General features: G+C 42.1%; 8 protein-coding genes across 12 annotated transcripts; 3 read left to right on the top strand and 5 right to left on the bottom strand.

Annotated features, from left to right (window-relative positions):
* The first annotated feature begins 73792 nt into the window (after positions 1 to 73792).
* Positions 73793 to 191968, top strand: LOC143510054 (uncharacterized). Its single transcript, XM_076999090.1, has 5 exons — positions 73793 to 74002; positions 79637 to 80284; positions 133433 to 133557; positions 133636 to 133745; positions 191815 to 191968. Exons 1-5 carry the CDS (start codon positions 73861 to 73863, stop codon positions 191966 to 191968), a joined length of 1179 nt encoding a protein of 392 aa, XP_076855205.1. The 5' UTR covers positions 73793 to 73860.
* Positions 91607 to 112700, bottom strand: LOC143524655 (uncharacterized). 2 transcript variants are annotated; one of them, XM_077018280.1, is made up of 13 exons: positions 112577 to 112700; positions 112326 to 112412; positions 107282 to 107630; positions 98737 to 100387; positions 98375 to 98644; positions 97636 to 97752; positions 96538 to 97126; positions 96183 to 96278; positions 95997 to 96063; positions 95818 to 95907; positions 93266 to 95221; positions 93005 to 93161; positions 91607 to 92469 (listed from the first exon to the last, which is right to left on the bottom strand). In XM_077018280.1, exons 3-13 carry the CDS (start codon positions 107610 to 107612, stop codon positions 92334 to 92336), a joined length of 5460 nt encoding a protein of 1819 aa, XP_076874395.1. In that variant the 5' UTR covers positions 107613 to 107630; positions 112326 to 112412; positions 112577 to 112700; the 3' UTR covers positions 91607 to 92333. The 2 variants fall into 2 exon arrangements, with proteins under 2 accessions (XP_076874395.1, XP_076874396.1); XM_077018281.1 differs by having other exon boundaries at positions 96568 to 97126.
* Positions 104749 to 120850, top strand: LOC143524911 (uncharacterized). The gene is made up of 3 exons (XM_077018319.1): positions 104749 to 105081; positions 105615 to 105728; positions 119695 to 120850. The coding sequence occupies exon 3, from the start codon at positions 120082 to 120084 to the stop codon at positions 120844 to 120846; it is 765 nt and encodes a 254-aa protein (XP_076874434.1). The 5' UTR covers positions 104749 to 105081; positions 105615 to 105728; positions 119695 to 120081; the 3' UTR covers positions 120847 to 120850.
* Positions 116371 to 129194, bottom strand: LOC143524983 (C-type lectin domain family 4 member M-like). Of its 3 annotated transcripts, XR_013133541.1 has the most exons (4): positions 128960 to 129194; positions 127862 to 127951; positions 117500 to 117606; positions 117384 to 117403 (listed from the first exon to the last, which is right to left on the bottom strand). XR_013133541.1 is itself a non-coding variant. In XM_077018406.1 (3 exons), the coding sequence occupies exons 1-3, from the start codon at positions 117806 to 117808 to the stop codon at positions 117277 to 117279; spliced, it is 351 nt and encodes a 116-aa protein (XP_076874521.1). In that variant the 5' UTR covers positions 117809 to 119476; the 3' UTR covers positions 116371 to 117276. The 3 variants fall into 3 exon arrangements, 1 of the variants encoding a protein (XP_076874521.1); XM_077018406.1 differs by lacking the exons at positions 127862 to 127951; positions 128960 to 129194 and adding an exon at positions 117692 to 119476 and having other exon boundaries at positions 116371 to 117403; XR_013133542.1 differs by lacking the exons at positions 117384 to 117403; positions 117500 to 117606 and adding an exon at positions 120412 to 120769.
* On the top strand, positions 147175 to 149938 carry LOC143526059 (E3 SUMO-protein ligase ZBED1-like). The gene is made up of 2 exons (XM_077020647.1): positions 147175 to 148902; positions 149509 to 149938. Exons 1-2 carry the CDS (start codon positions 147727 to 147729, stop codon positions 149839 to 149841), a joined length of 1509 nt encoding a protein of 502 aa, XP_076876762.1. The 5' UTR covers positions 147175 to 147726; the 3' UTR covers positions 149842 to 149938.
* Positions 150900 to 164725, bottom strand: LOC143524997 (CD209 antigen-like protein C). Its single transcript, XM_077018424.1, has 5 exons — positions 164550 to 164725; positions 154001 to 154162; positions 152300 to 152442; positions 152123 to 152229; positions 150900 to 152016 (listed from the first exon to the last, which is right to left on the bottom strand). Exons 1-5 carry the CDS (start codon positions 164689 to 164691, stop codon positions 151869 to 151871), a joined length of 702 nt encoding a protein of 233 aa, XP_076874539.1. The 5' UTR covers positions 164692 to 164725; the 3' UTR covers positions 150900 to 151868.
* LOC143524886 (C-type lectin domain family 4 member E-like) lies at positions 190435 to 203726 on the bottom strand. Its single transcript, XM_077018300.1, has 5 exons — positions 203582 to 203726; positions 200683 to 201012; positions 197830 to 197954; positions 197563 to 197669; positions 190435 to 195496 (listed from the first exon to the last, which is right to left on the bottom strand). The coding sequence occupies exons 1-5, from the start codon at positions 203673 to 203675 to the stop codon at positions 195346 to 195348; spliced, it is 807 nt and encodes a 268-aa protein (XP_076874415.1). The 5' UTR covers positions 203676 to 203726; the 3' UTR covers positions 190435 to 195345.
* Positions 203727 to 208560: 4834 nt separating this feature from the next.
* LOC143524897 (C-type lectin domain family 4 member K-like) lies at positions 208561 to 212692 on the bottom strand. 2 transcript variants are annotated; one of them, XM_077018307.1, is made up of 6 exons: positions 212676 to 212692; positions 212428 to 212532; positions 210801 to 211085; positions 209716 to 209846; positions 209411 to 209517; positions 208561 to 209040 (listed from the first exon to the last, which is right to left on the bottom strand). In XM_077018307.1, exons 2-6 carry the CDS (start codon positions 212525 to 212527, stop codon positions 208902 to 208904), a joined length of 762 nt encoding a protein of 253 aa, XP_076874422.1. In that variant the 5' UTR covers positions 212528 to 212532; positions 212676 to 212692; the 3' UTR covers positions 208561 to 208901. The 2 variants fall into 2 exon arrangements, with proteins under 2 accessions (XP_076874422.1, XP_076874429.1); XM_077018314.1 differs by lacking the exon at positions 212676 to 212692 and having other exon boundaries at positions 209716 to 209798; positions 212428 to 212659.
* Positions 212693 to 266814: the final 54122 nt, after the last annotated feature.

Genomic DNA, 266814 nt, shown 5'->3' with positions numbered 1-266814 from the left:
ATCTTGAGAAGTGTTCAGATCAGTGATCAGTCCCTTACCCAGTGGTCAGTGCTGTGCCATCAACCCATTTCCACACCCATTGAGTGTCTCTGTCTCTGGTCAGACTGATCCAGACTTTACTGCAGGCCTGAAGTTTTGTCAAGTCCTGTCAATGTAGTTATGAAGTATCAAAAGACAACTAAAGAACAACCTCTTTCTCTCTCTCTCTTTCTCTCTCTCTCTCTCTCTCTTTCACACACACACACACACACACACACACACACACACACACCTGTTCCTCTCTGCTGTTTATGATCACCAGGTCTGCTCCTCTGTCTCTGCAGTCCTGTCTGCTCTCACTTCAGGTCTTCTTCTCAGTAGAGATGTAATACATACTGGAGTTGAAGTATAACCATCCCTGTCTGCAATAATTATCTGTACATATAGTATAATTTGGTTATTTTATTATTGTTTATATATTGAATAATTTAGTTACACATTTTCCATAAAAATGACATGATGCGGGCCAACCTAGATACGTTTTTAATTAATCTCAATGTCTTACTCAGGAGAACAACTTTATAAAAGTGCATAAAACAATGAATTAAAAGTCTGTTTCAAAACAGTTAAAGTCTTAATTTAAGATATTTATGTCTTCAGAGGTACACATATGCAGCAGAGGTGTAATGGTACTTCAGTATAGCTGTCATGGTACACCTCTACAGTTCAGTGCATGCAGTTGAACAGAGAATACACCGTAGTGCAAAGATGAACTTAATGCGAAATCAAATTTCACAAGCATCAGATTTATTTAGGAAGTTTTTTGTTTTAAATGCATATCATATATTACTGGTTTTAATTACACAATTAAACATTTACTATTGGTAGTAGCCCTGGCTTGACTTGGTAATGTCTGAGTGCTATTTATGTTATCTGACTAACTCAATGGTAAATGAGTACGATTTTGAATCTGCTTTCATACTGATATGTATTTTCATGTTTGACCCTGGACTGTTTTTGGCTGTGAGTTTTAGATCTCATATTCACTCTGAACACTGCTGTGTTTGCTCATTGGATTTTAACCTTTGTTTTTCATTTTTGCCTTTTGAATCTTCCTGTCATGAACTTCTTCCAAACTTTTCATTCCACAATTTCAAACTCATCAGTAGTTCATCTGTTTCTCTGAATGCTTTGATTGTCTCATTTCACCCTGTTCCTAAAAGGTCAGGAACCCCACAGTGTCTGAGAGCTTCAGCAATTCATCACTCCAGCCACCAGAGGTCCTCATCTCCATTGTATTGTCTGCTACTATGGACTGTAATGACCTGTATCTGTCCCCTGGTATCACTTCCACCTGCACTGCATTATTACCCCAGATATATATTATATTCTAAAGTTCTCTAGTTCTCTAAATCTGCATACCATACCTGCTTTATTTCTTATCATTAAATATTACTGTGATTTTATCTAGTTCTCTTGCCTACTTTGTTGGTCCATCTTGTAGATGTAAAGTCTTTGCCAATAGCTGAGAATTAAAAATACTCTGATATTACTGGATATTACATAACAATTAAAATAACTTATTATGCATTCAGCTGTCACAGTAGCTGACAGACTCATCCACTGGGCTCATGTGTGTGTGTCTTTTTTCCATTTCACTCGTCTCTTCTCATTATGGTCGTGTGTTACACGTGTGTGATGTTATCAGTGTATTTAAGTGTGCTTGTTCCCTGTGTTCATTGTTGGTGTTTAAGCCTCCTAAAGTCACATCAGTGTGGTTTGTGTTTTGTTTAAATAAATCTTGCCAAAGTGAACAGAAACTCGTCATTCTGCCTGCTCGTGCACTGTGACAAACACTGATCAAGCAGGAAGTTTGAATCAGCGTCTGTCATAGTGTCTGTGATTGATTACTGGAGGCCCTGCCCTGACTTTGATAAGTAGACCTTGCACCCAGAAGAAGTGCTATAGTCATATTTCCATTAACTGTATGTACAAAATGTCACCATTGTGTTTATTTCTAGATAGATGCCTCACTTTAAGAGTTAAAGACCAACACAAACAATAGAGCTCTGTTGTTTTCATATGTTGACCACAGTAATCTTATTTATAGAAGACGCCACTGCTGCTTTGTCACTTCCTGTACTGGCAGTAGCACATTAATTAAACTCAGTCTGACACCATCTAACAGTCTGATTCCATCCTACGGCTGAATGTTGGGTCAGTCTGTCCCTAGCCTAAGGACACCTAAAAATGTATGAATATAATGAATATTAATGAATATAAACAAAATAAGCACCAACCAACAAAAAGCAGTTGTATAATTATATTGTATCTGACAGTGTGTAAAATGTGTGTACTGTTTGGACGGGGGTTAAAGGTCCAAAAGGTGTTATCATAACTGTAGCAGTTGAGCTCTTTGGACTATAATCCAGATAAGGAAGATCAGGGAGTTCTGACAACAAACCTCATCTGTACATTACTTATGTACGTTCCTGAAATGGAGTCCGATAATGGTGAGTTTACTGTGTCATTATTAGTTCATCCTCTTAATATTTTATATTCACTGACGACTCTCTTCCTCAGTTATTTTTATGAGGTTATCACATATTTTCTACTACAAATTGTATAACTACCACTAATGTATTTTCCTTGAAAAGCTGTGAGACAACATAATGGTCCTTTCTTCATTGTGCAGAACAAACATGTTTAAGATTACAGCAGTATATTGGATGGACAGTAGAGAATTCATCTGATGGAAGCATGTATGAGAATCTAATGTTTATCTCTGTGGCTGCATTCAGTGTTACCTATAGCTTCTACAATGGAGATGTTTAGTAATTAGCTGTAGGATATTTTCAGTGGTGGACAATAATGCAGTTACTTCAGTAATGAAGTAGGCCTACACTTCTAATTATGTTTTTTTTCATATATCTGTAATTTAATTTGTAAATAATTTTGAAAGACAATTTTGAAAGGCGATTACATTTGCACTTCTACATTTTCCTTAACATGTAATCTTAGCTATTAACTGCAACTTTTCACATAAGTCAGGATGATAAAACAATCCTTAGTCTGGGGGAATTTCACAGTGTTACAGCAGCAAGGTACAGTAGAGCAAGTTAAATTTAAAGTTTAAAGTTATATCACATCCATGGCCATGACATTCTGTAGTGAATACGTGTTTTGGACTACCCTGTTATACCTGTCTGGAAGTGTTTATATTTCGAGATGATCCTTGAAAGGTGTTCAGTTACGATTTTGGATTTACCCATTTATATATAAAATCTGTATTTCTACCTGCGTCTGCACTATCCCTTATTTCTCACACTACTCTTTACAAGAAACACCTGGGAGGGCACTAACTCAGCACTGTTCACAGCAACTCTGATATGTCTTAAGGAGCTTGACATTAAAGTAAACTTTAAAAAAATGAAACATAAAAAAATTTATAGACTATTTTTTTTATAGTGCAACAATTACAATACAACTTCTGAGTGATAAACAGGTGATGTCCATTAGACAATCAGTATTCAGTTCTGAGTAATCTGATGGTGAAATGTGTGAGGAGCAGCGTAGACACCAACACCAGCAGTAAGACACAGGTTCTGGTGTTTGGAAAGAGTCTGGAGTCTTTAAGCAGATACAGCAAAGCAGATACAAATACATATTAATAACTTTAACACAGATCCAGCACCCTCACTGCTGAGGAGAAGCAGACGTTTAACCTCACCTCCCAGTGGTAAGTTACACTGCATCCACTCTATCTGTACTGTTAAACACACTGCATGCTGTGTCTTTTCTGTAAAGACAGGACTGAAACAAACATAAATACACAAACAAAACCTTGAGGTGCCCTGAGGAGATCTGGAGTGAACTCTTCCCCACTGGCTGGTTAAGTTCTGCTCTGTCCGCATGGGCAAAGAGGTCCCAGTAGAACATAGCCAGCAGCTCTTCCTGTTCCATGAGAGGACATCCCCCCAAATACTGGAAAAAATCAGGGACAGACCTCCAGTACTCTCCATGGGGATGGCTGGCTGTATCTGTGGTAGGCACGGCAGACAGGGCGAGGTGATGTTTGCAGCCTTTCTTGTTGTGCTTACCTATAGGCATCCTGGGTTTGTCTGTTGTTCTGTAACAGCGAAGGATGAGGCAGGACCAAGTGTCTAGTGTTGATGGGAAAGTGTCTGGAGTCTTTAAGCAGTCATGGGCAGTCATGGCCTGGTGGTTAGGGAACTGGTCTTGTGACCGGAGGGTTGTGAGTTCGATTCCCAGACCTGAGGCCATGACTGAGGTGCCCCTGAGCAAGGCCCTTAACCCTCAATTGCTCACTTGTATAAAAATGTAAGTCGCTCTGGATAAGGGCATCTGCCAAATGCCATAAAATGTAAGCAGATACAACGAAGCAGACACAAATGCATATTTAATTCCTTTAACACAGACCCAGCACCCTCACTGCAGAGAAGATGTTTAACCTCACCTCCCAGAGGTAAGTTACACTGCATCCACTCTATCTGTACTGTTAAACACACTGCATGCTTTGTCATTTCTGCATGTTCTCTGTATTAATTCATTAAACATGAAAAAAGTAAAGTTTAATCTCAAGCATAGGGTACATGATGATGCTCTCTGTAAATTATTACATTTATGCTGTAGATCCATTTTGGATATGTGCACTTTTTAATATCTCCCTGCCCTACCAATTCTGCTTTAAGATGTTACATTACTGCATTGAAGCTTAGGCATGTCAAGGCAAGTTTATTTATATAGCATCTTTCATAAACTGCAGTCACTGAAAGTACATGACAAATTCATTCTGAATACCTAAATTCAATAAAATATGCATTAAAAAGAAAGGAAGAAAGAATACGTGGTTGTGAAGTATTGCCTTAAAATATTACAACAATTACAATACAACTTCTGAGTGATAAACAGGTGATGTCCATTAGACATTCAGTATTCAGGTAAGAGTAATGTGAGGCACAGCGTAGACACTGACACCAGCAGTAACAAGACACGGGTTCTGGTGTTTGGAAAGAGTCTGAGGTCTTTAAGCAGATACAAACGCATATTAATAACTTTACCACAGATCCAGCATCCTCACTGCAGAAGAGAAGAAGATGTTTAACCTCACCTCCCAGTGGTAAGTTACACTGCATCCACTCTATCTGTACTGTTAAACACACTGCATGCTGTGTCATTTCTGCATGTTCTCTGTAATAATTCATTAAACATGAAAAATGTCATGTCAAGGCAAGTTTATTTATATAGCATCTTTCATATACTGCAGTCACTGAAAGTACTTAATTTTAATTGAATGTAAACCTGAAGTTTAATGCCACTGTAACAGTAAGGGGTGAGGCAGGATGCCGAGATAACTGTTGTTGCCAGAACAAACATTTATTTATTTTAGTGAAAGTACATTACCACTACGCAAGAAGCGTTGATCACTTAACACATGAGGCGGGACTTGGGTCAAAACAACAAATGACAAAGACAGGACTGAAACACACTTAAATACATAAACAAAGCCTTGAGGGGCCCTGAGGAGATCTGGAGTGAAGTGGGGAAGAGTTCCTCACTGGCTGGCTAGGTCTTGCATGGGCAGAGAGGTCCCGGTAGAACATAGCCAAGCTGCTCTTCCAGTTCCATGAGAGTACATGCCCCCAAATACTGGAAAAAATGGGGGACAGACCTCCAGTACTCTCCATGGGGATGGCTGGCTGTATCTGTGGTAGGCACGGCAGACGGGGCGAGGTGGTGTTTGCATCCTGTGTTGGTCCGTTGTTCTGTAACAGCGAAGGGTGAGGCAGGACCTCCTGTCTAGTGTTGATGGGAAAGTGTCTGGAGTCTTTAAGCAGATACAATGAAGCAGACACAAATGCATATTTAATTCCTTTCACACAGATCCAGAACCCTCACCACAGAAGAAAAGAAGATGTTTAACCTCACCTCCCAGTGGTAAGTTACACTGCGTCCACTCTATCTGTACTGTTAAACACACTGCACGCTGTGTCAATTCTGCATGTTCTCTGTAATAATTCATTAAACATGAAAAATTAAGCGGGTACATGATGCTTTTGGTAAATGATTACATATTTATTTCCCATTTTGATATGTACAGGAACATACAAAAATCCTCCTCACTGTACTGGAGGATCACAGTCCTGCGTTTAAAAATATTTTCCTACCAATTTCTGCTTTAAGATGTGAAAGGCCCTTTAATAAATAGAGTGAAAGGAAGAAGGAAGTCGGATTAATGTTTTCTTGATGTTTTTCTCATTCAGTGTCTGAGAGGCTGATCCTTGTTCTGTGTGGGACTGACGGAGCAGTGAAGACCTCCATATCAGATCTCATACTGGGCCAGAGAGAGCAGAGTCCAGAGCCCAGATCAGTGTGTGTGAGAAGGGAGGGAGAAGTGTGTGGACACCTGCTCACCCTGGTGGAGATGCCAGCACTGTACAACACTAAGCTTTCAGAGGAGGAAGTGATGCGTGAGACTTTTCACTGTGTCTCTCTCTGTCATTCTGGAGTTCACGCTTTCCTCTTCATCGTTCCTGAGGGCCGCCTCACTGATGAAGACAAAGGAGAAATGGAGAAGATTGAGAGAATCTTCAGTTCAAGAGTCAATAAACATATTATAGTCCTCATCACACAGTCTCAGACAAAAGGACACATGTTGGAAGCAGATGTTAAGATATTAGAGTCTTATGGAAGATCATACCACTTCTGCAGCTCCCAAACAAACACTCCAGAGGTGATTCAGTGGGTCAAAACATTACTCAGAGAAAATGAAGGAAGACAGTTCACAAAAGACATGTATGTGGATGCACAGATAGAGGCACAGCTGAAGTTCCAGAATGAAAATGAAGCTCTGAAACAGAAAATACACAATCTCAAAGCCAAACATACAAAACAAACACCAGGTAAAGAGTTTTATTTATTTATGCTATTTTTAAGTATCCGGTAGCCACTGTTCATGAAACAATTCTAATGGTCTTTTATGTAAGTTAGCAGCTCAAATTAGTTTAAAAATGAATAAGAAAATTTGCAATGGTTTCTGCTCCTGATTAAATTCACTGTCGAATTCATGAATAGAAATAAATGGTATTATGACCTAATGTGAAGGTGAGAGTGTGACTCACGAAGATGGTGTACTATTCACCTGTAATGTTGCAAGGGAGGCAGAACACAGAACACAGAGATGAGAGTGGGCATCTTTTTAAAAATCTTTATTAATACCACTACGGTACAACACAAACAAAGACAACCTAGTGGGAACCTATTTAGGACTGTTGCAAATCTTTTATGTCTCTGCAGATTCAAGAGAGGAACCAGGTGACCTCCGGATCGTTCTGCTGGGGAAGACTGGAGTTGGGAAGAGTGCTACAGGAAACACCATCCTGGGAAAGGCAAACCTATTCAAAGAAGATGTATGTGGCAGATCAGTTAGTACTGTGTGTCAGAAAGAGACCACTGATATACAGGGAAAACAGGTCACTGTGATCGACACTCCAGGACTGTTTGACACAGGTACTCCTGATGAGGAAATAAAGAAGGAAATTGCTAAATGTGTTACCATGGCAGCACCTGGCCCTCACGTCTTCCTGTTGGTGCTCTCATTGGGATCCCGTTTTACACAAGAGGAAAAGGAAACAGTGAAGATGATTGATGAACTCTTTGGACATGAATCCAGAAAATACACCATGGTGCTGTTCACCAGAGGAGATGACCTGAGAAATAAGACCATTGAACAGTATATTGAAGATTCTGGACAAGCCGTTAATGACCTCATAAATAAATGTTGTAATATTTACCATGTATTCAATAACACAAATCCCACAGACCATCAACAGGTTACTGATCTCCTGAGGAAGATCAACTTCATTATAGAAATTAATGGAGGGAAGTGTTACACAAATGAGATGTTCCATCAGACAGAGAAAGCTCTAAAAGAAGAACAGGAGAGAATACTGAAGGAGAGAGAAGCAGAGACAGAGAGAGAGATAGAAGAGATGAAATCAAAACATGAAGCTGAAATGAAGAAATTGAAGACAACAATGGAAAAAGAACAAGAGAATGAAAGGAGAAGAAGTGAAAAGGAATTTAAGGCAAAAGAAGAAGAAATCAAAAGACAGGCAGCAGAAATGGAACGATTATCAAGAGAACAGTACAATGAAAAAAGACAGGAGGATGATAGAAAGATGAAAGAGTGGATGAAACAAATGAACAGAAAAAAAGAGGAGAATAGAAAACAGTGGGAGAGACAAAGAGAAGAAGATCAGAGATGGAAAGATCAGGAGGAGGAGGAGAGAAAGAGGAGAGAAGAGGAATGGAAGGAGAAACAGAGAGAGGAGAAAGAAAAGTTTGAGAAGGACAAAGCAGACATGATACAAAAACAAAGAGATCATGAACAGAAACTACAGCAGGAGTATGAACAGAAGATGTCAGAGGAGGAGAAAAGGAGAGCAAAGTTAGAGGAGCAAATCAGACATGCAGAGGAGAGTAAAAAGAGGGAACTGCAGGAGATTCAGCGGGTTCAGAAACGAGAGTGGGAGAAGAAGATGAGGGAGGAGAAGAAGAAAAGGGAAGAGCAGGAAAAGATGTGTAGACAAACACTGAAGTCTAAGGAGAAACAGTGGACATCAGAGCAGCAGAAGAGAGAACAGCAGTATGAACAAGAGAAACAACGGGACATAAAGACAAGATCCCAGGTGGAGAAAGAGAGGAAACAGAAAGAAGAGGAAGAGAAGAAAAGAATAGAGGATCTGGCTAATGAAAAGATAAAACTGCAAAGAGAAATGAAACATCAGAGAGAAACTGAAGCAAAACATAGAGAAGAAAAATACAAAAAAGAATTAAAGGAAAAATTAAGATCTCAACAAGAGACCTTTCAGAAAGAGGAAGAAGAAAGAATAAGATCTGACAAAGAGGAAGAAGTGAGGAAGATGGATCATATGAGAGAAATGCATGAACAGGAAAAGAACAGACTATGTATGGAGACAGAAAAGGCAGCAAGACAACAAGCTGAGAAAGCATTCTGTGCTCAACTGGACAAGAAAGTCAAACAGGCAAAAACACAGGGACAAAAGGAGGGACACCGTAAAGGACAGGAAGTGGGACACAAGAAAGGGCATATGGAGGGACACAAGGAGGGATACAGTAAAGGACATGAAGTGGGACACAAGGAGGGACATAAGGAGGGATTTAAGAAGGGGTACAGTCAAGGACAGGAAGTGGGACACCAGAAAGGATACAGCAAAGGACATAAGGAGGGACACACTGAGGGGTACAATGAAGGACAGGAAGTGGGACACAAGGAGGGACATAAGGAGGGATTTAAGAAGGGGTACAGTCAAGGACAGGAAGTGGGACACCAGAAAGGATACAGCAAAGGACATAAGGAGGGACACACTGAGGGGTACAATGAAGGACAGGAAGTGGGACACCAGGAGGGATACAGTAAAGGACAAAAGGAGGGACACACTGAGGGACTTAAGGAGGGTTACAATAAAGGACAGGGAGTGGGACACCAGGAGGGATACAGTAAAGGACATAAGGAGGGACACACTGAGGGACTTAAGGAGGGTTACAATAAAGGACAGGGAGTGGGACACCAGGAGGGATACAGTAAAGGACAAAAGGAGGGACACACTGAGGGACTTAAGGAGGGTTACAATAAAGGACAGGGAGTGGGACACCAGGAGGGATACAGTAAAGGACATAAGGAGGGACACACAAAGGGATACAATAAAGGACAGGAAGTGGGATATAAGAATGGATACAGTGTGGGGTTTAAAGAAGGTTCTGATTCAGTAGCAGCTCAGAGGACCAAACTTAGCAAAGGCATTGATGCAGCTGTTAACAGTCTATGGAACATATTTTAAAAGAACGACAAAAATACTCCAAAAAAGACTCAGGGGTTGTGAGGAGACAAGGAGGAGAGGATGAGTGAACTGCCACACCTCCTTTACATACTTATACCTAGAAGCACCAAGAGCCAGTCATTTGATCGCTATTGGTGAAAAATGTTCACTTTTAGACGTATCGCCAATACACACAGCTGACAAACTGTGGATTAAGGATTGTGTCAATGTTAATGTTTGTTCTGTGTTTGTGGCAGGTAATTAGGGGGTGGGAATGTATTTTTCTATTGTGCAGCACTTTGTTTTAAATGTGCTATATAAATAAAATTTTACTTACTTACTTACTAACAACATAATAAGGTGAATAAATTACTTTGTAGAATTGAGCACCCTGTGACGTGGTTTTCAGTTGCTTTCTAATTGTTTATCTTTTTTTGTCTTCTGTTGCAAGTTACATAATGCATTTACCGTTTGTGATGGCAAATAAAATTTATTCAACATGCAAACTAGATTATTTATAGTGTCACAGTGCGTTGGAAGATAATAGTGTAATGGTAAATTTACTGAAGTGTGATGGTGAATGGGAAATGTTTGGGCTGAACCCCCCCTCAATGTAAAATGTCTTTTGGTGTTTTATTGAAATGAAACACTTTCACATGTAAATATTACATGATCAGTTTTGCTGAAGACCATCTCCAAGAGTTGGAATTTGCCTATGGACAATTTCTACTAGCATATAACATTGATAAATTAAAAAACGCTGGTGATGTGACAGGCAGGGTGAGCGAAATAAAATGGAAGCGATCACGCCAAGTCTCAGGGAAAAAGGATGGTTTAATATGAAAAGTGCGCAAATCAAAACCCGTGAACTGATACAAATTAAGGATATAATAACCAGCGGTCAACTGGTACAAAGACAAGACATATATAGACAAACAAACGACCATCAGGTGAGACAGATCGCGGGCTCCGCCCACCTGAGGGACGTACACAACAACCACCATAACACCACAACTGCCACTGTAGATGGAGGTGACCAGTAGGGGGCCCGCCGTACCATGACAGGTGAAATATTATTTGACACACAGATACACACACACACACACACACACACACACACACATGGATATAGTAGTACAAAAGACATAATAGTAATTCACATAATAGACACACATAATGTAATGCATTTACACAATAAAATAAATGTCAGCTAGTAGCCTTGAGGATCATATCATCAATATTGATTTGATAAATAGATTAACACTTGCAAAATCCCTGCAAACTAATAAGCAATTAATGGTCAAAACAGGACTCACACCCTCAGCTGGAACTTTAATTGATTAATTTCATTTCTACATTTAAATTTATATATTTAAGACCATAGAAAGTGAAACACTTAGCAGAGGAATTCCTTTTTATTTCTTTGCACACATTCAGTCAATGTTATTATTGTTCTTTATTTACACTACATAATTATTGACATGTGAAAAATTCTGACATCCACTGGCAGAAAATAGAAACTGTCACGTTATGGTCCCCGACCCCTCCCTTTGGGTGTGTGTTTACGGTGTCTACGTTTGGTCGTCTACATCTGTGTATCTCCGTGGGTGCGGTTATGTCTTGTGATTATCCATCTCACCTGTGGCTCGTCTTGCCATCACGTGGGGTGTATGAGGTCTGTCTATTTAATGTGCGTTTGCAGTGTCTTGTGCTAGTCGTTGTCAGAGTCTTCATGTTTGTGTCAAGTTCATGTTGGATGTTTGAGTGTTGTTGTGCGCTGTCTGTGCTACTTTACATGAAAATAAAAGTTACGTGTGTCTTAAGAAACGCCCGATTCTGTCTCGTCCGTCGCCTTGCGCCCAACGTGACAGAACGACGAGCCGACCAGAGACACCATGCCAGGCTATGCCACCCGGGCCAAGAAGGGGCAGAGACCCAGCAAGCGCCACTACGCCTCATCCCCTGCCCAGCACCGCGGTGCCCGCGTAAGCCCCGAGGAGATGGAGCAGGACCCTTTATGTCGGGTCATGCTGCTGCAGGCTCGGGAAGCCAAGACTGAGGAGATGGCTATCTATTTCCGCGAGACCACAGTGCGGATGTGGAGGGAGCGACACCCCTCTCCTTCCAGAGACCTCTCGCCACTGTGGGTACGCTCACTCGAGCTCTGCTCTACAGAGAAGACCCCCGAGAGCGAGTTCGAGGGGGAGGACTCTCCCGGCGAGGAGGAAGAGGACCGTCCACCCTCCATATGCTCTGCTCCCACCGTGGATTATGGTGAAGGTGAGGAGGAGGAAGAGGACTGTGACGTAGGGCGTAGGATTGACCAATCACAGCGAACTGTGCGTCTTCCACGCCTCCGTGTTGTGTTTGTAAAAACTAAAAACTGCGTGGACAACGATGGCTGAAATCCAAATCGAGGAGCTACTGAAGAAGAGGAAATTTACCTCTGTAATATGGAATTGGTTTGGGTTTTCATCCACTGACAAAGACCAAACTTCACCTATATGTAGGGTGTGCAAAGAAAATGTTAAACCGTCCGATGCTAATACAACTAATTTATTTAGTCACTTGAGACGTAGGCATCCCAAGGAATATGCCGAAAGCAACACCATGCGGGCAGCCGCCTCACAAGCTGCGGTCTCGGTGGCAAAACCGAAGCAAACAACGCTAACCCAGGCATTTCAAAAAGGCACCACGTATGACAAGTCCAGTAAGCGGTGGAGCGAGATAACGGACGCTGTTACATACTATCTAGCTAAGGACATGGTTCCTTTCACGGCAGTGGAGGACGAGGGATTTAAACGCCTTATGAAAGTACTTGACCCCCGCTACGAGGTACCAAGCAGGAAATTTTTTTCCAACACTGCAATGCCACGTCTATACACAGAGTGCAGACAGAAGTTAGAACATCAAATACAAAAAGTGCAGTTCTTCGCAACAACCAGTGATCTGTGGTCTAGCCGCACATCTGAGCCTTATTTAAGCTTGACCATCCACTACATCGACAAGTGGAAGCTCTGCAGCGCGACTCTGCAAGCAACATACTTCCCAGATGATCACACGGGGGAGCTCATCGCACAAGGGCTGAGAGACGCACTTGAAAGTTGGGGACTCCGTGAGGAGAACATGACTTGCATGACCACAGACAGTGGGACCAACATGGTGAAGGCCCTCCAGCTTAACAACTGGACTCGTCTTCCCTGTTTTGGGCATAGGCTGCACCTAGCCACTGGTGAGTAAACGTTATAAATTAAAAATGCATGTCTGTTAAGATGTTTTCAGTACGTATCCGGAACAGATTATAAATAAAAAAAGTGATGGGGTGTCTATGATTAAATAGTTAATATTATTGTTTATAATATTTATAGTACATTCTACCCACTGCTTATTGCTCTTCTGGTCAGATGCTAGACCACATTTCGTTGCCTGTACTCGTACATGTGCAATGACAATAAATTGAATCTTATCTCATCTCAAATGTTTCTTCACATATAATAACAATAATATATATTATTATAATGATGCTGATAATCATAATAAAAATTCTGAATGATAAAATATGAGCATTGCAACACTTTTAATGTTAATAATTAATGGCATATTAAAATGTTCATTTTTGTTATTTTGGTTTATTTCTGTCATTGCATCTTACTAATGAAATACTGTGCTCTTTTTTCATAGAAAACAGTGCCAAAGATCATAGAGTTGTTCGTGTGACATCTGTCTGCAAAAAAATAGTCAGTGCGTTCTCCTTCAGCTGGAAGAAGAGGGATTTGGCTCAAGCTCAAACAGAGCTGAAACTCCCACAAAAAAAAACTCAAAACAGAGTCGCCAACCAGATGGGGTTCCAGACTTGCCATGATCGAGAGAGTGTTGGAGCAAGAAAGTGCCATCTCGCAGGTCCTGAAAGCTGACAAGAAGACACGGCAGTTGGCACCATCATGGCAAGATATTGAAGTCATGGAGTGTGTTAAGAAGGCCCTCGGCCCTCTGAGAGATTTCACTGATGCGCTTTCTGGGGAGGACTATGTGAGTGTCTCATATGTCAAGCCAGTCCTGCACCTGCTGAAAGTGAACATCCTTGAGCTGAATAAAGAAGACATTGAGCTCACCAACACAATGAGGACAACAATCCTCAACTACCTCACTGAAAAGTATCAGGACCCCACCACTGATGACCTGCTCGACATGGCTTCGCTTTTGGATCCAAGGTTCAAGAGACAGTACATTGACAGTGACAAGACAGAGGAAATACAAGCCAGAGCTGTTTCTGAGATCGAGTCCTTATTGAGCACAGCACAGCATTCACTGCCCACCTCCACTTCGCAGAGTGATCCTGGGGCAGAATGCCAACCCCCACCAAAGAAAGCACAAAAAAAACATTAGGCAGCCTTTTGAAAATATCAGGTGCTGCATCTGCAGCTGGCATAACAGCTTCCACCCCATCTATAAGAGAGGCAATCGAGGGGGAAATGAAGGCATATCTTTCCACTCCACATGCAGACAGTGAGATGGATCCTCTGGAATGGTGGAAAGTCCACGAAGGAAACTTTCCACGAGTTAGCCAACTAGCTCAGAAATACCTGTGCATTCCAGCAATAAGCGCTCCCTCTGAACGAGTCTTCAGCACAGGTGGCAACATAGTAACTTGCCAAAGGGCTACTCTCAAGCCAGATAAGGTGAACAAATTGATTTTTCTGACTAAAAATCTGTGATGGGGAAACTGTGAATTTCTCCTTTTTATCAGGAGCAGTTTGATATTTCTATGTTGAAAACTTGCACTAATACAGTTCTCGGTTTGCTTTGGACAATTTTTTAAAGCTATTTTGTGTTTGTGTTCTTCAACGATTCATATTTTACTTTATTTTTTATATTCTATGAGAATGTTCTTTTTATCAGAGTGATGTTCATTTTATCAGAGTGAGAATGTTTACTTTATCAGTGAAGATGTTTAATTTATCACAGTAATGTTTACCTACTTAATCATGTTTACCTACTTAATTCACTTATTTTGTTCTTAATTATATTCTAATAGTGCACTTTATCAATGTAACGTGTGTTGTTTAAATTTTTTGTTTACAATGTTTGCACATGGAAAATTGCAATACCGTTCATTAAAATCTGCTTAAAAAAAAGCTTTTTGTAGCCCCAATTTTTTTTTTATTTTGGATGGAAAATCGTGATAAAAAATCGAAATCGTGATTTTATGCAAAAAAATCGTGATACAATTTTTTTCCCATATCGCCCACCCCTAACTGAAAATCCCAATTCTTTTTAGCCAACCGCTTTCCTCTCAGACTTTCCTGAACTTCCTCATTCCACCACCACGACTCCTTGTCTATCTTCCTCTGTCCTGAGGTCACACCAAATACCTTCCTAGCCACATCCCTCACTGCATTTGAAGTCTCATCCCAGGTATCATCCCAGGTATCCAGAACACCACAACCATTACCCAGTACTTGCCTCACCTCATCCCTGAATTTTACACCACAGTCCTCATCCTTTAACTTCCACCACCTGATCTTAGGTTCCACTCTCACTTTCTTCCTCTTCTTCACCTCCAAAACCATCCTACATATCACCATCCTATGCTGTTTAGCTACACTCTCCCCTGGTAACACCTTGCAATCACTAATCCTCTTTCAGGTTTCGTCTACTACAGAGGATATAGTCAACCTGTGTGCATCTTCCCCCACTCTTATACGTTACCCTGTGCTCTCCTTTTTCTTAAAGTAAGTGTTAACTACAGCCATCTTTATCCTTTTAGCAAAATCTACCACCATTTCTCCTTCTGTATTTCTTTCTTTAGCACCATATCTACCCAACATCTCCTCATCACTACTGTTTCCTCCACCAACATGTCCGTTTAAATCTGCTCCAATAACCACTCTCTCTTCTTTAGGAACCGGCAAAACAACTTCATCTAACTCTCTCCAGATTTTTTCTTTCTCCTTCACATAACAACCTACCTGAGGAGCATAAGCACTGATGACATTCATCATCACCCCATCAATCACTAACTTTACAAAGATCACCCTGTCACTTACTCCCTTTACCTCCACTACACTCCTACTAAACTCATCCTTCAGGATTACTCCTACCTACTCCATTTCTCTTCCTGTTACACCATGATAGAAGAGTTTGAAGCCAACGCCAATGCTCTTGGCCTTACTACCCTTCCACTTGGTCTCCTGTACACACAGTATATCTATCTTCCTCCTCTCCATCGCATCAGCTAGCTCTTTCCCTTTACCTGTCATACAACGTACCAACTCTAACCTCCACCTTCCTGCTCTGCCTCCTCTCCTTCAGCTTCAGAACCCTCTTCCCCCCGCTCCTCCTCCTCCTTGTCCCAACAGTAGTCCAATTTCCACTAATACTCTGTTGGACAACAGCACTAGTGGCGGTCATTGTTAACCCGGGCCTCGACCGATCCGGTATGGAATTTCTATTTTTGATCTGCATCATTTGATTTGGCGCAGTTTTTACACCGGATGCCCTTCCTGACGCAACCCTTCCCATTTATCCGGGTTTGGGACCGGCACTAAAATACACTGGTGTGTGCACCCTAGTGGCTAGGTTGGATGAATAAAGTGCATCACCGACTACAAAACGAGATGCACAATGCCCCAAAAAACCCTCTCTGCCAGAGGCATTGAAAAAATTCTATGACAGAGGACTGTCGGAGTCAGCCTCGCCACCATCATCAACATCTACACCTCCAGATGCAGGAGGAGGGCTACTTGTATCACGAAGGACCCCACCCACCCAGCTCACTCACTTTTTGTCCCGCTCCCCTCAGGTAAGATGCTCAGGAGCATTAACTGCAAAACTACCAGACTGAGAAAAAGCATAATTTCAATAGCTGTGAGACTCAAGATACAACTCACTCACCTGGACACTTTACACACACGCACTCGCGCGCGCGCACACACATGCACGCACACACACACACACACCTTATCCATTATACATTATATAGGTCACTTACACACTTTTACACACTTGTCACTTTGTGGAAACCAGGACAACAGACACGCAGGGCGGATAACCGGGAAAGGAACAACATCGACACGGGAGAGGGGGGCGTAGCCCTACATGACAAGAACAAAAAAGTCCTGCTCTATCGGTTTTTTTTCTTTTAATTATTAAATTATTATTGATCTATTTGCGGACCGCACTGAGTGAGGATGAGGGCCGTGTGCGGGCCGCCAGTTGCCCATCCCTCCTTTAGACTAACAAAGCAGTAAACAGCCACTAGGTGGCAGTATTGTGCTGCAATTGACAACTTGAGGCTCAAAGAGGCATAGCAAGTTTGAATCCATCCATCCATTAACTGTACCGGGGGCTGGGGGCTGAGGGTTGGAGCCAAACCTAGCATCTCCGGGCAAAGGCAAGGTACACCATGGGCAGGTCACCAATCCATCACGTGCAAGTTTGAATAAGTAAGTTTGATTAAATAGAGAAATATTCAATAAAATAAAAAAATTAAAAAATTAATAAATCTCCTTAGTAAGACTTTCAGAGTTAATGGCAGTGATTATGACAATTATGAATAGAAGCCTTATATATTTCTGTGACTGGCATTAAAACCAGTATGTGTGTATAATGCAGACCTCTGTTATAAAAAGCCAAAACTGTTACATGATTTGATCCCTTATGTAAATGGTTTGTTGATTTTGCAATCCCCATGCACAAAAATAAAAGCAGATAATGTGACTTAGTAAGTTGTTAAGAGTTAATCTCTAGTTCAGGAGGAACAGGAACCTGTAAACAGATGAGAGCTGTTTCAGGCCTTATGTTGGTATGTAGTTTTGTACAGCCAGTCTTCTAAATACACCTCTTACATTTTAGTTTGTGCTCTGGGTGATGAGTGTGGCATGTTCAACATTCACTTTGTGTGTGCGGGGGTGGAATAAACAGAACTACAGTGGGTGTGGTCCGATTGTGCTGTTGTGTTCATGAGAATTTCTCTAAACTGGAATGCAGAGTCTCCTAAGGACAAATTCATGTGGAGTGTTTACGGAGATGGGAGGTGTCAATCTACACAGATGGGAGGAGTCAGATAACAGAGAGGGTGGGGCTTGGAGAAATTGAATGAACATATTTTATCAAACATTTTATCAAGATGGGGATCTTGGTGGTCAGTGATCAGTTCCTGACATTTACGTTTGTCCAGCGACATCGGGAGAGAAGGACATCCGCGGAGATGATTTCTTGTTAGACACCTACGAAAAATATAAACGGAACAAAGATATAATACTGACATATTAATCATCAGTAATGATGAGTATGATGGACACAGAGTAAAATCCTCATGGAATGAGCATTTAACGTCATATTTTTTCTATTATTAACTGGGTTCTCCTAGAAATTCAAATGCAGTTTACACATCTAATGAAGGACATCTGTCCTAAACATCCCGTTTCTCTGGAAACCTTACATACTTCTTTACTAGTCTGACGATATCCTATGGTCGAATATTGGGTCAGTCTGTCCCTAGCCTAAGGAAACTTAAAACATGATTAATGAACATAAACAAAATTAGCAACAACCAACAGTCATATAATTATATTGTAGCTGACAGGGTGTAATAATTATCTGTGTACTGTTTGGACGGGGGTTAAAGGTCCAAAAGGTGTTATCATAACTGTAGCAGTTGAGCTCTTTGGATTATAATAAACCAGATAAGGAAGATCAGGGAGTTCTGACAACAAGCTTCGTCTGTATGGTACTCATGTACTTTCCTGAAATGGAGTCCGATAATGGTGAGCTTACTGTTACTATTATTTTTATTCACTTAATATTTTATATTTCAGTTGTTCCAAATGTTTCTCTCTGTATCCGCTAACTACTAGCTTTTTTCTACACTGGAGATGTTTAGTTACTAACTGTAGGCTGCTTCAGTGGTGTAGAGTAATGAAATTAATTAAGTAATGGAGAACACAATTATATGGTGTTACTGTTCAAAATAATTTGTAAATTATTTAGAAAGGTATTTACATTCACACCACTACATTTAGTTTTTTTTATTGTGCTACATTTTACATGTATTCTTAGCTATAACTGCAATGTTTCACATAAACAAGTGCCTTTCAGATCGGATAAGATAATCCTCAATTAGGTTCAAGTTAAAGTTTAAATTAAAGTTTAAGGTTATATCCCAACCATTTAGCAGGAAATAGTTATTGTTTAGGAATATGTATTCAAAACATACTCCCAACAAAAAAATTATAGTATTAAAAACATACAAAAAAAGAGCATGTAGTAAAATATTTCTAATTGTGGTGTGATTCTAAACTAGACTATTAAGTGTTTTCAACAGTACATAGATTTACTTGACCAATCAGTTTGGCTCAGCAGTCCTATCTGAGAACAGTCCAGGTATTAATTATTAATATTCTGTGTCACTTATTTTATAATTTAAAGACATTATTAGTGGTGCTGTGAGTCATATCACTTAGCCTCTGTTGTTGAACTTTGACCCATCCTGCTCCCTCCAGAGAACTGCTGCTAGGCCCTCATGAGTCCTTCATTTTCAACTGTGTAATCTATCCAATTACATCTTGTAATTGAGACCTGCATCTCTCATTCCACCTGCTCCCTTCTTACTCATAGTTTGAATGTTTTTGTTGTGCTGTGTAGTTTTGACCAGAGGAGGACGGTTCCCCCTTTGAGTTTTGGTTCCTCTCAAGATTTCTTCCTCATGCTCTTATGGAGTTTTTCCTTTCCACTGTCACATTTCGCTTGAACTGGAAGCATGAACTCGGACATCTGCAAAGCTTCTTTGTAACAGTTATATTCATTAAAAAAAATCAATATAAAAATAAATTTCTCTAACACCTGAGCGGCCTAGCAACTCCACAATATCCAGTCAGGAACCAACAGACTCAAACTGCACATACACCTTGGGTGTCCGCTAAAGTCGTGCTTATTATTGTATACATTGTATATAATTGGATGTTACACTATATATGTTATAAAGCAGGGGTAATCAATTAAATCTTTCCGCGGTCCATTTTTGGCAGATAGCTCAGACCTTAGGTCCGGGTCCGCGGTGGCGAACGAAAGTTGTTGAGTTGTTGAGCGGGGGGGGGGGGGGGGGGGGGGGGGGGGGGGGGGTGCGAACGAAAGTTGTTGAGCGGGGGGGGGGACGTAACACTCGTCTGAAAATAAATTCTCCGGTTTAAAATATAGTCTCCCGTTAAAATTTTTTTGGCATTTGGGTCCGTATCCAGTTAATCGGGAATGTGATTGGGTCCGGACAGGACGGCGTTCGGGTCCGGATCCGGACCGCGGTCCGCCATTTGGTGATACCTGTTATAAAGTGTAATTATCAAGTATCACAAAGTGAGATGAAACCACCATGTGTCCTCTGTTCTTGCTTGTGCATTCATGTTTGCACTGCTTGTTACATTAGTTATTATATATACTGTTTTTACATTGTTATATGACCACTTTAAAGCACACTGTTATGTTATGTCCTTAGACTATGTATACCATGTATACTCTTGTTTATTGTGTATTGTAAATTATATGTAAAATATCTGTGAACTGTTAGCACACGGGAGACACGAACAGCCGGAAACAAATTCCTTGTGTGTGCGAACACACTTGGCCAATAAACCTGATTCTGATTCCTGATTCTGATATTGGAAAATGTCTTAGGTGTTTAACCAGATAGAGTGAAGCAGACATTTATGTATGTTACGCTTATCACACAGATCCATCATCCTGCGGGAGAAGAAGTTTAACCCCCCCTCCCTTCAGTAAGTAACGCTATATCCATCTAGTTTGGACTGTTGGACTCTGCATGCCATGTCCCATTAACTGTTTAATGTCTCCTGCCCTATTGAATGTTCAAGATGTGAAGGGCTTTTGAAAGGTTCTGTCTGTATGGGTGAAAACTCTGGTAACATTATCCATTAGGATCCCATAACCTATTAGGAGGAGCGTCTACTAAGACCAGTCAGCAATTAGCCTAGATCATATATAGAATGATAGTTTATAAACTGTTTGTTTTTTTCCCCAGTGTCTGATCTGAAGATTGTGGTTCTGGGGAAGAATGTTCCAGAGACCAGCAGAGTGGGAAACTTCATCCTGGGAAGAGACGCGTTTGAGACTGAAGCTCCTCCTCCTTCAGTAGAGCAGCACAGTGAGAAAGTCAGAGGACGTGTGGAGGGGAGATACATCACCCTCATCAACTCACCCCACCTGCTTCACACTGGACTCACTCCAGAGGAACTGACTCAGAGAGTGAAAGAGTGTGTCTCTCTGTCTGCTACTGGACCTCATGTGTTTTTATTGGTGCTACAGCCTGAGAACTTTACAGAAGAGGATAGAAACAGAGTGAGACACATACTGGACTCCTTCAGTGAGAGAGCTAGGAGATATGCCATTGTGATCACTATAGACAAGAGTCAAACATCATATGACAAGCCTGCGTACAGGGTAGAGAACGAACACTTTCAAATGCTCATGAATGAATGCCATGGGAGACATCACAGATTTAATCAGTTAATTAACATTACCAACCGACAGCCAGTTTACCAGCTGTTAGAGATGATTCATGAAATGTTCAGACACAAGGAGGAAGGTAATTTCCGTTGTGAGATAGTAAAGGAGGAATCTGTCCAGGATGATGACAAACCTCCAACACAGGAAGGGATGAGACCTTGGGCTGTTCCTGATGCCAATGGGAGAAAGCGTCCATACCAGAATAGACCAGTAAACATTTCTGAAGAAGGTGAGTGCTGAGCATTAACAAAGATTCTGGGTTGATCCCAGTTTAAGAAGTGTGACTATATACACACTCACTTTAACTGGAAAACTGGGTTTAACAGAAAACCTAGTTCATGCTTATATGATTGTTGACAGGAGGTAAATGTTTAGTTTTATACAAATAAATTGATAGAAACTATTCTCTATTAGAGAGCAAGGGAAAGATTTTTAATGCTACTTTTTACAAGAAGCACCTGGGAGGGCACTAACTCACTGCCCATAACATCTATGATAATACATAGAGCTGATAAAGAGCTGTCATATCAGATTAAGGTAAAACATTTCACCATGTTTTTTACTGATTCTGATATACATTAATTTATGTATTTGTGGCAGTTGCTGCTTAGCTCATTTGGGCTTATGTGTGCGATTATTCATTGTGCAACACTAATCAAGCTCAGACTATGTTATATGTTATAATGGAGAAGGACTCCACGGTAGGCCATCCAACTTATCAAGCTACTCATTGATACGTGTCAATTACAGTAATACATTCTCAGGGCAAATCTGATTGGACATCAATTCATAAAAACACAAGATTACAGTCAAAACTCCTTAATGCAGTGCCTGTTGCCATTGCATAAAAAAGGGCTGAGTAAGGAGAAATCAGTCCCATCCAAACGGTAACATGGCCATGGGAATGGTCACTCTACTGGACCCCCTTCACCACACTTCACAGCACACCACTAAACTAACTACAAAAGACCACGCCACCAATCTTAACCCAACACACTCCAAACACCCCCTTCATAGAGCAAGACTGGGGATCTGAGAAGGTCCACACATTGGCCACAAAACAAGAAAATAAAGAACACACAAAATTCCAACAACTCAAAAATAAATCCTAACAATACTACAATTTCCTGAATTATCCGACCCAAACACCTCATTAAATTAGCACCTCACTTCTTTAGAAAATAGACACAGGTGGTTCAAATAATAGTGTGCACAATAGTGTGTACCTATACTTATATATATACCTATATCTCACAATATACACAATGATCTGTGATCACCATAGTAGACCCTCCTCCAAACACCTTCAACCACATGCATATAAAACCCCCACACACCAACACCCACTGTGGTAAACTCCATTAAATGACATACCCAAACACCATAGTATCAATACATGGGCGACATCACGACTCTGCGGAATAAATCTAAAACGGCATCTAACCAACCCCAATTAAATTACATCAACCCACTCGATAGTTATGAATGAAACATGTTCAATTTCCGTTACAACCTGAAACCAGATACAGCAGACATAAATGTGTTTTATGCTTCTCACACAGATGCTGCACCCTCACTGCAGAAGAGAAGGAGAAGTCCCACACCACATCCCAAGAGTAAGTTTCATGATGTCATATATTTGCTCATATATTTGTTCTCCGTCACATTCTCTGTCGCTGAACTGATATAGATGACAGAATTGATGTAGGTCAATGCTGTTTTTTAACCTGTGTTTAACTTGGTTCGTTGTGGGAGTAATCGAGCAGATTAATGTTTGATTAATGTTTTTCTCTTTCAGTGTCTGAGAGGCTGATCCTTGTTCTGTGTGGGAGTGACGGAGCAGTGAAGACCTCCTTATCAGATCTCATACTGGGCCAGAGAGAGCAGAGTCCAGAGCCCAGATCAGTGTGTGTAAGAAGGGAGGGAGAAGTGTGTGGACACCTGCTCACCCTGGTGGAGATGCCAGCACTGTACAACACTAAGCTTTCAGAGGAGGAAGTGATGCGTGAGACTCTCCACTGTGTCTCTCTCTGTCATTCTGGAGTCCACGCTTTCCTCTTCATTGTTCCTGAGGGCCGACTCACTGATGAAGACAAAGGAGAAATGGATAAGATTGAGAGAATCTTCAGTTCAAGAGTCAATAAACATATTATAGTCCTCATCACACAGTCTCAGACAAAAGGACACATGTTGGAAGCAGATGTTAAGATATTAGAGTCTTATGGAAGAGCATGCCACTTCTGCAGCTCCCAAACAAACGCTCCAGAGGTGATTCAGTGGGTCAAAACATTACTCAGAGAAAATGAAGGAAGACAGTTCACAAAAGACATGTATGTAGATGCACAGATAGAGACACAGCTGAAGTACCAGAATGAAAATGAAGCTCTGAAACATGAAATCTGTGATCTTCAAACCAAACATACAAAACAAACACAAGGTAAAGAGTTTTATTTATTTGTTTGTTTATTTTATTTATGTTTTTAAATGAGTGGTATCCACTGTTGATGCACAAATTATAATTTTTTAATGTAACATTTATATAGAAGTGCAGCTCAAATATGTCAGGCTTAAAAAAACTTTAAAAATGAATGAGAGGTTGTAATGGTTTAATTTATCACCGAAATCATCACTAAACTGGAAGTTAAATAAACAAAATGGTGATGCCACTCATTTTATATGCAGATGGCTATGTTCTTGTGTCCCTGGGCACAGTAGTGTGGTTCTACTTCAATCATGTTTGATTTTGTTTACAAATATACTGATAATCAAGTGTAGGGCAAGTCAAGTACAAACTCTTGAGTATGAGAACAATTTATTATTGTTGATGAAACTTGCCCTGAAATTCCTGAAAATTTCTCCAAACGAAATGTTTAAGATGTGTTATGCAGCATGCATGCTCAAAATGAGTAAAAACAGGTTTAGAACCCTAGCAAATCTTTTATGTCTCTGCAGATTCAAGAGAGGAACCAGGTGACCTCCGGATCGTTCTGCTGGGGAAGACTGGAGTTGGGAAGAGTGCTACAGGAAACACCATCCTGGGAAAGGCAAACCTATTCAAAGCAGAGTCACGCAGCAGATCAGTTACAACTGTGTGTCAAAAAGAAACAACCGATATACAGGGAAAACAGGTCACTGTGATTGACACTCCAGGACTGTTTGACACAAGTTCTCCTAATGTGGAAACAAAGAAGGAAATTGCTAAATGTGTTACCATGGCAGCACCTGGCCCTCACGTCTTCCTGTTGGTGCTCTCAGTGGGATCCCGTTTTACACAAGAGGAAAAGGACGCAGTGAAGATGATTCAAGAATTGTTTGGATATGAATCCAGAAAATACACCATGGTGCTGTTCACCAGAGGAGGTGATCTGAAAAATAAGACCATTGAACAGTACATTGAAGATTCTGGACAAGCCATTAAGGACCTCATAAATAAATGTTGTAATATTTACCATGTATTCAATAACAGAAATCCCAAAGACCATCAACAGGTTACTGATCTCCTGAGGAAGATCAACTTCATTATAGAAATTAATGGAGGGAAGTGTTACACGAATGAGATGTTCCATCAGACAGAGAAAGCTCTAAAAGAAGAACAGGAGAGAATACTGAAGGAGAGAGAAGCAGAGACAGAGAGAGAGATAGAAGAGATGAAATCAAAACATAATGCTGAAATTGAGAAAATTAAGGCAACAATGGAAAAAGAACGGAAAGAACAAATGAGTGAAAGGAGAATAAGAGAGAATGAATTTAGTGAAAGAGAAAAAGAAATCAGAAGAGAGATGTCAGAACGGGAACGATTAGAAAGAGAACAGTATAATGAGAGAAGACAGGAGGATGAAAGGAGGATAAAAGAGTGGATGGAGCAAATAAACCGAGACAAAGAGGAGAATAGAAAACAGTGGGAGAGACACAGAGAGGAAGATCAGAGACGGAAAGATCAGGAGGAGGAGGAGAGAAAGAGGAGAGAAGAGGAATGGAAGGAGAAACAGAGAGAGGAGAAAGAAAAGTTTGAGAAGGACAAAGCAGACATGATACAAAAACAAAGAGATCATGAACAGAAACTACAGCAGGAGTATGAACAGAAGACCTCAGAGGAGGAGAAAAGGAGAGCAAAATTAGAGGAGCAAATCAGACATGCAGAGGAGAGTAAAAAGAGGGAACTGCAGGAGCTTCAGCAGGTTCAGAAACGAGAGTGGGAGAGGAAGATGAGGGAGGAGAAGAAGAAGAGGGAAGAGCAGGAAAATATATGGAGACAAACACTGGAGTTTAAGGAGAAACAGTGGACATCAGAGCAACATATGAGACAACAACAATATGAACAAGAGAAACAACTAGAGAGGGAGAGAAGAGCCCTGGATGAGAAAGCGAGGAAACTGAAAGAAGAGGAAGAGAAGAAAAGAATAGAGGATGAAGCCAATGAAAAGATAAAACAACTGCAAAGAGACATGGAACACCAGAAAGAAACTGAAGCAGAACAAATAAAAGAAAAGTATAAAAAAGAATTAGAGGAACAATTAAGAACTCAGCAAGAGACCTTTCAGAAAGAGGAAGAAGAAAGAGTGAGATCTGATAAAGAGGAAGAAGTGAGGAAGATGGCTTATATGAGAGAAATACATGAACAGGAAAAGAACAGACTACGTATGGAGACAGAAAAGGCAGCAAGACAACAAGCTGAGAAAGCATTCTGTGCTCAACTGGACAAGAAAGTCAAACAGGCAAGAACAGAGGGACGTAAAGAGGGACACAGTAAAGGACAGGAAGTGGGATACAAGAAGGGACAAAGGGAGGGATTTAAGGAGGGGTACAGTCAAGGACAGGAAGTGGGACACAAGAAGGGGAAAGAAGAGGGACATAAGGAGGGACACAAGAAGGGATACACTAAAGGACAGGAAGTGGGACACAAGAAGGGATTCAGGGATGGGTTCAAGGAAGGTTCTGACTCAGTAGCAGCTCAGAGGACCAAAATTAGTAAAGGCTTTGATGCGGCTGTTAACAGTCTATGGAACAATATAGGCAAATCAGAAAAATTATGATTTTACACGTGTCCTGTGATTTTATAGCATCTGGCAGTGTCCAGAACAGTACATATGTATCATTATGACAGTACATGAAACCATCACCTTGACGTTATTTGCACCAAACTCTACCTGCTCTACCAGGTGAAGTACAGGGGATGCACCAGTGCCAACCAACCTGTTGAACCGAGGACTTATTCAGCTATTAATATTAATCAATATAATATTGAGAACCATTGTACTTGTCTCCATCTGTAAATATAAGTGCACTCACGCACACACACACACACATTCTCTCTTTCTCTCTGTCTGTCTCTCAACAGACTGTTGGGTTGTGCTGATGCAGGACAAACAGCATGTGGTAGAATGGAACTACTGCTCCATATAGACTTACAGTGAAGTCACTAGACGGCAGGTCTATGCAGCATGTAACGCTCGAGGGAGAGAAGCTGCATGTCTGGATGCTTTACCTGCTTCAACACAACTTGACTCGACTAAAGTTTATTCGTTTATTCATCTCAGATTTGTTGTTACATCTGTGCCACTCAGTCCTGAATTTACAGTAGAATTTACAGTAATGTAGTATTTACAGTGAGTGTTTATGATGCAAAAGGTATCAATAATGATGAATAGGATGGACACACTGAAACTGACCAGTTACAGCAAATGATTACAGCAAAAACCAAACACTAGAAGACTGAAAAAAAGAGCTCACATATTGGTTGGTGGCAGTGGCATTTGTATATATATATATGTAAATTTTTTCCACAATGATGATTCTGGGAGATGGCTGTGTCATTTCTGGCCATTGCTGGTTGAAAAAAAGTAATTTAGTCAAAATTTAACAGAGATATGAATCATTTTGGGCGGGCAATGATTTGTAGGCCACAAAGGATTTGAAGATGCTCTACTGCTAAAGCTGTAACTTGGAAAAATATTGTAAAAATAAAAAACATTGTAATATTGAATTTATACCTGGCAAGTTTTTTTAAAACAATTAAAATAATTAAGTCATAAAGAAAGTCAAAACATACCTCTGGTGCAGTCTATGTGCCGTATTTTACGGACTATACGGCGCACCGTATTATAAGGCGCAGTCTGAATTACGGGCTCTATTTCTGTATTTGATACACGTATAAGGCGTACCATACTATAAGGCGCAGGCTCAGTTACAGACTTGTCACGTAGGGCTACGCCCCCTCTCGTAGTTGTCACTCTGGGTTCTCTCGTGTCTGTGTTCCTTGCCCGTTTGTCCCGCCCTGCTCGTTTATTTCGATGATTCCCTATTGTCTGCCACGCCCCTGTCGTTATTGTTCTCACCTGTTCCCAGTTAAGTTCAGTGTATATTAGTCCTTGTATTGCCCTTGTCTGTATCGGTCTTTTTGTTCCTACCTGTTCTTCGTGAGTACTGCCGTTTGTAGTTTGCGATTTTGTGTTACCTGTATTCCGTGTATTTTGCCTGTCCTCCCTGAGTTAGTCTGCTTTGTTGTTTTCCTTGTCCGTATCTATGCCCGTGTATATTTCTTGTATGGACTGCCTTCCCGATATGACCTGCGCCCGGTATTACGACTCTGCTTTTGGAATTTCCTTGAATAAATCTCGCTCTCCTCAGCGTTTGTGTCCACCTCCCTGTTCTACGCTACGCAGATCGTTACAGGACTCTATACAACTCTGTACGACACTTACCGGTATTCTGTACGGAACCGTATTATTCTGTATGGCGCCGTATTATAAGGCACATGCTAAAACATAGGATCTACAAGAAAAGTAAAGGATGCGAAACGGTGATTTTTAATTGAAGTTTACTTGACAAAACACACAAACACACATTATTTTTACTCACTCATCTCCCACAAATGCATCAAAGTCCTCATCCTCTGTGTCTGAATTAAAAAGCTGCGCAATTTCACTAACGAGCACTTCGGGTTCCCGCTCATCAATGTCTGAGTCAGTCTCATCGCCAGGCGGCTGTTCAGCAATGATGCCGGCTTTCACGAAAGCTCGGACAACAGTTCCATCAGAAATCTTAGCCCAGGCATCCACAATCCATTCTCAAATGGTGGAGTAACTCGCCCGCCGCTGCCTCCCAGTTTTAGTAAATGTGTGTTCGCCGTCTATCATCCATTGCTCCCATGCTGCTCGCAACTTCACTTTAAACGCCCTGTTTACGCCAATGTCCAGCGGTTGGAATTCTTTTGTTAATCCTCCCGGAATGACGGCAAGCTCCGAATTAATTTTCTTTACATGGCTTTTAACGTCTGTGAGATGAGCGCGCATGGAGTCACAGATCAGCAGGGACGGTGATGTGTGGAAAAAACCACCCGGTCTCTTTACATACACCTCTCTCAGCCACTCTCCCATTTTCTCCTCGTCCATCCAGCCCTTTTGGTTAGCCTTAACTATGACTCCGGCTGGAAACTTTTCTTTCGGCAGCGTCTTCCTTTTGAAAATGACCATAGGCGGTAGTTTCTGTCCATTACCTTGACAGCCAAGAACAATGGTGAACGCCGACTTCTCATGCCCCGTGGTGCGTATCGATACTGTGCTAATCCCCTTTTTCTCCAGAGTATGGTTCACGGGGATGTCGAAAGTGAGGGGGACCTCGTCCATGTTGGTGATGTGGCTGGGTTTGATCTTTTTCTCCGTAATCCTTTTACGACAGTATGTACGAAAAATGGCCAGCTGTTCTTTGTAATCTGCTGGCAGTCACTGTGCCACAGTAGTCCTTGCACAGATAGAAAGATGACGCCGTTTCATAAAACGAAAGCACCAAGAAGGCCCTCCTTGAAAATCATCTAGCTTCATGTCTTGTGCTATCGTTGTTGCCTTCAGTCGAATAGTGACTGTCGAGACGCTTCTCCCAGCCGTTCTTTGTTCAGATATCCATTGTTCAAGTTTGTCTTCTAACTGTGGCCACCTCACATTGTTACCACGAAAACTCTGTCTCGACTTCTTTACTTGACGCAGTTCATTTTCCTGTTTCCTCCATTTTCGAACCATAGATTCATTTATGCCGAATTGTATTGCAGCTGCTCTATTCCCATTTACAGCAGCATAACTGAAAGCCTGTAGCTTGAACTGTGCCTCATAAGCGTGTCTCTTCACTGGTGCCATATTCGAGGGTTGTGGAAAAACAAATGTTGTTTTGCAGCATACCTGTAGGTAAGCCTAAGTACCGGTACTGTGTATTATGTAGTAATCTCTAATTGGTTTACATGCAAAACGTACGTAAACAAATTCGAGAATACTACGGTACGTTAGTGTTCTCTGATTGGTTTACATGCGGTACTCAGTACACGTATAAGGCGCACCGTATTATAAGGTGCACGTCCGATTTCTGGGGAAATTTTAGGCTTTTAGGTGCGACTTATAGTCCGGAAAATACGGCAGTGTAAGCCTATATGCTACGGTAAACAAATATTGTAGATGTATTAAAGATGCACTATGTACTATGTACTGCTCTCTGCTGTCTTTTCTCCCAAGCACCCAGCTTGTAGGCACTCACTTAACCCATAATAAATAAAAAGAAATCCACTGCCATGAAACTCGTTAGGTTTGCAATTATAAATGTCTCATTGCAGTAGAATTAGCAATATACACTTCTGTATAGAATTGAGATAAATATTTAAAACCATATTTTGTCCTCAAAATTGTGAGAGAAATACAGTAACATGATGTTTTACATTAGTATACTATCAGAGAAATACATGAGAACAGTACCTAGACTATCTGGTGTACAAGACCTGTTAGCCTGGTGTTTAAAAAAGATTTGTGTTCCGCGCTGGGGAACGCAGCAACAGTAGTTTAGAAATTCATCAGAAATACTTGGATATCTTTAATTCATTTGAGATGCTGTCTATTAATGTAACTAGTCCATCTGAAAATAAAAGTTCATTTTCCCTAACAAATGTATATAGACCACCAGGGCCTTACTCAGATTTCTTAAAAGATTTCACAGATTTTACAGCAAATTTAGCAGTTAGTAGTGACAAAATAATAATGGTAGGAGACTTTAACATACATTTTGATAATGCGGAGGATCCACTGACAAGGGCTTTTACTTCTATATTGAACTCTGTTGGCATTACACAAAACGTTGTAGGACCCACACACTATCAAAATCATACCCTAGATTTAATCTTAACGTTGGGTATTGACGTAGATAATATAAATATACTCCCGCAAACCGTAGCTATCTCTGATCACTATTTAGTCAAATTTGAGATTCATCTTAACATAAATACCCGCCCGTCTCCTCGGCAGTGTATAAAGCGCTCAATAAATTCATTAACATCAACACAGTTTATTGAAGCCCTCCCTGATTTAACTGCTCTAGCCCACTCGCCATCCTATCCAGGAGAGTTAGACAGTCTAACCAACTGCATAGAGAATACCTGCAGATCAGCTCTAGATATAGTAGCTCCACTCAAATATAAAAAGACTAGATCTAAAAAACTCGCTCCGTGGTACACTGACCAAACTAGAAACTTAAAACAAATAGCACGTAAATTAGAGTGTAAATGGCGATCTACTAAGTTGGAAGTATTCTACTGTGCCTGGAAGGATAGCATCATTGACTACAAACGGGCACTCGCTAAAGCACGCTCAGCATACCTAGCCTCACTGATAGAGAAAAATAAAAACAATCCTAGATTTCTTTTTAATACTATTTCCAAACTTACAAAAAATCAAGCAGGCGCAGAACCTCAGATTCCAATAAACCTCACTAGTAATGTATTTATAGATTTTTTTGATAATAAAATAGAGAATATTAGACAAAATATAAAACCTTTTATTAGCAATACAACTGGTATGTCATCTGGTTTGGTTGACATCGATTTAAATCGCATACTGGGAGAAAAACTTGATGCTTTTCATCCACTCCCACAATCAGAATTAGAGAAAATAATTTCTTCCTTAAATTGTGCTACCTGCACACTAGACTCTGTTCCATCAAAGTTATTAAAAGAGGTATTACCAGCGGTAACTGAACCTCTTCTAACTATAGTTAACTCATCCATTACAATAGGTCACATGCCCAAATCATGTAAATTAGCAGTTATTAAACCTCTGATTAAGAAACCAAATCTTGATCCTACTGTACTATCTAATTATAGACCCATTTCAAACACATCATTTATATCTAAGATCATAGAAAAAGCTGTTGCCCAGCAATTATGCCTATATCTGCATAGGCATCACATATTTGAAAAGTTCCAATCTGGTTTTAGGCCCCATCACAGTACTGAAACAGCATTAGTTAAAGTAACAAATGACCTCCTCCTTGCTTCAGATCAAGGTTATGTATCGCTGTTAGTGCTTCTTGATCTTAGTGCAGCTTTCGACACAATTGATCATAGGATCTTGCTAGAAAGGTTAGAACGCTGGGTTGGAGTCTCTGGCACAGCCCTTTCATGGTTTCATTCTTACTTAACAAATCGCTATCAGTTTGTAGAGCTCAATAATATTCCATCCAAACGTACAAAAGTTAAATATGGGATCCCGCAAGGCTCCATTCTAGGACCACTATTATTTACATTATATATGCTACCATTGGGCACAGTTATAAACAAACATGGTGTCAATTTTCACTGCTATGCAGATGACACTCAACTTTACATATCAGCCAAACCTGATGACAAACTCAGTTTAAGAAAAATTGAGGCCTGTGTAAAAGATATTAAATGCTGGATGTCTCTAAACTTCCTCCAACTTAATGAGGACAAAACAGAAGTTCTTCTTCTGGGCCCTAAGGCCTCAAAACAGAAAATTCCAGATCTAATGCTTAATCTCGCAGGCTACCCCATTACACCTGGCACAGTAGCCAAAAACCTAGGCGTCATACTCGACTCTGACCTATCATTTGATAAATACATAGATAATACTACTAGGATAGCTTTTCTACATCTCCGTAACATTGCTAAATTAAGAAATGCATTATCACAGGATGATGCGGAAAAATTGGTGCACGCCTTTGTTAGCTCTAGATTAGACTACTGCAATGCACTACTGTCAGGATGTTCAAATAGGAATCTAAATAAACTTCAAATAGTTCAAAATGCCGCAGCCAGGGTTCTGACCAGAACTAGAAAATTTCAGCATATCAGTCCAGTCCTATCAGCCCTGCATTGGCTCCCAGTTAAATTCCGTATTGACTTTAAAATTCTTTTATTAACTTATAAAGCATTGCACGGGCTTGCTCCTGAGTACCTTCAGGAACTTATTTCCTATTACGAACCCCCACGCCCACTAAGATCACAGGGTGCTGGTCTTTTATTAGTTCCAAAAATTAATAAGGTAACAGCAGGGGGAAGAGCCTTTTCTTGTAAGGCCCCCCAGCTTTGGAATAATCTTCCTAAATGCGTCCGGGACTCCGACACAGTCACAATCTTTAAGTCTAGGTTGAAAACCCACTTATTTAGTTTAGCGTTTGATAATTAATATCCCCCTTAGATAAAAGTACAGATCCAGGGGTTCATAGACAAAGGGTTTTATGGTAGACTGGGGCGCTGGTGCTGTCGTCCTGTCACTGCTCGTGGTCACTCAAGTTTGTTGACAGTGCAGTGGACGGATGCCATTGTCTCAGAATACCCCCAAGCCTATGTTACCTTCTGGTTCTGCCTTTTTAGCTAGGCTGTAATAATTTAACTAAATGCCGGAGTTGCTGCCACACTCCGGAAATGTTTATAATTTTACCTGTCCTGTATATGTCCTCATACAGAGCTAATTTTCCCTGTTTCATTTCTCCACATGGCTGCCCGCCTGTTTGAGGAATAATGAGATGAGGAGACCAGCGATGCATCCTGAGCCAGCCACCTCCTGCCTAACCGGATGCATACATCATGATGGACATTATTACATATTTTTCATTTTCTTTCTCTTCTTTCTGTCTAAATTGTTGTTGTTGTTGTCATGGTGACCGGTGTCGGCCAGAGGAGGATGGGTTCCCCCCCTGAGTCTTGGTTCCTCTCAAGGTTTCTTCCTCATGCAAAAAACTAGGGAGTTTTTCCTTGCCACTGTCGCCCTTGGCTTGCTCACTGGGGGCTAGGACTCGGCACTTGTAAAGCTGCTTTGTGACAACAACTGTTGTAAAAAGCGCTATATAAATAAAATTTGATTGATTGATTGATAGTTAATGACAGGTACCACATTAACCATGTTGCATTGTATGTGATTGTTTAGTCAAACTTAAATTGTGCAAGATTACATTTTTGAGGGAAATGTGTGCCTCCTCTGCCATGCGTTAATATTAGCATTACATCTGAGGAGGCTTTATGTAGGTCTATTAACACTGATCACTTCATTATATTTGAAACTATAAATAATACTGGCTTTTACAAAATTATACAAAACCAATAATAAATACTAAAATATTCCAAAAACATAACATTGACAGGAAGATTCTAAAACTCATAGAGAGAAAAAACAGGCCAGCTTGAATCAAAATGATTACATTCACCTTTGACCTTTTACTTCTGAATGACCCCCCCCCCCACCCCACCCAGTCATGTGATGTTGTTATTCACCCATCATCGTGTCAATCATCTATGTTCCTGTCAAAATTAAGCAATGTGATTTATTACGTTTTTAAATAACTGTATTACAATTTTGGTCTTCATCTCTGGCTCTCTGCCTCTGTGATTCTCACAGAATGCTGTGCACTATAACATATAGTATCATATCATACTAGCCAATCCTGGGCAAGCATTCAAGCTCCTTCCGCTGAGCCAGGGTCTTGCTTTCGGACAGGAGGGCTCTTTCGGCAGAAAACCTGTGAATTCCATGAGGTGTTCCACCACCTAGATTAATCTATATTAAAATGGCTCATATGCGTGCTACCCAAGTAATGACTAAAAGTCAGTCTTTGAGATAGGGTTTCTTAATACAGAGGGTGCAATAGATCAGGGGCTCATCTCCTGTTTCAAAAATGCATCAATGACTGCTTGAGGAAGCTGTTCTACTTTGATACTTGAAGAAAAAAAAAACATGCTCAATAAAATGTAGGCTACTCGTGTTCAACAGTTTATTTAGTTAAACATGAATTTGTAAGCCTACATACTGTACATTAAAAGGGGTTGATAACATGTTTATTCAGCTACACATGATATTTGAAATGTAAGCCAACATTTAGTACATTTAACCTCATGGACGTAATTTGGGGGGGGTGGGGGGGGCACTTTTTCAAAAGCCGGTTTTGGTCCTCTGCATTTTAACGGTTAATTAAAAAGAAATATTTAAATAGCGACGAATCTAGCGCTAGGACTATGCAGAAAACGACCGCTCCAAGCTCCGCTCCGGTAACACTTTACGTTCATAAATTAATTTTCCATGAAGCAAACCTGGCGACTTCGTGGCTGCATCCATGTAAACACACGTAGGATTTGTAATTCATAGGTTTGAAAACTCGTTCTTGCCCCCTATTGTGCAATTTGGTTAGGAATACAGCCGAGCTAAACGATCAAGTTGAAAGTCATCATAGTTTGCTTACCCATTTTGACCCAGTTTCCAACCCAACTTTAAGAATAGATTAACGGCGATAATTTTTATATCACCCGATAAGAATATCAAATTAACGAACGCCGTTAACACCGTTAACGGCCCACCACTAATAAAAATGTTACTTAATTAAGCTTAAGGTACTTGAAAATATTGAAAATTGATCTTGCAAGTGCCATATGCTTGAAATCCACATTGTAAAGGTGTATGAACCCTGCAAACATGACGGCACGTGCGAAGTTACTAAAATCAAATTTTCTCACAGATCCAAATAAAACTGTCATTACAAGGAAAATCTGCCCAGTTAAACACAGGGTCCAAACCAGGCTGGCCAGTTATGACACAGTCCTCATCCCCTGCTCGACTGTTGGGTTCCACTGTGTCCCAGTATCTGAAAGAGAGAATGAAAACATCACCTGTGTTGTATAATGTAATGAGGAGCAAGAGATATTAGCTCCATCATGAGTTCAGTTCAGTGGTTTCTTACCCAGTAGTCAGTGCTGTTCCATCCACCCATTTCCAAGCTCCCTCTCTTTCAACATCAGTCAAGCCAATCCAAGAATAAATACTGGTGAGGGTTTGTCTGATGAACTCCTGTCATTGTGATGACATGGTATGATAGAAAGTCTAAAATCACATCTCTCTGTACCCCCCCTCCCCTCACCTGTTCCTGTCTGCTGTTTATGATCACCAGGTCTGCTCCTCTCTCTCTGCAGAACTGTCTGCTCTCACTCCAGTTCTTCCTCCCAGTAGAGACGTAGTAGATACTGGAGTTGAAGTATCTCCAGCCTTGTCTACTTGCCTCTTCTTTTGATTCTATTTCCAGAAAATTATATAATGAATGAGTTTGTGAACAAGAACTCAGGACATTTCTTCAAGAAAGGTAAAAATGTTTGTATAAAAAAAATCTTAAATTATCGACTGTCCACTTCACTTTCCAAAATTCCATTCATAGCTTGGAACACTAAACCAACCATCAAATATTTACTCACTCATCCTCACCAGAACCCTCATTCATTTATGGTTGTATATATCTGTCTTCTTATATTTCTCTATTTATCTGTCACTGTTTCTTTTGCTAAGTGTGTACTGTGCAATTTACTCTGCATTAATGTGTTATGACCCTGCTGTGAATTCAAACTTTTGCCTAGCAATATTGGATTTAGATTATTATTATTATTATTATTATTATTATTATTATTATTATTATTATTATTATTATATTCATCATCATCATCATCATCATCATCACGTGTTTGCCTCTCTGGCTTATTTTTGCTTTGATAATAAATTGCCATGAGAATTTGTCCTGTTCTGACATGTATGTCATTAATGCAAATAAATATTTTTACAATACATTGATTATTACAGTGAAATTTAGCTATGGGGTTTTTTTTGTTTTTAATGGAAAGTTCAGGTACATCTTCCAGTCTGTTGCACCTCCAGTGGTGCCCAAATCAATTAAAAAATGTTTCAACATGGTGATGATATTCACATCAACACACTGATGTTTCTATATGTGCACATACAGGAAGAGCAGCACAGAGCTTCACCTCCAATATTACTGTGTTGAATTACATGTAGAGAAAAGCAGATAAAGAAGTTTGGTGCCACGGTGACACATTTTAAGCACTTGCTACCATTATGAACAGCATTATACACAATTTTCCTGAGTGCTTAAGACTGTAATAGTCTGTAAATGATCACTTACCCATTTCAGAAAGTCTTCTTTGGAGTTCTTCTCTCTCTTTCTGTAGCTGGACACTCTCTGCAATCAGGCTGTTGTATCTGGTCTGTAGTACTAGTATGACAGTCAGCAGGAGAGAACACAGCAGCCCCAGACTCACTGCAGTCAGTCTGTAGCCTCTGCTCCCTAGACTGTTGGTTTCTGAAGATACATCATCATCAACAGTGAGTATATGTGTGGGACCTACAGAACCTAATATAACACTATACTAGTTCAGACCACAAACAGTGTGTATATGTGTGAGACCTACAGAACCTAATATAACACTATACTAGTTCAGACCACAAACAGTGTGTATATGTGTGGGACCTACAGAACCTAATATAACACTATACTAGTTTAGACCACAAACAGTGTGTATATGTGTGGGACCTACAGAACCTAATATAACACTATACTAGTTCAGAAGTTTGACAGGTCAACCGCCATCACTGTTGGGGCCCTGAACAAAAACCCTTAATCCTCAATTACTGAAATTGTATTCAGTCATATTTGTAAGGGTATATTTGTATAAAAGTACCTACAGTATTAACATGTATACTATATAAGATGTCCTTCTCTTTGTATTATACAGAGATTCATCTCCAATATTACTGTGTTTAATTACATGTAGAGAAAAGCAAATTAAGAACTTTGATGCCATTGACACCTTATATGGTCCAAGGGTCTGTGGGACCCATTTAAAAAAAATCAGCTTAAAAAAATTCTACAATTTTTTTTTTTTCAAACTGAGATTCATTGGTCCTTGGCTCATTTTCCGTGAGCAACATAAATCAGAAAATATTTTCAATGACCACCCCCCCGTACCCCCCCCTTCACATTTGTATTACATACAGGGTTCAGGGTCCACTGGGCCCTGGGCTAGTCAAAGTGGGCAATCAACATTGGGTTGGGTAGTTGATAGTCCTCTGTATGACTTTAAAGGATATACAAACAAAGGACAGAGGAGTTTGGCATGCAAAGGTGAGCAACCATCAACACTTTTGATGGTTGTCACATCAGGGGTTGATTGCATATTGTCAGACAGCAGACGAAGAATCTCTATAGAGACAAAGGGGTGAGATCTGAAAGAAGCATCTTTTCTCTCAGCCCTCATTATCCCTCCCTCCTCTCTGGACCTGTGTGTGTGTGTGTGTGTGTGTGTGTGTGTGTGTGTGTTTCATCCAATCATGGGGACATGATGCTATAAATGCTAAAAATGCTAAAAATGCTATAAAAGATGGCAAAGCGATTCTCAATTCAGACTGCCTTACAGCTGATATTGGAAGAGACAGAGGATTTTGATGGTGATTCAGAAGAAGAAATTTCAGGATCACATTTCTGAAATATCAGAGTCTGATAGTGATAATGAAAAGGAGGATGAGCAGCAGCCAGCTCCGTTAGCACCAGCCCGTGAGCAGCTAGCCATAGGACCAGCCTGTCAGCCAGCATGATTTATGATTCATTTCCTTATTGTGTTACATTTTAATAAAAAAGTAACTAATAAATAAATGAGAGCAAACTAATTTAACATATGTATTGTTTATTTTACTTGCAATTGGGCTAAATCTGCTGATTATTTTAATAAAAAATGCAATGGGTCCCCCACACCCAGCTGGACCCCAAGAAGGTAGACCACGCCCGGATCTCATCAGGGTTAAGCACTTGATTATTCCTGGAGTTTTTATTAGTTGTTGTGAGTAAGTGAATATCAGTGTGTGTGAAAATCACAATTGGCAACTTATAATAATTACTCAATGTAATGTAACACACTACTTTAGTTTAGTTTAGTGTGCTAGAACAAGAGGTGAATAAACACGTTGCCTGTATCTCTGTGTTCTCCCGTTCCTTCTGCCTACATGAACGCATAAATCAAGACAAAACATAAGGCGGCATGTAGCATATATGAGTCTGGCGATGTGTCCTTCGGTGGAGTACGCTTGAATATTTAGCACGTATCGACATGTCTTGTGTATGATGACCGGTTAGTATTGTCTGTTGAATATTAACATGCTCCGCTGTTTTGTAGTTTGGTGGGCTCATCAAACATGGGATTTGGTTAAGGTTGAGCAGGTGTTTATTTTATTTTTGCTGTGGTTTAGGTGTGATTTGTTTTCCTTAATTTTGTGTGTGCCAAGTTGCTTTTGGACTGTTTTCTTTAGTGTCTGTGTTGTGAGGAGGGTCTTGGCCTTTATTCTATTGAGTGTACATGTGAGGGAGAAGTGTCCCTCCCTCTACTTATTGGACATGTCAGGGACAAGTGTCCCTCCCTCTTTACTTATTGTTCATGTGAGGCAGAAGTGTCCATCCCTCTTTAATTGTTGGCCTTACCCTCCATCCCGGTTATTTTACAATTGTTTTGTGTGTGAGCAGGGCAGGAACTGCGGGCCATACAGAGGCAGATGTTCCCCTGTGGTAGAATCTTTTGCACTGGATTGGTAGCCTAGAGCAGTGTGTGAGATGTGTGGTGTGATCATGGTGGGTGTGTGTAGTGCAGGGAATCTTTGATCCCCTAACTTTCACCTGTTGGTTAAGCTCCCATGTTCCTTCCTGGAGTTTTATTGTCAGAGCGGGGGATGTAGGAGACGGAATCCTCCGCGGATTTCGTAAGGTGGCGGACCCAAGCACCCTGTCTGTGCACTGAACAATAATACAAGCGCGAGAAAACAAAGCTACATCGCGCTGAATATTCAGTGCCGACGCCGAGGGGGAACTGGCTGGCTGGCAAACGCCGCAAAGAACAAAAAACCCTTCCCAAAAACCAAAACCAAATAGATAGGAAGAATAACAGCGGGAGGAAAACTTGAGAAAACATAAAATACCACAGTGTCCCTGCAGGAAAACTATTTGATCTAAAGACTTTATTTATTCATATTGCTGATGTTTGTGTGTGTGGTAAAGAGAGAGAAAAAAGAAAAACTGAACAACAGACCTTTCACAGAACCACATGTCTATGTCCTAATGCCCACATATCAGTGGCAGATTTAGGGGTAACACTTTACAATACTGTAATGTATGGCATACAGTAGACTGGAATACTGTTACTTTAAGAGATGGGAGCGCTGCAAGGGGTTCTGGGAAAAATGCTGTACTGTAAGTAATAAGACTTGAGTAATAAAGCGCGCAGTGTTGAAGCCAATACGGAGTTGTCGTTTTCTTATGTCTCGTAAGACAAATACGGACATTACATGGTGTCAGAAGTTAAAGTTGTTCGAGTATAAAGGAAAGTTACGTCATGGCGAAGTTTAATCCACCGAGCGAATTCAAGTTTGATCGCCCCGTGGATTGGCCAGAGTGGAAACAGAGATTTTCGCGCTATCGGTTAGCAACTAAGCTAAATAAGGACAATGGGGAAATACAAGTAAGTTCTCTCATCTACTCCATGGGGAGCGAAGCCGAAAAGATATTCAGTTCGTTCGATTTCGCTAGCGAAGAGGAAGAGAAGAACTTTGACTTGGTTCCCAAAAAGTTTGACGATTACTTTATTCCCCGCCGTAACATTATACACGAACGAGCATATTTTTACCAACGCGGCCAACTGCCCGGGGAGACCGCGGAGCAGTATATACGCGCGCTGTACGAGCTGGCCGAACACTGTGAGTTTGGGGACAAGCGCGACGAGCATATCAGAGACCGCCTAGTCGTGGGCATCCTGGATAAAGACCTGTCTCGTAAGTTTCAACTAAAAGCAGACTTAACATTGGCCGAAGTTATCGATCATGTGTGACAGGCGGAGGAGATTACTAAGCAGATTAGTCTTCAGTCTAACCCGCCAGAGCCTCAACATGCGAATGTGAACGTGTTACGTCATCGCAGAAGCCCGCCATCAGATAGAAGAGAGAGGCAAGGGCAGCAGCAGGGTGATAGCAGCCGCCAAGGGAGCTATAAAGCTGAAGCCTGTGGGAGATGCGGTAAGCCTGGACACATGGATATGAAAAGATGTCCTGCACTCAAGAGCAAGTGTAATAAGTGTCACAAGCAAGGACATTGGGAGCGTGCATGTCGCTCGAAACAAGTGAGAGAAGTCACGGAGGAGGTAGAACAGCCATACTTCCTAGGGGAAATAAGTAGAAAGACCAGCAGTCAGGAGGACTGGACAGTCAACCTAGTGGTGAACAAGGTTCCAATCACCTTTAAAATAGACACAGGGGCAGATGCCACAGTCATCAACCTAAACACTTTTAAAAGGCTGATGCCTAAAATAAATCTTAGTCCGCCCGACACCAGCTTTATTAGCCCAGGAGGTCACCTCAGCTGTATGGGGCTGTTCCGAGCTTTTACTAAGTACAAAGAGAAGCAATACTCCTTCAAAGTTTATGTCATGAGAGGAAGAGTCAGTTGTCTCCTAGGCCTTCCCGAAGCTGTGGACATGGGCCTTGTGAAAAGGGTAAATGAGGTCAGTGCCGTTTTCAAGTCAGGTGGACTGCTGAATACAGAGCCAGTGGAAATTGTCCTACGGGAGGACGCCAAGCCATATTCTGTACACACAGCGAGGAGAATACCTCTGCCGCTGGTCCCACTCGTAAAGAAAGAGCTACACCGAATGGAAAGTGAAGGCATAATCGAAAAGGTGACTAAGCCAACTGAATGGTGCGCAGCCATGGTGCCGGTGCTGAAACCCAACAGACAGGAGGTTCGCTGTTGTGCAGATCTCCGAAGGCTTAATCGAGCAGTGAAACGTGAAAAGTATGTGCTGCCTACCGTTGAGGAAATACTGCCTAGACTCACAGGGTCAACTGTATTCACTACACTGGATGCAGCTAGTGGTTTTTACCAGATACCCTTACATGAAGACAGTAAAAAGCTCACCACCTTTATCACCCCGTTTGGAAGGTACGCCTTCCGGCGCCTTCCATTCAGGATCACAAGTGCGCCTGAGATTTTCCAAAGAAAAATGGTTGAGACTCTAGCAGGATTGGAAGGGGTAGAGCTGTTCATGGATGATATCCTTATTCATGGAAAAAACAAGGGAATTCACGATGAGCGCCTAACAAAGGCGTTGAAAGTCATTGAGGCAGCAGGGCTCAAGTTGAACGAAAACAAGTGCAAATTTAGGCAGAACCAGGTCCGGTTCCTGGGCCACATCATCGACAAGGAAGGCGTCCGGCCTGACCCAGACAAGGTAGCAGGGATAGAAAACTTTCCACAGCCACAAAACGTCACTGAACTAAAAAGGTTCTTGGGGATGGTGAACTATCTGGCTAAGTATGTCCCTGAGCTGGACACTCTATGCACTTCTAAAAACCCGCACAACAGATGGCTTTTCAAAAAACCCTGATGGCCACAGCCCCAGTTCTAGCGTTCTACGACGTGGAAAAACCCACTGCCGTGTCAGCCGATGCCAGCAGCTACGGGTTGGGGGCCGTCCTTCTCCAGCAGCACGGGGAACAGTGGAAACCTGTAGCCTATGCGTCGAGGCGACTGAACGACGCGGAGACCAGGTATGCTCAAATCGAAAAAGAGTGCCTGGCCAGTGTCTGGGCATGTGAAAGATTTGAAAAATACCTGTTTGGACTTGACAACTTCAGACTGATAACCGATCACAAGCCCCTAGTACCTCTTATTAACAGTAAAGACTTGGACGACGTTCCTGTTAGGTGTCAGAGACTGTTAATGAGGCTCATGAGGTTTAGTGGAGTAGCTGAGTTTGCCCCAGGCAAAACCCTGGCAGTGGCAGACGCTCTGTCCAGAGGCCCAGAACAGGCTTATGATGACAGTACTTTTCAAGATGAGGTAGCTGCACACATAGACACTGTCCTAAGTCAGGTGCCGGCCACACCACAGAGGATCAGAGAGATAAAGCACAGCACAGCTGCTGATCCACAGCTCCAGATTGTTTGCAGCTTTATTAGGTCAGGGTGGCCTGAGTACATAGACAAAGTCCCAGAGTCGGCAAGGGATTTTTACCAGGTCAGAGGAGAACTATCTGAGTTAGATGGCTTAGTGGTAAGAGGGTGCCGTATAGTTATTACTGAAGGAATGAGAAAGGAGATACTGGAGAGAATCCATGATGGGCACCAAGGTCTAACCAAATGTAGAGAGAGAGCACTACAGTCAGTTTGGTGGCCAAAAATGAGACAAGACATCATTAACAAAGTGCAACAGTGCTCGTTTTGTGTAGAAAATAGGAACATGCACAAGAAGGAGCCTTTACTTCCAACTGAGCTACCATCGAGGCCATGGCAAAAAGTAGCAGTAGACCTATGTGAGTTTAAGAAGCAGAATTTATTGGTTATTTCTGATTACTTTTCTAGATTTTTAGAGGTCTTACATTTACCCACTGTTACTAGCAGCCAGGTTGTCTCCAGGTTAAATACAACCTTTGCACGCTATGGAATTCCCGAGGTGTTGGTGAGTGATAATGGTCCACAGCTAGTCTCTGCTGAGATGAGAAAGTTTTGTAAGGACTATGACTTTGCTCACAGCACTTCAAGTCCCCATTTCCCTCAAAGCAATGGCCATGCAGAGAGAGCTGTCCAGATCGCAAAGAACATCCTACGTCAGGACGATCCCCTCCTTGCTCTGATGACATACAGGGCCACACCCAACTCTTCTACTGGAGCTAGTCCAGCTGAACTGTTAATGGGTAGGAAGATCAGGACGACTTTGCCCACCCTGCAGGATAATTTGAAACCAGACTGGCCCAACATGGACAAAATCCAACAAGCCGATGACGCAGCCAAACAAAGGCAAGCATACTATTACAACCGGCGCAATGGAGTACGAAGCATGCCACTACTGAACTCTGGGGACACAGTGCTTATGAAACTGGATGGACAGGCACATGCTCCACTCCTAGATCTTACATAGTGGAGACAGCACGAGGAGACCACTATAGAAGGAACAGGCGCCACCTGCTGGTGAATCCCAGCCATCTCTCCCCAGACATGGGAGGTTCGGAGGCAACCACTCCAGTATTGGACATGGACATTGAGTTGACCAAGGAAACTGTGACACCACTTTCTATCACACATGAGACTCTTACGCCGGGGTCTAAGGTCACTCGTTCTGGCAGAGTGAGCAAGCCAGTTGCTAAACTTAATCTATAATCTTGCGTGTTAGAAATATTGGAGTTTACTTTGCTACTTCTTGCATAGCACTATATGGTGGGGGGGGGATGATGATGACGGACTGAAAGGTTGGTGATTATAGGAAAGGGTTTCAGTTACCATTGATTCACAGGTTGTGACGGAACAAAGTTAAACGTTAATAGTGATGGTTCAAAAGTTATATGTTTTCACATTTATGTGTTCTCTTTTAAGAAGGGGAGATGTAATGTATGGCATACAGTAGACTGGAATACTGTTACTTTAAGAGATGGGAGCGCTGCAAGGGGTTCTGGGAAAAATGCTGTACTGTAAGAGAGACTTGAGTAATAAAGCGCGCAGTGTTGAAGCCAATACGGAGTTGTCGTCTTCTTATGTCTCGTAAGACAAATACGGACATTACAAATACGGTTCCTTAATTAATGTTTAAGTACTTATTAACTAAGCAATAGGTAATGGAGAATTATCGTCATAGTTTTACCTTAATTACTCTTCACTATAATAAACTACTATGTTAGGTCACATGTAAGTAATTAATAAGTAGTCTTCATCAATTTTTGTAACTACTTACTTTTGGTTCCTTAATTAATGTATTAGCTAAGCAACAAGTAATAGAGAATTAGCATCATAGTTTTCATTAATTACTCTTCACTTCACTGTTAGTTCACATATAAGTAATTAATAAGTTGTCTTCATCTATTTTTGTAACTACTCACTTAATCAGTCCTTCATCAATGCTTATGTACTTGTCACTCCGGCGTGTCTTTGTGTGCATCTCTCTCTGTTCTTCCTCTGGTCTACAGTCTTCTCTTCCTCTCTCTCTCTGCTCTTCCTCTGGTCTACAGTCTTCTCTCTCTCTGTTCTTCCTCTGGTCTACAGTCTTCTCTTCCTCTCTCTCTCTACTCTTCCTCTGGTCTACAGTCTTCTCTCTCTCTTCTTTTCCTTTCTTCTTTTCAGTGGCTGGATGACACTCTTTTGGCCAAAAACTGCATAATTCCCACCTGAGACTGAGTCTTTCCTTTCATATTCTCTATAAATGCCAAACATATTCTTAACACACAAATGCAAATTACAAGGAAGCACATGAATTATCATTACATTATTACCGATACGCTAACATTCATGTCTAAACACAAGAAGGGCTTAAGTTAACACTACTGTTAACTAAGGTTAGCTTTGCTACTTAGATTAATATTTGTCAGACTCAAGCTACATGACAGCTGTGAGTAAACAGGGATTTATGACTTACCAAACAACTCATCAAAACGTAGATTTGTTGTCATTTGTTGTAGATTTTGTTGTTGTCCCTCGGTTGTCAGTTGTTCAGCTGTCTCCGCGGGATCATGCAAATCGTCTTCTTCTGCTTCGTTCATGCTGGATGTTCCTATTTCTCTCTTTAGCGCCATTGCCTCTATAGGCATAGAATTGCATCTACAATCTGATCATCACTCTCGGGTTTATGATGAGTGACAGGACAGGGGCACTTCAGAGGGCCAATCAGATTTCAGCTGGGGTCAAAGCCCCTGTGGCTCCACCCCTAGAACCACCACTGCCACATACCCTCAACATCCTCTGGGTTTTAGCCTTTTTTACAATATGATAATTAATTGTGCAAAAGAGCAAAACAAGGAAAATAGAACAACCTGTTATGATAGAAATAATACAGAAGCACCTGCCCAGAATACCTGCCCCCACTAGTATTCCCATAGCAACCATATCACATGTCCTGTTCCCAACACACCTGTTAATGATACAAAAATACAAAAGGAATCTTTTTTATTTACCACATACTAATTCAAATTGACAGAGAGACATTTCTTGGATCTGGCATTTTACATGAGGACATCCAGGTCTCAATAACTACAGAGATATCAAATAAAGCAGACACAGAGCTGGATTTCAGAAAGTGGTGCATGTTTAGTGTGAGGAAGCTCTCACCCCAACTTCCTGTCCTGAGAGCAGGGTATATATTTAACATGACCATATACACAGAGTCACAGTGGTAGATACAAAGTTAGATTATTTCCACTGTTAGATTTAATTGTTCCAGCACTGTCACGGAAGGACACTGATTTAAGAGATGAATAACATATTTTATTATGAATAACAATAAACTCTGGAAAAATGAATCTCATTAACATCAGACACACTCCAAGACATATCTAATCTATTACAGACTCAAACTCTAAACTTTAGTGTCTCTGTGTGCGAAGACACTACAGTACAGCTGCTCCTCTTTACTCATGTGATGTTTCCTGACTGAGTTTAATTAATCTGCTGCCAGTTAAGGAAGTGACCAAGCAGCAGTGGCATCTTCTGTAAATAAGATTATTGTCCTCAAAATGTGGAAACAACAGCACAACTCTGGCACTCTTGTCTTTTGTGTTCTTAAATCCTTTAACTAAAGCACCTAAGTACACATAAGCTTGCATTACATCCTTATTAACACAAAAACATCTGAAACTTATAACGTGAAAATGAATATACAAACCACTTTGCCTGCTCATGAACTAAGAGAGTGGAGCTAATATCAAGCATGCTTTCTTAGATGGTCTGTCACGTTGAGGACCCCGGCCCCTCCCTTTTGGGCGTGTGTAAACGTTGTCCACGTGCTTTGTCTGCATCTGCGGAACTCTGTGGTGAAGGCTATGTTGTGTGAATAATGTGTCTCACCTGTGAATCGTCTCGTAATCACATGGGGCTAATGTGGTCTGTCTATTTAATGTGCGCTCGCGCAGTGTCCTGTGCTCGTCGTTGTCTAAAGTCTACACGTCTCAGTGTGAATGTATACGTGTTCCGTGTGCGCTATTGCGCAATTTCTATTTAAAATAAAAGTGACGTCAGTCTAAAGGAGGATTCAGTGTCTCATCCTTCGCCACGACCCCATCGTCACATGGTCAAGGATTACAAAGAGCTCCGACAAGCCTTTAAAAATGACAACTAAGTACTCCATTCTTACAGTGAAGAAGAAAAAATGCAAAGTGCCATGGGAAAAAAGGTGCCCAATAAACACTAATGAACAATACAGCGCCCCTAGCTGGAATAAGCATAGTTAAATTGAGATTGGTTAACTGCAGATACACCCACCCTAAATAGCCAGACCTGAGTCTAAATGCACTGCATGAGACTTTACTACTATGACGAATGATATTTCAATTATATATTCCACTTCAGTCAACATATGCAGGTTTCACAGTGTGCATATTATTGTTAATTAGAGTCCAAGGATTTAAGAACAATACAAAAGACAGTTTGAGTGTCAGAGCTCTGTTGTTTTCACACTTTGACCACAAACATTTTACACCAAGTTAGATGTGTTGACACGATAGATGAAAATTCAGCATGAAAATTCAGTTGATGTAGATTTGGTTGAGGTGTGAACTCAGCAATGCATGAGCAAATACCATGTGTGTGTGCATGTCACACTCAGGGCCTGAACACCAGCAGTGGTCCTCAGTAGGTCAGTTTATCAACACATCACTTGTGGTCTGATATCCATGTGATGCCTTCATTACTCCTCCCAGTTTAGCATGTAAAAAACTGATCTTTTGCTTTTTTATTACTATTATTAAAATGATTAATTGTCTTCTGGAACTTCAGAAACCAACACTGCAGGGAGCAGATGTTCTAGACTGACTGCAGTGTGTCTGGGGCTGCTGTGTGTTCTCCTGCTCACTGTTATCACAGTGATGTGGGTTAAGTTCACTGCAGAGAGAGACCAGTTACAGACCAGTAACTATAACTTGACTATAGAGAGAGACCAGCTACAGACCAAGTACAACAGCTTGACTGAAAAGAGAGAAAAGCTAAAGAAAGGACTCCAAAGAGTGTCTTCTGAACTGGATGAGTGTATAAAATCTAGGAATCAGTACTGTAATAAGATGTTCCAGACTGACTGCAGTGTGTCTGGGGCTGATGTGTGTTCTCCTGCTGACTGCCATTATAGTGATGTGGGTCAAGTTCACTGCAGAGAGAGACCAGTTACAGACCAGTAACTATAACTTGACTATAGAGAGAGACCAGCTACAGACCAAGTACAACAGCCTGACTGAAAAGAGAGAAAAGCTAAAGAAAGGACTCCAAAGAGTGTCTTCTGGACTGGATGAGTGTATAAAATCTAGTAATCAGTACTGTAATAAGTAGATGTTCCAGACTGACTGCAGTGTGTCTGGGGCTGATGTGTGTTCTCCTGCTGACTGCCATTATAGTGATGTGGGTCAAGTTCACTGCAGAGAGAGACCAGTTACAGACCAGTAACTATAACTTGACTATAGAGAGAGACCAGCTACAGACCAAGTACAACAGCCTGACTGAAAAGAGAGAAAAGCTAAAGAAAGGACTCCAAAGAGTGTCTTCTGAACTGGATGTGTGTATAAAATCTAGGAATCAGTACTGTAATAAGATGTTTCAGACTGACTGCAGTGTGTCTGGGGCTGATGTGTGTTCTCCTGCTGACTGCCATTATAGTGATGTGGGTCAAGTTCACTGCAGAGAGAGACCAGTTACAGACCAGTAACTACAACCTGATTATAGAGAGAGACCAGATACAGATCAGATACTGTAGAAAAAAGCAATTACTGAGGGAGAGAGCAGGACTGCAGAGAGACCTTTTCAGACTGGGTAAATAAATGTGAACTTCAAAGACCCTGTACAATTAATATATCCATGTGAGAATCTCATATCTACAGCAGGCAGAATAATCAGTACCTAACAATCTTTTTTAGCCTAAGGTATTTAGTATTAAGTATGTTTTGAAAAAGAGAAAGTTATGTACTTTATACTCCTTTGTTATGTCATGACTAACATTGAATATCAATAAATAAGAATACATCACCTGTTTCAGCTGCCCTTCTACCTCACCTGTTTCAGCTGCCCTTCTACCTCACCTGTTTCAGCTGCCCTTCTACCTCACCTGTTTCAGCTCCCCTTCTACCTCACCTGTTTCAGCTCCCCTTCTACCACACCTGTTTCAGCTGCCCTTCTACCTCACCTGTTTCAGCTGCCCAAGTAAAGAAAATGTGGCTCGCCACAGAGCGTGTGTTAATGCCAGGGATCGTATATATAAGTGGACTGGACGACACGAATGAAAAGTGAGGCCTCCGTGAGTCAGCTGCCCTCTAGTGGCTGGCTGCAGTACAAATTTTAACCCCGCCCATTCCCATGTAAGTGAACGGGCCAACGAGAAACATTCAATTTTTATTACACATAAAATAAGTTTTTTGAGCAATTATATTTTGTCAATAAGACCCCATTGCAATAGTATCTCTCCCAGTGTTTTTCTCTATGATAAACAGATTTTATAGAAGTTATTAAGTGTTACTTAAAGGGGTGTGGCGATAAGGTGATTGACAGTTAATAGCTGCGTTGATTGACATCTAATACCAGACGCTCAACCGTGAACGCGCTCAACAGAAAAACTCCATCAAAACTCTCGACAGCAGTATTAAAACCTTTAACCTTTGTTTATTTTGTAAAACGTCAAAAGTGTCTTTATACAACACCTCAATGTCTTGTTCTGCAGTAAATTGTTGTAACAGATCATTAGGGTCAAGTTCTTTTCAGGTCTTTCGGTAAGTAGCTCAGTTAGATATTTGACTAGCTAGCCAGATGATAACTTTAAATCCTCTCAGGTTAGCGAATTGTGCTAGCTAGTTTGTAGTTTAGCGAATTGAACGAAACTTGAAGCATAGACCATGTATACGTTTGTGTGTGTGTATACACCAGAGTATACACATACAAGATTAATTATGTATATATAGTTGAAGTCATTCACATTAAAACTCATCAAACTAACCGTGCAGTCAGTGTCTGGTTTGCCTAGTGAAAATCGCACAACACAAATGCCAACTACAAATACATTGTTTATTATTTAGCGCGAAGATTAATTTCAGTTAGAATGTTTTGTGCTAAGCGCGATTAAAACCAAAGGATCCCTATTCAGCATAGGAATAATTACCATCGCGCTGTAATGTAAGTAGCATAGATTCACAGGTTGTAACTTTTGAACTGCTTCTTGAAGCTGTGTCAAAAGTGCTATACAGATGAGCTGGATTTCCTTGGAAAGGAGAGTGGGGGTCGGCGCTTCAAACACGTACCATGTCATTAGCAAGACAAAGGGAACTAAGCAGGGAAGTGGGCTACTTGGTGGCTGATTTTCCTCGCGAAGATTTCCGTGGCGTGGGAAACACAGGTACATATGAGGGAAGAGTGGAAGCAGTATCAGAGGCAGTACAGAGAGAAGAGAAGAAGAAAAGGGTGCTTGCTCAAGTTTTGAACCTTACTTCTCTATCACTGCATTCAAAAGATGAGCAGCTTTTAATGGCCCTCCAGAGCCCATAGTGTATGTTGCTGATCATGACTATGTGCAGCCAAGTTTAAAGAGACCACAGATATCCTCCACTCATGTGAGAGTAGTGCAGTAGTGTGAGAGTAGTGCAAACATAGAGAAGTGCTGAAGAAAAAGGAGAAGCTAATGTTCATAAAAATAAGGAACTTGAGTGAAAAAATGAAGGCAAAAAAGCTGCAATGGAAAGTTGATGAACTCAAAGCAAAGAAAAGAATGAAAGTGCATGAGAAACAAAAAGACAAAAATAAAAGTGCAAAGGAGAAAATAGAGAGTGTTGTCACATTTCTCACTGAGACATGGATGTTTGGAATGTTCAGAACATCTCATATGTACAATGTATGTACAATTTGAATTGAGTTTTTCTTCTGTCTGCTAGATATCATCTTACATTTGATTTTTTTTGGTTTTTAATGTAATATATAAATAAAGTGTATTAATAAAGTGTATGAATTGTTCTTACTGTATATTCAGAGATCAATCCGTTTCTTCATTGTTAAAAGTATTGTTTTATATAGTATTAAAAAATCTATTAGATTTTGATCACATTTATTAAAACACCTAATTCACCCTTCATAACTTCTTATTCAACTTTAATTGCTTGTCGTTTGCTTTTCGTCAGTTGGTGTAACTGATAAATGTCAATTGGTGTAACCAATGTTTCTCATAAAAATCTAATATTGCACAAAAATGTTACTATGCATATTATTTCAGCACTGTACTACACTGTAAAAATGAAATTTAAAATAATTTTAAACCAATAGACCCAAGATTAGAGAGAAAACATTAATGTCTATGGCATATTGACTTGCTCAGTACACCAAACACCCACATTATCTTAGTATACTGAACAAATAAAATATTTTAAATATAATTTGAAATTATATTTCATAATAAATCACTTTATTTATAAGCAATTTCATCTGTATACTTACATAACTCCTTGAAGGCTGAATTATTTAATACTTGTCATGCTCTTGTTGTTACACCATTTGACAATTTAATGTGACTGATTTTTTAATTGGTTAAAAATGGTAAAAATGTCATATAAAATGCTATGGCACCAACAGAAATTCAAACTATACATCTAAACAAACATCTAGCATCTTGTTTTGACATGTTCAAAGCATATATGTGATTTGGACATCATACCAACCCTTATTTGTCACTGACCCTGATACATCCATTATGGAAACATGCCGAGTTGCTGGTGTCAGATATAAGACAAGATTATTTTTGTACATTGTGTGCGACCGAATGAGGAAGTTTTAGGTCATCCTTAGGTCAAGGGACCAGACGAGATAATTAATTGGTTAAATTCATTAAAATTAATACTGAAACATTGGAAGAAATGGCTATGAATTTCGATTTCGTGAGTGTGTATGGTCAAGATATGTTACGAATTGACCAGGCAGAGAGGGATCCAAATGCGGAAGAACACCGCTTTTATTGAAATGAGAAGCTGGTACAGAAACAGGCAGGGGAATCACGAGTACTAGGATAAGTAACAGCGTGTTCCTGGCGTGGTCAGGACGGTCCAGGGTCATACCGGGGGAGCAGAAGTCAGGAGGTACAGAGGGGCTAGGCAGGAGACAAGGTCGGGGACGTAAGCGAGGGTCAGAACACAGGAAACCAGACAGGTAATAGAACGGCTTGGTATGCGGCATGAGTCGGCAATACTTCGCGACTGAGACGTGCTGGGGAAGGTGTATAAGTGTGACTGAAAGGGGGCGTGGTAATGAGGGGCAGGTGAGGCTGGTTAGGGAAGATCAGGTGGCATTCCTTACAAGATATGACGTTTTTGGTAGATTCAGGGGCGGGTCATTCAGTGATTAAGAAGCAAGATTCTCTGTTAGGCAGAAAATGAAACACAAAAGGGGCCTCAGGGGTGGTTGTGCAAGAGCCACTCACGGCAGCAATCAGATGTGTGTGTGTGTGTGTGACTCAGGACAGGTCCTTCATGACTCAGGAGAGGTCCTTCATAGTTTTTTGCTCTGTAAACTTGAGAGATTTAATGTGTGAAATGGGTGTAACGATTACCTCCACTAGTGAGGAGCTACAAACTGAGCTTGCTGATGGTGATTTGACAACAGTCAAATATGTGCTGGGGCTGCTTTATGTGTATAATTGGAAACTGTACTAACACGAGCAACTGAGATGCTGATAGAGTAAACTGTAAAATTAAAAATAGAGTAAATTGTCCTCATAGTATTATGAAGGCTGGGGACCCTCAGTTCCCTTATCTGCCCTGCTCAGGGCACAACAGCAGTGCTGCGATTTACCAAGTATGTTGCTTTCAGCTTACTAACATTCCTCCTCATGTCTCCTTAGCAAAACGTGTTGATGAGACATGGCCGAGTGTAGCTGTTTGTTGGGGAAAATGCGTAATTGTGTAATTGAGAAGAGACTGAAAATTGTGTCAACTTTTAGAACAGTGCATTGTCAGTGTTTAAATGCATGTGGGTAATGTTATTGATGCTGAGTGCAGCGTGATGATTTGTGAGGAGAAGTGCAGGTTCAATCCTGTGGATGTTTCCCTCTATACAGATCCAGCTGCAGAATCAGTTGCCCGACCTGGGGAGCTGCACCCGAGACATGCTGAGGTGCCCCCCGTGTTGTGGGCATCAGTGAAATATGATCTCGGCCTTGTAAAAGGTGCCACCCCAGTAGTGATTACACCCCAGTTTGATGTTAGGCCCAAACAGGCCCAATACCCATTGAAGTTGAGGTAATTTAAGGCATTAAGCCTGTTTTGAGACACTGCAGAAGGGCATAATAGTGCCGTGTCCAAATTCACCAATCAGGACTCCTATTTTTCTGGTCTAAAAGGCCAATCAAACCCCCTCAGCCAGATCAATGGAGATTTGTGCAAGATCTGCAAGATGTAAATGCTGCAGTTGTTCCTAGAGCCCCAAATGTGCCCAACACACATACAATACTGAGTCAAGACTCCTCAACCCACATACAATACTGAGTCAAGACTCCTCAACACACATACAATACTGAGTCAAGACTCCTCAACACACATACAATACTGAGTCAAGACACCTCAACCCACATACAATACTGAGTCAAGACTCCTCAACACACATACAATACTGAGTCAAGACTCCTCAACACACATACAATACTGAGTCAAGTCTCCTCAACCCACATACAATACTGAGTCAAGTCTCCTCAACACACATACAATACTGAGTCAAGTCTCCTCAACACACATACAATACTGAGTCAAGACTCCTCAACACACATACAATACTGAGTCAAGACTCCTCAACCCACATACAATACTGAGTCAAGACTCCTCAACACACATACAATACCGAGTCAAGACTCCTCAACACACATACAATACTGAGTCAAGACTCCTCAACACACATACAATACTGAGTCAAGACACCTCAACCCACATACAATACTGAGTCAAGACTCCTCAACACACATACAATACTGAGTCAAGACTCCTCAACACACATACAATACTGAGTCAAGTCTCCTCAACCCACATACAATACTGAGTCAAGTCTCCTCAACACACATACAATACTGAGTCAAGTCTCCTCAACACACATACAATACTGAGTCAAGACTCCTCAACACACATACAATACTGAGTCAAGTCTCCTCAACCCACATACAATACTGAGTCAAGACTCCTCAACACACATACAATACTGAGTCAAGTCTCCTTAACACACATACAATACTGAGTCAAGACTCCTCAGCACACATACAATACTGAGTCAAGTCTCCTCAACACACATACAATACTGAGTCAAGTCTCCTCAACACACATACAATACTGATTCAAGTCTCCTCAGACCAAATGGTTTTCTGTCATTGATTTATCAAATGATTTTTTTCAGCATTCCTGTGCATCCTGATAGTCAGTACTGGTTTAATTTCATGTTCAACAGAAAGCCCTACACATTTATCAGACAGTGTCAAGGCTACTGTGAGTCACCCACTATATACAATCAAGCCATAAAACAGAGTCTTGATCCCCTGGAATTGTGGATGATGTTCTGCTTCTTGAAAAGAAAACATCACATCTATTTACACACAGATGGCTGAAATATAACACTGTGTTGCTGTAACTAACATGTTTTGTTCCCCCAAGTTGGATCTCAAAGAAGAACCTCTGGGAAAACCCAGGCTGTATTTTCTTTGTTGATAGGTCAGTATCCAGGGATCCCAGCAAATTGGCAGAAGGAAAATCAATCACTATTTACATTGATGGCAGGTGTGATTTTGGTGTGGTTAATGATTTTGGGGCCAGTAGAAACACCATGCCATAACCTCGTGCTCAATCTCCTGGATGCTCTCCAACTGTGTGTAAATGTGCTGCCCACACTAACAGGGTTGATTTTATTTCTAGAGGGAACCAAGCTGCAGCTGTCATGAGACCTGCTCGGTACCCCCCCCCCCCCCCCACAAGTTCCTCTGTTGACCTTGCAGCTCAGCCCCTCCCTTCCCCTCACAGATCTACAGCGCACAGCCACACAGGAGGAGACAGCTTTGAGGAAGGGCGAGCTCTGCTTTTCAGCATGGTGTGTGGCGCTGTCCTTTGGGCCGGCCGTGTTTGCCTATATTCATGTTTTGTTAGTATGATAAATAGACCCATGGGAAGGCCCATGTGTCAAAAGGGGGTGTGAATGATCAATTCAAGACTCATCACAATTCAAGTGAATGATCAATAAAGACTCATTGGTTCACACACGGGTTTACTAATTATGCGCATAAATTCTGTCAGCAATACCTAATATGTGCACAACACAATGTGGGGAGAGGAACACAGATGCAACAAGCAGCACAACCAACACCTGAGAATCTGTTTGACCATTTGTAGATTTTGTAGAGCTCACAACAAGTGAAGGGAAGAAATGCTGCTTGGTAGTTGTAGATGTATGTGGATAATGAGTTTTATTAGCATTCTGATGATTGGGACTATGGGTTTTGGGATGTTGAGATTCTGGGCGGGGCTGTAGCTTCTGAAGGATTGAGGGGTTGGGAGTGATTAGAGAGAGAGAGAATTTATAGTAGTTATTTATTTCTCTTTGCTGTTTAATCTCAGCCAATCACATACCTGTTCTACACTGCTATTAGTTATTCTTTTCAGTGACTGCATACTTTGTAAAAATGAAACTGTGCTTTCAGCATATCTTTAAGATGATTGGCTGCATTAAAAATGATTGACAGCTAACTCTAGCTGATAATTGGCTTAATAAAAATTGATTGACAATGAAAGTCTAGTATCTGATTGGCTGCAGTCGAAAATGATTGACACATGCTCCGCCCTTTACCCACGCCCACCGGGGCTCCGGCCTGCAGCATTACCCTTCTCTGTAGATCCGAGGAGTTTTTTTTTTTGGGGGGGGTTAGATATTTTATAGATATATTATATATATATTATCATATTGACTTAATAAGCATACAGAGCACTAACGAAATCGGCAATTTCAATGACACAGTGGCCAGCAATTTCCGCCCAGATCCATCATAGAGGCCAAATTGCGTTCAGTCATACGAACGTTCTTCATTCATGTTGTGACGCTAAACGGGGCGTGAAGCAGGACCTAGTGCTGTCTACACCGGGACACGGCAAAAGAGCGTACATTTACCACTACATTTACCAGATCGTACATTTACCTCTACATTTACCAGATCGTACATGTACCACTACATTTACCAGATTGTACATTTCCCAGTGGATTTAATTGGGTGATTAATGGTTTCAATCGTTTTCATATTTTCCGGTAAAACAAAGTTACTGTCGTTCGCTACAGCGTTGAACACTGTCAGATCTAGCCACAAGCTCTTGTGAGAAATAGGTAGATATATAGGCCTATTAAGTTAGCGTCAACCCCATGTAGTTGACTGTGACATAAAATAAGAAACAAGATTTTTTTTCTAGTGTCTCTGTAGTTCTAACTGGTGAATCCAGGGACGTGTGAGGATAACATTCGCGCCAGGGCTGAAAAGCTTGAAGATGAAGTTGCAAACTCTTGTCATTTGATAGTCTACCCCAGTGGTTCCCAAACTTTTTCTGCCGTGCCCCCCTTTAGTAGATGAGAATATTTTTGCGCCCCCCCTACACCCCCCCCCCCCCCCCCCCATATTGACTAGGGATGTGTTGAAAACTTACAAAAACAATAGGTTCACAACTTTGGTCAAACATGAAAAAAATTAACTGCAAGAAACATTTTAAATGGTTCAAGAATTCTAAATGTAATTTAAAATAAATAAGGAGATGAAATAAGAGAAACAGCAATACATATGCGGCTAGTTTGCAAGCGCAGACATCACGCAGAGCACAAAGCATGTAACGGCCAGAAATATGTGTACTGTCTCTTTAAGGGAGCGAGTTGAGCGTGCGTATGGAATATTGTTTTTTTAGCTTTCCGCCGTAGACCGAGTCAGACCACTGCTCTTTAATTTATTTCTGTAAGTAACGCATTAAATGAGCTTTGGACAACTCACCAGTTCATGTATGAACAGTGAAGTATTGCTGGAGCCCAGGTTTATTTTGGTCAACCAGCAAATAAACGGACTAAGTGGAATACCACCAGCGCGAGTATTAGGGTTGAACTAACTCCGAAAAGCAAGCAATACAAGCATATAATTAGAGTGAATAGATCTGTTTTTATGGATCGGTCACATTGTCCCCGATACCCGATCTAGAATTTTTTCAGATATTAATATCGGAATCGGTGCATCCCTAATATTGACACATGTGCACGTTTTACTTTCAAGCTCCGCGCCCCCCCTGCAATAGCTCCGCGCCCCACCTAGGGGGCGCGCCCCCCACTTTGGGAACCACTGGTCTACCCTGTGCTTTAGCCCATGTTAGAAGCCTTTTGTGACAAAATAAAAACACGTGAACCAGGTATTTTTACACTCATTTTCGCCACTGATGTTATTTATTGGTTCATTAAGACGTAATGGTTTTGACTTAGCCATCCGGAATGGCGAAAGCGGCTTCTCGCGTTTACGGATCTTGTCTCCGTCAAGACAGGTCAATATTTTTCAGCGCGACAATACCACTGCGGTAAAGTTGGTTTCACGTTCGCATATTCGCATATTTGGAATTCTTTCTTCAATAATTTTAAGGCAGTATCAGCAAAAGTGCCAAAATGTGCAAATTCTTATTTCTGGCAAACAAAACAAATACCTACAACTTTGTTTACGCCAGGAATATACATATTTTAAGTTGTAGACAACATTTTATTTAAAATGTAATATTGTGACTGCTACAACGTCTAAAGCCTGGTTTATACTTGACGCGCCGCGAGCGGCGTGAAGGTCCGCGCGGCAAAAATGACGTCATCGCTGTGGCTCCGCCCGTGCGTGAGGGCCTCGCGCGCAATGGATTAGCTAGGTCGCGCACCTCTCGAATTTTGTAACTTTGCGCGAGCCGCACTAGTAGTAGAATGGACGCATTTGAGGAAGCTCTAGCGGGACAGGTGCGTCTTTACAGGCATCTATACGACACGTCCATGAAAGAACATAAAGACGCACAGATGCTTCGCAATTCATGGTCGGAGATCGCTACTTTCATGGCGAAAGAAGATACAGTGTGTAGAAAGTCTTGGAAAAATATGCAGGACCGATATGTAAAAGCAAAAAAGAAAAGCCACGGAAGAAGCGGAGATCCCGGGGGAACTCAACACATTTCCCCGGTTCTTGTGGAACTGGGATGGCTGTCCCAATTTGTAAAACATCGACCGACACACACCAACCTGAAGAGCGAGGTAAGCAACCGCACAATTTCGTTTTAAACTGAGATATCCCTCCTATGTAGTACAGTTTACCAATATAAATAGATGGATTTATCGATGGATGGATGGATAATGTATTAGCCACATTTTTGGGCTCCAGTATCTTAACAGCACAATAATATGCACCAATAAAAATACAAGTATAGATTAGTAAAAGTGAATGAATACATTGGTTTGCAAAGGTCAATACAGAGTGCATCAGGGCCATATGCATTTTCACGACTCTGTTGTTGGGTGGTATTAACTGTGATTGCTTGACTACAAAAGACTTTTGCAGCTTGTGTGTAAGCAGGACAGTGCCAGCAGTCTATTCACTGAGTACTTTCCTTTGTGTGCTGATGGTCTTGTGCAGGGTGATGTGTATTGCCCATGAATGACTTTTCCCCAGCCAGCCATTCAACTGCCGTGCCTTTTCATGAAATGTTAATTACTGTTTTTAGGCTGAGGACACAGAACTGAGCAGCCAACAAGGAAGTGTGCCACAGGAGACAGCTAGCCTGCAACCTACCAGCCACCATCAAACAGATGAAAGCCCAGTATCATCATCCCCCTCATCCTCCTCTTCCACACCTTCAGCACCTTCTCCTTCTATGTCATCACCTATAAGTTGCACTGCATCTCCCGAGCCGTCTGTGCACCCAAAACCCTATTCACCTGCACGGAAGAGGAAGCACACTATTGAAGATGCCATGACCAGGAGAGACAGGCACTCAAGCAGCAAGAAAATGGAGATTCTTACTTTGGTGCCCTAATTGTTGACATGCTGCAGCAAATACCCCCTGACAGAAAAGCTGCAGTTAAGTTTAAGCTACACCAGGTAATATTTGAAGAGATACAAGAGTAAAAAAAATGACCCAAAATAGATGATACCCACAAATGTGTATACACAGATATATATATATATATATATATATATATATATATATATATATATATATATATATATATATAGATGTTTATATATATGTACGTATATATTTATATTTAATGACCCACACTTATTGCAGGTTCTTATTGTATTTTATTTTGAAATAATCTATCCTGTGTACAATTTAGCACATACAATAATTACACTTTTATTTTCCACATTGTTTCTGCTGTGCCAAACAAAAATGTTTAAAATAAACCACATATGGCAGATTTTAACATGCCTCTGTGTATCACTGACTCCTCACCTGTGACTGCTGTCCCATCAGCAAATACACCCAGGCCACAAACCTGAAATAAAGTTTAAGATACACCAGGTACTATATGAAGTGATAAAAAAATCGGAGTGTCTATTTGCACCCGGGTACAAGTAGCATTTGCCACACAGCGAGGCTATTTTCACCCCTTAATTAAAAAAAAAAAAAGCGAACCCATCTGCGCATGTCTACCAATGAATGCGCGGGAGCGAAAAGGCGCAAATTCAAAGGAACCGAAACGGAGACAGTAGGAAACGGTAAGCAGAATTTGGTTAATAGTTATGTATAAAGGTCCATCACTCAATTTAACTTTACATTTTAAGATATATATTTAAGAAATAGTGTGAGAATTATTATCCAACGAACACTGATATATTTTTGAGCTAATAGGAGCATAATAGTGGCGAACGTAAAGTGTTACCGGGTGGGGGGTGTAAAATGGACACAGCGAGAAAAAAAGACAGATTTCAAGTGTGCAGAAACAGTCTAAATAGTCGTTTGAACTAACCTAGTGAAAACCGGGACATTAAATAATTTTTATTTTTTGCCGCGACCGAATATTAAAAAGAAGGAAAACCGGGACAAACCGGGACAGCGACGTGAAAACCGGGACAGGTGGCAACACTAACTGGCGCTACAGAGCTTGGAGGCGGACACAAACGCTGAGGAGAGCGAGATTTATTAAGAGGAATGATCATGATCAAAGTCGTTCAAACAGACAGGGGTCATAACGGGCGAGCCATCCAGGTTTGACAAATAAACAGGCATGACGATACTAAGAATTAAACTAAGACACCGAACGAACACTTTAAACCAAACACGGGGTAAACGCATACAAACTAGAAAATCAGGCTACAGAAAACACAGACGACTGAGCAACGAAATGAGTAGAACTCAGACCAGAAAGCGTAGAACACTGAACAAAGAGCATGAATAACAAGAGCACAACACGACCAAAGAGCATGAATAACAAGAGCACAACACGACCAAAGAGCATGAATAACAAGAGCACAAACTAACCAAATAGAACAAAACAACCAATAACCGATAAGTGAAACACTGGGACTATAAATACACAGAACTAAACTAGACACACACAGAACTAAACTAGACACACAGGTGAAGACACTGATGACACGGGCGTGTCAGACGAGGGGAAACCATGGAGACAGACATGCAGGGAACAACACAGACACAAGGACAGGAACAAGTGACAGAGAGGGGGGTGTAGCCCTACGTGACATTGCTATCTTACAAAAACAAATTTGTCCAGTCTATTTTTTGAGTTTTGTGTAAAATTATATAATTTTGTCTTTTTGTTCTCTATTTTTGTGTTGTTTCAGTACACACAAAGGACATGAATGTGTATAACAAAAGATGTACAGTCCTTTTGAATTAAGGTTTTTGCATGACAGAGTCAATATGCCAGACTTATAATGTAATGACTATTTTATATAAGCTAATATTTGTGTTTTCTCCCAAGAAGGAAGAAAAGCTAAAGAACATTTGTGAAGGATACTCCTTCGACAGTTGTGAGGAATTCCAGAGAGCACTGAGATTATGGAGTGAAGAGGGCTACCATCCAATGCACAAAATTAAAATTTATTTAAACATGATGTAAATAATAAAAACCCCAATTTATTTCTTTAAAAAATGTACAAACCATCCAGAAAAAATGAATTAAAAAATCAAATCTGTCTTCTGCATTCTGTGAAATTAAATAAAATTAAAGAGGCTGATAATGTACTGGCAGGAAGAATATTTGTATACATCATACTGTAACGCTGGCGACTGGGTGAAGGACGAGACACAGAATCCTGTTCGCTACAGACGTTACTTTATTTGTCTTTACACATATAGCGCAGACAGTGCACGTTTAACACTCATATAGAGACACGTAGACTCAGACAACGACGAGCACAAGACACTGCGCGAACGCACATTAAATAGACAAACTACATAAACCCCACATGATGACGAGACGAGCCACAGGTAAAACGAATTATCACAGGACGCAACCGCACCCACGGAGATCCACTGACGCAGACGACGTAAACACACGCCCAAAGGGAGGGGTCGGGGACCATAACGTGACACATACAATGTGGTGTACATATCAGGGTGCTACAGACAGATATTAACTTGTATTACATTTTGTTTTAACATTATTTATCACTGGCAGTGTATATTACATGTAGTATTTACCATGTGATTACTGCCATTAGCGGTAAGCGACTTAGGATAATTAAATTGCTATTTAAATTCTAAGCATGGTAAAGAAAAAGACTCACAAGTGAAAAACAAAATTCAAACAGGTCTACCCCATAACCCCAAATAAAAGTATCTTCACTTCTTGTAAAATAATTTGTAAGTAAAATGGAACACAAAAGAATAGTACTAATCTTTGATAAATCAAAATGTTGGGTGCAAATAGCACACACTGCTGCATATACCCGGGTGCAAATAGCACACACTGCTATGTACACCCGGGTGCAAATAGCACACATTGCTGCATATACCCGGGTGCAAATAGCACACACTGCTATGTACACCCGGGTGCAAATAGCACACACTGCTGCATATACTCGGGTGCAAATAACACATACTGCTGCATATACCCGGGTGCAAATAGCATCTGCCTAAAAAAATACACACTGCTCAAAAAAATAAAAGGGAACACTTAAACAACACAATGTAACTCCAAGTCATCCATGGTCTTGTGCAAATGGAACAGACGACAGGTAAAAATGAGAGATTTTCAACTGATTTTTATTAATTGAGATCTAGTATGTAGCAGATACATATGTTAGTTTTGGATTATGAACGGGGCACCATCCTGATTGCTCAGGAACCAGTATTGTGATAACGGAGATGGGTGGAATATGGTTTGATCAGTCTCATTACTAAAGGGTTAAGTTCTGATTCCGCGCAGTGACCTAATACCATCAATCAAAATATGTAATTACCACCGTGACCTGATTAATGAACAAATATCAAAATTTATTCAATGGTTAATATGACAATTGATATAAAGGATAGCATATGAATGATTTGGCTCAAAGTGAAACTAAACCTATACGTGAATCTACTAATCTAACCAGATATATAATGGTAAACAACAAAAAATAGAACATTAAACAACAACAGCAGATAATCAGCAATTGTTGACGGTCATGGAATTGAAATGGATTATAGATGTTTAGAAAGAAAGTAGGATAGTATGAAGAGAAGATCCGGGCATAGAATACTATTAACAGTTATTGCTAAATTGGAACTGGCAACCCCAAACAACAGCACGTGAACTCTGGGTCTTACTGTGACGTAGCCCAGCACGTCTGTGCGTGTGTCCGGGGGAAGGAAGGCGTGTCGACCGACGCGCGTTCAACGTTCGTTCACTCCTGAGGTGGCTCGGTCAGCGGAGTCTGTCTTTACAGACGGCTCGAAGCGCGGAGACCCAGCGGTGACGTCACAGTCGTGGCTGGAGGGTAGCAGTTCACTTGAGGAGATGTACTTCGAAGTTAAACTAAAGTTAATTTCTATCGACCAAACAGAAATAACTCGAATTTAACTAAGAAAGGAAGATGAGCTTGACTTTAAAGACGATGGAAACAAAAGTAAGTTGACGACGATACAGACTAAAATTAAAACACTTTCTCGAGAAATAAATGTAACGAAGATCTTCCAGAAGTTGGAAGATCTTCTAGAAGTTCGAACTTAATTGTGGTTTCTTGGCATCATTTCAAATCTGTCTTTTTCTCTCGAGGGACACCTTTTAAGCAACATTTAGGGGCGTGACTGTAGTTCCCCATAAGTTGCTATTCTGGTGATCATTGGACTCTGATTTCTGAATATGCATAATCTCTGCCCGGACAGGAGGTAATCTGAGAAAGGAGAGAGAGGGGAGAAGGGGGGTTTGTGACCCTGCCCGTCTCTCAGAGATTTAGTTAATGTGAGACAAAAGCAGACTATTACAATTTCAAGACAATTGGAATTCTCTTATTCCTAAATAAATTGACTTGTATGCTCTGCCTAAATAAGTATTCATTTGATTCTACCAACCTATACCTTGAGCCATTCTTAATTTCCACTCCTGGACACTGAATGACACATAATGCATAGACAGGTATGAATATGAGGTCACACAAGAACATATGAACATGGTTACATTTGGTAAGTGACACAACTGAATACATGTATATGTATATGCCTACTATAGCACATTGTATGTTGATACTTGGATATATATATATAAATCTTAATTAGACCTTACACTGGACTACAAGTGTATTGATAGATCTCTAATAGTGTAGTACATGGATATGAGAATATGCAGGTCTCTATGACCTTAACACACAGAACTTAATGAGCATGCATATCTAAACAGCATAACACACAGGAATATATATATATATATATATATATATATATATATATATATATATATATATATATATGCATGCCTTCACAATATAATTCAAAGCTACAAAGATGGGTGTATCTAACTACTAAAATTATAGTGACACATTTTCTGTAGTTTTGAAAAATTTCTGTAGTTTTCACAGCATTATTACTGTAAATGATCAAATTCTTACTGTAGAACCTGTTTACAGCATGTTACTGTAGTTTTCACAGCATTATTACTGTAAATGATCAAATTCTTACTGTAGAACCTGTTTACAACATGTTACTGTAGTTTTCACAGCATTATTACTGTAAATGATCAAATTCTTACTGTAGAACCTGTTTACAGCATGTTACTGTAAATCTGCAAAGTATCATGGTCAAAATTCAGTGGCGGGTGAATTCTACAGTAAATATAATTTTGCTGTGAATGATAATACAGTAATTTTGAGCGGGATTTATTCAGCAATTTAAACAGAAATCCACTTTTGCTAATGGTAGGCAACATCCACACAGACAGAGGATAATGTCTTTATATCCTTCATAGCTGATACATGCTGTGTAGTTCGCTGTATAACTATATATATAAACCCGCGATGAAAATTAAGGCAGTTTTATATGAACCCGCCTTGAAATCACTGTTTTTATTGTAGGCACGTACACCAGCAGCCAGTCTTCTAGTGCTAATGGTTAGCTCAGCTAACGCTATTAGCTCGCATCTTTCGGCTAATAAACAGTCGGTCTGTGTCGAGGTAGTAACGGGTACTAAGTGAGATAAATAGCATTGAAAGCTTTGCTTTCATCAGTTTATTCCAGTATAGTGTAAATGAACATGAAGCCGGTGTTTATCAGCTCTCACTTCCACCATTCTAAGGTGCTGCTACATAATCCTACACTGCACTGGAAGAGGGAAACGTTAGAGCATTTAGTGAAGCTCATCACTCGTTTTTTTGCTAGCCGTGAGTACCAAGTACGGAATACTGTGTTGCCAACTTAGCGACTTTGTCGCTATATTTAGCGACTTTTCAGACCCAATTAAAGGATTCCCCAGCCCAGAAAAGAGGAATTTAATTGTTTTATTTCAAAAGCTTTTTGTGGTTTTATACAGTTCCACATTTAATATTGTACCTTGTATTTAAATGTTCAAATGTTCTAAAATGTTTTGAATTATATTCAAAGCAATACAATAAATTAAATTTTGTCCTTTTTACAGTAATTAATTTACTATATTAAAATGAATACAGTAATTTTAAGCTGTAAAGCTTACAGTAGTAATAGAAATACAGCACCCTACTGTGGTAAAAATTACAGTAAGAACTATAAGTACTGTGATTAAATTTACAGTATGCATACTGTGAAATTGATTACAGCAACTTACCAGCTAATTGCTGCCAGCAAGTTACTGTAAATTTCACAGTAATCTTTTTACAGTGTATATAACCACAAAGATTCTGATAACATTACTTAATGTTGAATACATGAAAGATCACGATTGGTTTCTTTATATCAACCACAGATCACATAATGTTCAATTCAGAGGCACTCTGTCCTGGTGCCTGGAAGCTGGGAAGCTGGATATTGGTTCCATGCATACGTATCCTTTCCTTAGGTGAAAGATAGTCATGTTTGGTGTCTCTAGACTGCATCCGCCGAGCTGGTTCCTGTAGGCTGAATTCCAATTCCGTGTACAGTTCAGATTCGGAGTTACAAGGATTTCTGAAATATTGCACCTTTAGTTCTGGTTTTTAACACCAGAATTCAAGGTGTCATAAAATGGGGTCAAACCTTGGGGAATCAGATAGGCCTGTGATTTAGGTTTAGGAGTGTAGACCTTTCCTGCTCTCTGTGCTCTGTGTCCTCCTGCGAAGGGTTGATTCTGGCCAGAGCACGTTAAGTGTCTTTGTTTTACTCTCAGACGATCAGATAAGTTAAGTCTTCCTAAGCTTTTTAGAGAGGAAAGCCATTAGGCGTATGAATTCCTTGGTGATTGTTACTGAGCGAAGGACCAGTGTTTATGTTTACATACACTTAAAGAGCTGTGGATGGGTTAGTCTCTTGTCTTCCAAGGTGACAGTAATTCACTTTGTGATTTTGCAATGTCTTTGGCTGTCTCCGCTACAAGGATGTGTTATTTTAGTGTTCCCTTTATTTTTTTGAGCAGTATATATATATATATATATATATATATATATATATATATATATATATATATGTACGTATATATTTATATTTTATGACCCACCCACACCACACTGATTACAGGTTATTTTTATTTTGAAAGAATTTATACTGTCTACAATATATTTGCACATACAGTAATTACCTTGTCTACACATTTCTTTTCCAAATTATTCCAAAAATACCCAAAAGAGTTACCCACAAATGTTTGTGCTGGAACTGTTAGCTCTCCTCTTGGGATGGCTCTTATAGACTAAAAATATATATAGATGTGTATATCTATATTTATAGCGTGTGTGTATACATTTAATGACCCACACCAGGTTCTTATTGTATTTTATTTTGAAATAATCTATCCTTTGTGTACAATTTTGCACATACAATAATAGCCTTGTCTACACATTTATTGTCCAAATTGTTTAAAAATAAATCACATATGGCAAAATGCAGTTAATTTAACATTCCTCTGTGTACCACCGCCTCCTGCCAAGTCCTTGTGGCGTTACAAAGTAATCCTTCAGGTCATTTCGGACTGCAATGGCTGCCCGTGATGCTCTGGCAGAGCTCAGACGTCCTGGATCCAGGAGATTGCTATCCCCAGCTACCTGACTTCGCCATTGACCGAACAGCACCTCCCCTGTGACTGCAGTCCCATCAGCAAACGTTGGTGGTATATATTTGTATGCAGGGGAGGCTGCTGCATCAGTGTGGGCCAACATGTTGTGAAGGGCCACACATGCCTATATGGACTGCCTTTTCAGGATAGCATTCAATGGGCCGTCCCAGAATTCTCCAACGCGCCGCCAGGATGCCAAAGGAGTTTTCTATTACTCTTCTAGCCCTTGAGGGCCTGTAATTGTAGACTTTCTGCCCATTGTCGAGGATTGCACCTGCAAAATAAAAGCATATTCAGTTGTCATGAAATATATTCAACCGTACAACATAATTCATAAGATTAAAAGAAAATCAACACACTACCTGGATATGGGCGCATCAAGTTGGCATGTAGTGGGAATGCTGCATCTCTCAGGAACACGTAAGGTAGTCGTGTAGTTGTGCCTGGCAGATGTTCAGGCTGTGGGAGTTCAAGGGTCCCCTGTAGAAGCCTTGAACCAAATCCACTACTCTTGAAAATCCCACCGTCACTCTCACCTATGTCCACCATTGTGAAGCGATAGTTTGCATCGCAGACAGCCATAAGGACAATGGAATGAGTCCCTTTGTAATTATAGTAGTCACTCCCTGCATTAGGTGGAGCTTTGATTTGTACATGTTTGCCATCGATGCAGCCTACGCAGTTTGGAAAGTTCCAAACCTTCCAGTACTCCCGTGCAATATCGGTCCACTCACTGCCTTTGGAGACAAAGTCCTTTCTCAGGGCCTTCCAGATCGCCTGGCATACCTCAGTCACGACCTGGGACACCGTTGCGGATCCTAATTTATAGCTTGCGGCCACACTTTTCTGGTTACTGCCAGATGCAAGGATCCTTAAAGTTACCGCCAATCGTTCAGCTAAACAAATTGGGCTGATCTGGGTCCTTTCGTGGTGCATGTACGGCGTGATACGATGCAAAAGATCATCAAACCGATGCGGCGACATACGAAAATAGGCAAAGTGCATTTCTTCATCCATAACACGCATCGGCTTTACACACACACACACACACACACACACACACGCACACACATCAGAGAACAGCATTTAGGGCCTCCTGATAATAATCTAAAACTAATTACTATTAGATCTCATGCTCACAATGTACGCTCCATGTTAATCCAGCCTGGACGAGCGTAGCCACAACGTGCATGCGTGACCATGAATCAAGACTGAGAATGAGGTAGTTTGATTCAATAAACTTTACTGAGTCTTGATTCAGGTTTGCGCATGCACGTTGTGACTCCGCTTGTCCAGGCTGAGTAAAGAACAACAAAGTTCAGCTCCGAACCTGATTCGTCGCACATTTAACTCAGAAAATGCCTTAATTTGTGTCACATTCACGACCTTCCTGGAAGTACCCCCAGGTTAAGAACCCCTGGTCTACTGTGTTAGATATGTTGACACTAGATTGTGACAGATATTCAAATAGCATGTAAATTGTGTCTAACTAACAGGTCTGAGGTTTAGATGTGAACTCAGCAAAGCAGCATCTAAGCAGCACATCTCTGTGTGCATCACACTCAGGGTCAGGACAGGCATTATTACTGTCATGAAAAGTTTATCATAACGCTCTAAATTACAGTACATTCCAGGCATTGATGTTGGTGTTATCTGCTAGTACAGTTCATCAAATACATGGCGTGTGTGTGTGTGTGTGTGTGAGAAGGTGAAAAGGCAGAGATGAAAGTTCAACTAAACCTCCCACATGTGACATACATCATCTATTTTGGTACATCTGGTCATGCTACATTCTGGCCCCACCCACCCACCACTTCTGTAGTGCTGATATGACACCACTGCTGTGGCCTAATAGTATATAATAAAGAATTAATTTATTATAAACAATTGTGCATTATTCATTATACATCTATACAATATTCTAATTTCTCAATTTTTTATGTTGTTCTCTGCCTGTGTGTTGGTGTTATTGTCTCATACATCATCTACACTCTCACAGCTCTAGTAGATGTTCTGTATGTGACGCCGGGGGCGTCGGGACAGAGGCAGCCGGAGACGTGGGTTGGACAGAAGGTGGTTTATTATCCATGGCAACCAGTAACACTCGTAGCGCATACACAGCAAGTAATGCACAGTAAAGCTCGTAGCGCACACACTGTAGATGCAAGGTAAAGCTCGTAGCGCCTACACTGTAGATGCAAGGTAAAGCTCGTAGCGCTCGTAGCGCAAGGTGAAGCTCGTAGCGTACACACACGGTAGGGACGTGCTATCAACCAGAGACGCTCGTGTAGCGGCAATGTGCAGCACTGGACCAGACGACCTGTGGGCTTAAGAAGTGCAAAGTAAACAAGAAACAGGTGCTCAGTATGACGGTGATTGCGACTGTGGGAGTGGCTGCGTGCGCGGGGGTGTGTGCTGGGATCGGCTGCTGGCCGGGTTACGCGCCCTCTGGTGGCGACCCGGCCCCCTCACCGTGACACAGACCCTCCCCCAAGGACCCCTCCCGTCGACTCCCACGCGGTCTTCCCCGTCGCCGCGGAGCTGGCCGGTCTGGATGTTCCCTGTGGAAGTTGGCGATAAGGGAGGGGCCTACCACTTGAGAGGCCGGTATCTAGGAGCGCTCCTCCGGTCCGTATCCGACCCAGTCCACCAGGTACTGTAAGCCACCTTTTCTGCGCCTTGAGTCCAGTAACCTCTCCACGAGGTACGCGGGTCTGTCCGACAACTGCAGCGGCGAGGGCGGCCGTGACGTCGAGGCCTTCTCCAATGCACCTGCTCTGTATGGCTTGAGAGCGGACACATGAAATGCACGCGACACACGTCTGTCTTCGGGCAGACTGATGCGATAAGTAACTGGGTTAAGCCGCCTCAAGATGACGTACGGGCCGGCATATCTCTCCCCCAGTTTACCTCTCCTGCCCAGGCGTCCATCTTCGGTGGAAACCCACACCTTATCCCCTACCTGATAAGATGGGGTCTCTCCCCTCCGACGGTCGGCTTTCCGCTTGAATCGCCTCCCTCAGCCGCTGATGGGTGTTCTCCCACACCCACTCGCTCCTCTTGCACCACTCCTCGACGATGGGCTGGTCTGAGGACGCGGCGTTCCAAGGATAGAGCGGCGGCTGGCGACCGAGCACGCACTCGAACGGTGTCATCCCCGTGCTGGAATGAGTGAGGGAGTTCTGTGCATACTCGGCCCAGGGCAGAAGGGCGCACCATGTGTCCGCGTGCTCGCTGCAGTACGCGCGCAGGAACTTTCCCACCTCCTGGATGCGGGTTCGCTGCCTCGATCTCCCGATCGATCTGCCACTCCAAGACTCCCACGACGCACTCGGGCGTAAGCACCGGCTCCTCGCTCGTCGACTCCGCACTGCCAGGAAAGGACCTAGATAGCGCATCCGCACGCTGGTTCTTCTCTCCTGGCCGGTACGTCACCTGGAACTTGAAACGAGAGAAATACAGAGACCACCTGGCTTGACGGGTCCTGATATATTCCAGGTTTTTGTGGTCAGTAAGCACGGTGAATGGATGCTTAGCTCCCTCCAGCCAGTGTCTCCACTCACCGAACGCCTTGCGCATGGCCAACAACTCACGGTCTCCCACCCCGTAGTTACGCTCGGTGGCGGTGAGCTTCCTCGAGTAGAAGGCTATGGGACAGAGAGAGCTATGCTTCTTCGGTCGCTGTGACAGCACCGCGCCTACTTCCACGTTTGACGCGTCTACCCCCACTATAAAGGGACGGTTAGGATCCGGTTGGTGCAGAACCGGCGCGTCGACAAACGCTTGCTTCAGCTGGTTGAATGCTCTCGTAGATCTCTCTGTCCAGCGAAGCTTAACTCCTCCCCCTCTCAGCATGTCAGTAAGGGGCTCTGCGATCTGACTATATGCGCGAATGAACCACCTGTAGAAATTCGCGAAGCCCAGAAATCTCTGCAGCTCGCGCCGTGTGTGAGGCTGCGTCCATTTCACGACCGCCTCCACCTTCCTGTGCTGCATGTGCACTGAGCCTGGCCTAATGGTGTAACCTAGGAAGTTCATCTCGCTGAGATGGAACTCGCACTTCTCGAGCTTGCAATACAACCGATTGCGCAAGAGCGTGCCCAGAACTGCCCATACATCACGCACATGTTGGTCGTGGGAGGGAGAATAGATCAGAATGTCATCGATGTAAGCGACAACGCATCTATTCAGAAACTCCCTTAAGACCTCATTAATGAACGCCTGGAAGAACGACGGAGCAGATGCCAAGCCATAAGGCAAGACGCGATACTCGTAGTGCCCCGTAGAGGTACTAAACGCCGTCTTCCATTCATCACCCTCGCGTACGCGAATAAGGTTGTAGGCGCTGCGCAGATCTAGTTTAGTGAAGACTTTAGCCTTCCTTAACTGCTCCAGCGCCGACGGCACTAGAGGCAGCGGGTAGGCAAAGTTCACTAAGAGGGAATTGAGCCCTCGGTAATCTACGCATGGCCTCAGCCCACCGTCTTTCTTCTTTACGAAGAAGACACTGGCTGAGGCGGGAGAGGTGGAGGGAGTAATATAGCCCTGAGCGAGAGCCTCCTTAACATACTGAGCCATGACCCGCTCCTCTTCCTGAGAAAGTGGATAGACTCGACCGCGCGGTGGCGTAGTACCTGCCTTGAGGGTGATGTGACAGTCCCAGGGTCGGTGGGGTGGTAACTGGGTGGCCTTGGCAGCGCTGAACACCTCCGCTAGATCACGGAGGATTCGGCCATTTCTCTCTAGGGAGGCCACTCAGGTCCTTGTCCAGTCCCTTGTTATCTCAAGACTGGACTACTGCAACTCCCTACTGGCTGGTCTTCCTATGCATGCCATCAAACCCCTGCAACTGATCCAGAACGCTGCAGCTCGGTTGGTCTTCAACCTTCCCAAGTTCAGCCATGTCACTCCCTTGCTGTCCTCCCTCCACTGGCTTCCGGTAGCTGCCCGCATCAAATATAAAACCCTGGTGCTGGCCTACAAAGCAAAGAATGGTCCAGCTCCTCCTTACTTGATGGCCATGGTAAAACCCAGATGCATACCTAGAGCCCTCCACGCCTCAAGTATGTCTCGTCTTGACCCTCCATCATCCAGGACACATGGAAGACAAGCATCCAGACTTTTCTCTGTCCTGGCTCCAAGGTGGTGGAATGAACTTCCCTTGTGTTTCCGAACATCGGAGTCACTTGCTGTCTTCAGACGCTGACTGAAGACCCACCTCTTTCAAGTGCACTTTGCATAATTATGCTTTGTCTATTGTACTTTATCGTCTCTTTCCTCAGGTATTTGGGTTATAGGAATTGTTTACTGTCTTTTTCCTCAGGGGATGTGTATATTCAGGTATAATTGTTAGGTATCATTTGACTTTCGTCTAGTGGTTTTTCCAGCTTAGAGTACCTTGTGTTCAGGACTATCTATTCTACCTTGGAGATTCCAAGCAACTACATAGCACTTTTGTAAGTCGCTCTGGATAAGAGCGTCTGCTAAATGCCATAAATGTAAATGTAAATCACGGTACGGAGCGGGAATGACTGGGGTGGAGCTGATGTTAGGGCTCTCAACGCTGGTGGATTGCGCGAACACACGGGAGGGAGACCGGGTGCCCTGTAGAGGCGCTACCCACTTCAGCAGCTTACCCGTGGACCAGTCGATAACGGGGTTGTGGAGTTTAAACCAAGGGAGACCTAATGTGATGGAATAGCGTGTGGAAGGGAGTACAAAAAAACTGATCTGTTCCCTTTGGCCCTGAACGTGTATGGTGACTGGTGCAGTGCGGTGAGAAATAAAACCCCCGCCCACAGGTCGCCCGTCCAGTGCGTGCACGCGTCTCGGCTCCTCGAGTTGGATCAGGGGCACCCTCAGCTGCTTAGCGACGCTCCTCCGCATCAGGTTCCCCGAGGCTCCCGTATCCACTAATGCAAACACAGATAAGGACATCGCCCCGTAAGACACTGACGCTTCCCACGTTAAGAGATTTCCCATCAGAGCGATACTCACCCTAGCCCGCCCCCTCCTCGGACCAGCGGTACGAGTGAGGGGGGGGGGGGGCAGCACCCATCTTCATGGGCTCGGCGGGCGTGGTCTCACGGGGCGGTGTGTGCACAGGAGCCTGCGGGGTAGGAGAAAGCGCCGCTCCTTTGCCTCGCTCCTGCAGCAGCCTGTCCATGGTTATGGCCAGGTGCACCATCTGATTAAGGTCTTGTCCCTCGGGCCGACAGCTCAACTCCGCCCTCAGGGCGGGCTTCAACCCCGCCAGGAAGACGTCTGTTTGAGCCGCTTCTCCCCAACCAGTCCTGGCGGCCAGGGTCCGGAACTCCAGAGCGTAGTCTGCGGCGCTTCAGCTTCCCTGCCGTAGCTGTAACAGGCTCTGGCCGCAGACTCTCCCGCGGCTGGGGTGGTTGAAGACCGCCCGCAGCTCGCGAACAAACTGCTCGTAGCTGCGGGTACAGGGCTTCTCCGCGCTGATCTGGGCTGCTCCCCAGTCCAGTGCCTTGCCCTGCAACCTGTTCACCATGAAGCCGACTTTCTCCTTCTCCTCCAGGTGGGGCATGCTGGTAAAATAGAGCTGGCACTGGACCAGGAAGCCCTCACAGCGCTCCGGATCCCCGTTGTAGGGCTCGGGTGGAGGAATCGGCGTTCTCGGCGTGGGAGGGCGCGCAGATGCCTGTACCGTCAGAGCCTGGATGCAGGTCGTCAGGGTATTTACCACTGAGCGGAGCTCCTGGAGCACCTGCTGTTGTCTGCCCAGGATGATGCCTTGATGGGCCAACACCTCTATAGCAGAGGCGCCCTCGCCTCCGGCTGCTCCAGGCTGCACATTCTGTGACGCCGGGGGCGTTGGGACAGAGGCAGCCGGAGATGTGGGTTGGACAGAAGGTGGTTTATTATCCATGGCAACCAGTAACACTCGTAGCGCATACACAGCAAGTAATGCACGGTAAAGCTCGTAGCGCACACACTGTAGATGCAAGGTAAAGCTCGTAGCGCCTACACTGTAGATACAAGGTAAAGCTCGTAGCGCATACACTAGATGCAAGGTGAAGCTCGTAGCGTAGACACACGGTAGGGACGTGCTATCAACCAGAGACGCTTGTGTAGCGGCAATGTGCAGCACTGGACCAGACGACCTGTGGGCTTAAGAAGTGCAAAGTAAACAAGAAACAGGTGCTCAGTATGACGGTGATTGCGACTGTGGGAGTGGCTGCATGCGCGGGGGTGTGTGCTGGGATCGGCTGCTGGCCGGGTTACGCGCCCTCTGGTGGCGACCCGGCCCCCTCACCGTGACACTGTAGATGATTCTATGTGCCACACTGTTAGTTACAGAGGTACAGTAAGAACTGTACAGAGTAAGAACTGTACAGGGACTGTACAATAATTTCTGCTCTTCAAGTTCATGAATGAAAATGAACTCTCAACATCATGCAGCATCAGGCTCCCGTATGCAGTCAAGTTTTCTTCTTCCTGTTTTTGTTTTGGGTCACATGCTCAAAGGGAGACTTCTGCTTGAATTCTCTCTTTAATAAGTGAGTTCACATCTTAATTTTACATATTGTGTCACATGCAGATGCCCAGGAAGCCACATTGGTGAAGGGGTTAGTGAGACACACATATATAGGAGTAGTAGTTTCAGCCAGCAGCTTTTCTCTTAGTTTGATCCAAAGTAATTTGAACATAAACAGCTTCATCTGTCTGAACTGATTTATTTTGCAGAGAGAAAAATGGAAATGAATGAGAATATATATACAAATACAGAAGTTCCTGAAGTCAACAGGTCTGATTCAGACAATGAAGATTCATATGAAAACATGAAGGATGAACTGGAGACTCAGAGGACCAGAAACAAGAAAACTGAGAGATCAGGTCAGTACACTCACATGCTCTCTCTCTCTCTCTCTCTCTCTCTCTCTCTCTCTCTCTCTCATTTCTGTCTTTGAAACAAAAAAGTAAGATACAGTGAGAAACATTATGTGTCCATGATTTACTTCAGTCTTTAATTTCAGTCTTACAGAATGTAACAGAGTAAAAAGAAATATCCACAGCTGACTGTTGTCATGAGAGGACAGAGAGAGACAAACGCCAGGGTGCATAAAGTTGCCATATTGTCAATTTTCACAATATTTCAGGACATCGAGATGAAGGCCAGGGTGGTAGAGGCACATCTTTAATATCCACTGTGCATAAAGTTATTAAATTGCCATATTGTCAATTTTCACCTCAATCAAAATTAGCCCTCTGAAATGTACCCATCTGTGCAATGAGAACACACACACACTAGGGGGTTGTGGTACACACATGCCCAGAGTGGTGCAATGCCCTACTCCAGTGCCTGGGTAACAGTTGGGATTAAGTGTCTTGCTCAAGGGCACTTCAGAATTTAACCCATGACCTTCTGGTCACAAGATTGGTTCCTTTACCACCGTGTCTATCCAAACAGACGGTGATGCTGAAAACACAGGACAGAGTCCAAGGTTCACAATGAACTGAATAATATACTCAAGTCAGTTAAGGAGCAGATCAGAGCTGTAGCAGCAACAGATTTCAGCAGCACATCTGAGTCACAATGCACAGCACTGGAGGCTTGAACCTGGGAGCTTAAATGTGAGTGAGTGACAGGATGTAAATGAGGCACAGTGAGGACACTGATGATGGCAGGACTAGTGGGTGGGAGATTGAGAACAGGGGAGTGGTGTGATATGTGTGGGTGGGTGTGTATATGTCTGAGTGGGTGTCTCTCTTGTGCTTGGGGACCGGCCCTTTTCTGGGACCAGATCCTTTTTAAGGATCATGATTTTAGGATCACTTCCATTTCACTGTTGCATTAATCTTTCACCAAAATATTTTTACATACGCATTAAGTTATGGAGGGTCCAAGATGTGTCAAATACCTGTTCATATACATTAATGGATTAACAGTGATTGTACACTAACTGGTTTAATTGTTGGGAAGTTATTAGCCGTACATCTGCAGACTCTGGCTTTATTCATCCTCCAACAAGATCACACAGCAAAAATATTTCAGCTGTATTATGTCCTGTATCTCCACTGAAATAAGGGCTGAAATCGGAACATAACTTTTCGATAACTCATCAGAGAGTAATGAGAGAGAGAGAGAGAGAGAGAGAGAGAATATATGGTGCAAGTAATGGTAATGGTATAGTGTTACGACTACTCTAGGCTATAGCCCTAACAAAGAATTAGTATATTATGAAAGAGAGACTGTGATAGATATGATGAAAATGATTTATATTTACCGGTATTCAAATTATGGCCAAGGGATGTAACTCCAAGACACGACCCAATGCTCAAAATAAGAAACAAAAACGTCTCTAACCAAAATAATATCGACTACCTAACCTGATGCGTGTTTAAAGAAATATAACAAAACAAAGAGAAAGGGATAACTAAAAGAGCGTCGTGTCCTTTCTTCACGTCTGGGCCAAATTAACAAGCACAATTATATTCACAGATATTTACACTTATACACACTATTTATATACAGATGGGGGGTTGACATATTTGGCTAAAAAAAAGTAAAAAAAAAAATCTCAAATGTAAGTCATGGAAATCACTGGGTTATATTCTATCAACTCTTATATTTCCAAATATATATGTGTCTTGTAGATTTTTCCTTGAATTTTACATTTATTTACTAGTTTACCGTCTTAGTAACTAAATTTGTCATATGGTGTGACATGAATGTTATTGTGAATTAAATTAAAAAGGGATATAATGTAATAATGTAAGTCAATTATCCTGATTCTTTATCATTACTATTTAAAAGTATACCATTTCTCATGTGCAAATATGTTACCTTTTGTATTAATTTACTTCATCAACACTCATAAGAAGACTTTTACTCATAATCTTTCAGTAAACTTCAAATTAGTATGTACAAATTTGTGAGTATCTTGTTATAAAAGTATCAAAATTCATGTAACTATTGCTGACACTATTCCCCATCAGCCACATTGTTGAGTTTATGATTAATTATCAAAATCCTTAATTTTTTTCAAAATTCTGAATGTCACACCAAATTACATGGTGTCACGCCATATGATGAATCATGCCACACAGCAATCTGTATGCAAAAATCTGCTGTGACGCTGGGAGCGTAGCGAAGGACGAGACACAGAATCCCTGCTTCTCTCACGGTCACTTTATTAAGTGCACAGATATTGCGCAATACAGCGCACATGGAACATGTAAACACAGAGACGTGCAACATTAGACAACGACAAGCACAGGACACTGCGCGGGCGCACATTAAATAGACAAACCACATTAGCCCCACGTGATTTACGAGACGAGCCACAGGTGAGACATATTATCACAGGACACAACCATAACCACGAGGATCCACAGACGCAGACGATGCACGTGGACAACGTAAACACACGCCCAAAAGGGAGGGGCCGGGGTCCTCAACGTGACATCTTAATTTACTAAACAACCAAATTTGGTTTGACAAGTGACTGAAATCATTTTTAGTTACAGCAAAATCACAAAATTGTTGAACAGTGAATTCTACTCAACGTAGTGAACAATGCTTATAAGGCATTAAGTAATCCATTTACTGTATTCATTAGATGTTACACTTTTTATTCTAGTCTGCTGAATATTGGTTACACGAATTCTAATAATCTTTGGTAAGTCATTGAACTTTTTTATATTTAATGCATAAATTCATTTAAAAATGAGAATAAGTAAAATGATGATCAAACAGCAAGCTGATATTGTATCATTAAATTCTGTTAAAAGTGTGCCATCGCTCGTCATCTAATGAAATCTGCCTCAAACTAAATAAATAAAGGGAAACATTTGAGTGACAAAATTATGTAGTTTAACATAGATTCAGCTTGAAAATGGGATAGCAGGGATTCACCAATTTGAGTTGGTGTAGATATTAAATGTGAACAATATAATCATATATTATCAAAATATGTTAAAAAGTATAAAATATTCAACAAACTATTAACTATAAAAATGTATCAATACCATTATTTATGTATTTATGCACAGTTTATATCATATAGTGTGACAATGATCATATGGTGTGACAAGAATACCCTGTCACACCTTATGATAATGTGTCACATCATATGAGGTTTCAAGTACTTAGCATGACATTATGCAATGTGCCTTTACGCTAACACAATAAAACCATGCTAACTACAATGTGACAATATAGTTTTAAAGGTAATACTGACTGAAAAGTAATTTAATTTGGGCATTTTTGTGTAAAGTGAGTCACACCAAAAGGGAACTGAAGCAGGATTGCTGGATACTAGGCGTCATACTCGACTCCGACCTATCATTTGATAAATATATAGATAATACTACTAGGATAGCTTTTCTACATCTCCGCAACATTGCCAAATTAAGAAATGCATTATCACAGGATGATGCAGAAAAATTGGTGCACGCCTTTGTTAGCTCTAGACTAGACTACTGCAATTCACTACTGTCAGGATGTTCAAATAAGAATCTAAATAAACTTCAAGTAGTTCAAAATGCCGCAGCTAGAGTTCTGACCAGAACTAGAAAATTTCAGCATATTAGACCAGTCCTATCAGCCCTGCATTGGCTCCCAGTTAAATTTCGTATTGATTTTAAAATTTTATTATTAGCATATAAAGCACTACACGGGCTTGCTCCTGAATACCTCCAGGAACTTATTTCCTACTATGAACCCCCACGTCAACTAAGATCACAGGGTGCTGGTCTGTTATTAGTTCCACAAATTAACAAGGTAACAGCAGGGGGAAGAGCCTTTTCTTATAAGGCCCCCCAGCTTTGGAATAATCTTCCTAAATGTGTCCGGGACTCTGACACAGTCACAATCTTTAAATCTAGGTTGAAAACCCACTTATTTAGTCTAGCGTTTGATAATTAATATCCCCCTTAGATAAAGGTACAGATCCAGGGGTTCATAGACGAAGGGTTTTATGGTAGACTGGGGTGCTGGTGCTGTCATCCTGTCACTGCTCGTGGTCACTCAAGTTTGTTGACAGTGCAGTGGACGGATGCCATTGTCTCAGAATGCCCCCAAGCCTATGTTACCTTCTGGTTCTGCCTTTTTTTTAGCTAGGCTGTAATAATTTAACTTAGTGCCGGAGTTGCTGCCACACTCCAGAAATGTTTATAATTTTACCTGTCCTGTATATGTCCTCATACAGAGCTAATTTTCCCTGTTTCATTTCTCCACATGGCTGCCCGCCTGCTTGAGGAATAATGAGATGAGGAGAGACAAGCGATCCATCCTGGCCGGCCACCTCCTGCCTAACCGGATGCCTACACCATGATGGACATTATTACATATTTTTCGGTCTAAATGGACATTATTGCATCTTTTACATTCTGTCTACATTCTGTCTATATTGTTGTTGTTGTCATGGTGACCGGTGTCGGCCAGAGGAGGATGGGTTCCCCCCCTGAGTCTTGGTTCCTCTCAAGGTTTCTTCCTCTTGCAAAAAACTAGGGAGTTTTTCCTTGCCACTGTCGCCTTTGGCTTGCTCACTGGGGGCTAGGACTCGGCACTTGTAAAGCTGCTTTGTGACAACAACTGTTGTAAAAAGCGCTATATAAATAAAATTTGATTTGATTGATTGATTGATATACTTGATTTTTTTTTTAAACATGAAGAGTGATGACTCACCTTGTAACTTTCAGTGTCTCTCTGAGGCTTTGTTCTATCTATTTGAAATAATTTTACGCGAAAAACGAGAAAACTGAAATACAGAAATTATTCAACATGAAAAAGGGGAAGAAACAAACTAAGGACGCCAGGGAATAAACTGGCTCTCTCACTAAAGAACAGCAACAAAAGGAAAATTACCCAACCCAACCAATAACCCCGATAGAGAAAAAATAAAGAAAAAAACTTGAGAGAAGCCAGAGAGAGTGGCACAGGAGTGGAATCACTTGAACAGACAGAAAAATATAGACATTTCCCAACGCAGCACGAGACCAAGGAGACCAGGCTGAAGGTTGGCAGCAATGACGACATACAACTCAGCAGTGAGGCATTGCCTCTGTCTTCCTTAAGAAGCAAGGAAGACAGGCGCAGGTCATCACTGCTGATTGCGTTGCGGTCTGGCTCGTGGGCTCCCCCCGGTCGTGACAGAAGCCCTGACACACACTGTGGTTTGAACTAGTATAGTGTTATATTAGGTTCTGTAGGCCCCACACATATACACACTGTTTGTGGTCTGAACTAGTATAGTGTTATATTAGGTTCTGTAGGCCCTACACATACACACACTGTTTGTGTTCTGAACTAGTATAGTGTTATATTAGGTTCTGTAGGCCCCACACATATACACACTGTTTGTGGTCTGAACTAGTATAGTGTTATATTAGGTTCTGTAGGCCCTACACATACACACACTGTTTGTGGTCTAAGATCCATGTAAAGTCTTGACTACTCCTCCCAGTTCAACATATGAAACATTGCAATGTATTTACTTAATTCTTAAATATATGATGTATCTTCAGAAACCAACAGTCCAGGGAGCAGATGCTACAGACTGACCGCAGTGTGTCTGGGGCTGCTGTGTATTCTCCTGCTGGTTGCCATCATAGTGATGTGGGTCAAGTTACAGACCAGATACAACAGCCTGACTGCAGAGAGAGACCAGCTACAGAACAGTTACAATAGTGTGATATTAGAGAGAAACCAACAACAGACCAGATACAACAGCCTGACTGCAGAGAGAGACCAGCTACAGACTAGATACAACAGCCTGACTGCAGAGAGAGACAAGCTACAGACCAGATACAACAGCCTGACTGCAGAGAAAGACCAGCTACAGACTAGATACAACAGCCTGACTGCAGAGAAAGACCAGCTACAGACTAGATACAACAGCCTGACTGCAGAGAGAGACAAGCTACAGACTAGATACAACAGCCTGACTGCAGAGAGAGACCAGCTACAGACTAGATACAACAGCCTGACTGCAGAGAGAGACAAGCTACAGACTAGATACAACAGCCTGACTGCAGAGAAAGACCAGCTACAGACTAGATACAACAGCCTGACTGCAGAAAGAGACAAGCTACAGACTAGATACAACAGCCTGACTGCAGAGAGAGACCAGCTACAAAAAGAGAGAGAACTCCAAAAAAAGTTTTTTGAAAAGGGTAAGTGATCATTTGCATACTATTACAGTCTTATGCACTCAAGAAAATTATATTATACATTATATCCTGTATATGTACATATAGAGACATCAGTGTTTCAAAGTTGATTATCATCAACATGCTAAGACATTTTCTAAATCATTTGGGCACCACTGGAGGTGCAACAGGCTAGTAGTGTGAAAATTATATTGTATTATGCTGTTTGTAATGTTAGCAAGTACATTTTGCTTTTGTCCTTTGCTTTTCTGTCCATGTAATTCAACAATGAAATGATTCCTGTATATGTACATATCGAGACATCAGTGTGTCATCAACAACATGATGAGACATTTTTTAAATCATTTGGGCACCACTGGAGGTGTAACACACTGGAAAATATACCTGAACTTTCCATTAAAAACAAGAAAAATCACTACTGCTACATTTCACTGTCATAATCATAGTATTGTAGAAAGTATTTATTTGCATTAATGACGTTACATGTGAGAACAGGATAAACAATTATCAAAGCAAAAATAATTTGTCCAAGCCAGATGGAGAATCCAAAAACCAGAGAGTAATGCCAGTAAACAAACACTAAACAAAAAACAAAATAGAATGACAAAAATTACAAGGCAAGCAAGTCAAAAGTTATAATAATAATAATAATAATAATAATAATAATAATAATAAAATAAACCCAAAATTGCTAGGCAAAGTCTTAATCCAAAAGTCCAGCAGGGTCACAACAAAATACCGCAGAGTAAATTGCTCAGTACACACTTAGCAAAAGAAACAGTGACAGAACTTTGCCAGAAGATTAATAGACTGTAAGGGTTAGCTGTGGCGCACTACCGCTACCAACCACTAGGGCCAATTGATTGTGGGGCAATCAAGCCTAATAAACTCACCTGGTGGCCTGGCTTTATAAAGCCTGGGAAATCAGACTCGCGTTGCTGTGTTTTGGTTCAGTGTACTGACATACAGACTTGCTGGTAATTTTGGTAGGAGCCCTACAGATTTTCCCCTCAAGCTCCTTTTCTCTCCCTACTCGAGTTATTTTCTTCCTCAAGTTGTCCCTCCCGTGTTTGATCTTTCTTGAGTCTCTCCTCTAGTGCCAAGTCATTTGCAAAATATAGAGAACGAATTTATCCTCTCTTTTCCCTTGTTATATATCTTTTAGTTGGGAACTTACTCTTAATTAATCCTTCCTCTAGTCCAGGGGTGGCCAACCCGCCAGAGACCTAGAGCCAATTTTTTTACTGTGTTACGGCCAAGAGCCACATCATGCATGGTCGAGTGAAAGCTGTTGAGCAGGGGGGGTGGCGAGTTTAAATTATTAGCTGTGAAGACAGTCAAATGCGTGTTTTCCACTACGGCGATTTTAAAAGTATTAGCGGCTCGCTAGGCTTGTAAACAAACCACGCACCACGAAAATGTAGCGGTGTGTCGCCCCGTTTGTGCAGGTGAGCCCGCGGACCGGCTGGGGAGCCACATGAAACCTGGCAAAGAGCCGCATGCGGCTCGCGAGCCGCGGGTTGGCCACCCCTGCTCTAGTCCTAAGTCCCAGTCTCAGCTGTTCAAGTGTTATTTATTTCTCACCTCCCAATTGACACTGTAAGTTAAGCACTTGGGTCCTACTACTAACATAAGCCCCAGTGGCCTGTGCTGTATCACCACAGATGGCCAGGGCCCCACGTGACATAGACACCCACAGGAAGTACATATATGGAAGTGGACTACATATACACATGCCAGAAGAGAGGGGTTCGGGGACAAACATGACAAAGACAAGCAATTTATTATCAAAGCAAAAATAATTTGTCAGTCAGAGGGAGAATCCAAAAAACAAAAGCCGGTAAAAAAATACCAAACACAAAAAATGAAACAGAAGTCGCTCTGGATAAGAGCGTCTGCTAAATGCCGTAAATGTAAATGTAAATGTAAAGACAAATATTACAAGGCAAGCAAGTCAAAATTTATAATAATAATAATAATAATAATAATAATAATAATAATACAAATCTAAATCCAATATTGCTAGGCAAAATCTAATTCCAAAAGCACAGCAGGGTCACAATACAATAACGCAGAGTAAATTGCTCAGTACGCACTTGGCAAAAGACAGTGACAGAACGTTGCCAGTTTGCCAGATGAATAGACAAGTATTAGAAGACAGATATATACAGCCATAAATGAATGAGGATTCTGGTGAGTGTCACGGAACAGCTCCGGACCCTTCCCTTTGGGCGTGTGTTCATGTTGTCTGCGTCGGAACCGTAGGTGTGGCTTGTCATGTGCCCCCCCCCCCCCCCTGTCAGTCTTGTCTTTTGTTTTGTCCTCTGTGTTTGAGTGTCTTTTATTTTGACACTTCCTGGTTGTTTCTGTTTTCACACCCCTGCCGTGTTCCCTGCCCCTCGTTATCACCTTCAGGTGTGTCTTGTTATGTCCCTTGTTTAGTTGATGTATTTAAGGGCGTACTCACACTAGGCACGGTTTGCTGGATCCGTGCTGGGGCCCGGTTATCCCCCCTCCCCACTCCCCCGCTGGCCTGCACTCACACTCGCTTCAGCAACCCGGCCCGAGCACGCTTACGTCATCACAACGCCGCTTTATTTGGAAAAAAAGCGCGCTCGCACAACACTATAGAGTTCACGATTCTCTTTTTATTGTATTTTTGGAGTCGTTTTGGGAGTGCAGAAACACGGTGCAAGCACAGATTTATCGATAATTTAACACAACGATTGTCTGCTAATCGCTTTGCCGCTATGACTGTTTAACGTGAGCGTCGCATCACTGATGTCATGTTTGAGTTCCAGCGAAATGAACCAATCAGACGAGGCACCAAGCGGGCCCGGGCACGGATAGCGCTCACACTAGAAGCGAACCGTGCCCGAGTCCACATGAATCGTGCCCTGGCCCACCTCTTCAAAGCGGGCCCGAGCACGGTTAACTGATCCGGGCCCGGGCACGGTTGGAGCGCTCACACTAGCCAAACGAACCGTGCTTCGGCAGGCAACCGTGCCCGGGCCCGGATCGCAGAGCCTAGTGTGAGTACGCCCTAAGTCCTGTGTTTGGTCTCTGTGGTTGTGGTTTATTGTAGCATGTACGTGAACGTTGTATGTTATCAGTTGTGAGCTATAGGTCTGTTGTTCTAGTCATGAGTAGTGGTTTGTGTCTGGTTTGTTCCAGCTCTCTATGTCTTCTTGTGTTAACCTTCTTAGCATTGTTTGGTCCTTGTATGAGTCGTGTGTTGGAGGCTTTGTGTAGTTTGTGAACGTTATTAAGTTGTATAGTGCATGTTGTAAGTAGTATGCAGTGAGTTGTACGTCTTGTGGTGATTACTGGTTTTTGTTTATGGCTTTTGTGGTTCTTGTTCCTTCTGTTTGTGTTTTTGCTTTTGTGTCACTTTTAGTCTTTGTATAAGTTGTTACTTCGTGTATTAGACATTCTTATTAAAACACCTTAAAATCTGCATTTGCGTCCCACCTGTTCAGCCACAACCGTTACATGGCTGTGTGTGTGCGCGTGTTCGTCTGTCTCACCTGTGGCTTGTCTCGTGATCACTGGGGAAAGTGTAGTTCATCTATTTAATGTGCGTTCGCGCAATGTCTCGTGCTCGTCTTTGTCGTAAGCCCGTGTTAATTCAGTGTAGTGTGTGTTGTATTGCTGATTGCGCTGCTTGTTTAAGTGTGCTAATAAATGTGTGTGTGTGTGTGCTGTACAAACCACCTGCCTCGTCGTACCTGCCATCCAACGTTACAGTGAGGATGAGTAAATAATTGATGGTTGGTTTAGTGTTCCAAGCTATGAATAGAATTCTGGAAAGTGTAGTGATCTTGGAGAAAAAAAAATGGGAGAAGCTGGTAGCGTGACACACAGTAATGTTTACTTGAGATCTATAGTGTTCAATATATTAACTTTATTTTAAGATTTTTTTAAAATCAAAATCAAATCAAATATATTTGTATAGCGCTTTTCACAACACTTTTTTTACAGCTGTATATCACTTCAAAATGTTTACCTTTCCTAAGGAAATATCCTGAGTACTTGTTTACCAACTGATTGTTTATATATATATTTCTGGAAATACAATCAAAAGAAAAAGTAGACAAGGCTGGAGATGCACTTTTCTTCTCCTGTTTAAGACCTTGAGATTAATTAAAAAATTTATCTAGGCTGGCTGTCATCATGTGACTGTTGTGGAAAATGTGTAACTAAATTATACAATATATAACCAATATTATACTAACCAAATTATACTATATATACAGATAATTTTTGCACACAGGGATGGTTATTCTTCAGATCCAGTATGTACTACATCTCTACTGAAGAAAAGACCTGGAGTGAGAGCAGACAGGACTGCAGCATCAGAAGAGGACACCTGGTGATCATAAACAGCAGACAGGAACAGGTGAGAGAGAGACCATTGCTCTGATCAGCTGTATCTTTTGGTTTCATGCGATCACAATGACAGGAGTTCATCATTCAGAAACTGGGGAACAGTCGAGCTTGGATTGGTCTGACGGATGTAGAGAAAGGAGGAGTCTGGAAATGGGTGGATGGCACAGCACTGACCACTGAGTAAGAGAATGAGAGCAGAATCACAGCACTGACCACTGGGTAAGAGAATGAGAGCAGAATCACAGCACTGACCACTGGGTAAGAGAATGAGATCAGAATCACAGCACTGACCACTGGGTAAGAGAATGAGAGCAGAATCACAGCACTGACCACTGGGTAAGAGAATGAGAGCAGAATCACAGCACTGACCACTGGGTAAAAGAATGAGATCAGAATCACAGCACTGACCCCTGGGTAAAAGAATGAGAGCAGAATCACAGCACTGACCACTGGGTAAGAGAATGAGATCAGAATCACAGCACTGACCACTGGGTAAGAGAATGAGAGCAGTATCACAGCACTGACCACTGGGTAAGAGAATGAGAGCAGAATCACAGCACTGACCACTGGGTAAGAGAATGAGAGCAGTATCACAGCACTGACCACTGGGTAAGAGAATGAGATCAGAATCACAGCACTGACCCCTGGGTAAAAGAATGAGATCAGAATCACAGCACTGACCCCTGGGTAAAAGAATGAGATCAGAATCACAGCACTGACCCCTGGGTAAAAGAATGAGATCAGAATCACAGCACTGACCACTGGGTAAGAGAATGAGAGCAGTATCACAGCACTGACCACTGGGTAAGAGAATGAGATCAGAATCACAGCACTGACCACTGGGTAAGAGAATGAGATCAGAATCACAGCACTGACCACTGGGTAAGAGAATGAGAGCAGAATCACAACACTGACCACTGGGTAAGAGAATGAGATCAGAATCACAAGGTGACATGCATATTGTAAAGAGAATTTTTAGAGGTAAATATAATCATGGTGTAAATTTCACTTCACGGATGAAAGGAACAAAATTATCTGTTTTCAGTTTCTGGGATCAGGGAGAACCGAATAATAGCAACAATAATGAGGACTGTGCAGAGATTTGGGGTTTTCAACAAAAACAGGGCTGGAACGACAGACCGTGCTTTCAGAAAGGACATTGGATCTGTGAAAAAAGCATTTTTAGTGATTAGGCTGTAAAACTGGTAGGACAACACGCACAACGATACAAACTCAATTACTTGAATCCACATACTCAATTAAATGTGCTTTAAATTGTCTTATTTTGTCTAGCAGGTAAGCATTGTCATTTAACTACAGTAAAAAATACAGAAATTTTTATTATGTTTCCCTGGTATATTAGATCCCCCCCTGGAACATTGATGCCCTGAAGTCCCCTCAAGACCACAGGAGCTTGCCTGCTTGCCATTTCACAGTTCTTTTATCTTATTAAGAAAATGTCTTTATAGACATGCTTAATACACATGTTTTCTTGAAGCTGGTGTAGAAGCACCTACCCTATCACAACCTTGAATTTAAGAACAGGATATAACCTCTACTCATCATTTGAATACCTTTTCAATGTCACTTGTCACAGAGTTCAGCACAGTTCTTACTCATGTAAAAGTCCATAAATACACAAACAGAAAAGGTGAAGTCCAAAAATTAATCACAGGCTTGGCTTGGCATCTTGACAACCACAGCCCACTGGCCGTGTGCAACTGAGTGATGTAAAGAACATTCTTGAAGAGTTTAATCATTTAAGGAAACAAAAAACCGACCTGTTCCATAAAAACAGCATCTAAGCAACAATTCTATTTCCTGTACTGATGGTAAAACGATACTGAGGCTTCCGAGCTTGTGTAATGTGTATATATATGTTGAAGTTATATATAAAAAGTTATAAATATTGTGACAGGCAAGGAAAGTGCAAAAATAAAGGAAGTGATTATGCCAGTCTCAGGGATGAATGGAATTTAATAAGTATAATTTGATGGGGTATTGTGAAGAAGATGATCACCTCCATGTCATGCCGCATTGATGCAGTAATTTGTGCAAAATGAGCCCTGACCAAGTACTGATCAAAGTTACTGTACACACTTTTCAGTAAGCCAACATAATAATTTTTTCAGTTGGTCTTTTCAGTTGGTCTTCTAATTCTAATTTTCTGATAACGACTTGTTTTCATTGGCTGTAGGCCATAATCATCAATATTAACAGAAATAAACACTTGAAATAGATCACTGTGTCATGAATCTATATATGCTTAATATGCTTAACTTTTTGTAGTGGTTTGCAGAAATAAATATATTGATTTTATATATATATACACTACCATTCAAAAGTTTGGGGTCACTTAGAAATTTTCTTATTTTTGAAAGAAATCAGTTTTTTTTCAATTTAGCTAACATTAAATGCATCAAAAACACAGTCTATACATTATTAATGTGGTAAATGACTATTCTAGCTGTAAACGTCTGGTTTTTAATGCAATATCTACATAGATATCTACATTTCCAACAACCATCACTCCAGTGTTCTAATGGTACATTGTGTTTGCTAACTAAGGAGGCTATTGGATATTTAGAAAACCCTTGAAAACCCTTGTGCAAGTAGGTTAGCACAGCTGAAAACAGTTTTGCTGATTAGAGAAGCTATAAAACTGACCTTCCTTTAAGCTAGTTGAGAATCTGGAGCATTACAATTGTTGGTTCGATTAAACTAACAAAATGGCCAGAAAAAGACAACTTTCAATTGAAACTCGACAGTCTATTCTTGTTCTGAGAAATGAAGTCTATTCCATGCGAGACATTGTCAAGAAACTGAAGATTTCCTACAATGGTGTGTACTACTCTCTTCAGAGGAGAGCACAGACAGGCTCTAACCAGAGTAAAAGGAGAAGTGGAAGGCCCCGCTGCACAACTGAGCAAGAAGACAAGTACATTAGAGTCTCAAGTTTGAGAAATCGACGCCTCACAGGTCCTCAACTGGCAGCTTCATTAAATAGTACCCGCAAAACGTCATTGTCAATGTCTACAGTGAAGAGGCGACTCCGAGATGCTGGCCTTCAGGGCAGAGTGGCAAAGAAAAAGCCATATCTGGGACTGGCTAACAAAAGAAAAAGATTAATATGGGCAAAAGAACACAGACATTGGACAGAGGAAGATTGGAAAAAAGTGTTATGAACAGACGAATCAAAGTTTGAGGTGTTTGGATCACACAGACGAACACTTGTGGGACGCAGAACAACAGAAAAGATGCTGGATGAGTGCCTGACACCATCTGTCAAACATGGTGGAGGTAATGTGATGGTCTGGGGTTGCTTTGGTGCTGATAAAGTGGGATATTTGTACAAGGTAAAAGGGATTTTGAATAAGGAAGGCTATCACTCCATTTTGCAACACCATGCCATACCCTGTGGACAGCGCTTGATTGGAGCCAATTTCATCCTGCAACAGGACAATGACCCAAAGCAAACCTCCAAATTATGCACAAACTATTTAGAGAAGAAGCAGGCAGTTGGTGTTTTATCTGTAATGGAGTGGCCAGCGCAGTCACCAGATCTCAACACCATTGAGCTGTTGTGGGAGCAGCTTGACCGCATGGTACGAAAAAAGTGCCCATCAACCCAATCAAACTTGTTGGAGCAGCTTCTGGAAGCATGGGGTGAAATTTCCCCAGATTACCTCAGCAAATTAACAGCTAGAATGCCAAAGGTCTGCAATGCTGTAATTGCTGCTAAGGGAGCATTCTTTGACGAAAGCAAAGTTTAAAGTAGAAAATTATATTAAAAAATAAATAAATAAACATTATTTTTACCTTGTCAATGTCTAGACTAAATTTCTATTCTTTTTGCAGCTCAAGCAAGGTGGTCTGGGTTTGATTCTTGGTCCACTCTGTGTGGAGTTTGCATGTGTGGAGTTTGCATGTGCCTATGTGGGTTTTCTCTGTGTACTCTGGTTTCCTCCCACAGTCCAAAGACATGTGTGTTAGGTTGATTGGTCACTAATTTGCCCAAAGGTGTGTGTGTGTGTGTTGGCCAAGTTGGGATTGGTTTCAGCCCCTACTGTAACCCGACTAGCAGGATTAAGTGGTACAGATAATGGATGGATGTATGGATGGACCAGTAAGTGTAGAGCAGAACCGCTGCTGCCCCCTGCTGGAGTTCAGAGACCCTGCATCAGTGGGGCAGCCTCAACAACATAAACAGCTACCTGACTGCACTGAGAACACAACTAGGTGCTGAAATCTCTTTATATAACTCGAACATCATAAACAATAAACAGTCAATGAAATTGCATTAACCCTTCTCTTATGTTAGACGGGGTACATAATTCTTAGGGTCTCGAATTAAATCGGCCTGAAAATTCGTGTTTCTCACCTCATAGCTAACTTAGTATGTGTTTAAATCCATGTAACCACAGTTTTCAATTTCAGGGTTTCATTTTTTTGGCTCCATACACTTTTTATCTCACAATATACCATTCGTTTTCATTTTAACAAACGATTTAAATTCACAAAAGTGAATTTCCTATAGTAAAGAAAAGGGTTACGGATATTATATTATTTGAGTCATTATTTGAGACTAATAAACTGTTATCAGAGCACACTGTCCAAAAATTGCTCGTTTTCATTTTTAACTCATTATTATATATAGTGATATCTGTGCTGTTACAGGTCAACTGTGATCCATATAGATAGAACAAAGGCAAAAAGTCCTTTTCATAAAATCTTGAACTTTATTTTTACACAGACTATCAAGTGCAAATTTGAACAATGACCAGAACAATGACCAGAACAACAAGCAGAACAATGACCATAACAATGACCATAACAACAAGCAGAGCAATGACCATATCAATGACCATAACAATGACCATAACAACAAGCAGAGCAATGACCATATCAATGCCCAGAACAATGACCATAACAATTGTTTGTGTGTGTAAACTATAAACATTGAAAAACAAAATTTTGTATGTGTGCAAGTGTGTGTGTGTGTGTGTGTGTACGTATGTATCAATATTCTGCATGAAAGTTTGTGTTCCAGACGTAGAGGGCTAGGGTAGGTTGTGTGTGTGTATGTGTGTGGGTATATGCAGGCCCGTTGACAGTCTTGCTGGGGCCCGGGACAAGAAAGTTTCATGTGCCCCCCCCCCCCCCCCCCCCCCCCGGCTTACGTCATTTGAATTTTCTCTGTAGCAGACAATCCTTGTGTTAGGTCATAGTATATAATATAGTCACACATCAAAGCTGTTTCTGACAGCTGACTGGTTTATACTTGACGCGGCGCGAGCGGCGCGAGGGTCCGCGCGGCGAAAATAACGTAATCGCAGTGGCACCGAACGTGCGCGAGGGTCTCGATTCGCGAGGTCGTGCACCTCTCGGATTTTGTAACTTCGCGCGCGCCGCGCTTCAGCGCAATGAACAAAGTCACGTTTGCAGGGTTCATACCAATGATCTATATTGGTTCATACACCTTTATAAGGTGGAATTCAAGCACTTGTACGTAACTTTAAAGGTCCATTTCAATATTTCCCTGAACGCTAAACTTAATTAAGTTAAATATTTATACATATACTCGAAATAATTCGCTTTTTATTTACATTATTTAATGGTTGTTTATTTTCAAAACGCCCAATCTTAACGTCTTCACGTTCTCTCATGTTTCTTCCTGGAATTACATTTGTTGTGAAACAAAGTAGTACTTTAGCCTAAATTCCAGCACTTTTCAAACCTGGAACACAATGCATCAAAATACATTAAAATTCGTCAGGTAAAAGTTTTTACTTTCTTTTCTGCGCTCCAGATTTCTGTTTACTTTAACGGTCGGTGCTGGATCAAACCATTTTTCAGTGGGAGGCGGGGGTGTATGCACTTAATGGAAAATATGCAGATAGGTAAAAAACATATATATTTTAGCCATTGAGCTTATTTTGAGTACAACATTTTATATTAATGAAAGATTTCAAGATTATTTAAAATTATAGGCTTTAAATAAAAAATAAATTGCTGGGCTCTTTGATGGGCCCCCCTGGCCCTGGGGCCCGGGACAACAGACCCGGTTGTCCCCCCCTGTCGACGGGGCTGGGTATATGTATGTGGTGTGGTGTGTGTGTGTGTGGTAGGTGTATGTGTGTGGGTATATGTATGTGGTGTGGTGGGTGTGGGGGTATGTGTGTGGGAGTGTGGTAGGTGTATGTGTGTGGGTATATGTATGTGGTGTGGTGTGTGGGTGTGTGTGGTAGGTGTATGTGTGTGGGTGTATGTATGTGGTGTGTGTGTGTGTGGTAGGTGTATGTGTGTGGGTATATGTATGTGGTGTGGTGTGTGTGTGGTAGGTGTATGTGTGTGGGTATATGTATGTGGTGTGGTGTGTGTGTGTGTGTGGTAGGTGTATGTGTGTGGGTATATGTATGTGGTGTGGTGTGTGTGTGTGTGGTAGGTGTATGTGTGTGGGTATATGTATGTGGTGTGGTGTGTGTGTGTGTGGTAGGTGTATGTGTGTGGGTATATGTATGTGGTGTGGTGGGTGTGGGGGTATGTGTGCGGGAGTGTGGATGGGTGTGTGTGTGTGTGTGGGTGGTAGGTGTATGTGTGTGGGTATATGTATGTGGTGTGGTGTGTGTGTGTGTGTGTGGTAGGTGTATGTGTGTGGGTATATGTATGTGGTGTGGTGTGTGTGTGTGTGTGTGTGGTAGGTGTATGTGTGTGGGTATATGTATGTGGTGTGGTGGGTGTGGGGGTATGTGTGTGGGAGTGTGGATGGGTGTGTGTGTGTGGGTATATGTATGTGGTGTGGTGTGTGGGTGTGTGTGGTAGGTGTATGTGTGTGGGTGTATGTATGTGGTGTGTGTGTGTGTGGTAGGTGTATGTGTGTCGGTATATGTATGTGGTGTGGTGTGTGTGTGGTAGGTGTATGTGTGTGGGTATATGTATGTGGTGTGGTGTGTGTGTGTGTGTGGTAGGTGTATGTGTGTGGGTATATGTATGTGGTGTGGTGTGTGTGTGTGTGGTAGGTGTATGTGTGTGGGTATATGTATGTGGTGTGGTGTGTGTGTGTGTGTGTGGTAGGTGTATGTGTGTGGGTATATGTATGTGGTGTGGTGTGTGTGTGTGTGTGTGTGGTAGGTGTATGTGTGTGGGTATATGTATGTGGTGTGGTGTGTGTGTGTGTGTGGTAGGTGTATGTGTGTGGGTATATGTATGTGGTGTGGTGGGTGTGGGGGTATGTGTGCGGGAGTGTGGATGGGTGTGTGTGTGTGTGTGGGTGGGTTGGTATTTGGGTGTGTGTGGGGGTTTGTGTTTGGGTGTGTGTGTTTGTGGGAGTGTGGATGGGTGTGTGTGTGGTAGGTGTAAGTGTGGTGTGTGTGTGTGGGAGTGTGGATGGGTGTGTGTGTGTGTGGGTGGGTGTTAGGGTGTGTGTGGTGAGTCACACCTTTTATGTGATGGGAGCAACAGCATGTTCCAGACTACAGGAGCTGACTGGTCAACAGACTTAATACTGGAAGAACACTCCTGCCTGTTCAGATCTGATCAGTTCAATTACCTTTTAAGATGACATTTGTTTGAGTCTCATATAAGTCCTTCACATATGAGTACAGATCCAACAGGACAAGTAACGATGTAGATATGCATAATCTTCATCTACAGGGAATGTTGTTTAGCTACACACAGATGTCAGCAGCTTAGTGAAAGTCTCTCCTGTAGCTGCATCACACTCTGCTGCTGTAGCAATCAGCTTCAGCAGAAACTGGAGGGCGGATATTTTCTTTTCTTTATTATGATAACACTGAAACCTGTTGGAGCACAAAGATTCACAAAACATTTAAAAAATAACAAGTCAGCAAAAACAGAAAGCAATGACAGATATACTGAAATTACAGTGATCACATCCAAGCCAGACTTGTTTAAAACAGAATAAACTGTGATTATTGTTTTATTCCAAATTGCCAAACAAACTATATACAGTATGTACATACACACACTGTATATTGTGAGATAATTGTACAGTATTTTGTGATTATCAGCTGATTAATGTTTGTTTATGCTTGATGCTATGCTCCTCCTGTCCCTGTTATACATATAAAGACCAGGGTGAATTGTTGGAGGTCAAAGGTCACTGCTTGTAGCTCCACTACACTGATATGAGGGAGGGCTGGTGACCCGTTTCTCCAACAGGACAGAGAGTCACTACATAGAGTGGAACCACACACTGCTGGAGGTGTGTGGATGTGTGTGTGTGTGTGTGTGGGTGTAAGATGTCTTTTAAACACATTGCCTAAAATTATACTGTTGTGAGTAATGTGACTGAAAAAAATATGAGCTATAAACCTGAGCTGTGAGATGTAGGGCAGACACTGAAGGAAACTCCTCACTTCACTCTCTTCATCTGACCAGCCTCTCAGCTCTACTGGTTTCTTCACTGTTTGGAGTTTCAGCACTTCCAGGAAGACGGAGGCCTTTCTCGCTGAGAGGTCTATGCGCCACACTGTGTAAAATATTGGAGAACAGTTACATCAAAACTGCTAAAGGAAACTTTGGAGTTTTTTTTGTTCGAATGCTTTATTATAAGATTTATGAGATCATACTTACTGTATACAGTAATTCCCATTTCCTCACTGGGTCTGCTGGTGTCTCCCTCCCCATAGACAGCAGAGACTCTGACTCTGTAACAGGTGCTGTAGGGTGGAGTTATGATGCATTCACACTCAGGTCCCTCTGTTAGAATGGACTGCCAGTCCTCCAGACCAGCCTCCATATACTCCACCATGTGGTGGAGCACAGGGGCGTCTCCATCAGCCTTTCCCCAGGAAACAGTCAGAGACTTCTGAGTCTGTCTGACAACTGTAGGCTGTCTAGGTCTGGATCTAGGAAGTGTGTGGAACTGTGTTATTCTGCTATAGTCACTCAGGCTGTTATTGTCCATTACAGCATATCTGAGCTGATACCGTGTGTCTGGTGTGATATCCATAACTAAACAGTTTTCTACAGTACAACAGATGATTTTCCATTTCATATCATCAATACTTCTGCAGCTCACTACTCTGAACTCCACTCTGTACTGATTAGGCACCTGGGACTCTGATCTCTGCAGCCTCATGGCAACACTAGTCTGTTTTATATTGAGTATTTCTGGGAGCTCTGGTCTCAGCTCCAGATTCACATTGTAACTCACAATAGTACCACACTGGTAAAGATACAGAGAAGATCCTGGAAACTGTGGCTCAGGAACAACTGCAGCGATGAACTCTGTGTGGTCTGGATCTTCATGTGTCTCTTTAGTGCACATAAAGGAACGAAGATCAGAGAGGATTTTCTGACTGGTATCAGGAAGCCTGAAGGTTAAATGTGTATCGTGTGTGTTCACTGTGTTCACTAAACCAATGTGCTGTTTCAGAGCTGAGAGAAATGGATCTTCACCCTGTAGTGAGGTGTAAGTGAAACACAACACTGTGTTCTGGGAGTCCTTTAAGATGGACATCAACTCCTTCTGTGATTTCACACTGATCTTTTTATCTATGCATTCCTGTAAAGCTGTAACTTCAGCATCTTTGTTTAGAAGCCATTGTCTTATGTTCTCTGGACTGAATGGTGATTGGCTGTTCCACTTCAGAAGATCTCTCAAACCCCTCCCCTCTTCTTCTATTCTCTCTCGTGTGGTCTTAATGCAGGAGGCCATTGCTCTCTGAAATGCTGATTGGTACTTCTGCAGAAGAGAAGAAATCTCAGAAATAGATTCCTTCACAGTTGGAAACCTTGTAATGACACCAAGACTGGAATAAATGGATATCATATCCTGACAAATGCTAAGATGGCACGTCAAAGATTCCAGAACTTTCTCTGCTTTGACCAGTATGTGTTCACTTAATTCTCTTACACAAGCGGATGTTTGGTTCAGATGATTCACAGGGTAGAGCCAGACTTTCAAAGGGATTGATTTCTTACACTGTGGCCCCAAAAGGTTTTGTAAGGAGCTGTATATATTTTTTGCTGCATCAAAACTCAGAGGACTTTTAAAATTTCCGAATTCGGTATAGAAGGCACAGTCAAAAAACCCGTTTTCCTGCTGATTTTTATTAAATCTATAAAGTAGTTCAGCTGCACTATGGGAAATGAAGTTTCTCTTGACTACATCTTTTAGTGCAGGACTTCTCTCTCTGCTTTCCCTCTTGTCGTCAAAGACAAAAAACGCCTGGGCTCCATAGAGCACAGCCACGACCACATGTGTAGCTGTGTTCTGATTGGTCGGTGAGAGAGGAGCTGCACTCTGGAGCAATGTGTGACTGAGCATGTCCAGTCTGGTGGAGGTTCTGTAGTGCAGAGTGACTCTGTCCTGCAGCTGGGACTGAGTGGGGTGATTCACAAAGGCAGAAGCTCCAGACACCTCCACCAGCCCTGCTACAACACTGGCTCTTAGAGGAGGGGTCAGGTCTAGAGCTCTGAGTCTCTCCTGCAGGGAGTCTCCCTCTAACATCCTCACATCTGTGTGGGGTCGAGGGAAAGACACTCTCATAGAGGACAGAGTGTCTTCATCCCACAGAAAGACATCTAAAATATAAAAGAGTCAATGTCACACATCAATGTACCTCAATAATGACCAAAACATGATGTTGGATATCACCACTGTAGAGTTCCCAACATGTGTACAGTATATAAGAATACACAATTAACTAATCAGTGCAGAGGTGGCCCAATGCATACTTGAATTATGCGGTTGCTTAGGGCCCCCACACCACCAGGGGGCCCTCAAGGGCACGAAGATATCATGATGAGCCAATAAATGACACAAGAATTTGGTGCTGAGGTGGTGGTATGGGGGACCCCAAATGAAATTCTGCTTAGGGCCACATAAAGGCTTGGGCTGGCCCTGAGTCAGTGTTCTTTTTTATTTTAAATTGTAACTATATTTTTAAATTGTAACTGTACAAAGATAACGCTAACATAGCCAGTCTGAAATTGATACTAGACTGTTGTGAATGACACAGTTGTGAATGACAATATATTTGACAATATAAACAATACTGTACTGAAATATTAAGCATTTGTTACAAAATATGAGAGTATAATAGAATACAATAAATTACAATGTATGTTTAAAGATTTAAAGCAGTAAATAGTTGTAAAAAAAAGTAATTGTTTTCTACCTGAGCTGACAGAATCACTGTGACAGTCATATAACATCCCAAGATCAAAATGACGTCCAAGAGCAGATACTTCTACAATGCCTGAAGAGTCTGATGTGAGATCCACTGCTTAGTTAAATGCAATACTGTGCAATTATAGAGATGAGTAATATCACTGAAATGTCTGTATTATAACCCACCTTGTTCAATTCCTCTGTAGAGTAACTTTGCCAGGTAAGTCAGTTCTCTATTGGCTCTCTGCAGGTTCTTAGAGGAAAAAACAGAACATTCATGCATTTTAAAATGCAGGGACAGTGTTGTTAAAAAATTGAGTTTGCAGTGTAACAAAGCTCTTGGATCTCAAGATTATGCAGTAGTAAACTTACTTCAACTTTCACCATTAGGTCTTCAATTACATATTCTGTCTTCTTTTCAAATGAATTTAGTGGAATTTTCTGATGCTGTGTTTTTGATATATTGGCCTGCCACACAAAAGAGAAAAAGTCAGTTATTCTGGATCTTCAAAACCCCCAGGACATGATACTACAAACAAACCCCAGAACATAATATTACATACAAAATGAAAAACAGTCAAAAAGTAAAATCCAATCTGAAATCTTGGTTCAGAGATAATCCACTATAAAACCCAGACAATCCATCACCTTTCCCTCCACATTGCAGACAGCCATCAAAAGCTATTTTCACTGAGGTGCATGTGAGCAGCCATTTTGAATATCCCACCTTATTAGTAGGAGGTTCATTTTTCCTCACCACTGTGTCGTGCTCCTTGTGTTCCTCCATCATACACATAAGACATATGAAGGTCTGGTCAGTTCTGCAGAAGACCTCCAGGCCTCTGTGGTGACGCTTGCAGAGTGTCTTCTCCAGGTCTCCAGTCACCTCCACCAGTCTGTGTCTCTGCAGGGCTGCTACTGTGTAGTGCTGCCTCACATGGGTTTCACAGTAGGACGCAGTGCAGGTCAGACAGGACTTCACCGCTCTGAGCTTCCTCCCAGTGCAGAAATCACAGACCACGTCTCCAGGTCCAGCGTAGCAGTGAGCAGGAAGAGCAGGACTGAACCCAGCCTGCTGTAGCTTCTCCACCACTATAGCCAGTGCTATGTTTGGTTTCAGTGCAGGATGAGTGTTAAATCTCTTCCTACACTGAGGGCAGGAGTAGCTTCCTGCCTGGGTTGGTTTGCTCCAGTAGGTTTGGATGCAGGTCTTGCAGTAACTGTGTCCACAGGGGATGGAGACTGGCTCCTTCAACACGTCTGTACATACCGAACACCTGAAGTGATCCTCCATCAGCAGACAAGTTGGCAACTCACTATGTTATGGAAATAAGACCAAAAACTGTTCAATTATGATCAAACAACTTTTCAACACCCAAAATCGCAATGAATGTTAAATCTAAGCACAATATTACTAAACTGGAAAAAGGTTATTTGCATCATGTCAGAATTTAATATCTGGTAAATACATTTCCATGTTGAATGTATTTGTCATGCTACAGCCCCAGACAGTGAGTCCCTGCTTAACAACGACATTAGAGACTGAAAAGTCTGTCTTAAAGCGCTAGATTTAGATACATTTTGATCGTAAATATAGAAAAAAACTAACAAAGTTCTCGTGCGTGCGTACAGTGTGAGAAAGAGCCATCACGTTGCCGAGATGGGCTGCGGTGGAGGTCGCGCTGCCTCAGCTTATTGTACACAAAACTCCACAACACTCCACTGTGCTGCCACTGCTCCTCCGCGCACCACAATAAAAATAAAAGTCCAAAAAAAAAGTTAAGTGGGGACTCACTGTATAGAAAGTAAAACAATAAATAACTACCTAATACGATGTTGTCTTTCAAAACCTGCCCCTTTCAGAAGGAGATCGTGATGGATAGATTCGATTATCTGAAGTCTGTGGTCTGGCTGTATCAAAGAATCACAAGGAAACTCAAACCTGTAAATCAGAAACAATGCTATTGTACTGTTTCACCCAATGTGACCCCCTGTCCTGTATTGGGATTCGCAGTCAGCTAAACTCTTTCATACACCACTTCCTCCAAGGAACAGACACGTGTTGTATATGACAGGATTTAATGTAAGAAAGTGTGAAACTGAAACAACAGATATACAGAAATGCACTCAGCACATAAATCACAATATGGTAATTAACCAGAAACAGAACATTCTAAATTAAATTGAATTATATTCACTATATAATCACATACATTAGATATATCCAAATTACTACAATAGACTCACTCGTATTGCCGCTCGGAGGGGTAGAAAGTGGTAGATGGTTTCAGGTTACTATGGTTACTATGCCTAGCTTACCTCACGAACAGTTCTTCATTGCTACACACAGCGTCAACACAGCGAACTACGCAAACTTGCGCCCTCTATAGGCCTGAAGAAACACTTAAATAATAGACACTCCATTACAGCTATTAAAAGACAACTAATAAGAGGGGAAGCATCCTTTACAGGGAATAGTGACATCACCCTCTGCCAGTTCATTCATTCTCGGGTCATTGTTATCATATAATGTAAGGATATTTAGGGAGGACTGCACTACTTACCTAAGGAACTTCACATATGGAACAGTCTTGAGCACCATGTTACAGAGATCATCACTGAGCCTCTGTGTATCTTCTGTACAGTGGAGATGGAGGCTGATCTTCTCTAACCTTTGACTCATGACCTCTTCAGCCTTCCTGAACATGGATGCTTCACCAGAGACAGGGAGGTGTATCTCTTTCCCACAAACATCCAGCAAACCTGTGAAATCTCTGGGTGTCTCACAGCTCAGCACTGACCTCCAGACATGGCAGAGAGTAGAAGACTTATCTCTACAAAAGGAAATCAAAGTTATACTTAATACAAATAATACCAATAAAATTATCGTTCAGTAAAAGTATAGCAATTTAAATTGAATGAATACCTAAAATGTGATTTGAATCTGAGAATCATCTGAATCCCAGTGTCAGATACACTGCAGTCTTCCAAGCTCAGATGAACCTGTTTTTCTCTGGACTGGCTGATCACATAAGACACTGCACAGCACTGATATGGATCAAGGTCTTCTCCACTCAAGTCTAGATCATAGTTCATTTTCTCCAGGAAGAGCAAGCAAGCTTCAGGGGACTGAGACTCATACAAGCACTGACACACAAAGAGAAGAACACTGACTTCATCATCATCGCCCCCAAGCTGCCCATTTGGCTGAGGCTGTAGAAATGTGTTCAGGACTTTTGTGAAGATCCCATCAGAGGTTCTTCTAATTTGATCCTCTGTGAAAAGATTCTTCAGCAGTTTGAGGTTCTGTTCTGAGAGGAGTCCACAGAGGAAAGGAATCACATGTTTCATGTGTTTTTGCTCCTTTGTCAGACAGTTTTGAAGAACCTCATCAATTTCACCTGGATTTCCAAGCAGCCACAGTGCAGAGAAGAATTCCTGCACTGTACTGTGCAGAAATGCATAGGAACTTTTCACAGAAGTGGGAGTATTCTCGATCGCAATTTTTCTCAGAAAAACCTTACTAATTTCAATATCATCGCTGACCGCATCTGTGATGTTTACAGTTTTCTGCATTGTTGCAATAAAAGCAGATTTCATCAAGACTAAAAGTTGATCTTTGACATCGGTTATGTATTTGTTGATTACATTTTTTGTGCTAGGCTTTTTCAAGTCTTGACGGAGGATGTGGACATATATTTCTGTAACAGTTACTGGATGCTCAGGAGCAGTGACACTGAAAAAAATGCAATACGCCACTATGAAGGCGTACATTGGAACATGGCAAAGACTGATCAGATCATGATTGTTCAAAACAATATTCAGAAGTTCAGGATTAGAACCAGTCATCTGTGTAAGGTAAGTCCTGATAGACTCCTCACTGAACCCTTTTACATAAACTCTGCATGTGGGCCAGTCTGCAAAAAGGAAGTCATCTTCATCATCTGATCTGCATGTGATCACAATCTTTGCCTCAGGCAGAAGGTCTCGCTCGATAATCTTCTTTATAATGGGGTTGTGCTCCAAAGTACTGATGCCATCAAACATGATGATGACGTTCTCAGAGTTTTCTTCTATATCCTGTAATACTTCCTTTCTGTCTTTCTCTGGGGGTTTTAGGTACAGATGAAACAGAAGAGATTCCAAGCTGATGAGATTAGAGATAGTGGTAAATGTACTCTCATCAAAGTAGAACATGTAGTCTAACTTCCTGTTGTCTTTACTGGACCAGAGGGAGAGCATTTGAAGAACAACTGCTGTTTTTCCTATTCCAGGTTTTCCTATAACAAGCATTTCTTTCTCATGACTACACAAAAGGTGTTCAGGTGAGAGTTTGTGTGTCTGAACAGGAATGAAACTCTTTAGCTTCTTGGGCCGACATTTGGCAATTTTTTTGCTTTTTAGTTTAATTTTATTTTGTGCAGAGTTCAAATATGCATCTGTATCTAGGACTAGAGGTATAAAAGTTAACATTGTTTTGTCCTTCAGGCATTTATAATGCTGCCTCCAGTGCTTCATCACGATGCTTTTAGCCTTGGCTTTAATTTGCTTCATGTAGTTGTGACAAGGCTTTGTACCTGAATATCATCACAAAGATAAAACAATCCAACATTACTAAAGATGGGTTGTGACATCAGCCAAAGTAAGCAGCACATTGCATTGTGGGATTTTAGGACACAGTGGCTGTGGTAGGCAGAGTAGCATAAAAATAGATAAATTGATGGACAATGTTGTTTGTAATATGCCACTTGTAAACATACATATTTAATGGTGCTAAATTTCATATCAGATATTCCACATGGCATTCATTTCCATATATAGTCATAGTAACCATTAATATATCATTAATATTGTTACTGTTACATTTAGCCCTGCCCCACCTATCAGTCATGTCTTTGGCTCTGTCTGAAATGCTATACATCCCTCCTATACAGTATGCCAAAGCAGTACACATTAAAGGGTAGTATGTACCAATATATAGTATGCATTAAACAATAAGCAAAAAGTACCTGGATGGCTTACTGAATCAGGAGCCATTTTGAAATATTCTATTTCTGCACACTGTCCTATCCCATGATTCAACTGGAGCATTTAACTATGATCGTGTGATGTCATTTGACATAGGTAAAATGGTGGACATAGTATGTCTGAGGTTGTGTGCATACTGCCCAGTCGCCTACTGAAAGAACTTACTGCTTTAACAGCTGAGCAGAACGTACTGCATTGAAATCTAGTGCGTACTGCTTAAATATGCCATTTTGGATTGAGGCTTTATTTCTGCATGTGCTCATGTTTGGTTTTCCCATGTGTTCCCCTGCCACGCCTCTGTCAAATAGTAACCACGCCCCTTGTCATCGTTGTCCCCTGTCTCTAGTTTAGTGTCTTTGTTAGCTCTTGTTGTAATGTTTCAGGTGTTGCACAATCAATGGGCAGATACACTCACTGTGCCATCCACGTCCACTAGGGGCACCCGAGCCAGGGCTGGCTCGGATGCCGTGCCATCTACGTCCACTAGGGGCACCCGAACCAGTCCTAGACTCCAGCAACGCAATCAGCAATGATCTGTCTCACCTGTTGCCATGGCTTCTTAAGGAAGCCCGTGGAGACGGATCATTGCTGATTCGTTGTGGTTATGCTGTTACTTTTTCAAGATTCAAGATTCAATACTTTATTGCCATGCAACTTGTGCTAGTTGCTAGGGATTTGTTTCAGTGTGCTCAACAAGAAACATAAAAACACAGTAAAAGACATAAATAACATATTACACACAAGATATATAATAAATATATATAGTAAATATCAAATAAAAGTATTAACAACTATATGTCAGTCACAGTGGCTTAATTTAAGGTGTTGGTGCAGCATAGGGAGGCTATTTAAGTGCCTGATGGCGCTGCAGTATGTGCTGTTGAGAAAACGTGATGTTTTAGATGTTATGGCTCTCAACCTCCTACCTGATGGGAGGACGCTAAAGAAGGAGTTAGCTGGATGAGATCGATCATGTAGTATTTTCAGTGCTTTCCGACAGATGCGTGTTTTGTAAATGCTAGAGATGCAGGGAAGTTTGCAGCCAATGATTTTTGAGGCTGTGCAAACTACCTTGTCTACCTGCATCCTCTGCTGGACCGTGGAGTTGCCATACCAGACAGTGATCGAAAAGGTCAGAACACTTTTAATGACTGCATGGTAAAACTGCAACATCCCCTCACGGGCCACCCCAAACTTCCTTAGCTGACGCAAGAAGAAGAGTCTCTGGTGAGCTTTTATGGTGATACAATTAAGATTTTGGTCCCATTTCAGGGAAGATTCTATTGTTGTGCCTAGGATTTTAAAACTATTCACTCGTTCCACTTCCACACTGTTTATGTACAGGGGCTGAGATACCTTCTTTTGTCTGCGGAAGTCTACTACTAGCTCCTTAGTTTTAGCTACATTTACCTCTAGGTTATGGATGTCACACCATTGCATAAGTGCCTGTACCTCGTTCCTATATGCAGAATCATTATCATCCGAAATTAGACCTACTACTGTCGTATCATCCGCAAATTTTATCATTTTAACAGACTCAGTGTGTGATTTACAATCATTTGTGTACAGAGAATATAAAAGAGGTGATAGCACACATCCCTGAGGGGCACCAGTGCTTATGAATCTGACCTCTGATGTGTTATTATGGATTTTGACCACTTGTGATCTCTGTGTTAAAAAGTCAAGAATCCAATTACAGAGGGAATTCTGAATTCCCATCTGCTGCAGCTTATAGAATAGCTTGCTGGGCAAGATTGTATTAAAAGCCGAACTATAATCTATAAAAAGAATCTTAGCATAGTTGCCTGGGACCTCAAGGTGCTGCAGGATGGAGTGTAAACATAAGGACACAGCATCGTCGACCGACCTATTTGGCCTGTATGCAAACTGACCAGGGTCCAGGCTGGTCATTTTGGACAGGCGATCACATATTAGCCGCTCAAAGATCTTCATCACCACAGATGTTAGGGCTACCGGTCTGTAATCATTCAGGCATCTGATAATGGGTTTCTTGGGCACCGGAATAACAATAGCAGATTTAAAACAAGCAGGGACCCTGTTTTCCCTCAATGACCAGTTAAAAATATCAGTGAAAACAGAGGTTAATTCATTAGCACAGAACTTTATGATGGCAGATGATACAAGATCTGGTCCTGCAGCTCCTTACGTTCTCAGCCTCTCTCTGTTTTCACTGTTACTACGTTTGCCTCTGTAGGTGTCCCGTCACCTACCTCTCCTGTCTGTTTTCTCTGTCTTTTTTCGAGTTCTCTCCTGCGTCACTTACTGACCTCCCTCAAGTTTTCCTCAACCTGTTTACCTTCCTATCCCGTTGCTGTTTGTGTGGGAAGGGTTTTTGTTTTAGCAGCTTTTATTGCTAGCAGCCAGCTACTTCCCCTGGCGTCCTTTGTTTGCTTTATTTCTTTTTACGCGTTGAGCAGTCCGCGTTTATTTAGGCACTCCTTTAGTTCTGTTGTTTTTGTGGCACTTGGTTCCACCTCTGCCTTGCTCTCTCTAACGCGGTGTGTGCGTCCCTACCCACCGACGTTACAAATGAGGCTTTACATTTAACAGAAGACACACAAATGGCATGAGAACAATGCAGCATACTGAAGAAACTAACAAGACTTCACAAGACAAACAGTAAACTAGAATACATGAAGCACTAAATAGACTAGAAGTCTAGACTATATAACTGTTAATGTACAGACGTAATAAACAACCAACTCAACAAACACTAAGACATGAAACCAAATGTACTATACATACTATACATTAAGCAGTACACAGACAGGATAAATCATGAATAAACATATGAGGACATAGAATGAAACCTGAGAACTAGACAAACAGACAAACTCATGCTTACAAATAATCTCAAAAACACAACAAACAGAACAAGGCCATAAGCTTTTAAACAGAAACTGAACTGAACACAAACAATATAAATACACATACTAATGAACAAACCAATCAAGACATGGCTGAAGGGTATTATAACCAGGGGTGTGACCAAACAGAGCAAAAAATGATGACATGAGACATGATTGGCAGGAGGGGTGGGACTAAACGTGACACTTGTATTTAAATTATGCAACTCTTGTTATAGTTTGTGTGAGTATTTATAGTTATGGCTTATGGTTTTCAAGTTAGTGTTTATGTGTTGGTCTGTACAGCCCTGGATAATTTGAATGAGTGTTCTTGTTTGACAGTTCAAAGTTTGCTGGTGTTGTATGGTTGTCTTATGTCTTCTGTCTGTTTAGTTAATGTTCTGTCTTGATCATGTCTCAGTCTGTAGTTCATGTTAGTTCTATCTCTGTCTTAGATATACCCGGCATTCTGACCTTGGACTGTTCCAATGATGCTGACTTTGGATTTGCCCCAATTAAATCTCGCTCCTCTTAGCATTTGTGTCTGCCCTACTTTCACTCCATCTGCATTACAGACTACAGTCATATCTAACAACTCTCTCAGAACATCCCACCTTGTTCTTTTTCTCCTGATTCTCCTAACTTGCCTTTTTACAGTTTTTTGCAGACGCTAAGACCCGATTTCTGAAAGTATGTCACTTTTTGTCAACACTTTGCACACAGCAGCTAATACCACATGCACAACATCTCACTCTTTTGGAAATAGCAAACACTTCAATGAAAACTCTTTCAACTATTGCCAAAACCATACAAAATTAGGCTGCATCTTGTCTCGATTTTGGGTCTTGCTACAAGATCTCATCAACATCACAGGCAATGTCCTCTCTGGCAAGACAGTGAAGGAAGTATCTTGTTGAGTGACGTATCCACCCTTCTCATGCTCCCTCATCAATGTCACTGTAACCCAGTTGACAAATGCATAATAAAAATAGTTGATAAAAAGCATAAATAGTAAAATGGGATAATAAATAGTGATAATTCTGAATAAACAATTCATGAATGATGGGTTGTTATTGTTAAACACAATTTACATGTATTTGATATAGCAGTACTTATAGCAGTACAGTTACGATTGGTACTTTTATTTTGACATGCTGTTTCGATAGCATTCGGTTTTCCATCGAGCCATTGACGTGAGCTAGAGAGTTGGAGACTCCATTTTCCTCGGAGTTAGAAGAGATTTAAAGAGAGTGTTTTTAAGTTACTGTGACGTTTGGGTTCATTTTTGGAGTACTGGGCGAACAGCTTTGTAAACGCTGTCTGTTTTGAAGACCAGAAGTTTCGTTCGTCAAGTATTTCTTCGTTGAATTGTCTCGGTAAGGCAGCTCGTTTATTTTTCGTTACTGTTGTAATCCAAGTCATATTTTGTTTATCATTGTTAAATACTTCAGTGAAACCTAAGAATTGTATTTTGTTTGTTAATACTTGTTGTGTTAAATGTGGAAGGGTATATTTTAGTTGAAATGATTAAGTTTAAAGCTAGGAATGAGTTGACTGTTTCACATGCTGTGATCACGCACCTAGCACGTGTAACGTGAGAAGGCTAAACGTGTCCTCACGATAACCATTGTACTCTGTAATGTTTATGCATAATCGCAAGGTTACCGCGATTTCAGTGTACAATGTTGTTTATTTTATAGTATTCGTCCTGTTTACTTGATAATGGTCATTTAACTGAATAGTATGCAATGCTTTTCAGTATGAACTAAGTGTATGCAGTTGCATAACTTTTCTTTTGAGAAGATTTATATTAATGTTGTACAACTATTTTAAGTTTAAACTGTTGATATTTGATCAGAATTTAACATTGTCCTGTATGTGTAGCTTAACTAAGGGTGTGGTTACACAGGTCAAGTTTTGAGCTGGATTTGGATTCTGCTGAGGATTTGTGGACTACGTTAGATGGCGAGCCACCAACCCATTCGAGCGTGATCCGGTTCTGTCATTGCATATGGCATATCTGGTAGGATTGTGGCCTGCTTGTGTTACATTACTGACTATGACTGACTTGACTTATTGACTTGAATCGACACTTACCAACTGAACCATTTGAGAAGAACTTTTTTTTTTTTTTTTTTTTTTTTTTTTTTACAACTGAAAAGAAACTCTCTTTTATCCATTTGGAGAATTTAAAGGACTATTTCCCAATTTTTGAAGGACAATTCATTTTCAGTTAATTTTCTTTAAAAAAGGGGTCCAATCTTTTATTTGGGTAATTGTAAATGTTTCCAACTTTTCAAATAATTACTAAAGAAAGGAAAAAAACTTATACCCTCGTGTGGTGTCTTTTAATTGCACTGTTTTCCACTCTCTCTCTCCAGAGCCTAGTTTCTCTTATTCTTTAGTATTATTTTAATATTATTGAACCTGGCCTACCATCGACGTGTACATACTCAGTAGTGGGTTACATCACCATAAGCTTCCTCCATCACCTGCTGAATGAACAGGCTGTTCAGTGAAGCAGTTTGGTTCTTGAGCAGCCTGGTGCAAACGTACATTGTCCCACACAACTACAAACCCAGACTGTTCTGGTTCATCTGCCGAATGATGGAGAATGAGTATGTTGTGGTCTGTGTTGAGGAAGATGATGATATGTGCAGTGGCACCAAGAGTGGCATAATGATGAACATCACCATTCTGACAAATGGATGTTCACATAGTGTTGTTACTGCCATGCAACACCACACAGTATGAAATATAGGCAAATAAGGCAAATGTTGCACATGCTGTGTGGCACAGGACACTGAACAAAAGTATCAGTGGGTGCATAGCAGGTCATACTTGCACAAATTCATAGCGCAGTTGTTTCAAACTGTCACAGGCCCATTGTGAATGGGCTCACTGAATGGCTGTTGCTGATGGTGACATCAGTAATGATGTGTTGTTGTAGTTGTCAGAATTGTATGCTGTTGTTTACTCTGACCATATTGACAGAGTTAACCCTATGTGGATAGCCATATTAGTCCCCCAGCAAGGGGTAATCTAGTAGTGGAAAAGCGATGTAGTGTGTACAGAGGGTAGAACTACTTATTCTCATTTTGAAATGTCCTGATGATGCTACAGTGCAGCAGCACAGATTATTCCTTTAAAAAACTCAATGTAGACCACATGATCAACCAGAGTGTTTCTGATTTCATCCATTGTGCTATAAGTACCACTTTTTGGGTCTTAGTGACTGCAAAAAAAACTGTAATCCCATTTCTCCTTCTTCCTCATTGTGAAGTATTGTCCCTGCCTAGTTGAGTGTACAGACTGGATTTTGTCTTCCTGGTATGTCGAAGGCCTTTTGCATTTTTGTGTCCATTGTTTTCATGCTGTTTTTGTACTTTTGCTTTTTCCATTGTGGTGTCTCAAACTGTGCCTGTCTTTGGTTTTGCCATTTGGATTAACCCTTTGGATCACCCGTTTGGATTACCCCTTTGAACTGAAATTTTCTTCTGAAACCACTGACACCTAAATCTTTATCTCACTTCATCATGTCATTATTGCTTCAGTCTTCATATGAACATTACTCACCTACAGTGAAGTCAGTTTCAGTGTCTTCCCTAAAGGGGAAACAGCTGATCCAAAAGTGTGAATCTGGATGCAGCGTTCTCTTCCTTGTCATGTCGAGGATCCTGAGTAACTCATAGCAGGCACTTTCCCCTTTTTTAGTAACACTGTCCAATATAAATCTTGCTTTGTTATAGTCTGTTCTCTCTGCTTTCAGAGCATCAACCTCATGGTCGTTGAAAACCCGACGCTGGTAAAGATTCTCAGTAATAAGGGGAAAGTTCTGGAGATGTGTTATCAGAATCGGTCGGTTGTTTCTGAAGTAATCAGTAGCGGATTGTTGAGTACAAGCCATCACTCAGTTCTCAGCAACCTGAGATAGAAGAAATTAATATGAATTCATTCAATTATTAATCTACTGTTTATTAATAATAATTAATTATCAATGCAAACTGTTCCATCATGTGTGTTACCTTATATTGATGGCACAAGTACAGCATTGTCATTCCACTCACATTCAGTGTGTATAGAGGCAAGGCAAGGCAAGTTTATTTATATAGCACCTTTCATACACAACGGTCATTCAAAGTGCTTTACAAATGAAAAGAATACACAGAAAAATGTAAAACAATAGATTTAAAAGAAATTAATCACATATAAAAAATTAGAATAAAATAACAAAATGTAAAGTACAGTAAATAAGATAATAAAAAAGTAAATAAGATCCACGCTCTCTCGTACAACAAACACTCACACAGAGCGCGACCTTCACTCTCACTGGTTTTCTGCGAACTGTGTGCATGATTGATTGGAAATTCCACCGCATGAGTGAGGAAAAGATGGTTATGACAGTTGTACAATAATTTTCCTCAAGATACGATAATTTTATGTTTCTGGTACAATAATCCTACATTTCTCACCTGGCAACAAAAATACCGATACGGACATGGGAGGCACAGGAACTTTTATCCACAGAACTAGACAAGGACCAGGTGCTAACAATGACGACATGGGCGTGGAAGACAATGGGAAACCATAGAGACAAACGAGCAGGGCGGGATGAACAGGCAAGAAACACAGACATGAGGGAACCCAGAGTGACAGCTAGGAGAGGGGGCGTAGCCCTACGTGACACTAAGGATTTTCATAGTCGGATATGATTCGTCAGCTTTTCCCTTTAGTTGACTAACAGTCGAATCGGGTTTATTTTTATTTATTTTATTTAGAGCACCTTAAATGGGATCCCGTTCTCATTCAGGACTTTTTTCCTCTTGTTATGACCCTGTCTTTTTGTGTTCGGGAGAAGCCTATCTGTTACAGGGAGTCCATGTTCCACTCCAGGAATCCCTGATGTCCCTGGGAACATGAAGTCTCCGCCCTCGGCTTCCTGGTATATAAGGAGGAAATGAGAGGATCCCCGTTGCGATTCAGCCTTGCCGAAACTTGTTAGAGATTGTGAACTTATTGATATACTGTGTATGACCTTGTGATTGGTATTTGGATTTGGATTTGCGTGCTCCTTTAATATAACTGTATAGAGTTGTGTATATAGATATATGTATATTGGTGGTTTGTGTGTGCACACGGTGAGTAGGAAGTGGCTGCCATTTTGTTTGGGTTGTGGGTTTGTATCTGTTTTGTATATAGGGAGTCAGAGTAGTGTTGTCTTTTGTTTCGCCCTGTGAGTATAGTTATGTCTGTTTCTTTCTAGTATGGTTTTTGTTAGTTGTTTTGGCCTGGGTCACTTCTGACGTTTGTACCTGTGTGCACTTTGTCCTGTAAATATATTCTGTTTGTGAACATTTGTAAATACACCAATACTTTACATTTTCTTGAATCACTGTGTCATCCATATTCCACCCCTTCACACCCCTGTTACGACCCCTGTTACGGCCTCAAAGTAAAAACCTAAAACACTCAGATAAATGAATAAACACGGTAGGTTGGCTTTATTCAGCTCTTATTTATTTACTTTTTTTTTAAATAAAACGTTAGAGAACGTTAACCGTCAGTGCGCAACTGCGCATATCGAACTGTCAGACAGGCACTGTGCAAAATGTCAAATACTTTAAATAAAATATGCCTGCCTGAAAATATAATAAATTGCCACACAACAGCAAAAAAAATATAAGGAAAGGTTCAAGTAACGGGGTTTAAAAGCATACAACAACAAAAAATGTTTATAGGCCTACTTGCCGAGACGCACCGCGACGAGACGTGATGACACGACCGAAACAACAAACGGCTGAACTGTTTTTTTTTTCACCTTACGCGTTTTAAATGGTATGCCATGTTGGTTGTTGTCGTGCGAAATGAAAGACATTGATGACATAACTTGCACTTTACTTTGATTCATCTTTATCTTTTTCAAAATACTTTTGAAGTTTTTTATTCTGCGTATTCTGTAACGTGTTCAGCTCCGCTCATTTGGATTGTGCAACTGCAGGGTGTGATCTTAAAGTGTAGTAAGGAAGATGCCTATTGTTAATGCGCAAACATCATTTGTAAATATTTATTAACAGAAATTAGGATGATTTTATTTGACAAAAGGCTATATATAACGAAAACAAAGACATTTCATGTAACAACTAATGCTTAGCTGCATCCTTGGGCCCCCCCATGCAGTTAGAATGGTACATTCGACTATGACGTTCATAGTCGACTAGGGGGTATAGTCGAATCAGCGACTATTGCAGGTCACCCCTAGAGATTACTGATCGTACATTATACAGAGGGCAAAATTATCATAAAAATGTGATAATTATCGGACACCTGGCAACACTGCTCCTCTCTCTCTCTCTCACCTTATTGTGATTTATTATCACAATCAACATGGTCTGGTGATTAGTAAACCAGTCATGTGACAGGACAGGAGGGTTGTGGGTTCAATTCCCAGGCCTGAGGTCATGACTGAAGTGCCCTTGAGCAAGGCACCTATCACCAACTACTCCCTGGCTCTCCGGGTGCTGGGCTACGGCTGCTAGTAATAACGTGTGTGTGTGTGTGTGTTCTAACTGCACAGATGGTTAAATGTGGAGGACAAATTTCAATTGAGGTGAAAATCACAATTGACAAAATATGGCATATCTACAATATTTTTGATTAGAAACAATGAAACAGTAATAAAACAAAGTTTTCCTTAGCAAGAAAACAAATCTTTTTTGAGGTAGGAAAGAAGGAACCACAATACAAAAATAAAATATAAATTCTCCCCTCACTATAATTCTTTCTTCATTTCTTTTTCATATAGAATTGTTCTTAGGAAAAATAAAATAAGGAATTTTCTTCATTTCAATGCAATTCTATTTTTTCTTAAATAAACAGAGGGTTAAAAATTTCACTCTTAAAACAACTTAAAGTAAAATCTCCTTGTGACGATGGGTGCGAGGCGAAGGACGAGACACAGATCCTTGCTTTAGCAGACGTCACGTTTATTTCTTTTAACGATTGCGCAAGACAGCGCACGTAGAACATGGAACATTCACACTGAAACGTGTAGACTTAGACAACGACGAGCACGGGACACTGCGCGAACGCACATTAAATAGACAAACCACATTAATGTAATGTAATGTAATGTGCCATATTTTGTCAATTGTGATTTTTACACCCCAATCGAAATTTGTCCTCCGCTTTTAACCCATCTGTGCAGTCAGAACACACACACACACACTAGTGATTACTAGGGGGCTGTGGATCAAACGTACCCAGAGCGGTGGGCAGCCCTAGCCCGGCGCCCGGGGAGCAGTTGGGGTTAGGTGCCTTGCTCAAGGGCACCTCAGTCATGGCCTGTCTGGGAATCGAACCCACGACCCTCCGGTCACAAGACCAGTTCCCTAACCGCCAGGCCATGACTGCCCATTAGCCCCACGTGTTTCACGAGACGAGCCACAGGTGAAACATATTATCACAAGACATAACCATCACCACGTAGATCCACAGACGCAGACGATACACGTGGACGACATAAACACACGCCCAAAAGGGAGGGGCCGGGGTCCTCAACGTGACACTCCTGAGGTAGAGGCCTGACGGACCATAACACAATAAAATGTACACATCACAACAAGTCTAACAATACAAGAAAATAAAACAAAAAATGAGAAGTTTCTTCCCTTTAGTGCACTTCTGGCTTTAAACAAAATAAAAACAAAAAGTGAAAATTAAATTAAAAAAAGTATAAATAAAAAAAGAATACGTTAAAAGTCGAGGGTCTGGTTTTGTCGCAGACAGGGAATGGGGGATGTCTCTACTCTTCTCTCTGTTTCTGCAGCTCCATGTTATCTGCTGCATAGTTTTTTTTTTCATGTGATTCTAGAAGTTTGTTGTGTTTCCACTGTATTTAACAGCCCTGTTGCAATATAGCTTGCTGTAGTTTAATGTTCTGCAATAAAATAAATCCAAACGGTGCTTCTCTTCCTCTCAGTCATATCAATACTTTCTCTCTCCGTTTTGTGACAGGTATACTCGCCTGGCACAAGGGCACGAGGGTCCGTGCGGCAAAAATGACCTTTTTGGCCTTGGGACCATATTATTTAGTTATGCAATACTCTTAGTCAAATGAGAGCTGAGATTGTTCTGAACATTTTAATTAAATATATCAGTAAAATGCTATAATTAAGTATATTTATGAAAACATGCTAAACAGAAAAAAGGCCAGTAGTCCTCAGAGGGTTGGATCATTACAATACTAAAGAATCTCAAACAGAAGCATTCTTCTGGGCATTACAGCTGAGAAATTAGTAAATTCATTTGTTTGTTGATGTAATATGTGCAAGCAATGTTTGGTTAAAGTTTGCTATATTTATAACCAATAATTACTATCGCTGACTAGGTAAGAGCAAACAAGTTAGTTCCTTTCCAGCTGATTTGGCAGCTTCTCTGAATGTTACACATAATCAATATTTAATATTTAAAACCTGATATATTCCAAATTGTTTGCTGATGTTATAATCTGACAGCCAGGAGGCTCAACTCACCAGAAAATGTTATCTTATCATCTTATCACATGCAGTGATGAGTAAACTTTTGACACCAACTTCCTGTATAGTGATAAACTGTTACTCACGTCTCTGTGCGCTTTGAGGTTCCTGATGAATTTATTTATTTTCACTAAAATGATGATTGCTTGTGTAGTCCACTTCACAGGGAACACCTAGGGCAGTTGGAGTGTAAAGCTGGAATGTAGTTAAAGCCTCCATGATCTTACTTTACACAGCAGTGATAGAGCAATTGAGCAGCATTTTGTCATAACACTTCTTTTCAGAAATCCTTCTAAACGTTGTAAAATGTTCTTCTTGCATTGCTCTCTGGTCATACCTGGACATTCAGCGTTTAGAAGCAGAAGTACCCAAGAAGTAGTCACCTAAATGGGAACTAAAGCTACTTAAGATAGTTGAACTGACGTTTAACTTGTTAAGCTTCCTGTTTCTGCGTACAAAGGATGAAAGTGTTTGAAAGAATGACGTCAGTCACTGTGCCCACATTTATGCTACAGTTTCATGCTATACCCTACTTCCTGTTTTCAACATAATTCAATCGCTATATAATTTTGAAGTTCACTACTACTTCTCTTCTTGGGTGTTGGTATAAAAGACATTAAAAGACATTTTATATTCACCATTACATTGAAATCATCTTGCAGACGTGCACTGTACATGTAGTCTATACACTGTCACATTCTGAAGGTCGCATCTCAGACACTAACAGTGAAATTGTTCAGTGGCAAAGACAATTTTTTTATCTACTCAAATATATGCAACATTATTTGCTGTACTGTCAGAGTTGAGTAGACATTGTTTTATGAAACTGGGATTTCCTGTTTAGATTTGTTGCCTCTCAGCAGTATCAGTGCTACTGTGCTGTCTGTTGTGCATCATTTCATGTGTGAATCGTATGTTAGTTTCCATGAGATCTGGCTAAACGTGTGTGTGTGTGTGTGTGTGTGTGTGTGTGTGTGTGTGTGTGTGTGTACTGTAATGGTACAGCATCCCCACCCGCTGTGGTTAAAGCAGAAACAAAAAGCAGAAACCTTGGGTTAGGGTTCTAGTTTCTAGGGTTAGGGTTAGGGTTCTAGTTTCTAGGTTAGGGTTGGGGTTCAAGTTTCTAGTGTGTCCTAGTGTAGTTAACAGTCTGTCTAAATGATCCTCCCTACCATCAAAATGACGATGATCAACTTGTGCCTGCTGAGCATGTGTAAATTTGCAGGACATTTTATGATATTTCTCCAAACAGGTTTCAGTTTAAAGTTCTTTCTCACAGATAAACAAACATTATTATATCTAGGAAAGTCAGTCCAGTTCAACACAATGTCAGATAAATAGCGACTGCACAGTGTTCACAGTGCCACTGTCGTCCTTGGCGTGCTCATTAGGGATCTGGACCCATGTGCCTGTAAAGCCGCTTTGTGACAATATGTGTTGTAAAAAAGTACAATATAAATACATTTGATTTATCTAGGTTCAAATAATATTGAATCCTATATTTCCCATAATGCAACTCAAAAACATCACTTTGAAAGTTTAGATCACGGGCGTTTTATTCAAAATGTCTTGTTCACCTCCAGAGCCTCACAGGGCACTGTACAAACATTTAAAAAGTTTTTTTCAGTACTTTCATATTAATATACATTACAGAATGAATAAAAACATACATGAACACTCCCTGCAAGCACTCATATGCTATATCAGTGGCATCGTTTAGCTTAATCCAATACTCCATTACTCCTTCACATTGGTCTGGAAGAGTAGGTCAACTCACCAAATCTCTGTAGTATAGAGTAAAAAATCCTTTGCCTTTCTGATTTTCTCATGATCCCACAAGGCCAATACATAAAATGTGGTTAAACAATATATAAGAATATAAGCTTAGGAAAATATACTGTAATTTTGTTTATTCATATTTTGCATGTAATTCCTTCCTATTCATTGATAAAAATTATATAAGAAATTATTTAAACATTTTAATAAAAAGTTAATTTTCCAAAAATATAGAGGTCAGTCCACAAAAAGCATTTTTCATACAGATTGTCACGTTGTGGGGGGGTCCCCCTACCGGTCGCCCCCGGTTACAGCGGCAGCAGTCCTGTTTTTGGTCACGTGATGTTCGTTCCTCAGGTGGGCGGGACCCGTGATCCGTCTCACCTGAGGGTCGTTTTTCGTCTATATATGTCTTGTCTTTGTACCAGTTGACTGCTGGTTATTATTTCCTTCATTTGGAACAATGCACGGGTTTTTGGTTTGCACACTTTCTATTAAACCATCCTCTTTCCCTGAGACTTGGCGTGATCGCTTCCTTTTTGAGTTGCTCACCCTGCCCGTCACAGAATAACCAGCCACCTTTCGGAAGCCGCCAGTCTCCTTTGCTTTTTCCTTCGTTCGTGGTCATGTCTCGTGGTAAGTGTTTGTCTACGTGCTGTGTGTTTGTCGTGTATTGTCTGAGAGAGTGTTGAGTCTGTCCCCACTCGTCCCGCCGTGTTTAAATGTTGTTTGTGTTTAAACCCGTAAATCACACGGCGGTGACTAGAGCTGGGGACCGGTAGACTCTGCTCTCGCCCAGCGAAATTACCGGTGCCTCACATTGCGCACGTCCGTTGTCCGTTATAGTCTCTGTGTGTGTGTATGTACGTTGTAGTGTTTTGTTTTAATAACGACGCGGACGTGAGCGAGTGTGTGAGTGTGCCGTGGTGTGTGTTTCACTGGTGGTGTTCGTGTGTGTATGTAGTCGGGTCCACCGTGCATGCTGCGCGCTAGAACGCGTGAGACATGTCTCTCTGCTCCTTTCGCCTCGCTCACCCGATATCCCGCGGTGACGGGGGTGAGCGACTGCGAGCCAGAGGGACGCGTCGCTGTGGGCGTGGCGCGCAAGCCGCTCGCGCATAGCTCTCTCTCTCCAAAGATCTACGGATCCCGTGGTGAAAACGGTGAGAGAGAGAGAGCTGGAGTGGGCGCGTCACGCTCCGCAGAGCGCGCGCATCGGTGGGTCCTGTCCGTTTGTTTGTGTTCTGTCTTTGCGTGTTCGTTTTGTCCTAGAGTGTAGCGTGCTTTGTTTTATGTAATTCCTCTCTTGCACCCCTCTTCACGGTGTGTGGGGAGGGGCCCATTAGAGGGCACCTTGGGTGCGTATATGTTAAATGTTGTGTCTGTGTTTTTTGTTTTGTTGTTCCCCGGAGGGCCCCCCCCCTAAATATGTTTTTGGGGGGGAGCTATGGGGTTCCTGAGCCACGACATGTGGCTCAGAAGTCACTGCTCCATCAGAAGACCTGACCGGTTGGGAGGAACCCCTGAGCAAAGAGGAGCCCCTGTACCCCTTTGTAGGTGGAGGACGCCTGGGGTGTAAGGACAGGGTGTCTCCTCATGCCAAGAAGGGGTCCCTTCCCCCCTGTGTAAAAGGGGGGTCAGTGGTCGGAGCAGTGCGCGTTTTGTGTTATGTGTCGTCTGTGTGCGTGTGTGTGTGTGATGTGTTGCAGGTCGCTCCTGGTGGTGGACTGCGGTACTCCCGGACCTAGTGGGGTCTCCAGGAGGAGACCCTCTCCTTCGAGCTCGGGGTGACCAGCGTGTCCCTGTTGCGGATTGCCAGGGCCCTGGTCTCTGGCGCTCCTGGGTTGGGTGGAGGAGTCCACCTTGAGATGAGGGGCCCCGGGGAGGGGTTCACTCCCCAGGAGTCTGGGGTGACCCCTAGCGAAAGGGCAGGGGTCAGCTCCGAGCAAAGAGGTAGGTTCGGGAGGTGGTTGGTGGAAGCCGTGGCCGCACCCCAGTGTGGCGGCCTGCACACATCCACACCTATGACGTTTGTTGGGCCATGTGCTCCCAGTCTGCACACAGCGGTGGGGCTTAAGCGGCCTAAGGCCGGTTAGGGCGCGAGGGCCCTGTGACCGACCGGGGCGTGGTTATCGTCTTGTTGACGCCCCAGTCGGTCCAGGGTCCCGCCCAGGAGGCGAGCTAACCTGTATGTGTTTTTATGTTTCAGCTCCAGGACTGCAGGGAACGGGTCCCTGCCTGGTCTGCGTCCTGTGACGAGGAGCTTATGTGTTTTGTGTTTTGTGTTTCAGCTCAGGACGGCAGGGAACGGGTCCCTGTCTTGTCCCCGCCCTCCCGCCCCTTTGTTGTGTTTTGTGTGCTGCCGCTGTAAGCCGCACATCCGGAGGGGAGTGTCCATAAAGACATGGACACTCCATAAAGGTCCATAAAGACATGGATGGCAGAGTCTGGTGTGGATGAACTAGACTGGTCTGCACAGAGTCCTGACCTCAACCCGATAGAACAGGGGTGGCCAACCCGCGGCTCGCGAGCCGCATGCGGCTCTTTGCCTGGTTTCATGCGGCTCCCCAGCCGGTCCGCGGGCTCACCTGCACAAACGGGGCGACACACTGCTACATTTTTGTGGTGCGCGGTTAGTTTACAAGCCTAGCGAGCCGCTAATACTTTTAAAACCGGCGTAGTGGAAAACACGCATTTGACTGTCTTCACAGCTAATAATTTACTCTCGCCACCCCCACCCCCCCGCTCAACAGATTACACTCGCCCATGTACGATGTGGCTCTTTGCCGTAACACAGTAAGAAAAGTGGCTCTTGGTCTATGACGGGTTGGCCACCCCTGCGATAGAACACTTTTAGGATGAATCAGAGCGGAGACTGAGAGCCAGGGTTAGGGTCCTACATCAGTATGTCCAGCATACTTCTTGTCCAACATCAGTATGTGACCTCACAAATGCGATTCGGGAAGAATTGTCAAAAATCCCCATAAACACACACCTAAACCTTATGGACAGCCGAACAGAGTTGAAGCTGTTCTAGCTGCAAAGGGTGCACCAATGTCATATTGAACCCTTTGGATTAGGAATGGGATGTCACTTAAGATCATATGTGAGTCAAGGTAGGTGAGCGAATACTTTTGGCAATATAGTGTATATGTGTGAAAAGGCAAATGCTAATTTCAGCTATTTTCAGCTTTATTTTTAGCTTCACACCAGGACCTTATTAAGAGTGAAGATACATGCTTTAATCCTGTAAATACATACTCACATAAAAATCATATCCTCACAAATCCAAATAAACTGGTCAGTACAAGGATAATCTGCCCAGTTATAGCCAGTAATAGCACAGTCCTCATCACCAATACTATTGGGTTCCCCAGTGTTCCAGAATCTGAAAGAGAGAATCAGAGGGTCACCTGTGTTTCTTAAAGTAATTAAAAATAAGAGTCAGTAATTCCATCATGGTTTCTGTTCAACAGTCTCTTACCCAGTGGTCAGTGCTGTACCGTCCACCCATTTCCAAGTTCCCTCTGTTTCGCTATCAGTCAAGCCAATCCAAGCATGAGCATTGTTGGTGGCTATGATGATAACGTCCTGTCATGCAGGAATAGCACAGAATAGCAGAAAATCAAATAGAGTTTCTCTCTAAACCCCCTAAGCCCAGACATTTCCCCATCACCTGTTCCTCTCTACTGTTTATGATCACCAGGTCTGCTCCTCTCTCTCTGCAGTCCTGTCTGCTCTCACTCCAGTTCTTCTTCTCAGTAGAGATGTAGTACATACTGGAGTTTAACATTATCCATTCTTGAATGCTGGTCTCTTTTGTGATGGTATTTCCAAAGCAACATAATCAGTGGTGACCAAATCAATTAAGAAATGTCTCAGTGTGATGATAATCACAATAACACACTGATGTCTCTGTATGTGAACATACAGGAAGAGCAGCACAGAGATTCACCTCCAATATTACTGCGTTGAATTACATGTACAGAAAAGCAGATTAAGAAGCTTGCTGCTATGGTGAGACATTTTAAGTAAAGAAACACTTACTACCCATATAAACAGACAAAAGTTTCTTGGGTGTTTAAGACTTTTGCCCAGTATTGTAACCCAGTATTACCTGCAAATTATAATGGCTGGCTCCAGGGCCAGTCCTTCTGTCACCACCGGGGGGAGCCCACGAGTCACAACAAAACGAAACCAGCAGTAATGACCTGCACCTGTCTCTCTTGCTTCTTTCACTGCTTAGTTGTTTGTAGTTGTTGCTGCTAACTTGCAGCCAGTGTCTTACGGTATTGTTGGATGTCTTGCCATCCTGTCTCTATCTCTTAGTATGTTTTGCCTGTCTGTTTGAGGGATTCCACTTCTGCGCCGCTCTCTCTGGCTTATCTCAAATTTTCCTGTGCTCTCTTCTTCTCCGTCGGGGTTGTCAGTTGGTTTGGGAAATTCCCTTTTGCTTCTTATCTTGTTAGTGAGAGAGCCAGTTTCCTTAGTTTGTTTTCCCCGTTTATTCAATATATTGAATAAATTGAATTGAATCGCATTGAATTTTCCGTGAGTGTTTTGTTCTTCCCTGTTTTTGCCTTGTTCAGCATTTACTTAATCAGTGTGTTTCTGCCCTCTCCAGTGTTCTATTGCATGGAGATATTTTGTTTCTTGTTTTTTTAATGTGGACTGGAACTTGGGTTCGCTCACTGTTAAAACTCCGGGGAACTCCCCCGCCCTTACACAAATATCCACTTAACCATTCTTTGGAGTCCTCTTTCTTAGCTCATCTCTACAGCCATGCTGCTGTACCAGGCCTATAACTGGTCTCTCCGTAGTTAGGCTGTTATACCTGGTTTATACGTAGTCTCTCTTGACAATCTAGTTGTTGTACCTGTTTTTAGTTGGTCTCTCTCCACAGTCAGGGTGTTGTATCTGGTCTGTAACTATTCTCTCTCTATAGTCAGGTTGTAGTTACTGGTCTGTAACTGGTCTCTCTGCCCTCACCTGTCATTCACATCTTTGTTTTCATTTACCATGTGTTCAGTGTTTTCATTTCTGTTGTCATGGCTTATTGTTATTGTTATCTCTGCCCCTCATTACTGGTTTCATGTGTGTCTGGTTTATTCCCCTTGTTAGCTTGTGTGTGTGTGTACACCTGTATATACCTTCTGTTCTCAGTTTGTCTTTGTTTTTGGCCATTTAGTCAGGTATGTGTGTTTTTATGGTCTGGTTTGTGTTTCTACAGTTCTACAGTTTCATGATAGTGTGTAAGTGTAAGTACCTTTTGTTTGTTTTTCTTAGTCTTGTTTTGTTGAGTTTAGTCTCTGTTTGTTTTTGTTTCGGTTGTGTTTCTCGTTTTTGCTTTTGTTTGTTTACCATGTTGTATTGGTTGTTTGTTTCTGACGAATCTGGTAAAATGACACCAGACTGTTCTAACAACTCTGATTGTGTATTTGACCTTAATCTCACTCTAATCGAAAGTTCACCTCCTTATCACTCCATGTCCTGTGTTACACAATGCAAATTTACTTATTACAGTACTGATTCCTGGATTCATGCACTCACCCAGTTCAGAAGACACTCTTTTCTTTAGCTTGTCTCTCTCTATTGTCAGATTGTAGTTTCTGGTTTGTAACTGGTCTCTCTCTATAGTCAGATTGTGGTTACTGGTCTGTAACTGGTCTCTCTCTGCAGTGAACGTGACCCACATCACTGTGATGGCAGCCAGCAGGAGAACACACAGCAGCCCCATACACACTGCAGTCAGTCTGTAACATCTGTAGCTGGCAGTCTGTTTGGAGTGGAGGAGGAAATGACGGAGTGACACGTCAGGCAGCAAACCGGCAGAAGGCGGAAGCTTTGGAACATGGCGGCAGGCCGCTGCTAAACAAAATTAACAATATTTTTTATTACCCGCTAACATAATTTAAGACAACCTAAAAATATAGCATAATAATCTCTGTGTTTGTTTTTCTTTGTTTTTCTTTTACATAGGTATCAACGGACGCAACAACTCTGGAGCACCGCAAAGATTTGGACAATATATTTACGTATATTGACAACTGCTTCGATAGAATTATCATGAGCAAACCAGACAAGACGCCATCGACCAAGAGGAGCCGTGCCGAAGCTTCCCCGGGAGCGGCTTCCCCACACACCTGCAACACGGCGGACATCCTGGAGTCCATCAACACCAAACTGTCCAGGTTTGACGCGCGCCTGGCGCTGGTGGAAACTCTCCACCAAGAGTTTCAGGCGTTGCGTGAGTCGGTGGAATTTAGCCAGCAGCAAGTGGAAGCACTCGCGGCTGAAAATACGGTTCTCAGAGAGTCGGTGAAATCGCTCACCGAGGGAATGACCCGACTCTCTGAAGAAAACAAAAAAATAAAGGAAACTGTCATTGATCTTCAGTCCCGCAGTATGAGAGACAATCTTATATTTGCAGGTATCCCGGAGAAGGCGGACGAAGACCCCGAGACTATGGTGAAAGCATTCATACAGACTCACCTAAAAGTCTCAGAGGCAACCGTCAAAACCATCAGCTTTCACCGCGTTCACCGCCTGGGGGGGAAACAGCCAGATGCGCGGAGACCCAGACCGATCGTGGCAAAATTTGAACATTTCAAACAAAAAGAACTGCTGAAAAGCCGCGGCCGGGAGCTGAAGGGAACCAACTTCAGTATTAACGATCAGTTCCCCAAAGAAATCCTGGAGCGACGCAAGGTCTTGTTTCCCATCCGCAAGAGTTTCATCCAGGCAGGATCCCGGGCTGTAATATCAGTGGATAAACTCTACGTAAACGGTCAACTCTACCGCGACACCAACACAACACCATGGCTGTTCTAAACAGGTGAACTGTATCAACACCGACACCAACTCCTTACTACACATTACTTTTCGCCTAGAACAACAAGACATGTTTAATTTAAATAACTAATGCCGGTCTAATTAGCACCGTACTGTATGTTTTCCGTCATTAGTCCTAGTTTTTTATACTTTTTTTGTTGTATATGCACTTTCAGTGTACGTCTCCTTTTCTCTTCCCCTCTCTTTTTCTCTTTCTACACTCACCCAGCGATTTGTTCACCCACTTTCAAGACTGCAATGTATTGTATGCACACACACACGCACATGCAGGCAGGTAGGCAAAACAGACACACACGTAGACATATAGCACAATCTCACACTAACACACAGGAGATACACACACATGACCGATTCATGCAGGCACAGACACACAGGCATATAGCGCAGACGCAGACACATACACAAAACATTCAACACAGGCATACTACACAGAAGTGCAACACACACACCTTTAGCAACCATCCAACACTCAAACAAGTAGTTTTAACATTAGTTCACTGAAGTTCGTCACATGGAATGTACGTGGAACTGGTTCGAGGGAAAAGAGATTGAAAATTTTTAATCGGCTAAACGACTTACAAGCAGATATTGTCTTTCTACAGGAAACACATATGTCTAAAACACCTACATATACACTGACCTCTCCTCAGTTCCCACACTTGTACTCAGCCTGTTACAACTCAAAACAAAGGGGGGTGGCCATATTAATTAACAAAAGGATAAGCTTTTCCATTAGCAACAATATAACTGATCCAGATGGTAGATACATAATACTCAACCTATCCATTCTAAATATGCGTTTATGTTTTGCTAACATATATGGGCCGAATGTTGACGACCCCTCCTTTTTCCACAATATTTTCACTGCACTCTCTGATCACTCTGACACCAAACTAATAATAGGAGGAGACTTCAACTTGGTACTTGATCCAGATATCAACAGGCTCAGTACAGCAGTGAGTCAAAGGAACTGGCAGTCTATAGACACCCTAAAACAGTATATGAACGATTTTGGGCTCTCTGATGCGTGGCGTTCACAACACCCCACTCTCCGGGACTACTCTTTCTTTTCAGCAGTACACCACTCACATTCTCGTTTAGACAACTTCTTAGTTAGCAATTCCATTATGACAGATGTCACAGACACTTGTATTCACCCTATCACTATCAGTGACCATGCACCGGTCTCTCTCTCTTTGACACAGAAAAGAACCACACCAGCAACGAGGAACTGGAGATTAAATACATCATTACTTAAGGAACAAGATTTCATTAATTACTTCAAAAAAGAATGGGCAACATATTTAGAATATAACGATCTACCAGGTACCTCTCCGTGTGTTCTTTGGGAAGCAGGGAAGGCAGTAATGCGGGGGAAAATAATATCCTACTGCACACATAAGAAAAAGACAGAAAAAACACAGGTATTAGAATTGGAAGAAAAAATAAAATCTTTAGAAGCTGCCCATGCTGCTTCACCACAAGAACACACACTGAACAAGCTGAGGAAACTCAAACTGGAATTAAATGAAATAATAGATAAAAAGACACAATTTTTACTGCAAAGACTGCGCTGGCAGAATTTTGAACATGGCAATAAATCTGGAAAATTCCTTGCTAATCAGTTAAAGCTTAATAAGGAAAAAACAACTATCTCCTCTATTAAGAACTCAACAGGTAGCATTATTCACGACCCACAACAAATAAATAAAGCTTTTAAAGAGTTTTATAAAGCTTTATACGCATCACAGATTAATCCATCAGATTCAGCTATTGAAGAATTTATTAATAATATAAATCTCCCAAAGCTAGAAAACGAACAAATTGTTGCACTGGATTCACCACTTGCTCTGCCCGAATTACATGAAGCCTTACTGCAGCTACCAAATAACAAAGCTCCAGGACCAGATGGATTTCCTGTAGAATTTTACAAAGAATTATGGTCTGTGCTAGAACCAACCTTTTTTAGAATGGTAAATCAAATTCAAAAAGATCATGTCCTGTCTCCAGACATGAATTCTGCTAACATCAGTGTACTTCTAAAGCCAGGCAAAGACCCTACACTTCCTTCCAGCTATCGCCCCATTTCACTCATAAACGTAGATCTTAAAATTATTTGCAAAGCACTTGCCAGAAGATTAGAGGAAATCACCCCACTTATAATACATCCAGACCAAACAGGTTTTATCAAGGGTAGACAATCTGCCAACAATACACGCAGACTAATAAACATAATAGATTACTGCACAATTAACAAATTAGAGACTACCATTGTATCTTTAGATGCAGAAAAAGCATTTGACCGGGTAAACTGGAAATATTTATTAGCAGTTCTACACAAATTTGGATTTGGCCCATCCTTCATTAACTGGATCAAAGCCTTACATAGTTCTCCTAATGCACGGGTTAGGACAAACGACATCACCTCACAAAGCTTCACTCTGCAAAGGGGCACCAGGCAGGGCTGTCCACTATCACCCTCACTTTTCGTTCTCTTCATTGAGCCATTAGCAGCAGCAATTCGACAAAATGCAAATATTACAGGAATTAACACAGGAACCACAAACCATAGGATAAGTCTCTACGCAGATGATGTATTACTTTTCCTACAGAACACACAAGCTTCCCTTCCGAATACAATCAAACTTATAGACAGCTTCTCTTCTATAACAGAATATTCCATCAACTGGGGTAAATCAACAGTTTTGGCTATAAACTGTAGTTTCCAGAACACGACCACCACTCCACTACAATCAGGTAATATTAGATATTTAGGCATACATGTCTCTGCTAAACTGTTAGACTTGGTGCAGTTAAATCATATCCCTCTATTAAAAACAATAGAAGATGATCTCACACGTTGGAACGCTTTACCTATATCACTTATGGGGAGAGTGGCTACCATTAAAATGATGGTTCTACCCAAAGTTAACTATTTATTCTCATTAATCCCAAATAAACCCTCTGCTGCTTGGTTTAAATCCCTAGATTCAAACATCTCAAAATTTCTATGGAAAAACAAGCCATCAAGAATAAGTATGAAAACCTTGCAAAAGCCAAAACGCAATGGTGGCTTAGAATTACCAAATTTTTATCAATATTTCTTAGCCAATAGATTACAGTACATTTTAAAATGGGTCAAATACGACTTAATAGACAGGCCATGGTTGGACCTAGAACAAGCATTTTGCGGGAAAATAAAACTCTCAGACCTACCTTACATTAGCTCTAATATTAAGCGTCAGTTTTAAAAGCCTTAATATAAATACTTCACTGACAGCCTGGTGGGAATTCCTTAAATTAACTCGGTCCCCACTCATCCCATGCAAACTAACACCCATTTGGAACAATCCAGACATCTGTCAGAACAAGAAAGTACTACATTTTTCATCATGGCATGACAGGGGAATAAAAAATTTAGAACATGTTATTAAAGATGGAAACTTTGTCACATTCCAGGAACTTGTATCAGAATATGGAATAAACAACAGTAGATTTCTGGAATATCAACAATTAAAATCCATCATTCAACAGAGATTCAACCGCAATCAACTGAACTTAGAAATATCAGCATGGATAACTGAATTTTTTAATCTATATACTCCTAAATTATTATCAAAATTGTATAAATTATTGTTAAAATTTGATGACTCAATATCCCTTCCAATAGCCAAATGGGAACGAGATCTATTTATTAATCCAGATCAACATTTCTGGACCGACATATGTACAAATATCTTCAAAATAAGTAAAAGCCCCAACTTACAACTTATACAATACAAAGTCCTTCATAGAACACATTATACAGGACAAAGGATGTTCCAAATGGGCCTAGCACAATCAAACATATGCACCCACTGTACAGGCAATATAATTGATAACTATATGCATGCTATATGGGATTGTAGGCCTGTTAAGGAATTCTGGCAGATGGTATGTGTAGAATTGTCCACGGGGCTTAAAAGCTGCATCCCAACTTCCCCCAGACTGTGCATCTTAGGAGACGTCAGTGAATTAGATACAGAGGCAGACATATCACACATAGTTCTCACTGCCCTATGCATCGCCAAGAAAACCATTCTCATCAATTGGAAAACGAAAAAGAACCTGCATATTACTCATTACAAAAATTTATTACTTGATCACATCTGTCTGGAGAGAATGTCTGCTTCCTCTAAAGACCAGTTGGAGGAATTTAATTCTCTTTGGTCCCCACTGATCAGTTCCATTAGCTAGTCGGGGTGGTTGGCAGGGGCCTCAGCTCCCGGAGGGCCGGTTGGTGGCTGAGGGTCGACCCCGGGGAGACTGCTCGTGCCGGCCACTTTCTGGGCGGGGGGGCCGGGGCTGCCGACCTGGGATGGCATGTGCTTGCCCTGGCGGGCGGTGGTTGGGGGGGCTTGGGTGGCGCTCCCTCTGGGCTCTGGGGTGTGGGGCCGGGGCGTGGGGGGGGGGCAGGTGCTGGCCCTCGGCGGGGTGGCTGGCCTCCCCTGTGGGGCCGGGTGGCGGGACCCGGGGCCTGGTGCCTGGGGCCCCCCGACCCCGAGCTGGGGCCCTGCCCGTGCGGGGGGACCTGCGCCGCTGCGGTTGCGCCGCTGGGGGGGGTGGGTCGGTCGGCCTGGGTCGGGGCGTTGGGTCTGGGCCTTGGGGCTCCGAGGTGCCTGGGTGGTGGGAGTGGGGTGGTGGATGATGGGGATGTCTGGGGTGGGCCGGGAGGTAGGGTTCCGGACTCCGACCAGCATGTCCTCAATACTGTTGATGTCTATCATCGTTTGTTCACTGTGCGATTGGTATGGTTGTGGGTGCATACACAGGGGTGTGGTGTATATGGGACAAGCGTGTGTGGGTGTATATGTATGTGTAGATATATATGTATATATGTATGTATGTGTATGTATATATTTATATATATGGATGTATGTATGTATATGTGTATATATGTATATATTTATGGGTTAAATGTGTGTGAGTGCATACGTGTATGAAAGAAATGTGTGTCTAGGTGTATGTGGATGTGCGGACCGGCTGCTCTCTGTGGTGGGGGTGGTGTGGATCCAGGCTTGGATGTGGTGGTGGGGAGGGTTGCCGCCCTGGTCTCCCCGGGTCGACCGCTCCCTGCCTTGAGCTGGGGGGGCAGTGAAGTTCGGTGCTCAATGAGCCAGCTAGCAAGCTGGCTCTCCTCTTCCAGAGGACCCTTTCCTCTGGACCTAAGCATTCCCACCCACCCCCCCCCCCCCCCCACACACACACACACACACACACACACACACACATCCTTGCTCATTTAGGATTCTGGGGACAGGCAGGTACCCAGAGGTTGACGAGGTGGGCCTGCTGCCATGGTTCACCCGTCTCCTCACCACTGTCTGTCCCTCAGTTTTTACTGCACTTTAGACATTGAGGGCCTTTGAGGGGACGGTGTGGACATGCACTCACGTTTGTCCTAGCACCTGTCCCCTCAATTTTAACTGCACCATAGTATCACACACTACGACACATGCATATACACCAACACCTACACACAACACTGGGGGTGGAGGGGTGGGAAGGCCTTCCTTCACCCGCTTCCTGCTCCCTGCCGGGGCGGGGGGGGTTGCTGGCGTGGGACTGGGCTGGCGGCTTCCTAGGACCACTGCAGGTCCTTGCTGGTCCAGCCATTTGCCCCTGCCGCAGAGGGTGTGCTAGTCTGGATAAGTGTGTGTCCTTGTTTTCTTCTTGTTTCTGAATGGGTGGATGAATGAGTGCGTGTTGGAGGGAGGGGACATATGGCCAGGTTTGGAGGTGTGAGGGTGAAATTGAGTGTATGTGTGTGTGTGTGGGGGTGGGTGTGTGCATGGTGGGGGTGTATAGGGGCGAATGTAGGGTGGGTTTGGTTATGTGGGTGAGGACAGCTGGTTCTGGGTCGGGGCTGGTCGTGCCCGGTTCACTCATGGACGCTCTCCTGAGACTACTGCACCACTCCAGAGGGGGGGCGCCTTGGAGCTCCGGAGTCCGGCTTGGCCCCCCGGCGTAGGGGCGGTTGGCCCGCTCCCCTGGGCGGTGGTGGTATGGGGCGGCCGGGTGCTCCTCGGCGGGAGGTGGGCCCTGCCGGGTGGTGGGTGGGTGGTTTTGCCGCTGGCCCCTGGGGGGGGGGGGGCGGCGCTCTGTTCCCTCTGGTTCCCCTGGACCTGCGCTCCTTGACTGGTGGGGCGCTGTCCGGGGTCTCTCTCTCCCGCCTGCGGGGGCGGGCGGGTGAGGGTCTCTGGGAAGTGCGGCTCTGGTACTCCACCGCTCTGTGGGGGGCCGTGGGCGGGTGGGATTCCCGGGTCTCTCTCCACCCGCCTCTGGCCTCTGGGGGAATGCTGTCGCAGCTACCCACCCTTGCTGGTAAGTACATTCCATACATCTATCCTATGTTGCACTTCTAGGTTGCACATAAACACACACACACACACCCATACATCGCACTCATCTGCACTATATGTATTTGGTTTACTTTCTGTACTTCTTTGCAGTGGTCATTTGAGCTGGTTGCGTGTTTTATTTTATTAATATTATTATTATTATTATTATTTTATTATTATTATTATTTTTTTTTTCTTCTTTTCTTTTTCTTCTCCTTTCTTCTCCTACCTCTGTCTTTTCCCTTTTTATTATTTCTCTCCCCCTCTTTTCTTGGTCCACCTAACCCCAATAATTATCACTTTGCATATTGTTATCACTATATATTGTTATCACTACACTATATATTATACAGAATTGTTATAATTGCCATTTAAATCTGTACATAAAAACAAAGTTGTCCTCCAAAGATGGGGGGGTGGAGGTGGGCCAAAAAAAAAAAAAAAAAAAAAAAAAGTCTGTAGCATCTGTTCCCTGTATTGTGTGTATGTGTGTGCACATTCAGGACAGAGTTAGATTATGAACACATCTATGAATTGCTCAGAGGTATCTAGCGTCAGAGTTTATTACAAAGACATAAATGAGAGAGAGGCAGAAAGCATTTGAGTGTACTGACCTGAACTGTCAGCATCCTTGTTTCTGGTCCTCTGAGTCCCCAACTCATTCTTCATGTCTTCTGAATCAGACCTGTTGTCTCCTATAGCATCTGTATTTGCACATATATTCTTTCAACTTATTCTTATTTTTCAGTGAAGTGTGATTGAGTTCAGACAGATGAAGCTGTTCAAACTACTCAGATTACATCAAAGTACTTTGATGTTGATACCCAGCTACCCAAGACACAAACTGTGAGGTTTTATTTTTAAGACACCCAACTGTCTATATGATTCAGAGATACTGTGTATTCTGAATTGCCTGTGTGGCTTTTCTTTTTCTCCAGGAACAGAACAGAAAGCTGAGTCCAGGATAATGGATGGATGCACATAGAATCTTCTAGAAAAGATGTATTACACCACATCCTCTCCTAAAAATGTGTCACCCCAAATGTCTCACGCTGGCTTCATTGTCTCTGTGCACCCCAGTATCACGTCCTAGTGGTCACGTTCACCCATTCTGTCCTGGCCAGTGTCCAGCTCCTCCCCCACCTCTAACCTCACTCTACATTACACATCATACAACTGTAATCCCAGTTACTTACACTCAAACACAGAAGTACATATGGTCTTTAGATGGTCCATAATGCAATACTCAAACGGTGGGAAAAAAATCACTGGTTTATAGTCTCATTCCAGTGTTTCCCCTTTAACTCTCCCCACAAGCTCGTAATCCACTTAAACATGGTAGGAAAACTGTACACATCCCCCCAATCTGTCACTACACATAACACAGGGCAGTCATGGCCTGGTGGTTAGGGAACTGGTCTTGTGACCGGAGGGTCGTGAGTTCGATTCCCAGACCCGAGGCCATGACTGAGGTACCCCTGAGCAAGGCTCTTAACCCTCAATTGCTCACTTGGATAAAAATGTATGTCGCTCTGGATAAGGGCATCTGCCAAATGCTGTAAATGTAAATACATATACAATCACCCCAAAACCTGGATACTGTCTCTATAGAGTGAGCAATCAACTTATAAAGTCAATAAAAATAGGAAAATGACAGCAACAATTTACAGACTTTTAACTTTATAATGTGGCTAACTTTAAAATGTTCCTACCTGTTTTATTTCCTTCTGTTTTTTGTCCTTTTGTCCTCTTTTTCTGGTGTGTTTTGGGAGATTGAGGCACGTTTATTCTCATGTAGCACTTGTGAGGTGTAACGGTCACAGTTGGGGCCCCAGGTTTTCCCTTTGCAGGAGGGTGGAGATCCTTGACTGTAAGCTGATCCAATCACATCTGGTTGGATACAATTCCCTGTTGAGACTTTAATCATCACTGTGCTCTAGTGAAACTGTTCTCCACATTTTTCTCCCAGTCAGCTCTAATACACGTGTGTGTGTGTCTGTGTGTGTCTGTGTGTGTGTCAATGGTTGTGTCTCTCTCTGGGTGACTCTTACTCTTATAAACCTTTCATATTCTTATTTAATTAAAACAAAATGACTTAATCAAAAGCTTTGAGGAAATAGAGAACAGTCATTACTCTTGAAAAGAAAACAGTTTTGTGATGTAATCATAAAACATTGTGATGAAGTGATGTAATCCAAATGAAAGCCTAACTCCATTAAAATGAACTATGATTATTTTGTATCTTATAAACATATAGTAACTCAAGTTCCATATACTTGGGGGTGGGGGGGGGGGGGGGGGGGTGTGCGCCATTTGTATACTGTTGTAACGCAGCATAAGCTGCGGAGCGAGGGGACGGACACAAACGCTGAGAAGAGCGAGATTTATTACAGGACATTCCATAATCGTAGTCGAAGTCACAGGCAGGAGTCGTAACCGGGGTGCCATCCAAGTGAGACAAGTACAGGGGCATGATCAAGACAGACACGAAACAAAACCAGGCAGGATAACACTGAACAGAGAATAAACCAACAGAGAGTATAACCACCGGGAACAGGGCACATGAATACAAAGCACGAGAGAACGATCAAACATTCAAACAGTCAAAACAACCGACGAAGGACAAGGAAGACTCAGGGGCTAATATACACTGAACTAAACTAGGACCAGGTGCTAACAATGACAACGGGCGTGGCAGACAATAGGGAATCACGGAGACAAACGAGCAAGGCGGGACGAACGGGCAAGAAACACAGACACGAGGGAACCTGGTGTGATAGCTAGGAGAGGGGGGCGTAGCCCTACGTGACAACTAAAGGCAGACACCCAGGTTCAACCACACATGAACCATATAGAGCAGGGGTGCCCACAGTTTTCAGCTTGCGAGCTACTTATAAGATGACCAAGTCAGAAAGATCTACCGGGGTGGCGGCGAACGTAATTTGTTGAGCGGGGGGGGGGGTAGTGGCGAACGTAATTTGTTGAGTGGATTGGATTGCAGATTGGCTACCGTGAATGTCAATCAAAATACAACCGTCAGTGCAGATGTGCGATTCATCTACTACTATTTTATGTGACGCGATCTACGCACATTCCTTCGCGATCGACCGACACTTCCTTCGCGATCGACGTAATGAGCACCCCTGATATAGAGGGAGATAGGTTTGAAAACTCGTTCTTGCCCCCTATTGTGCAATTTGGTTAGGAATACAGCCGAGCTAAACGATCAAGTTGAAAGTCATCATAGTTTGCTTACCCATTTTGACCCAGTTTCCAACCCAACTTTAAGAATAGATTAACGGCGATAATTTTTATATCACCCGATAAGAATATCAAATTAACGAACGCCGTTAACACCGTTAACGGCCCACCACTAATAAAAATGTTACTTAATTAAGCTTAAGGTACTTGAAAATATTGAAAATTGATCTTGCAAGTGCCATATGCTTGAAATCCACATTGTAAAGGTGTATGAACCCTGCAAACATGACGGCACGTGCGAAGTTACTAAAATCAAATTTTCTCACAGATCCAAATAAAACTGTCATTACAAGGAAAATCTGCCCAGTTAAACACAGGGTCCAAACCAGGCTGGCCAGTTATGACACAGTCCTCATCCCCTGCAAAACTGTTGGGTTCCACTGTGTCCCAGTATCTGAAAGAGAGAATGAAAACATCACCTGTGTTGTATAATGTAATGAGGAGCAAGAGATATTAGCTCCATCATGAGTTCAGTTCAGTGGTTTCTTACCCAGTAGTCAGTGCTGTTCCATCCACCCATTTCCAAGCTCCCTCTCTTTCAACATCAGTCAAGCCAATCCAAGCCATCTGTTGTGCGGGTTTTTAGAAGTGCATAGAGTGTCCAGCTCAGGGACATACTTAGCCAGATAGTTCACCATCCCCAAGAACCTTTTTAGTTCAGTGACGTTTTGTGGCTGTGGAAAGTTTTCTATCCCTGCTACCTTGTCTGGGTCAGGCCGGACGCCTTCCTTGTCGATGATGTGGCCCAGGAACCGGACCTGGTTCTGCCTAAATTTGCACTTGTTTTCGTTCAACTTGAGCCCTGCTGCCTCAATGACTTTCAACGCTTTTGTTAGGCGCTCATCGTGAATTCCCTTGTTTTTTCCATGAATAAGGATATCATCCATGAACAGCTCTACCCCTTCCAATCCTGCTAGAGTCTCAACCATTTTTCTTTGGAAAATCTCAGGCGCACTTGTGATCCTGAATGGAAGGCGCCGGAAGGCGTACCTTCCAAACGGGGTGATAAAGGTGGTGAGCTTTTTACTGTCTTCATGTAAGGGTATCTGGTAAAAACCACTAGCTGCATCCAGTGTAGTGAATACAGTTGACCCTGTGAGTCTAGGCAGTATTTCCTCAACGGTAGGCAGCACATACTTTTCACGTTTCACTGCTCGATTAAGCCTTCGGAGATCTGCACAACAGCGAACCTCCTGTCTGTTGGGTTTCAGCACCGGCACCATGGCTGCGCACCATTCAGTTGGCTTAGTCACCTTTTTGATTATGCCTTCACTTTCCATTCGGTGTAGCTCTTTCTTTACGAGTGGGACCAGCGGCAGAGGTATTCTCCTCGCTGTGTGTACAGAATATGGCTTGGCGTCCTCCCGTAGGACAATTTCCACTGGCTCTGTATTCAGCAGTCCACCTGACTTGAAAACGGCACTGACCTCATTTACCCTTTTCACAAGGCCCATGAAAGGCCCATGGAATTTGTTTTCCCTTGTAATAAATGGAGATGACAAGATCGGGTGCATCAACAAAAACATGCTGACAGTGGTTGTATCCTTTTTGGAGCCTTTCAAAGATGCAACAAACGATTTTGAATCAGAAAGCTCAGCACTAAGTGGATCTCTAGTGCTTCCATGGTCTGTTGGACTAATGACGCACTGCACCGATGCAGTGGCTATACCTGCACTCACTGAAGTTGCTTCTGTGTGTTTGCGACGTCTGAAAGAACTTATGTCAACTGACAATTCAGCACCAAATGCTGTTCACAAGATCTACAGAGTGGCAACATTTCTCACTCCCAAACTCCGACACCTAAAGATGCTAGATGATAACACACGAACAGATGTAATGGATGCAGTGAAAGAGCTGATAGTGATCCTGAAGTTTGATGCAAAAAATGACGAACCTGAGCCTCCAACAAAGAGAGCGCATTTCCGTGAGTTTGAGGAATGGGAGGACCAGGGTTCCATAGCAAGGGACGGAAGAACGACTTCAGAATCAGAGATAAGTGACTACTTAAGAGTAAAATTGGACCCAACTGAGACATCAGAATCACACCATGTTCTTCAGTGGTGGAAAAGTCACAGGCAAGAGTTTCCATCACTTAGTAAACTTGCCCGTCATGTACTCTGCATACCGGCATCCAGCGCACCGTCGGAACGAGCCTTCAGTGTTTGTGGGCGAATTCTTGAGGAGAGACGCAGCATGCTAAAGCCCTCTACAGTGAGCAACATCCTTTTCCTTCATGGGAATCTGAAGTAGGCTAGTGTAGCCTCAATGTTTGTTTTAGTTACAAAATTTCCTTAACGAAAAAGGTCTCGCAGCATCCAGAATTTATTTGGTGATTTCATTTATACGCTACTTTTTGTTAAATACTCCCATACTTACTCGCGAAGTTAAAATTCAAGCAGGCTCAAAAAGAAACAGAAGCGCGAAATGTGAATTATTCTAACGGGATGAGAGAAAGCGGACATTCAGTTATGTCATATTACCAAAACTCTGTGAAGAACCTCCTACAAACCGATGAAAACAGCGATTTTTTTTTTACCGTGCGCATGTGATGACTGATTTCGCTTAGACAGCACGACAGGAGAAATATGGCCGCGGCTCAATCATTATCATGCGGGGAAATCCAAGTCCCTATATTGCTGTTTTAATAAATACATAAGAAAATTTCAAGTGCTACATTTAATTAATTCAAATTAGGATTGCGGGCAGGAGCGACAGAAATGTGTATGTGGCGGGCGGGTGCGGGATTAAAACAAGCTATTTTTTTGGCCGGTGCGGGCGGGAGCGGGACTATAACAAACAGGTGCGGGCGGGAGCGGGATTAAAATAAGGGATTTATTGGCGGGAGCGGGACTAAAACAAGCGGGAGCGGGCGGGAGCGGGATTAAAAAATCAGTCCCGCGCAGACCTCTAATGTAATGCACAAGGATGGAATTATTTCAACTCCGGTATCTACTACATCTCTCCTCAAATGAAGACCTGGAGTGAGAGCAGACAGGACTGTAGAAAGAGAGGAACAGACCTGGTGATCATAAACAGCAGAGAGGAACAGGTGAGAGAGGGAGAGTCCATGTGAGGGAGAACAGTTATACTTCTACTGCCTTTTCTTATGTAGGAACTACATTTACAGGAGTTTATGTTTGAAATGGTGAACAACACTCGTGCTTGGATCGGACTGACTGATATGAATACAGAGGGCATCTGGAAATGGGTGGATGGCTCCAGACCTCCAAACACTGGGTAAGAGAATCAGTGTAAAATAAGACTCACACTCATTAAACTCTGATAAAATCAACCTATAAGCATTTGAATGTATTACTATTCTAATTTGTCAGAAGACAGTATATAGTTTACAAGCTCTGTGGTGGCAGCTGTAAATTTGTAAGAATTTGTATGACCCAATAAGAGTAAAATGACAGAGTTAAGCTGATGTTAGGGGGTGTGGTTAATAATGAAATAGTTAAGCTGATGTTAGGGGGTGTGGTTAATATTGAAATAGTTAAGCTGATGTTAGGAGGTGTGGTTAACATTGAAATAGTTAACCTGATGTTAGGGGGTGTGGTTAATATTGAATTGGAATTTCATGTGACTTGGTTTGTTAAGGATATAGTGGCTTCTCTCACCTTTACTAATTTATAGAGATTTTTAGTAAATCTTCACTGGTTTGCAGAACTCCAAACAGAAGTCTGAGCTGAGGGATTTCAGAACAGTGATCAGACATTGAATCTGATTCTCTGAATTTCAGGTACTGGGCTCAGGGGGAGCCAAATGGTAAAGGTATTGAGCACTGTGGTGAGGGGTGAGGTTGCCATATTCACATATTCAAAGGGCTGGAATGACTGGGCATGCTCTAATAAAAACAAGTGGATCTGTGAGAAAAGTGTTACATAGCACTTCCTGGTAAAATCATTAATGTTATTAATCACATAGTGCTTTGGGTTTTTACAGTTCTTAATACTGTCCATTGTTTGGAGTTGTCTTTTGTGTCGTTCATAACTGTACAATAATTTTACAAAGTTAAAATTGTCATTGACAATATTAATGTGTGTTATGTTTATAAAGGTTGTTTGGTCCTGTTATTTTCTTTTATGTTGCTGTAGCACAGCTCTGATAAGGGAATTAATGTTTTTAGATTTTCATATTATCTTGGTGAGATTATGTATATTCATGGATTGGATGATTTTGTACTGTTTGTTTCCTGGCTTTGGATATTGATCCTGTTGTGTAAACTCTACACATCTACAATCTTTGTCACCTGGTACTGTTAAGAGAGGCATTTTTAGGAACTTTTATAACTTTAAATAAAGTTCTATTGATATAGTAGTGAATGTGTTATGAATATGTGCTCAATATGTTTATATATCATTTCCACATGTATATATTTATAGTCACTGTGTTGCTTTTTATAATCTATCTGCATTAAAAAACATTAAATGCAGATGGCTGGATTTAAATGACTATCTAATGAAGGGGGCATTTCACTGTGTGTAATCTGTCTAGACACACTTGCCAGACTGGTTATGAATCTGCATCTTGGGGCTGGATCAGTTCGACCTTATGAGCCAATTTGTATTTTCCTGAACCTTCAGGTGGTGCTATTGGTCTCAGGTCCACAGAACTCCAGAATAATCTGATTCAAAGAATAACTTATCAGCAAACAAGTGTAAATGGTAAAACATTGAGTCACTTTTATTGTCATTGTTCAGTATACGTACAAGTCAACAAAATTACTGACCATGCTCAAGAGTACCTGCATGGCTGAGCTGAGATTGGAAATAACAACCTTCAGATTAACAGCCCAAAGCCAGATTACCCGTAATAATATCATAATAATACTATTACTGGCTCCATGATACGAGGTATTGTGTCTTTCCCCATTGCTCCATGCATTCCCTCTGTAGGAGTTTTCTGTGGTAGAACATGTTCTCTGACTCTGTGTCTTCAGCTACACAGTCCCATACACAGTAAACTATGTGTTCTCTGTTCTCACACTTTTCAATTATAGCCAGTGTTGTCTTTTGGGGATTTGTGTTATAGTAGCAATTATGTGGGATGGAACCAGACAAACTAGCCTTCAGAATCCACTGTATTGAATCCACCGCAGAACCCAAATTAATAGATGTTCTATAAAGTGAAAAATCACCCCACAGGTTAACAGGTTAACTTGTTTATTTTTGCTACCATTTGTGCATTTTACTTGTGCAGTTTTTAAATACTTTGTTTTAAATACATTCAGAAACATGCTTGAGTTTTCCAGTACAACAAATATATCCAGCATGTCTAAATGTACCATTTTAATAAATGTTTTACCAGTCAAGAGCCTGGAAACTCCATACACCTGATTCTGTATCAATGGACTGTTATTTTGGGTTTGTTCTTGAACATGTAGTTGGTGAGACCCAAGAACTAACAACCAGTGTGGTAGGCCACACTCCACTAGAGGGAGGCAGGGAGCTGCACCTTAGTGGCAACCAGCATCACCAGTGCCTGGGCCTAATTTAATGAAAGTGCTTCAGCTTTTCTTCAAAATGAAGAACAAGTATTTTTTTAGCCATGCTTAAACTATAGGAACTAAAGGAAGGGAGCACCAGCGATCCAAAATGTATAAATCTTAGGACATAACGCATTGCTATGGGAGACGGTACCTTCTGTTGATTGACATTTATCACACAATGGTGATACATCTGGAACAATTTAACGCAGGCTATGGAGTATTGTGAACTGTATTAAACAGTGCCGAGCATTAACAGAGCAAGAGTGTACTTGTTTAAGGCTTTCCAGACATCGTCAGAAAGTTTGACATCTTCTTTTTCCCAAGCATTTCTAATTAATTCCAGTCTTAAAACTCTGAAATGAATGATGTAATATGTAAATAATATAAAATGTAGAATAATAAACATCACTTAATTATTGCAGTGCATTGATTGATAAGAATTAATAAGACAACAATAAGATAGAAAGGTACATATTAACTATCTAATAGAGGTATTTATGTATACACACACTGCAGACTCAGCAAAAAATTGTTTTCTCACAGATCCAAATAAAATTGCGAGTGCAAGGATAATCAGCCCAGTTCCATGTAGTATTGGGCCCAAAGTCATAAACAACACAGTCCTCATCTCCAACAAGACTATTGGGTTCCCCACTGCTCCAGTACCTGAAACAGAGAATCAGAGGTTCCAGTATGTTCATGAAGGTATTGAAGATAAACTACTAGTATCTTCACCATTAAAAAGGTCAGTTCAGTTTTCTCTTACCCAGTGGTCAGTGTTGTACCGTCCACCCATTTCCACACCCGCTCTGAGTCTCTGTCAGTCAGACCAATCCAAGCATTCCTGCTGCCTAAATGTTGACTTAAGAACTCCTGTAATTTTTTAACATAAAATAAATGAAAATCTGGTAATCAAACACACTCTCTCTCTCTCTCTCTCTTTCTCTCTCACCTGTTCCTCTCTGCTGTTTATGATCACCAAGTGTGCTCCTCTCTCTCTGCAGAACTGTCTGCTCTCACTCCAGGTCTTCTTCTCAGTAGAGATGTAGTACATACTGGAGTTAAAGTATCTCCAGCCTTGTCTACTTGCCTCTTCTTTTGATTCTATTTCCAGAAAATTATATATTGAATGAGTTTGTGAACAAGAACTCAGTACATTTCTTCAAGAAAGGTAAAAATATTTGTATTAAAAAATCTTAAATTATCGACAGTCCAATCCACTACACTTTCCAGAATTCCATTCATAGCTTGGAACACTAAACCAACCATCAAATATTTACTCACTCATCTTCACCAGAATCCTCATTCATTTATTGTTGTATATATGTCTTCTTATACTTGTCTATTCATCTTCTGGCAAAGTTCTGTCACTGTTTCTTCTGCTAAGTGTGTACTGTCATCATCATCATCATCATCATCATCATCATCATCATAACATTTTTGCCTTGTCATTCATGCCTTTCTGTTTTTTGTTTTTTTTTTTTGTTTGGTGTTTGGTGTTTTTTTTACTGCCTTTACTCTCTGATTATTGGATTCTCCCTCTGACACATTATTTTTGCTTTGATAATAAATTGCCATGAGAATTTGTCCTGTTCTTCCATGTAACTCATTAATGCAAATTAATATTTTTACAATACATTGATTATTACAGTGAATATTACAGTGAAGTGTAGCAATAGGGTTTTTTCTTTGTTTTTAATGGAAAGTTCAGTTAGATAAGAGATCTGTAAGCAGATCTCATTAGGGGAACATCCTGCGTTTGAATATCTGGCAGTACAACTCAACAGTACTTATTCAGTTCTTTTGATTGTTATCTATCATCCTCCCAGACTACATGCAGATTTTCTTGAAGATTTTTAAGAAATGATTTCAATGTTTTAATTGCTGGGGATTTTAATATTCACATGGATATATCCACAAATCCAATCACTTCAGAATTCATGAGGATGCTTAACTCTTTCGATCTCATACAGCAACTGTTGACTATAAACATGACCTCATAGAAGAACGTTCTTAATGAGGAGTCATCCAGTCTTCCTTTAGCCTGAGCAAGGACAGAGCTCATCAAGCTTCTGGTCGTCCGTATCTGATGCTCCCATATGCCTCCCCTATCACTGGCTTCGGGAACATTCATAAGGAAATCACATTCCTTTCTTGCCAGTGTAGCGGAGACAGCCAAAGACATTGCAAAATCACAAAGTGGATTACTTTCACCTTGGAAGGCAAGAGACTAACCCATCCACAGCTCTTTAAGTGTATGGAAACATAAACGCTGGTCCTTCGCTCGGTAACAAGCACCAAGCAATTCATACTCCTAATGGCTCTCCTCTCCAAAAAGCTTAGAAAGACTTAACTTATCTGATCGTCTGAGAGTAAAACAAAGACCTTTAACGTGCTCTGGCCAGGATCAACTCTTCTCAGGAGGGCACAGAGAACAGAGAGCAGGAAAGGTCTACACTCGTAAACCTAAATCACAGGCCTATCTGATTCCCCAAGGTTTGACCCCAGTTTATAACACCTTGAATTCTTGTGTTAAGACCCAGAACTAAAGGTGCAATATTTCAGAAATCCTTGTAACTCCAAATCTCCAAACTCCAAAACTGTACACGGAATTGGAATTCAGCCTATAGGAACCAGCTCGGCAAATGCAGTCTACAGACACCAAACATGACTATCTTTCACCCAAGGAAGGGACAAGTCCTCAGGCGCTGTGTAAGACGGCTGCCTCTCCAGTAGCTCCTACTTTTAGCTTCTTTTTTTTTTATTTTTCTGCACTTTTCTACCCATTTTGTTCTTCTTGCGAAGATATAGTGTGTTTTATGAATATATCCCATGGATATTTGTAACGTTAAGACGCAACCAGGAGCCAGTTTACTCACTTATTTGAGAGAAGATCTACTGGCGCTGAGAACAATGGGACGAGCCGGAGTACGACACCCCATACCGGTGGAATTGAGGAGGAGACCCAGGGGAGCTAAAGCCGGGGCTAGGCTAAAGGCTGAGCTTGCGAACAAGCGGAGACGATGCAAACCATCCATCCCATCTATAATCATGGGGAACGTGAACTCGCTGCCGAACAAGATCGACGAGCTGTCCGCACTGAACAACCAGCGGATCTACCATGAGTGCAGCTTGTTTATATTTACGGAGACTTGGCTAACCCAGCTCGTACCTGATGCTAACGTGGACCTGCGGGGTTTCACTGCTGTAAGAGCCGACAGGGACACTAAAGCATGCGGAAAAAGCAAAGGTGGGGGGCTCATCATCTATGTCAACAACCGCTGGTGTAACCCTGGACACATCACTGTAAAGACGGTCTTTTGTTGCTCGGACTTGGAGTTGCTAGCGGTTAGCATGCGGCCATACTACCTACCGAGGGAGTTCAGTCACGTGATTACCGTGATTGTTTACATTCCTCCGACCGCAGATGCAGCCAAGGCATGTGAGAAGATCCATTCGGTCACAGCGAGGCTGCAGACACAGCATCCTGAGGCGTTTGTGATCATCTCTGGAGACTTTAATCATGCCACTTTGGATTCTACCCTAGCTTCCTTTTACCAGGTCGTCGATTGCCCAACAAGGAAAAACAGGACCATTGATTTACTGTATGCTAGTATCAGGGATGCATACACAGCCACTCCCCTCCCCCCACTAGGCAAGTCTGACCATAACCTAGTCTACCTACAGCCAGAGTACACACCCCTGGTTCAAAGGCAGCCTGTTACAACCAACACCATCAGGAGGTGGTCTCCAGGAATGGAAGATGCCCTCAGAGACTGCTTCGACACCACGGACTGGGATGTGCTGCTTAGCCCACACTGTGAGGACATAGAGGGGATGACACACTGTCTGACGGACTATCTCAACTTCTGTGTAGACGTGGTTTCCCCCATGAAGACTGTACGGTGTTACCCTAATAACAAGCCATGGGTAACGCGGGAAGTCAAAGCTGTCCTCAACAGGAAGAAGGCCGCATTCCGGAGCAGGGACAGGGGGGCAATGAAAGCAGCACAGCAGGAGGTGAAACGCTGTGTGAGGGAAGCTAAGGACAGCTACAGGAGAAAGGTGGAGCTTAAGCTTGAAGAGAATAACATGAGGGAGGTCTGGAAAGGTGTTAAGACCATCACTGGTCACAACACAAAGACCAGAGCCATAGGAGGGACTGTTGAGAAGGCTAACGAGATGAATAACTTCTTCAACCGGTTCAACCAGTCCATGTCTCCCCCACCCTCTCCCTCACTCCAGCCATATCTCCCTCTTCCCTCAACACACCTTTCATCATTTACTGCAGTAGCATCCTCCTCCTCCACTACCATCTCATCACAGTCTCCTCCACACATCACTGCAGACCAGGTGAGGGGACAACTGAGGAAACTCCACTCCAGTAAAGCAGCAGGCCCGGACAAGGTGTGTCCACGTTTACTAAGGACCTGCGCTGCGGAACTGGGTGAACCACTCCAACAGGTCTTCAACCTCAGCCTACAACTGGGGAGAGTGCCTACTCTCTGGAAGACTTCGTGTATTGTTCCTGTGCCCAAAAAGAACCGGACCAGTGAGCTGAACGACTTTCGACCAGTGGCACTCACATCACACCTCATGAAGACCTTTGAGAGGCTCTTCCTCAGTCTCCTCAGACCACAGGTGCAACATGCCCAGGACTGTCTGCAGTTTGCATACCGGGCAGGTGTTGGTGTAGAAGATGCCATCCTCTACCTTTTACACAGAGCCCACTCACACCTGGATAAGGGAAAAGGCACTGTGAGGATCCTCTTCTTGGACTTCTCGAGTGCCTTCAACACCATTCAGCCCCTTATGCTTCAGGACAAACTGAACAGGATGCGAGTGGACCCCTGCCTGGTCACATGGATCTACAGCTACTTAACTGACAGGCCACAGTACGTCAGGCTGAAGGACATCACGTCTGACACTGTGACCAGTAGTATTGGAGCTCCACAGGGCACGGTGCTGGCCCCTCTTCTTTTCACCCTGTACACAGCGGACTTCTGCTACAACTCGGAGTTGTGTCATATTCAGAGGTTTGCTGATGACACAGCTATAGTGGGGTGTATCAGGGATGACCAAGAGGAGGAGTACAGGAGCCTGGTGAGGGACTTCACTACCTGGTGCCACAGCAACCATCTGCAGCTCAACTCCTCAAAAACCAAGGAGCTGGTCATTGACTTTGGGAAGTCCAGACCAAAGTCACAACCAGTTCTAATAGAGGGTGTTGAGGTGGAGACTGTGGACTCCTACAAGTACCTCGGGCTGTGGCTGGACAACAAGCTGGACTGGTCCTGTAACTTCGACCACCTGTACAGGAAGGGACAGAGCAGGCTGTACTTCCTGAGGAGGCTGCGATCGTTTGGCATCTGCAGGAAACTACTGTGGATGTTTTATCAGTCTGTGGTTGCCAGTGTCCTGTTCTACACTGTGGTGTGCTGGGGGAGCAGCATATCCAAGAAGGACACACACAGGCTGAACAAACTCATCAGACGGGCTGGCTCGGTGGTCGGCATGAAGCTGGACACTCTGGTGACTGTGGCAGAGAAGAGGACCCTGGACAAACTGCTGGGCATCATGGACGATGCCAGTCATCCTCTGAACACTGTCATCAGTAACCAGAGGAGTCTGTTCAGTGACCGACTGCTCCTTCCAAAGTGCAGGACCAACAGGTACAAAAACTCCTTTGTCCTGTATGCCATTGGATTGTACAACTCCTCTTTGCAGGGGAGGAGGGGCCACAGGAAAATGGACTGATCAATCAACACTAACCGGACTATGCACAATAACCTTAAGGCTCATACAATCCAGTGCAATAACATTTTAAATAGTGCAATAAGCATGTGCAATTCATCTTTGGCTCTTTATATTCTATTGTTTTTATATCCTATTGTTTTTTAATATTGTTTATTTTTTATTCTGTGTTTGTATTTATTATTATTAGCAATAGCTTAATCTCTGTTATCACTATCTCTTTTTAATCTTCTATTTTTATCACTGTTCTATTACTGTTATGCTGCTGGAATCTTAATTTCCCTGAGGGAAACCTCCCAAAGGGATCAATAAAGATCTATCTATCTATCTATCTAAGTATGCAGGGAACCAATATCCAGCTTCCCAGCCTTATGGAACCAGGACAAAGTACTTCTGAATTGAACATTATGTGATCTGTGGTTGATACAAAGACACAAATCATGATCTTTCATGTATTCAGCATTAAGTAATGTTATCAGAATCTCTGTGTGTTATGGCAGCAGATCCAGTATCTGTGTCATTCAGGATTTAAGAAGCACTCTGGTAAGTAACGGACGCGTGAAACCGTGTGTTTAACAAAAAAAATATCTTTATATTAGAAAAATGCAATTCCAAACTCTTCTTTTTAGTTTTCTTCCAATAAATCTCAACACGGTAAGCACGGTCAAAAAACTGTATGTATTCGTGCTTCTAGATTTTTTTCTTTTCACTAGCACTCCCCCAGCTCGACAGCCTTCCCTCTAGGCTATCAAAATAAGAGTCCCATCGTAAATTTGCTGTTCAACTAAACTGACATTATTGTCTTTCATAAAATAATACAAAAATTACAAAAAACACTCAAACAATAAAACAAATACAAATTCTTATTTATGGCTCTAACACTGCGGTTATATAATCACATGCATATTCATGTATTACAGTAATTTCAATAGTTAGAAACACCCATCTTTGTAGCTTTGAACTGTATTGTGAAGGCATGCATGCATATGTATATTCTTGTGTGTTATGCTGTTTAGATATGCATGCTCATTAAGTTCTGTGTGTTAAGGTCATAGAGACCTACATATTCTCATATCCATGTTCTACATTATTTGAGATCTATCAATACACTTGTAGTCCAGTGTAATGTCTAATTAAGATTTATATATATATATATATATTTATATATATATATTTATATATTATATATATATATATCCAAGTATCAACATGTAATGTGCTATAGTAGGCATATACATATACATGTATTAAGTTGTGTCACTTACAAAATGTAACCATGTTCATATGTGCTTTTGTGACCTCATATTCATACCTGTCTGTGCATTATGTGTCCAGAAGTGGAAATTAAGGGCGTACTCACACTAGGCTCTGTGATCCGGGCCCGGGCACGGTTGCCTGCCGAAGCACGGTTCGTTTGGCTAGTGTGAGCGCTCCAACCGTGCCCGGGCCCGGATCAGTTAACCGTGCTCGGGCCCGCTTGAAGAGGTGGGCCAGGGCACGATTCATGTGGACTCGGGCACGGTTCGCTTCTAGTGTGAGCGCTATCCGTGCCCGGGCCCGCTTGGTGCCTCGTGTGATTGGTTCATTTCGCTAGAACTCAAACATGACGTCAGTGATGCGATGCTCACGTTAAACAGTCATAGCGGCAAAGCGATTAGCAAACAATCGTTGTGTTAAATTATCGATAAATCTGTGCTTGCACCGTGTTTCTGCACTCCCAAAACGACTCCAAAAATACAATAAAAAGAGAATCGTGAACTCCATAGTGTTGTGCGAGCGCGCTTTTTTTCCAAATAAAGCGGCGTTGTGATGACGTAAGCGTGCTCGGGCCGGGTTGCTGAAGCCAGTGTGAGTGCAGGCCAGAGGGGGAGTGGGGAGGGGGGATAACTGGGCCCCAGCACGGAACGAGCAAACCGTGCCTAGTGTGAGTACGCCCTAAGAATGGCTCAAGGTATAGGCTGGTAGAATCAAATTAATACTTATTTAGGCAAAGCATACAAGTCAATTTATTTAGGAATAGGGAATTCCAATTGTCTTGAAATTGTAATAGTCTGCTATTAACTAAATCTATGAGAGACGGGCAGGGTCACAAACCCCCCTTCTCTCCCTCTTTTCCCTTCTCCTCTCTCTCTCCTTTCTCGGATTACCTCCTGTCCAGGCAGAGATTATGTATATTCATTAATCAGAGTCCAATGATCACCAGAATAACAACTCATGGGGAACTACAGTCACGCCCCTAAATGCGTGACACGACTTTTCAGTCGTCAAGCTTTTGTGCCGTTCGCACTACGCGATTGGTTGTGCTGTAATCGCGAGTCTTTCAGTTGTTGTGGCTTTCACACTACATGACTGATCGGCGATGCGGGCTCACGAATTACAGTACACGACTGGGGAATCGCAGACTCATCTGGCTGCCGTCCAAAAACACGAGAACACGAAAACGAAACTCTCGCGAGAAGAAAAAACCAATGTACTCCACATTTTCGTTATTATTATTATTATTATTATTATTTTACCGTTTAAGCACTCCATAGTCCCAAATTGCCAGAATTATTTCATCTCTCCGTTGCAGTGGGCATAGATATAATCAATCGCAAGTGCTGTCACAATAACTTACTACACAGTGTTGTAGTAAAGTTGTAGGAAAGGTGAGGATTTTGTGTGTTTGCTGGGTTACTGTTTTGAAATTCTTGAAAGTTTTTTACATTCTTCAGAGATATCTTCAGCAGTGCCGCGGTTCTCTCTCCGCGTTCCCATTGGCTGTAGCTAGACGCTGCTTCTGACTCTCAGTCGCCGACTGCTAGATATTAAACATGCTAGATATCTGCCGGTCGTTTGCGACCACTCGGCGACGGCTCGGCGAGCGTCTTTCAGCAGTTTACACTACATGACTGGGCGAGCGCCGAGTGATCGCCGATTTGCCTCCGACCACAGTTTCTGTCGGCAATCTACAAAAAACAGTCGGCGACTGTCGGCGACTGAAAAACCAGCCTAAAATCGTGTAGTGTGAACCGGGCATTAGTTCGACCTTTGTCCAAGCTCTAGAAGATCTTCGTTATATTTTATTTCCTGCCTTAACAGCAGCACTACACTACTAGTTAACTTTGTGCGCTTTGTGGGCTTAACCCCCAACTCTGCCAACTTCTCTTCAATGTTTCTTTTCTGTCCCTTGGCCTTCTTTAGATAAGCCACTACAGTGTTTGCAGAGTAGCTCTGGTAGGGAGCATCTCCTCTGCAGTTCATCTGAAGTGACCAGGTACCTAAAATACCAACACATCTATAATTAATCAGTATTTCATTATATTGATAGTAGAAAATATATGGGTTTCCAGGAATGCTAAGACTTCAACCTTGTAAATAAATGCACTTTTGTCTTTTCAAAATATAATGGGACTGATAAAAGTCCCAAGTAGCCATCTGATCATAATTTATTTCAAATGTATTTCATATAACATTTCCCTTTACCTCTTTGCCTGGTGAAAATCTAAAACACAGCACCTGTGAATCCAGCATCTTTGATTATACTGAAATAGACATATGCCCTGCAAGAGTTAGCCCTGGTTTTGGTTGGTTTTCCTTTGCTATTTCCAGTTGCTTTATTGGATCTCTCACAGGCATAATAGTAGTAGCCTTTTCGAGTACATACAGGAGATTTAAAGTAGCTGTGAGTTTCCTCTTCCAATTTTTTGATATAAGACTGCATAAAGTTGTTCTCCTCTTCCAAAATAACTTCTTGGATAATCTCAGGATCTGTAAACTTCTTCAGATTTCATTTGTCACCTTCAACCCAAATATTCTCCATTTCTTTCCCTAAACAAATTTAAAAAAGAAATTAACATTCAAATAATAATAAAGTAACATTCAAAGACCTATTCTAAATATTCTATACTATACAATATACAACCTCTGACTTAAGAGCAGCACTACACTATAGGGTACATTTCTCCTGCCTTAAGAGCAGCACTACACTACACGCTACATATCTCCTGCCCTAAGAGCAGCACTACACTACACGCTACATTTCTCCTGCCTTAAGAGCAGCACTACACTACATGCAACATTTCTCTGGCTCGTTTAGCAAAAAAAAATATGCTGCTAATGCATATTAAAAATAGATAGAAAAGCTATTGGCGAGTCAACACTGGGATTTTTCACTGTCAATGACAAATAAGAAATCTAGCTAGGAAGCTAGCTAAGCACTAAAATGCAAGTGTTACATGCTAATTCCCTAACTACATCTACTAAATCAAGCTAGCTAACTATGTTTTTATTAGTCTGTAAATATTGGCGTTGTAACGTTTCACGAGGGCAGGAGGTAGCAGGAGTGACGCAAGTGCAATTTAACTAATTTATTAAATACAAACACCACGTAATATAAACAGAATCCAGGGGGAGAACAAAACTAAGAGACATCAACTAGAAGGAGACAGACAAACCCTACCAGACAATACACAAAGGGAAACACGATACAAACCCAAACACAATAGACACAGCGCATACACGAAACAAGGAAGCTAAAGTAAACGCTACAAAAAGGACACTACTACAACGGTTAAGTAAGCAATAGGGAGAAGCGAACACATGAGAACATGATAACGGACCAAAACACACGAGATGCAATCAATACAGGGGGCAAACGGAATACTGGCAACACTACAGCATAACGAATAACTACATAGACCATGAGAGAGTGAAACATAACATTACTAACGACGGGAAACAAAAGCAGTGATCAACAAGCGTAAAACACAGGGAACAATAACCAACGGACGAGGAGAGGGAGCAAAACAGAGACTAAAGAAGAGAAGAAGGAAGGCAAGACAGGGGAACAGCGAGGACTCACGTACAGGGAATGACCGACAAGAGAATGAAACACTTGGGGTTCTTTATACACAGAGACGAGACGGTGAAACAAGACTCAGGTGTGCGAGACTAACGACAGGGCGTGACAGACAGACGAAGGGACGAATGGGAGCGGGAGCTAGGCGGGACCCGGGAGGAGGGAGGGACTGGACGTTACAGGCGTTCAGACATAATTGAAATTGCTAGCTAGCTAACATTAGTGAAACTATTGTTAATTGAGGTTAAAAAGTAGCTAGCAAGCGTTTAGCTTGCTAGCCTTATAAAGGTTACCTTACTTGGTTTAACCTAACTCATCGATATGAGCCCAAATAAGCAATTAAAACAAATCGAAATGAAAAATGCTGACTAGAGCTGAAACGATTCCTCGAGTACCTCGAGCCTTGAGGCTTCGTTTAATTTATGTCAGCATCTATTTTAAATGTTTCTACTGTCGTATCAATCCCGCTTTGTACTACTGCGCAGCTCCGGTATAATTGTTTTACACGGACTGTTATAACTGACGCACACGTTTAAGGCGGCGTGATTTGTTTTGGTGGAAATGGCAGAAAAAGAAGATAGCGGTGTCCGTAAAAGGGCAAAAATGTCTAAGGTGTGGGACCATTTTTCACTGCGCAAAGAGGACAACGTAGTGCAGTGTATTTACTGCAAAATGGACCTGGCCTTCCATAATAGTACTACGTCAATGCTTCAGCACCTAAAAAGAAAACATCCTCACGTCAACTTCGCTTCTCCAAGCGGTGTAGGAGCCTCTACAAGGTGTTTATGATTATAACTGATATAAAGACTAGCGCTTGTTATAATGTACAGTAGTTATAATTATTTATAGCACGTTATGAGTCGATAGTGACTAGACATAATAAGTAGCAAGACAGCAAATGAACTCACTCATGTAATTTATCATCTCATCTCCCCCTCCAAACACACACACACACATAGATTACATCTCAAGACATCCCTTCCCTATATATAAGGTAGTAATAATGAGTGCAACAGATAGACAAATTCATTCATGACTACATTCATTAGCATATATATTTACTTTTGGGTGAGTTCATAGCATTTGTTGTACAAATCAATGTTGTTTTTCCCCACAGTACATCACAGCAGCGCATGGACACCTTCATCCAGACAGGTCCCTCATGCACTGTAGAGGAAGCTGCAGTTTTTACCAATAGCATTTTGAATATGCTCATCACAGACATGCGCCCACTCTCCATGGTGGAGGACACAGGATTTATTAATATGATTAAAGCTTTCAATCCCAAATACACCATTCCCTCAAGAACACATTTCACAAATATGATGTCACAAAAGTACTCAGAAATAACTGAGAAATTAAAGAGTGTTCTTAAGGAGACAGAATGTGTTGCACTAACAACAGACATTTGGACAAGTGTGGCCACAGAGGCTTATCTGGGGGTCACTTGCCATTTTCTAGGAGATGATTGGAAAATTAAGTCCCTCTCCCTTACTACAATGCCTCTGGATGAGAGGCATACAGCCACAAACATTGCAGATTGGCTGGAGGATGCTGCTACCAAATTTCACATTTCTTTTGAAAAGGTGAAGGCAGTTGTCCATGATAATGGGGCCAATGTAGTGGCAGCTGCCAAAATTCTCAAAGAGAGACACGGATGGGCCTCTGTAAGATGTGCAGGGCATACACTGAATGTAGTTGTGCAGAATACACTGAAAAATAACAAAACCATCTTAAGTTGTGTGGCCTCTGCGAGATGCCTTGTGGAGCACTTTAAAAAGAGTGAACTGGCTTGCACAAAACTTAAAGAAAAGCAGCAACAAATGGGAGTGCAACAGCACATGTTGGTACAGGATGTCAGCACTCGGTGGAACAGTACACTTCATATGCTATCCAGGCTCCTTGAACAGAGATGGCCAGTGACTGCAGCTCTTTCCGGTCCTGCAGTCAACCCACGGGGAAAGAATCAACATTTGGATCTGAAGCCAGAGCAGTGGATCATGACAGAAGAGCTGACTCAGATTCTTGAACCTTTCAAAGGGGCTACAGTGTTCCTGAGTGGGGAACAATATGTGACCCTGTCTGCGCTTCCACTGCTGGTACAAACCCTCAAGAAATCCACCCTGAGTTCAACTGTTGAAAGTGCACCAGTGAGGGCATTTCAGGGTCTTGCAGCTGAACAAATCACAGAGAGGTGGGAATACCTGTTTGAATTTAAACCTGACAACCCTAATACTGCCCTCCTTGCTGCTGCCTTGGACCCTCGGTTTAGAAAACCTAAGTTCTTGCCTTCTGAAGAATCATTAAAGGTCCAAAGTACAATTCAAACAATGGCACTAACTGTCATGAATGAATGAATGAACGTTCAACTTATATAGCGCCTTTCAATGTACTCAAGGTCGCTTTACAATTTTAACGCACGTACAACTCTTACACTTGCGTTCACACACCGGCGAGAAGCAGCAGCCAATTGCGCACAGCATACTCTCTACCAGGATCCACAGCCCCCTGGGGGACTGAATGGGGTGCAGGAAGGGGAGAGAGGACAGACCCTAGTGACAGAGCACCATCCACCACTGGACATACAAACACACACACATTCATGCACAGACACTCAGACAAATGCTTTTTATTGAACATGAAGACACACAAACACACTCAGGGAGAATTTGTCAGGGAATCAGGGAATGCCAATTTACCTAACCTCCATGTCTTTGGACTGTGGGAGGAAACCGGAGAGCCCGGAGGAAACCCACGCAGACACGGGGAGAACATGGAAACTCCACTCAGATAGGGACTTGAACCCAAGACCCCAGTGCTGAGAGGCAAACGTGCTAACCACCAAGCCACCATGCTGCCCGGCAAGCAAGATAGACAGTCCAATAAAAGAGGAAATGAATCCACCACCAAAATAGAAGACGACCGTCCAACTACTACAGCGAAGCAATCAAGAGGATGAGGATGAGAAGCAAAATCAAGAGGTGCAGAAGGAGGTATTACAGTATTTTGGTGAACATCCTCTCTCCAAAAAAGAGAATCCACTGCAATGGTGGAGAGAAAATGCAGCAAGATACCCAAACCTGGCAAAGCTTGCAAAGTCTTTTCTGAGTATTCCAGCCACCTCATCGCCCTCAGAGCGTTTGTTCTCTGCTGCTGGGAACATTGCCTCAAAGCGTAGGGCAAGCCTTACTTCTGATAATGTCAATATGCTGACCTTTTTGCATTGTAACCACCACTTGCTCTTTTGAAGACTTGCAAATACATTGCACACACACACGTGCTAAGACAAATTCTCTCTCTCTCTCTCTCTCTCTCTCTCTCTCTCTCTCTCATACATTGCACAAAGACACACATTCTCTACCTACCTCATTTGTATACAATTGGAAACTGAACTGTATTGTTTAAGTTGAAGTATTAGTAATATTTGAATGATTTATTTATATATATTTATTTGCAATTTTGTACCTTTATACTCTATTTATTTTTTCTGCTGAGATGGGCTATTGCAGGCGGTGCAACCCTTTTTCCTTTTTTTATTTTATTCCTTAGTTTTATTGAAACTATGGACAAATAGGCTAACCTATTTTTTGTTTAGTTTGTTGTATTTCAGAAAGGTTCAATAAATGGGTTCAGTTCTGGAGCCAGTTTTAAGCTTTGATCTAATTGTTGAGTTTAAATAAAAACCTTTTGTGAGGAATAACAGCCAATTGCTTGCTCATTTTAAGAACTTTCATGTTGCATTAGGCACTATCAATATTATTGTTTAAAAACACAAAAGTGCGATTTATCTGATTACTCGATTAATAGATGAAAAAATCGACAGAATACTCGATTTCAAAAATATTCGATAGTTGCAGCCCTAATGCTGATCTTTTGGTAAATTTCTCAGTCACACAGTCGAAATCTCATAGTGACAGTTCTTTGTTGTTTTTGGTCCCGTCGGTTTTGAATTTTTTGGGGGCGCTCTTGCCTTTTTCGCTCCCACCTCCTCTACAATGTGATTGGCTATCTCTCCAAACCAATTATTTTTCGTTCTGCTCTCAGAACACTTTTGAGTAACTAAAACTCCCATCTGCCCGCCAAGCGAGGATGGGGCATGAGGGGAGGGGCCAATATACATTTGTCCAATCATGTGTGAAATGTCAAGTTTCTCATACTCATTTAATCACCTCATGTTCACCTCGTGAACACCTTGTGTGCTTATGAATTATTAGTATAAAAGTTCCGAGAGGGGAATTAGCTCTCTTTTGCAGACACTTTTGTGTGTCTGTTAACTGAGAACTCTGGATTACTTGCTTAATAAATTCATTTTACTTTATTACCTTACACAACTGCTTCTGACTTTTATTGTGCTCACCATTTGAGGTTTACAGAATTTCAACCACACTTGTTACAATTATAAACATATCTAGGGATCAAACAGATATCATCACTGCCAGAGCGGTAGAAGGTGCCATCACTGGATCAAGCGATCAGGCTCATGAAAGCAGCGCATTCTCCGGTCGCGTCTCGCCATTCTGCTGCCTGCCTTCACTGAACACTTGAGCTTCGTAAGCCTTGAATAATTTTGAGTATATGTGTATTTGTATTAAAATGTTACTTAATTAGGCTTAAGGTGCTTGAAAATATTGAAAATGGATCTTGCAAGTGCCATACATATGCTTGAATTCCACCTTGTAAAGGTGTATGAACCCTGCAAACATGACGGCACATGCGAAGTTACTAAAATCGAGAGTTGCACGACCTTGCAACACGATTGCATCATTTTTGCCATGTGGACCCTCGTGCTGGTCACGACGCATCAAGTATAAACCTAGCTTGAGTCTGATAAGAGATGTAAGTGCCAGCAACACCTACTTCACCACTTTCAGGACCTTCTACACCCACAAGTGATCGTGGCGGTGAGGGTGAGGAAGGAGACCACCTACCTAGAGACAATGTTTTCATTTGCCAGAGTGAAAGTCAATTCCTATAGGATTAAGTGCCTACTCTGCCTTCCTAAAGAGTGTGAAATATTGGCCTTCAAAAAATTTACCTTTGAACTTGAAGAAACAAATCAAGTTAAATTACAAATATAACGCACAGAAAACCCACCAGCTTGAGCTATCAGTAAGTGCTAGTTAGGTTAGCTATCTTATAACTAGCTAACTAACCTAATTATGTTAATGAGGTGCTGCAGTATTCACTAGATTACACACAAACACGTCACTTTTTATTACATTTCCTGGGATCCATGTTTAAATTAAGGTGGCTATAGTTGCTCTCGTTCCCTTCGTCACTTTAAAATTTTCTCACAGATCCAAATAAAACGGTCATTACAAGGACAATCTGCCCATTTAAGCACAGAGTCCGAACCAAGCTGGCCAGTTATGACACAGTCCTCATCCCCTGCAAAACTGTTTGGTTCCTTTGTGTCCCAGTATCTGAAAGAGAGAATGAAAACATCACCTGTGTTGTAACACAGTATGTAATGTAATGAAGAGCAAGAGATATTAGCTCAATCATACGTTCAGTTCAGTGGTCTCTTACCCAGTGGTCAGTCCTGTTCCATCCACCCATTTCCAAGTTCCCTCTGTTTCAACATCAGTCAAGCCAATCCAAGCATAAATACTGCCGAGGGTTTGTCTGATGAACTCCTGTCATTGTGATAACATGGTATGATAGAAAGTCTAAAATCAGATCTCTCTGTGCCCCCCCTCCCCTCACCTGTTCCTGTCTGCTGTTTATGATCACCAGGTCTGCTCCTCTCTCTCTGCAGTCCTGTCTGCTCTCATTCCAGTTCTTCTTCTCAGTAGAGATGTAATACATACTGGAGTTGAAGTATCTCCAGCCTTGTCTACATGCCTCTCCTTTGGATTTTATTTCCAGAAAATTATATAATGAATGAGTTTGTAAACAAGAACTCAGGACATTTCTTCAAGAAAGGTAAAAATGTTTGGGTAACACTTTACATTAAGTGTTTACTTACTAACGTGAAGTAATGCATTAGTTAACATGAACAACACATGAAGTAACACATTAACAATAATTAACTAACGTTAAGTAAACATGTAACAGTTCCGGCTCCTGTTTTGGCTCTTTGTTGCTCCCACCTTCTTTGGTGCGACCTTAAAGAAATATATTACATTGTACTGATTTACCAACATAAGCATGGGTGTGGTAGAGGGGGGAAAAGTGGACCTGACTGCCCAGGGCCCGAGTAGGGAGAGGGGCCCATTTTGCTCATGTATCTCGTTTACTGGCATTTATAGGGGCCCACTGACATTGAGAGTGTACAGGGCCCAGTATTTGCTGTTACGCCCCTGTACATAAGTAATGGGTAACTTGGAAATATCCAGAATCTATCAGCTTAGGAACTGAAGTGTGTCCATACTGTTTTAGCTTTTTAGTCCCTTTTGCTCCAAACTAAAACACTAAAGCTCTAAGAAGAAGGTGGGAGCAACAAAGAGCCAAAACAGGAACCGCAACTGTTACATGTTTACTTAACGTAAGTTAATTATTGTTAATGTGTTACTTCATGTGTTGCTCATGTTAACTAATGCATTATTTCACATTAGTAAGTAAACACTTAATGTAAAGTGTTACCAATGTTTGTATAAAAAAATATCTTAAATTATCGATAGTCCACTTCACTACACTTTCCAGAATTCCATTCATAGTTTGGAACACTAAACCAACCATCAAATATTTACTCACTCATCTTCACCAGAATCCTCATTCATTTATGGCTGTATACATCTGTCTTCTTATACTTGTCTATTCATCTTCTGGTAGTTCTGTCACTGCTTCTTTTGCTAAGTGTGTACCGTGCAATTTACTCTGCATTAATGTGTTATGACCCTGCTGTGAATTCAGACTTTTGCCTAGCAATATTGGATTTAGATTATTATTATTATTGTTATTATTTTCATCATCATCATCATCATCATCACGTGTTTGCCTCTCTGGCTTGGACACATTATTTTTGCTTTGATAATAAATTGCCATGAGAATTTGTTCTGTTCTGCCATGTAACACTGTCATTAATGCAAATAAATATTTTTACATTACATTGATTATTACAGTGAAATGTAGCTATAGGGTTTTTTTTTTAGTTTTTAATGGAAAGTTCAGGTACATCTTCCAGTCTGTTGCACCTCCAGTGGTGCCCAAATCAATAAAAAAATGTTTCAACATGGTGATGATAATCACATTAACACACTGAAGTTTCTATATGTGAACATACAGGAAGAGCAGCACAGAGCTTCACCTCCAATATTACTGTGTTGAATTACATGTAGAGAAAAGCAGATGAAGAGGTTTGCTGCCACGGTGACACATTTTATGCACTTGCTACCATTATGAGCAGCATTATACACAATTTAGCTGAGTGCTTAATACTGTAATAGTCTGTAAATGATCACTTACCCATTTCAGAAAGTCTTCTTTGGAGTCCTTCTCTCTCTTTCTTTAGCTGGTCTCTCTCTGCAGTCAGACTGTTGTATCTGGTCTGTAGTACTAGTATGACAGTCAGCAGGAGAACACACAGCAGCCCCAGACACACTGCTGTTAGTCTGGAACATCTGCTCCCTGTAGTGATGGTTTGTGAAGATACATCATATTTTAAAGAATTAAATTAATACATTGCACATGTTGAACTAATACAACACTAGTTCAGACCACAGAGAGTGTGTATATGTGTGGGACCTACAGAACCTAATATAACACTATACTAGTTCAGACCACAAACAGTGTGTATATGTGTGGGACCTACAGAACCTAATATAACACTATACTAGTTGAGACCACAAACAGTGTGTATATGATTGGGACCTACAGAACCTAATATAACACTATACTAGTTCAGAGGGTTGACAGGTCAACCGCCATCACAAAAACCCCTGAACAAACACCCTTAATCCTAACTTGCTGAAATTGTATTCAGTCATATTTGTAAGGGTTTTGTATAAAAGTACCTGTTATTAACATGTATCTATAAGATGCCCTTAAACTGCACTGATGTTAGATTATTTAGACTCAACTTTATTGTACAACTATAATATTCTCTTTGTATTATACAGAGATTCACCTCCAATATTACTGTGTTTAATTACATGTAGAGAAAAGCAAATGAAGAACTTTGGTGCCATTGACACATTTTAAGCACTTGATTATTCCTGGAGTTTTTATTAGTTGTGAGTAAGTGTGGTATCGTAGATGTTTACACAGTATGTTGTTATTTGTTAAGTCAGCAATGTTGCAGAATGCTGCCATTACGGTGTACCCCCAGCAGGGGGCAGACTAACTAACTGTCATTGTTGTAGTAGTTAAGCGTTAACCGAAGAAGAAGTTTTCTCATGTATGTCGTGGCTGCAAGCTAAGTAAAGACGACTAAGTGATATGTGTGGCTGGTTATTTAAGTGAAGATGTTACATCTTTTTGGCGACGAGGATTGCTCGGACGGAAAGTAAAGAACCGAGAGGCGGCGGGAGCCTGCGTCGGGGCTTGGTTTCCAGGACCAGAGAGAGGGAGAGAAGGGTTACGAAGAAAAGAACATGGCGACAATAGGTACGCTGGCGCCGTATGATCCCAAAAGCCAAACGTGGTATGAATACTGTGAAATACTGGAGCAGTTCTTCGCGGCGAACGAGATTACTGATGCTGACAGGCAAAAGGCGATATTAATAAGTGTCGTCGGGAGACCGACCTACAGCCTGATGCGTAACCTTCTAAGCCCGGCCAAGCCAAAGGACAAAACTTTTCAAGAGCTGGTAACTCTAATGAAAAACCACTTTGACCCTAAGCCCAGTGAAATTGTGCAAAGGTACAAATTTGACTCTCGCAACCGTAGGCTCAGTGAAACAGTCATGGAGTACGTGGCCGAGCTGCGTCGCTTAGCGCAGGATTGTAACTATGGCAACACGTTACAACAGAGACTGAGAGACCGGCTCGTCTGCGGAATTAATGATGACAGAATTCAGAGGCGTCTTCTGTCAGAAACTGACCTCACGTTTGAGAAGGCATTATCGATCGCGGTATCACTGGAGACTGCAAATAAAAATGCTCAGGACCTCCGGACCTCGGGCGCGACGGCGAAATGTTTCAGCGTCACCCAAGGCCAACAGGAGGCGCGTAACTTTAAAGGTGAAAACAGAGAGTGTTACCGATGTAAAGGAACCAACCACACAGCAGCCAGTTGTAAGTACAGACAAGAAAAGTGTCATGCTTGTGGCAAAATAGGCCACATAGCAAGAGCATGTAGAAACAAAGCTAAACTGAACCAGAAGAGGAATGGACTAAAAAATGAAAAGGCTGACAAAAAGCAGAATTCACACTACCGTTCTCACAAAGTACACGAGACAGGTGATGGAGGTAAAAGTGAAAGTTCAGAAGAGGACTCCTTCACACTCAACTGTATAAAATGCCTCCAAGGACATCAGAGTAAACTGTACAGATTAGGTCGCTGGAGTACAGTGCACCTGAGAAAAGTTGATCCCTACACTGTGGATATGGAACTTAATGATAAAGTCTTAACCTTTGAAGTTGACACTGGATGCTGTCTGACAGTTATGAATGAAGAGACTTTTAAAGAGACTTGGAAACACAGCAGACTTCCCAGTTTGAAGCCCACAAACATCAAGCTGGAATCGTACACTGGTGATCCTGTTAAGGTGATTGGTGCAGCAGCTGTCAGTCAGATACAATCAGCAAAAGAAAAAGTTGCCCCTCATGGTGGTTGAAGGGGATGGCCCCAGCTTGCTGGGACGAGGCTGGCTGGAGGAGATACAACTGGACTGGAGAGAAATCAAAAATAAACGCAAAGCCAAGAAAGTGCACCAGGTAAAGACAACAGGAAATGACACACTACAACAAGTGTTAAACACACATGAGGACGTGTTCAAAGAGGAGTTGGGCACCCTGAAAGGCACGAAGGCAACCATTCATGTGAAACGGGATGCTACCCCACGATTTTTCCGTCCAAGATCTGTGCCGTTTGCCATGAGAGCAAAAGTAGATGAGGAAATAGATCGACTATTGACAGACAACATCATCTCACCAGTGAAATATGCTGAATGGGCAGCTCCTGTTGTGCCAATTCTGAAGCCTATAGGGACAGTAAGATTGTGTGGAGACTACAAGCTCACTGTAAATACAGTAGCTTCCCTGGAACAGTATCCAATACCCAGAGTGGAGGATTTGTTCACAGCACTTTCTGGAGGACAGCAGTTCTCAAAATTAGATATGAGCCATGCTTATCAGCAAATACTCCTTGATGATGAGTCAAAAAAAGTATGTTACTGTGAACACACACCGAGGACTATTCACATATAACAGACTGCCTTTTGGAGTGGCATCTGCGCCAGCTATTTTCCAGAGGACCATGGAAAGCCTTTTAAAGGGGATACCCCTGGTGGCTGTGTATTTAGATGATATTCTGGTAAGTGGAGTGAATAAGGAAGATCATCTAAAGAACCTGGAGGAGGTGCTGGCCAGGTTGGAAGAAGCAGGCTTACGACTGAAACGAAGTAAGTGTGTCTTCATGCAAAATGAAGTGGAGTATTTGGGGCACAGAGTGGATGCACATGGGCTCCACCCTGTAGAAAAAAAGTTAAAGCCATCATGGAGGCCCCTACTCCTACAAGTGTCACAGAACTCAAAGCATACTTAGGGTTGCTAAACTATTACAACAAATTCCTCCCAAATCTAGCAAGCCTGCTGGCCCCCCTGCATGAACTGTTGAGGAAGGACATGAGATGGATGTGGCAAAAGAAGCAAGAAGAAGCTTTTCAAAAATCAAAGGCTCTGTTGAATTCAGCAGAAGTGCTGGTCCATTATTCAGCAGACCGAGAGTTGATTCTCTCATGCGATGCATCTCCCTACGGGGTGGGAGCTGTTTTGTCACACAAGATGGATGATGGCAGTGAAAGACCTCTGGGGTTTATGTCACGCACACTCTCTCCGGCTGAAAAGAGATATTCTCAGCTTGACAAAGAAGGTTTGGCTGTAATATTTGGCATCCGGAAATTCCACAAATATTTGTATGGTCGTGTATTCACTATTTATACGGACCATAAACCCCTGATTTCACTTTTCAATATGAAGAAGCCTGTACCTCAGATGGGCTCACCAAGAGTGCAAAGATGGGCTGTGACATTGAGTGCTTATGAGTATCACATTGTATACAAGCCAGGAAAACACCATGCAAATGCAGATGCACTCAGTAGACTACCGGTACCAGACACGGCACCGGAAAAAGAGGTGACAGAACAAGTTTTGATGATGGATGTACTGGATGACACGATAGTCGACACCAGGAAATCAAACATTGGACAGCCAAGGATGTCATCTTGTCCCAAGTCCATGAGTACACCCTAAAGGGCTGGCCTGCACAGACCGATGCTTGCTTTAAACCCTATCATCAGAGGAAATTGGAACTGAGTGTGAGGGATGGATGTGTACTCTGGGGAGCTAGAGTAATTATCCCTGACAAAGGTAGAGACAAAATACTGAAACTCCTGCACCAGACTCACACAGGCATGTCAAAGATGAAGGGTCTGGCAAGATCATATGTGTGGTGGCCGGGAATGGATGAGAGCATTGAAAGAGAGGTACAGTCCTGTGAAGAGTGTCAGAAACACCAGAAGTCACCTCCCACTGCACCATTACACCCCTGGGAATGGCCAGATTCACCATGGTCAAGAATTCATGTGGACTATGCAGGGCCATTTTTAGGTGAAATGTTTCTGCTCATTGTGGATGCTCATTCTAAGTGGATGGACATTTACCCGGTGAAGTCACCTACATCTCAGGCTACAATTGAGAAATTGCGGCAGAGTTTCAGTGTGTTTGGTCTGCCGAAAATGTTGGTATCAGACAATGGAACATGTTTCACGAGTGCGGAATTTGAAACATTCATGAAGCAAAATGGGATTGATCATGTGAGATCAGCACCTTTTCAGCCTTCCTCCAATGGCCTGGCAGAGAGGGCGGTGCAGACCTTCAAGGCGGGGATGAAGAAGGTCAAAGGTGACTCATTGCACAGCAGACTGTCAAGATTTCTGTTCAGTTATCGCATCACGCCACATGCAACAACAGGCTTGTCACCGGCAGAGTTGATGATGTCCCGGAGACTCAGATCAGCTTTTGACCTGTTCATGCCTGATATAAGAACCAAAGTGCAGCAAAAACAACTCAAACAGAAAGTGAATCATGACTCAAGGAAGAAACTGAGAAGTTTTGCACCAGGAGACAAGGTGTTCATTAAGAACTATTCCTGCGGACCAAAGTGGATCCCAGCTGTTGTCGTGAGCTCATCTGGCCCTGTGTCATATACTGTCACGATTGGAAGTGGTCAGACCCTGAAACGACATGTGGATCAGGTGAGATCCAGGTTAGCAGATACTGTTCCCTGTGAACCTGACACAGACTCGGGCCCCGAAAGATACTTTCCTGGCATACTGGACATGACCTCACAACCCTTGTTGTGTGAGCCTCAGGAGCTGTCACCTGCTCCAGAGACCCAGGCTCCACCCATGGCACCAGCTGTACCTGAGGTGCGACGTTCCCAGAGAGAGCGACGTTCACCAGGGCATCTCAAGGACTTTGTTAGATAGAGAAGTTAGGTGCTCTATGTTCTTCGGTTTTTTGAAAAAAAAAAAAAATGTTCTGTTTTGTTTTCAGTTAAGTATATCTTGTAAACTTAAAGGGGAGGGGATGTGGTATCGTAGATGTTTACACAGTATGTTGTTATTTGTTAAGTCAGCAATGTTGCAGAATGCTGCCATTACGGTGTACCCCCAGCAGGGGGCAGACTAACTAACCGTCATTGTTGTAGTAGTTAAGCGTTAACCGAAGAAGAAGTTTTCTCATGTATGTCGTGGCTGCAAGCTAAGTAAAGACGACTAAGTGATATGTGTGGCTGGTTATTTAAGTGAAGATGTTACAGTAAGTGAATATCAATGTGTGTGAAAATCACAATTGGCAACCTATAATAATTACTCAATGTAATGTAGCACACTACTTTAGTGTCGGCACTTGTGTCCAGCCTACCTTGCTCAAACGTTACACTGTGCTAGAACAAGAGCTGAATAAACACGTTGCCTGTATCTGTGTTCTCCCATTCCTTCTGCCTACATGAACGCATAAATCAAGACAAAACATAAGGCGGCATGTAGCATGGATGAGTCTGGCGATGTGTCCTTCGGTGGAGTACGCTTCAATATTTAGCAGGAATGGGTGTGTCTGGTGTTCGATGGCCACACCAGCTTTTTACCGTAACGTGCTCTGTTGTTTTATAGTTTGGTGGGCTCATGCTTATGGTGTTAGATGAGGTTCGAAATTATGGGGTATATCTCGATGATGTGGTGGTCTTTTCGACAACATGGGAGGAGCATTTGGAGGCATTAGCCACTATTTTGAAAGGTTATGAGTCACATCTTTAGTTAAAAATTTGGAAAAATGCGAGTTTGGTTGTAGTGAGGTTGTACAGTATATTTGGGGAAACTAGTGTTATACATATTAGTGTTGTTGTATATTAATGGGAAAGTCCGTCCCCTTGATGCCTTGATAAACGGCAGCTACGGCGATTTCTGGGTATGGCCGGGTGTTATAATTGTTTTTGCTGAAACCTCTCCTCGATTGTAGTTCCTCTTACCTATGCTTGGGAAAACGGCTGTATTTACATGGTCACTGGAATGCCAGCGAGCATTCGATCTGATAAAAACCTTGTTATGTAGCACACCTGTTCTTGCGACTCCAGATCACCTACGACCATTCAAACTAGAAGTAGATGCAAGTAACACGGGTGCTGGTGCTGTTCTAATGCAAGAGGACAATCAGGGTTTGGATCATCCGATTTGTTATTATTCCAAGTTTTTGAAGCACCAACTAGCCTACAGCACTGTGGAGAAGGAGGCCTTGGCACTGCTTCTCGCTTTGCAACATTTCAAGGTTTATGTGGGTGGAAGTTCTGTACCTGTGATTGTTTTTACAGACCATAACCCCCTGACGTTTTTAAACACCATGGCGAATAAGAATCATCGCTTGATGAGGTGGTCTTTAAAAGTACAAGGGTTTAATCTTGTTATTAGACACAAGAAAGGTATAGATAATGTGGTCGCTGATGCTCTGTCCCGGGGCTGATATTTCCTCTGTTTTTTTGTATGGTTTGTGGTTCCTTTATTGTGTTTTATGGGAGGGGGTGTTATGTCATTGTGTGGAGTATTGTAACGATCTCTTACAGGAGCACCAGTGTGTGATTAAGGCGTCACATGTTCCTGGGCGGTGTCGGACTCAAGTTCACGGCTACAAAAGGCTCCCTGGAGTGTGGACGGAGGAGAGAGTGGCAGGCTCTCCTCGTTTGTTCTCCCATTTGGGAGATTTTGTTGTGTATCAGCCATCCATTAGAAAGCATTGTTAAATTGCTCTGCTCCTGGGTGTGGTGATTGTTTCTTTTTGCTTGGTTGTATGTGGGTTCATTAGTATTTTGATTATCATGGATTTGTAGTTAAAATTATAATTTAACACTATAGTATACCAGGTGCTGGTTATCACCTGGTAGGGTAGGCTGCTGATTATTTTGTCGTTTTGGTTTTCTTTTCCTTTTTCAGCATGGGCCTACCTGTCACGGTGAGGGGGCCGGGTCGCCACCAGAGGGCGCATGTCCCGGCCAGCAGCCGATCCCAGCACACACTCCCGAGCACGCAACCACTCCCACCATCAATTTCCCCCGAGTACTAACACCTTTATGTTACACAATTATGTTTCTCTTTTTTAAGCCCGCAGGTCGTTCGGTCCAGTGCTGCACATTGCCTCTGGAAGCCACACTGGACCTCTCGAGCTCTGTACTACAAGCTGCCTAAACCTATTATTTTCGCTTGAATGCCTGTTTTCATTGTCTGTTTTCATTTTCGTTGTCATGGAGAATAAACTCCCTCGTGTACCTCCAGCCCTCTGTCTACCCGGCGTGAACTTGGACCAGCCTGACATCGACCACCGCACTCAAACACTTCACACTCTCTACGGAGTTACTCATCTACGAGTACTCCGTATTCACTTCAGAAATAAAAAATACTGAATTCCGCAATTGGATCCGTGTCTTCCTGGTTGGAACGTTACAACTTTTCGCAGACAGAGTCACAAAGTGCTTTAGACTGGAGGAAATAAGTACATAGATTATAAGTACATAGATTAGAAGGGTAAATAAAATTAAACAGAGTGCATGAACAAGATGTACAAAATTAGCATAATAATTATTATAATACCAGTTAATTAAAATGCCTGCTTAAAAATACATGACCGAATGCAGATTTAACATCAAATAAGCCTTTAACCAATCCCCACCCTGTTAGAACTGACACTGATATTTTATTAAATGCCTATCAGTGATTCAGTATAATATGTGATTATGTGTAATACAGTAACTGGTCAGTGGAAAATCCCCATATAAATTTGATACTGAGGATCTGCTGTATGCACCTTCTCAGTGTTCTGGAGATGAAAATGTTTGTTTTGAATGTGTGTGTGTTTCTCTGAGTCTAATTCACTAGAGCAATACATCTGATCGAATGTTTCCATATTTTTCTCATTCACATAAATATCTTCATATGAATTGTCTGAATGTAATCTGCTATCTGAAGTTATTGCTGAATTTTCATTAATAACCTCCATAATCTTCATTCTGCTATGATACTGTTAGTCTTAATTTGTGTTGAATAATGTAAACAACAATCTTCAGCTCTAAATGATTATGTGGGTGAGATTTTCAACTTTAAGCCACTGACAGGAGTAAGTGACAGGGGAAGCTTTGCTGTGGTGTCTGTCACCTTAAAAGAAAGAAAGAAAGAAAGAAAGATAGATAGATAGATAGATAGATAGATAGATAGATAGATAGATAGATAGATAGATAGATAGATAGATAGATAGATGGATAGATCTTTATTGATCTCTGGGAGTGTAATTGTTTGACAGGATTTATATTTATATAAGCTGCTCTATCTACAGAAAATGGTTGCTGTCTGTTTAAAGATAAGCTGAAAACACAGTGTACTTTGTCATTTCAAATACTGTGCTGGCATTTAAAATAATAAATAATAGAAGTACAGAACTGCTGGAAAGATTCTGTACATTGTGGTCAACAGTTCCTTATGCTGAAGTTTGTCTGCAAATGTCCACGTCTATTAATAAATAGCCTAGTCTAATTACAGAGATTGTGTTAGATACTGATTCCCACAATAGATGTGATTGTGACAAGATTTTCAGAGTGGTGGGTTTCATGTACAAACTTCTTTTGAGAACGTTTTTATTTAAATATCTGTATAGAATATTTTTGAGGTATGAGGTATTTACCCAATATTTGATGTTTGATAGTTAATTACGGGTTTGTAATTATCTGATGGTGATCGGCTGAGATTAATAATGTGATTCATGATTATAAACAGCAGAGACGAATAAATTATCACCATCTGTCACGGTGAGTGGGGGAGGGGAAGCAGAGAGAGGTGCAAATGAGGAACATTTACTGACGTAGAGACAAACACAGCTGCAAATGCAAATACACCACAACAATGACAAACACATGTACACATACAAAGACCGACAGTGAGAGGGCAGAACATGATGGTTTAAATATCCTAATATAACAAGGGGAGGGTGCAGACAAACAGGACAGCTAACAAGAGGAAATGGCAACATATCAACTATACACAGGACAAATAAACAGATATACACATAGACGTGCAGAACTGCTGGAAAGATTCTGTACGTTGTGGTCAACAGTTTCTTGTGCTGAAGTTTGTCTGCAAATGTCCACGTCTATTAATAAATAGGCTAGTCTAACTTACAGAGATTGTGTTAGATACTGATTCCCACGATAGATGTGATGTGATTGAGTTTCAGAGTGGGGGGTTTCATGTACAAACTTCTTTTGAGAACGTTGTACAGAATGAGTTATGATGTATTTACCCAGTATTTGATAGTTAATTACGGTTTTGTAATAACTTGGCTCTGATTAAAAATGTGATGCGTGAAAATAAACCGCATAGAAGAATGGTGGGGGGGGGGGGTGGCTCTCTCATAAAGTATGGAGTCGTGTCTACCCCACTGAGGCCACCTGGTGTCCCTTGGAGGGCAGTGCAATCAGCTGTCAGTGCAATATCAGTTATGTGTGTACACTCACTGTTAATGCATTCATGTACATGCACAGGTATTTGACACACCCTGGACCCTCCATAACTTAATGTGTATGTAATAATATTTTGACAGAGAGATGGAAGTGATCCTAAAATCAAGATCTTTAAAAATCAAGAAGTCTGTTGCTGCTACAGCTCTGTTCTGCTCCTTAACTGACTTGAGTATATTATTCAGTTCATTGTGCACCTTGGACTCTGTCCTGTGTTGTCAGCATCACCGTCTGTTTGCACAGTCATGGTGGTAAATGAGCCAGTTTTGTGACCAGAGGGTCATGGGTTAAATTCTGAAGTGCCCTTGAGCGAGGCACTTAATCGCAACTGCTCCCCAGGCACTGGGCTAGGGCAGTGCACTGCTCTGGGCATGTGTGTACCACAACCCCCTAGTGATCACTAGTGTGTATGTGTGTGTGTTCTCATTGCAAAGTTGGGTAGATTTCAGAGGGCTAATTTTGATTGGGGTGAAAATTGACAATATGGCAATGTAGATTAACAACTTTAGGCACAATGGATATTAAAGACGTGCCTCTACCACCCTGGCCTTCCTCTCTCTCTGTACTCTCGTGACAACACTCTTTATTTTACTCTGTTACATTCTGTTTGTGGAAAAAAAAATAAAATAAAAAATAATATATATATCATAAACACATTATCTAAATGTTTCTCACTATAGCATACTGTATGTTTTGTTTCAATATTACATAATATATATTATATACAACAGAGAGAGAGAGAGAGAGAGAGAGAGAGAGAGAGAGAGAGAGAGAGAGAGAGCATATGAGTGTACTGACCTGATCTCTCAGTTTTCTTGTTTCTGGTCTTCTGAGTCTCCAGCTCACCCTTCATGACTACATATAAATCTTCACTGTCTGAATCAGACCTGTTGTCTTTAATAACTTCTGTATTTTCATAAATATTCTTATTAATTTCCATTTTTTTCTCTCTGTAAAATGAATCAGTTCAGACAGATGTTTGTGTTCAAATTATTTTTGATCACACAAAGAGAAAAGTTGCAGGCTGAAACTACTCCCTCTATATATGTGTGTCTCACTAACTTCTTCACCAATGTGGCTTCGTGGGCGTCTGCATGTGACACGATTACGTTAAGTGATTACGATGAGCTGACCTGTACTGAGGTGCTGAACAAAAGTACATGGAGAAGTTGGAGGAGTCCAGAAGTGTTGTAAAGCATGAACCAGTGTTTCTGATCTCTGAAATGATTTGATAAACACACACCTAGCTAGTTTCATTGTGAAGGTTGAAGGAGGCTGATTAAGATGGGTCACAAACTTCACACATCAATGATCTGACCACTGAAACACCTTAACAGGTGACTTCCAGTCACTATGAGTACTGTGTTCTCTAATATGGCCTTGCCATGGTGTCCTCCATGTTTCAGACATTCATCTATGAGATACTGTAAAAGATTTTGATAACACCGTGATGTATTCACCTTCCCTGGAGCAACATGTGCATGACGTGAAGTCCTCCAAACACCTCTGAGCACGGCCTGTATTGTAAGTTGGAGATATGTTATTTTCCTTGGTAATTAGCCTGTGCCCTAATAAAACAATCATAATCACGGTGAGGTAATATCTAAATATGGTTAGGTAATCCTAGAATGTCTTGCATCATTCCAGGAGCAAAGCAAATCCCGATCATGTTCAAAACACTTTATAAGAATATTGTCACATTCTACACATTTATCGGATACACACACGTCTAAACAAGTTTATACACAGATTCTACACTTTAAGAGTAAAAGAACACCACAAGTTAAAAAGTGCCAGAGCTCTGTTGTTTTCACACATTGACCACAGTAATCTTGTATATAGAAAAAGGCACTTCTGCTTGGTCAATTCCTTAACTGGCAGCAGCACATACATTAAACTCAGTCAGGAAACATCACATGAGTAACTTGGACTGTATCTAATGATGTTAATGGTATTCTGGAGTTGGAGAGAGGAGAGTGGGTGGAGATGGTGATGGACATCTGAGAGTGCAGATACTGTTGGAGGTCCTGACCCCAACACAGAAGCAGAGGGCAAGCACACAAACAGGAATATAAAAATACAAATGCATTAGTGCCACTGATACTTTATAAATCTTCTAGATAAGATGTATCATCTTCCTCCCCAGCAGACAGACCTTTTTTTATTGACTCACTTATTTAATCAAGCCTTCAGTTAATATTCCCCTTGTGGGGCTCGGGGGCCCCCAGACATTGAGATTTCTGGTAATCTAAGATGTTGATGCTGTCATCTAGCTGTGTCATGGCGTCACTCTAGTTGCGTCATCTGTAGATAGGTTTCAGTGGTAGACAAACTGTAAAGGATCCATTTCTGTAAAGGATCCATTGGCCGATTTCTGATTTCTTCATGACTGGAAAGATGAGGGATTGTTTGAAGCATGCTGGTATGATGCCCTCACTAAGCAAAGAGTTGAAGATGTCCGTGAACACCGGCGCTAGCTGGTCAGCGCAAGCTTTGATGACTCCATGCTAGTTTCCTCAGTAGTGCTCTTAGCACTATTAGCATGGTTGGCGCCATTGCCAATTTCTGAAGTGAGCACAGAATGTAGATTGTAAAATTTCCTCAACAGATTTATAGGTCCACCAGTTTCCTTATGAATCCCACAACTGCTTCCATAAACATCACAGGCATCACCTGCGGAGCTCTCGCAGAACATAGCCCAGGCTGTGTATGACCTCCCTCTGAACTAGAGCTTCCTGTATCTGTCAGGGTTCGACCCAGGCACGTGACTCCTGCTGCCACTAGGCGGAGCCCGCGAGCTGTAAACCAGGGGCAATCAAGCCCGATAGGTTGCACCTGTTCTACAGCCTATTTAAGACAAGCGACTTCAGCAACTCATTGCTGAAGTTGTTTGTTGTTCTATGCACTCACAGCCCAAGCCAGTTTTCTCTCGTCTCCGGACTTCCTCTCGTTTCTCTAGTTCTCCTGTTTCTACCCTGAGTGTTCTCAGGTTGTTTTTTGTTTCCTTCTGTCTTTTCTCTCTTTGTTCTACGTTGGTTTGTTCTCCAGTGTTCTGGTTAACAGATTGACAGGTACCAGGTAGAAGCTATAGGTCTTGTTACCATAGCTTCCTCTTTTGTTTCTTATTTTTTCCCTTCCCCTCTGACACGTCGAGTTTGTCTCCGTGTATTTTTTCGTTTTTTCCCATTTTTCTTTTGTGGACGCGTTGTATTTCTTTCCGCGTGTTTTTTGTTTGTTTTACTTACCTGGTCTTTACACACGTCGAGCTTCTCCGTGTTGTCTTTCTGTTGTTTCCCTCTGGGGTTTTTGTTTTCATTTTTTTCCCGCATTCGCGGAGGTTTCATTTGGCTGTTTTTTGCCGTTTGTTTTATCGGGTCGCGTTTGAGTCCTCACCACGTTTAAACCAACGCGTCACCGCCGAGATCGGCGGCGAGGCGTAACAGAACAACTTCAGCCTGTTATGGACTCAGCTGACCCGTCAGCCGACGGTGTGCGGAATGCCCTCGCTATGCAAGGGCAGGCTATCGACAGGCACGAGCAATCACTTCGGGAAATACTCACCCAGCTCCAGGCTGTCTCTCTCGCGGTTCAAAAGCCAGATCCGCCCGTGACAGCTGCCAGCCCTCCGGTTTTCTCCGGAGCTGTGGGGTTGCCTGCCGATTCCCGTACGGAACCCGCATTGCCAGCTCCGGCACGTTATAGTGGTAATCCCAACGAGTGTAGGGGGTTTTTATTACAGTGCTCTCTGATTTTCGAGCAGCAGCCATCCCGTTTTCCCACCGAGCGTGCAAAAGTGGCTTATGTGATGGCGTTGCTTTCAGGGAGAGCACTACGGTGGGCTACACCTGTGTGGGAGAATCAACCCAAACTCTGTTCCTCTTTCGAACGGTTTTCTAGGGCTATGCGGCAGACGTTTTTTCATCCGGCTTCTGGGGGTATTGTCGCGTCGAAACTGTTGCGTTTACGACAGGGCAGATCGACTGTGGCAGAATACTCATTAGAGTTCCGCACTCTGGCGGCAGAGAGCGACTGGGGTTCAGAAGCACTGGGGGCTATATACACAGAAGGTCTAAGCGAAGAGATAAAGGACGAACTGTCCCTCAGAGAGCCACCCAGCGGTTTAGACGACGCTATAGAACTCACAGTTAGGTTGGACAATCGGTTACGGGAGCGCAAACACCGCCGTTTGTTCGCTCCGTCCAGTATTAAACCAGTGTCTCCTGTACTCAAGACTGCTCAGGGGAACGGCGAAACTTCAGAACAGCCCGTGCAGTTAGGGCATACTCGTCTCTCTCTTCAGGAAAGACAAACTCGCTTACGAGAGGGCAAGTGTCTCTATTGCGGCCAGGCTGGTCATAGGATCGCCGAATGCCCCGAACTTCAGGGAAAGGGGCAGACTCGGCAAGTTAACGGGGTTGCACCGACGGGTCATGGTGCTTATGTCCCCAACTGCGGTCTGATGCCCCACGTAGTAGTCTCATGGAGGGGTTCTGACGAACACCGGGTTGTGGCTCTCGTAGACTCGGGGGCCACTGGTAATTTCATCGACTCCAACCTCGTAGCTTCCCTCTCCATACCTCTGGTTCCCTTAGAGAAGCCTCTCTCAGTGTCCGCCGTAGACGGCAAGATGCTCACTTCAGGTGATGTTACCCACCAGACTGTTCCTCTAACGGTTACTATAGGGAACCATCACGAAACACTCACCCCTTATGTCATCGCTGCTCCTAAACTGCAGCTGATTTTGGGGTTTCCCTGGCTTCAACGCCACAACCCTGATGTTGACTGGCTCAACCTTTCTATCAACCGATGGAGTAAAGTATGCGAACAATCATGCTTGGTGCCATGCTGCAGTAAACCCGGGGAGAGACCAGAGGAAATAGCAGGTTTAGAAAAAGTCCCTGCTGTTTACCACGACTTAAAAGAAGTATTTAGCAAACGCAAGGCGGGTTCCCTACCCCCTGCGACATAGCTATCAATCTCTTACCTGGCACTACTCCTCCTAGGGGGCGTTTATTTTCTTTGGCACTACCTGAACGCAAGGCTATGGAAACCTACATTCAGGAAGCGCTCGCTGCGGGTACTATCCGTCCCTCTACCTCTCCCGCTGGTGCAGGTTTCTTCTTTGTAGGAAAAAAAGATGGGGGTCTCCGTCCTTGTATCGACTACAGGGGACTTAACAAGATCACCATCAAAGACCGTCACCCTTTGCCTCTTATGTCTTCCGCCTTCGAGGCCCTTCAACGGGCAACGGTTTATACTAAGTTAGATCTCAGGAGCGCGTATAATCTGTTGCGAGTCAGAGAAGGCGACGAGTGGAAAACCGCCTTCAATACTCCCTCTGGTCATTACGAATATTTAGTCATGCCGTTTGGACTCATGAACGCACCCGCGGCTTTTCAGAGGTTTGTTAATGGTGTTCTTAGGGAGGCTCTGGATGAATACGCCTATGTTTATCTCGACGACATCCTGATATATAGCCGTACCATCACAGAGCATCAGCAACATGTTCGCCGCGTTCTCCAGTTGTTATTAGAGAATCACCTCTACGTTAAGCTGGAGAAATCATTGTTCCACGTCTCCGAGGTGGCCTTCTTGGGGTTCATAGTCGCTAAGGGTCACCTGGCTATGGACCCCGCCAAAATCAAAGCCGTTACTCAGTGGCCCGTGCCCACGTCCGTTCGTTTGGTTCAACGCTTTCTGGGTTTTGCTAACTTCTATAGACGGTTTATCAGAAATTTTGGTTCCCTTGCTGCTCCGCTCTCTGCCCTTACTAGTAAGAAGTTGGGGAAATTCACGTGGACCCCTGAAGCCCAGAAGGCATTCGAAACGCTTAAGGGTCTTTTTACCAGTGCTCCGGTGTTGCGGGTTCCGGACTCTGAACTCCCTTTCATTGTTGAAACTGATGCCTCTGATTTGGGCGTTGGGGCGGTTCTCTCTCAGAGAGTCGGGAAACCGCCTAAGCTGTATCCCTGCGCCTACTTTTCGCACCGGTTCACCCCCACGGAAAGGCGGTATGACGTAGGGGACAAAGAATTCCTGGCCGTTAAAATGGCCTTAGAGGAGTGGCGGCACTGGCTGGAGGGAGCTCGTCACCCTTTTCTGGTCTGGTCTGACCATAAGAACCTGACGTACCTCCAGCAGGCCAAGCGTCTCAACGCTAGACAGGCTAGGTGGGCCCTGTTTTTTAGCCGTTTCAATTTCACGGTGTCATATCGTCCGGGTTCTAAAAACACTAAGCCCGACGCTTTGTCTCGGCAGTGGGAACCTCCTCATGTTGACAGTTCCCCGGAAACCGTGCTTCCCCCGGGGGTTGTAGTGGCACCCATCAGGTGGGGTATAGAAAAAACCGTGCAGGACGAACTCGCCAATGAACCCGGGCCTAGTAGCGTTCCTCCTGGCTGTCTGTACGTCCCCTCGACCGTCCGGCGCAAGGTCCTCTTGTGGGGACACACTGAACGTTACGCAGCACACCCTGGCGCTAGGCGGACCGCCGAGCTCATAAGACGAAGGTTTTGGTGGCCAGCTATGGATCAGGAGATCCGCGACTTTGTAGCCTCCTGCGAGGTGGGTAACCGAAGTAAGGCGCCACGTAACAAGCCTAGGGGGTTGTTGCACCCGTTACCCACACCCTCCAGACCGTGGTCTCATATCTCCCTTGACTTCGTCACCGGGCTTCCGTCCTCTAAAGGACTTACCACCATTCTCGTGGTCGTGGACAGGTTTTCCAAGTTTAGTAAGTTTATCGGCCTGCCCAAACTGCCCTCCGCCCGGGAGACCGCGTCTCTCTTGCTCATCCATGTTGTCCGCAATTACGGGTTCCCTCATGACGTGGTGTCCGATAGAGGGCCCCAGTTCGCCAGCAGCTTTTGGAAGGCGTTCCTGTCCCTTCTCGGCGCCTCCGCTAGCCTGTCTTCGGGTTTCCATCCCCAGTCCAATGGCCAGACCGAGCGCGTAAACCAGGACCTGGAGCAGACCCTCAGGTGCCTGGCTTCCTCTAACCCTGCGTCCTGGGCTGACCACTTGTTGTGGGCCGAGTACGCCCACAACACGCTGTGGCATTCGGCTCTGGGCATGTCACCCTTCGAGTGCTTGTTCGGATACGCCCATCCGCTGTTTGCAGACCACGAACAAGCCGTGGCTGTGCCTTCCGCTAGGGCTCAGTTTCGGCGCTGCCGCAAGGCATGGTCAAGGGCCCGCTCGGCCTTGTTGAAGGCCTCCTCCGCCTATTGCCGCAGCGCCAACAAGCACCGTCTCCCTGCGCTGTCCTTCCGTCCTGGGCAGCGTGTGTGGTTGGCGGCTGGAAACTTACCGGTTCGGGGTGGTACTAAGAAACTGGCTCCTCGCTTCCTGGGTCCATTTAAGATAGACCGTCGCATCAACCCGGTTACCTACCGTCTGGTTCTCCCTCCGTCCATGCGTGTCCACCCGGTGTTCCACGTGTCCCACCTCCGTCCGTACTTGTGTGATTCTTCTCCCGCCCCGGCTCCTCCTGCGCCGCGTATGGTTGGTGGGGGTCCGGTTTACACTGTGCGACGTCTTTTGGACGTCCGTTGGGTTAGGGGGCGGGACCAGTTTCTGGTGGATTGGGAGGGTTATGGGCCTGAAGAGCGGTCTTGGGTCCCCAGGGCGCGCATCCTGGATCGTTCCCTGATCACCTCCTTTTATCGCGACAGGGCTGTGGCCCTGGGCCCGCGGGGACTCGGGCCCAGAGGGGGGGGTTCTGTCAGGGTTCGACCCAGGCACATGACTCCTGCTGCCACTAGGCGGAGCCCGCGAGCTGTAACCAGGGGCAATCAAGCCCGATAGGTTGCACCTGTTCTACAGCCTATTTAAGACAAGCGACTTCAGCAACTCATTGCTGAAGTTGTTTGTTGTTCTATGCACTCACAGCCCAAGCCAGTTTTCTCTCGTCTCCGGACTTCCTCTCGTTTCTCTAGTTCTCCTGTTTCTACCCTGAGTGTTCTCAGGTTGTTTTTTGTTTCCTTCTGTCTTTTCTCTCTTTGTTCTACGTTGGTTTGTTCTCCAGTGTTCTGGTTAACAGATTGACAGGTACCAGGTAGAAGCTATAGGTCTTGTTACCATAGCTTCCTCTTTTGTTTCTTATTTTTTCCCTTCCCCTCTGACACGTCGAGTTTGTCTCCGTGTATTTTTTCGTTTTTTCCCATTTTTCTTTTGTGGACGCGTTGTATTTCTTTCCGCGTGTTTTTTGTTTGTTTTACTTACCTGGTCTTTACACACGTCGAGCTTCTCCGTGTTGTCTTTCTGTTGTTTCCCTCTGGGGTTTTTGTTTTCATTTTTTTCCCGCATTCGCGGAGGTTTCATTTGGCTGTTTTTTGCCGTTTGTTTTATCGGGTCGCGTTTGAGTCCTCACCACGTTTAAACCAACGCGTCACCGCCGAGATCGGCGGCGAGGCGTAACAGTATCAGCCTTTGTTTATGTTTAGGCCTGAGGAAGATGGTGAAGTGGTCAGACTTTCCAAACAGTGGAAGATATTGTGCCTTCTAAACTGCATGCAGCAATAATACATCTAGTGGGGCATATAATTAGTTGGAGTCAAACATTTCTATTACATTCAGATAGCTGAGAACCATAACTGAGAACCATAACCATGAACCATGAACCATGTTCATAACAACATGTGAGTATGACAGGTTGGAAGGAATTCAGACACATTACAGCAAAACATCTGGACACAGGAAGGATAGTGGTTGCTTTTCAGAATATGGAAAACAGCAATCTGGCCACCAGGGCCAGTAGCTTCATGTGAATGAACGATCGCCAAGAACGTGTGGACTGGCTTGGCTTGAAGAAGGGTGTTGGTGAACAGGGGGGTCAGGAGGGATGGTTTGTAGTCTGTGAGAGTCTACATGCATGAAATGCTTCTTGACAGACAGTTTTGTAACAATATCATTGTTAAATGAGGTTCAGGGTTCACTACGGTCCTATTAGAGTGTAACGCAAGCACAGCGGGCAGAGCAGGCTAGTAGGTTCTCCGCCCAGATGTTAGGGAGTTCTATAATGTTTTGTACTTGTTCCAAATAAAGAGTAAGCAAAGGAATTGCAATAACAGTCCGTTTATTAAATATGTACAAGAGAGAGAGAGCGGAAAGAAACATGGTGGCAGCGGTGGGATATGTTACTAGCTGATACTTTAAGTAGAGCGTATTTAACTGAGAGTACAGCTGGCGCGGTTGAAGCAGGGATTGAAAGTGTGAATATGGCGGAGTACTTACCAATCTCAGTTGAGAGGCTGAAAATTATACGTACAGCAACGGAGACTGATACAAAGATGCAGAAATTGATCCAGACAATCCAAACAGGATGGCCAGCAATCAAAAAGAAGGCAGCTACTGAAATAGCACACTATTATACCTTTCAAGAAGAGCTGACCTACCAGGATGGAATAGTTTTTAGAGGATAGCGAGCAGTCATTCCAGATGCAATCAGGGACGACATTATACAAAGAATACACTCCTCACACCTGGGAGTAGAAGGATGTCTCCGACGAGCAGGAGAATGCGTATACTGGCCAGGGATGAGCGAACACATTAAAACACATGTAGCCAAATGTGACACATGTAGATCAATGGATACCCGACAACAAAAAGAGACATTACATCCGCATGAGGTACAGGACAGGCCGTGGGCTAAAGTAGGTACGGACCTATTTGTCTTTGAGAATAGGGATTATCTGGTAACAGTGGACTACTATTCCAATTTTTGGGAAGTGGATTACTTACCTGACACTACATCACGCACTGTTATAAGGAAGCTAAAAGCTCACTTCGCCAGACATGGCATTCCAGATGTAGTATGTTCGGACAATGGACCCCAATATATCTCTCAGGAATTCCGGCAGTTCAGCCAGAGTTGGGAGTTTGAACACAGGACATCATCGCCGGGTTATCCCCAAAGCAACGGGAAAGCTGAGTCAGCTGTCAAAATAATAATAATAATAATAATGCATTTTATTTAATGGCGCCTTTCTAGCACCCAAGGACACCGTGCAATAAAAGACAATCATAAAATTAGACAAAGGAAATAAACATAAGATAAAACTAAATTAAATAAAATATTCCAATCAAGACAGAGGAAGTTTTATAAAGAAAATGCTATTTTAAACACATGAGTTTTGAGTCTGGATTTAAATTCTGTGAGTGAGTCTGTATTCCGGAGTACAGGTGGTAGTGAGTTCCAGAGTCGGGGAGCAGAGCGGCTGAAAGCTCTGCTCCCCATAGTGACAAGACGAGCAGAGGGTACACTTAACTGTATGGAAGAAGAGGATCTGAGAGTACGGGAAGGAGTGGTGACTTGAAGTAGATCTGACAGATATGAAGGAGAAAGATTGTGGATCACCTTAAATGTAAGCAGAAGAATTTTGTAATCTGAGCGGAACTTGATGGGTAACCAGTGTAGCTCTTGTAAAACAGGAGTGATGTGGTGCGTGGAGGGGGTTCTGGTGATAATTCAGGCAGCTGCATTCTGGACTAGTTGGATTTTATGGAGGGATTTGTTGGGGAGGCCGGAGAGAAGAGAGTTGCAGTAGTCCAGACGGGAAGTGACAAGACTATTAATAAGAATGGCAGTGGTATGGGGGGTAAGCGAGGGGCGGAGGCGGTTAATATTACGAAGGTGGAAATAAGCAGACCGGGTTATGTTATTGATGTGTGATTGAAATGATAGAGTGCTGTCGAGAATGACACCCAGACTCTTAACCTGAGGGGAAGGGGAAACTGAACAGTTATTGATGATTAAGGAAAAACTGTTAACTTTGGATAGTGATGCTTTTGTACCTATGAGAAGAACCTCAGTTTTATCACTGTTTAGTTTAAGGAAATTTGTAGTAAACCAGGATTTTATTTCTGCTAAGCAGTCTGTGAGGGTGGAAGTCTGGAGGCTGGGGGACGGTTTACTGGAGATGTAGAGCTGGGTGTCATCCGCATAGCAATGAAAACTGATATTATATTTACGGAAGATATTGCCAAGGGGAAGGAGGTAGATAATGAAAAGAAGGGGGCCCAGTACAGAGCCCTGGGGCACACCTGACGTAACATAGGAAGGCTGGGATATGTATGATTTAACCTGGATGACCTGAGTGCGGCCCGAGAGGTAAGATTTAAACCATTTGAGTACGATATGACGTAAATCGATGGAATATAGCCTATTGAGAAGGGTGGTGTGACAAATGGTATCAAAGGCTGCACTCAGGTCGAGAAGGATGAGAATGGTAACTAGTCCAGAATCAGCTGCCATAAGGAGGTTGTTAGTAATTTTAAGAAGAGCTGTCTCTACACTATGAAGAGGGCGGAAACCAGACTGGAACTGTTCATACAAGTTATTATAAGTTAGGTGGGAGTGAAGTTGAGCAGCTACAGTTTTTTCCAGAATTTTGGATATGAAAGGAAGATTTGAGATAGGACGTAAGTTATTGAAGTTAGTTGGGTCGGCACCAGGTTTTTTGAGTATTGGGGTTATTACAGCAGATTTGAGGGAAGGAGGAACCGTTCCAGTCATAAGAGAAGAATGAATTATGTTAGAAATTAGAGGAATCAGAGAAGGGATACAAGGTTTGATGAGTACTGTAGGAAGGGGATCCAATTGACAGGTGGATAACTTGGCCTTGTGGATTAGGTCAGAAATCTCTACATAAGTGGGAAGATAAAAAGACGAAAAAGCATGAGTGGGTGAAGAGACAGAAGAGGAGATGTAAGTGGTGGGTTCTGAACTGAGATTTAGGTGTATGTTCTGGATTTTTTCATTGAAGTAGGACATAAGAGAGTTACAGAAATCAGCTGAGTGAACACTGAGAAAAAGAGTATCAGGAGCTTGGTTAATATTTTTGATTACAGAGAACAATGATCTAGAATTTCCCACATTAGAACAGATGATATTTGTGTAGTAGATAGATTTAGCATTGTTGATGGAGTCCTTGTAATGTAGAATATGGTTAAAATACTGTTCTTTATGAACAGTCAAACCAGTTTTCTTATGGAGACGTTCAAGCTGTCGTCCTTTAGCTTTCATTAGCCGGAGTTCAGGTGTAAACCAGGGAGCTGTACGTGAGAAGGTGACAGATTTTGTTTTTAGTGGAGCAAGAGAGTTGAGAATATTTTGAAGTCCAGAGTTATAATGTTGAACCAAGTCTTCAAGAGTAGATAAGTTCTGTGTGTCCATGCCCATAGTGGAATCAATATTCATAGAAAAGGTGTCGAGGTCAATATTCTTGGCTAAAATGGCTAAAAGGTTAATGCAGAAGGCAAAAGCCTCAGGTCGAGACCCCTACCTGGCTATACTGGACCACCAAAATACACCAAGCCAAAGTACAGGAGCAAGTCCAGCTCAGGGACTTTTTAGTAGGAGAACAAGGACCCTGCTGCCAATCACTGACAGTCTACTGAAGCCAGAGATACAACATACCACACAAAGCCTGAGAGACAATCAACAACGTCAGGCTAAATACTACAACAAAACAGCAAAGGATCTGTGTGCTCTGACACAGGGAGACAGAGTAAGGGTCCAGCCTTTTGAGCCACACACTGTCTGGAGGCCAGCAACTGTGATCAAACCAGTAGATCGCAGATCCTATGAAATCAAACTGGACAATGGCAGAGTTCTGCGGAGGAATTGTCGGCACCTACGAAAGGAAAACAGGACAACGACACCAGTGACTGTCCCAATACAGACACACACAGATGGGCAACAACGACAGATGGTCGTTACAAGGTCTGGACGAACAATAGTCCAACCTCGTTACCTAAGAGACTACACACAGTAGAGACTGAAACAGAAAAGAAAAGAATAATAAAATATGAGGGTTGAAGAAAGATTGTTTTATTAATCCTTAAACAGCATCTTATACACTCTCTTTTGTTTTTCTATTGAAGAAAGATTGCTTTATTAATCCTTAAACAGCATCTTATACACTCTTTTGTTTTTCTATTGGAGAAGGATAAAAGTAAGAAAATTTGTTATATAGAGTAAATTTGTTATATAGAGTAACCACAGTTACGTGAAGTTCTTAGGGTTGAGACACAGTGTTATGTATGGATGTTATTTTTTGTAGAATGCGCGGGACGGGATATAAGCAACAGTGTGAAGGAACCTACTGAAAACAAAAAGAAAAGGGATGTAACAATATCATTGTTAAATGAGGTTCAGGGTTCACTACGGACCTATTAGAGTGTAACGCAAGCACAGCGGGCAGAGCTGGGACTTTAACGCGTTAATTTCGATTAATTAATTACAGGGAAATAATGAACTAAAAAAATAAATGCATTTAATATATGCATGAGATAAATGCATGAGACACTTTTGCACCATGGAATGTTTCTCAGTGCACGAGTTCCAGGCATAGCTTACAGATTATATGGATGCACAATAAGATGAGCATGATGGAGATGACTGAAGAAGCTACGCTGGTGGATGGGAGATTTAAATATAAGAAACTTCCAGATGGAAGTACAAACAAAAATAGTGTTATTTGCACTTTATTCCACCCTTCGTTACCACCTCAACCAAAAACATGTTGGGGCTAATGTGCAGGTCAGCAATGATAACTTAGCTGCTAAATGTATTCCTAGTACAATAGGGTGACCAAACGTCCGCATTTCACATCCTGTCCCGGGTTTTTTTTTTAAGTGAGGAAATGTCCTGGTTTTTAAATTACCTTCATTGGACCATTAGGCCTAAGACTGATTAAACTCAATTAAGACTTGATTAAAGTTTCGCGAGTGGCCATTAGTGTTGTCACGATACTAAGAATTACAACTTCGATACGATACTTTAAAAAGTATTGAAATTCGATACGATTTTCGATACCAAAGTCAGATACTGTGCTCATTTCCGTTTTAAAGGCTTTTTATTTGTTTTTTATAAACAAACAAATGAATATTGTATTTTGTTTCACAAATGTCAAATAAATAAAAGGTGTAGTCCCTACCACATTAAAACAGAAAAATAAATAATTGCACATTAATATAAATTAACATAAATAATAGTAGTGCACTCTGGAATTCACATTTAGAAGTTAAAAAAGGCTAGTGCAAAAGTGTATTTTAAGTATACTTTAAACAACTTTAACTCTTTAAGTAACTAAAACTTCAGTATTAGTGTTCAGTATTCATAGATGATTGATCCATTGTAGTACGATCACTCTTTTTTTCTCCCTGTATGCTGTCGCACTTACGGCTCTTAAACCAAGAATATGACATTTGCTAGGATACCATAATCGGACACATAATTTTGTATGCTATAATACTAGAAATGGGAATAATCACCAACCTCTTGGAATGTTTTGTACAAATATGCGTGCCTTCAGGTGTTTGGCCAGATTCGTTGTGTTAAGCTAGGTTTAAACTTTCGCGAGTGACCGTAGCGCGCGAGTCCGCACACCTTGTCCGCGTGCTTGAAAATGCTTGAAACAAATATATCTGTCTGACTGAACCGTTCTCTTGTGTTACGTTAACAAATACGAGCCTCTTGTAATTCCAAGACGAAACATGAGAGAACGTGAAGACGTTAAAATTGGGCGTTTTGAAAATAAACAACCATTAAATAATGTGATAAAAAAGCGAATTATTTTGAGTATATGTATAAATATTTAACTAAAGTTTAACGTGCTGGGAAATATTGAAATGGACCTTGAAAGTGACGTACAAGTGCTTTAATTCCACCTTGTTGGTGTATGAACCCTACAAACATGACTGTTCATTGTGCTGCGGCACGCGCTAAGTTACAAAATTCTAGAGGTGTACGACCTCGCGAATTGACAGCGCGCGAGGCTACCGCGATTACATCATTTTCGCCGCGCGGACCCTCGCGCTGCTCGCGGCGCGTCAAGTATAAACCAGGCTTTAGCGCCCTTCGTTGAAATGTTCCGAAAGCACCGCCTGCAAACTGGCTTGTTCATGTCCTTCAGTTTTCCATCTGTATCTGCTTCGAATACAAAGTATTTCCACACAGCACTTCTGCTGCTTTCCTTGTTTAATTAAGACGAGCTGCAAACACACTGCGTTTGTTTTAGCTGCCATTTCAGCATTACCAACTGTTACGTCTTATGAAAAGATGAAGAGGCACCGTGTTTTAGCTGTAACACTCTCTTTTTAATGTGCTGCTTCACATTGCAAACTGAAAACCACTGACTTTTCGGATTGTACCAACTCCCAAACAATCACGGGGTGGATACACTACATCATCCCCCTTTTTGGATGAAAATAATATTGTCATCCACCATACCCAAAATAAACAAGGTCACTTATTTCAGCATCATCACATAAAACCAAATAACAACTTAACCATATGTTTACTAGACAACAAAAGGTTCTTATTCCTTGTTTTTCTTTTTTTTTCTATAAACATTAACTCTAATATAACCCTTAATGCAACATAGCTAATAACATAACATAAATTGCGTAACCCCCAAACATGGATAACACAATGCTATTCAAGATATCGTTTAGGTGTTGTCCGACATCTCGTGGAACGCCTCAAATCCGGTGGAGGCTCTGGTGAAACATTAGATTGCACACCAGAGCCCAGAAGACACTGTTCAGGTGTGATGTTCACATCATCTTGCACTTGTGTTGGTGGTTCAGGGTTCTCAATATTTGGTTCAGCTGTTGCTTTAGCACGCAGCTGATCCCCATGTCGTCTGTGCACAATGTTCGAGTACTGCTCTTTTACTTCGTAAGACACTGGACCGGTTTGTCTTACCACCTGTCCCGGTATCCACTTGTGAACCCCTCCCCCAGTGTTGCGAAGAAACACGGCATCATCCGCAGAAAAGGAACGGTCCACTGCGGTGGTGTCATGTTGAGCTTTTTGCCGATACTGCTTCTTTCGAACAGCTTCCTTGGTGCTAGGTCTGATGAAATCCAGCCTGGTACGGATATGCCTGTGCAAAAACAACTCCGCTGGAGACTGACCTGTAGTGCAATTTGGCGTAATGCGGTATTGAAGCAAAAACAACGAAAGCTTGTCTTCAATACTGCCTGTGCGGTTGGCAAGCTTCTTCATGCCTACTTTAAATGTTTGCACATATCGTTCAGCCAAACCGTTAGTGGCAGGATGTCCCGGTGCACTTGTCGTGTGCATAATGCCATTTTGCGTGACAAATGCTTGGAACTCTGCAGAAGTGAATGTGGTGGCATTATCCGTGACTATTTGTTCAGGAAGTCCATAGGAAGCAAACAGTCTTCTTAGCCTTGTCACTGTGGCTTGTGATGTGATTTGTGGCATACGAAAAACCTCCAACCACTTCGAATATGAATCAACCACAATCATGAACATGCTATCGAGGAAAGGCCCGGCAAAGTCAATATGCAGCCTTTTCCAGGATTCACCTGGGAACTCCCAAGGGTGCAGTGGAACATGTGGTGGCAACTTCTGCTCCAGCTGACACGTTTCACATGTTTTACAGACCTCCTCTAGGTCCTGATCCAGATTTGGCCACCAGATGTATTTTCGTGCTAAGGCCTTAGTTTTTACAATTCCTTGGTGACCAGAGTGAATCTCGTCCAACACAGCCTTCCTCATTTTTGAGGGAATAATCACTCTGGTCCCCCACAATACACAACCCATCTCAGTTGAAAGCTCATTCCTCTTGTTATGATAGGCCTTTAAACTCACATCTGTAACGGTAGGCCAGCCTTCCATTACATACTGATAAATCTTTGACAAGTCCTTATCTGTACGTGTGGCCTGGCTGACCTGGGTCGCATTCAGTGGTGCTCCACCAAGATGCTCTGTCAGCAGTGCATGTACTAATGCAGAACTCTGTGCTGTTCCAGCATCGGTTGTTTCTTTCAAAGGGCAGCGGGATAGCCCGTCTGCATTGCTGTGCTCTGCCGATTTCTTAAAAACAATGTGGTAATCATAAGCTGATAATATGATAGCCCACCTTTGAATGCGTGCTGCAGCTAGTGTAGGTAGGCTCTTATGCTCACCAAAAAGCGTCAGCAGGGGGCAATGGTCAGTTGCTAACGTGAAATGCCTACCCCATAGGTACTGGTGAAACTTTTTCACCCCAAAAATCAGTCCTAAAGCCTCTTTTTCAATTTGAGAGTACTTTTTTCTGCAGGGGAAAGCGTACGTGATGCGTACGCAATTGGTCGCTCCTCCCCATTTTGCATGGTGTGCTGTATGACTGCCCCGATGCCATATGCAGAGGCATCACATGCTAAAGTGAGTGGCAGTTTGAGATCATAGTGTGCTAGGACCCGTTCGCTCGTCAGCAGACTCTTGCACTTATCGAAAGCTGCCTGCTCAGAGTCAGTCCATCTCCAAGTCACCTTATCTCTCAGTAATGTATAAAGTGGGGCTAGAGCAGTGCTTTGCATTGGCAAGAATCTTCCATAATAATTTACCAGCCCCAGAAAAGCCTGAAGCTCTTTCACATTAGTAGGAGCAGGAGCCTCGTGTATTGCCCTCACCTTTTCCACCGAAGGGTGGACTCCATGTTCATCCAAGACATGTCCCAGGTATTCAATGTGTGACCTGTTAAACTCACACTTGGAATGTTTCACTCGCAGGCCATTTTCCTGGAGTCGTTGCAGGACCTTCTCCAGGTTGCTCATATGTTCCTCTTTTGAGCATCCAGTGATGAGCAAGTCATCAAGATAGACCACAACTGGTAAATCCTTCATGATGTTTTCCATAATGCGCTGGAAAATTGAAGGAGCCATGCTAATTCCAAAAGGAAGCCTATTATAAACAAACAGTCCTTTATGAGTGTTTATGGTTGTAAACTTCTTGGAATCCTCATCTAACAGTACTTGTTGATAAGCCGCTGCCAGGTCTATCTTTGAGAATACTTTCCCCCACTTAGTGTTGCCAGAAGTTCCTCCAAACGTGGCAGCAGATAGGTATCTGTTTCAAGGGCTTGGTTCACTGACACCTTGTAGTCCCCACATAGACGAATAGAACTGTCCTTCTTTAACACCGGCACAATTGGTGCTGCCCATTCGCTGTGTCTAACAGGTGTAATAATGTTGCACCTTTCCAGCCTTTCAAGCTCTTTTTCCACTTTTTCTTTCATTGCAAATGGAAGAGGCCTGTGTTTACAGAATTTAGGCGACATCTCAGGTTTGACCATAATGGTAGCTTTAATGTCTTTCAACGTGCCCAGATCCTCCTTGAACACATCACTGTAAGTATTCAAGAGTTCATTGAGTGACAGGTGTTTTGGCTCACCCACGTACTTTATCTGCTGCCAGTTAAGCCTGAGTTTTGTCAACCAGTTCCTCCCACACAGTGATGCGCCTTGCCCCTTGACGACCAACAGTGGCAATTCTACAGCTTGCTCTTCATACACTACTTTTGCCACTAACTGCCCCAACACATCAATACGTCCTCCGTTGTAAGCCTTGAGCTTCACTGTAGCTGGCTGCAAAGGCAGGTGTGAAAACATTTTCAGGTATGTAGGATGTGAAATGACACTTTTTGCCGCTCCTGTGTCAATTTCCATTTCTAAATCCACGTTGTCAATTGCAAATGTCGCCTTGTACCGTTCATCATCTTTAGCACTAATAGTCAAAATGGCTAACTCCTCTTCTGGGTCTTCCTCAGCGGTCACATACTTAGTTTCTCTATTTCTCCTGTCTGGCACACTCTTTTCCTGCTTCTTTCGCACTCCAGCCCGACATGCTTTTCTAATGTGTCCGACTTTTCCACAATTATGGCATGTAGTCTCTTTAAAATGACATTCATTTGCTTTATGATTTTTCCCCTTGCATCTATAACACATTTTAATTTTTTCGGGTCTCACCTTGTGAATATTTACTTCACTGCATTCACCTCCTGCACCTCTCAGCTGTCGAGTGTCTCTATCCGCAGTCTCCATATTGAGAGCAATCTCAAAAGCTTTGGTGAAGGTCAGACCGTCTTCAGAAAGCAGCCTCCTCTGGCACGCTTCGTTTTTTATTCCACTTACGAACCGATCGCGCAGCGCAGAATCCAGCATCGCACCAAAATCACAGTTAGCCGCTTGTTGTTTCAGCTCTGCAACGTACTGGGCGACCGTCTGGCTTGATTTTTGGTTGCATCTGTTGAAACGAAACCGTTCAGCAACTAAAATGGGCTTGGGCTCGTAGTGTTCTTTCAGAATATCCACAATCTCCCTGAATGTCTTTTCCTTTGGTTTTTCTGGCTGTACTAAGTTTCTTAAAAGTCCGTATGCTTTAGCACCCATTACACTCAGTAACACCGCCACGTGCTTTTCTTCGTCAACATCATTAGCTTCCAGGTATTGCTCTAACCGCTCGATGTAAGCTGTCCATGGCTCAACTTCTGGTCTGAAGTCGTCTATTTTGCCAACCTGAGCCATTGTACTCACTAGTACTGATGCTTGACGTCGTCTCTCCCCTGAGAGAAAAAAAATGTATATATATCCTCGTCGCCAATTGTTACGTCTTATGAAAAGATGAAGAGGCACCGTGTTTTAGCTGTAACACTCTCTTTTTAATGTGCTGCTTCACATTGCAAACTGAAAACCACTGACTTTCGGATTGTACCAACTCCCAAACAATCACGGGGTGGATACTCTACACCAACTGTTCTGTGCATTACGGCACCTTGGGTGGGTCAAACGAAAGCGCATTTTATGTAAAAAGAATCGATTGGCTCCTTTGGTTGGTACAGCTTTAAATCACTGTTTGCAGACCAGTTTTGATGTGTCCACGGGGTTGCCATGACTGTCTGAAATGTATGCAAATAATTCCATATTTCGCTTAGTGCGTGTAGTTTTTCAACAAGCTGAGGACAGTCCGCAATATTGCTTGTATTATCAGCCATCGTACACCGTTTCTTCTTATTCTGCAGAGAGGAGGCAAGCGCTGCACTGCTGTACGCGCACACTGCCCCCGTGTGGCACTCTTTGGAAATACTGCTCTTAAAAAAAAAAAAAAACGCACTTAGTCCTATAGCACCGATACTAAGCAAACGGGGTATAGTACCGTTTTTAGTGACGAAGTATCGCGATACTACTCTAGTATCGGTATACCGTGCAACACTAATGGGTCCAGATCCCTAATGTATGTTCCATCCAAAGCAAGTATTTGGAGAGCGCTAGTTGACTGGATTTTATGGTTTCCTTCACTTTGCCATGTGTTATTGTCACATTGAGGACCCCGGCCCCTCCCCTTTGGGCGTGTGTATACATGGTCCACGTGCTTTGTCTGCGTCTGTGGAACTCTGGGGTGAAGGCTATGTCGCGTGATAATGTGTATCACCTGTGAATCATCTCGTAATCACATGGGGCTAATGTGCTTTGTCTATTTAATGTGCGCTCGCGCAGTGTCCTGTGCTCATCGTTGTCTAAGGTTTACATGTTGCTGTGTGAATGGTCTACGTGCGCTATTGCGCAATATCTGTTTTCCGTGCGCATTAAAGCGCTGTAATAAAAGTGACGTCTGAAAGACAAGGATTTCGTGTCTCGTCCTTCGTCCAGCCCCGAGTGTCACAGAACGACGAGCCGTATTGAGACACCATGCCCGGCTACACTACCCGGCCAAATAAGGGCCAGCGCACCAGTAAACGGCATCACCGTGCCTCTTCCTCCCCTTCACGCCATGATGCGACGCCGTCGTTCGAGGAGATGGAGACGGACCCGGCGTGTGCCTTCCAGTTGGCTGCAGCTCGGGACAGCGAGCGCGACAACCCCGAGCTGGCGGAGATGCTCCGCGAGGGGGTGGTGAGGACATGGAAGATGAGACGACACCCCCCTCCTTCCCGCGCCCTCTCGCCTCTGAGGGTAGGCTCGTGGGTGGTCGGCGCCACCGCCTCAACCCCAGAGAGCCAGTTTGGGGAGGAGGACTCGGATGAGGATGACTACCCTCCGTCCGTTTGCTCCGCCCCCACGGTGGACTACGGTGGGGGAGAGGATGGTGAAGAGGACTACCCTCCATCCGTTTGCTCCGCCCCCACGGTGGACTACGGTGGGGGAGCGGAGGATGAGGACAACTACCCTCCGTTGGAGAGCTCCGCACCTGCCGTAGGCTACGGTGGGGAGGAGGAGGAGTATGAGGAAGAAGACCATCTTCCGTCCGTGCACTCGGGTATCTCAGAGTGCATGGACAGCGAGCTCGACTCGGAGGAGGAGGGCAGTCCGCCCCCCTCTGAGTGTTCTGCCAGGACTGTAAAGGGGAGGTGGACTTCGGAGGTGGGTCCGTCCCCCGGTCGCTCTGGAGGAAGCGATATGGACTGCTCCCGGGGTGGCAGCCCGGAGCAGCCCATGAGCTGGAGCCAGGGCAGTGAGGCTATGGAGGCCGAGGAGAATGACCACACTGCCGGCTCCAGGGGGCTGTCGCGAGGAGAAGGGGGAATGCCCTACGGCCCACCAAGGGGAGAGACCAGCCGCGCTGCACCGGGCGCATCCGCCCGCCGCGCTGCACCGGGAGCGTCCGCCCGCCGCGCTGCACCGGGAGCGTCCGACAGCCGCGCTGCACCAGGCGCGTCCGCCAGCCGCGCTGCGCCCGGGGGAGGGTTCGCAGCGAGGGCAGGAGGGGGACCGCCCACCGCAATGGCTGCAGCACCCGCGGCTCCCGTGTTCTCCCCACTGGTCGCTCTCCTCCTGGCGCATAGCCTGGCGCCTGTTTCATGTTTGTCTGTTCCGGTGTTTGTAAGTCTCCCCATTTGTGTGCCTAACCCGTTCTTCCCTCTCGTGCCACTGTGTGTAAGCGTGCCTGTGTGTGTGTTTGTGACCGTGCCGTTCAATGTGTCTAACGTTTTTTTCCCGGTCTTCCCAGGGAGGGTGTGCTAGGCGATTCGTGACGGACGCTTCGCCAAGGGCAGTCACCTCCCAGACGCAGGACTGAGCGCGTTGGATCCGCCCATCGTCGTGGGTTCGGGGCACTCGGTCCTGTTGGCACCCCGGGACGGGTAGTGCCCTTGGAGGGGGCGTCTGTCACGTTGAGGACCCCGGCCCCTCCCCTTTGGGCGTGTGTATACAAGGTCCACGTGCTTTGTCTGCGTCTGTGGAACTCTGGGGTGAAGGCTATGTCGCGTGATAATGTGTATCACCTGTGAATCGTCTCGTAATCACATGGGGCTAATGTGGTTTGTCTATTTAATGTGCGCTCGCGCAGTGTCCTGTGCTCATCGTTATTTAAGGTTTACACGTTGCTGTGTGAATGTTCTACGTGCGCTATTGCGCAATATCTGTTTTCCGTGCGCATTAAAGCGCTGTAATAAAAGTGACGTCTGAAAGACAAGGATTTCGTGTCTCGTCCTTCGTCCAGCCCCGAGCGTCACAGTTATATTTGCAAAATGACACATTATATTTCCAGAATTATTTTCTGTATGAAAAATAAAATTTTAAATAAAGTCTTAATAGACAATTTAAAAACGAACTGACAACATTATTCTCAAATGATTTTACATAAACTAGATGTACATAAAAAAAAAAAGCGAAGTCGCAGAGCGGTATCTTTCAAACATGGATTCTCCAACATTAGAGCCTTACTATGAGGTTATCCAAAGTGAGCATTTGGAACAGGTCCTTGAAATGCCTACTTTTACCTTTTAAGACAGGGGTGTCAAACTCATTTTCACCGCGGGCCACATAAATGTACCTACTCCTTAATGTTAAATAACTCTGAATTTATTACTTATTCAAGTTACAAATATTACAGATATATTTGCGTAAATGTAAAAATATGTTAGCTTGTTGCTGTTATTATAACATAAATCCTGTAAAATTTGTTAGGTTATGAAACCCATATTACTCCATCAATCAACGATCAAACTATGCAAGTGAATAAAGAAAATTGATCAAATATATCACATTTACTTTGTTCAAAACTTCAAATATCAAATTACTATAAAAATAGCAATTGTGCTTCAAAAATGCTCCCTCTGAAAAAGACTGAAGCGCGGCGATTTTTTTAGCCACAACAAAGCAGCTTTTACTGCCGTTTCGTTTGTGGTTGTGAACACATTCTGTTGCGATCGCAGTTTGCTTTTTAATTCTTTGACAATTCGTCGTTTTTCTTGATGGATAATTTTGGCATACTTAGCTCCGTTTTTGGTTGCAAAATGCAGATGCCACAGATGCCACTGCTTCATACCCGTTTTTCACCTTGAAGCAAACATCGCTTCCCCATCTTTCTTGAAACACCCTTCTATCTGAATAAATGTTTCTCTTCCTGATCATTTTAGGATTACTATTTGTATTTCCCAATTACACTTTTTGGGAAAATCGCATCGATATGGAAACACTGCAGTGTCGAGATGCACTTCGCGGGTAACATAATTGTGGGAAATTTAGTTTTTGCTCACTTTTACTTTTTTTTTTTGGACAATTTGGCTTTTTAAGCTCTCGCGGGCCACATAAAATGACGTGGCGGGCCACATTTGGCCCGTGGGCCTTGAGTTTGACACATGTGTTTTAAGATGTCGATACACTTGTACTGTTTCTAATGAACATTTAATATATAATTTTAACCGGGAGGGATCTTCATTATGCAGTAGCAAAGAACTCCATGCAGCACTGCACAAGCATTAGGAATGGTGAAGGTGCAAAATGTGGCAGTGTGACATGTGATGTGGGATGTTTACTTCATTTGTGCCTCTTGAGAAAAGAAGACGTCACACTTCTTCATTCTTGCAAGAAACCTCGAAATGTAATTTGAAATGTAAAATTCTAATGAGTATTTTTAATCTAAAAAAAAGTTGTTCATGTATATTAACTTTCAAAATATAGCAGTAAGATAACATAGCTATCTACATAACCACATAGTGTTGCAGTCAACTGCTGACTTAAATAGGCTAATAAAATCCTCACAAGCTAGGCTAACTTTTATGCAGTCTTCATTATAATCTAGCCTATAACTTTCACATAACTTTATTTCACCTGAAATATTAAACTTATTTTGTCTGCTCTCATATCCTCTTCTCGGAGGGAAAGGTGAATGGGTCATGAGGAAACTGAGTGGGCTCACTTGGTGCAGAATGACAGGCAGGCAGTTTTTTGGAGAGACAAGTTTTCAGGTGTAGGAAGATTCCTTGGTAGAGCAGAAAAGGTGGGGGCCTTAGTGTAACTATAAAGAAGAGGCACATGCAGGGCTTAATTTGAGCCGGATCCTGCTGGAACAGGATCCGGTAACTCTTTCATTTTGAAGCGTGCGTTCCGGGAACTATCTGCCTCGATCCGGCAACTGTTTGCCTAGATCCGGTAACATTTTACGAAGTAGGCTGTTAGGGAGACCTACACACAAAGCGACATGAATACCACAGAGTAGAGTAGTTTAGGCTTTTGCTGTGTACTTTCCAGAGATCTCTGTATTTAACCTGCTTTAATAAAAGGTCAAAAGACATAAGACTGGTGATGTTTTCTTTTGCATCAACGAACACTGCTGTGCTAGATAGGAGATCAAAGCGCAACACTGGAAAGACTATTGAATAATTCACATGCTCTGTAAACTAGATACGACAGAACTAAAGGTAGAATAAAGTCAGACAGCCAATTGGAATAACTTCAATAAAGATTTTGTTCAGGCTTCCTGGATTGTGTTGATTGCACTATTTTTACCTGGCTTGCACTAATTAGAAAATCCAGCAAGCTTGAGAAAAATCCTGGGAAGGAGTTTAACTTTCTGAACCTGGAATGCCCACCTCTCGTCCCGAAGTATGGATGCGTCCACGTGGAGTGTTGGCCCGTTCAGCAAGTCCTTGGCTTGTAGCTCCAATAGCAGCTCCATGTGCAACGAAACCAACCAAACAATTTCAATCAGGCTTACAAAAATAAACGGATTTTTGAATTGAAAAGAAATTCTGGATATCCAATATATATATATATATATATATATATATATATATATATATATATATATATATATATATATATATATATATATTGATATATATTGATATATATATATATCATAAAGTAACAGATTATATTACTTTGACAATGTTTTTGCTAACTTCCCTTAACTTTCTTTTCCTTTGTTAACAGCAATGCATTTTTTTCCTTTTCTTCTCACACATTACAAAAAAAAAGCGGAATATATAGCAGTAGTAAACACATGCACCACCTTCCGGGTAAAATAAGCACTACACCATTGAAACAATGAAAATCAAGGAAAACAAGAAAAAAACAAGAAAAATCAGTGTGTTGACTTATGTGGGTTACACATTAGCATAAGAACATTAGCATACATTGTGAGCTTTGTTGTGGGTAGTAATAAACCTCCTTTCCTACGATAAGAAATTGCATTGCATTACACAATACTACCACAGACGGAGAGTAATAGAATATTAACATCAGAAATTATGCAGTGTAGGTGCACCTTACACATATACTGTATGCAATTATGTTTTTTTTGTTTAGTAATGGGGCTTGCATCATGAAGCTCCCACACCTTCACCTTCACTACTTCTACCAGTGGAGTGAAACAATGCTATGTATTTATACAATTCTTAAAAACATGATGTATCTTTTATCTTCAGAAACCATCACTGCATGGAGCAGATGTTCCAGACTGACTGCAGTGTGTCTGGGGCTGCTGTGTGTTCTCTTGCTGACTGTCATCACAGTGATGTGGGTCAAGTTCACTGCAGAGAGAGACCAGTTACAGACCAGTAACTATAACCTGACTATAGAGAGAGACCAGTTACAGACCAGTAACTACAACCTGACTCTAGAGAGAGACCAGTTACTTCTGGGAGCAGAGCCAGAAGGAGAAGGTCAAACTACAGAACATGTTGGTTGCTATTGGTGAGTATAAATCAGTAACAAAAACAGTAGCTTGGCAGAGCAAACTTGGAACAGCACTCATTCCCTTATACTCCACTATACTTGTGCAGAACACACATACACCACATACCAACAGATCTGGGCTTTCATTATACAAGGCAAATAAGCATATTTGCTAATTATATGAGATCTAGGTGTTCATTTTTGTGACGCTGGGATAGAGGCAGCAGGAGGCAGAGGCTGTAAACTAAAAGCTTTATTATCCATGGTAATCACAACGGAAAGACTCAGGACAGACGGCAATAGTAAAGAGGCAGGTGACACTTAGCACAGTCCAGGCAGGCTGTCTAGTAGCCTGGTGACGTGTATGGCGAGTGTAAGTTGTCGACCAGGGGGGGGGGGGGGGGGGGGGGGGTTGGGGGGGTAGAGTGTAAGTTGTCGACGGGGGGCACACAAATTAAGTATTATGTTGCGATCAACCGATCACCAGTGGTTAAAATGACCATTTCCGCACAGGCTCTGTTGGGGGGGGGGGGGGGGGGGGGGGGGGGGGCTTTGGCTCCGCCACTGCTTAAGTGCTGCGTGATTAAGTGGAGGCTAGGTGCTAATAATGAGGTGATTGTGACCAGGGGAGTGGTTTGGTGCAAGAGGGCGTGTGACGGACTGATGTGGGTGTGTGTGCAGGTGAATCAGTGCGCACATGCACCCTCTGGTGGCTTCCAGGCCGGCTCACTGTGTCAATTTTATTAATACTGTTCTGTTGCAATAAGGACAGATGAATGGACACAAAACATGAATGGAAATTAAATAAAATTAATCAGTGCAATAAAACTGACATGTCTGCCAGATAAATACAGAAGTAATTTTTGTGTTCATTTAGATTTGTTTACAGCGTTGGGAAGCTGTCACATATGTGTGTGTAACGTGGCTCGCGCCACGGAGCGAGGGGACGGACACAAATGCTGAGAAGAGCGAGATTTATTAAAGGATAATCCATAACCGTCATCAGAGAAACAGTCCGTGGTCATAACGGGAGGGCAGTCCGAATAACATAGGTAAACAGGCATACTAGACCCGACGGGGAAACACAGAACAACTTACGAACAGGATCAGAACAGCAAAGCATCAAACAACAGTATGAACAGATGAACGAATAGACAAATGAACAAAATAACCGATAGCGAGACTGGGGAAGTGCAGGGATTATAAGGACACGAAATAATGGTTTTTTAATGGCACAGGAATATATTAACCTTCTATCATTAATGACAGAATATTAACATGTCCTTATATCACATTGTGAAGACCATGGATGCCCCAAACACCACCAAATGCAATCAGGCAGGGAAAAAAGAAACTGTGTGTGTGTGTGTATGTGTGGGCGCGCGTGGGTGAGTGATTGTGTGTGTATATGCATGTGTGTGTGTTTGTGTGCCTGTGTGCACAGCTTCAAACAGTACGTAACTTAAATTATACATAAATATTAATTATAAATAAGTAGCAACATGGAAGGATATAGACAGACCTTTTTATTATTTGTGAGAAATTCAGTGCTAAATATTTTTTTCACTATTGTTAAATCCATAATAATAAAACAAACTTTGGGTGAGCAATAACTGTATGTCAGCGTGTAATGGTACACAAAAGTAAACAATTCGGTTTACATTAAAGTTTGGACATCAGAGTTCAGTATGAGTTCAGGGCAACATGAAAAAATCAACATAACTCCCTAAATGCACGAGCCTAGGTTTCTAGTTACTTTGAACAAACAGCATGTAAAGTGAAAGTTAAAATTCCATGCAATGTCCTATAGCTCAACTGTGATGTCCAAATTTTAATGTAATTCGAAGCGTTTATTATGTGTACCATTACATGCTGGCATACAGTTATTGCTCACCAAATATTCATTCTTATTAATTATGTCCTGTTTTATATACAGATACTTATATCAGACAGGGATGGTTGTACTTCAACTCCAGTATGTATTACATCTTTACTGAAGAGAAGAACTGGAGTGAGAGCAGACAGGACTGCAGAGAGAGAGGAGCAGACCTGGTGATTATAAACAGGAGAGAGGAACAGGTGAGAGAGAGAGAGAGAGAGAGAGAGAGAGGGGGGGGGGAATCTGTTCTTTAGTTGTCTTTTCATACTTTATAACTACATTGACAGGAAGGTATTAATACAATTCGGGGCAACAGAAAAGTCTGGATAGGTTTGAGTGACAGACACTCATAGGGTATGAAAATGGGTGGATAACACAGCACTGATCACTGGGTAAGAGACTGAATCACTGAACTGAACTACTCAAGATCTGATTACTGACTCACCTTTCATTACTCTAATAAACAAATGTATTTGATTATTTCTTTCAGCTACTGGAGCACTACGGAACCCAATGATCCAAATGAGCACTGTGTCATAGCTGGCTATGGTCCTGATATTTTGTGGAACTGGGCTGACTATCCCTGTAATCACCGTTTTGCATCTGTGTGTGAGGTAGTTTTTCTTAACAGAAACTTGAGTTAACAGTCATGACAGTTTTAGTGTTCATTTCCTGTGGGCTTTAAGGTGCTGGTGTACAGCGGAACCCAATGACTAAGGAGGAAATGGGGACTGTGTTGTAACTGGATATAGTGATTAACCACCAACTGATGCTGTAAAACTCTGGAATGATTATTCATGTGTTCACTCTGTGTTTGGCATATGTGAATGGAGACTTTTATACTGAGGCTTCCTGCATGTACACAAAAAACACGTTTCATGAATCAAAATGTGTACATAGTTTTAACGTTTTCCCACTGACTCTGATGTTAGTTGTTCACAGTTGTTCACCGTCTTTTCTGTTCACCTTCATGTTTATTAAATATCTGCTCACAATGCTCGCTTAATGTCCGGGTGCTCACCCACGATGCTCTCTGAGTGTCACAGTAGGTAAACAGTAGAAATAAATAACCACTTCAAATGAACACTTGAGTTAAGCTACACTTCAGTTTTTTTGTGAGATTAGAAAGTTGTACGATGAGCTGAACTGCACTAAGGTGTTGAATAAAAGCACATGGATATGGTGGAGACCTATGAGAGTGTAGATGATGTAAGACACCATGACACCAACAAACAAAGTAAACAGTAAAAAACGAGAAATGTACTTTACTGGACACATGTATTCTGTGAATGTCTTCAAGGTCATACTAATAACTATTGTTTAACTCAAAAAACAAAATAAAAAGGGGACATATTCCCTGGGGTTTATTTAAGTGACTGTGACATGCTTGTGTCAAAAAACCACAGGGATCAGGCATCACTGCACCCATCACACCCTGTTAATATTGCTCTGTTCAGAACAACCAGTTTGAACAGCTGTTCCTTTAAATCAGGGGTCACCAACCTTTTTGAAACTGGGAGCTACTTCTTGGATACCACATATTGCGGAGGGCTACCATATTGATGTGTCAATTGCCAGGGGCGGACTGGCATACATTGCTACCGGGGATTTCCCCGGTGGGCCGGTGGGCCGCTGGTGGTTTAACTCGGCCCGTGGAGGAGCCATTGCCGCGCACTGCGGCCCGTAGTCACGCTGCTGTTTAACGGTGTTATTACCTCCCCCGCTCCAGTCAGACTAACCTGCTCAGCGCGGCCGCGGACTGATTTCATCCCTGAATAGTTTCAAGAACAGTCTCAAAACATTCCTGTTTAGATCTGCTTTTAGTTAAGAAACTCTAGTCTATTATTTTATAATTTGTCACTTTATTTAATGATTTCTTTTTATCTTTAATTTTAACATTTTATTGTTATCTTATATTTACGTCCTCTTTAGATCTGCTTTTAGTTAAATTTTGTCTCTCTCCTCAGCAGAAACTTATTGCAGAGGTTGTGACTTCTCTCCTGGTACGTGTATACACAGGCGACGCCAGACGCAGTTCATAGGGAACTGTCAGGATCAGGGGATCTAACTCGACAAGAGTCGAGAGGTTTGGCGGTCGAACTCCACGGGGGGTATACAGGTGGCACCATTGGTGGTTACCAGGCAGGGTAACTGAGTGATTGGGAGTTTCACCCTCGGCTGGGAGTCGAGCACCAGGTGGCCGTGCATAACTGTGGGCCGACGAGCACACAGTTCGCATAAAGCCAGTGAGAGTGAAGGTCGCGCTCTGTGTGTTTGTTGTTCTAGAGAGCGTGGGTGAGCTAAATCTGTTGTAATTATCTTAATAGTTTTATTTACTTTACTTTTTTATTATATTGTTTACTTTACTTTTTTACATTTTATGTTATTTTACTTTAATTTCTTCTATGAACGAGTTGGACCGGGCCGCAGACTGGGCAAGCTGATGCGGGCTGACGGTATGCAGCGGAGATCAGAAAAAAAACAACTTGTCCCAGAAAATCCGGGCCACTCTACGAAAACATACAGCAGTTTAAATTGTAGATAACATGTTATTTTAAATGTACTGCTGTCGCCTCTGCAACGTCTAAGGCACCATGTACAAATGACCTTAACACGGTTAACACGGACGCAAGTGGCGGTCTTAAAGGTTCCAGAGCACCTTTTTTTTTTTTTAAAGCTATTGAAATTCTTAGATTAAAACTAACCACCACAAATAGGTAAGAGGAAGAAATACCCACGTTAGAGTTGTAGGTTGTTCTTTAGGATGCACTTTGCGTAAAACAACTTGTTTGGTGGTCTTATGATGGACTATTTAAAAGCCACTATGTGGTTTTGTAATCATATTATTGCTGGAATTAATATTGTCCATATGACAATAAACGCCATCATATACACTACGTGCCATCTATAGATTCATGTACAGTATATACACACACACACACACACACACAGGTATATATGTCAGGAACTCCCGGGCCACTTTTTCTCCCCAGTCCGCCCCTGTCAATTGCTAAGCAGACAGACCGCTAGCAACCGTGGACAATCTCTAATAGTAGCGTAAAAAAATAATATACGCTACTATAGTGAGCTATTTTTAAAACAAGCCCGTGGCCGACTCATAACGCCCTCGCGGGCGACACATTGGTGACCCCTGTTTTAAATGATAATGATGGGTGCAGTGTTTGAGCCAGAATCTAAAGTCTGGTGTGCACAGTCTTGTATTGACACACATGCTAATATACATACCTACAGATGAATATAAAGCACCTTTTCAGCTAGAAACACATGTTTATCACATCTTGATCAAACGAATTACATTTTATAATACACTTCTTATTTTATTAACTATACCCTTATTGGCATCCTTAATCAATGGCATACATTTCATTCCACGGTTACATGGAACAATAAAGAAACCCAAATTTCTCACGAGTAATTTATGAGGGGGACACTAAAGATGCTAGAACTGCTGTACTATGTGTAGTAGGTATGTACGTTCGTCTGTTTGTTTGTTGGCCTGTGTGTTAGTCCGTGTTAATCATTTCACCTGTCTCTTGTATTGGTAGCATTATGTGTATTTGAGAGCACCTGTGTTGAATGTGTTGATCATCATTATCTTGAGTCATGCTGTTTGCCCCGTTTTGTGGGCCTTTTTGATGTCATTGAGTATGTGTCATGTTCAGAGATGTCACAAGAACAGTTTTTCAACTGTGTACAGTAACTCTGGTTTTCCTTGCTATTTTGCAAATCTTTGTGTACATAAAATCAAAGGTATTTTTTTTTACAAAAAAAAAAAAAATAAGTATTTGGTGCAATTGGTAACCAAATCGCACTTTTATGGTTACAGTCTCCCCCTCAACTTTGCCCCCCCCAAGTTTGTGTAGCATCTCATTGGTTCTTGAAATGAGTGGTTTCTCATTGGTTTCATTCCTTGTTATTCTTATCATTGTCATATACTTAAGGTCCTGTTTTTACTGTTTTACTGATTAGTAAAAGTTCTGATTCTGTCATTCACTCTGACTCAGATTAACATTTTCTCACAGATTCCAACCACATGGTGTTGACAGGGATAATCAGCCCAGGTGAGGACACTGTCAGTAGCAGTCTTGTACCCAGTTATAGCACAGTCCTCGTTTCCTCCATAGTCATTGGGCTCCTGCTTCCACCAGTACCTGAAAGCATTGAAAAAAGTACATTGCCCTCTGAATTTCACACCTCATGATGCAAAGATCAAATGACTGCATCATGATCAGTGTTCATTCATAAACATTACTACTAGAGGATATTATTAGTATCATTATTAATAGTGAGACAAGTCATTCTACAAAATATTTAAATAAAATTGCTTGTGATGTACAAAAAAAAATTATATTATGATTGTGTTGTGCTTCAGTAAAAAAAGTGAAATATTGTTGTTAAAAACGTAACCAGGCCTGTCATCAAGTTACATTGATGAGACCACAGATTTAACATTGAGCTGTCATTGCAATAGTCCTAACTGGTTGATGACTCAGAGAAAACACAGCGAAGGAAAACTTGCGATGGGCCTGAGAGCTGCACAGGAGTGAAAACACTCGAACAAGCAGAAAGAGAGCATGGTGACGAGAGACCAAGACAACACGGTACTTGGAAAAGGGGCCGACTACCTGCACATATTGTAGGGCAAACAACTCTGCAGTGAGACACGCCAACTGCCTTCCTTAAATAAGGGAACAGACAGCTGCAGGCAGAGATGCTCACAAGTCATTTTTTGCAAGTCCAAGTCTTTGACCTCAAGTCCAAGTCAAGTCTCAAGTCTTTGGTCTCAAGTCCAAGTCAAATCTCAAGTCTTTGTTCTCAAGTCTAAGTCAAGTCCCAAATATTTGAGTGACACTGTAGTCGCAAATCACTGTATAGTTGTAATGGTCTGTTATGACACTTCTGATGTATAATAGCTTAAACTGGTAAACAAAGAAATACAAATTTTTTAAAAGTGTGCACGCACACACAAATGTTTTCCAGATACATTTTGTATCCGTATTTTTCTCCAAAAAGTATTTTTCTAACAAAACTGACATTTTTCTGGATACAATATTCTCTTCTTTCAGTAGAACATCTGCTATATTTTGTTCTAAAAGATAAAGGAGGGCTGTGAAATTAAAAAAAAATCACATTTTTAACTATATATATGAAAGGTCTTAGCCTGGCTCGGTGAGGGCGCATTATGAGGCCTCCACGACTGAACACCCTCTCTACTGCTGCACTAGTGGCAATTCAATACCAATATTGCAATATTGCTAATAACCTTTCAGGCAGTGACTAACCTTTCCGGGTGGATTTTCATGTGGCGAATAAAATTAGATGTGGTGGAACCAGCGTCCTGTATTTTTATGCCACACACGCTGCAGTTTTCTGCTCTTCTATTTGCTACTTGTACTTGTTTTGTACCCAAAACTTATTATGAATGGTGGAACAGAAGCGAGCGTCCTCACCATCGCCGCCATGATCGCGATGTTTTGCGGCGCGCGCAGCGCCAGGTTCGCGTGAGGTGTGTGGAGTCGCGTGCAACGGTCACTTGCGAAATACTTGACGCGTCGCGACCGGCGCGAGGGTCCGCGCGCCGAAAATGTTACGTCAGCGGGAAGTAAAAAGCATTCAGACAGGCGGAGAAAAGGTTGTCAAATGAAACACAAAAGAACATTACAAATAAAAGATTGTTCACGAGTCTCAAATCACGAGTCCAAGTCGAGTTGCAAGTCTTTTGGATGCAAGTCTAAGTCGAGTCTGAAGTCACTGTATATGCGACTTAAGTGCGACTCGAGTCCGAGTCCCAAACTCGAGTCCCCATCTCTGGCTGCAGCTCATCACTGCTGATTGCAATTGAGTTGCTGGGAGCTGGCTAGTGAGCTCCCCCCAGTGGCAGCATGTGGAACAACCCTGGAGTGAGCCCTGACAATACGAGGTACGAGTTATATGTTTTCATAAGTGCTATGTGTAAAATATTTTTAAATATTAAAATTAAAAAATTTTTTATCCAAAGACTTTAATTTGTTATATTTGTTTGTTTTTAACAGAGACTAATTCCCACATGGCTTTTAATGTCACCTTTACTATGCACTTCAACTTTATGGGTCTTTCCCTATTGACGTATATCGGAGCCTGATCTTGTACCACTGGAAATAACTGCCCAAGTGTTTTAATGAGATGGTTGCCTGAGTAAGCAGACTTGTTTCTAAGGGTCAGATCAGTGGTTTCTTACTCAGACGTCAGTGGTGTGTTGTCCACCCATTTCCAGTTTCCCTCTATGTTAGTGTCACTCAAACCGATCCAAGCTTCAGTATGAGGAAACATTTTACTGATGAACTCCTGTGAAGTGTTAACATTATAATATATAATCTGTATATAATCACAATATGTATTGAATTTAGTGAATTACATAAGTTTTCCAGGGAAGTAGGACATTACAGACATAATGATTGTGATACACACACACACACACACACACACACACTTGCAATCTTCTCACCTGTTCCTCTCTGCTGTTTACGATAACCAGGTCGGATCCGTTTTGCTTACACTCTTTTCTGCTTTCTGTCCAGCTCTTCCTCCCAGTAGTCAGGAAGTAAATACTGAAGTTGAAATATTTCCATCCTTGTGCAGTGAATTTACACACACACACACACACACACACACACACACACACACACACACACACACACACACACACACACACACACACACACACACACACAAATTATATATGAGATGCTTGGCCACAAGATGAACATCATAAAGGAGCAGTAGCTATCCTCCATATAGAAGGAGAATGGAGGCCAAGATACGAGCAACACAAAGAGAAATTAGACAATCAGAAGTGCAGAAAGGTGTGATGAAGGTACTTAGGAAGTACAATAAGATGTCCATTCCTGGACAGTTCTGATCCTGAAGAGCTCTCAGTTCCTGTCAAATGTCATTGTGGCTGAGTAGGGACATAGCTCAATACATGGGCGCAGAAAGGAATTGGCAAGAACACCAGAGGAGCACAGGCATCTGGGTAGTGCATAAAACATTCAAAACTGTAAGACCAGAAAGACCAAACTGAAAACCAATTGGACGGACTACAAGACAACTGTAAACTTTCCAACTTGGAAAGTTTGGTCTGTAGAACATCAATAGGATGCTAAAAGTCTTCATGTGAGGTTGTGGAAGACAAACTTAGAGGATCAGGTCCCATCAAGTGCAGGATTTACCAAGTAGACGCCCTGCTGCTATTCTGCATAGGCCTGAACCCCCTCAGTGAGATCATCTCCAAGAGTGACTATGCATAGTGGCGAAAAAATGGAGCAATAATCAATCACCTCATCTATGCGAATGACATTGAGCTTTATGCCAGAAGTGAACAAGACATCAACACACTTATCCATATCACTGGTATATACTGCAAGGACATCGAAATGCCATTTAAATTGGAAAAGTGTGGTTGGATGGTTACAAGGAGAGGAAAGGTAGAACTGAAGGGATTATAGGATCGTACTACCAGAAGACTTCAAAGGAGATGTTGAAGGCAGCTATCCTGCGAATAAGATGGCCAAAGGAGGAAATATAAGTCACATTAAGACAAGGAAACTCCTCACAGTGCAGGGAGGGTTCCGTCGCAAAACCAGCACTCTGACATTTTGAGAATGTACATTAGGCAAAACGAGGGGGCCTGAGGATTAGAGGGTATGATCCAGGCGTATACCGGGATGATGGCCCCAAGTGTTAAGTGTAACATCAAATGAGGAAGCTTGCAGATTGGAGACAGGCTTTAAATAAACAATGATATGCGTGGCGAAGCTATAATCTATAGGTCAAAAACAGGCAAGAATTCGTGAAATCCAGAAAGGTAAAAAACGGCAAACTAATCCTAGGTGGCAATGCAAAAAGAGAACGTCAAAGTAGAAAAGATAGATCCAGTAATGAATAAAGCACCATAACTAAAGATCTGACAATACTTTGCAAAGAGTAGCAAGTGAGAGTTCTTTAAATAGTCCAGAGGAAATGTGGAAACAGGTGTTAGTAATCAGGTAATTATGATCTCCTTCTTCTTGGGGGTGGTAAGTGTGCATGTCATCATAGTCGATAGCTGGAGGAGGGTTGACCACCAGTGACGCCTCATCTAATGGTCCTGAAATCACAGGCGTAGGCAAAGACACATGAAATGTAGTAGACTGCCGATAGTGAGGTGTATCATGTGAGAGATTTCTGTGCTATTTCAGCCCAGACTAAAAATCATACCTAGTCAGCAGGATTGTTGTAGCAGAAAATTCTCAAAAACATAACCAGTTCCTGGTTAACACTTTCACATTGGCCATTGGACTGCGTGTGGTAACTACACGTGAGATTCCCGATCACTCCAATTTATTCCAAGAAAGCTGTCCATACCTGTGATGTATATCTTGGTCCTCTTTCAGAAAGAATTTCCTCAGAGATGCCGAAGTTCCTAAAAATCTGGTTGAACGGGGCTTCTACAGTTTGAAAAGCATTGGGTAGAGCCGCATAATGTTTTCACCCCTCTAGAAAATCTGCCCACTTGCGTGAGGATGGTAGTGAATCCTGATGACTCAGGCAGGTTGGTTATCGATGTGCCAAATGTGTCCAGTGCCTCTCTGGAACAGGCAGAAGTAGCAGTTTTCCTGCTGACAATGTCCTAATGGTTTTATACAGAGAGTATGTAAAAAAGGAAGTGACAGCCTTATGTAAATCGGCCAACATGGTCTTGTACCAATAACGAACAGTCAATAGTGACAGCATCCAAGTCTCAGAAAAAACACTGCCCTGGGGAGGGTGAGTTAGAAATATTTTATATTTAAGTCACAGCATTATGTTATGCTGCATGGCTCGAAGGAGGTGACATATTTGTGAAAGAGAGCGAGATTTATTAGGGGAGATCCATGATCATTGTTGTTAGTACATACCAAGGTCAAAGTGCCAACACAGATAGAACAACGAGAAAGGCAAGAATGATACAGTGAACTGACTGATATTCAAGAAAATAAATAATCAGACAGGATGAGAGAAAACCAGGCAATAAGGCTAAGGGTTAACAAACTAGACAGAGAGAATATGAGACAGGAATATAGACTAAATACTTGGTACAAAATACAAAATAAGAACAGGGAACTATAATAATTAAACAAAGATAGACAACTCAGATAATCCGCAAAAGTAAAGTTACAAACGAGGCTAGGGTAAAGTATTGAATGAACAATGACCAGTGAATCCAAACTGAAAACCAAGATTGGCAGGTACTGATTTATTTTGCCTCCTGTAGACAGCAGAATCTGACATGGATATATTCATTGTGCAGGATCTCAGTAGTTCATATGTATTCACTTACCCAGTACTGAAAGTTCTTTCTGCAGTACAGCACGCTCCATCAGTAACTGATCTCTCTCTACAAAAATGTTATTGTAACTGGTCTGTAACTGGTCCCTCACTGTAGTCAGGTAACTGGTCTGTAACTGGTCTCTCTCCATAGTCAGGTTATAGTTATTGGTCTGTAGCTGGTCTCTCTCTATAGTCAGGTTGTTGTATCTGGTCTGTAACTGGTCTGTCTCTGCAGTGAACATGACCCACATCACTATGATGACAGTCAGCAGGAGAACACACAGCAGCCCCAGACACACTGCAGTCAGTCTGGAACATCTGCTTCCTGCAACATCACCACCTATAGTGAAAAATAATTATTGTTATATTAACATTATGAAAATATATTATATCTCAGATAAATGTACAAAGAGAGAATCTGAAGCACAATCGATAAGCTAGATCAAAACCAGAAAAGTGTGATGGGCAAATGACTCAGAGGCTTCAGAGCGTGTATCACTCTTCGTGAAATGGAGTGATTCAAAACGCTGTGTCAGAGTTTGTATCGAAACACCAGTGTCACATGCTGTTTTGCTTTGCACTTCATTGCTTTAAAATGTTTCAAATCTTTTCATTGGCTCATTGTCTTTCAGTGTGTGGTGCTGGCTCACAGCGTTTCAATGCGTTTTGAGTCAATGACAGCTTGACAGGTTTGAGAGATTTGGTGCCATACCAGCTATATAAGATGTATCATTACACATCACCCTTAACCAACATTTAACCCTTAATATAATTTACATTTATTTGATGGGTTAATCTGGAATGTGTTTGGGGGAATGTTTGGAATGTTTGTGTATGGGGGAGAGCATCTGCATTTTTTATTATAATGACAATATAATAATTATTTGGTATAAATGAACAAATCACTTGAATGACCTTCTGAACTTTAATTGCTGTCATATGATTGAAACAGTGCCATTGCTTCAGTGATGCTCTTTAGAGGTTGCTGTAGCTTCAGTTGTCCACCAGATGCCACCATCACTGAAGCCTTGAAGCTTCTAATCACAATTGTTAGGAAAGTCTCAGTGCCTCATGAGGCTTCACTTGCCCATCACTACAGAAAATATAATATATACTCGAAAAAGGTTTAGTACACTAAGGATGAACCATGGCAAATGAGGTACTCCTAGATACGTGTTAATATGGTAAGGATTAAACAAGTATCAGGTGTTAACAATTAAAAATCCAGGAAGGATGATCTGGGTAGTCAATTGAGAGACACGTGTTCTGCTTGTCTGGGCTGAAGGTGTTGGGAAGTGTAGTCCTGTGGTGCTGAACCAGTGGGTAGCCTGACAGTGTGTATATATTTTCCGTGACGTTGTGTAAATGGTTGCACTTAACATAGGTCTGCTGTTAAAGTTTGTAACTGTACTACTTTGAAGAAATCAGTCATGTTTTTGTTGGAAAATGTGTGTTCAAATGCAATTTACTGTAAGGACTAACTCAAGGAAGGTGGGCACAAGTTCTGAGAGGAGCAAGATTTAAGTGCAAATCCAAAAGAACAGTCCACGATCGTCACAGGTGGGCAATCAGACACAGAACAGTAACCAATACCAATACATAAAGACATGACAGACTAAGGTAAAACCACCCAAAACATTATAGAAACTAAAATAGACAGATACGAGGAACTGACAAGACAAGGCTTAAACTTAATACAAAGGCGAGCAAGAGGGAAGACAAAACACAGGGTTTAATTATACTACTAAACAAGGAACTTAACAAGACACAGCTGGAGATAATGATGAGAGGGTGGAGTTACAGATGATGGGTGTGGCAGGAGAACACATGGGAAAACCAAAACATGAATACATGGACAAACCAAGACAAAGCAGTGACAGGGAGAAAGAGGAGGGGCCAAAGGAACCAAAAACAAGATAGACCGGCGAACCTAAATGTGACATTTACATTACTTTCAAATGCAAAGTTACACAGTATGTTGTAAAAATGAAAGCCTATTAAACACGGGTTTGTAGTTTGATTTGCCTGCATGACAGAGGGATATTTAGGGTTTGAATTATGCAATTGTAAAAAGGTTTAAACAGGAAATGTAATTGTAGTGCTATCAGATAAGAACTTTGGGTAAGGCAGAAATTGGCCTTCAGAAAATTCCCCCAAATTGTCGTGCTCAGTGGGCAGGGGTCAACCGTGGATGGAGGTAATGAGGTTTAATGAAATCAATAAAGTGTGAATCGTGTTCTTACAAAGTGTATATTATCATTTCATTAGGCCCCAGCACTGTAAATAGGCATAAAAAACATCAATATCTGTAAAGTTTTATATTTTGGGTAAAATCAGATTAATTGGAGCCATTTCCATCTACTGTGCGTTTCTTATGTATAGACCTCTGGTTGTATTTTAGAGTAACAAGTATCCCACACTTTTCATTCTTTGTGTAATTTGCTCATAACTTCTGAGCTACAATAAATAAAACACCATTTAATATCTCACATATATTGGTCAAAGTACGGATGATCCATTTTCATTGTTGTTAGTCACATTATGTAACCAACACAGACACCTTGGTCATAATCTAAATGTTCACTTCATCTTGGATTTATTGTATGCACCTGAAAGTGAAATGTTTGCCTGTACACCCAATTTGGTCTTTACATGTGTATTGTAAATTTTGTTTTAACAACATATTCAGACATTACATCTTTACAGATGAAAGTTCATAGGCCCTGCAATAGTCACATTGCAGAGGCTGTTTTAACAAAAAATATATTGGGATTTCCCATATCTAAGGATCTGTTGGCAATAGGTGTGTGTGTGTGTGTGTGTGTGTGTGTGTGTGTGTGTGTGTGTGTGTGTGTGTGTGCGTGTGTGTGTGTGTGTATGTGTATGTGTGTGTGTGTGTGTGTGTTTACCTGAGGTCTTCTTTTCTCTTCTGGTCACATCATTTACATAGACGTCTTCATATGAACCTTTAATGTGACTTGAATTACACCATATATTCCCCATGTTTCCAGAGTTTACAGGCTTAATTTTAGTGAATCATATTTTAGCTTCAGATAATTGGTATATATTGCTGTCTGCAGCCCCCAAAATGACTCTGTGTATGTGGTCTTGTATAAATAGCTGTAGGCCTATATACGAAGTTGAAGTCACAGGAAGTTGAGGTATGAGCTCAGACACACAAAGCATGTACAACTTTCTGAAATCACCTCTGTGTCTGATTTCTTTGGTGTCCATGCAGTTGTTGAGACGGGTTCATGGGTTCATGTAAAATTACATTTTTCATCTCAAATACAACTCAAGATCCCAAGATCCCTGCTACATATAAATATCAATAAATCAATTAATATTAATTTGTGAGTTACATACTGTGCTGTGTGTCATTTATAATATGTGCACTTGAAGACATCATCTCCTATTCTAATGCGAGGGGGTAGGCAAGATGCCAAGATGAGCATATATACACAAAGTAGCTTTTATTAGCTGAATACTGTGTAGTTAGCACTTAGCACATCAAAAACACACAAACAGAGCAAGACTCAACAAAGATGAGCACGGACCACTACCTTGACACACATTAATCTATTTAGGGCTAGAAAAACATATTTTGAGTCAGGAGACAAAGCAGGAAAGTTGCTTGCTAGTTATATAAAACAGAGGGAGATGGCCTCCACTATCCCTGTTGAGAGGTCGCCAGCTGGAGACCTGCTTACTGCAACTGTAGATATTAATCAGGCCTTTAAAGAATTATAGTTCGACATGTACCTCAACTGAAGAAGAAATTTATAGAACCACTAGGACTCCCAAAATTGACAGAGGAACAGAGGGATTTTTTGGGCAGCGATAAGATTAAAGGTGTAATACTGTACAGGCCTTACCATTAAATTAAGCACCTGGGCCTGATGGCTTTACTGGGGAATTCTTTAAGAGCTTTGCGACAGAGTTGGCTTCACCTTTACAGGTGTATATGGAAGCGTTGGGGTGGGGGGGGTATTGGCACTGACTCTGAGACAGGCCCTTATTAGTTTAATTCCTAAGAAAGGAAAAGATTTGGATAAATGCAAGAAGTTCCATCCTATTTCATTAATGCAAATAGATGTTAAGATCGTCAGGTGTTTGACCCTAGCAGATCTGTACCATGTCTTCTTGGAATTATAGATTTATTTTAAAAATTCTGATTTTACAGGGTGAACTAATCCAACTCTGAGGCACTCCCCTCAACAGCTTATTGCCCCTCCACTGACTTCCATCCAGGTGCATTTCAGTGGCCTCAGCAAGGTATCATGTATTTGGGTGTTCGGTTTCCTAGTAATAATTTTTGACCCATTATTACAAAAATCTTGATGTTGATGTTGAAAAATGGGCAACTTTTAATCTGTCTATGGTGGGGAAAGCTAACGTTCTGAAAATGAACTGTGTTGCCAAATTATCTTATAGGCTACAGTCCCTTAGAAATTCCCCACTGTTATTTTAAAAGGTTTGACAGAATATCCAAGATATTCATTTGAAATGGCAAACGTCCTTGTTTTAGCCACAGCAAGTTACAAAGACCAGCTGACAAAGGAGGCTTAGGGCTACCAAATATGTTATTTTACTACTATGCTTTTAATTTAAGACACCTGGTCCACTGGTCTCTTCCTCCTAAATGAGCCCCCCCCCCCCCCCCCTCCCCCGTGGCACTGCATGGAATGAGCTTTAGTGGCCCCTTTGTCTCCCATGCAGGTCTTCTCTACTAAATTAAGTAAATAAGCAAAAACACATCCAATAATTGCTCATTTAAAATTTATTTGGACAAGAATTGCTTGAATAATTAGATTTGATCCCTATCTAAACGTTTCTTCAAGTACTTAAATCCTAAATTACGAATCGGTAAGCCAGCTAACACAGTGCTAACATTGCTACTACTACAGCAAGTGTTCTATGCCGGGTCAGTGATGACTCCTAAAATTATAAAGGTCATTTAGGCATTTAGAATTTACTAAAATTATAAAAATTGCTTTTATTATGTTAAAATAGCTGTTTCTGAGGATATCATGAAATATTGTTCCAAAACACAAAAGCAAACGGTACATTTTACACACCTGAACTTTGAATACCACCTAACACAATATAAGGGTTAAATACCTTTAAAAAAAAGAGAACCAAGTGTTGACGAGACGAGCTACAGACGGATGAACACATATACATTGGCCCAAACTCAAAGGAAATACATATATGGACATGGCCCGACGCAGACTACACATACACATGCCCGCAGGGAGCGGCTCGAGGCTGTTCTGTCACACCAATCTTTCTCTGACAGCCAGCCAGCACATTTCTGAGATTCTGTTGTTATAATTGATGGCGCTGTTATTGTGCTTTTTATTGTATCATGTGGACATAGGGAGCAGACAAAGCTTAAAACAAAAGGCACATGACATGGCTGACACAATTTTAAATCATTCTGAACCAAAATGTAAAACCCACCAGATGAGTGTTTGTAGGTCATCAGAACAGGCATGTGGTTTTGTGAACTGAAAGGTCTCTGTTGCTTTCTTTTTTTCTCTTTCTCTTTACCACACACACCAGCAAATAACAGACGTCTCTTTAGTTCAGTTCTTTTTCTGAAGAAAAATATTTTTTCTCTGCCACTGCATGTCAGTTTCAGTTTATTAGCAATTTTTTCATGCTCTTCATTAGGTGAGTCAGATGCACTTAAACTGGCCAATTTCAGACTGTGGCACTCTCAGACTGCAGTGCACATCCCTGGCCCAGACCACATGAAAGCAGGTTGTGGTGTGAGAGTCACATGGTAGTTTTGTAAGTTTTGTAGGTAAGGGTTTTCCTTACAAAAAGGGTTTTCCATGCAAAACGTGATATGACAAAATTATTCTACACATTTTCACTGCTTTCTCTTGATTACTGTGCTGCTTCTTTCATCAGATTTTCTGCTTGAGGTTACAAAAATAATTGATGGTCTGTAATGGTACAGCACTCCCACCCCCGTACAGGCTCAATGGTACAGCACTTCCACCCCCGTACAGGCTCAATGGTACGGTCAGCTGTGTGTGTATTATTGTTGTGTGCCTGTTATGGCTGCCGTTATTGCCACTCCCCATTCTTAGCCTGCCCTCTTTTAGCCTGGTGCACTTGTCTCGTGTTTAAACCTTCATGTAATGCCCTCCATTGTCTTTGTTTCAATGTCTGTAACTCTGTGTTCAATAAACTTTACATGTGTTTACAGCTCTCTATGCTTTCCCTCCCATCAATCGTTGATCAGAGGACACTGACAGAATAGACAGGATCTGTTTGTCATGGTGGGGAGGCCAGGTCGCCACCAGAGGGCGCGTGTCTCAGCTCACACTGCTTCTCAACACACGCCCCGGAGCACCAAGCCACTCCCTCGGTCCCGATCACCAGAATACTAGCACCTGTTCCCTATTATGTTGTGCACCCTTTTTATACCCGCATGTCGTTCGGTCCAGTGCTGCACATTGCCCCGTTGGAAGCTCAACGCTGGACCTCATTTCTTCTCTGCTTAGACTGGTGGTTTTTGGACCTTGCTAAGTTGACTGCTTTGCAGTTGTTTTCAGTTAGCTATCGTTTAAATGCTCTTTTTTTTTTTCTTTGGAGAATAAAGATCATTCTATGCAACCGTCGCCTTCGGCCGCCTCTGTTCCCGCGTCACACTGTTGTTATGGTGATCATTTGTTTAACCTGATAAAAGTATTATTTAGTGTATTTTTGTTCTGTTTCATTCAAGTTCTACTACCTTGTTTGTAGCTGTCTTAATCGTGTATCTGGATCATGGGTTCTTGTGCTTTTGCAACCCTAACTAAAATCTGACACAGACCATTAGCCACCTTTCTTTCATATGCCTTTAAGGAAATGCCTCTGAATATGATGTAGCTAGAACAGCCGTGTATCACCAGTATGCGTTTATCCCCATCCTGCTATTTCCAAGGGGCGCTATAACAAATCTTCCCATAGTATTGCTGTTTAGTTCTATTAGTTCTATGTTCTAAATATGCTTTGAACTGCTTTGTCTTTGTTGTGTGTTGCTCTTACTTTTATTCAAACGATTTTGTTTTCAAGCAACCTCGACTTACATTTACATTCTACTCACCTTCTCACATATCAGTATTAATTACTGATGATATTAAAAACATCAGTAACAACTCGATGTGGATTAACATCTTCTGACTGCTAGGTTGCATTTCCTTAATGAAATGTGTCATTGTTTGATCAAAACATACTTGTGGTCAAGTACCTCTGTGCCCTACTCAGAATAGCCAGATTGAGTGTCTGTTCCTTAAAGCAGTAAATACATGTATTTTGATAGCAATTTGTATTTTGATCACTTAAAAGATAGGTTCAAGATGGGTTAAATTTAAAAGATGGGTTCAATTGGGTAAAAGATGGGTTAAATTTAAAAGATGGGTTCCTCGTGCTCTTGGGGAGTTTTTCTTTGCCACTGTCACCCCTGGCTTGCTCATTGGTGGCTTGGACTCGGACACTTGTAAAGCTTATTTGTGACAATTGTTGTAAAAAGCGCTATATAAATACATTTTGATTGACTGATATAAATGCAACCTCTCTCTGTGGCAGTCAGACCACTTTAAAACTGAGAAAGAGGAAGTGAGTTACTGTAAAAAGGCATACCGTTGAACTCACAACAAGATTTTTACAGCTGGGGAGTTCTGTGTACTAAGGCATTATTCACACCTAATTCAACTGGGTTTAAGACTAATACTATCAGAGCAGATAGAAAAGTGCAAAAATAAAGGAAGCAATCATGCCAGTCTCAGACATTACCGGTATTTTAATAAGTAAAAAGTACACCAACACAAAACCTGTGACAAATCTGAATTAAGGAAACAATAACCTTTAGTTAACTGGTACATAGGCAAGACATATATAGACAGACAAATGACCCTCAGGTGGTGAACTCCCTAATAGGTAACACCCACCTGAAGGATAAAGATAATGCAGCAACGACTGCACAGACATGAAATATTGCCACTGCTGACAGAGGCAGCCAGCAGGGGCCTCCGTACCATGACAGGAAGGAAGAAATGAAAGAAGAAAATCAGGGGGTGACTGGTGGAGGAGAAGCCAATTGTGACACAAATGGGCATTTAAAAAACCTGCCATGGCTATAAGATGTGTTGGTTTTATAAGCAAGATTGGCAGGTTCATGACATATGGCTTATTCAAAAACATTTTTATGACTACTACATTTTGGTAACAACATTATAAAGTGTTTTTCTCACAGATCCACATTATTTCTATATTACATGGTATGTCATTCCATCCCTTCTTGTCTGAAGAGCCTGTCAGAACACAGTTCTCATTATTATGCATGTTGTTTGGTTCATTTTTATTCCAGTATCTGAAAACAAAGAGAATACGAATCAGGCTTAGATCAAATGTTCAGTATTCATTTTCAGACCATCAAAATTGTTATTTTTGTAACGCTTTGTGTGAAACGAATAACATCCCCACAGGTACAAACGTGAACATGGACTACGTAGACTCACGCCCCAAGGGGGGCGGTCCGGGGCTGTGGCGTGACATATTTAGCCCATGGGCATTTACATTGAAAGTAAATGTAGACTGCTTGTCCTAGCATTATCTTCACAATATAAAGTGATGGTAATATACAAGTATTTTTCCTCACAGACAACAAATGAGAAGACCAAGTTCTAATAAGCATTCATTTTGCTTTAAAATAAAATACAGAATTTCTCCCATTCTCTTACGCGGTGGTGAGTTCTGTACCATCCACCCATTTCCAGACTCCTTCCTTTTCTGTGTCAGTCAAACCAATCCAAGCTGTATTGCTGCCCAGCATTTTAACTATGAATTCCTGAAGGTATGAAAAAACAGATCAGATAATGAACAGTTTCTCTCTCTCTCTCTCTCTCTCTCTCTCTCTCTCTCTCTCTCTCTCTCTCTCTCTCTTCCTCTCTCTCTCTCTCTCTCTCTCTCTCTCTCTCTCTCTCTCTCTCTCTCTCTCTCTCTCTCTCTCTCTCTCTCTCTCTCTCTCTCTCTCTCTCTCTCTCACCTGTTCCTCTCTGTTGTTTATGATCACTAGGTCTGCTCCTCTATTTTTGCAGTCCTTTCTGCTGTCACTCCATGTTTTCGCCTCTAGAGATATATAATATTTTTGGTAGTATATCGATGTATCAGATAAATCTGGTTATACAAAAGATAAATGAAAACAATTCATGAAATAATGCTCACATTTTATTTTAACATGTTAATTGGATATATTATATTTTAAATACAAATTCATGTGTGAATATAATTTTTTAATTATTTTTTTTATTATTGAAATATGTTAATCTTTCATAGAAATGACATACTGCTGTAATGGCATGCTCCCTTACCCCTAGACCATGTGCTACGAACCCCTATGTGACATTGGTTTTGTTCTGTTTGACACTGCACCATGTGCTAGTCCTGTGCTGCCACACCCCCTTGTTTCAGATGTCTTCTAGCTCCTATGTTTTATGTTAGAGCCACCAAAATGAGTATTTATAGTAAGTCTTCTGTAAAACCACTAAAGATCCATTTATTTTCATTCACTCATTCTTGATTCATGCCATTTTCATCCCTCCATCCTTCCATAGAAACCCCTTCATTTTACAACCCCTTTACTTTTCAAATAATATCCATCAAAGAACTCAAGAGCTGACAATAAAGAGCTGACAATAAGCACCAAACAGCATTTCATATTGACTGCACTCATCCATCTACCCCTTGAATTCATTATTTCATGCCTCCATCCTCTCACAGGAAACCCTTGACTTTCCAATGCCCTTATTGACTCAACGGCTAACCCCAAGCTCCAAAATGCATTTGCCTGATGGCACTAGGAAGCCCCTCAGGAAGCCACTGATTTTTTAACATTCTCTCCTTTGAAGATAACTACATTTACTAAAAACTAAATTTGCTGTACCTTTTGAACTATTGGATCTGACTGGAAACTGCTAAACTGATTTTCAGTTAACATATCCATAGTTTTCATGCTGTTGCTACAGGATTTGTCAACATAATTCAAAGTATATTTGCAAACTTTACTTTCTAATTTGTCAAGACAACTCAAAGTATTGTTTACTTTAATACACTGTTTTACAGTTTACTCACCAATTGCATCCAATTTTTTCTTAAGCTCTTCTCTCTCCTTCTTTAATTGCGCTATCTGGTCTCCCAGGCTGGTCTGTAACTGGTCTCTCTCTATAGTCAGATTATTGTAACTGGTCTGTAACTGGTCTTTCTCTATAGCCAGGTTATAGTTACTGGTCTGTAACTGGTCTCTCTCTGCAGTGAACGTGACCCACATCACTGTGATGACAGTCAGCAGGAGAACACACAGCAGCACCAGACACACTGCAGTCAGTCTGGAACATCTGCTCCCTGTAGCTTTGGTTCCTTAAGAAAGATGAATCATATATTTAAGATATTTTCTTAAGAATTAATAAATATTTGTTGTTAGGCTATATCAGTGGTTCACATGCTAAATTGAAAAGACTAGTTAAGGCTGCATCAGAGAATTCAGACCACAAACAGTGTATATGTGTAAAATGTAAATTGTGATAAAACACAATAATTAAAGTAATGCTTAAAGTAATGTGATTACTGTGTGATTACCAGTATATGTTATTACTGGTAATGTTATTATACATGTAAGCTGGACTAACATGCACTGATGTGCTTTAAATGCAATTACCCAGTTGTGGGTAATTTCATGTGCTGTTACATTTTGTCACGACTCCACCCTCAGGGCTGTGTGTGTGTATGTGTGTGTTCATTCGTTGCACCTGTTACTCATCTCCTCACCACTGTGTGTTACACTTGTTCTTCATGTATGTTAGAATATTTAATGTTTGTTGTGCCTGTCAATCGTGTTTGTTCTAGCCCAGTCCCTGTGTGTCTGTCTAGCTCATGTTATTAGTGTTAGCGTTAAGCGCTATATACACACACTATTTCAATAAACATGTTCACTGTGAACGCCAACACCTCGGTATTCTACCAACTCATTGTTACATAAAATGACAAGGATGTCTATGGGTAAGCATGGGGCGAAAACATGAAGCACTATCATGTACGTCCCCCCATGCACCCCAGTGCTGTGGCTGCAACCCTGAATGGAGAGTATGGCAATTGTAACGCCGGCCATGCTCTTGGAAGGCATGAACACACAACACTGGACGAACACACACCACTGGACGGACGAACACACACCACTGGAAAGTGAGGAGGAGTACTCAATGGAAGTGGCTAATCTGCCCCCTTCTGAGTACTCGCTACAGACTGTGTACTACTCAGATAGGGATCACCACCCCCACCCCCTCCCCCTCCACCCCCCGTCTGCTGGCCCACCTCCATTTGAGTACTCGTAGAAGTCGGATTACTATGGTCGGGTAGCCAGCCCACCCTTCTGTGGAGGCAGAGGACCAGCTCATGTCTAGCTCAAAGTCTAGCTCATGTTGAGTGTTGTTAAGAGCTATATGTGCTATTTCAATAAATGTGTTCACTGTGAACATCAATGCCTCTGTCTCAGTATTCCACAAACCTCTCAGTACAAATAAATGAGCTTAAGGTTTATATATATATATATATATATAAAATGCACGATTCATTTGTCAAAAAACAAAATTGAAATTCAGCACAGATATTATTTAAAGTAATATTCAGTGCTATTTAGCTGGAATTTGTTTCAGAAACATAATTCTGAAACAGGGAGCGACAGAAAGCATATGAGTACACTGACCTGGGCTCTGAGTTTTCTTGTATCTTGTCCTCTGAGTCTCAGGCTCAACTGTCATGTCTTCATATGAATTGTCTTCTGAATCAGACCTGTTGTCTTCCATAACTTCTGTATTTGCATATATATTCTCGTTCATCTCCATTCTGCTCTCTTCATCAATTCAGATATTACCTCGAAGTGTGAATTAGTTCATACAGGTTAATCTGTTTTAGTTTAGAAAAGGCAGCTGGCTGAACATAAGACCACTATACCTTGTGTTATTGATAGTCTGAACTCTCATTTCCTCCTTTACTTGTGATGCTTCCTGGATTTCTGCATGCTACAAAATGTGAAATTAGGTGTCACGTTCAGGTCCGTCCTCTACCCCTGTTTTGTGTCTGTTACGACCCGTGACACCACAAAGGTCCAACAATGTCTTGTGTTGTGCCGGCCGGAGAACCCACACAAAAATAGCAAGACACGGAAGCCAAGGTTAGAGGGATCAATACTCAGTGTATTGCAAATGACAATTCAGAGTACAATACACAACCCTTCAGCCCTGGACAATGGGCTATGAGCGGTGATGAAATAAAACAAAAACAAAAACCCACCTATCCTTTTTTTTTTTTCTTTTTTTTTGGGCCCACCTCCACCCCCCATCTTTGGAGGACAACTTTGTTTTTATATCAAATAATAGATCAAATAATAACAATTCTATATAAAGTGCGAAGTGATGACAATTATTGGGGTTAGGTGGACCATGAGAGGAAAGAATATAGAAAAGAGGGGAAAAGAAAAGAGGGGGAGAGAGAGAAAAAGGGAAAGGGGGCATATACATACATATATACAAATATATTATATATATATATATATATATATATATATATATATATATATACACACACACACATTTTTTTATATAATAATAAAAAAAAGTAAATATATAAAAAAAAAAAAACAACCAGCTCAAATGACCACTGCAAAGTAGAGCAGAAAGTGTACCCAAGACATACAGCACAAATGACTGATGTATATGTATGTATGAATGTGTGTTTATGTGCAACACAAAAGTGCAACATAGGATAAATGTACAGAATGTACTTGCCAGCAAGGGTAGAGAGCTGCGACAACATTCCCTCAGAGGCCAGAGGCAGGCAGAGAAAGACCCGGGAATCCCACCCGCCCACGTGCCCCCCCCCCCCCCCCCCCCCCCAAGAGCTGTGGACTTCCCAGTGACCCCCGCACGCCCGCCCCAGCACAAGGAGTGCAGGTCCAGGGGAACCAGAGGAAACAGAGCCCCCCCCGCCACGCGCCCTGGGGAACCACCCCCCACCCGGCAGGGCCCCCATCCCGCCGAGGAGTCCCGCGCCGCCCCGGACCCCAACCGCCCAGGGGAGCGGGCAGGCCCGTCACGATGGGGCAGGCAAACCAGGCAATTGCTTGGGGCCCCAAGCTGGCCTGGGGCCCCCAGACAACAACAGGTTAAGAATTAAATGCAGCGACAAACTGTGTGAGCCCCCCTTTACATTCTCAAAGTCATGAGCAATGACACTGTTCTCAGAATCCTCCTCAAGGGGGCCCCTCCCACCAGCTGCTGAAGGCAGGCAGACACTGTCCTGGCAGACAGCCAAGTTTTAGACGCCGGCAAATATGAAACTTAACCATGAAGCGAATTTATACATCAGGGAGCCAAAAGAGAAAACAAAAGAAGGAAGAGGAACACAAAAAAACTAGTGGTGGGCCGTTAACGGCGTTCGTTAATTTGATACTCTTATCGGGCGATATAAAAATTATCGCTGTTAATCTATTCTTAAAGTTGGGTTGGGAACTGGGTCAAAATGGGTAAGCAAACTATGATGACTTTCAACTTGATAGTTTAGCTCGGCTGTAATCCTAACCAAATTGCACAGTGAGAACGGGGCGAGAACGGGGCGAGAACGAGTTTTCAAACCTGTGAATTAAAAATCGTACGTGTGTTTACATGGATGCAGCCACGAAGTCGCCAGGTTTGCTTCATGGAAAATTCATTTTTAGGAACGTAAAATATTACCGGAGCGGAGCTCGGAGCGGTCGTTTTCTGCATGGTCCTAGCGCTAGATTCGTCGCTATTTAAATATTTATTTTTAACCGTTAAAACTGCAGAGGACCAAACCGGCTTTTGAAAAAGTCCCCCCCAAATTATGTCTGTGAGGTTAAATGTACTAAATGTTGGCTTACATTTCAAATATCATGTTTAGCTGAATAAACATGTTATCAAACCCTTTTAATGTACAGTATGTAGGCTTACAAATTCATGTTTAACTGAATAAACCGTTGAACACGAGTAGCCTACATTTTATTGAGTATGTTTTTTTTCTTCAAGTATCAAAGTAGAACAGCTTCCTCAAGCAGTCATTGATGCATTTTGGAAACAGGAGATGAGCCCCTGGTCTAATGCACCCTCTGTATTAAGAAACCCTATCTCAAAAGCTGACTTTTAGTTATTACTTGGGTAGCACACATATGAGCCATTTTAATATAGATTAATCTAGATTAATTTCAAGATTTCAGTGAGATTAATCTAGATAAAAAAAATTAATCTATGCCCACCCCTAAAAAAAACACAAGACAGTGGTAAGTGATGATTTACACTGGATACATTAGGCCTACCTGTACAAATGGTGTAATTTAGCAGCAGGTAGGCTAAAAACAATATATACGTCCCGGGTAATCCCATACTTAAATCTGCTATGTTCAGCTACAAGTAGTAAATTTGTAAAGTAGTTAGTTTGAGGTGTATATGCTGTGGTTCTTGAAGGTGGACTGCGGCCAGATATGTTTTTTTTTTTTTTGGCCGGAGGGGGGTTTGGGCATGAGATTTCTGGTGTGGAGGTTGGGGGGGCCCCGGTTGGTGTCTTTGCTTGGGGCCCCCAAATACCTTGAAACGGCACTGGGAGCGGGCCAACCGCACCCACGCCGGAGCACCAATCCAGGCCCCGGAACTCCAAGGCCCCCCTTCTTGAGTGGAGCAGTAATCACAGGGGAGCAGCCGGGAGAGGACCGGGCACAATAAGCCCCAGACCCAGAACCAGCTGTCCTCACACATACACTCTTACTTACATTCACCCCCATGTATACACCCCTACATACCTGCACACTACCCCTTATATACACCCTTACCATGTATACACCTACACCCATCCTTAAACACATACGTATACACATATACACCCCCAAGCTCACCCTCATATATATACACCTACACACACACACACACACATGTACATTCACCTCAACATACATTCCCACACACATTCACCCACACCCATATACACTTTTGCGGACATATATACCCCCACATATAAAAAGCCACCTATCCTAAACCCTACACTTTATCTCTAAACAACCCATCACATACAACAGACAAAACCCCTCAACACTAACCTACTAAGCAAATACATTAACCACCACTGCCACTTACCTGAGGTGTCTAGACAAGAGTTTACCTACGTGATGTTAAATGTAGGAGTGCACTCATCTGATCTTGCCTAGCCCAGAGCAGAAAAAAGAGCAAGACACACAAACAATTGCCTCTACTCAGTACAACATAACCCAAAGAAAATAAAGACTAACAAACAAAAGGAGTACATGATATTACACAGAAGCACAGCAGTACAGACACCATGGCTCCCTCCCGTTTTCATCTGCTTTTATCCATTAGTCTTGATTGTAAGCTCCGCCTCCACTCAGGCAAGCCTGCAAAATAAGAGTCATGCATGCAATGCAAACAACCCTTACCAGAAGGGTGTACCAGGTCTTGGCACTTAACAGTGTCATTTACCGTGACTCCGCCTTGTTTCTCCATCGCCATAGTTTCCCTTCTGTCTGTCACGCCCCCGTCTTCAATGCTCACACCTGTGTCTCGTTTCACTCCCCTGTTTCAGTGTATAATATCCCCTCTGTTTCACTACTCAGTGTTGGTCATTGTTTGTTCTTTTGCCCTTTTGCCTTGCCCCGCGCTCCCCTTCATATTATCGCTGTGTGGTTCAGGTTTGCCCTGTTTCTTGTGTATTTAGTGTTTGCCCATGTCAGAAGGTTTAGTATTCCGTTGCCCTGTGTTTCCTTGCTTGCGTTGCTGGATGTTCAGGTTTGTCTTCCGTTTATGTTCAGCGTTTGCCTTATTTAGAAAGGTTTAGTTTGTACTCGTCTGCCTTTATCTCTGTTCCTCCTCTCTCCCCTCCCTAGCATGTTTTGAAAGTCTTTATTCTAGTTCGTTGTCTCTGTACATATTACATGTGTTACACGTCACTCCTAGTTTGTTTCGCCGTTGGTTCTCCTGTTTATATTCTTTGGTTGGTTAATGTTTCGTTGCTTATGTTTTGTGCATGCTTCACTTACCCTCGTGTGTATTGCATTTAGTGTATAGCCTCATGTCGCTGTTTCAGAGTCCTCCCTCCGTTGTCCGCTTTCCCTTGTGCCTCGTTATTTGCTTCTGTTTAGTGTACTGTTGCGTGTCTTGTAATAAAAAAAAACCCTGCTATTGCATCACCCCTTCCCTGATAAAACGTTACATTAGGCTGTTAATTTGATTACAGTTGAGCTGATAAAATCAATTTAGTGAACAACCTTTAAATGTAGTTAATATACAGTTAATTCATTATCAATATTTAGCTAATATAATTTACAGGCCTATAAGACCTATAAACCTTTATTGATCCCACAAATGGGAAATTCAGTTTCCCCAGGACCCCGATGTAAAGCACCGAGAACCTGGAGTGGCCATGCTTCAGGGTGCCGCCGTACAGATTAGGGAGAAACATAGAGAGATAACATTAGGAGGAGACAAAAAATTATGACCACAGATTATTCTCACGAACAGGACAACAGTCTGTGTGCATGCAAAAAATCCCCATAGCACATACAAGCATTGATAACACAGACAGTAAGCAGTGAGAGGCGAGATCCATTCACTTTGTGTAAAAGTTCACGGTGGAAGGTGAGAGCCATCTCTGACAGTCTCTGTGTGGGGGTAGGAGCAGGTAACCAAGACGACGACCTTCTGGGAGAAATTTGTTTGGGCGCCAAAGCAGATAATCATGAATGAAGAATTTAGCAAGGAGCTTGAGCACTTGAGCGTTTGAGCACACAAACTCCCCTTAAGTCGGCGGTCTCCCAACTGATCCAACTTCACGTGTAGAGCATTGATTCCATCCATGATCAAATCCAGCTTTTTAACAGTCACAGTCTGTGTTCCAACAGCTCTACCCACCGCATCAATCAAGTTGGGCACTTGGCGTGGGCGTTCGATAACTGACCCCACTCTTTAAATTTCCCGATACACCAGGCAACGCCTAATCCAATCAGCAGTAACCTCGCGATCAAAGTTCCAAATATGAACACATCCTCAACATCTTCCAGGGAGAGAGGCGCAAGACACAAACTATGCCATGTACCCCCTGAGCCAAACACACATCCAGATGAGGACAATCCGTTCAGACATGTGGGTACTCCCACACCATGACTCCACGTGGAAAAAATAATGCCAATGGCGTTGAGAGACCACCTGATCAAATCCATTTTCTTTGTTAAAGTTTGAGGAACAATGTCAGGAAACTAAGACGAGACAAAGAAGCTAAGCTAGCTGAGACAGACGGAGTGCAGGAGCAGAGATAAAGTGCGACCACCTCTCATGAAAGCCGGAAGAGAGACCTATACTGAACAGGGGAGATCTATGAGCCCCAGCCCAGTAGCCAGATCTGATTCTAAATGGACTATGCCATCTGTAATGGCTGCAAGGAGTGGGCAAGAGGAGAGGGAGTTTGTTTGATATCCTTTATTCTCCATAATGAAATCAAACAGAGATAATAGGCTATAGATGCAGCAGAAAAGCTCAGAATTCTCAGTAACAATGAAGAAGTGACTTATGTGCAGCGGAGGTGCTGTAGTGAAGTTCACAAGTGCCAAGGAGAGTAGCACAGGGACTGTCACCTAGCTCAGCTGGTTGAATGGACAGGCTTCCTGGATTGTGTTGATTCCACTAATTTTACCTGGATTGCACTAATTAGAACATCTAGCAAGCTTGAGCCAAATCCTGGTGAGGACTTTTACTTTCTGAACCTGGAATTGACACCTCTGATGGACAGTGTAGATGGCATGAACCTTTAGGCTTTAAATAGCACTGGGAAAGGGGTGAAAAACACAGGACAGGTGATAGGCGTGTTCCTCCACCTTTTGCCCATGGTGAAAGGTGGAGGAACAAGCCCTCAGATCCTGGATTTCTGTGCTTCTGTGTGTCACAGTCTGTACATAACAAATGCCATGTTTGAGCACAACCAGAACACTTTAAGCTGCAGTTCAATGATCGATTTTGTAGTCATGTCCGCCACACACCTCTATTGCAAATTGGAGAAATCTAATTTCCTTGGTAATTATCCTGTGACCTAAATAAACCATCATAAGCACGGTGAGGTAATGTGTACTATGTAAACTCAGATCATTGTAACTGCATGTGTCTCATTGTTCTCCTTGAACTCAAGTCTCTTGCAGCATTCCAGGAGATTGACTGACTGAACCAAGACAAAGCAAATTCTGATTCAGTTCAAAACACTTTATGAGAATATTGTCACATGCTATACATTCATGAAGCCATCAGATTTACACACAATGTGTAAACATGTTTATACATAGATTCTGCACCACAAAAGAAAGGTTGAGTGCCACAGCTCTGTTGTTTTCACATGTTGACCACATTATATATAGAAGATGTCACTGCTGCTTGTTCACTTCCTTAACTGGCAGCAGCACATAAATTAAACTCACATGAGTAAAGAGGTGCAGCTGTACTGTAGTGTCTTCACACACATAGACACTACGCTGACGCTGCTGCAGAGTGTTTTTTCCTACTTCTGCAGGAACTGTCCAACTACAGGCCAATCTCTTATCTGTCGTTCATATCCAAAATTTTAGAGAAAGTAGTTTCTTCACAACTCTTTTCCTTCTTACAGACAGAACATGTCTTAGGGTTATTTCAGTCATTCGTAGGCATGTTATTAGCTTCCATTGCTACACAGATGATACTCAGTTGTATATATCTTCCAATCCGGATGATATCAGTACTACTCTTAATATTGAGAACTGCGTCCAGGACATTAAAAACTGGATGGCGTCTAATTTTCTTCAACTAAATTCTGATAAGACTGAGTTGCTGATACTTGGGCCCAAAGCTGCTAGAAACAATTGGGCTGATATTCCCCTTACCCTATATGGTTTTTCAGTAACACCTAAATCTACAGCAAAAAGCTTAGGTGTCACTATTGATTTGGATCTTTCTTTTGACACACACATATGCAATGTCACTAAGGCTGCCTTTTTCCATTTACGTAATATCGCCAAGCTGAGACACTTTTATTAGCTGATGCAGAGAAACTGGTCCATGCTTTTGTCTCGTAAAGATTAGACTACTGTAATGGTCTTCTAATTGGATGCTCTAAACAGTCCATAAAGACGCTACAACTTGTACAAAATGCTGCAGCTAGAGTCCTAACCAAGGCTAGAAAATTCTATCATATTAGTCCCACTCTGGCGCCATTACACTGGCTTACGATTAAATATATAAGGCGTGACCTATAAGGTGTTAAATGGTCTTGCCCCACAATATCTGAGTGAACTCACTGCTTACTACAACCCATCTCGCCCTTTGCACTCCCAAAATGCTGGATTTCTCCAAATATTTGAAAGACTACAGCCGGAGGCAGAGCTTTCTCCTTTATAGCCCTTCAGTTATGGAATAGCCTTCCAGCTCCAATCCGAGATTCTGACTGAGTTCCAATCTTTTAATCTAGAATTAAGACTCACCTATTTAATCAAGCCATCAGTTAATATTCCCCCAGACGTTGAGACTTCTGGTAATCTGAGATGTTGATGCTGTCATCCAGCTGTGTCATGGCATCACTCTATTTGTGACAATGAATTTGCTGGAAAGCAATGTAATAATAATAATAATAATAATAATAATAATAATAATAATAATAATAATAATAATATATTTTATTTGTAATGCACTTTACATTTGAAACAAACCTCAAAATGCAACATGGTAAGGTACATAATAAAAAACATGGTAAAATATACGATCAAATATATGGTAAAATAAATGATCAAATATATGGTAAAATATATATGATCAAAATAATTCATTATTTTAATAGTTCACTTGATACTATGTTTAAAAGAAAGTTAATTATAAGCAGTGATGGCTAAGTTACCTTGAGAAAGTAATCCGATTACTGATTACTGATTACTCCTTTTAAAAGTAACTTAGTTACGTTACATATTACTTGATTTTAAAAGTAACGTTAGATTACAAATTACTTTGGTAGTTACATTCAGCAGCAAAATAAAATTTTCCAATACTCACTTTATTGGAAGTGCATTTTTAACAGTAACAATGTATTGAAGCAGGTTCGGTAACCGAGGCAGAAACTGCTTAATCCAAAAATCCCGAGGAGGGAAACTTTATTGATAACGCAACCCTGGGGCACACCCACCCCCCCCCCCCCCCCCCAGTGTCACTTAAAGGGCAAGACTCTCCTGACATTACGTTTGTGTAGCTGCGCGGTATTATTTGTAAATTTATTTGTAAACATAATACATGCGAACTGGGGTGGGTTTCCCGAAACGTTCGTAGCGCCAAGTACTTCGTAACCTCGTATGAAACGTACGAGGTTAAGAAGTACTTAGCGCTACGAACGTTTCGGGAAACCCACCCCTGTTAAGTCAGACAGCTTGTGAAACGAAATACCATTACAATTTCAAGCATTTTAAAGTAGGCGACGTTAGTCAAAATTCCAGCACTTTTCAAATGTGGAACACAGTGCAACATTAAAATTCTTCAGGTAAATGTCCCTTCCCCTGTTTTTGAGGGGTGTTTCTTTATACTACCTACCACATATCATTACGGGAGGACACTGCAAAAAATGACCCTCTCACAGGGTCGTGCGCAGCGTGCGGAGTCGAGCGCTACGGTCAGACGCAAAAGTAGAACTGAGCCAAGAAGAAAGCAAAAATATATATTTTTACTAGGGAAAATAAAAATAGTAACGCACAGTTATTTGGATAAGTAACTTTAATCTGATTACTGGACTGGAAACAGTAGCGCGTTATATTACTCGTTACCGAAAAAAGTGATAAGATTAGAGTAACGCGACATCACTGATTATAAGTCGTAAAATTTCTTAAAGAGAAAAGTTTTAAGTCCCTTTCTAAAACACTCCTTTGACTGTGGTGACCTTAGATGGTCAGGGAGGGCATTCCACAGCCGAGGGGCAGCAGAGCAGAAGGCCCGATCACCCATAGTGCTTAGCTTTGTCCTTGGTTGCATGAGACGATGTGTGTTTTCAGAGCGGAGTGATCGTGAAGAGGTAAGTGGTCTCAGTAGTTATTTTAGGTAGGTGGGTGTGTTGCTGTAGATGCACTGGTGGGTGAGGAGGGAGATCTTGTACTCTATTCTGGCAGAGATAGGAAGCCAGTGAAGAGAACGGAGGACCGGAGTGATGTGTTCATATTTTCGAACTCTCATCAGGACCCTTGCAGCACTATTCTGGATGTTCTGTAGCCGCTGAATGCTCTTGTTAGGGATCCCGATGAGGAGTGCATTACAGTAATCCAGTCTGGAGGAGATAAAAGCATGAACCAGTGTTTCTGCATCTGATACAGTCAGAGTCGGACAAGTTTGGCAATATTTCTGAGGTGGTGGAAGGAGACTTTGCAGAGGTGATTGATATATCTTTCAAATGTGAGTTGTGGATCAAAATGGACACCAAGGTTAGTGACTGAAGAGGAGAGTGGGATGTTCTGACCAGAGAAAGTGAAGCTGGTTATAGATGTAGACTTTGTCTGGTGTGAGGTGCCAATTAGGATTGCTTCTGTCTTGGCGCTGCTTAACTGGAAAAAGTTGTGTCCCATCCACTTCTCTATCTCCTCCAAGCAGGCAGAGAGTCTTGGGTTGGGTGGGTAGTTGACAGTAGTGATCCAGAGGAGGAAAAGTCCACTTTTAAGTAAAATTGTATGTCATCAGCATAGTAGTGAAATGAAATGCCGTAGCGACTAATGACATGGCCAAGGGGGAGCATGTACAGATTGAAAAGGATGGGGCCAAGAACTGACCCCTGGGGGACTCCGCAGGTCATGGTATGTATATGTGATCTTGCATTGTTGATTGAAATATATTCTGTCCTTTTAGCAAAATAGGACTGAAACCAGTTTAGGGCAGTGTCCCTAAGACCAATGATGGTATGTAAGCGGTGGAGGAGAATATGGTGAACAGTGTCGAATACAGCAGATAAGTCAAGGAGGATGAGTAGTGAAGGTGAGCCATTGTCAGCTGCCATTAAAAGATCATTGCTGACCCTAACCAGAACTGTTTCTGTGCTGTGCGAGGAGCGGAAGCCAGATTGAAACTTTTCAAAAATATCATTATGTTTGAGGTGGTCTTGAAGATGGCCAGCTACAACCTTTTCCAGGACTTTGGAGAGGAAGGGAAGGTTGGAGATAGGCCTGTAATTAGTAAACACTTCAGGACTAAGTGTAGGTTTTTTAAGAAGTGGTCTTATTATGGCGGTCTTCAAAGGAGATGGAACATAGCCAGCCTGAAGAGAAAGGTTTATAACAGTGGTGATCAGAGGACTAATGGCAGAGATATTTCCTTTCAAAAGGGGTGTAGGAAAGGGATTCAAGGCACAGGTGGAGGGTTTCATTCTTCTGATGATGCCTTCAACTTCCTGCTGTGAGACCTCTGGAAAACAGTTTAGGGGCTGCAAGACCTCAGATTCTGAGTGGGTGTCCAGTATATGTAGGGGAGAGGAGTTACAGAGACCAGAACGGACTTGATCAATTTTTGTTTTGAAAAAGTCCATGAGATTATTGCAGTGCTCTTTGGTAGTTTTAGTGAATAAGGGGACTTGCGGTTTGAGGAGATTGTTTATGGTTGAGAATAAAAGCTTAGAGTTGCCTGCATTGTTTTTAATGACACTCCCATAGAAATGTGACCATGCCTCTCTAAGGGACTTTGAGTAGGATTTTTGGTGTTCCCGGTAGGCAAGTTTGTGAACCATGAGGTTAGAGGCCTTGTAACGCCGCTCAAGGGCACGTCCGGCTGCCTTCATTGCCCGTAATTTGTCAGTGTACCAAGGGGAGGAATGAGAAAAAGACACTGTTCTGGTTTTGACAGGTGCATGAGAATCCAAGATATAGTCCAGTGTTTTATTGTAGAAATCCACTGCGGTGGTGGCCAATGGAAAATCTGTATGGAGAGAATGTTGTAAGTCAGAAGTCATAGCTTCAGGATGAATGTTTTTCAGTTTCCTGAAGCAGATTTTGCGTTTGGACTTGTTGGGTGGAGACCAAATTTGCAGATCCATGGAGAGCGTCTTGTGATCTGAAACGCCCAAATCGTACACTGATATGTTGCTGATAGTTTCAGAGTTAGTAATGACCAAATCGAGAGTATGGCCCTTGGTGTGGGTGGGGACTAGTTGACTGAGGTTGAAACAGTCCAACAACTGAAGAAATTCAGCTGCAACACGGCAGGATGGCGTGTCAACGCAGAGGTAGTGACATTGGCAGAGGTTGTACAGAATGTTGAGAGGAAGTTGCTCATTTCAGACATGAAGATCGAGTTTGGTTTGGATGGTCGGTAGATGAGGAATATTGTCATTGGTGAGGGTGATTTACAACTAAAAGCCAGACATTCAAATGATGACAGTTCAGGCAAAGGCACTGGTGACAGTTTAAGATTATTGCGGTAGATAACGGCCAATCCACCTCCGCGACCTGTGGTGCGGGCTTTCTGCAGATAACAGTAACCAGGAGGGCAGGTCTCATTTAAGACAGAATAAGCCTCTGGTTGATGCCAGGTTTCTGTTAGTTCGGGTTTATAGTGTATAGCCAGCTGGAGAAGCGGCGAACAAAAACCTCGCCAGCGTCCTCTCCAGCTCTATCTCTGTCAACAGCTCAATGTCTCAGTGAACCCTCATGACTGTGGTCACCTCTGAACCTCTCCCTTTTGTTATGTTGCTATAGATTAGCCTGCCGGAGCCACATGCTAATCACTGGCATGTGAGCTATGTATGTTTAAATCAATGGTTGTTTAAATTGATGTCCACACACTCAACCTTTATTGTCTATCTTTTTGCATGCTTCTACCTAAGACGATTGCACCTACAAGCACCTAGGAGATGGTCTGGCTTGCCGGTGGATGTACTGATGCCGGGGTTGGATGTGCCATTGCCACAAGATGACGTGCTGATGCTAGCTCCTACCTGAAGCTAACCATCTGCACTGAAGGTGTTTTGGAGTGTGTCTGATGATGTTAATGGTATTCTGGAGTTGAGTTGGAGAGAGGAAAATGAGTGGAGATGGTGGTGGCTATCTATGAGAGTGCAGACGCTGTTCAAGGTCATGATCCCAACACAGAGATGGAGGAATTTCACAAACAGGAAACATCTTAAGTATCTTAATCAGTTAGGAAGTACTAGCATGTTGGATCTCTTTCTCTTGGTTCAACATATCCATTAACATTTTCCAACACAAAGTGACTGAGACTTTCACTTCCTTTAAGTAGCACAGTCACTAGGTACCTGCCACTGATCCTGCATACTGCCAGTTGTCCTGATCCTAGAGCTTCACCTGCACCTGCTCTAGTGGAGCTGAGATGGAGAATGAAGACTCCCAACTTTCTGCCAGTGTCACCCTGGCCTACACCAGTCTTTCAAGGTAGGGAAGCTTAATTTCGGCCTATATTTCAGCTAGCTGGGACTGGCTAGTGTGAAGTGTGTCTGCTTGTGAGAAACTGTGATAGAAGTCAGTCTTCCAACACAAGCAGCTACAAAAAAAAACACCAGAAACAGAAGCTCGATTTGTCTCTAGTCATTTTTACAAAGAAAATGCCACTAAGAGGATTATGAAAGTCTCTGGTTCAACTCAGAACAGAATGAAAATTTAAAAATGCTCCCACGGATGTTTACACCAAAAGGTCGCTGATTCGCTCATTTCGCTGTCAATCAAAAAGGGATTCAGCCTCAGACAGATCATCCAATCATCATGCAGAAGCTGAGCGTCCGGGCCAGCCGAGGCCAGCCCATTTGCCCCAGAGTCGCTGAGCATCTGATGGGCGGGACAAAGCCCAGCATTTATCCAATGGCTCATCTCGTTTCACTGCACTCTTTGCTTCGCTATTGAACTCTGTAGACGCTCAGCATCCACACCGTTTAAAGCACCGTGAAGCTGCGGGACTGAGTGAGAGGAAAGCCACGTCATTACCAGTGATAAGAAGCTGTTTCTGAGCAAAAGTTGAGCGCGTTGTAGCACATATTTAGTCAATGACATGTACACACAACAGTATATGTTTGATCACTTATTTTTTACATTTTAGGGGAAGCTGAGCTTCCCTTGCACTCTAGAGCAATCACCTCTGGCCTACACACTGGTCCACCATGTTTGACATTTTGACACTATAGATTGTGACAGATATTAAAATATGTAAATTGTGTCTAACTAATGGGTGTGAGGTGTGAACTCAGCAAAGCAGTATCTAACACCATCTGTGTGTGTATCACTGGACACTGGGCTGGACAGTAGCAGGACGCACTTCTACTCTCAGTAGGATCGAACTGAGTGGCAATGTTACGGTCATAAAGAGTTCATCATAACTGTATAATCTAGGAAATAATGATGGTATTAACTTGCCGATACAGTTCAAAACAGACGTGGTGTGTGTGTGTGTGTGTGTGTGTGTGTGTGTGTGTGTGTGTGTGTGAATATATTAAGGGAGATGAAAAGACAGTGATGAAAGTTCAACTAAACCTCCCACACGTGACATACATCATTTATTTATTTTGGTACATGTGGTCCTGCTACATTCTGGCCCCGCCCACCTACCACTGCTGTAGTGGTACCTGATATGACACCACTGCTTTGTCCTAAAACAATCTATTATATAAAAGTACATTATGAACAATTGTGCATTATCCATTATATACAATATTCCTGTTTGTAATGTTGTTCTCTGCCTTTGTGTTGGTGTCATGGTCTCATGCATTATCTACACTCTCATAGGTCTCCACCATCTCCATGTGCTTTTGTTCAGCACCTCAGTACAGCTCAGCTCATCATAATCACTGAGAAATCATCTGCTGTCAGTCTTTGTAGCTGCTGCCCCACTGTGTTGCTGCACAGATGAGTGATGTCAACAGTGGACATTGGAACTCTGCAGATGGTTGTGTGTCTGTTGTCTTCCTGTCCGAAAATTCCTTCCTGTTAGAGCTCACCATATACAGAGTGTATCGAGGTTTAGGGGAGTTCGTAACTGTATGTGTGTTGACTGACTGAGGGCATATGTGCATTTTTATGACCATGTGGAAGTCTTGCCAAAACGTCTGTGCTACTTAAAGCAGTGGGTGATTGGCTTGTGTGTACAGTTAAAGTGGAAGCAGTGGCATGAGACATTGGAAAATCGTTATGTTTTATTCTAGTGTTAAACTACTGTATTCTGAACTGCTGAAGTATTTTTACTGGGCTTCTGTATTGACAGTGTAGAAATTGTGTCTGACAGGGTTGTTTGAGGTGTAAGACATCACACACTAATTATATACAGTATATGCTGCAGCATGCAGAAGCAAAATTAGTAAAGGAGGAAGTCAGGGTTCAGAGTAATACACATATTTCAGTCATCAGATATTCTCTTATTTTGATCCAAAGTATTTTGAACACAAACTGCTTCATCTGTCTGAGCTGAATTTTACAGAGAGAGAAAAATGGAAATGAATGAGAATATATATGCAAATACAGAAATTACTGAAGATAACAGGTCTGATTCAGACAGTGAGAAATCATATGAAAACATGAAGGATGAACTGGAGACTCACAGGACCAGAAACAATAAAACTGAGAGATCAGGTCAGTACACTCACATGCTCTCTCTCTCTCTCTCTCTCTCTCTCTCTCTCTCTCTCTGCCTCTCTCTTATTCATGTATTTGGAACAAAACATACAACAAGATACAGTGAGAAACATTTAGATATTTTATGTAATTGATCTAATTCAGTTCACAGCTGAGTGTAAGTTTGCATTAAGTTTTAACATTAGTACAGTTTTGTCCACTTTATATGTGTGTTATAAATAGGGTTAAATCAGGTTCTACAGGTCCCACACATATACACTGTGACTGAATTCCAGACATGTGAACAAGTCACTAAGTTGCAAGTAACAAGTAAGTCTCAAGTCTTAACAATCAAGTCTCGAGTCAAGTCCCAAGTCAATGCAGTTGATTAGTAGTATATTAAGTTAGTCAGACTAATTAACGTTAAGCGTTTGGGTGATTCGGTTCGCTTGAGTGAAATTTCGTTGCAATTGTCGTCGCCACCTACAGCCCCTCCCCCTCCCCCCGCCTCAGTGACTTTCTTCCGTCCGTCCGTCGTCCCCGTTGCTCATGTGGACCCTTGTAAAAGTTAATTTTCGACCCCTGAGTTATCACATACCAGCTAGCTAGCTAACCGTTATAGCATTATGTTAAATATACATATAAGAGACTTACTTTTGTTTGTGTAGCCACAAATGTCGAACAAAGTTTGAAGTGGTTTCATCTCCATCTCTTATCCTGACTCCACAAGTCTTGCATGTCACAGTTCTTCTTTTATTCACAACAGCATAATCTTTATAATTGAACAGGATCATTTTTGGGAGCATGTTGCTTGTCCTCTCCGCACAAATTCAACGCTGCTGCCCCCTCCCCCTCTCCCCCGATCAGCTGCAGAACTTGTAGCTATAGGTTACGGATAAACTGAGCTGAGCAGTTCACATTTTACGGCACCATTTAATACAAAATGATCCAGTTACGTAATTCTATATTACTTATTTAATATGTTAAAATAAGGATTTCAAGTCTTAAAGCTCAAGTCTGATTCCAAGTCCAAGTCAGTAAAGGTAAGTCTAAGTCAAGTCGCAAGTCTTCAGTGATGTTGTTGAGTCAAGTCACAAGTCATCAGTTTAGTGACTCGAGTCGGACTCGAGTCCAAGTCATGTGACTCGAGTCCATACGTCTGCTGAATTCCATGTGAAACACTGAAATATGTCAAGAGAGAGAGTCAAGAGGTTTTATTGTCATTTCAACTACATACGGAGTACACAAAACAACGTTCCTCCAGGACCATGGTGCAACATAAAAGTTGTGCAGACAGAACATAAGTGCAACACGAGTGCGGACAGACAGTACAACACAATACAGACAGTACAGTATACAGAGAAGTGTAAGAGGTAGGTTTGGTTAGTGCAAATTGTGCCATGTGCAATACGCAGTATATATACAAAGGGAGTCCCTGTCACAGTGAAGTAGTGTGTGTAGTGCAAGTGCCTTCACATTGTCAGAGATAAGTGGTTGGGTGTGTGTGGGTGAGTGTGTGTGTATAGAGGAGAAGTCCTTCAGTTCAGTGTCTGGCGTTGAGGAGTGTGATGGCTTGTGGGAAGAAGCTGTTGCAGAGTCTGGCCGTGTTGGACCAGATGCTGTGGTACCTTCTTCCCGATGGGAGGAGGGAGAACAGTGTGTGGGAGGGGTGGGTGGGGTCATCCACAATGCTGGTTGCTTTGCGGATGCAGCGGGTGGTGTAAATGTCCGTGACGGAGGGGAGAGAGACACCAATGATCCTCTCAGCTGTCCTCACTATACGCTGGAGGGTCTTGCGGTCGGAGACATTGCAGTTCCCAAACCAGGCAATGATGCAGCTGCTCAGGATGCTCTCTATGGTGCCTCTGTAGAAGATGGTGAGGGTGGGTGGAGGGAGGCGGGCCTTTCTCAGCTTCCGGAGGAAGTAGAGACGCTGCTGGGCTTTCTTGGCTGTAGAACTGGTGTTCAGGGTCCAGATGAGGTTCTCCGCTAAGTGGACATCAAGGAACTTGGTGCTCTTAACGATCTCCACAGAGGACCCATCGATGTTGAGCGGAGAGTGAGTGTGATGTGCTCTCCTGAAGTCAACAACAATTTCCTTGGTCTTGTCCACGTTCAGGTGAAGGTTGTTGTCTTTACACCAGTCTGTCAGCCGCTGCACCTCCTCTCTGTACGCTTACTCGTGGCCTTTGCTGATGAGACCCAGCACTGTTGTGGGGGGTCCCAGTGTTCAGTGTGATGGTGCTGGAGGTGCTGTTAGGAAGTCCAGGATCCAGTTACAGAGGGGTGTGTTTAAGCCCAGCAGGCTTAGTTTCCCGATGAGTTTTTGAGGGACGATGGTGTTGAATGCTGAACTGAAGTCTATGAACAGCATTCTGGCGTAGGTGTCCTTCTTCTCCAGGTGGATGAGGGAGAGATGAAGGTTGGTGGTGATGGCATCATCCGTGGAGCAGTCGGGACAATATGCGAATTGCAGGGGGTCTAGTGAAGGGGGCAGCTGGGTCTTGATGTTCCTCATGACTACCCTCTCGTAGCATGATGATGGGAGTGAGTGCAATGGGATGGTAGTCCTTGAAGTAGGACACTGTGGACTTCTTTGGCACGGGGACGATGGTGGTGGTCTTGAGGCACATTGGGACAGTGGAGCTGCTCAGGGAGATGTTGAAGATGTCCGTGAGAACATCCGTCAGTTGTTCTGCACATTCCCTGAGCACTCTGCTGGGGATGTGGTCTGGTCCTGCAGCTTTGCGTGGGTTGACTCTGCGGAGACTTCTCCTCACATCCACTGCAGACGGACACAACACCTGGTCGTCTGGCTTGGGCATGGTCTCGCCGACGTGTCGTTATGTGCCTCGAACTGTGCATAGAAGTCATTCAGGGCATCAAGGAGGAAGGCATCACCGTCACAGGACATGCGCTGTGTGTCACCAGTGTCTTTGAAGGGGCTGTGGATTCTCTGAGCATGTGCGCAGTTTGTGACTTGTCTTGTAGTTTCAGGAACCATCACTGCAGGGAGCAGATGTTCCAGACTGACTGCAGTGTGTCTGGGGCTGCTGTGTGTTCTCCTGCTGACTGCCATCATAGTGCTGTGGGTCAAGTTAACTGCAGAGAGAGACCAGTTACAGACCAGTTACACCAACTTGACTGTAGAAAGAGATCAGTTACTGATCGAGAGTTCGGCACTGCACAGAAGACTTTCAGTAATGGGTAAGTGAATAAATATGAACTACAGAAATCCTGCACAATGAATACATACTACAGCAGGCAAAATAATCTACAGGTCACAATCTTTGTTCAGCCTAAACTCTTATGAAAAAGTTTTTATATACTTTGTGACGCTTATTAAAATGAATGTTGCGTTATGTTCAGCTTAAGACTGTAAAGAAAGAAATTAGCCTAAAGAAGAGGAACAACCTGAATGAACTATAAAGTTCCCTTTAAATAAATGTAGCATAACATGAATAAAGAAATGACAATGCAGTGGAAATTCAAACCATTGTTGACAGGTCAAAAATATGTCAGGAAACGGAAGCCCTCATAACACTGATTTACTATGATTTCGTATATTTATTCATGTGTTTCTTTTTGTGGAAATGCAATGCACAAGGATGGAATTATTTCAACTCCAGTCTTTACTACATCTCTACTGAAGAGAAGTCCTGGAGTGAGAGCAGTTCTGTAGAGAGAGAGGAGCAGACCTGGGGCCTCATTTATAAAACTTTGCGTGGAATCTGGAGTAAAAATGTACGTGCACTCAAAACCAGGAAATTGCGTGCGCACAAAAAAAAATATGATTTATAAAACCCTGCGTACGCACACCTGCACGTTGTTTCCTCTTTATAAATCACAACCATCTTCAAACTGAGCACAGCTGAATCAGCTGCACGTTCCGCCTCCGCCCCCTTTTACCCATAAATGGTCAATGCAAATCACTCATAAATATTTAAATGGAAGCTTGCCCCATTCTTTTTGAAGCGGAATAATGAATGAGAAAAAGACGAAAAAACGAAAATTTGGAGAATGTGAAGTGGAAGTCCTTGTTTCAGAGGTCGAGGCAAGGAAAAATGTGTTGTTTGGGAGCCTTAGTAGTGGAGTGACAAACAAATGCAAGTTTGTTGAGTGGCAACATGTGGCTGCAGCTGTTAACAATGTAAGCTCTACAAGCCGCACTGTTGCAGAAGTAAAAAGGAATGGTCGGACTTGAAAGTAGATGCAAAGAAATGGATTTCTTTGCACAGGAAGAGTGCAAGTGCTACTGGTGGGGGAAAGGCCACACTTTCTTCATCTCCTTTTCATGAGAGGATGGCATGTTTAATTGGGGAACCCCTGTTAAGTGGCGTGGTGACTGAAAAGGAGGGCGATACAGACTTGGCTGATGAACCCATCACTGGTGAACCAGGTAAAAACAAATTATCCATAATCGTACATAGTTTTAATAAAGATGCAATAATCAGACTTTTTTTCCTAGAATTGTTTATTAAATTATTTAACCATCACTGTTTTTTAGAGAGGACTGTGGGAGTGGACAGCAGTCATTCAGCTGAAGACTGCCAACCCGGCCCCAACAGTGTCTCCGGTGCCCCGGATGCCTCCAGCGGTGCACCACGTGCCTTAAGCGGAGGTCGTGTTCTGACTGAGGCTGTTTTACAAACACAAATAAACACAATTACAGCAATTGACAATTTAACAAATGAGCTTAAAGAGATTAAGGGGATACTTAATCCCCTTACTTTAAGTAAGGGGATACTTAATCGGCAGCATGGTGGCTTGGTGGTTAGCACGTTTGCCTCTCAGCACTGGGGTCTTGGGTTCAAGTCCCTATCTGAGTGGAGTTTCCATGTTCTCCCCGTGTCTGTGTGGGTTTCCTCCGTGATCTCCGGTTTCCTCCCACAGTCCAAAAACATGGAGGTTAGGTAAATTGGCAGTCTCAGACAAATTCTCCCTAGGTCTGTCACTCTCCCTGAGTGTGTGTCTGTGTCTCTCTCTGTTCAATAAAAAAAAAAAAAACAAGTTGTTGTCTGAGTGTGTCTGCATGAATGCTTGTGTGCTCAGTGGTGGATGGTGCTCTGCCACTAGGGTCTGTCCTCTCTCCCCTTCCTGCACCCCATTCAGTCCCCCAGGGGGTTGTGGATCCCGGTAGAGAGTACGCTGTGCGCTATTGGCTGCCGCGTCTCACCGGTGTGTGATTGGTTGTCTGTAACGTAGCTGTGTTAATAATTGTAAAGCGCCTTGGGTATCTAGATAAGGCGCTATATAAATTGAATCATTCATTCATACTGTCTGAAATGTCAAGTACATTAAAAGAACCTATTAAAAAATACCTTTGCGTTTCTCTCCAATTATTTATAATCGACGCATCACGTCCTCGCGCAGTCTGACTGCTTGAATATTACGTGCGTCAGGTGGGTAAACATGTGGGTCTGGTTCAGGGTCATTTGCTTGTTGGTCGGTCATTATCAGGGGGAGACCATTCTGCTGTGCCATGTTGTGTAGCACGGCACATGCTCTCACTATCCGGCAGACTTTTTCTGGGTTGTAAAGCAGTCTCCCACCTGATCCATCTAAACAGCGCCATCGGCCTTTTAGCAGCCCGATGGTGCGTTCTACAACAGAGCGTGTCAGAGTGTGCACGTCATGGTAGCATCTCTCCTCTGTGCTCTGTGGGTTTGGAAATGGAGTGAGGAGCCAGCGCTTGAGCGGGTAGCCACTATCACCTAAAGAAATTAATCAGAGATAATGTTGCATTTACTGCTAGGGCAACTGCTTAAATTAAAATAATATTAATACATTTTAAACTTACCAAGAAGCCAACCATCCCGTACAGCTCCATTTTCAAGACGGGTTCCTACACTGCTGCAATAATGATATTTAGTAGTAGTCTGACTCAATGGTGTCTTGAATTCTGGCCTATCTGTACTATTTCCTAGGATCAAGGACAGATTAAGGATGGTCTGGGCCCCTGGGCAAAGAGTTGCACAGGACCCCCCCCCCCCCCCCCCCCCCCTCCCGCACACCACCCCTCCCCAAAAACATAAATAAATTAATACATTAAACAACCTGTCACTAACTAACCCTAACTCAAGAGTCTATTTTATATAAGTTTCTTTCTACTCTTCTTTCTTGCAAAGTCATCCACTAATTCATCAAAATTAAGCTGTCTGACCAAATCTGATTCAATGGCCAGAAGTGACAGTGAGTTCAATCCTGAGATCATTCTTAATACGAGCCAGTTTGGAGAATGGACGCTCCCCTTCACAATTTGTGATAGGCACAGTCAAAAAAAGTCTAAGTGCTATGTAGACATTTGGAAAGGTTGACTGTAAATTCAAATTTATCATGGTTTTGAGCATTTTACTAGGATGTTTTTCTTTTCCTGTTATGAATGATTTGTATCGTATCAATTCATCAGCCAAGCTCATATTCAGATCTGAAGGATATGCTGCAGCAAGTGGGTTAGCCTTTAAAGTGAGCTCACTGTTGGACATATTGTCAGGCATGAAAAGAACATCAAATAGCTCAGTTAAGTGTGTGTATGCATTCAAACGGTGGTTGAGACAGGACACAAGTTTGTCAATGACAACATTGAAAGTTTCGATCCGAAACTTGTCCTTTCCGTTAAATGCTACACCTGGCTCTGCAGTATCATCAGACATAATTTTGTGCTTCTTTGTACGCTGGAGGTCATGCCTGTACTCTTGGGAGACATTTAAAGCTGCCCCTTCAAGCACCTCAAAGTTATCTCATAGTCTCGTAAAGACAAGAGAAGTTGTGTAGCTGTACATATGTCAATATCATGCTTCTGCAGCTGCAGGCTTGTGGCTTGGAACCTCTGTAGTATTGTGTCCCAGAAGTATGCTATGAAGGCCATCTCCAACGTGTCCAATTTGTCACAGAGTGCAGAGGATTCACTTAGAATTACAGATTTCTCCTCCATATCTTTAGACATATCATTCAATGCCTCTCTCAGTTGTGCATAATATTTCCAAAGAGCCTTAGTTGACTCAGCTCGTGCGCTCCATCAAGTACCTGACACAGGGTTCATACACTTTTTTGACAATCAATTTCCATGACTTTTCCATGACTTTGAGGCAAATTTTAATGACTATACATTCTCTAAACATATGTGTAGACATGAAAAATAAGAAAAAATCCAGGCCAAAATTCCACAGTATATCATAAATTAATGACAAGCCACGTGGTTTAATTGAAAAAATAAACATTTACCGTATTTTCAATATCAATATAAACCGGAGTTACGACCTACTTTTTTTTTATTTCGCGCGTGCACGGAGGAGCAGTGGCAGCACAGTGGAGTGTTGTGGAGTGTTGTGTACGATAAGCTGAGGCAGCACAGGCTCCACTGCAGCCCATCTCGGCAACACGATCGCTCTTTCTCGCGTTGTACGCACGAGGACATCGTTAGTTTTTTTTCTATACTGTGTTTACGATCAAAACGTATCTAAATCTTTTCAGTCTCTAACTCCATCGTTAACCGTGCACATTTTGCACGCCCCGTGTCCTTGTCTTTCACAAGCCATAGCTTGTATTTGTCCAACTGAAGCAGTCATTGTTTAATCGGCATTTACCAGCATTACGCTGATTTACATCAAAGTACAATCTACAGCTCCGCTTGGAGTCCGACGCTAACGCAGTGAACTAATGTGTGAAGTTACGTTAGCGGTCCGCACAATGAAAAAAAATGGCTATATTATATTTATTAATTTTTTCTTCCGGTTATCAGAACAACATACATTTATTGTGTCAAGCAAATTTCCATGACTTTTCCAAAACATTTGAGTATTTTTTATTTTTCCAAAACTTATCCAGGCCTGGAAATTGCTATTTTCAAATTCCATAACTTTTCCAGGTTTTTCATGACCGTACGAACCCTGCTGACAGTGATTTCAGTGTGAGTTTGATATCAGTATCATGGAAAACCTTTCCCCACCTGTGTGTAGATGATGCACAAAATGTGTACATTGCCTGTACAAAGTCAAAAAAACGTCCAGCTTCTGCCCAACAGCATTGACACCAACTAAATTCAGTGAATGTGCTGCACAGGGGACATAACAAATCAAAGGGTTTCTTTGTTTAAGATGAGCTTGGACTCCACTTTCCCGACATGTTACTTGCATTATCATATGACTGGCCCCTACAGTTGGATAAGTCTAGGCCCAGATTCTCCAATAGGCTCAAAAGCTAGAAAACTCTCAACTACATGTCCGTCATTATTAACAAACCTGAAAATAAAAGTAAGTTGGTCCACATGAGCAAGGTCTGGAATGCAGTCAACTATAACAGAGAAGTATTTTGATTCTTTGATCTCATTAACAATTGCCTGCTTTGTTCTCTGTCCCATCAAATGGATCAAATTCTTCACACACTGTTGATGATAAGTAGGACACAGAACCTTTTCCCTCACCTCCAAACCTTTGGAGTTGCTCAGCTAGGAATGGGTCAAATTTGGCTAAGAGTTCTATAATGCCCAAAAAATTACCATTGTGGGCTGATCCTAATAGCTCATCATCTCCCCTGAAAGCAAATCCCCTCTCCCCTAAAAACTGGATGACTGCAACAACTCTTTTTAAAACTTCCCGCCAGTATTGTCTTTCTGCATCAATTTGTTTGACAATATCAGAATCAATTGTTGCTGTGCCTCTGGAGCGATTATATAATGCTAGCATGCAAGCCCTATGCTCCACACTCCCCTCATGCTCACCAATCCGCTCTGAATGTTTCCAGTCAGAAAATCCATGAACAAAAGTATTGTGCTTACTGCAAGCAAAACAATACACACAGCCAGTTGAAGGAGAGTAAAGTAGCCACTGCCTAGTCACAGTTTGCCCGTTGGGTAGAGAGCAACTGAGTAGAGCATTTGTAAAGCTCCTACTGGTACCTCCAATGCCTCTATCCATGACTGAGGCTGGGTACTTAGCACTTCTGTTTTGAAATTCAGTTTCTCCTCTACTAACAAGAATCAACTTGGCTTGGTCGGTAATGGTACAGGGCCATAAAGCAGGGTCGTTGACCGTTTCACACCAGGAGTTGGGGTCCTTGCCCTCCTCATTTGAAAAACGACACTCACACGATGCAGCTGGCTGGTCTGATTGTGGTTCTGACACACCTGCAACTTTCCTTTCATGGTCTTTCTGCTGCTGGTCTGTGGTAGCCTGGCAGGGCTGGCGTCTGCAAAGGTACATAGTCACTGACAGGTGACACTAAGCCAGTGTTGGAGTCAAGGAGCCATGGTAAACGACTTCTATGGAAGTTGATCAAGGGCCCTCTAATGGTATGCCCTGCTCTTCTCTAGGGCCCCCTGGTAGGGGCTCTCATAACCAGGGCCCTCTAAAAATATGCCGCCCTCTTTCCTAGGACCCCTAATAGCCAGAAGTCAAAGTCAGAGCAGTGCCACAACGCCTCATCCAATTTCCTAAGTGGCCCAAAAGCATGGCTAGGGCCCAAAAGCATGGCTAGAGCCCCCAAGAGGCCCTGGGGTCAAAGTCCCTAATAGTCAGAGGATCCTTAAAATGGAGGGCCCTCGGAAATAAAAATATATTGTACCATAAATGTTGATAGGCATCGCCTAGGATGTATTCTGTGATCAGAAGCAAAGCACTTTGTAAGTCGCTCTGGATAAGAGCGTCTGCTAAATGCCGTAAATGTAAATGTAAATGTACACTGCTGTTCCTCAGAATAAATGAGTCATGAGTAGAATCAGGCCATCGAGCAACTACGTTGGTTAAGGTCATTGTAGCATCGCATATGACCTGTACCTTTATAGAATGAATTTGCTTTCTGTTGATGAAAGCAGCTTCATTCTGGCTTGGTGCTCTTATGGCAACATGAGTGCAGTCAATTGCGAATTGCACTTTAATGTCAGCCTGTTCACTCTGTAGAATTAAATTAACCTTAATTAAAATGCAGAGTGAAATAAAACCAGCTAGAATAAAATAGTACTACAAATAAAGTCGAATAAGATACAGCATGCACTAAAACCTTAAACATACAGACAAAAAATGACTGCAAATTAATTAGTAATTAATTAATGTGTTTGTTAATCTTTGTTAATCTTTCTGTTCTTAATCTTGATCTATTCGGGATTAACTGATGCGTGAGGATGGTTTGCGCATTTACTTGCAATTCTCAATTTAACCAGATGATGTCACTAATTCCCCACTTTCTCTATCTCTCTCTCCGCAATGTTTTACAGGTTTACGGCAGCTCTAGAGTTTGCTTAAAACTACGCACGTTTTTACTCCACGTACTTTTTTATAAATCACAGTTATTGCGCAAAATGTTGCGTGCGCACATTTCAGACCCGTTTTTGTGCGTACGCACGCTTTATAAATGAGGCCCCTGGTGATCATAAACAGCAGAGAGGAACAGGTGTGAGACAGAGAGTCCATGTGAGGGAGAACAGTTATACTTCTACTGCCTTTTCTTATGTAGGAACCATTTTTGCAGGATTTTTTGTTTAAGACACTGGGCTACTGTAACGATTCTGTTGCGGACTTGGGTAAAGTAGGACACAAACGCGTAGAGACCAGGGTTGCATTTGCAGTAGACTGTATATTTAATTTAGAATCCAAAGACAGATGACCAATTGACAAACTCCCGACACGGTGACGAGACCGACGAGGCATTCTGGACAGACCACGAAACACTGGGATTATATCAATTCACTATATACCTAGATATAACAATATTAAGACAGAACAATGACATATCTTAACGTGGTGACTTGATGAACGAGGCAGTACATAATACATGTAACATGGCCAGTAACACTCTTTACATGACGACCAGATCACCGACAGTACATAACACATGTAACATGGGCAGTAACACTCTTTACGTGACGACTAGATCACCGACAGTACATAACACATGCAACCTGGGCAGTAACACTCTTTACGTGACGACTAAATCACTGATAGTACATAACACATGCAACATGGGCAATAACACTCTTTACGTGACAACTAGATCACCGACAGTACATAACACATGCAACCTGGGCAGTAACACTCTTTACGTGACAACTAGATCACCAAGGCATTTAAATAAACCACATAACATTATGGGCGGTAACAACTCTTTAAACGGTGACCAGATCAACAAGACATTAGAAACAACCACGTCAGTAGTCTTTGATAATTCGTGTGTGAAAGGGAGTAAATACCTAGATTTAGAAAAGACAAACGAAACTTTAAATATTCAGCTACATAGGACTTTGACCACGTAACTCAAAATTAGAACACATGCGGACATGAACCTTAATATAAAAACATTGACAGACAGGGAAATCAAAAGAACAAACACGGACAACGGCCAAACCTAACAGGGTTGCGAACTAGAGGGACAACGTTTCCCCAAAGGCAACGGCCAACCCCGAAGGAGACAAATACACGATAACCATAACAACATAACTTGTAATAACCAGAGACAGAACAGACTGATAAAGACTGAAACGAAGACTAAAGTGAATCGACTAAAATCTAGAGCACTGACAGACGGCACTGGACAACCTGGAAACGCGGAGGGCATGAAACAACGATCGCCAAAGACCGTGTCCTAACTAAGGATTTAAATACCCACTTATTTAAACAACAATGAGGTACAGGTGAGACCCATAATACCAAGGGCTGGAACTGGGCGGTGCAAAACACTAAAACCGACGAATAAACGTAAGTAAATGAGGGGGGGGGGGCGGAGTAACGCGTTACAGCTACACTCGTGCTTGGATCGGTCTGACTGATAGTTCTGTGGTGGCAGTTGTACATTTTTAAAAATGTGTATGACCCAATAAGAGTAAATTGACATAGTTAAGCTGATGTTAGGGTGTGTGGTTGATATTGAAATAGTTAAGCTGATGTTAGGGGGTGTGGTTAATATTGAAATAGTTAAGCTGATGTTAGGGAGTGTGGTTGATATTGAAATAGTTAATACAGGTAAGCTGGTAACGAAGCAGCGTTTACAAGCCAAACAGCGCAACTACAAACAAGCAGCAACATTATAAAAATGAATCACAGGGAGTTTGTTAAATCTATTGGCTTCGAAAGTATTTGTTTCGATCTGAAACTGGAGGATGAAGCTATAAATAGCCGGGTTTCCATCCAAACCTTTCGAAAAAATAATGCGCAATTTCCAAGTTTCGGCAGAAAAAAATGCGAATTAAGCCTTATTTCCATTCATTACAGTTATGCGAATAAACTTTAGATCACGTGAGGACGCCAAACAATAGTGGTTTTTACATCCATCTGGCAGTTACGCATTTTTGCACGTTGAGGTTTTGAAACATTTTTTGTGTGTTTTTTTTTGTTTTGTTTTTTTATGTGTCCACACATAATGCGACGGACAATCCTGTCCCGCCATGTTTTAGATCTGATCACATGGTACAGAACCACATGACTTGAGGCATGATACGTCATCGTTTATGCGAAAAACCCTTTTCCATCCAGTTTTTCTGAATTTTGGCGATGCGATAGTCTAACTTTTCCACCTCCTCCTAGCGTAAAAATCTTTTTGCGATATTTGGGGCTTTTTTCGAATTTTGGACTTTTTCCATCTAGCTTTTTTCATGCGCATTTTCAAAATGCACAAAAACTCGGTGGATGGAAAACCCTCTAATGACCAGCCTGATTCCTCCAATGAGCCAAGGTTTGTCACGCTTGCAAACAATGATTTGGATGAGCTGGAAATGCAGAGAAACGAAGTTAATACTGTAAAACAAACGTCCTGGGCTCTTAATGTAATTACATCCTGGTTAAAGAGCAACGACATTGCAGTCGATTTTAGTATTATCAACAAAAATGAAATGAATCAGCTTCTACGACATTTTTATGGATCCATCAGAAACGTGAAGGGAGAGTTATATGGCATCAGCAGCTTCGTTGGTTTAGAGCTGGACTGAACAGATACCTGAACAAACCTCCAATCAGCCGTGGATGGTCAATAATTGTTGTACTTTATTTTTAATAAATACAACTTTATCAACAGTTGTTTTTGTGTATATTTACCTCTAATATTTATTGGGTAAGGCTGTTCCAGTGTTGTGCAAGTTTAGCAGCGAGCCATTGAATGGAACTATTTTAACACTGGGTAGACTTTTGCCACAAAAAAAGTCACGTGGAAAATCAGCCTCCGAGTAGCCCACTTCCCCGCTGTGAAGAGATTAGTGCCCTTTGTCTTGCTAATGACATGGTGCGCGTTTGAAGCGCTGACCCCCACTCTCCTTTCCAAGGAAATACAGCCTGGCCAGCTCCTGTATATCACAGCTCCAAGAAGCAATTCAAAAGTTACAATCTATCTTTCTTTATTGCGCGAAGGTAATTATTCCTATGCAGAATAGGAATGAATCCTTTGGTTTGAATCGCGCTAAACATTCTAAGTGAAATAAATCCTCGCGTTGTTTTTGTATTAGGCGTACGTGCTGTGCGATTTTCTCAAGGCAAAACCAGACACAGACTAGCCAGTTTTATATGTTTCATTCACATTTCATGCTTACTTTATCGCACTAAAAAATAAACTACAATAATGTGCATGTACCCACTGCGCAAAGATAAGTTGAAACGACGTCTTTTCCAAGTCATTTTTGCACGTCGGATTTTGGTCCCCTGAAGATGCAGACTGTGACGCCAGATGACGTCTTTTTTCTGACGTCTTCCTCACGTCGTGTATCGACGACCCCGGGGCGTCTGGATAAGGGCCAATTCTAATCCAAATGAGGTCATTGTGTAGGTCTTTTTTGCGTAAAATTTTGCTCCTTTTAGACATTGTTTTTATTAGCCTACCAACAGCTATTTCTAAATAGAGCTGTATTAATCTTGAAGGAAATGCTTTCTTAAAACACAATTTCCATAGGGATTCATAGTTTTTGTGCACAACTAGTGTCATTTTAGAAGGTATCATTTTATCCTGGTAAATTTTCCTAGCTTCCTTTTCGTCGCAGCAGATAACTGGAAACGTATACAAAAGTGTAAAGGTTCAAATCTGCTGAGCCTAACGAAACTTCAGAAAGATGAACGGGAACAATAAACAGGTCGGCCACCTTCTGGCACCAGTTACACACGTTACAATTGTATACATGCTTTACAAATAAATCACATGAATGGCATTTCCAATTTCTTTCCACCTTCATTTTTATTGATCACTGGCCAAAACATGCCAACTTATAAAAGTAGTAATGTCTGTGGTAAATGCCATCCAATACGTGAGTAGCTAGCTAGCCTTTTGGCTAACGTTAAAACGTAACAAACCTTACAAAAATTCATTACAAAAGTACAAGGTAATTTGATTATATCTATTGATCTGTTACTACAACATATAAACATTTTTAGGTTAACTTTTTGAGGTTTGTTAAAGACCAGTTGTTAATGTTACCTTGAAATCGCCAGTAAATAACTGTAAAAAGTAACGGATTTCTTTTTTATTTAAACTCCTCTAAATGCGCGAGGCAACTCGCTCGAGTTTTTTTATGTAGGCTCACTTTTGTATCATAGTCAATTGATTATATTTTCTCTAAATACAGATAGAATATATACAATTTGTGGTGATCGATTTCGTTTTTTACTTAATTTTAGATTACACTTGGATAGTAAAAACAAATAACTTCTAAATTTTAAGTTTGTAGCGAGGTGGATTCAAAATGTATATTTGTTTTCTCTGCAGCAAGATTCTGTGAATTTGCCATCGCACTACACGGACCGCAAACGCATTGTTTATTCTTTAGTGCGATGACATAAGCATGAAATGTGTATGAAACGTATAAAATGGGCTAGTCAGTGTCTGGTTTGCCTTGTGAAAATCGCACAGCACGTACGCCTACTTCAAATAAAAGTTTATTCTTTAGCGCGAGGATTTATTTCAGTTAGATTGTTTAGCGCGATTCAAACCAAAGGATTCATTCCTATTCAGCATAGGAATAATTACCTTCGCGCTATAAAGAAAGATAGATTTACGGTAGTAACTTTTGAATTGCTTCTTGAAGCAGTGATATACAGATGAGCTGGTTTTCTGTGGAAAGGAGAGCGGGGGTCGGCGCGGTTTGCCTGCGAAACTCCTCGTACTTTTAGCCATATTAGTGTTTGACCTGCTGCCTCAGTGCTCTGCATTTGCATAATAAAAGGAAGGATAATTGCTGGCAAGAAGGAGGGGTGATGTCCTGGAGATCCTGAAATTTCAGTCTTGCCAGTGTTAACTGGTGGAGTGTTTTTAACCAAACAGGTCGTATTTTCTTGTCCTCTTTAAATCAAAATCTTTCAATAAACAGCAATAATGGAACTGTGGTATAATCGCAATAATACACTCGAGGTTCATGCTATAACGGGTAATATTGGCACTGCTGTGCTGATCTACGGGACTCGGCCTGCGGCCTCGTGCCTATGACCGCAGCACAGCAGTGCCAATATTACCCATTATAGCACTCCCTCTCGTGTATTATTGCGTCAGTATAAATCAGTAAAAAAAACAGTAGCTTGGCAGAGCAAACTTGGAACAGCACTCATTTCCTTATACTCCACTATACGTCTGCATAACACACATACACCACATACCAACATTTTACATTTTATGGCATTTGGCAGACACCCTTATCCAGAGCAACTTTCACTTTTTATCAAATTTTTGTAAAAGTGAGCAATGGAGGGTTAAGGGCCTTGCTCAGAAGCACCTTAGTCATGGCCTCAGGTCTGGGAATTGAACCCACGACCCTCCAGTCACAAGACCAGTTCGCTAACCACCAGGCCATGACTGCTCACAGATCTGAGCTTTCATTATACAAGGAAAATAAGCATATTTGCTAATTATATGAGATCTACTTTTTTTTTGTGACACGGGGATAGAGGCAGCAGAAGGTGAAGGCTGTAAACTAAAAGCTTTATTGTCCATGGTAATCACAACGGAAAGACTCAGGACAGAGGGCAATAGTATAGCACAGTCCAGGCAGGCTGTCCAGTAGCCTGGCGACATGTATGAAGCAGGCTTACTTAAGATGCGAGGCGAAGGCTCAGCAATGTGCAGCACTAGACTGCAAAACCTGTGGACTTAAGTGCTGCGTGAGTAAATGGAGGCCAAGTGCTAATAATGAAGTGATTGTGACCGGGGGAGTGGTTTGGTGCAAGAGGGCGTGTGACGGACTGACGTGGGTGTGTGTGCAGGTGAATCAGTGCGCACATATGCACTCTGGTAGCTTACAGGCTGGCTCACTGTGACAATTTTATTATTTTATTCAAGGAAATACTGTTTTGTTGCAATAAGGACAGATGAATGGACACAAAACATGAATGGAAATTAAGGAAATTAAGGCACAGGAATATATGAACCTTCTATCATTAATGACAGAACATTAACATGTCCTTATATCACACTGTGAAGACCATGGATGACCCAAACACCACCAAATGCAATGAGGCAGGGAAAAAAGAAACTGTGTGTGTGTGTGTGTGCATGCATGATTGTGTGTGTATATGCATGTGTGCATGTTTGTGTGTGTGTGTGTGTGTGTGTGCACAGCTTCAAACAGTATTAAATTATACACAAATTATTAATTATAAATAAGTAGCAACATGGAAGGATATAGACAGACCTTTTTATTATTTGTGGGAAATTCAGTGCTAAATATTTTGTTCACTATTGTTAAATCCATAATAATTAAACAAACTTCCAGTGAGCAATAACTGTATGTCAGGGTGTAGTGGTACACAGAGGTAAACGGTTCGATTTACATTAAAGTTTGGACATCACAGTTCAGTATGAGTTCAGGGCAACATGAAAAAATAAACATCACTCCCTAAATGCATGAGCCTAGGTTTCTAGTTACTTTGAACAAACAACATGTGCAAGTTAATGTGCAAGTTAAAAGTTCCATCCAGTGTCCTATAGCACCACCTTATTCTTATTAATTATGTCCTGTTTTATATACAGATACGTATGTCAGACAGGGATGGTTGCACTTCAACTCCAGTATCTACTACATCTCTACTGAAGAGAAGACCTGGAGTGAAAGCAGACAGGACTGCAAACAGAGAGGAGCGGACCTGGTGATCATAAACAGCAGAGAGGAACAGGTGAGAGAGAGAGAGAGAGAGAGAGAGAGAGAGAGAGAGAGAGAGAGAGAGAGAGAGAGAGAGAGAGAGAGAAGCAGACATCATGGATTGCATTGCGTGGTAGAGGGGGGGTTAATTTCTTAACTGCCCATTCTAACACCTTTTCAGGACTTTGTAGAAATGTTGAGAAGAGGTAAGAATGCTTGGATTGGTCTGACTGACAGTGCCAAAGAAGGCACGTGGAAATGGGTGGATGGCACAGCACTGACCACTGGGTAAAAGACCACTGACCTGATATCACGTCACCATTCAGTTACTGACACCTTTTCCCAGTCTGCCTGGCTGGACATGGTTGTTCACACCCTTTCTTGTTTTCAAAGGTACTGGCTGACTTGGGAACCCAATGACTATAAGGGAGCAGAGGACTGTGGTATGATTGGCTATCAGCCTGAACACAAGAGACCTGTAGTAGATCCTTTAAACACATGGAATGATTATTTGTGCTCTGCCCACTTTGTTTCAATATGTGAGAAGAAGATTTCCATCTGAATAGTTCAGATTAAAATTTTATGTATTCATTTAACATAGAATATACTGACCGTTTTTCAAAATGTAATTTACTTTTTTTTTTTAGATTTGATTGTTTAACATAGAATATATTGACCGTTTTCCAAAATGTAATTTACTTTTTTTTTTTTAGATTTTATTGTTTTGGTGCTCTGTTTCCATGTGATTGTCAGTGACTCATAAGACTTTTGGTTTTGCAAATGGCTTCCAAAATATTTTTCTTTCAGGCCTCTGAAATGAACAATAAAATGTGACTGTGTGCCTGAGGAGTAGTTTCATCATCACCAAGTTCACTTCACAAGGCCGGTTTCCCCCTCTGATTTACATCACTTACTGGTTTCTGTCTCATGTAAGACTGTGTAGCAGGAGCTACGTTAGCATGTGTAACAGGTGAAGCCTGTGATGGGCTACGAGTGGGTTGCGAGTCGTGACTGCAACTATAGTCAGTGTGAGGTGTTTCCATTCTCTCCTTTCCTCTACGTGAGCGCCAGCTGTGTCCAATTAAGAGTGGGTGTTGGCTCTAGCATATATACACACGAATGGTGGTGCTGCGGGTAAGCAATATCCTCCCTCTGTTGTGGTCTGCTGTGGCTGGGCTGAGTCATTGAACGGGTAGGTTGCTTTTAGAGGTGGTGTACTTTGGGGTTGGGGTTTTATATTAATGGGTAATGTCTCTGTGCAGGTGTGCTGTTTGGCTGGTTCATGCAAGTTTCTATTTTCCACTCGGTTTTATTATTTTAACCCGGGTGTGCTGAAGCAGCACTGATCCGGAGGTAGGTACGCGGTATTCCGCACAGTTGTTGGTCATTGGTGGTTCATGCAGCTAATACCTGTTCATTAGGCTACCATCAGCTACCATTACAAAGGCTACCATCAGCAACACACTACGACGCCAGGGACTCAGATCTTGCAGTGCCAGACGTGCCCCCCTGCTTAAGCCAGTCCATATCCAGGCACGTCTGGCACTGCAAGATCTGAGTCCCTGGCGTCGTAGTGTGTTGCTGATGGTAGCCTTTGTAACGTTGGTCCCAGCTTTCTGCAGGTCAATCACTAGATCCCCCCTTGTGGTCCAGGGATTTTTCCTCTTGTGGATTTTTCCTTGTGTGTTCTTGTGATCATTTTGACCCCACGGGCTGAGATCTTGCGTGGAGCCCCAGATCGAGGGAGATTAGTAGTGGTCTTGTAGGTCTTCCATTTTCTGATTATTGCTCCCACAGTAGATTTCTTCACACTAAGCTGCTTGCCTATTGCAGATTCAGTCTTCCCAGCCTACAATTCGATTTCTGGTGTCTTCAGACAGCTCTTTCGTCTTCACCATAGTGGAGTTTGGAGTGTGACTGTTTGAGGTTGTGGGCAGGTGTCTTTTATACTGTTAACGACTTCAAATAGGTGCCATTAATACAGGTAATGAGTGGGGGAAAGAGAAGCCTCTTAAAAAAGAAGTTACAGGTCTGTGAGAGCCAGAAATCTTGCTTGTTTGTAGGTGACCAAATACTTATTTTCCACCATTATTTGCAAATAAATTCTTTAAAATTCAGACAAAATGATTTTCTCAATTTTTTTTCACATTTTGTCTCTCATAGTCTACCTATGATGTCAATTACAGGCCTCTCATCTTTTTAAGTGGGAGAACTTGCACAATTGGTGACTGACTAAATACTTATTTTCCCCACTGTATATTGATTCATCAGAGGAAATTATAGTGCTTGGTCCATTCATCAACCAACTTCATATATGTGTGAGCATTTTGTTAGAGGCATCCAGAAATCTGATCAGTATGAGTCAGTGTCATTAAATCATTTACTGGATTTTAATGCAATACATTAACACTACTTGCATGAATGCTGTAACGGGGGGATTGAGGCAGCCGGAGGCACTGGCTGCATACCATGTTCTTGTCCATACATTGTCCATAATGCAAACAAGGAAGTAACACAAAAGCACGAGAAAAGCAACTCAAGGCAGAGCTCACTACTAAGGGTGCACACTGATGAGGAGCAGGTGTCAGTAGTCAGGTGATAGGGACCGGGGAAGTGGCTTGGTGCTAGGGAGCGTGTGCAATGCATGTATGTGAGTGGGTACACGTGTCCTCTGGTGGCCTTCCGGCCGACCCACACTGAAAAAAATGGTTCTTTAACTCAACAAGCCTAAATTAAAAAAACCCATTAAAACTACTTAAACAAAAAAAACAAGTTTTTTGGATTTACTTGATGTAATTGACTATATGCTATTCAAAAATATCATTATTTCCTGAACTCAGATAAATACATTGTGTGAACAAATATGTTTTTAGTTGTTTCAACTTCCAATCAAATTCGAGTTTGTTCAACTCGATGCCTGCTAAGTGTAACGTCGTCGCCTTCACCATATTAGTCAGGTCAAAACTAGTGTGTAAATATATTCACAAGTAAACTGTTTTCTTCCTGGATAAAATGCACAATGTTTTACTATCAACACCGTCGATTTATTTTTGTGTTCAACTGCTTATAAGCGTATTTTTGAGGTTAATCGTATGAGAAATTGACATATGGTGGCCATGGTGACCTGTCCAGCAGGGAATGCGCATGTCTGTACGCTTGAACGCGCCAAATCTAGATGAAGACGACACAAGTAACGACCTCCATCCCGATTTGAGAACTTTTTCCAGGTAAGCTAGCTAAATGTTTTTAAACTGAGCTAATTCTCATTTTGGTTGAGTATTTTTAGGAGGGGTCATAAATAAAGGAAATAAAACTTTTTTCTGATGCAGAAGGACTGTCTGTATTTTATATAAACCATTAGTGTTGTAGTACTTGAGTCCGTTCTCGGTCTCAGAGTGAGGTGGACTCGGAGACTGGACGAAACCGAGCGAGTCCTCTGTCTGAGGTGAAGTTAATTAGAAATAGAACTTTTCCACTTTCCGATGCCGGTCAGCAGGCAGTATGGCTTTATAATTCTCCTTTTCAAATAAAATCTTTCATTTAAAGTCTATTTCATAATTTTCTTTCACCGGGAGAGAAATAAAGATAGGCTAGCTAACCATAGTGACGGGCTAAGCTAGCTAACACACTAATGCTACTGGGGAGAGCACTAAAGATAGTGACGAGCTAAATCTTTAATTCTACTGTTTACATTTTAGCTTTCAAACAACTGTATGCAAGGTATATAAATGTTGCATTTATTTCTACAGTTATACTGGTGTGAGTAGGCTCTCTGAAAGTTATAAATGTCCATATAGTCAGACGTATACATAGGGGTGCACGTTATGATGATAAAATCGTGAATGGCGATGACGAGTGGAGAATCGCAGGCGATCTACCAAATTAGAGAAATCGTATAGATCGCCTTTGCCAATCAGCGCAATGACTTTTTTAATGCTGGTTCCCGCCGATGCGGCAGACGTAGGGCTAACCAATCACAGCGAACTGTGCATCTTCCATGCCTCCATGCTGTGTTTGTAAAAACTAAAAACTGTGTGGACAATGATGGCTGAAAGCCAAACCGAGGAGCTGGTAAAGAAGAGGAAATCCACCTCTGTAATCCGGAATTGATTCGGATTTTCTTCCACTGACCAAGACCAAACTACAGCGATATGTAAAGTGTGCAAAGAACACGTGAAAACGTCCAATGCCAGTACAACAAATCTATTCAATCACTTGAGACTGAAAAACATTTTGAGTATGGTTTACTTAAAAAAACTTAGGAAAGTTTTTCCACGTAAAAACAGCAAGTAAATTTAACAAAGCATATATTCAAGTAATATTTACTCATAGTTCTCAGTGTATTTAACTACAAATGTTTCAGTAAATGTTACTTTGCAGCACGTTATGTACACGAACTATACAATTAGATTTTACTCAGTTTACTTTAGTAGATTTTACTACAACAATGTAGCACCACATTCTCCCATGGCTTTTATTATTTACGTAATAGGAGTAATTTTTTAAGTTCTTTAGTAATGCTTAACTGCCAAATATTTGTATTACAGTATTAAATTCTGATATAAAACCAGCATTAAAATGTTACATGATGGTTTTAGCAAAGCATTGCACAACATTTTGTGCCAATATCACACGAGAGAAAAACTTTTCACTCTTATGAACACCTACATAAGGCACAACCTCACTCACCTTTAAATTCTAGCTACTAGACATGGTAACGTTGCCTTAGATGAACTCGAGTGGCATTCTGGGTAAGTGAATGCCCCGCCCCCTACTAAACAACAATAACTTCAGCAGCTAAACTACATAACTAAGACGTTAACACGGCAAAGCCTTTCCAAAAACACACTTGAATCTAAAGTACATTCAAATTATTATATCTACACTGTTAATACTTTAATGGTGACCATCTGTATTTCTGAACGTAAATTCCTAATCCCAGTTAGCATAAGTTACTTTGCTAATACTTCTGCCAGGCAGGTCAATAACCCGAACTGGAAATAAACTAACATTGCCTTAGTTAAGTTAATCGGTTGGTAGGGCTGTGACGGGATGGATTTTTTCTTACCGCGGTGAAAGAGCAACGTATAACCGCGGTAACGCGGTTAACCGCCCCCCTGAAAAAAAAAGAATTAATTATAGTTTGTAAATAAAAACATGGACTTTTAAATGAACAAAAACTTAATTCGTCGTAAAGTAAATACTTTACGCAAAATTATGGCCGTGTTATTGTTAATAATGACGTGAATAACATCCATTATAAATATCTTATTTTCCGTCTTCATGTTCCTTGCAAGACAAACCAACATGTTCATTTTGTCCGGTATAAAGGACGATCTAAACGAGGTGGCAATGTTGCCTGCCGTGTTGAATACATGCTCCGATGGAGTGCTCATTGTGCAAACGGTCATATATTTTCTGGCAATGTTTGACAGAAGAGGGAATCCATTTTGATTTTTCCGCCACTGGGCAAGTGGATCCGAATGCGAATCGAGGGCTTCCTCTTGCACATACCTCGCGCGTTCAGTGTCCGCACCGGGCTAAAAGCCACATACATCTACTAAACTGAATACATTTAACTGAACTGATCAGTTTCTGAACGGTGCCTGTAGCATTTCATTTGCGACAGCGTTGTGTCGAATTCCGACTTGCCACGTTATTCCGCGCATAAATACGATACAGATAATATTGTTGATTTATGTTTCTATGCATAAATAAGAGCTAGACTTTAATTATCCATCACAGGAAACGACATTATCTATGTCCAAAGCCACACTGGCTCAAGGGTGTTAATTATTTTAAATAAAATACACACTGGCTATACCAAAGTTCACCTCTGACCACATGACTTCCCAGTATTAGAGCAGTATTGTCTAAATATCTAGTTAGGACAAAACTAGAGTGCTCAATGTACCAAGTTAGTCACTGTAACTCCCGAATATCATCTGTAGCGTCTTTATGCGTGTGCAAACGAGGGGACTCGGAATTCGGCACAACGTGCCTGCTGCTTGCATGTGCTAAATGAAAATGAGCAGTTTCTTCTTTGATTTACAACTTTGTCCTACCACCTGATTAACGTTCTGCTCCACCCCTGACGGGTGAAGAAAAATCTACAGAAAAGCTGCAACCCATTATAAACCGCATGGTTCAAATCGTGGGGGAAAATGTAGTGGCTTATACTCTGGAAAATATGGTAATCATGCACAAAAATCCAGCGCACACCCCCCATCCCCCATTTATTTAACACTAGAAGCGCCAAAGCTCCGGTCATTTGACCGCTGTGACGTCTACTAGAAGTGCCGCCTCTGTTCGACCTAATTATACCTAGAAGCGCGGAGCACCGGTTACTTGACCGCAGCAGCACAAAAATAAAAATAAATCTTTGCACTGGATCCAATTTCAGAACCCTCCTTTCATGACTTTTCCCAGAATTGTCCTTTTAATAAACTAGTATTTTTACATTGTTAAAAGAAACCCTGCACAGGCTAGTTTAAATCAATTTCGCTCGTATCTCTGTAAAATTGTCGTCGGCGCCTACACTTCAAGACTGTGATTCTCTTTTCTGCCAGCGGGTGTCGCAAAGATTCGTATGTCATTTAATATTTATTATAACTAAATAAAGATCAATAGTTTTCAAAACTAAATTAATCACAAAGTTCAAACTGATTATGTGTAAAGACAAAACGGAATTCGTCCGTTGAACGAAAGTGAAAGTGTTTCATTTTCCAAAGTCTTAAAATATATACTTTAATTATATATAGTATATATTAAAAAATATTAATAAGTTTACATCAACGGTTTTCAAACGTGAATGAGTCTTGCTTTGCCTAATAAATGCTTTAGTAGTTTGCAGGAATTCTGCGAATGGTAACCTACTTATCAAGTCAATATCTCCCTCTTCGCCAGGGCTAGCTATTAGATACATACATTATGTATGGCTGCTTTTGACACACTGGCATTACAAAAGAATTAAGTAGAATGCAAGTTACGTATGTAAATGCATACATTTGCGAGCGATGTAAAACTGAGATGATGGCATGGGCGGTGCTGTTATGAACACTTTATTCACAATAGCATTCATGAGGCAACGTGACCTATAAATTTGTCCGGACACGGCTACACAGTTGAGTGAAAACTTTGCTTGGGCGATCGAACAGCAATGTAGTTTGCTTGAAAGCTCAGTTTTGGCGTTTGAACAGCAACATAGTTTGCTTGAAAGCTCGGTTTTGGTGATCGAACAGCAACACAGTTTGCGTGACTCCACGGTTTGGGCGTTTGAACAGTTGCACAGTTTACAATGCGTTAAAAATGCGCTTTGGGGGGTGGGGGGGTGGAGACGTAAGATGTTGACGGGGGGGGGGGGGGTATGAACGTAAAATGGACACAAATTAAGTATTATATCGCAATCTATCTATCGCTGGTGGTTGGCGCCAAAGCGAACTAGTAACTCATTGAATCATAGATATGGATCAGATAAATAAACAAGATTTTTTTTCGGATGTGAGATATCGGAAGTGTGCCGTGAGAGCGTGTGCAAATGGTCAAATGCGTGTGTCTCATGCTCAATGCGTGAGCGTTGGCAACCCTGAAAACATACTCTCTGCAACCATCTCCCGGCCAACATAACACAAAAAAAGTGATTATTAAGACAGAGAGCAGATAAATGTGACAGTCAGTGGGAAACCTGCATAATCACGTGCTGACCTTGGTCATATGCAGGTCATATGCACGCTTTGAGCGTGAGACTCACGCATATTTAGCGATTTCACACGCTCTCACGCCACACATGGAATTTCTCACGCTTGAATATTATTATTATTTATTTATTTTTTAAATAATCTAATCGCCGCACACCGCAGCATATTCAGCCAATCCATCGGTTGTATATTATAACAGGTTGAACCAATCAGAATATAGATTGCGCTGTTTCTTGGTAGACTTTAGCCAGCCCGCCAACCACACACACACACACACACACACACACACACAGCCGCTACACTACCATCGCGACAGATTCCAATCCCCCCCGCCTGAAAAAAAGCTCACGCCCACCAAACTTGAGAGATCTGGTCATATGAAATACATTTTAATGATTTTTAAAGCGTATAATAACTTCAATTTTTAAAACTATAGTTTTTTATTTCACATCAGAATATTTTGACGGCACCCCCGATGAAGACACCCCGGTTGAGAAACGCTGGCATAGTGCATTATAAAAATGGCACGGAGAATGCTATACACCCCAAAGCAAGTACTGGACATGCTGTGCAATATTGATGAGATAGAATTGGAGGGCGAATAATGTGAGGTGTTGGATGGAGAGGGCGAAAGTGAAATGGATCTGAATCTTGAATCTTATTCAGAATCGGACTCTGAAACTGAGGGTGGTGGTGACTCAATTCAGGCCAAAGACGGTACGGTGTGGTTTGAACAGACTGCTGGCAAACCTCGGGGTAGAGAACAAGAGTGCAATATTGTGAGAGAAACCCCAGGGCCTACGTGTTATGCCAAGGACAAAATTAAAAGTCCACTGACCAGCTTACTGTGTTTGATTGACACAGAAATGTGGGGTGCAATTCTGAAATACACAGAGGCTGAACGAAATAATGCTCAGTTCAAACTAACAGCTGACGAACTGAAAGCATTTGTGGGTCTCGTTTATTTGAGAGGTATAACAGCTGGTAAAAGCATGAAACTTGATGAATACTGGTCTGCTGACTTGGGAAATCCCATTTTCAAAGAGACAATGTCTAGACAGACATTCAGAGATATCATGCGCTATCTGCGCTTTGATGACGAGCACAAGGGCTGCCCGCCTTGCGACTGATCAATTTGCTCTGATCTCAGAGATATTTGATAAATTTGTGAAAAACAGTATTGCTTCTTACACGCCCGGTGAGAACATAACTGTTGATGAGCAACTGTTCCCAACTAAAGCTCGCTGTCGTTTCACTCAGTACATGGCCTATAAACCCGATAAATTTGGGATTAAATTCTGGGTGGCCGCTGATGTTGAAACAAAATATATGTTGAACGCCATTCCCTATCATCGTTTGATGGAGCCTTTCACGGGTAAAGGAAGAAATGTTACGACTGACAATTTCTGCACTTCATTGGCACTTGCAAACACCCTTTTGGCGAACAAAACCACTATCAAGTCAAGTCAAGCTTTATTTATATAGCACATTTAAAACAACCGAGGTTGACCAAAGTGCTGTACAAATGAGAAGCGATATCAAAGCTAAGGTAAATTCAGCAGTATTAAAACTTAAGTAGTTAAAATCAATGAACAAAAAAGAATATAATAACAATAACAGTAGCATAAAATACATGAAATACAATAGCCCAAATAGGCAGAGTTAAAATGAAATAGAATCTATTAAAAATGTACTTAACTATGATTGTATGCCAATGAAAATAAATATGTTTTTAAAGAAGATTTAAAAGTCTCAAGGGAATCAGCAGATCGAATGTGCTCAGGTAAATTATTCCAGAGCCTGGTGTAACAGAGTTAAAATGAAAGTAGGATAAACACCTGTGTGAATTCTGTCAAAATGAATATATGTATAGTTAGTTAATAGGTTACTGTTCCCATTTTATTTGCATATGTATATAAGAACTACAATACCCTGTGTCCATAATAACTTAGAGGTTCCGGTTCTATTGTCTATTCTATCTAGTCTTCGCGCGCTCCCTGCTTCAGTTGAATGGATGTTCTGCTGTAGGTAGGTCAAGCAGAGAGCGCTCCGGTGTTAAAGATATATATATATATATATATATATATATATATATATATATATATATATATACACACAATACATATACTTGATCTATCAATGAGTTGTAATACTCTTCAGGGTCGCAATTATTTCCCTGTTTGATATTCATTCACCACATTTGATGCGCTATTTTACGACGCCATGAGACGTTATTAGCGTAAAAACCCGCGCTATATATGCTAAGCAGCGGTGTGAGTTTTACAGCAAGCTAATTTCTTATGAATGTCGAATCTCACAATCACTGAAATGTCTTGTGAATGTAGGAATGATATGGTTAGTTTTTTTGAAGTAATAATCACTATACGATCACAGTTTTCTGTTATTCTGGTTTTATTTTCTTGTCAACTTTATTAATTTTTTGTATGAATGTCTGTATGAGCTTTGATGATAATTATCATACAGATTAACTCAGTTGAACGGATGTTCTGCTGTAGATGTTCTGCTGGCAATAAAGTCGGAGAAAGAAGCTGACCAGAGCCTGTCGTCTGAGTTTAAGCTGCACAAGACACACATCGTTACACTGGTGCCGTGACTCGTGACCAGTTCGCCAAGATCAGCTCATCGCCGAGGGAGCTGCTGAAGAAGTGTGCAGTGGTTAGAACTCATTGCCGGTGGAGAGGCTTACGTGATTATTTTCTACTTTATGTGTATTGTTCTGTTCTGTATCGTTTACTGCCAGTAATTGATTAATCAATTGTTTTTTTTGCTCATTCATTACAAGTAATATTATGGCTCAGAAAATTAACGACAGTGAATTTGATGAGGGCGTTAATGTCTCTGTAAACGGAAATCGAGGTGTTAAGTTAAGTGAGCATATGGGTCATGAGTTTCAGTCAACGTTGGGCCTTGGTAGGGGCAGAGGGCGTGGCTTTAGCCCGGGGTGGTCTCCTATGGGGCAGTACCTGAGAGATAATCCACAGACTTCCACTCCAGTAAGTGACAGTGTTAGTCTGCAGAATTTAGCTGACTTGGTAGGTCAGTTGGGAATGCAGATAGGAGACTCAATTGCAGCTAGGTTAATGGCAACTGGACTTTTGGACAAAGACGCTGAACCTGACCTATCTAAGACTAGTACACAGCCCAGCTCTGTTGAACGGGATGCATCTCGAGTGACTGTGCATGTCAAAACCGGATACGAACCTGTCGTATTTAGAGGAGACGGTAGCGACAAATATTCAGTCAAGGAATGGGTTGACATAACGAAAACGTGTCTGAAAAAGCAAAACTGTGAGTTGAGCGCACAAGCTGAAGAAATTCTGAGTAGGCTGATGGGTAAAGCTAAGGATGTAGTAAAAATCGCTTTGCGGAGCGACGAGTCGATAGATGTGGCGCAAGATCCTGAAGTCATATATGACATCCTTATAAGCTACTTTAGTGAGCCTTCATCGTCTCTTCCCCTAGCAGACTTTTACACCACTGTGCCCAGACATCAGGAAAACCCTGTAGACTACTGGATCAGGCTCAATAAGGCTGCTGATACAGCTGATGAGGGGTTACGACGTCAAGGACGGAAAATGGAAAACATCAGAGATGAGGTGGCTCGCATGTTCGTGAAACATTGCCCAGATCCGAGCCTGTCATGCATTTTTAGATGTAAGCCAGTCGGGGAATGGACGTCAAGGGACATTCAAGTGCGAATAAATAAGTTTCAGAGGGAATCGAGGGCTTCAGCGAAGTCTAGCGTACACGCAAACTTTAGGAGTCACCCTACCGCAGTCATGGCGGAGGAATCATGTCAGGTGCCAGGTGCCATGGCTCTGCCCGTAGCTGGGAGTCAGTCAATTTGCTCTACTAGTCCCTCTCAGGTTCCATACTCGCCACAGTCTGCTGCTGCTTACCCTACATCAGCTCAATGTAAACCTCTAGTTCAACACGCCCAATCAGCACCTGTGGTACATAACAACCACAAGGCCGACGACAGTGTTTTGAGCCGTATGATGGGTATGTTAGAAGAGGTACTGTTGAAGGTGGAACAGCACGGTACAGCCTCACCTGTGCGTCAGCGGATAGGACATCAAAAATTGGACACGACCCCATGTAAAGTTTGTAATGAGAGAAGTCATTCTACTCTGTCACATTGCAAGTCTGATCATCTGTGCTATAACTGTCTAGCTCCTGGCCACTCTAGACAGCGATGCCCGAACAGGTCTTCCTTGCGACTGAAGCCTGATCAGGGAAACTAGATGACCTGTATTTAGCGGGAGGCAGTACAGGTCTGGATGTATACTCCCACACAGATGTGATTGAAGCCATTGATTCAGTATGTGCAGACGACAACACGCATATGAGTGGAAGTGAGGCTATTGTATATCAGAACACCACTATAGTGGGCCAAAACGTTTGTTTTACACACCTGTGAGAGTCAGTGGAACGGTGACACTGGTTGCCATGTTAGATAGCGGTTCAATGGCATGTACAATGAATGAAGCTGCCATACGCTCTCTCCTTGTTGCTGGTGCCATAAGTGAGACTGACAGACTCTCTTCAGATGTCACGTTAGTAGGAGTGGGGGGTCGGCGCGTTCGTCCAAAGTCAACCTTCAATGTTGAGATGGAAGTGTATGGCTGCAAAATTATTGTACCTACCTTGGTAGTAGAGGGACAGCATGACGAACTGATCCTAGGAACCAATGTTATTAAACACATTCTGCGGGAGTCAAAGGAATGTGGTGATTACTGGAGAGCTGTTTCCAAGCCATGCTGCTCAGACCCTGAAACAGAACAGTTTCTGTCCATGTTAGCTGGGTTAGACCGCTGGAGGGGAAATGAAATTCCGGATAAGATAGGCACAGTAAAGTGTAACTCTGCCACATTGCTGGAGCCTGGGCGTGAATACCTTGTGTGGGGTAAACTGCCGAAGTCCAATGTGATGTCGCCGGGCAGTGCAGTTATGACTGAGCCTACATCATCTCATTCGGCACCAAGGGGTATTATGGTCGCTAGAGTTGTGACACCACTGTGGGGGGATAGATGGGTTCCGCTGAAAATCATGAACATTTCTGATGAAGCTGTCCAGCTTGAGATGTAATGCAAAACTGTCAGACATCTATCCCTGTATGGCTCTAGAGGATTTTGAGTCAACTAGCTGTCTTCAGAGTACCCACTCACGTATTTCACCTGTTGACCCTGAGACACGTGACAGTTCAGCCAGGGAGAAGATTGCATCTGTTGGCCTTGATGACTTGGATTTGAGTCTCTGTGACGTGTCAGAAAAATGCAGAAATGAAATGGCTGATTTGGTCCTTCGTTATTGTAGTGTCTGTGCCTATGTAATACATTATGTAGTGTTTAAGTTCAAATTGTAACTGGTCTAAAATTCATTTCTCTTCTTGCTTATGGTCAGTTGAGCAGGACAAAGAGGTTGAAGAATGTGGTTTACACATGGGTTTGGTTTGGGTGAAAAGGGACCCTAGTCCAGGGGTCAAAGGTCTGGTGGGCCCTTTTCCTGTCTCTGTTTAGACTAAGTATTGAGGCCCTTCTCACCCTACTCGTCTTTCTTTATCAATATGTATGATGGTTTACAGATGTGAGGGACTCTACGACTTCTTTGTTTAGCTTGTGTATAAATATGAGTGGACATGCAGTGTTCGGGAGAGGAGATTCACAATTGGCCCGAGACCTCTCTCAAGCAAGACCTAGGTGCTTGATTTGATGCTGTTCTTTTTTTTTATAATAAACTTATTATTGACAACTAAGACAGTGTCGGCGGAGACTTCTTCATTCATCATCACAGCATTGCTAAAGAAGAAAAATACACCTCAAGAGTTGGCACCCCAGATGGGACCGTGTTGTGACTGACCGCGCTGCTGACAACCTCTGCGCACTTATTCCTGCACCAGGCCAACAAACGGGTGAGCTGGTTTCTCACGTGTTTTGGGTGTTGGTTTATTCGTAAGGGCTGTTGTGTGGTTGCTGTCCAGTTGCACCGAGAAGAATCATTTATGTGCCATGCTGTGTTGCTGTTAGAGAAACTCTCAGTTTTAAATTTGGGTTCTAAATTTGGGGTTTATGGTGGTGCATATGTTGAAATATGGGAATAAAGATAAATGGGAAATAGTGAAGATAAAGGTTTAAAGTTGAAGTAAAGAATAGGAAATGGTTTAAGTGTAGAATAGCGTAACTAGTAATGATAACAGTGTGCTAAATAACACCATGCGAGAGTAAGTTGTTTGGGCCCTTGACTTCTTAACAGTAAGACATGTGTACATTAGTCACTGCATGAAAGTTGGCTTTGTGATATAGTCTGATTTGGTTAAAAGTGTAAAGAGACTAGTGGTGACCCTGGGCCCAGGGCAATTGGCTAATAATAAGCATAAATAGAGGATTAAAGAGGAAAAGGTAAAGAGATAATGAGAAATGAGTTTTAAGAGTTAAAGGTTAAAAGTTAAAGGAAAGCCGCAGATTTGGTTTAAAGCCCTCTGGGAGGCGATGTTAGATGGGCCAAAATCCTGGAAAGTCACTAGGTGAATTTCAGGTCGGTTCAATGGAACTGGTGGTGTAGCACTGAGGTTCATTGTAGGTTCCCACTCAACATTGGCTGACGAGCTGTGTTCGAAGCAGCCTGACATTTGAATTGTCTACACCTCATATGGTAGCAAAAATTTAAAAGTAAGAGAAAAGATAAATGAGAAAAGGAGCGGCTATAAAGCATGCTATTAGAGAGTGTATGAATGAGTCGACTCTGAGTGTTTGAGATTTAGTGGTTTGTAAGTTTATGCCTGGTTTAGGGTTGAGAGTTGTTTTGTGCTTAGAGGGAGAGTTGTCCCTTTGCCTGGGTGTCTGTTTGTGTGTGTGTGCGAGCTGAGTTGGTCTCTCTGTGTGTGTGCGTATTTTGGTGGAATGCCAGATGTGTGTGAGAAGCTGAGTGAGTTGGTTTCCATGGATTATATGATTTTATATTAAATAAAGGCCTATATAAATTTTAGTAGTTGAGTTATATATGATATAGAAAATGTATGAGCCTTTTTGGGGGACGTTGAGTTGTTAAAAAATAAATAAATTAATTAATAAATAAAAATGCATGAACCTTCGGAAAGAGGACTTTATGAATAAAGATGAGAACTTATGAGCCTCTTTCCAGGGACTTTGTTAAAATCTATGAGCCTCTTTTGAGTGGACGTAGGATATTTGAGTAAATTATATGAGCCCCCAAAGAAGGACATTGATTCTTTGAAAGAAAGATCAGGGAGGATCATTTGTGTGCACCAGCATAGAGAAACATTTTGTTTTTGGAGTAAAATAAAATAAAATGAAGTTTTTCATGTATGGTATAGAACTTTAATTGAGATGGACATTTGGTAGACATATGATATGCGTGTTGGAAGATAACTTGGCGTGAACTGTGCTGCTCAGAGTGTTGAGACATTAAAACTCTGGTCTGTTCCTTTGTTTGTTCATGGTGTGTGTGTGTCGAGAAGGAGAAGGAGGAGGGGCCACTGCTTGAGGTCTGCTAACTCCAGCCTGACCAAGGCCAGTGCGTCTACTGACAAAACTCTTGACCAATACCTGCATCATTTAAAGTCACTAATGTTGATATATGTAGTCTGGTTCTCACATTTAAGCTGTTAAAGGAAAAATTTCAGTTTGGGGTTTAATAGATGCATCTCCTGTTTCTGTGTATGTAAGATACTACATGCTGTGTAGTCTTTTTATAAAACAAACCTTGGCAACAGATTGACTAGTTGATGCTTTAGTTACTTGAGGCTACTTTGATTTAGACTCTGTAAGGAGTTGAAGGTGAGAGTTCATCTCTGTGCATGGTTACTTCTTATTTGAGTTTATATGGTGGTTTGAGGTGTATGGGAGTTGTGCATTGGTAATGAGTAGGTGATTGTCTTGCAGTGGATGAGAATACCTTTGGTGATAGTTGGTCTGTAGCTGGAGTCTATGCTTTTCCCTTGGGGTTGTTTTTCTTTCTAGGATATTTGAAGTGCTTTTATTTACAGTTTGATAGAGTGATTGGGAGTGACCAGTATTGTGAATGTACATTAATGTGGTTTGATTCCTCTGGAGTTGGCAAATTGTATTATTTTTCTCTTTGATTGCAGCAAAATAGTGGCAAATAAATTTAATAAATTGATTGGTTAATTGATTAGTTTTAAATACTTATTGAAAAAAGGAAGATTAATAAATAAGTATGTAAATAAATTTAAATAATTGAATTAAATAAATTTGAAAAAAGAAAGAGGCAGGAAGTCAGTAAATTTTTAAATAGTCTTAAAGGGGTCTCAGTATTTTTAGTCAGTTTAACCTATAATAAGGGAATCAAGGGAGCTGTTGCAATGTCGGATAAGGACAGTAAAGCGGTAAAAGTACTTACACCTGTTGATGTAGTGCAGAAGAATAATCCTTTAGTTAAAGGTATTGCAAAGATGTCAGAGAAATGGAATAAGCGTTGGCCTGATATAGATCAACCATGGCCACTGGAGGGGACTCTTAACCCGGATGTGATCAAAACAATGCAAGTGCTTGTGTCTACATACAAGGCAGGACAAAAGAAGGGTAGGAAAGGTAAAAACCGCAAAGAGAAGAGACATGCAGAGCTTGGGTTTCTCCAGTTGTTTGAAAAGGAAGGACAGAAGATGATAAAAGTTGCAAAGGAAAAGAGAGAAAGAAGTGCAGAAGATATAGCAAAAAGTGAAAGAGAAACTGAACGGCTGACGTCAGAAATTGAGACACCTTTCTCTCACACGGATCTGGTAAAGAAGCCCCCTCCCTATGAGAAGGAAGTGAAGTTTAAGGAAATCTATCCTCAGCTCCCAGTGATCAGTCAAGAAGGCGTCTATAATATCAGAGATGAAGATGATAGAATAATAGAAACTGGACAAGCGGAGACAATTATCAAGATGTATCCGAGTTCTAAAAGCAAGAAGGAAATCGTAAGTCTGGAAACTAAGGGTAAAATGAAGGTTAAGAAGATGGTTTCTGAAGATGATGAAAGTGACCTGGAGGAAATCAGGGGTGGATATGACCCTGAGGTCAGAAGAATGCTGGAAAGAGCGGAAAGGAAGGGAAACAGAATGTGGAGGAAAGAAGATTCAGAAGATGAAAGTTCAAATGAAAGTGAGAATGGAGACAGTGATGGAGATATTGAGTGTAGGAGTTCTTCATATTCAAGAGGGTCTTGTCTGGAAGCATCTAGTACTGGGACGAAAGAAGATAAGAGGAGAGCCTCAAGGGAGGTTGAGAGACAAGGCTCCCTAAGATCAGAAGCGAAATATGTATTGCGCTCAAGAAAAGGGAAGCGACCTGAGAAGATGTGTCCAGTCATCATTCGAGGGCAGAGTATGGAGTACAAGCCCTGGCAGAATACTGATATGTCAGACATACTTGAGAAGTTGCCTACTCTTCAAGATGGAGCACATCCGTGGATTTCAAAGTTGGAAGAGATCATGGTGGGGACGCAGCCTGCAATAGGAGACATTAAGAGACTTTTGGCTAATCTCCTAGGGGTTCCAGCTATGGAAGAGATCATATTGAAGGCTGGACTGAATAGATATGTGGGAACTGCTGTGAATGATCCTGAGTTGTTTTCTGCAAATAGAGGACGAGTGTGGGGAGCACTGAGAGATACATTTCCGACAAACGTACATCCTGATAATATTCTCATTGAGCCACTGGGACAGGAAGAGAACCCAAGAGCCTATGTGTCAAGAGCACATCAAGTGTGGAGAAATGTCACAGGACATGATCCAGGTATGAATCAAATGGAGCAGTCAATCCTGAGAGCAAAAATACAGAAGGGGCTGCCCTTACCAGTAAGAAGCAAACTGGCAGAAGTAGTTGGTCTTGGAAGTATGACCAAGGGTGTTTATACAGATCATATAGCCCATCAAGTGGAGCTATACAGGAAGAAAGACCATGACCAGAAAGAACAAGATCAAGAGATTCTAAGAAAACTTAATCAAATACAGCTGCTAGATAACAAGAAGATGGAGAGAGGCTAAGTGGAAGGCTTTTGGCTTTGATTCTTCAGTGTTACAAATTGCAGACAAATGGGCAGGTAGGAACTTATGGTTTCAGCAATTAACTCATTCTGTAAAATCAGGAAGGAGATTGAAATGTCCATGTGTGGTGAAAGTGCCAACGCCAAGCACATGGCCTTCAATTTTAGAGACAGTACCAGAACCGCTACTTGCTGAGTGTCAGTTTTTTGCGCTATCATAGTTGTTAGTTCAACAACGTTCATCTACAGTTACTATGCTGGCATTGTCTAAGTATTTGTTTAAGCCTAGGTATGATTGCTCTTGGCTGGAAGAGTTGCCATATGTGAATTGGTTTGATGAGGATGATAGTGTGGTGACAGCGGTTCCTGATGCTATGGATGTGCAACAGGTAGCGGCTGAAGACTGTTTTTGTTCTAATGCTACGCATAACATACCAGGAAGGTTTATGGGCATATCAGACTGTGATAATTATATGATGGATTTGCGTAATTATAAACAAAAGACAAAAGATGTTTTGCATAAAGTAACTTTTCAGGTTCCACATCATAGACGGGGTATGACATTAATGGTAAAGAATCAAGTTTTGCCTGTAAATGTGACCATAGGAAATTTCAGAGATATTTGGTGGATTTGTGGTGATAAGGCATATATATTTTTGCCGCATGGATGGACAGGATGCTGTTACATGGCAACGTTAAAGCTTCCGTATGAGGTTTTCTCTGTTCAGAGAGGGAATAGATCTGATGAGGTTCACTCTGATGCTGTTTCTGGAGATAGGCAGAGAAGAGAACTAGCACAATTTCACGAGGTAGAGTCCTTCCATTGGAGGATAAGTCTAGGAGAGAAGTGGGGTATAGGTTTATTTCCATGGTATGGTGTAACATTTCTGGCAGATCATATTGATAATATTACATATACCCTACAGGGTTTTGCAGATGAAACTATAAAGGGTTTTGATCATTTGACAAATACTCAGAGGAGTCACCGTCTGACGTTGCTGAAGCATGACATGGCTCTTGATTATCTTTTGGCCAAACAGGGAGGTTTGTGTGTAGCTTTGAACTTAACTGGAGATGCCTGTTATACTTTGATTCCTGATAATTCTGATAATATGACTAGTGTTATTGATGCATTGAAGAACATTATGGATGCGTTTGGTCCATCTGAAGGAGCTGGATGGTCTGCGAATGCCTGGTTGCGAGAGAGATAAGGATCAATGGGAGCAGCAATGGTTCAGATTTTGATAGCAGTTCTCCTATCATTGTTTGTGATGTTTTGTGGTTGTACGCTGGTGTTGACCTTTGCAAAGGCTATGATATTGAGATGGGTTGGAGTTGTGATGCCTGGAGATTCGGTTCAGATGCCGTTGTTGCAGAGGTCTGATATAAGTGATAACGAGGAGGTGGTGATAGAAGGTGAATTAGTGGAAAAGTATCCATTTTGATATTTATTCACATTTATTGTATTGACATTTGCTTTTGTTTTTAGTATTCTAGTAGTTTTTAGTACATTAGAGTGTGTGAGTGTGTGTAGGGGGGAAATGGAACAGGTGACTTATAATTTGGAGTGTGAAAGTATGATATGGTGAATTTTGCATTCCATATAGGATTAAGTCTGTGTTTGATGTTTAATTCACATACGTCTGTTGTTTTTGCAAAGATACTGGTTGGTGTTTTTTCTTCCCCTCCAGAACAAATAGTGGGGAAGGCTGCTATGAGGGGTTCAGAAGCTCAAAAATGTACAATACAGGACTCTGAACAAGGATGCTGAGAGATGGTGTCCAGAGTCCACAGGCTGTCGACACTACACTGAGAGTCAAGCTGCTGAGGAGCTGCAGAGTGACACATCAATATGGTTTCCTTCGTATATACATCTGCATACTAGTAGATTGTATGATAATATTAATCTGAATAAAGTAATAATGTGTTTTGAGTGTATTCTATGGGTAACATTTGCAAATATGATGGTTGATGGTGATATAGGATGATGTTTCTGTTAGTTGGATGAGTACATGTGGGACCTCAGATGTTTTGTTTTTTCTTCGATGCTAGGGACAGGGGTAACTAGGTAAGGAAAGGTTCGAATTTCAGGTCCGATGGGTCGACCAGCCTGGATTTGAACATTTTGACTTTATTTTCTGAGGTTTCTATATGTATTTGTTAAGCTATATAACTACTTAATTTGCTTGAAATATCTTCCTTTTTCAAATTAGTCTGGAGTACTTTATGTGGTCGCCTAGGCAGAGGGGCCGTAAGAGAATTTTCCTGTCTAGATTGTTTGATGGACATTTCAAGAAAGATATCTGCCTGACAGGTTTTTTGCTCTTACACTCCACAAGATGTTGTATTGTTAAGTGTGCTGTAGGAAGCACTGAATGAGGAGTTGTTATAATGTGATGGGTACAAAAATGTATATGACATGTAACAAATATGAAATTTTCTTGTTTTTCGAGACTCTGCGTAGTCTCGGAGGGGGGAAATATGTAGTGTATGTGCCTATGTAATACATTATGTAGTGTTTAAGTTCAAATTGTAACTGGTCTAAAATTCATTTCTATTCTTGCTTATGGTCAGTTGAGCAGGACAAAGAGGTTGAAGAATGTGGTTTACACATGGGTTTGGTTTGGGTGAAAAGGGACCCTAGTCCAGGGGTCAAAGGTCTGGTGGGCCCTTTTCCTGTCTCTGTTTAGACTAAGTATTGAGGCCCTTCTCACCCTACTCGTCTTTCTTTATCAATATGTATGATGGTTTACAGATGTGAGGGACTCTACGACTTCTTTGTTTAGCTTGTGTATAAATATGAGTGGACATGCAGTGTTCGGGAGAGGAGATTCACAATTGGCCCGAGACCTCTCTCAAGCAAGACCTAGGTGCTTGATTTGATGCTGTTCTTTTTTTTTATAATAAACTTATTATTGACAACTAAGACAGTGTCGGCGGAGACTTCTTCATTCATCATCACAGCATTGCTAAAGAAGAAAAATACACCTCATTATGAAGACATATTCTCACGTCATCACCTGGACTGTGGAAAGGCGGATGGGTTTGTCCACAGGATCCATCTTACTGACCAGAGGCCATTCAGACTGCCATTCCGGCGGGTTCCACCAAGTCAGTACCAGAAGCTGAGACAAGTTTTGAATGAGATGGAGCAGAAGGAGATCATTCAGAAGTCGACCAGTGAGTATGCGTCTCCTATTGTGCTCGTTTGGAAAAAAACTGGAGAGCTCCGCCTATGCACAGACTTTCGTTGGCTGAACAAGAGGACTGTTAAAGACGCACACCCGCTTCCCCACCAAGCAGATTGTCTGGCTGCGCTCGGTGGTAATTCCTTGTTCAGTACAATGGATTGAACCTCCGGCTTTTACAATATGCCGTTGCATGAGGACGACAGAAAATACTCTGCATTCACCACACCCATGGGCCTGTATGAGGATTGTCGCCTGCCACAAGGCCTCTGCAACATTCCGGGGAGTTTCATGCATATGATGACTGCTATCTTTGGAGACCAGAACTTCCTCAGCCTGCTGTGTTACCTTGATGATGTGCTGGTGTTCGCACCTGATGAGGAGACAGCTTTGGGACGCTTAGAAACAGTGTTCAGTAGATTGCGTGAGCATAATCTAAAGTTGGCCCCTAGGAAATGTCACTTTTTGAGAAGCTCAGTGAAGTTCCTGGGGCACATCATTGATGAACGAGGCGTATCTACGGACCCAAGTAAGGTGGAAAGTGTGTCTAGTATGTCCAAAGCAGACTTGATGGAAGCTGATGGTGTTACTCCTTGCCAAAAACGCATTAGGTCCTTCTTAGGCATGCTGAATTATTATCAGCATTTCATCCCCGATTACTCTGCCCTTGCTCGACCTCTCTTCTCACTCTTAGCAGGTCATGGGGGGAAATCAAAGCATCGCAAAATAGGCAGGAGTTCCCCAGTTAATCGCAAGCTGAGCCCTTTTGATTGGACTGACAAGCATGACTCTGCTGTCGAATGCCTTAAAACATCTCTTGTGAATTCGGCTGTGTTAGCTCATCCGGATTTCAGCAGACCTTTTCAGCTGTCTACTGATGCTTCATTGGATGGTCTTGTAGCAGTTTTATCACAAGTCCAAGAGGGCGAGACAAGAGCTAGGCCAATAGCGTTTGCAAGCAAGTCCCTAACACGATCTCAGAGGAATTATCCAGCTCATAGATTAGAGTTTTTAGCGCTTAAATGGTCTATTTGCGATAAATTCAGTCATTGGTTGAAGGGTCATGACTTCACTGTATGGACTGATAATAATCCGCTTACGCATATAATGACCAAGCCTAAGTTGGATTGTTGCGAGCAGCGCTGGGTGTCCAAACTGGCGTGCTACTCCTTTGACATCAAGTAGGTGCCAGGCCCGCGTAATGTGGTAGCAGATGCCCTTAGTCGCCAGCCGTTCGTTAGACCAAGTGTTGGCCTCAGGCTGCTCAACGAACCCTATGGCAAACTCCTCAGCGAAACCAAAAACATGTGTGTTAATGCGGTTGAAGAAGTGTTCAGATTGTCAACTGATCCGACCACAGATACACAGTCCACACGTTTGTGTTCTGAACAATACCATGTTCCGACCCTACACACCCACACGCAAACGGTGCATGTTTTGTCACAGACAGTTACTGTGGGTAAAGTTTCAGCAGTTCTGGAATCTCACACTGAATGGGAGTTAGGTGCTAGAACTCGTGCGTTAGAGATGGCGTGTCATCTGCCACAACACATCC

This window comes from Brachyhypopomus gauderio, chromosome 1 (assembly GCF_052324685.1).
Source record: "Brachyhypopomus gauderio isolate BG-103 chromosome 1, BGAUD_0.2, whole genome shotgun sequence".
Lineage (NCBI taxonomy): Eukaryota > Metazoa > Chordata > Actinopteri > Gymnotiformes > Hypopomidae > Brachyhypopomus > Brachyhypopomus gauderio.
The sequence above is the reverse complement of the archived record's forward strand: the minus strand, read 5'-3'. Positions and strand labels throughout refer to the sequence as shown.

Excerpts from the sequence above, each read along its gene's own strand:
- LOC143510054 (XM_076999090.1), top strand. The coding sequence starts at position 73,861 with ATGGAAATGAATGAGAATATATATACAAATACAGAAGTTCCTGAAGTC. Across the intron at positions 133,558-133,635 it reads TAAACAGCAGAGAGGAACAG|GAGTTTATGTTTGAAATGGT; the intron begins GTGAGAGAGGGA and ends CTACATTTACAG. Across the intron at positions 133,746-191,814 it reads TCCAGACCTCCAAACACTGG|CTACTGGAGCACTACGGAAC; the intron begins GTAAGAGAATCA and ends TATTTCTTTCAG.
- LOC143524655 (XM_077018280.1), bottom strand. The coding sequence starts at position 107,612 with ATGGCTTGTACTCAACAATCCGCTACTGATTACTTCAGAAACAACCGA. Across the intron at positions 97,753-98,374 it reads CCATATGTGAAGTTCCTTAG|GTTTGAGTTTCCTTGTGATT; the intron begins GTAAGTAGTGCA and ends TCTGATTTACAG. Across the intron at positions 97,127-97,635 it reads GAAAGACAACATCGTATTAG|TGAGTTGCCAACTTGTCTGC; the intron begins GTAGTTATTTAT and ends TCCATAACATAG.
- LOC143524983 (XM_077018406.1), bottom strand. The coding sequence starts at position 117,808 with ATGTTAAACTCCAGTATGTACTACATCTCTACTGAGAAGAAGAACTGG. Across the intron at positions 117,607-117,691 it reads TAAACAGTAGAGAGGAACAG|GACGTTATCATCATAGCCAC; the intron begins GTGATGGGGAAA and ends CCTGCATGACAG. Across the intron at positions 117,404-117,499 it reads GGTACAGCACTGACCACTGG|ATTCTGGAACACTGGGGAAC; the intron begins GTAAGAGACTGT and ends TCTCTCTTTCAG.
- LOC143524911 (XM_077018319.1), top strand. The coding sequence starts at position 120,082 with ATGAGCAAACCAGACAAGACGCCATCGACCAAGAGGAGCCGTGCCGAA.
- LOC143526059 (XM_077020647.1), top strand. The coding sequence starts at position 147,727 with ATGGACACCTTCATCCAGACAGGTCCCTCATGCACTGTAGAGGAAGCT. Across the intron at positions 148,903-149,508 it reads CTTCTGAAGAATCATTAAAG|AAGACGACCGTCCAACTACT; the intron begins GTCCAAAGTACA and ends CCACCAAAATAG.
- LOC143524997 (XM_077018424.1), bottom strand. The coding sequence starts at position 164,691 with ATGGAAATTAATAAGAATATTTATGAAAATACAGAAGTTATTAAAGAC. Across the intron at positions 152,443-154,000 it reads AAGAAGACTTTCTGAAATGG|GAGAGGCATGTAGACAAGGC; the intron begins GTAAGTGATCAT and ends TAAAATCCAAAG. Across the intron at positions 152,230-152,299 it reads TAAACAGCAGACAGGAACAG|GAGTTCATCAGACAAACCCT; the intron begins GTGAGGGGAGGG and ends TCACAATGACAG.
- LOC143524886 (XM_077018300.1), bottom strand. The coding sequence starts at position 203,675 with ATGGGGAATATATGGTGTAATTCAAGTCACATTAAAGGTTCATATGAA. Across the intron at positions 201,013-203,581 it reads AAGAGAAAAGAAGACCTCAG|GTGGTGATGTTGCAGGAAGC; the intron begins GTAAACACACAC and ends TTTTCACTATAG. Across the intron at positions 195,497-197,562 it reads AACACACCACTGACGTCTGA|GTACTGGTGGAAGCAGGAGC; the intron begins GTAAGAAACCAC and ends CAATGCTTTCAG.
- LOC143524897 (XM_077018307.1), bottom strand. The coding sequence starts at position 212,527 with ATGGAAGACAACAGGTCTGATTCAGAAGACAATTCATATGAAGACATG. Across the intron at positions 209,847-210,800 it reads GAAAAAATTGGATGCAATTG|ATTTATCTGATACATCGATA; the intron begins GTGAGTAAACTG and ends TTGTATAACCAG. Across the intron at positions 209,518-209,715 it reads TAAACAACAGAGAGGAACAG|GAATTCATAGTTAAAATGCT; the intron begins GTGAGAGAGAGA and ends TCATACCTTCAG.